Below are 262,825 nucleotides of genomic sequence, written 5' to 3'. Positions count from 1 at the left end.
CCAACGGATCCCACCATTCAATAACCCCAACATCCAGGTAGGACAGTTACCCAGGGGCAACATTTTATCATTTCATTAAAGTACTGGAGAAAACCCCCCTACATACAGACACAGCGACTGTTGTTATCTCGGTGGGCTTGAACAATAAGGATCATGACCCATTCCAAACATCACTAAAACAGCTGTCAGGTATGCACAAGGAGGCAAAGAAAACATTTCCAAACGCAACAATATACATTCCTGTCATCAGCCATTCACCTCTTCTTACTCCACAGCAGAAGAGGAACCTTAAGCTCATCAACGCTTACATTACCACTAACTTACCAACCCTATTAGAGATCCCACAAGACACATTTCACACAACAACAGATCTCATACACTGGACATCCACCACAGCAGACCTCATTTTTCAACACTGGTGTAGACAGTTAAATTTACATTAACCACAAGCCACAGTTTGGATAGAAATAACTTTTCTTGCAATCAATTTCCTTCCCTAATAACCAATGCAGATCCTCCACCAAGGGGAGCAGCGGACCAGTCAACAACTAATATCATGAATCTTTCCAAATCCTTCATACCCACAGCAGCACAGGTAAAGCTCCTGGAGAGAGGGTTGACATTCATCCCTCGCCCAAACAAATTTGATTGGGAGGAACTTCAAAGGGACACCCACAAATATCATAGAAGAGTTAAACTGTTGGACTATTTTGACTACAACACAGATGACAATCACCTACCATTTACTTTACCATCTACCTGGGAACCTAAAACCTCCCAGATAGATGGTAGAATCAGGAGACTAATCAGAATAGACAAAAACACACTTCACAACCATCAGACTCACACCGATAGGGAGGATAACCTCACACAGATAGAAAGACAGGCAATACAACAACTTAAAAATAACCCACACATAATCATCAAACCAGCAGATAAAGGTTCAAAAATAGTAATATTGGATAAACATCAATACATGTATGAAGCCAACAGACAGTTATCAAACACCAAACATTATAAACAAATAGAAAACAGTATACAACCACCCTAACCCTAACCCCCTAACCCTAACCCTAACCCCCTAACCCCCTAACCCTAAAGCCAACAGACAGTTATCAAACACCAAACATTATAAACAAATAGAAAACAGTATACAACCACAAACACAGACACAGCTAAGGACAATAATAAAAAGACTCTACAACCAACACTATATCACAGCAAAACAACGGGACTTTCTCTACGGTACAGACACCCCACGACCTAGACTATTCTACTTACTGCTAAAAGTACACAAGGAACCGGAGACATGGACAATTCCCTTTGAAGTTCCTCCTGGCAGACCGATTGTCTCAGACTGCAATAGTGAATCCTATAACATTTCACAATATATAGATCACCATATCAACCCTCTCTCCACAAGGCACCCCAGCTTTCTCAGGGACACCTATCACTTCATGGAGAGGATTGGACCCATAGTTGTTCCCTCCCACACACACATATTCACGATAGATATTGATAGCTTATACACCAACATAAATACAGCAACAGGAATACAAGCAATTAGGAATATCTTTAAGAGATACCCAGACAACACTAGACCGGACAAAGAAATATTACAACTATTAGAAATCAGCCTGACTAGCAATGACTTTTTATTCAATGATCATTATTATCTGCAGGTGGAGGGAACAGCTATGGGCAAAAAATGTGCACCTGCTTACGCCAATATATACATGGCTGAATGGGAGAGAGAGGCACTGGCCAAGTGTCCATATCAACCCACTTTTTATTACCGCTTTTTAGACGACATAATAGGAGCCTGGCCCCACGACATCCAGTTATTCACAGATTTCATAAACATTCTTAACAGTCATCATCCATCCATTAAGGTTAAATACACAATTCACCCGCAAGAAGTCAACTTCTTAGACACAACAGTTTTTTTCAGTAATAACAATCAATCACAGAAAACACTACACACTAGAGTTTACTTCAAACCAACAGACACACATGCTTTACTTCATAAACACAGTTACCATCCTAAACATACATTTAAGGGAATAATAAAATCACAAATCATACGGTTCTACAGGATATCATCTTGCAAGCAAGACCTGGATTATGCAATAAATAGATTATTCAATGTACTTAGAAGAAGAGGATATTCAAAACGATTTTTAAGAACCATTAAAAACAACACATTGGCCACCCTCCCTCCCATTCATCCAACACTCACAGACCACAGCAAATCATCCACCTCTCTTAACCTTAACCTCAATCCTACTCCTAACCTTAATCCCTCCCCAAACCTCACGCCTAACCTTAACCTTTCCCTTAACCCCACGCCTAACCCTAACCTTTCCCTTAACCCCACACCTAACCTTAACCTCTCCCCAAACCCCACGCCTAATCTTAACCTCTTCCCAAACCCCACGCCTAACCTTAACCTTTCCCTTAACCCCACGCCTAACCTTAACCTTTCCCTTAACCCCACGCCTAACCTTAACCTTTCCCTTAACCCCACGCCTAACCTTAACCTTTCCCTTAACTCCATGCCTAACCTTAACCTCAACCTCAACCTTTCCCCAAACCCCACGCCTAACCCTAATGTGTACCAATACCCTAACCAGGGTTCTCATCCTATCTCCCTCCCAATCACTAAACCGAAACACTTCCTCTGTCTCTTCTCCCTTGTCATCAATACTCAATCAGCAGACAATTATCATCCCTTTAGTAACCACATTTTCACATAGAATTAGACCCCTACATCAATCAATCAAACACAACTTCTCTACAACTCAGCACACTTACATACCACTCAAACCATACAGAATCATTTCAGCATTTAGAAAGAACAAAAACTTAAAGGACCTCCTCACCAAAGCAAGATTCAGTAGTAAGCCACCACAAGACCTCACACCTCATAATTTCCATTTTCGACACATAAAGTTCATTACAAATATACACAGCCACACATCAGCACCAGTACAAGAATCCTATTCATTGAACACACATAACACCATTTACATCATTACATGTACACTTTGCAATAAACAATACATTGGAGAAACCAAACACACCATAGAAACCAGACTCAAACAACACCTGTATAACATTAAAAGGGCACACCTACAAACAGAACTCATAACCCACTTCCAGGAGCACCCCATCACTCACCTTACCATATCAGGGTTACAGTCACATATAGGCTGGACCTGTGGGCAGCGAAAGAGGGTAGAACGGAAGTGGATCCAGCACCTACAGACAATAACGCCAAATGGCCTGAACGAGAGGTTTTAGAAAATGGGTTTTAACAGACCGGAAAATGGATGGAGAAGAACATGGTTTTATTCATATTTTAATTTTACTCTCTATATATTTATGGTTTGTTTGGTTTTAGTCTGGTACTTCCTCTTTTAGGTTTTTCCTTTCCTTTAACAAAACAATAAAACCATTTAAATGCACAATATGGGGTTTATGTTCATATTTTACAACACTATGGTTGAATGAATCTCTCACCACATTGACTTCTACACTGCCACCCAGAAAAAGAGGCAACTTGGAGCCTATCTCAGTTTAATTTATGATCCTAGGAGGACATCTACAGGCCTTTTTAAGTACTACACCTAACTATATTAGATCAGCAGAAAGGGGAGGGATAAACAGGAGATAGGCCTGTGCACCGTAAAACGAACTAGTTGAAACGAAACACATTTATATTCAAAACCTAACCCTAACCCTAACCCCTAACCCTAACCCTAACCCTAACCCTAACCCCTAACCCTAACCCCTAACCCTAACCCCCTAACCCTAACCCTAACCCCCTAACCCTAACCCTAACCCTAACCCTCTAACCCTAACCCTAACCCCCTAACCCTAACCCTAACCCTAACCCTAACCCTCTAACCCTAACCCCTAACCCTAACCCTAACCCTAACCCTAACCCTAACCCTCTAACCCTAACCCTAACCCTAACCCTAACCCCTAACCCTAACCCCTAACCCTAACCCTAACCCCTAACCCTAACCCCCCTAACCCTAACCCCCCTAACCCTAACCCTAACCCACTAACCCTAACCCTAACCCCCCCCCACCCCTAACCCCTAACCCCTAACCCCTAACCCTAACCCTAACCCTAACCCCTAACCCTAACCCTAACCCTAACCCCTAACCCCTAACCCTAACCCCTAACCCTAACCCCCCTAACCCTAACCCCCCTAACCCTAACCCTAACCCACTAACCCTAACCCTAACCCCCCCCCACCCCTAACCCTAACCCCTAACCCCTAACCCTAACCCTAACCCTAACCCTAACCCCTAACCCCTAACCCTAACCCTTCACCTACCTACCACCCTTCAAAAATATTTTTTGGAGACACCCACCAGCACCCCCAACGGACGAGAACCTTTTTTCTCCAACTACTCTGGGGGCCCGGCTATTCGACTCCCCCGCAGCGAGCGGACCCTAAGCAATCAGGCCCAACCATACACCAAGCAAGAAGAAGGGAGGAAATGGTAGACCGGACTCCTTCGGGACCCCTCTGGGGCCTGTTGGCAGACCTATCGGCTCAACCCTCCCAGCCCCCCTACACACGGGAGACTCACGTAACGCGCTGGACCACTATCTACCCCAGATTAGATCTGGACTGGCAGTAGGTTCAGTAGCGCGTGTTTCCTCCTAGCGGGTTGGGATACCCAAAAGAGGGGCTTTTGGGTTATGCGCTGCGGCTGGAGGATCGCGTCTGCCGAATAACCCCTGGGGTGCCCAGATAATGTCTGGCGAGGTATCGGACCCCGCAGAGGAATTTCCCGCTGGGGGACCCCTTACCCCGCCGCACTTAGCCTGGACAACCGAACCATTTTTTACTTGGACTACGAACCAATTCACTGTCTAGGGATGATATACCTCTGGAAACGTTACGATCCTGGAAGGGAGTAATTCCACTGGTCACTATTACCCAAAACCTCTGAATTACCCACGACTGAGATGGTGGGGATGGAAACACCCAATTAACTTCTACTACTGCCGGACGTTTCATACGTAAGCCAGAGAAGGTTTGCCGGTTTCTAAACCCTCCATACACTGACCGAAACACAGGACGTGACTCCAGGGGCGGATGCATGACAACCGTATAGAGGGCTCGCCTTCTGGGTTTTTGTCTGCTCAAACCACTGGCTGTTATAGACTGACCACTTGACAGGGACACATGGCAACCGACTGAGGCCCGGACCTGCACAAGGTACGCAACTCGATGGTTTTGCCTGATCCTACGCCAAGTATACCCTACAGACCAGCTGGATTCGACTAGACATGGGTTGATTTGGAAATAGGATCCTGGAAGGGAATAACTCCCAATCATACACATGATTGAAAACATCCAGGACCAAAGACTGACGAACACTGAAGTGAATACATAGACAACATGGAGCTAAAAAAGAAGGATCCGAAAGAGAGTAAACTCCCAGGTTGCACTATGCTTTCCACTTCCGTTGACATAGCGGACCTGGACATCATGACCATACCACTCGACATGGACACATGGCAACCAACCGAGGACCGGACCTGCATAAGGTACGCAACTCAAGGGCTTTGCCTGATCCTAAGTTGAGTTGACAGACCTACCTAAACTTAACCCTTTCTATACCTTACCCTAACCCTAACCCTATCCTTAACCATCCCGAAACCCATACCTAAACTTAACCCTAACCTTAACCCTTCTTAAAAAACCATATCTTACCCTAACCTTAACCATTCTAAAACCATACCTAACCCTAACCCTACAGACAGACAGTCCTTTAACCCAACCAACGGGTTAATCTACAAGTGGGCGACCATGGGGCCTACAACTTTGGCCGGCCGCGCCCGTACCCTCCGACCTGCGCGTATATGATGTGGAGTGCAACCCCTCCCTTCCCCCCTCCGGTTTCCACGTGTCAGAGATGGAAGTGGATCAACCGACTCAAAACTAGAAACCAAACCAATGGCGAGTCACCGCTGCGTTGCTAGGTGTTGGGTATGGACGCAGCAAGCTAAGGACTTTTTTATCCCTTACACTCACTGGGATCCTCCCAAATCTGGCCTTATACAAGGGTTTCTTCTCCACCCTTGCACCCTCAGGATTGGTTTGATGGTGAATAGGTAAAAAATTATCATTCGATTATATACCAACTAAAATAACCCTACTCTACTCCTGACCCCTGGATGTATACCACCTACTATTTTCTTCAACCCCAAAGCCTTTTTTCCCAAAGAACCTGGACTCTACTACAACATACTCAAAAACTATTTTTTGATGAACACTACCCCCACCCCCCCGTTTTTCAACAAAAGGAATCCCCCCCCTTTTTTCTCAACGAAAGAAGACCCCTTCTCCAAGATCTTACCTTTTTCCACTAAAGAAGATCTCTCTCAAAGATACCCCCCCCCCCCCCCTTTTTTACTCTAGACTAAGACCTTTTTAAGACACTACCCTTCTTCAGCTAAAGAGGATTTTTTCTCAAAGATACCACCTTTTTTTACTCAAGACTAAAGGCCCTTTTTTTTCTCCAGACACTACCTCTTTTAGCTAAAGACAAAGACCTTTTTCAACAAAGAACTGGACTCACTACACTGACACAGGTGTAAGAGACTTTTTACCCATCCTGACAAACGTATCTCCAACTTAGGAGCAAAATGATACAAATTACATTATAGCCCACCACACTCACACCCCTGCACCATACACCCACATACCAAAAACCTAGGTAAGACCCCCACCCATATAAAAAAAACTGGAAACAGCATAAAAAAGGACCCGTACATCCCATAATCCAAGTGGACTCGAACACCGCAAAACAGCCAAATCTACCGCATATCCCTGAACCCAAGTGGACGCGAACGCGATCAAAGCTAAAACTGCGCTAACAAGCGCCAACTAGAAAAGATAAAAACAACACCATTTTCGATCCGGGTAAAAGGAACACCCCCCTAGTTATCCTATCTGCCACTACCCCTTATTAAATAAACAAGGTTCATGCCCTCTAACACCACAAAAATACCTAAAAACCACGGCCACTACTTTTCCCTGCACATCGTACCTTACTGCATATAAGCAACGTGACCCAACAAAAATCGGAGGAAAAATAACTCAACCACATTCAAAGACCTATCACCAGACCTATGGTTTACCCAGAACCCCAACTAAAAATTATATAGGAACCCACAGATGTCCACTCTACCCTCTACCTTTCCTGGACCCACAGAACCTTACCTTCGGGTATTTCCAACCCCAAACCCCCTACCAGAGCAGACCGCTCCCAACGCTAACACACAAGTCAATGGTGACACGTAGGTCAAATACACACTTTCCACAGGAGGATCTATTATACTTCTACACATCACAGGAACTCCACGCATGGCTCCTCTTGACCCCCAGGACTTCTAGTCCTACTTAAAATTCACCTGGTACCTCTCAGACACCCACAACCCAAACAGCACCCCAAAAGCAAAGAGTCTACTTCTCCTATACAATTCCCCACAGGGATCCACGACAGAGGCCTTCCCAAAAATAAAACCTCTCTCACACGGGCAAAACACCAAAATATTCAACACTGAACCTAACCCTAGCCTTCTTACTTTGACCTTAACCCCAACCTGAATAACTCCAACCCTAACTGTAACTATTCCAACCCCAACCCTAACCTTAACCCTCACCTTAACCATCCTACTCTAAATCTAGCCCTGACCATTCTTATTTGGACCTCAACCTTAGCCTTAAACCACTCCAACTCTAACCTTGGCCAATCCAACCCCTACCATTCTTAATACCGTCTCTGACCTTAGCCCTGGCCCCTAACCCGAACTGCAACCTGTTAGTAATTGGATATGTAGACGGACGAGTCGGTCAAGGATCGATTCAGACAAGGTGGTAAATTGTATGACAAGCTACAGTTTATTCAGAGTGAAGATATCTAGAACAGCGTAATTACGGCTCTCCCGCTGGTTCGTACGGAAGCGCAGACGAAGAAGAGACCGATACAATCAGTACACCACTTATATATAGAACAGAAAGTAGGTTGATTCTGGAAGATCGGATCTTTGGATTGGTTCAGCTGGGGTGTAGTCTGTAGTCTTCCGCCATTGGCTCAGTTGTCTGTCCGTCATCGTAGAATCCTCTTCGGGTATTCAACGTTCAGCTACAACGGAGATCATGTGTGTGTGCGCTGGTTTTGGCCATTAGTGTAATGCGGGAGCTATCCTGTAGGGGACCCCACAGGCTCACCTCTGAGTGGTAGCCCTTTATCAACAATAGTTTGGTCACCTACATAAGAATTAGCATTTCTCTACAAAACCCTCTCTTCACGTCTCACCAGAGACGTGACACAACCTAACTGGATCCAGACACAAAGAGAAACTTCTCCCAATGGGACTATGAAATAAGGCACGGTTTTAAACAGAAATAGATATATATGTATTACATCATGTTCTCCATTCAATCCCACTATGTACTAAGTTGGCTACCAGCCACCTAGGAACTTACAACCCTCATTTAACAGAGCGGAGAACAACAGCTCAAAATAAAAGTAAATGCTTGTCTACATAAGCCAACTTTTTTCCCGCAGGAAAAAGTTGTAATTCCCTCTCTTCACATCTCCAAAGAGATGTGACTTAAACTAGGCAAGTCAGGCGGAATGATCCACTTGCATAACACATACATACCCATAAGGCAACAGCAGATATAATGTAAATCTAATAGGCACTCTCCTCCTCATCCTCGAATTCAAGTAGGTCTTTATCCAGCAGAGGAAACATCAAACGCACTCATCCAGGAGTCCCACATCGAGGTATCCATCCCAGAATGAGATTTCATTTTACCATTGAGCGTCCTCAAATCTTCTAGGGCCATGGTCAAGCTACCATCGGAGGCTGCGTTATTAGGGATGAAAGTGCAACACTGTTCACCACACATAGTACAAGCTCCACCTTTCTCCGCCAGTAGCATATCTACTGCAATGCGATTCTGGAATGTCATAAGAGAAGTTGCAGCCAGGCTCTCATGCTCCATACCGTTATCATGCACCTGGCTCCTGTTATCTAACAACAAAAAACGCTTGTTCTCGCAACCCCACGCTCTGAATGTGCCCTCCCTTCTGTATTTTTTCAGCATGAGAAAGTCCCCTGGCCCTGACACTTTTAACAATGTTTCAAGTCAGCTATGTTGCATAACACTTGCATACATCAACACAAGCCAACAGCAGATAATATTCAATCATATATATGGTAATGGCTATAATGTAAAACACAGGAACCAATAATCCCTCTTTTTCACACCCCCCAGGGTGTGAACAAAAATTCAGCAATGAATCATATAACAGTCACAGAGTTTAAAATACCTTCATGTCAAAAGAGAACAGCTCATTCAAAAACAGAACATAAAAAAAAATGTGAAATTTAAGTCCCCCTTTTGACACCCACAAGGGTGTCACTTAGCAAAAACAGGATAACACTTTATTGTTTATTGACATGTAAGATATAAAACTTTGGTCATGGAAAACAGAGTAAAGCAAAGCAAAGCATTATTATAAACCATCTGGTCCTCTCAGCTACTCCTATCCTGCACCAGTTGGGCTTCATGCCACCCAGGGACTCAAAACCTTCACAACAGGGAGAACAAACATACTGGAAAGAAAACCCATCATAAAGATGTATAACAAGGAACTGTGGTGGTGTAAGATTTATTCTACTACCTCGCCCACAGCATACCATGGGTCATCCTCAGTCAGTCTCATCCTCCCCTGAAAGCATGCTTCAGTATCAGCATCTCCAACTGGAGCATCAAGCAAAGGCATCATCATGCCTGAAGCCTTCACCACATCTGTAACAGACTTCTTGAAACACGGTATGATGCAAGCAGCACAACACGTCAAATAACAAAAATTAGGGTCAGAAATCCAGTAACCACCATTCTAGTTTACTTACCAAAACCAGGCTCCCACTCAAGAGAACAGGCCAGACTCCTCCACCCCCGCCATGGTCCTCATCTCAGCAGATAGTGCATCAAGCCCACTAAGGGCCTTAGATATACTACTATCTGGACTGGTGTTATTAGGAATATACGTGCAACATTGTTCACCGAACATCTTGCATACGCCCCCCTGACTGGCAAGAAGCATATCCCAAGCAAGTCTATTCTGTCTGGCAACCCTAGATGTGGCCTCAAACTGTTCAGACATACCAGTGAGTGCATCACGGGGGTAATTAACAAAACGCTGTTGATCATAGTAGATGTAATGAATCCATGCAGTCTGTCTTGCATCCACCATGGCTAGACCTATAATCCATCATTCCTGCCCAAGGCCTGAAGCTCATGAGGAACCCCCACCGGCACTCCCAACAGGTTAGTGTGTATGTCAACTACATCCTCTGTCCATGGAGCACTACTTCTATGTCTCCCATGGGATGGAATGTTTTCAGGTCCCCTGGATACAGAACCCAACAACTGTTCAGCAGTAACATCAACAATGGTCAGTGGAATTATCAAACTGGTCAGAGCACACGTACCTTGCCAGTCTCCTCTAAGAATGGGTCTCAGCACTCTTTTGGGTCCACAGATCCACCACACATCAGCCAGACCACTAGTTTGGTTTAGGCCTGTAACTGGCCAAGTGGAATTAATGGTTATGTTACTACTGCAATCAGCTTCAGGCAATCTCCCATAATCAATGCCATTACCTGTACCCGTGATGCAACTGTAATTGCCCCCATATGCCTCAACACCCCAAGGGGCCCGATGAGGAGGTACTGTAGGAAACACAAGGCTCAAAGAGGAACAGAGAGTTGAATTGGCCTCAACCAGGTATAAACCTCTCAGAATACACAACCACCCCTCTCCTTCTCCTATAGCAAATGGGTGTGTAGCCAGAACAGGTCCATCATGACCAATGTTTCATGTAACTCATGTAGTCCTTTCTTTTCAGGGTCTTAACTGTACCTCATAAGAAAGCCACAAATTGTCCCTACCAATAACACCAGTCTCAGTGCCTAATTGATCAATAGCTGAATAGTCTAACATTAATTACCTGAATGGGATTTTTTTAATACAGTGGTGGCAGGTTCGGTCCAGGGGTGGTAGAGGAGTGTGTCTGGCCCTGGTTCATCTGGGACCTCTGGTTTTGGCAGCACCTTAATAGAAAACACACCCATCGTGTCTGTCCCGGTCCTTTGTAGTCCGAGGGTGTAAGTGCCTGCATCAGAGAGCTTAATAGTTTTGATGGTTAGCAAGATTTCATCACCTTTACAAAGTTCAACAGTGCTCCCAGGTTTTCCCATATCATGAAAAGCCTATCCACCTTTGTGGGATCCCCTATGCTATAAGGATACCCTCTCTTCCAATCCCAGAACTGTCCCAAGTCGGTTATCCTGTAATCCCCATACGGACACCCTCCCAATTTAATATAATTTCATTTATAATTTTCGTCCACTTGTTCTGTAGACATACATTCAGCATTCCACGGGTCAGAACCTGGAATCCGCTGGTACATCACCATCTATTTCCATCGATTTCTCCAGAGTCCTGGAAATAAGGCCTCATAGACAGGGAGTTAGACAACAGCCCCATAAAACTAAAACAGTCACACAGGTGAATGTAGCCCATAATACAGTGATCATAATATTTTCCCCATTTTCTAAACATATTATCCAACCCAATTAATCAGAAGTATCCACCCCAGTGTTTTCTGTCAACCCGTGATCCAGGGTGGTCAAACCAGCTGAGGCTTCGGGTACTGATTCATCCGGAGCTGTGTTATCTGGGATGTCACCCACGATAAGACCGCTCAGACAAACAGCTTCCATGTGAAGCCCCACCCTTTCCCCGAGAACACATCACTTAGCAAGAGCCAGACACATCTTCACTTCTATGAACAAAAACAGGGGTGACAGGACAGGGAGGATTTTCTTCATTCGAGAGATGGCCCCCGGAATTCTGTTAATTCCAGTTCTCCTCTCGAACACTGTTTATTGTTCGATAGTGTCCGTGTGTCTTACCCTCCCACCGTGCGATATGAATCCGGGTAGCTCTTTCAGCTAGCTGCCACCAGGAGACCTTGGTATGGTCCCCCCAACAAGCCTCTGGGACTGGATTGAGTGACTTCACCTGCAGTTCACCTATAATGCATAAAATGCTGGACATACAGGCTTGGTTAACAAACAGTTTCTCATGTTTTATCTGATTCTATCTTTAACTTCTATGCCCATTTGTTAACCACATTTTTTTTATTTTTATATTAGTTTCTTATCCAATAGGCCCCATCCTATCCTAGACCACAATTTACCTACCCCCCTTTTGATACCTGGCTATGCCCAGGTAACAACCTTACCTACTCTAAATAATGACTTAGGTAAGATTAGTATATTATCCTTCTGTTCTGACATTATCATGTAGGAGCGCCCCTTTAAATTTCCCACATGTCCAATTCTCCCTTTTGTCTCCACTCAGTGACTGTTATCTACACACTCCGTTATCTTTGCTCGTCCTGGCTCCCTTCTAAAACTTCTCCTCTCCAACCGTCAAGGTCTCTGCAGTGCGGGGGAGGGCTCATCTGTCTGCCTTTTCCCATGTTTCCACATTTTAACTAAATGTCTCACTGTTTGGCTTTATCTAAACTCATGGATTTTTATTTTTTGAAAAACATGTCTATGGTGGCAATTACTAAAGTCTTTATATAGGTTAAGTAAACTCCACTATAATTAAATTACCTTAAAAAATTAAATTTCAAAAAAAAAAATTTTTTATTTTTTATTTTTTATAAAACAGTATTACCCATGACCACAAATGTATTATTCAAATGGCACCCCCTTGTGGCTGATCAGACCACCCGAGAGAGCCATGAAATCCGGTCACGGGTTACACCATCCCCCCACATTCGTGTTCCATACCATATTAGACATATTAAAGAACCCTTTATCCTTAAAATAAAATAAAAATCACTTGTGTAATTAAAACTCATAAAATAAAAAACTCATAAAGGTTCCATATGTGAGCGTGCCTCTTTAAAATATCATGTCTCTGGGAACATGGAAATCCCCTTAACCCAAACATTTACTACAAAAACAAAACCTAATAATTATGATAATCCCCTCAAACTCAAATAATTTGTCTCGATGTTTCATGTCTTATTCGTGTTTCTCCAAATTGTCTCCCCAAAATACTTCTTAAATACCCAGCCATTAGACAGACACACACAACTGTGATAAATGTGCACTGTCCCTTTAACATAAAAACCTCAGCCTGCAATCCACTCTGCGGGCCTTTCATTGTTCTCCATAATGAAAACAGATTCTAATGTTAGTATACCTTGACCTCCTGTTTAATTTCAATGATGTTATCTGAACAATCAAACCAAAATCAATACCCGGGAAGTACTTGTGTAAATGAATTAAAATAACTAAATAATTTGGTTAGAACACCACTCCCGTTTTACATCGACCACACCCTTCGCCCCGTACCTAGTGTACAGCTTATCTATTACTCAGTGGCTCAATTAATGTTTAACGTAAGTATGTTCAGATGTTGATTATGTAATTCTACAACATTAGTATAGTTCAAACCTCATAATATAAATCCGCAAAAAGAATTTTGCGTTAATAGAGTTTAACACTCTTTCCAACAGTCATGCACCCCCCTCAATATTCTATGATATAACTCTCATCAGCAAGCCTGCGACTTTTTCAACATTCTCACCGGTTCCAGCTCCAACTGAAACACCTCATGTACCACACTCGCTTTGTCCCCGACCTCATTCATATCGATATTAGTCCCCGACTGAATATCAAGCGTGTTTCATGCACAGGATTTGATTCTTGCAAATCTTCATTTACGCCAGTAAGCAGACCAGTGGGAGACGCAATGGCCCCGCCTTCTGTTCATTCTCTGTTTGGTCCCTTGGTTCTTAAATACATGGCTTTTATTTCTTTCAACTTCCTTGTCTCTGGCCTCCTGCTACGTCCCTCTCAACTCACGTTCCATTGTTTTCAGCTGGGCCCCTGTTGGCGGCCACCCCCCTAGATAACCTGCTTGTGTCCATCTTAACTTCAATCCCTCCCAAACTTTCTTTATAGGCGTCCATCGTTCCTTTCCCCCTGATCTATATTCAATTTTTTGTTCTAGGAACTCATTAAACCTCAGCTTTGGAGTATTGGGGTTCGCCATTGTGAATTGGCTTTAAACGTAATTTAATTTAATTCAATCGGAATTTAATCGTAGTTTTAATCGAAATTCTCTCCTTCTATCTGAATATAGTTAGCATATACTTCGCCCGACGTTGATTAATGCCCACGAGGTATTCGAAGAGACACTATTGCTCGTGCTCTGCCTTATCTCAGAGCTTCTCCTTCGTATATTCAGGTTGAGAAAAACCGCATGGGCTGGTATAGCATTTGTGGAGCGCACAACCAAGGGATCTATTCGACTATTTAGTCTCAATATTTAAATATTATATTCAGATATTATTTCAATTATACATCAGTCATTTCATTCCTGATTATACATTTATACATGTACCTATTAACATAGGTACATAGGTACAATATAGAAGTTTCGGATTTATCCAATATCCCTTATTATAATTCTCTCTCTCTCCCTCTATCTAACCACCAACAATCTTAATGGAAACAATTACAACCACATTGCATTTTAACATAACATAACATAAACAGTTACAAATAGACAAAACAAGACAAAACAGCACGTTATATCTCTGACCCCTGAAAGCCGATCCTTATCAGTGAATTTCTATCAGACTGAGCCGTACCGGACCACAGGATAAAATTACAACTTATCCCCATCGGCGCCAGATTTGAAGAATAGTAATTAGCTATCCCCTACTGATCTCTATTCCTGATCCCTATCGAGCTGACCCCTATCAGAATTATTACACATGTCCGACCCCTATCGGTGAATCTCTATCAGACTGAACCACACCGGGTCACGGGTCCCAAAATTACAATTTGTCCCCTCGGCTGCAGAATTAATGAATAGTAATTAGCTATCCCCTACTGATCTCTATTCCCGACCCCTATCGGAACTAACACACATGTCCGACCCCTATCGGTGAATCTCTATCAGACTGAGCCGTACCGGGCCACAGGATAAAATTACAATTTATCCCCCTCGGTGCCAGATTTGAAGAATAGTAATTAGCTATCCCCTACTGATCTCTATTCCCGACCCCTATCGGAACTAACACACATGTCCGACCCCTATCGGTGAATCTCTATCAGACTGAGCCGTACCGGGCCACAGGATAAAATTACAATTTATCCCCCTCGGTGCCAGATTTGAAGAATAGTAATTAGCTATCCCCTACTGATCTCTATTCCCGACCCCTATCGGAACTAACACACATGTCCGACCCCTATCGGTGAATCTCCATCAGACTGAGCCGTACCGGGCCACAGGATAAAATTACAATTTATCCCCCTCGGTGCCAGATTTGAAGAATAGTAATTAGCTATCCCCTACTGATCTCTATTCCCGACCCCTATCGGAACTAACAAAGACAAAACAGTGATCACTCATCATTGAAAGCTAGCAGACTGTGCTGACCGGACTGATATCTCATCAATGATTTAAATCACACCGGCCGTCGCCGGTTCGTTACTACATATGTTCACATACACTGTTATTTCGACTCGTCAGCAAATTATAAATTTACACAAGAATTCATACTTACTCGGAAAAACTGATAAAAATTTGGACAGACTATTCGACAATATGCAAAGTTTGATTTAACAGGCTTTTGCTTACCTTATTTTTATATGGTGCACCTTGAAATCAGTTTTCCGAGTTGAGCAGAATTGTTGCCCTCCCCCGAAAGTCTTCACCCGTCTTTCTTATTTATTTAATGAATCGTCCTTTCCCCAACTCGCCTTCTCCACACCCAAATCAACTCACTTCGACTGGATCGTTAGTAAACCATCCTCTGCTACCATTTCTGTTAGTAATTGGATATGTAGACGGACGAGTCGGTCAAGGATCGATTCAGACAAGGTGGTAAATTGTATGACAAGCTACAGTTTATTCAGAGTGAAGATATCTAGAACAACGTAATTACGGCTCTCCCGCTGGTTCGTACGGAAGCGCAGACGAAGAAGAGACCGTTACAATCAGTACACCACTATTATATAGGAAAGAATGTAGGTTGATTCTGGAAGATCGGATCTTTGGATTGGTTCAGCTGGGGTGTAGTCTGTAGTCTTCCGCCATTGGCTCAGTTGTCTGTCCGTCATCGTAGAATCCTCTTCGGGCATTCAACGTTCAGCTACAACGGAGATCATGTGTGTGTGCGCTGGTTTTGGCCATTAGTGTAATGCGGGAGCTATCCTGTAGGGGACCCCACAGGCTCAACTCTGAGTTGTAGCCCTTTATCAACAATAGTTTGGTCACCTACATAAGAATTTAGCATTTCTCTACACTACCCCTAGACCCGTGTGAGACTGTGAGGAAAGCAGATTCCACACGGACTTCGGGGGTAGCTCCTTTTGGCTACTCTTTTATTTGTACACTTTACTTTCCTTAATTGGATTTTTACACAGCTCTCATATATATGCACACACTAGGATGTAGTGGAGTGTGACGTTGTATGCTATCCCTCACACCACTGGTTGTGTTGTATGTTTATGCTTTTGTATATGTAAAAAATATGTGTATGCATGTGTGCCCCCACCTCATCCTTGGTCCCAACCCTGCTGACAGACAGACACTAATACTTAGCCATCGGCCCTTTTACCAGTAGGCTCCCCTAGGAATATTAAGGTGGCCATTAGAACCATAAAATAGTTATTTTATAGTATTTGAGAGCTACAATGATTACAGACTCTTAAAAATGTACTTTATAATTATCCTTATTGATCCCTTGGATCCTGTAACAATAATCACTAGGGAACCAATTTATATTTAACAAAATATCTAATTTTCTTCTCTTTGGGCTACCATGACCATGGAACCTGGACCAATAGGAAACAACTAAAAAAAAATTAAAAAACAAAAGAATACAAATTAAAAATGAATACATATGTACATAAATATATATATTATTTTATTTTCAAAGTCTCTTGAACTCAGGGTTACCATGACCATGGACCCTTGACCAAAATAAACAATAAAATAGAACACAAATAGACCAAATTTAAACCAAAAAAAACCTTCACCTACCTACCACCCTTCAAAAATATTTTTGGGAGACACCCACCAGCACCCCCAACGGACGAGAACCTTTTTTCTCCAACTACTCTGGGGGCCCGGCTATTCGACTCGAAACACAGGACGTGACTCCAGGGGCGGATGCATGACAACCGTATAGAGGGCTCGCCTTCTGGGTTTTTGTCTGCTCAAACCACTGGCTGTTATAGACTGACCACTTGACAGGGACACATGGCAACCGACTGAGGCCCGGACCTGCACAAGGTACGCAACTCGATGGTTTTGCCTGATCCTACGCCAAGTATACCCTACAGACCAGCTGGATTCGACTAGACATGGGTTGATTTGGAAATAGGATCCTGGAAGGGAATAACTCCCAATCATACACATGATTGAAAACATCCAGGACCAAAGACTGACGAACACTGAAGTGAATACATAGACAACATGGAGCTAAAAAAGAAGGATCCGAAAGAGAGTAAACTCCCAGGTTGCACTATGCTTTCCACTTCCGTTGACATAGCGGACCTGGACATCATGACCATACCACTCGACATGGACACATGGCAACCAACCGAGGACCGGACCTGCATAAGGTACGCAACTCAAGGGCTTTGCCTGATCCTAAGTTGAGTTGACAGACCTACCTAAACTTAACCCTTTCTATACCTTACCCTAACCCTAACCCTATCCTTAACCATCCCGAAACCCATACCTAAACTTAACCCTAACCTTAACCCTTCTTAAAAAACCATATCTTACCCTAACCTTAACCATTCTAAAACCATACCTAACCCTAACCCTACAGACAGACAGTCCTTTAACCCAACCAACGGGTTAATCTACAAGTGGGCGACCATGGGGCCTACAACTTTGGCCGGCCGCGCCCGTACCCTCCGACCTGCGCGTATATGATGTGGAGTGCAACCCCTCCCTTCCCCCCTCCGGTTTCCACGTGTCAGAGATGGAAGTGGATCAACCGACTCAAAACTAGAAACCAAACCAATGGCGAGTCACCGCTGCGTTGCTAGGTGTTGGGTATGGACGCAGCAAGCTAAGGACTTTTTTATCCCTTACACTCACTGGGATCCTCCCAAATCTGGCCTTATACAAGGGTTTCTTCTCCACCCTTGCACCCTCAGGATTGGTTTGATGGTGAATAGGTAAAAAATTATCATTCGATTATATACCAACTAAAATAACCCTACTCTACTCCTGACCCCTGGATGTATACCACCTACTATTTTCTTCAACCCCAAAGCCTTTTTTCCCAAAGAACCTGGACTCTACTACAACATACTCAAAAACTATTTTTTGATGAACACTACCCCCACCCCCCCGTTTTTCAACAAAAGGAATCCCCCCCCTTTTTTCTCAACGAAAGAAGACCCCTTCTCCAAGATCTTACCTTTTTCCACTAAAGAAGATCTCTCTCAAAGATACCCCCCCCCCCCCTTTTTTACTCTAGACTAAGACCTTTTTAAGACACTACCCTTCTTCAGCTAAAGAGGATTTTTTCTCAAAGATACCACCTTTTTTTACTCAAGACTAAAGGCCCTTTTTTTTCTCCAGACACTACCTCTTTTAGCTAAAGACAAAGACCTTTTTCAACAAAGAACTGGACTCACTACACTGACACAGGTGTAAGAGACTTTTTACCCATCCTGACAAACGTATCTCCAACTTAGGAGCAAAATGATACAAATTACATTATAGCCCACCACACTCACACCCCTGCACCATACACCCACATACCAAAAACCTAGGTAAGACCCCCACCCATATAAAAAAAACTGGAAACAGCATAAAAAAGGACCCGTACATCCCATAATCCAAGTGGACTCGAACACCGCAAAACAGCCAAATCTACCGCATATCCCTGAACCCAAGTGGACGCGAACGCGATCAAAGCTAAAACTGCGCTAACAAGCGCCAACTAGAAAAGATAAAAACAACACCATTTTCGATCCGGGTAAAAGGAACACCCCCCTAGTTATCCTATCTGCCACTACCCCTTATTAAATAAACAAGGTTCATGCCCTCTAACACCACAAAAATACCTAAAAACCACGGCCACTACTTTTCCCTGCACATCGTACCTTACTGCATATAAGCAACGTGACCCAACAAAAATCGGAGGAAAAATAACTCAACCACATTCAAAGACCTATCACCAGACCTATGGTTTACCCAGAACCCCAACTAAAAATTATATAGGAACCCACAGATGTCCACTCTACCCTCTACCTTTCCTGGACCCACAGAACCTTACCTTCGGGTATTTCCAACCCCAAACCCCCTACCAGAGCAGACCGCTCCCAACGCTAACACACAAGTCAATGGTGACACGTAGGTCAAATACACACTTTCCACAGGAGGATCTATTATACTTCTACACATCACAGGAACTCCACGCATGGCTCCTCTTGACCCCCAGGACTTCTAGTCCTACTTAAAATTCACCTGGTACCTCTCAGACACCCACAACCCAAACAGCACCCCAAAAGCAAAGAGTCTACTTCTCCTATACAATTCCCCACAGGGATCCACGACAGAGGCCTTCCCAAAAATAAAACCTCTCTCACACGGGCAAAACACCAAAATATTCAACACTGAACCTAACCCTAGCCTTCTTACTTTGACCTTAACCCCAACCTGAATAACTCCAACCCTAACTGTAACTATTCCAACCCCAACCCTAACCTTAACCCTCACCTTAACCATCCTACTCTAAATCTAGCCCTGACCATTCTTATTTGGACCTCAACCTTAGCCTTAAACCACTCCAACTCTAACCTTGGCCAATCCAACCCCTACCATTCTTAATACCGTCTCTGACCTTAGCCCTGGCCCCTAACCCGAACTGCAACCTGTTAGTAATTGGATATGTAGACGGACGAGTCGGTCAAGGATCGATTCAGACAAGGTGGTAAATTGTATGACAAGCTACAGTTTATTCAGAGTGAAGATATCTAGAACAGCGTAATTACGGCTCTCCCGCTGGTTCGTACGGAAGCGCAGACGAAGAAGAGACCGATACAATCAGTACACCACTTATATATAGAACAGAAAGTAGGTTGATTCTGGAAGATCGGATCTTTGGATTGGTTCAGCTGGGGTGTAGTCTGTAGTCTTCCGCCATTGGCTCAGTTGTCTGTCCGTCATCGTAGAATCCTCTTCGGGTATTCAACGTTCAGCTACAACGGAGATCATGTGTGTGTGCGCTGGTTTTGGCCATTAGTGTAATGCGGGAGCTATCCTGTAGGGGACCCCACAGGCTCACCTCTGAGTGGTAGCCCTTTATCAACAATAGTTTGGTCACCTACATAAGAATTAGCATTTCTCTACAAAACCCTCTCTTCACGTCTCACCAGAGACGTGACACAACCTAACTGGATCCAGACACAAAGAGAAACTTCTCCCAATGGGACTATGAAATAAGGCACGGTTTTAAACAGAAATAGATATATATGTATTACATCATGTTCTCCATTCAATCCCACTATGTACTAAGTTGGCTACCAGCCACCTAGGAACTTACAACCCTCATTTAACAGAGCGGAGAACAACAGCTCAAAATAAAAGTAAATGCTTGTCTACATAAGCCAACTTTTTTCCCGCAGGAAAAAGTTGTAATTCCCTCTCTTCACATCTCCAAAGAGATGTGACTTAAACTAGGCAAGTCAGGCGGAATGATCCACTTGCATAACACATACATACCCATAAGGCAACAGCAGATATAATGTAAATCTAATAGGCACTCTCCTCCTCATCCTCGAATTCAAGTAGGTCTTTATCCAGCAGAGGAAACATCAAACGCACTCATCCAGGAGTCCCACATCGAGGTATCCATCCCAGAATGAGATTTCATTTTACCATTGAGCGTCCTCAAATCTTCTAGGGCCATGGTCAAGCTACCATCGGAGGCTGCGTTATTAGGGATGAAAGTGCAACACTGTTCACCACACATAGTACAAGCTCCACCTTTCTCCGCCAGTAGCATATCTACTGCAATGCGATTCTGGAATGTCATAAGAGAAGTTGCAGCCAGGCTCTCATGCTCCATACCGTTATCATGCACCTGGCTCCTGTTATCTAACAACAAAAAACGCTTGTTCTCGCAACCCCACGCTCTGAATGTGCCCTCCCTTCTGTATTTTTTCAGCATGAGAAAGTCCCCTGGCCCTGACACTTTTAACAATGTTTCAAGTCAGCTATGTTGCATAACACTTGCATACATCAACACAAGCCAACAGCAGATAATATTCAATCATATATATGGTAATGGCTATAATGTAAAACACAGGAACCAATAATCCCTCTTTTTCACACCCCCCAGGGTGTGAACAAAAATTCAGCAATGAATCATATAACAGTCACAGAGTTTAAAATACCTTCATGTCAAAAGAGAACAGCTCATTCAAAAACAGAACATAAAAAAAAAATGTGAAATTTAAGTCCCCCTTTTGACACCCACAAGGGTGTCACTTAGCAAAAACAGGATAACACTTTATTGTTTATTGACATGTAAGATATAAAACTTTGGTCATGGAAAACAGAGTAAAGCAAAGCAAAGCATTATTATAAACCATCTGGTCCTCTCAGCTACTCCTATCCTGCACCAGTTGGGCTTCATGCCACCCAGGGACTCAAAACCTTCACAACAGGGAGAACAAACATACTGGAAAGAAAACCCATCATAAAGATGTATAACAAGGAACTGTGGTGGTGTAAGATTTATTCTACTACCTCGCCCACAGCATACCATGGGTCATCCTCAGTCAGTCTCATCCTCCCCTGAAAGCATGCTTCAGTATCAGCATCTCCAACTGGAGCATCAAGCAAAGGCATCATCATGCCTGAAGCCTTCACCACATCTGTAACAGACTTCTTGAAACACGGTATGATGCAAGCAGCACAACACGTCAAATAACAAAAATTAGGGTCAGAAATCCAGTAACCACCATTCTAGTTTACTTACCAAAACCAGGCTCCCACTCAAGAGAACAGGCCAGACTCCTCCACCCCCGCCATGGTCCTCATCTCAGCAGATAGTGCATCAAGCCCACTAAGGGCCTTAGATATACTACTATCTGGACTGGTGTTATTAGGAATATACGTGCAACATTGTTCACCGAACATCTTGCATACGCCCCCCTGACTGGCAAGAAGCATATCCCAAGCAAGTCTATTCTGTCTGGCAACCCTAGATGTGGCCTCAAACTGTTCAGACATACCAGTGAGTGCATCACGGGGGTAATTAACAAAACGCTGTTGATCATAGTAGATGTAATGAATCCATGCAGTCTGTCTTGCATCCACCATGGCTAGACCTATAATCCATCATTCCTGCCCAAGGCCTGAAGCTCATGAGGAACCCCCACCGGCACTCCCAACAGGTTAGTGTGTATGTCAACTACATCCTCTGTCCATGGAGCACTACTTCTATGTCTCCCATGGGATGGAATGTTTTCAGGTCCCCTGGATACAGAACCCAACAACTGTTCAGCAGTAACATCAACAATGGTCAGTGGAATTATCAAACTGGTCAGAGCACACGTACCTTGCCAGTCTCCTCTAAGAATGGGTCTCAGCACTCTTTTGGGTCCACAGATCCACCACACATCAGCCAGACCACTAGTTTGGTTTAGGCCTGTAACTGGCCAAGTGGAATTAATGGTTATGTTACTACTGCAATCAGCTTCAGGCAATCTCCCATAATCAATGCCATTACCTGTACCCGTGATGCAACTGTAATTGCCCCCATATGCCTCAACACCCCAAGGGGCCCGATGAGGAGGTACTGTAGGAAACACAAGGCTCAAAGAGGAACAGAGAGTTGAATTGGCCTCAACCAGGTATAAACCTCTCAGAATACACAACCACCCCTCTCCTTCTCCTATAGCAAATGGGTGTGTAGCCAGAACAGGTCCATCATGACCAATGTTTCATGTAACTCATGTAGTCCTTTCTTTTCAGGGTCTTAACTGTACCTCATAAGAAAGCCACAAATTGTCCCTACCAATAACACCAGTCTCAGTGCCTAATTGATCAATAGCTGAATAGTCTAACATTAATTACCTGAATGGGATTTTTTTAATACAGTGGTGGCAGGTTCGGTCCAGGGGTGGTAGAGGAGTGTGTCTGGCCCTGGTTCATCTGGGACCTCTGGTTTTGGCAGCACCTTAATAGAAAACACACCCATCGTGTCTGTCCCGGTCCTTTGTAGTCCGAGGGTGTAAGTGCCTGCATCAGAGAGCTTAATAGTTTTGATGGTTAGCAAGATTTCATCACCTTTACAAAGTTCAACAGTGCTCCCAGGTTTTCCCATATCATGAAAAGCCTATCCACCTTTGTGGGATCCCCTATGCTATAAGGATACCCTCTCTTCCAATCCCAGAACTGTCCCAAGTCGGTTATCCTGTAATCCCCATACGGACACCCTCCCAATTTAATATAATTTCATTTATAATTTTCGTCCACTTGTTCTGTAGACATACATTCAGCATTCCACGGGTCAGAACCTGGAATCCGCTGGTACATCACCATCTATTTCCATCGATTTCTCCAGAGTCCTGGAAATAAGGCCTCATAGACAGGGAGTTAGACAACAGCCCCATAAAACTAAAACAGTCACACAGGTGAATGTAGCCCATAATACAGTGATCATAATATTTTCCCCATTTTCTAAACATATTATCCAACCCAATTAATCAGAAGTATCCACCCCAGTGTTTTCTGTCAACCCGTGATCCAGGGTGGTCAAACCAGCTGAGGCTTCGGGTACTGATTCATCCGGAGCTGTGTTATCTGGGATGTCACCCACGATAAGACCGCTCAGACAAACAGCTTCCATGTGAAGCCCCACCCTTTCCCCGAGAACACATCACTTAGCAAGAGCCAGACACATCTTCACTTCTATGAACAAAAACAGGGGTGACAGGACAGGGAGGATTTTCTTCATTCGAGAGATGGCCCCCGGAATTCTGTTAATTCCAGTTCTCCTCTCGAACACTGTTTATTGTTCGATAGTGTCCGTGTGTCTTACCCTCCCACCGTGCGATATGAATCCGGGTAGCTCTTTCAGCTAGCTGCCACCAGGAGACCTTGGTATGGTCCCCCCAACAAGCCTCTGGGACTGGATTGAGTGACTTCACCTGCAGTTCACCTATAATGCATAAAATGCTGGACATACAGGCTTGGTTAACAAACAGTTTCTCATGTTTTATCTGATTCTATCTTTAACTTCTATGCCCATTTGTTAACCACATTTTTTTTATTTTTATATTAGTTTCTTATCCAATAGGCCCCATCCTATCCTAGACCACAATTTACCTACCCCCCTTTTGATACCTGGCTATGCCCAGGTAACAACCTTACCTACTCTAAATAATGACTTAGGTAAGATTAGTATATTATCCTTCTGTTCTGACATTATCATGTAGGAGCGCCCCTTTAAATTTCCCACATGTCCAATTCTCCCTTTTGTCTCCACTCAGTGACTGTTATCTACACACTCCGTTATCTTTGCTCGTCCTGGCTCCCTTCTAAAACTTCTCCTCTCCAACCGTCAAGGTCTCTGCAGTGCGGGGGAGGGCTCATCTGTCTGCCTTTTCCCATGTTTCCACATTTTAACTAAATGTCTCACTGTTTGGCTTTATCTAAACTCATGGATTTTTATTTTTTGAAAAACATGTCTATGGTGGCAATTACTAAAGTCTTTATATAGGTTAAGTAAACTCCACTATAATTAAATTACCTTAAAAAATTAAATTTCAAAAAAAAAAATTTTTTATTTTTTATTTTTTATAAAACAGTATTACCCATGACCACAAATGTATTATTCAAATGGCACCCCCTTGTGGCTGATCAGACCACCCGAGAGAGCCATGAAATCCGGTCACGGGTTACACCATCCCCCCACATTCGTGTTCCATACCATATTAGACATATTAAAGAACCCTTTATCCTTAAAATAAAATAAAAATCACTTGTGTAATTAAAACTCATAAAATAAAAAACTCATAAAGGTTCCATATGTGAGCGTGCCTCTTTAAAATATCATGTCTCTGGGAACATGGAAATCCCCTTAACCCAAACATTTACTACAAAAACAAAACCTAATAATTATGATAATCCCCTCAAACTCAAATAATTTGTCTCGATGTTTCATGTCTTATTCGTGTTTCTCCAAATTGTCTCCCCAAAATACTTCTTAAATACCCAGCCATTAGACAGACACACACAACTGTGATAAATGTGCACTGTCCCTTTAACATAAAAACCTCAGCCTGCAATCCACTCTGCGGGCCTTTCATTGTTCTCCATAATGAAAACAGATTCTAATGTTAGTATACCTTGACCTCCTGTTTAATTTCAATGATGTTATCTGAACAATCAAACCAAAATCAATACCCGGGAAGTACTTGTGTAAATGAATTAAAATAACTAAATAATTTGGTTAGAACACCACTCCCGTTTTACATCGACCACACCCTTCGCCCCGTACCTAGTGTACAGCTTATCTATTACTCAGTGGCTCAATTAATGTTTAACGTAAGTATGTTCAGATGTTGATTATGTAATTCTACAACATTAGTATAGTTCAAACCTCATAATATAAATCCGCAAAAAGAATTTTGCGTTAATAGAGTTTAACACTCTTTCCAACAGTCATGCACCCCCCTCAATATTCTATGATATAACTCTCATCAGCAAGCCTGCGACTTTTTCAACATTCTCACCGGTTCCAGCTCCAACTGAAACACCTCATGTACCACACTCGCTTTGTCCCCGACCTCATTCATATCGATATTAGTCCCCGACTGAATATCAAGCGTGTTTCATGCACAGGATTTGATTCTTGCAAATCTTCATTTACGCCAGTAAGCAGACCAGTGGGAGACGCAATGGCCCCGCCTTCTGTTCATTCTCTGTTTGGTCCCTTGGTTCTTAAATACATGGCTTTTATTTCTTTCAACTTCCTTGTCTCTGGCCTCCTGCTACGTCCCTCTCAACTCACGTTCCATTGTTTTCAGCTGGGCCCCTGTTGGCGGCCACCCCCCTAGATAACCTGCTTGTGTCCATCTTAACTTCAATCCCTCCCAAACTTTCTTTATAGGCGTCCATCGTTCCTTTCCCCCTGATCTATATTCAATTTTTTGTTCTAGGAACTCATTAAACCTCAGCTTTGGAGTATTGGGGTTCGCCATTGTGAATTGGCTTTAAACGTAATTTAATTTAATTCAATCGGAATTTAATCGTAGTTTTAATCGAAATTCTCTCCTTCTATCTGAATATAGTTAGCATATACTTCGCCCGACGTTGATTAATGCCCACGAGGTATTCGAAGAGACACTATTGCTCGTGCTCTGCCTTATCTCAGAGCTTCTCCTTCGTATATTCAGGTTGAGAAAAACCGCATGGGCTGGTATAGCATTTGTGGAGCGCACAACCAAGGGATCTATTCGACTATTTAGTCTCAATATTTAAATATTATATTCAGATATTATTTCAATTATACATCAGTCATTTCATTCCTGATTATACATTTATACATGTACCTATTAACATAGGTACATAGGTACAATATAGAAGTTTCGGATTTATCCAATATCCCTTATTATAATTCTCTCTCTCTCCCTCTATCTAACCACCAACAATCTTAATGGAAACAATTACAACCACATTGCATTTTAACATAACATAACATAAACAGTTACAAATAGACAAAACAAGACAAAACAGCACGTTATATCTCTGACCCCTGAAAGCCGATCCTTATCAGTGAATTTCTATCAGACTGAGCCGTACCGGACCACAGGATAAAATTACAACTTATCCCCATCGGCGCCAGATTTGAAGAATAGTAATTAGCTATCCCCTACTGATCTCTATTCCTGATCCCTATCGAGCTGACCCCTATCAGAATTATTACACATGTCCGACCCCTATCGGTGAATCTCTATCAGACTGAACCACACCGGGTCACGGGTCCCAAAATTACAATTTGTCCCCTCGGCTGCAGAATTAATGAATAGTAATTAGCTATCCCCTACTGATCTCTATTCCCGACCCCTATCGGAACTAACACACATGTCCGACCCCTATCGGTGAATCTCTATCAGACTGAGCCGTACCGGGCCACAGGATAAAATTACAATTTATCCCCCTCGGTGCCAGATTTGAAGAATAGTAATTAGCTATCCCCTACTGATCTCTATTCCCGACCCCTATCGGAACTAACACACATGTCCGACCCCTATCGGTGAATCTCTATCAGACTGAGCCGTACCGGGCCACAGGATAAAATTACAATTTATCCCCCTCGGTGCCAGATTTGAAGAATAGTAATTAGCTATCCCCTACTGATCTCTATTCCCGACCCCTATCGGAACTAACACACATGTCCGACCCCTATCGGTGAATCTCCATCAGACTGAGCCGTACCGGGCCACAGGATAAAATTACAATTTATCCCCCTCGGTGCCAGATTTGAAGAATAGTAATTAGCTATCCCCTACTGATCTCTATTCCCGACCCCTATCGGAACTAACAAAGACAAAACAGTGATCACTCATCATTGAAAGCTAGCAGACTGTGCTGACCGGACTGATATCTCATCAATGATTTAAATCACACCGGCCGTCGCCGGTTCGTTACTACATATGTTCACATACACTGTTATTTCGACTCGTCAGCAAATTATAAATTTACACAAGAATTCATACTTACTCGGAAAAACTGATAAAAATTTGGACAGACTATTCGACAATATGCAAAGTTTGATTTAACAGGCTTTTGCTTACCTTATTTTTATATGGTGCACCTTGAAATCAGTTTTCCGAGTTGAGCAGAATTGTTGCCCTCCCCCGAAAGTCTTCACCCGTCTTTCTTATTTATTTAATGAATCGTCCTTTCCCCAACTCGCCTTCTCCACACCCAAATCAACTCACTTCGACTGGATCGTTAGTAAACCATCCTCTGCTACCATTTCTGTTAGTAATTGGATATGTAGACGGACGAGTCGGTCAAGGATCGATTCAGACAAGGTGGTAAATTGTATGACAAGCTACAGTTTATTCAGAGTGAAGATATCTAGAACAACGTAATTACGGCTCTCCCGCTGGTTCGTACGGAAGCGCAGACGAAGAAGAGACCGTTACAATCAGTACACCACTATTATATAGGAAAGAATGTAGGTTGATTCTGGAAGATCGGATCTTTGGATTGGTTCAGCTGGGGTGTAGTCTGTAGTCTTCCGCCATTGGCTCAGTTGTCTGTCCGTCATCGTAGAATCCTCTTCGGGCATTCAACGTTCAGCTACAACGGAGATCATGTGTGTGTGCGCTGGTTTTGGCCATTAGTGTAATGCGGGAGCTATCCTGTAGGGGACCCCACAGGCTCAACTCTGAGTTGTAGCCCTTTATCAACAATAGTTTGGTCACCTACATAAGAATTTAGCATTTCTCTACACTACCCCTAGACCCGTGTGAGACTGTGAGGAAAGCAGATTCCACACGGACTTCGGGGGTAGCTCCTTTTGGCTACTCTTTTATTTGTACACTTTACTTTCCTTAATTGGATTTTTACACAGCTCTCATATATATGCACACACTAGGATGTAGTGGAGTGTGACGTTGTATGCTATCCCTCACACCACTGGTTGTGTTGTATGTTTATGCTTTTGTATATGTAAAAAATATGTGTATGCATGTGTGCCCCCACCTCATCCTTGGTCCCAACCCTGCTGACAGACAGACACTAATACTTAGCCATCGGCCCTTTTACCAGTAGGCTCCCCTAGGAATATTAAGGTGGCCATTAGAACCATAAAATAGTTATTTTATAGTATTTGAGAGCTACAATGATTACAGACTCTTAAAAATGTACTTTATAATTATCCTTATTGATCCCTTGGATCCTGTAACAATAATCACTAGGGAACCAATTTATATTTAACAAAATATCTAATTTTCTTCTCTTTGGGCTACCATGACCATGGAACCTGGACCAATAGGAAACAACTAAAAAAAAATTAAAAAACAAAAGAATACAAATTAAAAATGAATACATATGTACATAAATATATATATTATTTTATTTTCAAAGTCTCTTGAACTCAGGGTTACCATGACCATGGACCCTTGACCAAAATAAACAATAAAATAGAACACAAATAGACCAAATTTAAACCAAAAAAAACCTTCACCTACCTACCACCCTTCAAAAATATTTTTGGGAGACACCCACCAGCACCCCCAACGGACGAGAACCTTTTTTCTCCAACTACTCTGGGGGCCCGGCTATTCGACTCGAAACACAGGACGTGACTCCAGGGGCGGATGCATGACAACCGTATAGAGGGCTCGCCTTCTGGGTTTTTGTCTGCTCAAACCACTGGCTGTTATAGACTGACCACTTGACAGGGACACATGGCAACCGACTGAGGCCCGGACCTGCACAAGGTACGCAACTCGATGGTTTTGCCTGATCCTACGCCAAGTATACCCTACAGACCAGCTGGATTCGACTAGACATGGGTTGATTTGGAAATAGGATCCTGGAAGGGAATAACTCCCAATCATACACATGATTGAAAACATCCAGGACCAAAGACTGACGAACACTGAAGTGAATACATAGACAACATGGAGCTAAAAAAGAAGGATCCGAAAGAGAGTAAACTCCCAGGTTGCACTATGCTTTCCACTTCCGTTGACATAGCGGACCTGGACATCATGACCATACCACTCGACATGGACACATGGCAACCAACCGAGGACCGGACCTGCATAAGGTACGCAACTCAAGGGCTTTGCCTGATCCTAAGTTGAGTTGACAGACCTACCTAAACTTAACCCTTTCTATACCTTACCCTAACCCTAACCCTATCCTTAACCATCCCGAAACCCATACCTAAACTTAACCCTAACCTTAACCCTTCTTAAAAAACCATATCTTACCCTAACCCTAAACCCTAACCTTAACCATTCTACAACCATACCTAACCCTAACCCTACAGACAGACAGTCCTTTAACCCAACCAACGGGTTAATCTACAAGTGGGCGACCATGGGGCCTACAACTTTGGCCGGCCGCGCCCGTACCCTCCGACCTGCGCGTATATGATGTGGAGTGCAACCCCTCCCTTCCCCCCTCCGGTTTCCACGTGTCAGAGATGGAAGTGGATCAACCGACTCAAAACTAGAAACCAACCCTAACCCTAACCCTAACCCCACACCCCTCCCTTCCCCCCCTTCGGCTTCCACGTGTCAGAGATGGAAGTGGATCAACCGACTCAAAACTAGACAAACTAACCCTAACCCTAACCCCCTAACCCAACCCTAACCCTAACCCTCTAACCCTAACCTTAACCCCTAACCCCTAACCCTTAACCCCTAACCCCTAACCCTTAACCCTAACCCGAACTTTTTCTCCTAGACCACCGCTCTGAACTCGGCACTTGGCCTCTCTTCTTAGTTTAGAATTTCTGGCTTTTAACCTAAGCCTGATTTTTAATGCCGGACTTTGGTCTTCCTTTTATAGCTTTTCCTAGTCATTTAAAGTATATAATACAAAAGTCTCACCATTTATTTTAAAGAGGTTGCCTGTGCCAGAAACCAACCCTAACCCTAACCCTAACCCTAACCCCACACCCCTCCCTTCCCCCCCTTCGGCTTCCACGTGTCAGAGATGGAAGTGGATCAACCGACTCAAAACTAGACAAACTAACCCTAACCCTAACCCCCTAACCCTAACCTAACCCTAACCCTCTAACCCAACCCTAACCCTAACCCTCTAACCCTAACCCCTAACCTTAACCCCTAACCCTTAACCCCTAACCCCTAACCCTTAACCCTAACCCGAACTTTTTCTCCTAGACCACCGCTCTGAACTCGGCACTTGGCCTCTCTTCTTAGTTTAGAATTTCTGGCTTTTAACCTAAGCCTGATTTTTAATGCCGGACTTTGGTCTTCCTTTTATAGCTTTTCCTAGTCATTTAAAGTATATAATACAAAAGTCTCACCATTTATTTTAAAGAGGTTGCCTGTGCCAGTGCACACCAGATTCGTCTGTTACTCATTGAACCTAACCTAGCCCGCGCCTGGCATATTACACATTATTTGGGTTTTAAAAGACTTCTTTGACTAGATTGTTTTAGTATCTTGCAGGCTTGTTTTCGAGTTGCTGTGCGTTTTGTTGCCAACCTGTTTTGCTACCTGACAACTTTACGGTTTTCACTTTTTAATTACCGTTCATTTATTTATTTATTTATTCCTCAACTTTTTCACTCCGGGCGCTTTATCTGGACACGATTCGTCAGGACCTCCAACAGCCGAAGCTAAGTAGTAACATTAACATGATGCCTTCTAATTGCAGCCGCTGTACTCGCCTTACGGCGAGGATAGCTGTGCTGCAAGCCCAGCTTCAGACGCAATCGTTAGGCAAGGGTAATTTCAGTGTAGGAAAGGATGAAACAGCGTCTGTGGCACCAGTAAGTACAGATAGTAGTGTAAATCCTCTGGCACAGTCCCCGCAGCCAGACAACTTTCTCACGGTTTCTGGAAGGAAATGCTGTAGGAACGCTCAACCGGTGTCGCTCATTCAGCCGACAGAAACTTTCAACCGGTTTTCCCCATTAAGCAGCGGGTCGGAGTCAGAGGCCGATTCTTCTCTGGTCTCTACTCCTCCCGTTACGGGGTCTGAGACGCCGAAGCTTCCCACCATTAGCTCTGACAAATTGAAAACTCTAGTCATTGGCGACTCCATTACCCGCAGTATTAGACTTAAAGCGAATCATCCAGCGATCATACACTGTTTACCCGGGGGCAGGGCTACCGACGTTAAGGCTAATCTGAAGATGGTGCTGGCTAAAGCTAAAACTGGCGAGTGTAGAGAGTATAGAGATATTGTTATCCACGTCGGCACCAACGATGTTAGGATGAAACAGTCAGAAATCACCAAGCGCAACATAGCTTCTGCGTGCATATCAGCTAGAAAGATGCGTCGGCATCGAGTAATTGTCTCTGGCCCCCTCCCAGTTAGGGGGAGTGATGAGCTCTACAGCAGAGTCTCACAACTCAATCGCTGGTTGAAAACTGTTTTCTGCCCCTCCCAAAAGTTAGAATTTTGTAGATAATTGGCCCTCTTTCTGGGACTCACCCACAAACAGGACCAAGCCTGACCTGCTGAGGAGTGACGGACTCCATCCTAGCTGGAGGGGTGCTCTCATCTTATCTACCAACATAGACAGGGCTCTAACTCCTCTAGCTCCACAATGAAATAGGGTGCAGGCCAGGCAGCAGGCTGTTAGCCAGCCTGCCAGCATAGTGGAGTCTGCCATTAGCACAGTCAGTGTAGTCAGCTCAGCTATCACCATTGAGACCGTGTCTGTGCCTCGACCTAGGTTGGGCAAAACTAAACATGGCGGTGTTCGCCTTAGCAATCTCACTAGGATAAAGACCACCTCCATTCCTGTCATTACTGAAAGAGATCATGATACCTCACATCTCAAAATAGGGCTACTTAATGTTAGATCCCTTACTTCAAAGGCAATTATAGTCAATGAACTAATCACTGATCATAATCTTGATGTGATTGGCCTGACTGAAACATGGCTTAAGCCTGATGAATTTACTGTTTTAAATGAGGCCTCACCTCCTGGCTACACTAGTGACCATATCCCCTGTGCATCCCGCAAAGGCGGAGGTGTTGCTAACATTTACGATAGCAAATTTCAATTTACAAAAAAAAAATGACATTTTCGTCTTTTGAGCTTCTAGTCATGAAATCTATGCAGCCTACTCAATCACTTTTTATAGCTACTGTTTACAGGCCTCCTGGGCCATATACAGCGTTTCTCACTGAGTTCCCTGAATTCCTATCGGACCTTGTAGTCATAGCAGATAATATTCTAATCTTTGGTGACTTTAATATTCACATGGAAAAGTCCACAGACCCACTCCAAAAGGCTTTCGGAGCCATCATCGACTCAGTGGGTTTTGTCCAACATGTCTCTGGACCCACTCACTGTCACAGTCATACGCTGGACCTAGTTTTGTCCCATGGAATAAATGTTGTGGATCTTAATGTTTTTCCTCATAATCCTGGACTATCGGACCACCATTTTATTACGTTTGCAATTGCAACAAATAATCTTCTTAGACCCCAACCAAGGAACATCAAAAGTCGTGCTATAAATTCACAGACAACACAAAGATTCCTTGATGCCCTTCCAGACTCCCTCTGCCTACCCAAGGACGCCAGAGGACAAAAATCAGTTAACCACCTAACTGAGGATCTCAATTTAACCTTGCGCAATACCCTAGATGCAGTTGCACCCCTAAAAACTAAAAAATGTCTCATAAGAAACTAGCTCCCTGGTACACAGAAAATACCCGAGCTCTGAAGCAAGCTTCCAGAAAATTGGAACGGAAATGGCGCCACACCAAACTGGAAGTCTTCCGACTAGCTTGGAAGGACGGTACCGTGCAGTACCGTAGAGCCCTTACTGCTGCTCGATCATCCTATTTTTCTAACTTAATTGAGGAAAATAAGAACAATCCGAAATTCCTTTTTAATACTGTCGCAAAGCTAACTAAAAATCTGCATTCCCCAAGAGAGGATGACTTTCACTTTAGCAGTGATAAATTCATGAACTTCTTTGAGGAAAAGATTATGATTATTAGAAAGCAAATTACGGACTCCTCTTTAAACCTGCGTATTCCTCCAAACCTCAGTTGTCCTGAGTCTGCACAACTCTGCCAGGACCTAGGATCAAGAGAGACGCTCAAGTGTTTTAGTACTATATCTCTTGACACAATGATGAAAATAATCATGGCCTCTAAACCTTCAAGCTGCATACTGGACCCTATTCCAACTAAACTACTGAAAGAGCTGCTTCCTGTGCTTGGCCCTCCTATGTTGAACATAATAAACGGCTCTCTATCCACTGGATGTGTACCAAACTCACTAAAAGTGGCAGTAATAAAGCCTCTCTTGAAAAAGCCAAACCTTGACCCAGAAAATATAAAAAACTATCGGCCTATATCGAATCTTCCATTCCTCTCAAAAAGTTTAGAGAAGGCTGTTGCGCAGCAACTCACTGCCTTCCTGAAGACAAACAATGTATACGAAATGCTTCAGTCTGGTTTTAGACCCCATCATAGCACTGAGACGGCACTTGTGAAGGTGGTAAATGACATTTTAATGGCATCGGACCGAGGCTCTGCATCTGTCCTCGTGCTCCTAGACCTTAGTGCTGCTTTTGATACCATCGATCACCACATTCTTTTGGAGAGATTGGAAACCCAAATTGGTCTACACGGACATGTTCTGGCCTGGTTTAGATCTTATCTGTCGGAAAGATATCAGTTTGTCTCTGTGAATGGTTTGTCCTCTGACAAATCAACTGTAAATTTCAGTGTTCCTCAAGGTTCCGTTTTAGGACCACTATTGTTTTCACTATATATTTTACCTCTTGGGGATGTTATTCGAAAACATAATGTAAACTTTCACTGCTATGCGGATGACACACAGCTGTACATTTCAATGAAACATGGTGAAGCCCCAAAATTGCCCTCGCTAGAAGCATGTGTTTCAGACATAAGGAAGTGGATGGCTGCAAACTTTCTACTATTAAACTCGGACAAAACAGAGATGCTTGTTCTAGGTCCCAAGAAACAAAGAGATCTTCTGTTGAATCTGACAATCTTAATGGTTGTACAGTCGTCTCAAATAAAACTGTGAAGGACCTCGGCGTTACTCTGGACCCTGATCTCTCTTTTGAAGAACATATCAAGACCATTTCGAGGACAGCTTTTTTCCATCTACGTAACATTGCAAAAAATCAGAAACTTTCTGTCCAAAAATGATGCAGAAAAATGTATCCATGCTTTTGTCACTTCTAGGTTAGACTACTGCAATGCTCTATTTTCCGGCTACTCGGATAAAGCACTAAATAAACTTCAGTTAGTGCTAAATACGGCTGCTAGAATCCTGACTAGAACCAACAAATTTGATCATATTACTCCAGTGCTAGCCTCTCTACACTGGCTTCCTGTCAAAGCAAGGGCTGATTTCAAGGTTTTACTGCTAACCTACAAAGCATTACATGGGCTTGCTCCTACCTATCTCTCTGATTTGGTCCTGCCGTACATACCTACACGTATGCTACGGTCACAAGACGCAGGCCTCCTAATTGTCCCTAGAATTTCTAAGCAAACAGCTGGAGGCAGGGCTTTCTCCTATAGAGTTCCATTTGAAATGGAACGGTCTGCCTACCCATGTCAGAGACGCAAACTCGGACTCAACCTTTAAGTCTTTACTGAAGACTCATCTCTTCAGTGGGTCATATGATTGAGTGTAGTCTGGCCCAGGAGTGGGAAGGTGAACGGAAAGGCTCTGGAGCAACGAACCGCCCTTGCTGTCTCTGCCTGGCCGGTTCCCCTCTTTCCACTGGGATTCTCTGCCTCTAACCCTATTACAGGGGCTGAGTCACTGGCTTGCTGGGGCTCTCTCATGCCGTCCCTGGAGGGGGTGCGTCACCTGAGTGGGTTGATTCACTGTTGTGGTCATCCTGTCTGGGTTGGCGCCCCCCCCTTGGGTTGTGCCGTGGCGGAGATCTTTGTGGGCTATACTTAGCCTTGTCTCAGGATGGTAAGTTGGTGGTTGAAGATATCCCTCTAGTGGTGTGGGGGCTGTGCTTTGGCAAAGTGGGTGGGGTTATATCCTTCCTGTTTGGCCCTGTCCGGGGGTGTCCTCGGATGGGGCCACAGTGTCTCCTGACCCCTCCTGTCTCAGCCTCCAGTATTTATGCTGCAGTAGTTTATGTGTCGGGGGGCTGGGGTCAGTTTGTTATATCTGGAGTACTTCTCCTGTCCTATTCGGTGTCCTGTGTGAATCTAAGTGTGCGTTCTCTAATTCTCTCCTTCTCTCTTTCTTTCTCTCTCTCTCGGAGGACCTGAGCCCTAGGACCATGCCCCAGGACTACCTGACATGATGACTCCTTGCTGTCCCCAGTCCACCTGGCCATGCTGCTGCTCCAGTTTCAACTTCCACCTGACTGTGCTGCTGCTGCAGTTTCAACTGTTCTGCCTTATTATTATTCGACCATGCTGGTCATTTATGAACATTTGAACATCTTGGCCATGTTCTGTTATAATCTCCACCCGGCACAGCCAGAAGAGGACTGGCCACCCCACATAGCCTGGTTCCTCTCTAGGTTTCTTCCTAGGTATTGGCCTTTCTAGGGAGTTTTTCCTAGCCACCGTGCTTCTACACCTGCATTGCTTGCAGTTTGGGGTATTAGGCTGGGTTTCTGTACAGCACTTTGAGATATCAGCTGATGTACGAAGGGCTATATAAATCAATTTGATTTGATATGTTAATTGTTTTAATTTGTTGGTCAAGTAGGTCACAATGATTACACACCGACCCAAATTGGGAAGGTTGATGGGAGGAGAATGGGGGGGATGGACGGAGGACTAAGCCATACATATGTCTCAGCAAGAAGGGATCCGCCCCCTCAATTCCCCATATCAGCACAGGTGTTGGTGACTACTCATTACCTCTGAAGAAAGCTATGATGCTGAAACGTCAGGTCTCTGTTTTTTGTTTGTTTTAATTTCTGAAAGTTCCCTTGACAGATGTTTTTCTCTAACAAGCTATATAACGACAGTACTATGGAATCTAGCAGACGAAGGCCTCTTGGACTGCAACTTCACTTGAAAGGAAGCTCCAGTGAGAACAAATGCTCTGAAAAGGACTAAGTTGAAAGAGATTTTCTTTTCTAACCCTTTGAACATTGCCAAGAACATTGCTAAGTCTATGGACAATTTCTTCTGGTTAAGTGAATCATTACCAGTGAATGTTTGTGTGGGGTAAACTCAATGGAACTTCAGAATCTTAATTGTTTTTATGTTTTGTTGTTTCCTGGTTTTAAATCTTGTCTTTTTATGAAAATGTTTTTCTTCTTAACCTTTTTTCCCCCCCTCCCCCTATGTCCTGATTTTTTTATTTTTTCAAACAGCCTAGGGTGTAGTAGAGACTCAGCTGGGATAACATTTCTGGTTGGGGTGGCTGAAGATGACGCTTCCCAGAAGCAACAGGTTTGGGCCTCTGGCTCATTCTATAACTTTGGGGGAGAATACACCCACCTTAAGCTCAGACACTCTTAACCTCTTTCGACCCTAAATTGACTAAGCAGTACTTTAAATTATTACAAGCCATCCATCATGCGGAAATTTTAGCAGAACTACAAAGGACTGAGTCGTTCCCACCTGGCATGATGAAACAGGTTGTTAGACTTACAGCTTTTATCAAGCCTTCCTCACCTAACTCAAGCACTCTGGCATTGGTGAGGGAAAATACGGACCACTGGATGGACACCAATATGGGTATCTTGGTGGAGCATTATGATTCAGTCCTGGCAGCGAGGTTACTGGAGGTGGAGATTTGACATCAATTCCTTTGATCGAGCTGTGGCTTGGGCAAGGACTAGGTATAGACGCAAGTTTACTCAGTCATCAGTGGCAATGTTAAAGGCTATGCTTCCCAAGGCCAGCATTGGTGGCAGGGAGGTGGCAGGCCCAGGCCAGTTGACTATGGAGGACTTTCCGCCCTTGTAGGGTGCCCTGTCTCCAGCTCCCAGTAATGTGGAAAGGGTGGGAAATGGCAGTCCGGCAGGTGGGTTAGTCCACAGTGGCCTTAAACCTGGACCTGAGGGGAGCTCCCTTAGGAGGTCTCCCGGGCTAGCGGCTCTGGAGCTGGATCCAGTAAAACGGGGGGGGGGGGGGGGGGAATTGTTTCAGTTACGGCTGAGGTATATTCCCCTAGACCCCAAGTACCTGCTGGAGATCCATTGACTACAGAGTTGGAGCCAGGGGGGACTGATAGTGGGAAGCAAACACAGGTGAAGTCTGCTCTTGTTCATAGTCCTAAGAGGTCTTTATACAGTAATGTTATCCTACCATGTAGTAATACAATTACCTCTTTATCTGACTCTGGCCAGGAGGACCCCGGAGTTGGAGGGGGGCGGGGACCGTGGGGGGCTGCTTCTGGGACCGGAGGGGGGGATGAACATATGATGATAAGTGGCAACAAAATGGAATGTTCCCTGATTACGCCCTTGTCTGAGCCCCCTGGGGGGTCCCATATTGCTGCCGCTCCGGTCCCTCCGCTGCTACTCTCTTCGGGGACTCCGCATCTTGGTCAAGGTAAGAGTAAAATAGTGGGATTAGTCCCAGTGGAGGCGCATCCGGGGGTTCCTTTTTCCATCCCAGTGATTGACCTACCTGTCAGGAAGCCTATATCCACCTGTTTTGAACCAGTTAGGCACCCAAATTCTCTCAGAAAAATTCGGGATTGGGAACTTACAATTAGAAAACCAATTGTTATAATTGGAGATTCCAATATCTCACGGATACCTAGGTTTGCTGACCCCAGAGTGCAAGCAGACAGCTTCCCTGGGGCCACATTTCACCATCTAAAAGGGGTAATAGAAAAATTGGCACAACACCCAATGGTGGAGAAGGTGGTTCTATCGGGGGGTTTAAACAACTGCCTTTTGAAACAGCTGGCGTTGACCTCCTGGAAACAACTACAACAACTGTTGAAAGTGGCGGAAAGTAAATTTCCAAATGCAATACTCTATGTGCCGATTATCAACTACTCAGATTGGAAAAACAGCAACAGATACTCTTGGATCAACTTAATCAAAAAATCCTAGAGCAATGTAACTATTTACCGGAGATTAGCAAACTTAGGTTCCATACACTGCTACGTGACCCAGTACACTGGACACCTGAAACAGGAAACCTTATTTTGAACTTTTGGCTGGATAATTTAAACATGTAAGGGGAGAACAGTGCCCTGATACAGCTCCACATTCAAATATCACTAATCTTTCACACTCGTATAGGCTTTCTGAGACGGAAAGAAAGGTATTGGAACGGGGATTGTCTTTTATCCCCACCCCACGAATAATGGATAGGATGGAGCTTCGTAGGGACCTTCACCTATACCATAGGAGACTAAAATTGTTGGATCATTTTAACTATGTAACTGACATTCCCTTTGTGCCATTTACAGATCCCTCTTTTTGGGAACCTAGAGTACAATCCATGTCTCCATCCATTCAGACGTTGATCAGGAGGGATCTGGATGCATTTAGGAGGTTCCGACCTGGTCCAGTCACTGGGGGGAATATCACGGAATTGGAGTTAGATACTATTAAATCGTTGGGGTCCAACCAGAGTATAGTCATTAAACCAGCGGATAAAGGATCACAGATTGTAATTATGGACAGAGTACAGTATTTGTTGGAGGCTAATAGGCAATTAAATAACGTGAAAAATTGTCCCATTAGATCACTCTATTCAATCTGAAACTCAAAAAATGATTAAGCGGATATTGGTGGAATTGCTGGAAAATAAGTATATTTCTTTGGAAGAGTGGTCTGTGCCCTTTCAGATCCCTAGTGGCCGCCCAATTGTTAGTGACTGTGGATCGGAATCGTACCGAATTGCTGAATATATTGATTATTTTATTAATCCGTTATCCCAGAAGCACGCTTCTTATGTTAAGGATACATATGATTTTGTTGATCAACTTAAAGGCCTTGAACTACCATTAGGAGCGTTCTTATTTTCAATAGATATTAACTCATTATATACAAATATTGAAACCGCTTTGGGACTGCGGGCGATAAAACAGGCATTTGACAGGTTTCCTGATCCTCAGCGTCCGGATAAGGAAATCTTAGATCTGTTGGAGCTGAGTCTCTTGAGGAACGATTTCAATTTTAATGATGAGTTCTATCTTCAGATCCATGGGACTGCTATGGGTAAGAAATTTGCTCCGGCCTTTGCCAATTTATATATGGGCTTCTGGGAAGAGACAGCTTTTCTTAAATGCCAGATCCTTCCTTTTCTATATCTTAGGTACTTGGATGATATCTTTGGAATTTGGGTGAGTTCTATGCAGGACTTTGAGTGTTTCTTAGAAACTCTCAATACACATCACCCTGCCATTACAACCTCCCACAATATACAAAGGGAAAAACTAGAGTTTTTGGACACTCAGGTCCTATTTGTACCCTCAGATGGGGTAACTAAATCATTGGCCACTAAAGTCTTCTTTAAGGAGACTGATAGGCATGCCTTGTTACATAAGGCAAGTTACCATCCAAAACATACCTTCAGAGGGAATATTAAATCCCAGCTGATTCGGTTTAACAGAATCGGTACATCGGGTGAGCATGTGGAGGAGGCCATAACTATCCTTTTTAGAGCCTTGGGGCCACGGGGATATTCCAAACGTTTCTGTTACGAATCCCTTTTGGCCCGGCAGTCTAGGGGGGATGGTAATGAGACCCGTAACATAACTCATGCAAATTATTATTGTGACAAAGTAAAAGTGTGAACGAAATAACCACGACAACAGAAATCTACCGTCAAACTCCAGGTTTATTTATAAACACACGGTAATGGGGGGGGGGGGGGGGGGGGGGGGGGGGGGAGCAGGAAAAGGGGCTGAGCTGGACCCAAGGAAAGAAACAATAAATATACAAACACCCCTAAGCTAGACTAGCCTACTTTAACAACAGCTAACTAACCAAAAATACAGTGGGTGGTCCGCCCAGTTCTAACTAGGGTATTTAACAAAGTTCACCTACTAGTAGTGTATGCCCATGGGCGACTTGTCTTGGTTTCCCCTTTTCCCACCAGCAATCAAACAAACACCATAACCAAAAACAATACTCACAGGAGATGACAAAGTGATTTGGAGGTGCTCAAACAAAAGAGAGGTTAAGACACAAAGCGACAGTGAAACACAGAGACCTACAGACATGGCATTTACTGAGAGATTGAGCTAGCTCTAGAGCAAACAAATGATGGGGTTTTTAAACCATGGGGAAGGAACTGTGATAGGGTAGGAAACAGGAGGAGGTGTGTCTTCTGATTGATGATTGATTGTTGACTGATTGGGGAGTGATGATTTTCACCTGTGAGGGGAGAAGGAGAGAAAAGAAACACACACAGGATACACACACAGGATAACTGTATCCGTAACAGTTTCCTTAGGGGGATAAAGGTAGAGGTACGGGAATTATTTGGCAGGGAAGGGGGATACAATAAAACAGTGGAAACACATAATCTGATACCATTTGTTAGAACATACTCTGGGAGTTTGAGTGGATTTGGCAGGAACTTGAGGTCCAATTTCAGGGAGGCTCAACAAGCGGTGGAAGGATTGGTAGATTGTAGAGTAATCTCAGCGTATAGAAGAAATAAAAACCTCGGGGACAGTCTGGTCCACTCTGCCTTCCGGACGAAAAAGGTACCTAATAAATTTGATAAATATTTGGGGAGACCAAAGTATATTGTTAATGCCTTTTCGGGGTTGGGGTTCCTCGTAAGACAGGGGATCGAATTGTCCACTGTAAACTTGATCTATGGAATTAAATTGTGTAAATTGTGCCAAAAGATTTACATAGGAGAAACAAAGAATGCATTACAGGTCAGACTGAAACAACACCTATACCAGATAGCTAAGGGTAATAAGACTACGGTATTGTATTTGCATTTTGGCATACATGCAGTGGACGGTTTGAGTATCTTTGGCCTGGAGACAAATGGGAGTTGGTCCAGGACACAACGACAGGGGATGGAAAGAACTTGGAATGGGCGTCTCAATACGATAGACCCTAAGGGCCTGAATGAAAAATATTGATTTACTTTGGCTTACCTAACTGGTGGAAGGGGTCATCTTCGGTGTAGTGACAGGGGCTATTTGGGGTGGGGGAGGGAAGAGGGGAGGTGGTGGGGGCCGGTGGAGAGCCACTCATTTATAAATGTTTGTTTATTGTATTATGTATTTATTTTGGACTGGTCCATGGTGGATTTGGGGTGGGGGAGGGAAGAGGGGAGGTGGTGGGGGCCGGGGGAGAGCCACTCATTATAAATGTTTGTTTATTGTATTATGTATTTATTTTGGACTGGTCCACGGTGGATTTGCCATTGTCTGATAGCACTTATGATTGCTTATTTAATTATTTACGGACCATAAAAACGATGGCACTTATTTTTATCATATTCTTGATCTTTTAGTGTGGCGTGGTTTTATTTGATTGTTTGGATACTTTTATAGCACTTATTTTGAGTTTTGCCTTTGTTTGATGGCACTATGGACCTTTTCATTTTTTCATTCTTGTACTCATTGGGTGGTTCACCTTGTAGACCCTAACCTGAATTCTAACCTTAACCCCTAGTTACCCCAATCCCTCACCCTAACCCTGAGACCCTCATGCCTAACCTTACTTATTGAACCTAACCCTGACCCTGACCCTAACCCCAACCCAACCTGAATTCTAACCTTAACCCCAAGTTACCCTAATCCCTCACCCTAATCCTGGGACCCCCATGCCTGAACCTAACCCTAACCCTGAGACCTTCATGCCTAACCTTAAACCTTTAGACCCTCATATCTGATTTTAACTCAACCTTGACCTGTATTTTAACTCTGACCCTTATGGTAACCCCAATCTGAATTTTGACCTTAACCTATAGCTTTCAAATCTTCAGCTTAATTTCTAACCCTAACCTTATGTCCCTACACCCCCATATCTAATTTGAATCTCTACGCTCTCTATATTTATTTTAATCTCTAAATTTTCATACCAAACTTTTTCTCCTAGACCACCGCTCTGAATTTGGCACTTGGCCTTTCTTCTTAGTTTAGAATTTCTGGCTTTTAACCTAAGCCTTATCCTAATGTCTGACTCTGGTCTTCCTTTTATAGCTTTTCTTAGTCATTTAAAGTATATAATACATAAGTCTCACCATTTATCCTAAAGGGGTTGCCTGTGCCAGTGCACACCAGATTCGTCTGTTACTCATTGAACCTAACCTAACCCTAACCCTATTGAACCTAACCTAACCCTAACCCTATACATTATTTGGGTTTTAAAAGACTTCTTTGACTAGATTGTTTTAGTATGTTAATTGTTTTAATTTGTTGGTCAAGTAGGCCACAATGATTAAACACCTACCCAAATTGGGAAGGTTGATGGGAGGAGAATGGGGGGGATGGACGGAGGACTAAGCCATACATATGTCTCAGCAAGAAGGGATCCGCCCCCTCAATTCCCCATATCAGCACAGGTGTTGGTGACTACTCATTACCTCTGAAGAAAGCTATGATGCTGAAACGTCAGGTCTCTGTTTTTTGTTTGTTTTAATTTCTGAAAGTTCCCTTAAGGTTAGAGTTAGGAATGGTAGGGGTTAGAATGGTTAAGGTTATGGTTGGAGTGGTTAAGGCTAAGGTTGAGGTCAGAGTAAGAATGGTTAAGGTTAGGTTTAGGGTAGAATGGTTAAGGTTTGGGTTGGGGTTAGAATAGTTACAGTTAGGGTTGGAGTTATTCAGGCTAGAGTTAAGGTCAAAGTTAGAATGGTTAAGGTTAGAATGGTTAAGGCTAGAGTAACGGTTAGGGTTAGGGTGGTTAAGGTCAGAGTTAGAATGGTTAAGGTTGGCGTTAGGGTTAGAGTGGTTAAGGTTAGGGTTAGCGTAAGAATGGTTGTGGTTAGGGTTAGAATGGTTAACTTTAGGTTACCAGTAGGTGAGGAGTTGGTTAAGTCTTGTAAGGTCCAATTAACAAATAGGGATCACAGTACATTATAAGAGACAGACAAGGTTAACAACATAAGGTCGGACACAGATACATATACTAATACACACACTCACAGGGGGGTTGGGGCTAGGATTGCAGTTAAGGTGGGGGGCTAGGGTTAAGGTTAGGATTAGTGTTAGTGTTAGGAATGGTTAGTGTTAGGAATGGTTAGGAATGGTTAAGGTTAGGGTTGGGGTGGTTAAGGTTTAGGGTAAGAATGGTTAAGGCTAGGGTTGAGTTCAGAGTTAGAATGGTTAAGGTTAGGGTTAGGTTTAGGGTAGGAATGTTTCAGGTTAGGGTTGGAATGGTTCCGGTTAGGTTACGGGTTAAGTGAGGGGGTTGGGTAGGTCTTGTGGGTCCAATTTTAAACGGATGTAAAAAGGGTTAGGGTTAGGGTTAGGTTTCTAGTTTTGAGTCGGTTGATCCACTTCCATCTCTGACACGTGGAAACCGGAGGGGGGAAGGGAGGGGGTGCACTCCACTCATGTGCGCGTAGGCCGGAGGGGTCCGGGCGCGGCCGGCCAAAGTTGTAGGCCCCATGGTTTCCCACTTGTAGATTAACCCATTGGTTGGGTTAAAAAGTTGTCTGTCCGTAGGGTAGGGGTTAGGGTTAGGTATAGTTGGTAGAATGGTTAAGGTTAGGGTTGAGGTTAGGGTAAGGTATAGTATTTAGGTTAAGGTTAGTGTTAGTGTTAGGGTTAGGGTAAAGGTTAGGTATGGATTTTAGGATGGTTAAGGTTAGGGTTAGGGTAAGGTATAGTTTTTTAGAAAGGTTAAGGTTAGGTTTAGGTAGGTCTGCCAACTCAACGTAGGATCAGGGTTAGGGTTAGGTTCAATGAGTAACAGATGAATCTGGTGTGCACTGGCACAGGCAACCCCTTTAGGATAAATGGTGCGACTTATGTATTATATACTTTAAATGACTAAGAAAAGCTATAAAAGGAAGACCAGAGTCAGACATTAAAATAAGGCTTAGGTTAAAAGCCAGAAATTCTAAACTAAGAAGAAAGGCCAAGTGCCAAATTCAGAGCGGTGGTCTAGGAGAAAAAGTTTGGTATGAAAATTTAGAGATTAAAATAAATATAGAGAGTGTAGAGATTCAAATTAGATATGGGGGTGTAGGGACATAAGGTTAGGGTTAGAAATTAAGCTGAAGATTTGAAAGCTATAGGTTAAGGTCAAAATTCAGATTGGGGTTACCATAAGGGTCAGAGTTAAAATACAGGTCAAGGTTGAGTTAAAATCAGATATGAGGGTCTAAAGGTTTAAGGTTAGGCATGAAGGTCTCAGGGTTAGGGTTAGGTTCAGGCATGGGGGTCCCAGGATTAGGGTGAGGGATTAGGGTAACTTGGGGTTAAGGTTAGAATTCAGGTTGGGTTGGGGTTAGGGTTAGGGTCAGGGTTAGGTTCAATAAGTAAGGTTAGGCATGAGGGTCTCAGGGTTAGGGTGAGGGATTGGGGTAACTAGGGGTTAAGGTTAGAATTCAGGTTAGGGTTAGGGTCTACAAGGTGAACCACCCAATGAGTACAAGAAGAAAAAAATAAAAAGGTCCATAGTGCCATCAAACAAAGGCAAAACTCAAAATAAGTGCTATAAAAGTATCCAAACAATCAAATAAAACCACGCCACACTAAAAGAGCAAGGACATGATAAAAATAAGTGCCATCGTTTTTATGGTCCGAAAATAATTAAATAAGCAATCATAAGTGCTATCAGACAATGGCAAATCCACCGTGGACCAGTCCAAAATAAATACATAATACAATAAACAAACATTTATAAATGAGTGGCTCTCCACCGGCCCAAGAGTATCTGTTGCTGTTTTTCCAATCTGAGTAGTTGATAATTGGCACGTAGAGTATTGCATTGGAAATGTACTTTCCGCCATTTTCAAAAGTTGTTGTAGTTGTTTCCAAGAGGTCAACGCCAGCTGTTTCAAAAGGCAGTTGTTTAAACCCCCCGATAGAATCACCTTCTCCACTGTTGGGTGCTGTTCTAATTTTTCTATTACTCCTTTTAAATGGTGGAATGTGGCCCCAGGGAAGCTGTCTGCTTGCACTCTGGGGTCCACAATCCTAGGTATCTGTGAAATATTAGAATCTCCAATTATAACAATTGCTTTTCTAATTGTAAGTTCCCAATCCCGAATTTTCCTGATAGAATTTGGGTGCCTAATTGGTTCAAAACAGGTGGATATAAGCTTCCTGACAGGTAGAACAATCACTGGGGTGGGAGAAGGGACCCCCGGGTGCACCTCAGCTAGGGCTAATCCCACTGTTCTACTCTTACCTTGACCAAGAGGCGGAGTCCCCGAAGAGAGTAGCAGCGGGAGAACTGGAGCGGCAGCACCGCGGGACCCCCCCAGGGGGCTCAGACAAGGGCGTAATCAGGGAACATTCCGTTTTGTCACCACTTATCATATGTTCATCCCCCCCTCGGGTCCCAAGGGCAGCCCCCCACGGCCCCCGCTCCCCTCCAACTCCGGGGTCCTCCTGGCCAGAGTCAGATAAAGAGGTAATTGTATTACTACATTGTAGGGCAACATTACTGTATAAAAACCTCTTGGGACTATGAACAAGAGCAGACCTCACCTGTGTTTGCTTCCAAATATCCACCCCCCCTGGCACCAATTCTGTGGTCAATGGATCTCCGACAGGTACTTGGGGTCTAGGGGAATATATTTCAGCCGTAACTGAAATAGTTTTCCCCACCCATTTCACTGGATCCAGCTCTAGCGCTGGTAGGCCGGGAGACCTCCTAAGGGAGCTCCCCCCAGGTCCATGTTTAGGGCCACTGTGGACTAACCCACCTGCTGGACTGCTATTTCCCACCCCTTCCACATTACTGGGAGCTGGAGACAGGGCCCCCGACAAGGGCGGAAAGTCCTCCATAGTCAACTGGCCTGGGCCTGCCACCTCACTGGCACCAATGCTGGCCTTGGGAAGCATAGACTTTAACGTTGCCACTGATGACTGAGTAAACTTGCGTCTATACCTAGTCCTTGCCCAAGCCACAGCTTGCTCAAAGGAATTGATATCAAATCTCCCCATCTCCAGTAACCCCGCTGCCAGGACTGAATCATAATGCTCCACCAAGATACCCATATTGGTGTCCATCCAGTGGTCTGTATTTTCCTTCACCAATGCCAGAGTGCTTGAGTAGGGTGAAGAAGGCTTGATAAAAGCTGTAAGTCTAACAACCTGTTTCATCATGCCAGGTGGGAAAGACCCAGTCCTTTGTAGTTCTGCTAAAATTTCCGCATGATGGATGGCTTGTAATAATTTAAAGTACTGCTTAGTCAATTTAGGGTCGAAAGAGGTTAAGAGTGTCTGAGCTTAAGGTGGGTGTATTCTCCCCCAAAGTTATAGAATGAGCCAGAGGCCCAAACCTGTTGCTTCTGGGAAGCGCCATCTTCAGCCACTCCAAACAATGACCGCAATCAGAAATGTTATCCCAGCTGAGTCTCTACTACACCCTAGGCTGTTTAAAAAAAAAAAAAAAAATCAGGACATAGGGGAAGGGAAAAAAATGTTATAAGAAGAAAAACATTTTCATAAAAAGACAAGATTTAAAACCAAGAAACAACAAAACATAAAAACAAGATTCTGAAGTTCCCTTGAGTTTATCCTACACAAACATTCTCTGGTAATGATCCACTTAACCAGAAGAGATTGTCCATGGACTTAGCAATGTTCTTAGCAATGTTCAAAAGGTTAGAAAAGAAATCTCTTTCACCTTAGTCCTTTTCCAGGCATTTGTTCTCACTGGAGCTTCCTTTCGAGTGAATTTGCAGTCCAAGAGGCCTTCATGTACTAGATTCCATAGTACTGCCGTTTGTATAGCTTGTTAAAGGAAAACATCTGTTAACCCTAGCCCCTAACCTGAACTGCAACCTCAGTTCTAACCCCTCTGTGTGTGTGTGTGTGTGTGTGTGTGTGTGTGTGTGTGTGTGTGTACATGTATCTGTATCTGACCTCATGTTGTTAACCTTGTCTGTCCCTTACAATGTATTGTGACCCCTGTTTTGTCACACTCCATTCTTCATTCATACCAAATAACATTTTGAAAACCTTGTGTCACTACAAGGTTGAACTTTTATCACATTGGGTCTCCATTGTATTGTTGTTAGGTGTGCTTGACCTCTACTCTAACTGCCCATCCACTTTACTGCATCCCCATTCCACTCTCACCTTTATCTGAATCCTCCACACCACAACCTGTTACTGGCTATCCTACCTAGTAACGGTACAGACCAATCAAAATAACCTAAGCCACCTGGCCCACACATGCACACACCTGAGAGTCAGCACTCCTCACAACTTTACAGGGAGACCACCGGACAGGCAGCATTTCGCTCCACACACCCAACCAGGATTACATTCAAGGCAAGTAAATTACACAGTACACCCTACTGTACATGTAGATATATACATACATTTTTACTACTTTTTGCACCTTTTTATTTAAATTTTATTTATATATTCTCCTCCCTGCTACCTGATGAAGCCGAGTAAGGCAGACACGCGTCGTGGCTGGGACTCCTCTAGATCTGTAGTGTTGCTGTAAGGAAGGCAGGTTCCACACAGACGTCGGAGGAGTCTCCTTTTGGCTACTATTTTATTTGAAAACTTTTCTTTCCTTAATTGGATTTTTACACAGCTCTCATATATATGCACACACTAGGATGTAGTGGAGTGTGACGTATGTTATCCCTCACACCACTTGTGGGAATGTATATGTATGCTTTTGTATATGTAAAAAATATGTGTATAGGCACATCCCCTTTTATGTTCATGTGTGTATGCATGTGTATCCCCACCCCATCCTTGGTCCCAACCCTACTGACGGAGAGATACTAACACTCAGCCATCGCACCACAGGGCCTTTTTACCAGTAGGCTACCCTAAAAATAGATTGGTGGCCATTAGGACCGTAAACACATCTTTAATAGCATTTCAGAGTTACCGTGACCACGGACTCTTAAAAATGTACTTTATATTTATCCTAAATGATCCCTTGGATCCTGTACCAATAATCACTAGGGAACCAATTTATATTTAACAAAGCATTTAATTTTCTTCTCTTGGGGTTACCTTGACCATGGACCCTTGACCAATAGGAAACAATTAAACTAAAATAAATAAATAATATATGTATGTTTTTTACTTATTTATTATCTTTAAGTTTCTTGAACTCGGGGTTACCATGACCATGGGCCATGATGAAAATAAACAATAAAATAGAACCAAATAACAAAATTACAACTAATAAACCCTCACCAACCCACCAGCCTTCCAAAATACCTCTCATCTACACCCACCAGCACCCCCAACGGACGAGAACCAACTACTCATGGGAACCCGACCTTGGCGACTCACCCGCGGCAATTACACCCTAAGCAATTAGGCTCTTCCATACACCAAGCAAGAAGACTTAATGAAATGGATGGACTGGACTCCTCCGGGACCTCTCGGGGGCCTGTTGGCAGACCGAAATGCTCAACCCCCCCCCCCCAGCTCCATACCAACAGGGGACTCACGTACCGCACTGGATGACTATCTATCCCAGATTAGAACTGGATTGGCAGTATGTCCAGTAGCGCGTGGGTCTCCCTAGCGTGTTGGGGTACATAGAAAGTGGGGCTTTGGGGTCAGGTGCTGGGCCTGGAGTATCGCCTCGGCCGTGTAACCCCTGGGGTGCCCAGATTATGTCTGGCGGAGAATTGGATCCCACAAATTTTCACTGGGGGACCCCTTACCCCGCCGCACTAAGCCTGGACAACCGATCCACTTTTTTTACCTGGACTACGAACAAATTCACTGTCCAGGGAGGATATACCTCTGGAAACGTTACGATCCTGGAAGGGAGTAGCTCCACTGGTCACTATCACCCAAACCACTGAATTACCTACGACTGAGATGGTGGGGATGGACACCTGGCTATTAACTTCTACTACTGGCAGACGTACGATATGAAAACCAGAGAAGATTTGCCTGATCCTTAACCCTCCATACACCTACCGAAACACAGGACGGAACTCCAAGGGCGGATGCATGACAACCGTAGAGAGGGCTCGTCTTCTGGGTTTTTGTCTGCTCAAACCACTGGTAGTTTAAAGACTAACCACTTGACAGGGACACATGGCAACCGACTGAGGCCCGGACCTGCATAAGGTACACAACTCTACGGTTTTGCCTGATCCTACGCCGAGTATACCCATACAGACCAGCTGGATTCGACTAGACATGGGCTGATTCAGAGTTAAGATCCTGGAAGGGAATAACCCCTGAATTACACAACATGATTGAAAACATCCAGGACTTAAAGACTGACGAACACAGAAGTAAATACATAGACAACATGGAGCTAAGAGAAAAGGATCCGATGGGGAGTGAAAACTCCTAGGTTGCACTATGCTTTCCACATCCGTTGACAAGCGGACCTAGACACCATGACCACACCACTCGATATGGACACATGGCAACCAACCGAGGACCAAACCTGCATAAGGTGCGCAACTCAAGGGTTTTGCCTGATCCTACGTTGAGTTGACAGACCTACCTAAACCTAACCTTAACCTTTCTAAAAAACTATACCTTACCCTAACCTTAACCATCCTAAAATCCATACCTAACCTTAACCCTCACCCTAAACCCTAAACCCTTACCCTAAACCCTTAAATGCACAATATGGTGTTTATGTTGATATTTAACAACCCTATGGTTGAATGAATCTCTCACCACATCGACTTCTGCACTGCCACCCAGAAAAAGGGGCCATTTGGAACTTACCTCAGTTTAATTTATGATCCTATGAGGACATCTACGGGTCTTTTTAAAGTACTACACCTAATATATCAGATCACCAGAAATGGGAGGGATAAACAGGAGATAGTTTTACGGTGCACAGGCCTAACTTGTTGAAATGAAACACAATTATATTCAAAACTTAACCTTAACCCCCCTAACCTAACCCTAACCCCATTCTAAAAACTATACCTTACCCTAACCCTACTACGGACAGACAGTCTTCAACCCAACCAACGGGTTAATCTACAAGTGGGCAACCATGGGGTCTACAACTTTGGCCGGTTGTGCCCGGACCCCCCCGGCCCGCGCGTACATGATGTGGAGTGCACCCCCCCCCTTCGGTTTCCACGTGTCAGAGATGGAAGTGGATCAACCGACTCAAAACTAGAAACCAAACACTAGCCAGTCACCTGCCGAGGGATCTAGACTCTTCAAGCCAAGGAATTTTTTTATCCCTGAAATTACCTGGGATCATTTTTAATCTGGCCTTTTTCTAGGGGTGTATACTTCTCTAAGGAATGGTTTGATGGTGAACAGGTCAAAAATAATTATTAGATTAAATATGCCGAAGCTTCCCACCATTTAGCTCTGACAAATTGAAAACTCTAGTAATTGGCGACTCCATTACCCGCAGTATAAGACTTAAAACGAATCATCCAGCAATCATACACTGTTTACCAGGGGGCAGGGCTACCGACGTTAAGGCTAATCTGAAGATGGTGCTGGCTAAAGCTAAAACTGGTGAGTATAGAGATATTGTTATCCACGTCGGCACCAACGATGTTAGGATGAAGCAGTCAGAGATCACCAAGCGCAACATAGCTACAGCGTGTAAATCAGCTAGAAAGATATGTCGGCATCGAGTAATTGTCTCTGGCCCCCTCCCAGTTAGGGGGAGTAATGAGCTCTACAGTAGAGTCTCACAACTCAATCGCTGGTTGAAAACTGTTTTCTGCCCCTCCCAAAAGATAGAATTTGTAGATAATTGGCCCTCTTTCTGGGACTCACCCACAAACAGGACCAAGCCTGACCTGCTGAGGAGTGACGGACTCCATCCTAGCTGGAGGGGTGCTCTCGTCTTATCTACCAACATAGACAGGGCTCTAACTCTACTGTGTTAAATGAGACCTCACCTCCTGGCTACACTAGTGACCATATCCCCCGTGCATCCCGCAAAGGCGGAGGTGTTGCTAATATTTACGATCACAAATTTCAATTTACCCCAAAAAAATACATTTTCGTCTTTTGGGCTTCTAGTCATGAAATCTATGCAGCCTACTCAATCACTTTTTATAGCTACTGTTTACAGGCCTCCTGGGCCATATACAGCATTCCTCATTGAGTTTCCTGAATTCCTTTTGGACCTTGTAGTCATAGCAGATAATATTCTAATCTTTGGTGACTTTAATATTCGCATGGAAAAGTCCACAGACCCACTCCAAAAGGCTTTCGGAGCCAACATCGACTCAGTGGGTTTTGTCCAACATGTCTCTGGACCCTACTCACTGTCACAGTCATACTCTGGACCTAGTTTTGTCCAATGGAATAAATGTTGTGGATCTTAATGTTTTTCCTCATAATCCTGGACTATCGGACCACCATTTTATTACGTTTGCAATTGCAACAAATAATCTGCTCAGACCCCAACCAAGGAACATCAAAAGTCGTGCTATAAATTCACAGACAACACAAAGATTCCTTGATGTCCTTCCAGGCTCCCTCTGTCTACCCAAGGATGCCAGAGGACAAAAATCAGTTAACCACCTAACTGAGGAACTCAATTTAACCTTGCGCAATACCCTAGATGCAGTTGCACCCCTAAAAACATTTATCATAAGAAACTAGCTCCCTGGTATACAGAAAATACCCGAGCTCTGAAGCAAGCTTCCAGAAAATTGGAACGGAAATGGCGCCACACCAAACTGGAAGTCTTCCGACTAGCTTGGAAAGACAGTACCGTGCAGTACCGAAGAGCCCTTACTGCTGCTCGATCATCCTATTTTTCCAACTTAATTGAGGAAAATAAGAACAATCCGAAATTCCTTTTTGATACTGTCGCAAAGCTAACTAAAAAGCAGCATTCCCCAAGAGAGGCTGGCTTTCACTTCAGCAGTAATAAATTCATGAACTTCTTTGAGGAAAAGATCATGATTATTAGAAAGCAAATTACTGACTCTTTTAAATCTGCGTATTCCTTCAAAGCTCAGTTGTCCTGAGTCTGCACAACTCTGCCAGGACCTAGGATCAAGAGAGACGCTCAAGTGTTTTAGTACTATATCTCTTGACACAATGATGAAAATAATCATGGCCTCTAAACCTTCAAGCTGCATACTGGACCCTATTCCAACTAAACTACTGAAAGAGCTGCTTCCTGTGCTTGGCCCTCCTATGTTGAACATAATAAACGGCTCTCTATCCACCGGATGTGTACCAAACTCACTAAAAGTGGCAGTAATAAAGCCTCTCTTGAAAAAGCCAAACCTTGACCCAGAAAATATAAAAAACTATCGGCCTATATCGAATCTACCATTCCTCTCAAAAATGTTAGAAAAGGCTGTTGCGCAGCAACTCACTGCCTTCCTGAAGACAAACAATGTATACAAAATGCTTGTCTGGTTTTAGACCCCATCATAGCACTGAGACTGCACTTGTGAAGGTGGTAAATTACCTTTTTAATGGCATCAGACCAAGGCTCTGCATCTGTCCTCGTGCTCCTAGACCTTAGTCAAATCAAATCAAATGTATTTATATAGCCCTTCGTACATCAGCTGATATCTCAAAGTGCTGTACAGAAACTCAGCCTAAAACCCCAAACAGCAAGCAATGCAGGTGTAGAAGCACGGTGGCTAGGAAAAACTCCCTAGAAAGGCCAGAATCTAGGAAGAAACCTAGAGAGGAACCAAGATATGTGGGGTGGCCAGTCCTCTTCGGGCTGTGCCGGGTGGAGATTATAACAGAACATGGCCAAGATGTTCAAATGTTCATAAATGACCAGCATGGTCAAATAATAACTATCACAGGCAGAACAGTTAACTGGAGCAGCAGCACAGCCAGGTGGACTGGGGACAGCAAGGAGTCATCATGTCAGGTAGTCCTGAGACATGGTCCTAGGGCTCAGGTCCTCCGAGAGAGAGAAAGAAAGAGAATTAGAGAGAGCATACTTAAATTCACACAGGACACCGGATAGGACAGGAGAAGTACTCCAGATATAACAAACTGACCATAGCCCCCCAACACATAAACTACTGCAGCATAAATACTGGAGGATGAGACAGGAGGGTTCAGGAGACACTGTGGCCCCATCCGATGACACCCCCGGACAGGGCCAAACAGGAAGGATATAAACCCACCCACTTTGCCAAAGCACAGCCTAACACCAGAGCAGCATAGGCAAGATACAGTAGATGATATCGAGTACAGTATATACGTATGAGATGAGTATGTAAACAAAGTGGCATAGTTAAAGTGGCTAGTGATACATGTATTACATAAGGATGCAGTCGATGATATAGAGTACAGTATCTACGTATGCATATGAGATGAATAATGTAGGGTAAGTAACATTATATAAGGTAGCATTGTTTAAAGTGGCTAGTGATATATTTACATCATTTCCCATCAATTCCCATTATTAAAGTGGCTGGAGTAGAGTCAGTGGCATTGACAGTGTGTTGGCAGTAGCCACTCAATGTTAGTGGTGGCTGTTTAACAGTCTGATGGCCTTGAGATAGAAGCTGTTTTTCAGTCTCTCGGTCCCAGCTTTGATGCACCTGTACTGACCTCGCCTTCTGGATGACAGCGGGGTGAACAGGCAGTGGCTCGGGTGGTTGATGTCCTTGATGATCTTTATGGCCTTCCTGTAGCATCGGGTGGTGTAGGTGTCCTGGAGGGCAGGTAGTTTGCCCCCGGTGATGCGTTGTGCAGACCTCACTACCCTCTGGAGAGCCTTGCGGTTGAGGGCGGTGCAGTTGCCATACCAGGCGGTGATACAGCCCGCCAGGATGCTCTCGATTGTGCATCTGTAGAAGTTTGAGTGCTTTTGGTGACAAGCCAAATTTCTTCAGCCTCCTGAGGTTGAAGAGGCGCTGCTGCGCCTTCCTCACGATGCTGTCTGTGTGAGTGGACCAATTCAGTTTGTCTGTGATGTGTATGCCGAGGAACTTAAAACTTGCTACCCTCTCCACTACTGTTCCATCGATGTGGATGGGGGGGTGTTCCCTCTGCTGTTTCCTGAAGTCCACAATCATCTCCTTAGTTTTGTTGACGTTGAGTGTGAGGTTATTTTCCTGACACCACACTCCGAGGGCCCTCACCTCCTCCCTGTAGGCCGTCTCGTCGTTGTTGGTAATCAAGCCTACCACTGTTGTGTCGTCCGCAAACTTGATGATTGAGTTGGAGGCGTGCGTGGCCACGCAGTCGTGGGTGAACAGGGAGTACAGGAGAGGGCTCAGAACGCACCCTTGTGGGGCCCCAGTGTTGAGGATCAGCGGGGAGGAGATGTTGTTGCCTACCCTCACCACCTGGGGGCGGCCCTTCAGGAAGTCCAGTACCCAGGTGCACAGGGCGGGATCGAGACCCAGGGTCTCGAGCTTGATGACGAGCTTGGAGGGTACTATGGTGTTGAATGCCGAGCTGTAGTCGATGAACAGCATTCTCACATAGGTATTCCTCTTGTCCAGATGGGTTAGGGCAGTGTGCAGTGTGGTTGAGATTGCATCGTCTGTGGACCTATTTGGGCGGTAAGCAAATTGGAGTGGGTCTAGGGTGTCAGGTAGGGTGGAGGTGATATGGTCCTTGACTAGTCTCTCAAAGCACTTCATGATGACGGAAGTGAGTGCTACGGGGCGGTAGTCGTTTAGCTCAGTTACCTTAGCTTTCTTGGGAACAGGAACAATGGTGGCCCTCTTGAAGCATGTGGGAACAGCAGACTGGTATAGGGATTGATTGAATATGTCCGTAAACACACCGGCCAGCTGGTCTGCGCATGCTCTGAGGGCGCGGCTGGGGATGCCGTCTGGGCCTGCAGCCTTGCGAGGGTTAACACGTTTAAATGTCTTACTCACTTTGGCTGCAGTGAAGGAGAGACCGCATGTTTTCGTTGCAGGCCGTGTCAGTGGCACTGTATTGTCCTCAAAGCGGGCAAAAAAGTTATTTAGTCTGCCTGGGAGCAAGACATCCTGGTCCGTGACTGGGCTGGGTTTCTTCCTGTAGTCCGTGATTGACTGTAGACCCTGCCACATGCCTCTTGTGTCTGAGCCGTTGAATTGAGATTCTACTTTGTCTCTGTACTGGCGCTTAGCTTGTTTGATAGCCTTGCGGAGGGAATAGCTGCACTGTTTGTATTCAGTCATGTTACCAGACACCTTGCCCTGATTAAAAGCAGTGGTTCGCACCTTCAGTTTCACACGAATGCTGCCATCAATCCACGGTTTCTGGTTAGGGAATGTTTTAATCGTTGCTATGGGAACGACATCTTCAACGCACGTTCTAATGAACTCGCACACCGAATCAGCGTATTCGTCAATGTTGTTGTCTGACGCAATACGGAACATCTCCCAGTCCACGTGATGGAAGCAGTCTTGGAGTGTGGAGTCAGCTTGGTCAGACCAGCGTTGGACAGACCTCAGCGTGGGAGCTTCTTGTTTTAGTTTCTGTCTGTAGGCAGGGATCAACAAAATGGAGTCGTGGTCAGCTTTTCCGAAAGGGGGGCGGGGCAGGGCCTTATATGCGTCGCGGAAGTTAGAGTAACAATGATCCAGGGTCTTTCCACCCCTGGTTGCGCAATCGATATGCTGATAAAATTTAGGGAGTCTTGTTTTCAGATTAGCCTTGTTAAAATCCCCAGCTACAATGAATGCAGCCTCCGGATAAATCGTTTCCAGTTTGCAGAGAGTTAAATAAAGTTTGTTCAGAGCCATCGATGTTTCTGCTTGGGGGGGGATATATACGGCTGTGATTATAATCGAAGAGAATTCTTTTGGTAGATAATGCGGTCTACATTTGATTGTGAGGAATTCTAAATCAGGTGAACAGAAGGATTTGAGTTCCTGTATGTTTCTTTCATCACACCATGTCACGTTAGTCATAAGGCATACGCCCCCGCCCCTCTTCTTACCAGAAAGATGTTTGTTTCTGTCGGCGCGATGCGTGGAGAAACCCGCTGGCTGCACCGCTTCGGATAGCGTCTCTCCAGTTAGCCATGTTTCCGTGAAGCAGAGAACGTTACAGTCTCTGATGTCCCTCTGGAATGCTACCCTTGCTCGGATTTCATCAACCTTGTTGTCAAGAGACTGGACATCGGCAAGAAGAATGCTAGGGAGTGGTGCACGGTGTGCCCGTCTCCGGAGTCTGACCAGAAGACCGCTTCGTTTCCCTCTTTTTCTGAGTCGTTTTTTTGGGTCGCTGCATGTAATCCACTCCGTTGCACTGGTTGTAAGGCAGAACACAGGATCCGCATCGCGAAAAACATTCTTGGTCGTACTGATGGTGAGTTGACGCTGATCTTATATTCAGTAGTTCTTCTCGGCTGTATGTAATGAAACCTAAGATGACCTGGGGAACTAGTGTAAGAAATAACACGTAAAAAAACTAAAAACTGCATAGTTTCCTAGGAACGCGAAGCGAGGCGGCCATCTCTGTACGTATGCATATGAGATGAATAATGTAGGGTAAGTAACATTATATAAGGTAGCATTGTTTAAAGTGGCTAGTGATATATTTACATCATTTCCTATCAATTCCCATTATTAAAGTGGCTGGAGTTGAGTCAGTGTCGTTGTCAGTGTGTTGGCAGCAGCCACTCAATGTTAGTGGTGGCTGTTTAACAGTCTGATGGCCTTGAGATAGAAGCTGTTTTTCAGTCTCTCGGTCCCAGCTTTGATGCACCTGTACTGACCTCGCCTTCTGGATGATAGCGGGGTGAACAGGCAGTGGCTCGGGTGGTTGATGTCCTTGATGATCTTTATGGCCTTCCTGTAACATCGGGTGGTGTAGGTGTCCTGGAGGGCAGGTAGTTTCCCCCCGGTGATGCGTTGTGCAGACCTCCCTACCCTCTGGAGAGCCTTACGGTTGAGGGCGGAGCAGTTGCCGTACCAGGCGGTGATACAGCCCGCCAGGATGCTCTCGATTGTGCATCTGTAGAAGTTTGTGTGCTTTTGGTGACAAGCCGAATTTCTTCAGCCTCCTGAGGTTGAGGTTTTGTGAAAGTTTATCGTCGACTTTTTTAATTTAAAAAAATGACGTAGCGTTTTGAAACTGTTTTTTTTCTGAATCACGGTTTCCATAGATGGATATTTTGGGTATATATGGACCGATTTAATCGAAAAAAAAGAGACAGAAGATCTAGCTGGTCTGTCATAATATAATACATTCAGTAGATCTAGCTTGTCTGTCATAATGTAATAGAGTTGTTCTAGCTGGTGTGTCATAATATAATTGAGACTGGAGATCTAGCTGGTCTGTCATAATATATTTGAGACAGTAGATCTAGCTTGTCTGTCATAATGTAATGGAGACAGGATATCTAGCTGGTCTGTCATAATATAAAACAGACAGTAGATCTTGCTGGTCTGCCATAATATATTTGAGACAGATGTACCTGGTCTGTGATAATATAATAGAGAGTAGATCTAGCTGGTCTGTCATAATGTAAGGTCAAAATGTAATAGAGACAGCAGATCTAGCTGGTCTGCCGTAATATAATAAAGGATGTAGGTGTAGCTGGTTCATCATAATATAATAGAGACAGCAGATCTAGCTGGTCTGTCATAATATAGTACAGACAGTAGATGTGCTGGTCTGTTATATTATAATAGAGACAGTAGATCTAGCTGGTCTGTCATAATATAGTACAGACAGTAGATGTAGCTGGTCTGTCATATTATAATAGACCAGCTAGATCTACTGTCTCTAGCTCCCTGTTGGTCACATGTTTTTGTAAAAAAAATTCCCTGCGTTTTTCCCCTCTCTTCAGCATAAGGCGCTAGTCGATTCAGGCGCAGCTGGGAGTTTTATGGATCATGGACTCGCCCGTAAATTGGGTATTCCATTAGTGCAGATAGACCCACCTGTCCCCGTGCACTCCTTAGATAGCCGACCGTTAGGGTCAGGGCTGGTCAGGGAGGCCACGATTCCGCTGGACATGGTTACGCAGGGGAATCATAGGGAGAGGATCAGTTTCTACCTTATTGATTCACCTGGGTTCCCGGTGTTGTGGTGGGCTCCCTGGCTGGCTATTCACAATCCCCTTATTTCCTGGAAACGGGGCTCTTAAGGGGTGGTCAGACGAGTGTTCAGATAGGTGTACAGGAGTTTCCATCGGTGCCACGACGGTGGAGAGTCCAGACCAGGTTTCCACCGTGCGCATTCCCCCAGAATATGCCGATTTGGCTATCGCTTTTGGTAAGAAGAAAGCGACCAAATTACCACCCCATCGACGGTGGGATTGCGTGATAACCCTCCAGGAGAACGCTGCACTTCCCCGGAGTCATGTGTACCCACTGTCACAGGAGGAGACGCTGGCTATGGAGACATATGTCACGGAAGCTCTGAGACGGGTACATTCGGCCCTCCAAGTCACCCGTCTCAAGTTTCTTTTTTGTGAGGAAAAAGGAGGGAGGTCTGCGTCCGTGCATTGATTATCGAGGTCTCAATTCGATCACAGTGGGTTTTAGTTATCCGCTACCTCTCATCGCTACGGTGGTGGAATCATTCCACGGAGCGCGTTTCTTCACAAAACTGGACCTCAGGAGCGCGTATAATCTGGTGCGTATTCGGGGAGGAGACGAGTGGAAAACAGCATTTAGTACCACATCAGGCCACTATGAGTACCTCGTCATGCCGTATGGGTTGAAGAATGCTCCAGCCGTCTTCCAATCCTTTGTAGATGAGATTCTCAGGGACTTGCAAGGGCAGGGTGTGGTAGTCTATATTGATGACATCTTGATTTATTCTACCACACGCGCCGCGCATGTTTCCCTGGTGCGCAAGGTTCTTGGGCGACTGCTGGAGCATGACCTATACGTCAAGGCTGAGAAATGTGTGTTCTCCAAACCAGCCGTTTCCTTCCTGGGTTATCACATTTCCAGCTCGGGGATGATGATGGAGTGTGACTGCGTTAACGCCGTGCGTAATTGGCCGACTCCGACCACGGTAAAGGAGGTGCAGCGGTTTTTAGGGTTTGCCAATTACTACCGGAGGTTTATCCGGGGTTTTGGCCAAGTAGCATCGCCCATTACCTCACTGCTGAAGTGGGGGCCGGTGCGTCTGCGGTGGTCAGCAGAGGCTGATGGAGCCTTCAACCAGTTGAAGGCACTGTTCACTGGAGCTCCCGTGTTGGCGCATCCGGACCCTTCGTTAGCATTCATAGTGGAGGTGGATGCGTCCGAGGCTGGGGTTGTAGCCGTGCTGTCTCAGCGCTCGGGCACGCCACCGAAGCTCCGTCCCTGCGCTTTCTTTTCTATGAAGCTGGGTCTGGCGGAGCGGAACTATGATGTGGGGGACCGGGAGTTACTAGCTATGGTAAAGGCCCTGAAGGTGTGGAGACACTGGCTAGAGGGGGCTAAACACCCTTTTCTCATCTGGACTGACCACCGTAATCTGGAGTATATTCGAGAAGCGAGGAGACTGAATCCGCGTCAGGCTAGGTGGGCCATGTTCTTTACACGTTTTAGATTTACGATCTCTTACAGACCAGGTTCCCTCAACACTAAGGACGACGCGCTGTCCCGTCTCTATGACACCGAGGACCGGTCCATCGAACCCACTCCCATCCTTCCAGCCTCTCGGCTGGTGGCCCCAGTGGTATGGGAGGTGGACGCGGACATCGAGCGGGCGTTGAGGGTTGAACCTGCGCCTATACAGTGTCCGACTATTCGAAGTTACGTACCGCTTGGTGTTCGTGATAAATTGATTCGGTGGGCCCACACACTACCGTCTGCGGGTCATCCGGGGATTGATAGGACAGTGCGGGGTCTTAGGGTTAAATACTGGTGGCCCACCTTAGCTAGGGATGTGAGGCTCTATGTCTCTTCCTGTTCGGTATGCGCCCAGAGTAAGGCTCCTAGGCACCTTCCTAGAGGGAAGTTACAGCCCCTCCCGGTTCCACAACGGCCATGGTCCCATCTCTCGGTAGATTTCCTTACTGATCTTCCCCCATCTCAGGGGAACACTACCGTTCTGGTCGTTGTGGATCGGTTCTCTAAGTCCTGCCGTCTCCTCCCATTGCCTGGTCTTCCTACGGCCCTACAGACTGCAGAGGCTCTATTTACCCACGTCTTCCGGCACTATGGGGTTCCAGAGGATATAGTCTCCGATCGGGGTCCCCAGTTCACGTCCCGGGTTTGGAAGGCGTTTATGGAGCGTCTGGGGATCTCGGTCAGCCTTACCTCTGGTTATCACCCCGAAAGTAATGGGCAGGTGGAGAGAGTAAACCAGGAAGTGGGTAGGTTTCTGAGTTCGTATTGCCAGGACCGGCCAGGAGAATGGGCGAGGTACGTCCCGTGGGCAGAATTGGCCCAGAACTCTCTTCGGCATTCGTCCACGAATATGTCGCCATTCGAATGCGTACTGGGCTGCCAGCCGGTCCTGGCTCCGTGGCATCAGAGTCAGACCGAGGCTCCTGCGGTGGAGGAGTGGGTACAGCGCTCTAGAGAGACCTGGCGGGCAGTCCAGGATTCTCTCAGGCAGGCCAGTGAACGGCAGAAGAGAGACGCTGACCGCCACCGCAGTGAGGCCCCAGTGTTCGCACCAGGGGACAGGGTCTGGCTCCCGACCCGAAACCTGCCCCTCCGCCTGCCCTGCCAGAAGCTGGGGCTGCAGTGTGTGGGGCCATTTAAAGTCCTGAGGAGGATAAACGAGGTTTGTTAAAGATTGCAACTTCCCTCTTATTATCGCATTAACCCCTCGTTTCATGTGTCTCTCCTCAGGCCAGTGGTAGCTGGTCCCCTACAAGACAGTGAGGTACCGGAGGTCCCTCCACCCCCTCTGGACATCGAGGGGTCCCCGGCGTACACAGTAAGAGCTATTCTGGACTCGAGACGCCGGTTGAGGGGCCTGCAGTACCTCGTGGACTGGGAGGGGTACGGTCCGGAGGAGAGGTGCTGGGTACCGGGGAGGGACATTTTAGATCCTTCCCTCTTGAGGGATTTCCACCGCCTTCACCCAGATCGCCCCGCGCCTCGTCGTCCTCGAGGCCGGGGTCAGCGCGCTGCGGGAGCCGGCCTATTAGCTGCCATCGATTCCCTTTCCGTTTGTTTTGATTATTGGGTACACCTGTTTTGTATTAGGGTATTTAAGGGCACTAGGCCCGCTGGGTATTTTGTGCGGGCTTGTTAATTGTTACTCTGTGTTTGATGGTGTGATTTATTTTCGTGTCTTTATTCTCCGGTCTATTTTGTCCTGTTGTTTGGACTGGCAACTTATATACGCCCTGTGTGTTGGCGTGATCGTTTTGTTGCACTGGGGAAATAAATTTGACAAACGACAGAACCCTGCTCTCTGCGCCTGATTCCACCCACCACTCCTAGTTGATCGTAACGCAAGCTAGATCTACTGAATGTATTATATTATCACAAACCAGCTATATCTACTGTCTCTATTATATTATGACAGACCAGCTAGATCTCCTGTCTCTATTATATTATGACAGACCAGCTAGATCTCCTGTCTCTATTATATTATGACGGACCAGCTATATCTAATGTCTCTATTATATAATTACAGTCAAGCTACATTTTCTGTCTTTATTATGTTACTACAGCCTAGCTAGATCTACTGTCTTTATTATAATATAACAGACCAGCTAGATCTACTCTCTATTATATCATTACAGTCAAGCTACATCTACTGTCTTTCTTATTTTACTATCGACCAGCTATGTCTACTGTCTCTATTATATTACACCACACCAGCTAGATCTGCTGTCTCTAGTATATTATGAAGAACCAGCTACACCTACATCCTTTACTATATTATGGCAGACCAGCTAGATCTACTGTCTCAATTATTTTATTACAGACCTGCTAGATCTACTGTCTCTTATATTATGACAGAACTGCTAGATCTACTGTCTCTATTATATTATGACAGACCAGCTAGATCTCCTCTCTCCATTACATTATGATCTTACATTATGACAGACCAGCTAGATCTACTGTCTCAATTATATTATGACAGACCAGCTAGATCTACTGTCTCTATTATATTATGGCAGAGCAGCTAGATCTACTGTCTCTATTATATTATGACAGGGCAGCTAGATCTACTGTATGTTTTATATTATGACAGACCAGCTAGATCTACCTTCTTTACTATAATATGACAGACCAGCTAGATCTACTGTCTCTATTATATTATGACAGACCAGCTAGATCTACCTTCTTTACTATATTATGACAGACCAGCTAGATCTACCTTCTTTACTATATTATGACAGACCAGCTAGATCTACCTTTGCTATAATATGACAGACCAGCTATATCTACTGCGGTTCCGTCTGCAGACCAGCCATGATGGATTAGTAGGGTTCCGTGTTTTAAAGGTGTCCAGTTCAATTGGCAAAATAGGTATAGTGGCCCAAGAAATTGGCCGATGGACCTATTCAGCTAACAGTTCGATATGCTCTAGACAGCTAGCAGGCTAGCTAGAATCATTCAGGGGAGGGGCCTGTTCCAAAAAGAACCCTCGGGCAGATTACATTGGTAGTCCAGTCGTGATGGATTAGCAGGGCTTTGTGTAGTAAAATGGGTCCAAAATAGCTATTGTAGCCCAATGGGTGGCTGATGGACCTCTTCAGCTAGCCGGGAGATGGGCCTAGCATGGGCTAGCTCCAGGCTAATTGGTGCTTGCTTCGGGACAGAAACGTTAGCCAGGAGAAGCCAATCGGATAGCAGCTAGCTAGCTGCGATGATCCAGGTGAAAAGGTTCAGAGCTTGCGGTAAATTTCTCTAACTGATTTATTGTGGTGCATGCAACATCTACACAGTATAGACTAATAGTGTAGCCATAAACAGTTTGTGCATGTTCCCCAAATACTGTAACTATTTTGACTTTAATTCTCACTTTTTTAGTTAATTATCACAAACCATCAGTGATCACTTCATGATAATTCCTCACTCTAATCATGGTGTGCAATCAAGTCATTTTCTGCACTCAGAAGTGCGTGTTAAAAGCTGTAGGATAATTGTTCAGTAATAACCATCAAGAGGACTGAAGCCAGAATTACTCTTCCTTCCGCGTTGTTCCATGTGATCCCAGTAGGTGTTCCAGAGAGGGAGGGGAAACAAAGCGATATACGTCTACAACACGAGTTGGTAGAACATGACTACTGTCATTATCCCTGTTACTCCTGCAATACTACATGTTATCATCCTACCCACCAAGCAGTGTAGCCCGGTCCTGTCGTTGCTGATTGACTGCCTGCAGAGACAAATAAAGACGTCGAGAGACTCCAGAGCGGGTCCCGCTGCGCCGCGAGAGAACAAACAAGAGACAAACAGTCAGCGGCTACTGTAGAAGGACAAACAGGCAGCAGCTACTGTAGAAGGACAAACAGGCAGCAGCTACTGTAGAAGGACAAACAGGCAGCAGCTACTACAGAAGGAGACGGCATCGCACATTATTTGAGATCTTATTCAGGTCAGTCGTTATATTTCTTTCTGCGATGAGCAGCATGGTATTTAACCCAAGGAGAGGGGGATCAATTTCACTGCCTGTCAACACATTGGCAAGCGTAGGCCTACTTTCATTTAAAACGTTTAGTGTATTCCTATTATTGGGGAAATTAATACAAGTGTATAGGACATGCATATGATGTGTAGCAATTTTAACAAGCAACGTCCTCGCTGTGGTACAGGTACGTTTTTATTCAATTCAACAAATTCATTCCCAAACGTTTTCCAAATTTGAAGCAGTGCTGATAATTTCAAGGGCTCACACATTGGAAGATTTGCAATATTAAAATATGTTTTGACAATCATTTGTCGTCATAACCCTTTATCATCAGGAATAGCTAGGCAACTTGCTCAGTTTTAGTTTTAAATTATAGACTGATAGTATTGCACTGAATTAGCGGGTAAAGTTCAGCCCTGCGTGGCAGCAGCGCTGGGTAGCAAGCAACTTGTGGTGCGCTGGTCAGCTTTTCGTTCACCTACTGCCGCCCGCAATGACTAATTACCCATCAGCAACCACCCAACTACATAAAGTGACAATCTGAAGAATTATAAAGAAAATGCATCTAGGCTACATGGGGCGCAGGATTTTTTTTGTTGTTGCCAGATTTGCATATGTTTCTGCTTATAATTTCCGATTTTTGGTAGACTATTTGTTAGTCAAGATGTTTATAATTACATATATTCAGCTTCTCTTCTGTCATTATATGTTGCCCAAGTAGACTACATACACTCTTGCTCACCAGAAGGTCATAAATCGATAGAATTGTTTCTATATAGTTGAGGTCAGTAAAGTTCTCTTCTTTCGGGACCGGAGAGAAAATACAATAACTGAAAAAAGTGATGTGCAACATTTACAAATTACATCAGTTTGACCATTTGTAAGGAAATGGAAAGCTGTGAAAATGACCCAACATGTTTCTGATAAGATTTCCGTTTGGCTTGGATGCATATTTTATGTGGTTGACATACTATCAGCTTTTATGATGCTGATAAAGATGGCACCATAGAAGGTATCTGTAGAGGTGCATTCTCTCAAGATGCTGAAAGAAATACATCTTATTTCTCCCCTCATGTTCCCTGGTCAACATTTAGCCTACAGTTGAATTTTACTGCAAGAAATGCTTAATTCTGCATGAGTTAATATTAAGGCTTTGTGCGAGGTTATAGACCTACAGTCAGTGTCGAAATGTCAGTTTCCATTTAAACCCATCTGAGCAGTAGGCTACAGTTCCCTTGACATGTCATAAGCCTATTTGAAGTCCTGTCTTGTGACTGGAATTTGTACAGTGCCTCACAATCATCACACATAACATAGCCCCAGCACTGCTTTCATCCTCTTATATTACTTCATCAAATCTTTCCAAAACATTACTTTTATGGGCCTTTATTTTCAACTGTCCATTACACAGCTTTTCTCTTAATTAATTAAACTCCAACCTTGTCCTTTTTTCCTTCTATTGAATTAAACTCTGATATTGTCCTTTTTTCCTCTGTGAATCAACTTAAACTTTTTCTGCCTCTTCTGTTAAGTATTTGGCTATTGGTGTGTAGGCTATTTGGCCCGTATACAGTTAGGCCCTAAAGCTTAGGCTTATACACTAATGAGAGAGCCTAAAATAATGAAAGAAAAACCTTAATGTAGCCCATAGATATAAATTGCACAATAATGATACATTTATGGATTTTTTTTTAAGGTAAGCCTATTGGTTTGATCTTTATTCAACCCGCCCACCACAATGATCCTATTTTGTTGTAGGCAAACTTTCATCAGTCAAATCATTCAGGAAGGTATTGCTGCAGTGTTTTAATTTAGGCTGTAGGTACTTCCAGATATTTACTTTCTATTTATTTTGAATAAAAATATTTTTATATATAGCCATATTTAGAAAACCAAATTTTTAATTTCAAATTTGAATTGACTTATTACTGAAGCAAATCAATTTTGATTTGAGTTATTATTAACTATGCCTTATGGCTTACAATCAGCTGCCACCTGTTGACTACAATAGATAGGTTACTATAAAAATAGGCTGTATAATTCTGTATTTACTTTCTATGTTACAAGGTCATAGCATCATCTGAGGCCAGTGTTAGTTATGACACAGGTCAGCATGATATTTCCTCATGCAATTACTTAAAATAAACCATTTATTTAAAGATATGACTGAATAACTTATGATAAAACATTTGTAAAGCTATTTTTGAAAAATGGTTGTGACATGAACAGTATTTTGGAGAAGCGAGGACTAGTCTGTATCCGCTGAAAGTGATAGGATACTTCAGGTTGAGTTTCACAACATTTCCCTTCACAAAGATCGAGAACACATAGTTTTCCCCAGTGGTGTAAAGTATTTAAGAAAAAATACTTTAAAGTACTACGTAAGTAGATATCTGTACTTTTACTCTGCTACATTCCTGAAGAAAATAATGTACTTTTTACTCCATTCATTTTTCCTGCCACCCAAAAGTACTCCTTACATTTCAAATTCTTGACACTACAGGAAAATGGTACAATTCACACTTATCAAGAGAACATCCCTGGTCATCCCTACTGCCTCTGATCTGGCGGACTTACTATACACAAATGCTTTGTTTGTAAATGTCTGAGTGTTGGAGTGTGCCCCTGGCTCTTTGTAAATTAAAACAAGAAAAATTTGCCGTCTGGTTTGCTTAATATAAAGAATGAGAAATTATGTACTGTATACTTTTACTTTTGAAACTTAAGTCCATTTTCTTTTGATACTTTAGTATATTTAAAACCAAATAATTTTACTCAAGTAGTATTTTACTGGGTGACTTTCACCTCTACTTGAGTCATCTTCTATTAAGGTATCTTTACTTTTATTAAAGTATGACAATTGGGTACTTTTCCCACACTGGTTTTCACTACACTACAGTATAAGGATAGGGTAGTATGCCTACACCAATTATTCCTCATTATAGTCTCATGTTTAGCATTTCTCCCTCCATGGGCTACAGTATAATCTTCTATAATCTAGCAGGAACCATCCAGTCTGTATCTACAGTAGAACTCTTTATAACCTGATATAACAGTGATGTAATGTGTGGCTACTAGAGCAACAAGGACTGAATCAAAAAGAGGGAAAGTTTACTTCAGAGTTTCATAATGGGTTATATAATTCCTAAAGACCAATGTGTGCGTATGTTGGACTTTACTCTGTTATAAATGGAAGGAGCGTCTACAGAGACAAAGCTGTGTTTATATTGTGCCTTTATGTTGGGCCACCTGGCCTCCAATACATCAAATCAAATTGTATTAGTCACAGGCGCTGATTACAACAGGTAATAGACCTTACTGTGAAATACTTACTTAAAAGCCCTACACTCTATTTCTTTAACTGCATTGTTGGTTAAGTAAATATTTTCTAAATAAACTAAAGATAATTTTTCTTCTCCAAAAAATCCAAACGTAACACAAGAAAATGACATAATAAATAGATTATATACATGGGCTACCGGTACAGAGTCAATGTGTGGGGGTACAGGTTAGTCAAGGTCATTTGTAAAGTGACTATGCATAGATAATAAACAACAAGTAGCAGCAGTGTAAAAAAGGGGGGGGGGGGGTCAATGCAAATAGTACTACCTATTTTTTTATTTATTTCATATTTATTTAACTAGGCAAGTCAATTTAGAACAAATTCTTATTTACAATGACGGCCTACCCTGGCCAAACCCGGATGACACTGGTCCAATTGTGCACCGCCCTACGGGACTCCCAATCACAGCCGGTTTGATATATCCTGGAATCGAACCAGGGTCTGTAGTGATGCCTCTAGCACTGAGATGCAGTGCCTTAGGCCGCTGCGCCACTCAGGAGCCAAATACAAATGTCTATACAATACCTATACAATACCTCAAATACATTCACATAGTACTGCCTATACAATACCTCAAATACCTTTACATAGTACTACCTATACAATACATCAAATATATCTACAGAGTACTAAGCTTAGCAATAAAGCATAATTTTTTTTTTTAATTGATAAAGAAAAAAACATTTAATATATATATTCTTTATCAGAAACTGATGTGTTCTGATTGTACGGACATTTGTGATTTACACAAACTCATTACCCACACAGAGATTGAGTTTCTAATGCTGTGGTCAGGCTCTGACCAACACAGGGATTTTACTGTCATTTCCATTGATTTCCACTGATTCCTTATTATTATAATCGTTTATTAATTTCCAGTGATTTTCTAGTGATTATCCAGTGATTAGAAATAAATATTCTCTAGGGATTTCTTGTGCTTTTCCAGTGCTATTTTGATTTCCAATGTGTTAGAGCAGAAGTCATTGGTAGTGAATGAACAAGAAGATTCCTAACAAATATTACCTAAACCAGCTGAAAGGAATATAATAGGTTTCAGCCTCAATAAAAATACAGTCCTGTTGTACTGCAACAGCATTACTTCCCCTCTGACTTTATAACTAGGGTGTTGGGTGACAAAATTCAGCTTTGGTTCTAGTGTTATACTTTGTATTCCATGTTATAGAGAACCTTCTCATTAACACAAAACACTTTATTTCATGAGGGTAGGACTTAGCATTGCTGAGATCTTATTTTCAAGTGATCGGAAAAGGTCTTGGACTGGTCACTATTATTCCGTAGGCAATTGCACCAAATCACCTGTCTGGATTCTTAATATCAACACGTTTTGTCCAATATCAAGATACAGTGGTCATATTGTTATGACATTTTCAGGGTTGATGTAGAACACAGTTCATGAAATTAAATTGCAATATTATAAAAATGTGGCACTTAATATGCAAATAAGGCAGGGGTGAAGTGACAATGCATAGATAATAAACAGCGAGTAGCAGCAGTGTAAAAACAATTGGAGGGGTGTCAATGCAAATAGTCTGGGTAGCCATTTGATTAATTGTTCAGCAGTCTTATAGCTTGGGGGTAAAATCTGTTAAGGAGCCTTTTGGTCCTAGACTTGGCGCTCCGGTATCGCTCGCTGTGCGGTAGCAGAGAGAACAGTCTTGGGTGACTGGAGTCTTTGACACTTTTTTGGGCTTTCGTCTGACACCGCTTAGTATGTAGGTCCGGGATGGCAGGAAGCTTGGCCTCGGTGATATCTGGGCCATACGCACTACCCTCTGTAGCGCCTTCTGGTCAGATGCCGAGCAGTTGCCATACCAGGCAGTGATGCAACCGGTCTGGATGCTCTCGATTGCGCAGCTGTAGCACTTTTTGAGGATCTCAGGAACCATGCCAAATCTTTTTAGTTTTCCTGAGGGGGAATAGGCTTTGTCGTGTCCTCTTTACAACTGTCTTGGTGTGTTTGGGCCAAAGTAGTTTGTTGGTGATGTGGACGCCAAGGAACTTGAAGCTCTCAACCTGCTCCACTGCAGCTCCATCGATGAGAATGGGGGTGTGCTCGGTCAGGCCTACCACTTTTGCCATCAGCAAACTTAATGATGGTGTTGGAGTCGTGCCTGGCCATGCAGTCATGAGTGAACAGGGAGTACAGGAGGGGACTGAGCACGCACCCCTGAGGGGCTCCCATGTTGAGGATCAGCGCAGCAGATGTGTTGTTACCTACCATTACCACCTGGGGGAGGCCCATCAGGAAGTCCAAGATCCAGTTGCAGAGGGAGGTGTTTAGTCCCAGGGTCCTTAGCTTAGTGATGAGCTTTGTGGGCACTATGGTGTTGAACACTGAACTGTAGTCAATGAATAGCATGCCTTTTGTCTTGAGGTAGTCACCTCATACAAGTACCCCTAGGGTTAGCAGCCGCGAGCGGGGTTATGGTTAGCAGCCGCGAGTGGGGTTTAGGGTAAGCACCAGCGAGCGGGGTTAGGGTTAGCAGCAGCTAGCGGGTTAGAGTTAGCAGCAGCTAGTGGGGTTAGAGTTAGCAGCTAGCGGGTGTAACAGTATAACTTTAGACTGTCCCCTCGCCCATACCCGGGCGCGAACCAGGGACCCTCTGCAAACATCAACAACAGTCACCCACGAAGCATCGTTACCCATCGCTCCACAAAAGCCGTGGCCCTTGCAGAGCAAGGGGAACCACTACTTCAAGGTCTCAGAGCAAGTGACGTCACCGATTGAAACGCTATTTAGCGCGCACCACCGCTGACTAGCTAGCTGTTTCACATCCGTTACACGGGGTTATTAGCAGCAGCAGCTAGCAGGGTTATTATTTTTTATTTCAACTTTATTTCACCAGTTAAGCTAGTTGAGAACAAGTTCTCATTTACAATTGCGACCTGGCCAAGATAACGCAAAGCAGTGCGACACAAACAACAACACAGAGTGACACATGGAATAAACAAGCATAAAGTCTATATACAGTGTGTGCAAATGGCCTGAGGAGGTAAGGCAAAACAATATGGGGCTGAGGTAGGTAGATTGGGTGGGCTATTTACAGATGGGCTATGTACAGCTGCAGCGATTGGTTAGCTGCTCAGATAGCTGATGTTTAAAGTTAGTGAGGGAAATATGTCTCCAGCTTCAGCGATTTTTGCAATTTGTTCCAGTCATTGGCAGCAGAGAACTGGAAGGAAAGGCGGCCAAAGGGGGTGTTGGCTTTGAGGATGACCAGTGAGATATACCTGCTGGAGCGCGTGCTACGGACGGGTGTTATCGTGACCAGTGAGCTGAGGTGGAGCTTTACCTAGCATAGACTTATAGATGACCTGGAGCCAGTGGGTCTGGCGACAAATATGTAGCGAGGGCCAGCCGACTAGAGCATATATGCGCCGAATACAACAGTGAAATACTTATTTACAAGCCCTAACCAGCAATGCAGTTTAAAAAATAAAAGAAATAAAATAAGAATAAGAAATAAAAGTAACAAATAATTAAAAGAGCAACAGTAAAATAACAATAGCGAGGCTGTATACTGGGGGTACCGGTATTAGGGTTAGTCTTGCAGAGTACCCACACAGAGGAGGCTGTGGCCTTCACTCCAGTCCTGGATAGGAATATAGAACAAAAAATAAAACCTTTTTAGAGGGTTGGGGTTACAGATATGGTTAAGGGTTAGGGTTAGGGTAATGATTAGACCTGGGGAGGCTGTGGCCTTTACCCCAGGCCTGGAGAGGACTATAGGACTAAAATAAAGCCTTTAGGGGACAGAAACCCAAAAAGACTCGGGTCAAAACTTCACCTCTCTAGTGAGACCGGTGGAGGGATGTTACTGTTAACACGATGTACACATGTTTTATCCGTTTAGCACACTTCCGTCTTTTCCTGTGTGTGTGTTTTCCTTTCTACCTCGAGGAACATCCCCTTGCCTCCCCAGCGGGAGCGGAGGAGACCTTGACATAGTGTGTGTGTGTGTAGTAAGGCTGTAGCTCTTTCCTTCTCCTTGGAGGAGGCTCTGCTTAAAGCCCATGGGAGCAATCAACCATTAACTCACTCCTATTCAAATAAATTGGGGAAAAGTTCACGTCCTAAGAAATTGTGCAAACTCTCATTCCCAGGGAGCTGCACAATGGCAATCTAGGACTGGGGAGCGCTGGTGAGTGGGGGCAGAAGATTAGGGAGGGGCCCGCTGGGGGGGTCAGGAGTATGGGGAGGGGGCCGCTGGCCGGGAGCGTGTTGTTGTAATGGCTCTAGTATGTATCTTAATGTTCTTTAGTCTCCCTAGAGGGTCTTAATGGGAGAATGAGTCCCTTAGACAAAACCTCACGTCTCTACTGCAAAATCATCCTCCCATAGACAAGAACCAACACACTGGATAGCCTGAACACAGAAAACACAACAAGCACGACAAAATCTGAGAGCCAGATTATCTTGTTTATATAAATACTATATTGTACATGTCATACATTCTATATTGAACATGTTATACATTGAACATGTCATCCATTCTACATTGAACATGTCAAACATTCTCTGTTTACCATGTCAAACATTCTCTGTTTAACATGTCATATATTGAACATGTCAAACATTCTATATTGAACATGTCATACATTCTGTATTGAACATGTCGTCCGTTCTGTATTGTACATGTCATCCATTCTATATTAAACATGTCATCCATTCTATATTGAAAATGTCATATTGAACATGTCAAATATTGAACATGTCATATATTGAACATGTCATACATTCTATATTGAACATGTCATACGTTCTATATTAAACATGTCATACATTGAACATGTAGTACATTTTATATTGAACATTGGGTGCATTAAACACGGTTCTAAAGCTGTGTTGTGGTATATTGAACACTGTTCTAAAGCTGTGTTGGGGTGCATTAAACACGCTTTCCTTCTACACATGATAACGTTGCTTTGTGCATGTGTCTTTGTACACGTGTGCATGTCCAAAGGTACCCTCATGCCTGCATGTATTTTGAGAACGGCTTGAGAAAACGTGATATTGGTTTGGACCCTGACACTCACCTGTAGGAAGGAGAGACCCCATGTGAGTATAGGAAAATCACCCGTGTCATTATAATGTGACAGGTCCAGTGTGAATCTAGGACAATCATCAGTACCATTATAATATAATGTTACCACACCCACAACAGAAGCACAATCATGGTCTGGGTTTTGCAGGTGGAGGACTTCTCTGAGAAGTCTATGTTCTGCCTGAATTCTCCCCAAAACCAACAAGGAAGTCTGCTGCAGTGTTGTGTGGTTGAATGAAACCAATCGGTACATCAAGCAAAGCTCTTAACCGTGTCATTCTGCTCTTAATTTCTATTCGCCATAATTTCAGCGTATTGTTAATATTATTTTTGTCTCCCTTTTTGTTGAAATAATGAACACTGGTTCTGCATTTGAACTGTGTTAGTTAATAGACACAGTGAAAGACGCAGAGAGAGACCAAGACAGAGAGAGAGAGAGACAGAGGCCGTGGTCATGGAATTCCGAACGTGTCATGCATCTGCACCTACATTTCAATGTGTCTACCATGTCCACAGTGTGTCTGGATTCCCTATTTCAGCGCTATATTCAAATGCCAGTAGTATGCATTCTACAAATGGTGGAATAGGCAAAATATGATAAAACAACAACTGATGGCAGTAGCTAACTACTGTAGCTAACTAGCCACCTAACCTCTGTAGCTAGCAAGCAACGCTAAAGGGATTACAAACGGGTTAGATTAACTGTAGCCAAACTTTTTTTTTTCTTCTAAATATTAGTTGGCTGGCTAGATTTGAGACCAGCAAACACGTTCCTCACATGCTAAGAACATATTTCCTCCAATGTTATAATGAAAAGGTGCCTCTCGGTCCCAAAACACATGTGGGAGGAGTGCTGATGACGTCGCCAACTGTATGCACTTTCAGTAGCCTGATTGCGTCCAGACTGAGGAGAAATCCGCATACAATACATCCCTGACCACTTCCTGAAGTGGTCAGCCAGATCTGAACACGATCAGATCACAAAACAACTTTTGTGTGTCTAGACCTGTCTTTTCAATGTGATCTTCATATTTTGATAGCAGAAGACACTTACATGCGACAAGTGTAGACACCAAAGAGACAGACAGTGGGGATGTCAGTCTTCATGAATCAGACTGCTGAATAATGCTGGACTCTGTGAAAGTCTGCTGTAGCTTTGAAGAATAGTGATTTCCAAGTATTGATTTATACAACATATTGGGAATTCAAATATTATAAACTATATATTTTTAGATACATTTAAACAGTGTAATAATAAGCTGTCTACCTGATATTCCTTAGAATAAGAAGTGAGCTCAATGTCTCTCAGCGTGTCTCTCAGCATAGAGAAGTGGAACCAGAGACATAGCGTCAGAACAGGATGAAGCAACAGGAAGTCATAAGACTGCTCTAACACACAACACTACACCAGACCACCTTAACATCACATGACCTGGAGAGACAAACCCTAACCATAATCCTAACCCAGAGACATAGCTTCATAACAGAATGAAGCAACATGAAACACACACTACACCAGACCACCTTAACACCACATGACCCTGAGAGACAAACCCTAACACTAACCATAACCCAGAGACATAGCGTCAGAACAAGATGAAGCAACAGGAAGTCATAAGGCTGCTCTAGCACACAACACTACACCAGACCACCTTAATACCACATGACCCTGACCTCTGTCTGGCTGCTCTCTGAAGTGAAACTATCTGATGTTAGAGAGGAAAATGACTCCTCTAGGTTCTTTTAAACCAGTCACATCCCCAGGAAAAGACATGAGCCAACCACTTAACCACAAGGTCCTGCTGACTAGTTTCTCTCTCCTGACTAGTAGTTCATCACTCCTGACTAATAGTTGATATCTCCTGACTAGTAGTTCAGCCCTCCAGACTAGTTGGAGTGACTAGTAGTTCAGCCCTCATTAGTTCTTCCCCATTGACTAATTCAACCCTCCTGACTAGTAGTCCATCCCTCAATAGTTAATTTCTCCTGACGAGTAGTTCATCCCTCCTGACGTGTTCATTCCTCTTGACTTGTTCATCTGTCCTGACTAGTAGTTTATCCCTCCTGACTAGTAGTTAATCCGTCCTGACTAGTAGTTAATTGCTTTTGACTAGTAGTTCCTCACTCCATGCTAGTTCATCCCTCCTGACTCGTGGTTCAGCCCTCCGGACTAGTGGTTCAGCCCTCCGGACTAGTGGTTCAGCCCTCCGGACTAGTGGTTCAGCCCTCCGGACTAGTGGTTCAGCCCTCCGGACTAGTGGTTCAGCCCTCCGGACTCGTGGTTCAGCCCTCCGGACTAGTAGTTCAGCCCTCCGGACTAGTAGTTCAGCCCTCCGGACCAGTAGTTCAGCCCTCCGGACCAGTATTTCAGCCCTCCGGACCAGTAGTTCAGCCCTCCTGACTAGTAGTTCAGCCCTCCTGACTAGTAGTTCAGCCCTCCTGACTAGTAGTTCAGCCCTCCTGACTAGAAGTTCAGCCCTCCTGACTAGTAGTTCAGCCCTCCGGACTAGTAGTTCAGCCCTCCGGACTAGTAGTTCAGCCCTCCGGACTAGTAGTTCAGCCCTCCGGACTAGTAGTGCTTCATCTCTCCTGACTAGTTGTTCCAATCAAAGTTTATTTGTCACGTTTGCCGAATACAACAAATGTAGACCTTAGTGAAATGCTTACAAACCGGTGCCGGTGGAGATTATAACAGAACATGGCCAAGATGTTCAAATGTTCTAAATTACCATCATGGTCCAATAATAATAAGGCAGAACAGTTGAAACTGGAGCAGCAGCACGGCCAGGTGGACTGGGGACAGCAAGGAGTCATCATGTCAGGTAGTCCTGAGGCATGGTCCTAGGGCTCAGGTCCTCCGAGAGAGAGAATGAAAGAAAGAGAGAAAGAGAGAATTAAATTCACACAGGACACCGAATAGGACAGGAGAAGTACTCCAGATATAACAAACTGACCCTAGCCCCCCGACACAAACTACTGCAGCATAAATACTGGAGGCTGAGACAGGAGGGGTCAGGAGACACTGTGGCCCCATCCGAGGACACCCCCGGACAGGGCCAAACAGGAAGGATATAACCCCACCCACTTTGCCAAAGCACAGCCACCACACCACTAGAGGGATATCTTCAACCACCAACTTACCATCCTGAGACAAGGCCGAGTATAGCCCACAAAGATCTCCACCACGGCACAACCCAAGGGGGGGCACCAACCCAGACAGGAAGATAACATCAGTGACTCAACCCGCTCAAGTGACGCACCCCTCCCAGGGACGGTATGAAAGAGCCCCAGTAAGCCAGTGACTCAGCCCCTGTAATAGGGTTAGAGGCAGAGAATCCCAGTGGAAAGAGGGGAACCAGCCAGGCAGAGACAGCAAGGGCGGTTCGTTGCTCCAGAGCCTTTTCGTTCACCTTCTGAAAGCCCTGCCTCCAGCTGTTTGCTTAGAAATTCTAGGGACAATTAGGAGGCCTGCGTCTTGTGACCGTAGCGTACGTGTAGATATGTACGGCAGGACCAAATCAGAGAGATAGGTAGGAGCAAGCCCATGTAATGCTTTGTAGGTTAGCAGTAAAACCTTGAAATCAGCCCTTGCCTTGACAGTAAGCCAGTGTAGGGAGGCTAGCACTGGAGTAATATGATCAAATGTTTTGGTTCTAGTCAGGATTCTAGCAGCCGTATTTAGCACTAACTGAAGTTTATTTAGTGCTTTATCTGGGTAGCCGGAAAGTAGAGCATTGCAGTAGTCTAACCTAGAAGTGACAAAACCATGGATTAATTTTTCTGCATAATTTTTGGACAGAAAGTTTCTGATTTTTGCAATGTTACGTAGATGGAAAAAAGCTGTCCTTGAAATGGTCTTGATATGTTCTGCAAAAGAGAGATCAGGGTCCAGAGTAACGCCAAGGTCCTTCACAGTATAGAAGTAGTGAGGCTACATACAGACACCGGTTAGTCAGGCTGATTGAGGTAGTATGTACATGTAGATATGGTTAAAGTGACTATGCATATATGATGAACGAACAGAGTAACAGTAGCGTAAAAGAGGGGTTGGTGGGTGGCGGGACACAGTGAAGATAGCTTGGTTAGCCAATGTGCGGGAGCACTGGTTGGTTGCCCCATTTGTTCATCCCTCCTGGCTTGTAGTTTAGCCTTCCTGACCAGTATTTCAGGTCTCCTGACTAGTAGTTCATCCCTCCTGACTACTAGATCATTTCTCCCGAATAGTTCATCCCTCCGCACTAGTGGTTCAGCCCCCCTGACTAGTGTTTCATCCATCCTGAGTAGTTAAGCCTTCCTGTCCAGGGCTAGTCAAGCCATACTAAACCACACGCATCCTCCTGACCCAGGCCAGGTCAACCCTACTGCCACATAACCTTCTGCAGCACACAGTCAGCAGCAGCCAGGTCAGTAGGCGTCTGAACCACACAGAGAGCGGACAGGGTCCATCCTGGACTTTTGATATCTCAGTGCTTCTTTATTAGTTTCTATGTTCTAGAACATTCAGCATATGTAAATGAGCATTCTCCTTTACCGTATGTAAAGTAGGTAAGAAAAGAAGTCAGAGCAATCTGAAGTGGTTTTGATTCTTGTTTGAGTCAGAATGATGCCAGCCTGCTGAGTTTGTGGTCGCCAGCCCCGCCTGTATAATGCTTTGATCTGTTTCTGTCCTGTATCTACCCCGGCTGGCTGCGTTGTTTCTGCCCTGTCTGTCTGGAGTGATGACTGAGATATGTACCAGCTACTGGGTGAGTGGGTTTTCTCTCAGACTCTCAGGTCTATAGAGAGGCCACTGGAACGACCTTGGGCTAGTCTGATGTATTTTTGGGGGGGCAGATTCAATGCTGGGCAGCTAGCCTAACACCTACATTTCAGCATGAATTGTAGTGCTCAGTGAGTACAGTAAAAGTTAATTTAGAGTGGGGCTTCTGTTTTAGTTGTGAATCTGTGAAGATGAGCATGGTGTTGTTGATGAATGCAGTGAGACCGGTTCTTCTGTGTTGTCATGGCTCCTTTCTGGTGTTTCCATAGCTACTGCAGCAGTGATGAACTGTCTGGATTACCTGTAAAATTGTGCTACCGTCTCTGAGACTGACACCAAGTCTGGTCCACACACACACACACACACACACACACACACACACACACACACACACACACACACACACACACACACACACACACACACAGAGAGAGAGAGAGAACTGTAATGAAATGTTAGACCAAGCAGGAAACACCTTCAAAATGTTTTATTTTGTCTGTCCTGTGTAAATACATCCACAAGGACATTTGACTATATACAGCAACACTAAAATTTAGATAACCCTCAACATTCTATATTCTAGTTAATCTTGAATTATCTCTAGAATGTTCAGGCCTTGGTGTCCAGGGTTGAATCGAATCAAATCAAATATTATTGGTCACATACACATATTTAGCACGTTATTGCAGGTGTAGAGAAATGCTTGTGTTCAGAGCTCCAACAGTGCAGTAGTATTTTAACAATTTACAACAATACACACATCTAAAAGTAAAACAATGGAATTAAGAAATATATAAATATTAGGGCAAATAATGTCGGAGTGGCATTGACTAAAATACAGTAGAATAGAATACAGTATATATGAGTAAAGCAATATGTAAACATTATTAAAGTGTCCAGTGATTCCATGTCTATGTACAGTTGAAGTCGGATGTTTACATACACTTAGGTTGGTGTCATTGGAACTTTTTTCAACCACTCCACACATTTTTCAACCACTCCACACATTTCTTGTTAACTGTAGTTTTGCCAAGTCGGTTAGGACATCTACTTTGTGCATGGCACAAGTAATTTTTCCAACAATTGTTTACAGACAGATTATTTCCGTTATAATTCACTATCACAATTCCAGTGGGTTATAAATGTACATACACAAAGTGGACTCTGCCTTTAAACAGCTTGGAAAATGCCAGAAAATTATGTCATGGCTTTAGACATCATTTAGACATAATTTTGAGTCAATTGGAGGTGTACCTGTGGATGTATTTCAAGGCCTACCTTCAAACTCAGTGCCTCTTTCCTTGATATCATGTGAAAATCAAAAGAAATCAGCCAAGACCTCAGAAAAAAAGATCATAGACCGCCACAAGTCTTCATCCTTGGGAGCAATTTCCAAACCCCCGAAGGTACCACGTTCATCTGTACAAGCAATAGTACGCAAGTATAAACACCATGGGACCACGCAGGTAGGTTCTGTCCCCTAGAGATGAATGTACTTCGGTGCGAAAAGTGCAAATCAATCCCAGAACAACCTTGTGAAGATGGTGGAGGAAACAGGTACAAAAGTATCTATATCCACAGTAAAACAAGTCATATATCGACAGTAGTGCTACCCTGCCGTCTGGGGCGGCAAAAAATAAGCTGAAAGGCCGCTCAACAAGGAAGAAACCACTGCTCCCAAACCGCCATTAAAAAAAGCCCGACTACGGTTTGCAACTGCACATGGGGACAAAGATCGTACTTTTTGTAGAAATGTCCTCTGGTCTGATGAAACAAAAATAGAACTGTTTGGCTATAATGACCATCGTTATGTTTGGAGGAAAAAGGGCGCTTGCAAGCCGAAGAACACCATCCCAACTGTGAATCACAGGGGTCTTCCAAATGGACAATGACCCCAAGCATACTATCAAAGTTGTGGCAAAATGGCAACAAGGCATTCACAAGGCCCCGACCTCACTCCTATAGAACATTTATGGGCAGAACTGAAAAGCGTGTGCGAGTAAGGAGGCCTACAAACCTGACTCAGTTACACCAGCTCTGCCTGGAGAAATGGACCAAAATTCACCCAACTTATTGTGGGAAGCTTGTGGAAGGCTACCTGAAATATTTGACCCAAGTTAAACAATTTAAAGGCAATGCTACCAAATACTAATTGAGTGTATGTAAACTTCTGACCGACTAGGAATGTGATGAAAGACATTTCACATTCTTAAAATAAAATGGTGATCCTAACTGACCTAAAACAGGGAATTTTTACAAGGATTAAATGTCAGGAATTGTGAAACTGAGTTTAAATGTATTTGGCTAAGGTGTATGTAAACTTCCGACTTCAACTGTATATAGGGCAGCAACCCCTAAGGTGCAGGGTTGAGTATCCGTCTAGTGATGGCTATTTAACAGTCTGATGGCCTTGAGATAGAAGCTGTGTCTCGGTCGCAGCTTTGATGCACATGTACTGACCTCACCTTCTGGATGATAGCGGGGTGAACAGGCCGTGGCTCAGGTGGTTGATGTCATTGAACTTTTTGGCCTCTGGAGAGCCATGCGGTTGCGGGGGGGGGGGGGGGGGGGGGGGGGGGGGTGCAGTTGACGTACCAGGCGGTGATACAGCCCAACAGGACCCTCTCAATTGTGCTTCTGTAAAAGTTTGTGAGGGTTTTAGGGGCCAAGACTAATTTCTTCAGCTTCCTGAGGTCTTTACCACACTTTCTGTGTGGTTGGACCATTTCATTTTATCAGTGATGTTTACACCAAGGAACTTTCCACCTTGTCCATTAGGGGATAGGGGAATGCTCCCTCTTCTCTTTCCTGAAGTCCACAATCAGCTCCTTAGTTTTGTTAACGATGAGGGAGAGATTATTTTCTTGGCACCGCTCCACCAGGGCCCTCACCTCCTCCCTGTAGGCTGTCTCGTCATTGTTGGTAATCAGGCTGTTGTGTCGTCTGCAAACTTGATGATTGATTTGGAGACGTGAATGGCCACGCAGTCATGGGTGAACAGGGAGTACAGGACCACGCACCCTTGTGGGGCCGCTGTGTTGAGAAGCAACTGGAAGTTGTCTTGGAAGTCCAGGACCCAGTTACATAGGGCGGGGTTCAGACCCCGAGCTTAATAATGAGCTTGGGGGGTACTATGGTGTTGAAGGCTAAGCTATAGTCAATGAACAGCATTCTGACGTAGGTATTCCTCTTGTCCAGATGAGCTAGGGCAGTGTGCAGTGCGATGGCTATTGCGTCTTCTGTGGCTCTATTGGGGTGGTAAGCAAATTGAAGTGAGTCTAGGCTGTCAGGTAAGGTAGAGGTGATATGATCCTTAATTAGCCTCTCAAAGCACTTCATGATGACAGAAGTGAGTGCTACGGGGCGATAGTCATTTAGTTCAGTTACCTTTGCTTTCTTGGGTACAGGAACAATGGTGGACATCTTGAAGCATGTGGAGACAGCATACTGGGGTAGCGAGAGATTGAATATGTCCGTGAACACTCCAGCCAGCTGGCCTGCGCATGCTCTGAAGACGGGGCTAGGGATGACATCTGGGCCGACATCATCGGCCATGGAGAACGAGAGCCCACAGTCCTTAGGAGCGGGCCAAGTTGGTGGCACTGTGTTATCCTCAATGCGGGCTAAGATGGTGTCCGGGAGCAAGACATCGGTGTCTATGACGTGGCCAGTTTTCCCTTTGTAGTCCTTGATTGTCTGTAGACCTTGCCACATACATCCGGAGGAGATGGCCGCCGTTTTACGGTCTCCTAACCAATTGTGCTATGTGTTTTTTTGCGAGATTTGTAAATGATTTTGTACATAATGTTTCTGCAACCATATCTTACGTAAGAAAAGAGCTTCTGGATTTCAGGACAGGGATCACTCACCTCGGATTAGACAAAGATTTCTTCAAAACAACAACAAGCAGGACTCACACGATATTCTCCAAACACCCCACAAGGCAGACATCCCAATTATTCGCAAAAGGAAGCGACGTAGAGGACGAAGAGCCGGATGCCTCGTCCGGACCCGCAGAAGACAACTAGGAAAGCTGCCGTCACCGTCAATATTACTCGCCAACGTGCAATCATTGGACAATAAACTAGACGAGGTACGATCACGAATATCCTACCAACGAGACATAAAAAACAGTAATATCCTATGCTTCACGGAATCGTGGCTGAATGACGAAATGGATATTCAGCTAGCGGGATACACGCTGCACCGGCAGGATAAAACAGCACACTCCGGTAAGACGAAGGGGGGCGGTCTGTGCATATTTGTAAACAACAGCTGGTGCACGAAATCTAAGGAAGTCTCTAGATTTTGCTCGCCTGAAGTAGAGTATATTGTGATAAATTGCAGGCCACATTACTTGCCTAGGAAGTTCTCAGCTATATTTTTCGTGGCTGTTTATTTACCACCACAGACAGATGCACCGCACTCAGTCAGCTGTATAAGGAAATAAGCAAACAGGAAACCACTCACCCAGAGGCGGCGCTCCTAGTGGCCGGAGACTTTAATGCAGGGAAACTTAAATCAGTTCTACCAAATCTATGTCAACATGTTAAATGTGCAACCAGAGGGAAAAAAATTCAAGATCACCTGTACTCCACACACAGAGACTCATACAAAGCTCTCACTCGCCCACCATTTGGTAAATCCGACCACAACTCTATCCTCCTGATTCCTGCTTACAAGCTCAAATTAAAGCAGGAAGCACCAGTGACTCGGTCTATAAAAAAGTGGTCAGATGAAGCAAATGCTAAACTACAGGACTGTTTTGCTATCACAGACTGGAACATGTTCCGGGATTCATCCGATGACATTGAGGAATACATCACATTAGTCACTGGCTTTATCAATAAGTGCATTGAGGACGTCGTCCCCACAGTGACTGTATATACATACCCCAACCAGAAGCCTTGGATTACAGGCAACATTCGCACTGAGCTAAAGGATAGAGCTGCCACTTTCAAGGTGCGGGGACTCTAACCCGGAAGCTTACAAGAAATCCCGCTATGCCCTGCGACGAACCATCAAACAGGCAAAGCGTCAATACAGGGCTAAGTTTGAATCATACTACACTGGCTCCAACGCTTGACAGATGTGGCAGGGCTTGCAAACTATTACAGACTACAAAGGGAAGCACAGCCACAAGCTGCCCAGGGACATGAGCCTACCAGGCAAGCTAAATCACTACTATGCTCGCTTCGAGGCAAGCAATACTGAGGCATGCATGAGAGCATCAGCTGTTCCGGACGACTGTGTGATCACGCTCTCCGTAGCCGACGTGAGTAAGACCTTTAAACAGGTCAACATACACAAGGCTGCGGGGCCAGATGGATTACCAGGACGTGTGCTCCGGGCATGTGCTGACCAACTGGCAGGTGTCTTCACTGACATTTTCAACACATCCCTGATTGTCTGTAATACCAACATGCTTCAAGCAGACCACCATGGTCCCTGTGCCCAAGAATACAGAGGCAACCTGCCTAAATGACTACAGACCCGTGGCACTCGCGTCCATAGCCATGCAGTGCTTTGAAAGGCTGGTGATGGCTCACATCAACACCATTATCCCAGAAACCCTAGACCCCACTTCAATTTGCATACCGCCCAAACAGATCCACTGATAATGCAATCTCTATTGCACTCCACACAAAAGGAACACCTATGTGAGAATGTTGTTCATTGACTACAGCTCAGCGTTCAACACCATAGTACCCTCAAAGCTCATCACCAAGCTATTGATCCTGGGACTGAACACCTCCCTCTGCAACTGGTTCCTGGACTTCCTGACAGGCCACCCCCAGGTGGTGAGGGTAGGTAGCAACACATCTGCCACGCTGATCCTCAACACTTGAGCTCCCCAGGGGTGTGTGCTCAGTCCCCTCCTGTACTCCCTGTTCACCCACGACTCCATGGCCAGGCACGACTCCAACACCATCATTAAGTTTGCTGATGACACAACAGTGGTAGGCCTGATCAACGGCGAGACAGCATATAGGGAGGGGGTCAGAGACCTGGTCGGGTGGTGCCAGAATAACAACCTATCCCTTAACGTAACCAAGAGTAAGGTGGTGATTGTGGACTACAGGAAAAGGAGCACCGAGCATGTCCCCATTCGACGGGGCTATAGTGGAGCATGTTCAGAGCTTCAAATTCCTTGGTGTCCCCTTCAACAACAAACTAGATTGGTCCAAACACACCAAGAGAGTCGTGAAGAGGACACGAAAAAACCTATTCCCCCTCAGGAAACTAAAAAGATTTGGCATGGGTCCTGAGCTACTAAAAAGGTTCTACAGCTGCAACATCGAGAGCAATCACTGGTAAACAACAGCTGCCTGGTAGGGCTATTGTTCGGCCTCCGACCGCAAGGCACTTCAGAGGGTAGTGTGTACGGCCCAGTACATCACTGGGGCCAAGCTTCCTGTTATCCAGGACCTCTACACCAGGCGGTGTCAGAGGAAGGCCTGAAAAATTGTCAAATACCAAAGCTACCCCAGTCATAGACTCTTCTCTCTACTACCGCATGGCAAGCGGTACCGGAGTGGCAAGTCTAGGACAAAAAGGCTTCTCAACAGTTTTTTTCCCCCAGCCATAAGACTCCTGAACAGGTAACCAAATGGTTACCCGGACTATTTGTGTGTTCCCCCCCCCCAACCCCTATTTTACACTGCTGCTCCTCTCTGTTTGTCTTATATGCATAGTCACTTTAACTATACATTCATGTACATACTAAATCAAATCAAATCAAATTTTATTTGTCACATACACATGGTTAGCAGATGTTAATGCGAGTGTAGCGAAATGCTTGTGCTTCTAGTTCCGACAATGCAGTAATAAGAACAAGTAATCTAACTAACAATTCCCAAAAACTACTGTCTTATACACAGTGTAAGGGGATAAAGAATATGTACATAAGGATATATGAATGAGTGATGGTACAGAGCAGCATAGGCAAGATACAGTAGATGATATCGAGTACAGTATAACATATGAGATGAGTATGTAAACAAAGTGGCATAGTTAAAGTGGCTAGTGATACATGTATTACATAAGGATGCAGTCGATGATATAGAGTACAGTATATACGTATGCATATGAGATGAATAATGTAGGGTAAGTAACATTATATAAGGTAGCATTGTTTAAAGTGGCTAGTGATATATTTACATAATTTCCCATCAATTCCCATTATTAAAGTGGCTGGAGTTGAGTCAGTGTCATTGACAGTGTGTTGGCAGCAGCCACTCAATGTTAGTGGTGGCTGTTTAACAGTCTGATGGCCTTGAGATAGAAGCTGTTTTTCAGTCTCTCGGTCCCAGCTTTGATGCACCTGTACTGACCTCGCCTTCTGGATGACAGCGGGGTGAACAGGCAGTGGCTCGGGTGGTTGATGTCCTTGATGATCTTTATGGCCTTCCTGTAGCATCGGGTGGTGTAGGTGTCCTGGAGGGCAGGTAGTTTGCCCCCGGTGATGCGTTGTGCAGACCTCACTACCCTCTGGAGAGCCTTACGGTTGAGGGCGGTGCAGTTGCCATACCAGGCGGTGATACAGCCCGCCAGGATGCTCTCGATTGTGCATCTGTAGAAGTTTGTGAGTGCTTTTGGTGACAAGCCGAATTTCTTCAGCCTCCTGAGGTTGAAGAGGCGCTGCTGCGCCTTCTTCACGATGCTGTCTGTGTGAGTGGACCAATTCAGTTTGTCTGTGATGTGTATGCCGAGGAACTACCTAAATTGTCCCGACCAACCAGTGCTCCCGCACATTGGCTAACCGGGCTGTCTGCATTGTGTCCCACCACCCGCTAACCCCTCTTTTTAAGCTTCTGCTACTCTCTGTTCATCATACAGTATATGCATAGTCACTTTAACGATACCTACATGTACATACTACCTCAATAAGCCTGACTAACAGGTGTCTGTATATAGCCTTGCTACTCTTTTTTTCAAATGTCTTTTTACTGTTGTTTTATTTCTTTACTTACCTACACACACACACACACCTTTTTTTCCCGCACCATTGGTTAGAGCCTGTAAGTAAGCATTTCACTGTAAGGTCTACCTGTTGTATTCGGCGCACGTGACAAATAAACTTTGATTTGAGCCGTTGAATTGTGACTCCACTTTGCCTCTGTACTGACGTTTTGCCTGTTTGATTGCGTTACGGAGGAAATTACTACACAGTTTGTATTCAACCATATTCCCAGACACCTTGCCATCGTTCAATGCGGTGGTTCGCACTTTCAGTTTTGCACAAATTTTTCCATCTATCCATGGTTTCTGGTTTGGGTAGATTTTAATAGTCACAATGGGAACAACATCCCCTAAACACTTCCTGATGAACTCATTCAATGTTATTCTCAGAGGCTACCCGGTACATATCCCAGTCCGCGTGATAAAAACAATCTTGAAGCATGGATTTCGATTGGTCAGACCAGTGTTGAATAGACCTTAGCACGGGTACTTCCTGTTTGAGTTTCTGCCTATAGTAGATGAAGAATTGAGTTGTGATCTGATTTTCCCGAAGGGAGGGTGGGGGAGGGCCTTGTAGGCATCTCGAAAGGGCGAGTGTTTTTCCTAAGCGCGTACTACAGTCAATGTGTTGATAGAACTTCGGTAGAATTTTCCTCAAATTTGCTTTGTTAAAATCCCCAGCTTCAATAAATGCGGCCTCAGGATATTTGGTTTCCAGTTTGCATGAAGTCCAGTGTAGTTCCTTGAGGGCCGTCATGGTATCAGCTTGAGGCGGGATATACACGGCTGTGACTATTTATTTAACTAGGCAAGTCCGTTAAGAACAAAATCTTATTTACAATGACGGCCTACCCTGGTCAAACCCTAACCCAGATGACAGGGGGCCAATTGTGCGCCGCCATATGGGACTCCCAATCACGGCCAGTTGTGATACAGCCTGGAATCAAACCAGGGTCTGTAGTGACGCCTCTAGCACTGAGATGCAGTGCCTTAGACCGCTGCACCACTCGGGAGCTCCTATAATTTTCTTTGGTTATCTTGGGAGATAATATGGTCGGCGTTTGATTGAGGTATTCTAGGTCAGATGAACCAAAGGACTTGAGTTTCTGTGTTATCACAATCACACCATAAGTAGTTAATCATGGAACATACACCACCACCTCCTTTCTTCTTCTTCTTCTTCCCAGAGAGCTCTTTTTCCTGTCTGCGCGATGAACTGAGAACACTGCTATAGCAATGTAAATAGTCTGGTAAAACACACCCTGCTATAGAAACGTAACTGTAGTCTAGTAAAACACACCCTGCTAAAGCAACGTAACTAGTCTGGTAAAACACACCCTGCTATAGCAACGTAACTGTAGTCTAGTAAAACACACCCTGCTATAGCAACGTAACTAGTCTGGTAAAACACACCCTGCTATAGCAATGTAACTGTAGTCTGGTAAAACACACCCTGCTATAGCAACATAACTGTAGTCTGGTAAAACACACCCTGCTATAGCAACGTAACTGTAGTCTAGTACAACACACCCTGCTATGGCAACGTAACTAGTCTGGTAAAACGCACCCTCCTATAACTTCTTACGGCTAGGCCCATTTTTCTCCACTTCCTGTCTGAATGACGTGCCCAAAGTTAACTGCCTGTGTCACGCCTTGGTCTTAGTATTTTGTGTTTTCTTTAATTATTTGTTCAGGCCAGGGTGTGACATGGGTTTGTGTGTTGTGTTTCGTATTGGGGTTTGTAGTATTTGGGATCGCGGCTGATTAGGGGTGTTGTATAGGCTTGGCTGCCTGAGGCGGTTCTCAATCAGCAGTCAGGTGCTTCTCGTTGCCTCTGATTGGGAACCGTATTTAGGTAGCCTGAGTTTTGCTTTGTCTTTCGTGGGTGATTGTTCCTGTCTCTGTGTAGTTTCACCAGATAGGCTGTAATTAGGTTTCACGTTCCGTTTGTTGTTTTTGTATTTATTAGTTATTTCATGTATCGTCACCATTTCCTCATTAAAGATCATGATTAACCACCACGCTACATTTCGGTCCGACTTTCTTTCAACAAACGAAGAACGCCGTTACAGAATCACCCACCACATACGGACCGAGCGGCGTGGTTACAGGCAGCGACCGCAGGAAAAGCGAAAGGAGGACGTTATGGACAGCAATGGCATGGAGTATACGACGTGGGAAGAAATCGTCAGGTGGGCGGCCGACCCAGAGAGAGTGCAGGAGCCCGCATGGGATTCGCTAAAGCAGTGCGAAGAAGGCTATAGGCGAATGGAGTTGGAGAAACAGACACGGCGGCGCAGAGCGAAACCCGAGAGTCACCCCAAAAAATGTATTGGGGGGGGGGCTTAGAGGGAGAGTGGCTGAGTCAGGAGATGGACCTGAGCCAACTCTCCTTGTTTATCGTGAGGAGCCAAGGAGGAGACCAGAACCAGAGCCGGTGTTAGAGGTGAGCGAAGATGAGACTGTGAAGGAGTTAATGGGGAAAGTGGAGTGGAGAGTAATGAGGGAGTTGCTAGCTTGGTGCTATAGATATCATATTCGTCCGTGGGATCGTGTCGGGGATTTGATGGCACCTGAGTTAGCGCTCCATACTCGTCCTGAGGTGCGTGTTAGTCGGCTGGTGAAGTTGGTGCCAGCCTCACGCACCAGGCCTCCTGTGCACATCCCTAGCCTTGCACATCCTGTGCCACCTCCACACACCAGTCCTCCGGTAGCAGCTCCCCGCACCAGGCTTCCTGTGCGTGTCCTCGCTCCAGTATCACCAGTGCCCGCACCACGCATCAGGCCTACAGTGCGCCTCGCCTCTCCTGCGCTGTCGGAGTCTCCCGCCTGTTCAGCACAGCCAGAGCCTTCCTTCCCTCCTGCGCTGTCGGAGTCTCCCGCCTGTTTAGCGCAGCCAGAGCCTTCCTCCTCTCCTGCGCTGCCGGAGCCTCCTGCCTGTTTGAAGCAGCCTGAGCTGCCAGTCTGCAGGGTGCTGTCAGTCTGCAAGGAGTGCCAGTCTGCAAAGAGCTGTCAGTCTTTCAACAAACGAAGAACACCGTTACAGCCTGTAGCTCAAATCAAATCAAATTTTATTTGTCACATACACATGGTTAGCAGATGTTAATGCGAGTGTAGCGAAATGCTTGTGCTTCTAGTTCCAACAATGCAGTAATAACCAACGAGTAATCTAGCTAACAATTCCAAAACTACTACCTTATACACACAAGTGTAAAGGGATAAAGAATATGTACATAAAGATATATATGAATGAGTGATGGTAGAGAGCGGCATAGGCAAGATGCAGTAGATGGTATTGAGTACAGTATATACATATCAGATGAGTATGTAAACAAAGTGGCATAGTTTAAAGTGGCTAGTGATACATAAAGATGCATAAAGATGCAGTAGATGATATAGAGTACAGTATATACGTATATATATGAGATAAATAATGTAGGGTGTGTAAACATTATATTAAGTAGCATTGTTTAAAGTGGCTAGTGATATATTTTACATCAATTCCCATCGATTCTCATTATTAAAGTGGCTGGAGTTGAGTCAGTGTGTTGGCAGCAGCCACTCAATGTTAGTGGTGGCTGTTTAACAGTCTGATGGCCTTGAGATAGAAGCTGTTTTTCAGTCTCTCGGTCCCAGCTTTGATGCACCTGTACTGACCTCGCCTTCTGGATGATAGCGGGTTGAACAGGCAGTGGCTCGGGTGGTTGATGTCCTTGATGATCTTTATGGCCTTCCTGTAACATCGGGTGGTGTAGGTGTCCTGGAGGGCAGGTAGTTTGCCCCCGGTGATGCGTTGTGCAGACCTCACTACCCTCTGGAGAGCCTTACGGTTGAGGGCGGAGCAGTTGCCGTACCAGGCGGTGATACAGCCCGACAGGATGCTCTCGATTGTGCATCTGTAGAAGTTTGTGAGTGCTTTTGGTGACAAGCCAAATTTCTTCAGCCTCCTGAGGTTGAAGAGGCGCTGCTGCGCCTTCTTCACGATGCTGTCTGTGTGAGTGGACCAATTCAGTTTGTCTGTGATGTGTATGCCGAGGAACTTAAAACTTGCTACCCTCTCCACTACTGTTCCATCGATGTGGATAGGGGGGTGTTCCCTCTGCTGTTTCCTGAAGTCCACAATCATCTCCTTAGTTTTGTTGACGTTGAGTGTGAGGTTATTTTCCTGACACCACACTCCGAGGGCCCTCACCTCCTCCCTGTAGGCCGTCTCGTCGTTGTTGGTAATCAAGCCTACCACTGTTGTGTCGTCCGCAAACTTGATGATTGAGTTGGAGGCGTGCGTGGCCACGCAGTCGTGGGTGAACAGGGAGTACAGGAGAGGGCTCAGAACGCACCCTTGTGGGGCCCCAGTGTTGAGGATCAGCGGGGAGGAGATGTTGTTGCCTACCCTCACCACCTGGGGGCGGCCCGTCAGGAAGTCCAGTACCCAGTTGCACAGGGCGGGGTCGAGACCCAGGGTCTCGAGCTTGATGACGAGCTTGGAGGGTACAATGGTGTTGAATGCCGAGCTGTAGTCTATGAACAGCATTCTCACATAGGTATTCCTCTTGTCCAGATGGGTTAGGGCAGTGTGCAGTGTGGTTGAGATTGCATCGTCTGTGGACCTATTTGGGCGGTAAGCAAATTGGAGTGGGTCTAGGGTGTCAGGTAGGGTGGAGGTGATATGGTCCTTGACTAGTCTCTCAAAGCACTTCATGATGACGGAAGTGAGTGCTACGGGGCGGTAGTCGTTTAGCTCAGTTACCTTAGCTTTCTTGGGAACAGGAACAATGGTGGCCCTCTTGAAGCATGTGGGAACAGCAGACTGGGATAGGGATTGATTGAATATGTCCGTAAACACACCAGCCAGCTGGACTGCGCATGCTCTGAGAGCGCGGCTGGGGATGCCGTCTGGGCCTGCAGCCTTGCGAGGGTTAACACGTTTAAATGTTTTACTCACCTCGGCTGCAGTGAAGGAGAGTCCGCATGTTTTGGTTGCGGGCCGTGTCAGTAACTAAAAGCAAGACATCCTGGTCCGTGACTGGGCTGGTTTTCTTTTTGTAATCCGTGATTGACTGCAGACCCTGCCACATACCTCTTGTGTCTGAGCCGTTGAATTGCGATTCTACTTTACCTTTATTTTACTAGGCAAGTCAGTTAAGAACAAATTCTTATTTTCAATGACAGCCTAGGAACAGTGGGTTAACTGCCTGTTCAGGGGCAGAATGACAGATTTGTACCTTGTCAGCTCGGGGATTTGAACTTGCAACCTTCTGGTTACTAGCCCAACGCTCTTACCACTAGGCTACCCTGTCGCCCCTATACTGACGCTTAGCTTGTTTGATTGCCTTGCGTAGGGAATAGCTACACTGTTTGTATTCTGTCATGTTTCCGGTCACCTTGCCCTGATTAAAAGCAGTGGTTCGCACTTTCAGTTTCACGCGAATGCTGCCATTAATCCACGGTTTCTGGTTTGGGAATGTTTTAATCGTTGCTATGGGAACGACATTTTCAACGCACATTCTAATGAACTCGCTCACCGAATCAGTGTATTCGTCAATGTTGTTGTTTGACGCAATACGAAACATATCTCAGTCCACGTGATGGAAGCAGTCTTGGAGCGTGGAATCAGATTGGTCGGACCAGCGTTGAACAGACCTCAGCGTGGGAGCTTCTTGTTTTAGCTTCTGTCTGGAAGTTAGAATAACAATGATCCAAGGTTTTACCAGCCCTGGTTGCGCAATCGATATGCTGATACAATTTAGGGAGTCTTGTTTTCAGATTAGCCTTTTTAAAATCCCCAGCTACAATGAATGCAGCCTCAGGAAATGTGGATTCCAGTTTGCAAAGAGTCAAATAAAGTTTGTTCAGAGCCATCGATGTGTCTGCTTGGGGGGGAATATATACGGCTGTGATTATAATCGAAGAGAATTCCCTTGGTAGATAATGCGGTCCACATTTGATTGTGAGGAATTCTAAATCAGGTGAACAGAAGAACTTGAGTTCCTGTATGTTGTTGTGACCACACCACGTCTCGTTAACCATAAAGCATATGCCCCCGCCCCTCTTCTTACCAGAAAGATGTTTGTTTCTGTCGGCGCGATGTGTGGAGAAACCAGCTGGCTGCACCGACTCCGATAGCGTCTCTCAAGTGAGCCATGTTTCCGTGAAGCAAAGAACGTTACAGTCCCTGATGTCCCTCTGGAATGCTACCCTTGCTCGGATTTCATCAACCTTGTTGTCAAGAGACTGGACATTGGCGAGAAATATGCTAGGGAGTGGTGCGCGATGTGCCCGTCTCCGGAGTCTGACCAGAAGACCACTTCGTTTCCCTCTTTTACGAAGTCGTTTTTTTGGGTCGCCGGCTGGGATCCATTCCGTTGTCCTGGGTGAAAGGCAGAACACAGGATCCGCTTCGCGAAAGTCATATTCTTGGTCGTACTGATGGTGAGTTGACGCTGCTCTTATATTCAGTATATATTCAGCTCAGGCCCTGAAGCCAGGATATGCATATAATTGGTACCATTGAAAAGAAAACACTTTGAAGTTTGTAGAAATGTCAATATCATGTAGGAGAACACAATAGATATGGTAGGAGAAAATCTAAAGAATAACAATGTAACTAGTCTGGTAAAAAAACACACCCTGCTATTACAATGTAACTGTGGTCTGGGAAATGGCTAGATTAAGACACAGTGCTGTCAGCATCAATGAGATGTTGTGGTTCCACTGAAGGACTCCTTCCTGCAGGAATGAGGTGTACACCACAGACTCCACACACCACAATATAGACTACATACTGCAAAATAGACTACAGACTACATACGGCAGACGACACACTACAGACTACAAACTACAGATGACACTTTACACTGCAGACTGTACACAACACACTACAGATTGCCTACAGACGACACACTTCACACTACGGACTACTACCTACAGATTACACACTAGACACTACAGATTACACAATAGACTACATACTAGAGACTACACAATAGACTACATATTACAAATCACTCATTATACACACATATACACACATATACTACACACTACAGACATGACACTACATAATATAGACTACATACTACACATTACAGACTACACAGCACTGACTACGCATGATACTACACATTACGGTCTTCACACTACACATCAGAATTCTAACTACACACTACATACTACACACCATAGACTACAGACTACACACTGTAGACTACACATTACCACTACACAATGTAGACTACACATTACCACTACATACTGCACACCATAGACTACAGACTACACACTGTAGACTACACATTACCACTACATACTGCACACCATAGACTACAGACTACACACTGTAGAGTACGCATTACCACTACATACTGCACACCATAGACTACAGACTACACACTGTGGACTACACATTACCACTACATACTGCACACCATAGACTACAGACTACACACTGTAGACTACACATTACCACTACATACTGCACACCATAAACTACAGACTACACACTGTAGACTACACATTACCACTACATACTGCACACCATAGACTACAGACTACACACTACTCATTAGACTGTACACTACAGACTACTCATTAGACTATACACTACACACTACTCATTAGACTATACACTACAGACTACTCATTAGACTATACACTACACACTACTCATTAGACTATACACTACACACTACTCATTAGACGAAATACTACAGACTACACACTGCTGACTATACATTACAGAAAACCCACTACAGAATACACACTATAGACTACGGACTACACACTACAGACTAGACACTACATAATATAGACTAGACTAAAGACTACAGATTAGACTACGCAGTACCAACTACTCATTACGGTCTTCACACTACACATATCACACTTCTAACTACAGACGACACATTGTAGTCTATAGTGGGCAGTCTGTAGTGGCAAACTACACACTACAGACTACTCACTCCACTACACACAAGACACTATAGACTACATACTTCACACTGTAGACTACACAAATACATTACAGACTACAAAGACTACACACTACTAACTACACAGTTCACACTACAGACTTAACAGTACAGACTACACACTAAAGACTAGACTACAATTTGACTTGTCTACACACTAGACTACACACTGCAGATAACACACTAGACTACACACTACAGACTACACGCTATAGACTACAGACTACACACTATATAATGTGTACTGCACAGTACAAACTACACAGTGCAGACTACTGACCACAGACTACATTCTGCATATCACATAGTTCACACTACACACGACAGACTACAAACTAAGCAGTACAGACCACAAACTACAGACTGCATGCTATAGACTACACACAACAGACTACACACAACAGACTACACACAACAGACTGCACAGTACATTTGACATACTACACACTTCACAAAACGGACTACAAACGACATCACACACTATAGACTATACACAACACATTACTACACACTACAGACTTCACACTGGACTACGGACTACACGCTACACACTACAGACTACCTAGCAAACGGAAACATTCCCAGAAAATTTGCTAAGATTCCCCATGACCTTTTAGTTAGGAATTCATCTAACATTAGGATAATGGATCTTTTTTAGCAAATGTTTTAAATGAAATATCCATGTTCTCCTAAAATGCACCAAATTGTTGTGCACAACATCTGTAGTTTTCTTTAGGTTTCCATGTAAAGAACAGACTAACTGTGTTCTGGGAATCTTCTTGCAACATCAGGCGAATGTTTTAAATAAACATTGTATAATCATCAGCACAACTGGACAGTTTTTGAGTTCTGAGAACTTTTGCTGAAACGAATGGTTTTCAGGCTGTATTTAATGAACTGTTTTAGTTCTAATGGCCAAATGTAAAGTCCTCTTCCTAATTCTGTATAAAGGAATCCATGTAAAGTATATTGTACAGTATACGCTTGTATCCAGTGCCTTCAGAAAATATTTAGACCCCTTGACTTTTTCCACATTTAATGTTACAGCCTTGTCCTAAAATGTATTAAATTGTTTCCCCCCCCTCATCCACACACACACACACACACACACACACACACACACACACACACACACACACACACACACACACACACACACACACACACACAATTCCCCATAATGACAAGGCAAAAACAGTTTTTTTATAAATGTCTGCTAATTTATTTAAAATAAACTGAAATATCATATTTACATAAGTATTCAGACCGTTTACTCTGTACTTTGTTGAAGCACCTTTGGCAGCGATTACAGCCTTGAGTCGTCTTGGGTATGATGCTACAAGCTTGGCACACCTGCATTTGGGGAACTCCCCTGCAGATCCTCTCAAGCTCTGTAAGGTTGGATAGGGAGCGTTGCTGCACAGCTATTTTCAGGTCTCTCCAGAGATGTTTGATTGGGTTCAAGTCCGGGCTCTGACTGGGCCACTCAAGAACATTCAGAGACTTGTCCCGAAGCCACTCCTGCATTGTTCTTGCCTGTGTGCTTAGGGTCCTTGTCTTGTTGGAAGGTGAACCTTTGCCCCAGTCTGATGTACTGAGTGCTCTGGAGCTGGTTTTCATCAAGGATCACTCTGTACTTTGCTCTGTTCATCTTTGCCTCGATCCTGACTAGTCTCCCTGTCCCTGCCTCTGAAAAACATCCCCACAGCATGGTGCTGCCACCACCATGGTACACCGTAGGGATGGTGCCAGCTTTTCTCTAGACGTGACGCTTGGAATTCAGGCCAAAGAGTTCAATCTTGGTTTCATCAGACCAGAGAATCTTGTTCCTCATGGTCTGAGAATCCTTTAGGTGCCTTTTGGCAAACTCCAAGCGTGCTGTCATGTGCCTTTTACTGAAGAGTGGCTTCTGTCTGGCCACTTTACCATAAAGGCCTGTTTGGTGGAGTGCTGCAGAGATGGTTGTCCTTCTGGAAGGTTCTCCCATCTCCACAGAGGAACTCTAGAGCTCTCTAGAGTGACCATCGGGTTCTTGGTCACCTCCCTGTCCAAGGCCCTTCTCCCCAGATTGCTCGGTTTGGCTAGGCGGCCAGCTCTAGGAAGAGTCTTGGTGGTGCCAAACTTCTTCCTTTTGTAGAATGATGGAGGCCACTGTGGGGACCTTCAATGCTGCAGAAATGTTTTGGTGCCCTTCCCCAGATCTGTGCCTCGACACAATCCTGTCTCGGAGCTCTACGGACATTTCCTTCAACCTCATGGCTTGGTTTTTGCTCTGACATGCACTGTCAACTGTGGGACCTTATATAGACCGGTGTGTGCCTTGCCAAATCATGTCCAATCAATTGAATTTACCACGTGGACTCCAATCAATTTGTAGAAGCATCAAGGATGATCCATGGGAAACAGGATGCACCGGAGCTCAATTTCGTAGCAAAGGGAGTGAATACTTCATCGCAAATTTCCCATAGCAAAGGGTCTGTAAATAAGGTATCTGTTTTATATTTAATAAATACTTTGTCATTATGAGGTATTGTTTGTACATTGCTGAGGACATTTTAAAAATTTTTAAAATAAGGCTGTAAAGTAGCGTGGAAAAAGTCAAGGGGTCTGAACTTTCCGAAGGCACTGTATTTTCTCCGTACTAATGGATCTAGACTTTACGGGACACATGTCTCCTGGGTGTCCATGGGCATGAGGCCTCTGGTTGAGACCAGGCTGGGACAGAAAAACAGTGTCTCCATCTGATGATGACTGTTGCAAAACTTGGCCTCCAGGGAGTCATTTGGGGCCTTTAGATGGTCTGGGGAGTTTCTCTCTCTCTCTCTCAGCAGCTCCCCCCCTCTCTGTGTGTGTGTATCAAGGCTTTGCCAATCAGAGCAAAAGTCCATCCGCATTAAAACCCTGTTTACCAGATAGTGAATAGAATAGATGTCCATTGGACTGCTGGACGGAAACCTGTGTTAATCTATTAATAATAGTTACTTGCCTAGTGAATCCAGAACAAAACCTTTCTATAGTGCAGTTGGCTTCTCTCCTCCTTTCCCTGTTTGGAACAATGTGCCAGTTACCGTAAGCTGAAGTGGACTCCCGTTAACTTCTGTTGTCCACATTCCATCCATTCAGTATGAAGGAAACAATAAGTAATTTAAAGGAGGATGTTTTTACCATGGTTTTATTCTGGAAGTCATTGATAGTTATTTCGACCCATTTTAGTTTATCCTCTAACTACTGATTTTATAATGCTGTCCTATTAATATACATGGCATACTTGGCATAGACACTCTTATTGGTCTATTTAAAAATGCCCTGAACACCTTTTAAAGTGTTTTACTGTTAGGACAGTGTTGAGGTGAAATCTATGTACTGTTAGATTTCATCTCAACACTGGCCAATAATAATAATAATTTAAACTGAACAAAAATATAAACATGTAAAGTGTTGGTCCCATATGTCATGAGCTGAAATAAAAGATCACCGAAAAGTTCCATATGCAAAAAAAACTTTTCTCTCATTTTGTGCACAAATTTGTTTACATCCCTGTTGGTGAGCATTTCTTCTTTGCCAAGATAATCCATCACACAACACAATGCCGCAGATGTCTCAAGTTTTGAAGGAGCTTGCAATTGGCATGATGACTGCAGAAATGTCCACCAGAGCTGTTGGCAGAGAATTTAATGTTAATTTGTCTACCATAAACAGCCTCCAACGTCGTTTTAGAGAATTTGGCCCAACTGGCCTCACTATCGCAGACTGTGTAACAATGCCAGCCCAGGACCTCCACATCCAGCTTTTTTCACCTGAGAACAGCCACCCGGACAGTTGTTTCTATTAAAGCCCTTTTGTGGGGGGAAACTAATTATGGTTGGCTGGGCCTGGCTCCCCAGTTGATGGGCCTGGCTCCCAAGTGGGTGGGCCTATGCCCTCCCAGGGACACCCATGGCTGTGCCCCTGTCCAGTCCTGTGAAATCCATAGATTAGGGCCTAATATGAACTGTAACTCAGTAAAATAATTGAAATTGTTTCATGTTGCATTTTTAAAAAGTATATAGATGTCCACAGTGCTTTTCATAATTTCAAAGCGCTTCCAAAGAAAAAAACAAACCAACCAATACATCATCATGAGTAGCCGAGCTATAGTTGGCTACGTCAACCAAAACATCATCATGAGTAGCCTAGCTATAGTTGGCTACGTCAACCAATACATCATCATGAGTAGCCTAGCTATAGTTGGCTAGCTAGCTTAACCACAATATCTTCATGAGTAGCCTAGCTATAGTTGGCTACGTCAACCAATACATCATCTGATAGGCTAATTGACAACATTTGAGTCAATTGGAGGTGTACCTGTGGATGTATTTCAAGGCCTACCTTCAAAGTCAGTGCCTCTTAGCTTGACATCACAGGGAAAATCAAAAGAAATCAGCCAAGACCTCAGAAAAATAATTGTAGACCTCCACAAGTCTGGTACATCCTTGGGAGCAATTTCCAATCGTCTGAATGTACCACGTTCATCTGTACAAACAATAGTACGCAAGTATAAACACCATGGGACCACGCGTTCTTCCTGTCTCCTAGAGATGTACGTACTTTGGTGTGAAAAGTGCAAATCAATCGCAGATCAACAGCAAAGGACCTTGTGAAGATGCTGGAGGGTACAAAAGTTTCTCTATCCACAGTAAAACTAGTCCTATATCGACATAGCCTGAAAGGCCGCTCAGCAAAGAAGAAGCCACTGCTCCAAATCCGCCATAAAAAAAGCCAGACTACGGTTTGCAACTGCACATGGGGACAAAGATCGGACTTTTTGGAGAAATGTCCTCTGGTCTGATCAAACAAATATTAGAACTGTTTGGCCATAATGACCATTGTTATGTTTGTAGGAAAAAGGGGTAGGCTTGCAAGCCAAAGAACACCATACCAACCGTGAAGCATGGGTGTGGCAGCATCATGTTGTGGGGGTGCTTTACTGCAGGAGGGACTGGTGCACTTCACCAAATAGATGGCATCATGAGGTAGGGAATATATTGAAGCAACATCTCAAGACATTAGGTAGGAAGTTAAAGCTTGATCGCAAATGGACAGAAGCATACTTCCAAAGTTGTGGCAAAATGACTTAAGGACAACTAAGTCAAGGCTTTGGAGTTGCCATCACAAAGCCCTGACCTCAATCCCATAGAACATTTGTGGGCAGAACTGAAAAAGCATGTGCGAGCGAGGAGGCCTACAAACCTGACTCAGTTACACCAGCTCTGTCAGGAGGAATGGGCCAAAATTCAAGCTTGTGGAAAGGCAACCCAAAATGTTTGACCCATGTTAAACTATTTAAAGGCTATGCTACCAAATACTAATTGAGCGTATGCAAACTTCTGACCTACTGGGAATGAAGAAATAAAAGCTTAAATAAATCTCTACTATTATTCTGACATTTCACATTCTTAAATAAATCGGTGATCCAACCTGACATAAAACAGGGAATTTTTTACATAGGATTAAATGTCAGGAATTGTGAAAAACTGAGTTTAAATGTATTTGGCTAAGGTGTATGTAAACTTCTGACTTCAACTGTAGCTAGGTCAACCAATACACTGGCCTCCTGCACAATGTGTAGCACCCACTTGGGTGATGCCTCAGCAGCTCTGGGTGGCAGAAAGCTCACCACACACAGCTCAGAGACAGTCGTTCTCAGCACTGAATTCCTCAATTGCATCTCCTATTCCTCTCAAATGACTGTTCAATTGATGTTAACAAAAGATCAAGCAACCAGCTGCCAGGTGAAACAAATTGGTACAGTGTCCAGATTTGGTGTGTTTGTATTTTTAGGATCCTCAGTAGCTGTTGCTAATCTCCTCCTTATATCCAAACTCTCCCACACTCACATGCACACACATTTAGACAAAACATATATATTTATATACAGTGCCTTGCGAAAGTATTCGGCCCCCTTGAACTTTGCGACCTTTTGTCACATTACAGGCTTCAAACATAAAGATATAAAACTGTATTTTTTGTGAAGAATCAACAACAAGTGGGACACAATCATGAAGTGGAACGACATTTATTGGATATTTCAAACTTTTTTAACAAATCAAAAACTGAAAAATTGGGCGTGCAAAATTATTCAGCCCCCTCAAGTTAATACTTTGTAGCGCCACCTTTTGCTGCGATTACAGCTGTAAGTCGCTTGGGGTATGTCTCTATCAGTTTTGCACATCGAGAGACTGACATTTTTTCCCATTCCTCCTTGCAAAACAGCTCAGCTCAGTGAGGTTGGATGGAGAGCATTTGTGAACAGCAGTTTTCAGTTCTTTCGATTGGATTCAGGTCTGGACTTTGACTTGGCCATTCTAACACCTGGATATGTTTATTTTTGAACCATTCCATTGTAGATTTTGCTTTATGTTTTGGATCATTGTTTCATTGATCATTGAGTTCAAACAGGTGCAGTTTATACAAGTAATGAGTGGAGAACAGGAGGCCTTCTTAAAGAAAAACTAACAGGTCTGTGAGAGACGGAATTCTTACTGGTTGGTAGGTGATCATATACTTATGTCATGCAATAAAATGCAAATTAATTACTTAAAAATCATACAATGTGATTTTCAGGATTTTTGTTTTAGATTCCGTCTCTCACAGTTGAAGTGTACCTATGATAAAAAATTACAGACCTCTACATGCTTTGTAAGTAGGAAAACCTGCAAAATCGAAAAGTTCAAAAATCAAAAGTTCTCCCCACTGTGTGTGTGTGTAAATAAATACATTTGGGGGGGGTGATTAGTGATCTATTAATTTATACATTTACAATTTATCTGTATTAACAAACTTCATTCATGCTGCTCCTTCTGTGGTTAAGTGAATGCTCTTACCACTGTCTCTCCCAAGCATCTTCCACCGGGGTTTTGGCTTACTGCCCTGCTTACTGCTTGTATCCACAGCTATAACTTGTGAGTTGGTGATCTCCTGCTCGTTTAGGTCCCGTGTGGCTCAGTTGGTAGAGCGTGGCACTTGCAATGCCAGGGTTGTTGGTTTGATTCACACGGAGGACCAGTATGTGGTGGAAGTATGAAAATGTATGCACTGTAAGTTGCTCTGGATAAGAGTGTCTGCTAAATTACAATAAATGTAGTAAAGTGAAGTCAGAATCCATACAGTGAATAAGTCCTCTGCCTTCTCTCTGTTTATCAATCAAGCTGTGTGTGTTTGACATTTCACTGGTGGAGCTTGTTTTCAGGATGGGGGGTGTGGATAGTGTTTGGGAACTCATTTTAGCTCACAATAAGCTTGCAGCCTGGCTAATACTAGACAAAAAAAATTCTACCAAGCTCAATGTGGAAGAGGAATATGTATCAACACAACACTCCATGAACTACTGGGTCAACACCAACAGTTCTTTAGAGATGTGAATACGTATCAACACTACACTCTATTAACTACTCACTCCACAAAAAGAAGTCCAGGCCAAGATAAACTCAAACTGGACTCAAACTCATTGAGATGGAGCGGGCGCATAGGAATTGCACGTTCTTCCCGATGGACGGCCAAGATCTATAGATTCTCATTAGAGCCAAATGCCTGAAGGGAGCCAAAATCACCTCAAAAGGAACTGCTGCCACGAGTAATTGAAGAAGGAAAGACATCACAACATCACATACCTGAAGTATGATCAGCTGGTCCCCCCCCCCCATCTCCTAGGCCTATGGCAAGTGACTCCACTATAGTCCACTGATTTGACACACACCGTACTTACACACACACACATTTACTCTACTTTGTTCGTGTTTCACCTAACCTCATGACCAAAAACACACATTGCTCTAAGTGTCATAATCCTCTGAAGTCTTCAAATCAAATGTTTTTGGTCACATACACATGGTTAGCAGATGTTAATGCGAGTGTAACGAAATGCTTGTCCTTCTAATTCCGACCGTGCAGTAATATCTAACAATTTCACAACTATTATGATGTGTTGTACAGACCTCACTACTCGTTCACTGAATCAGCGTATGCATCAATGTTGTTGTCCGGATGTTATCCGGAACATATCCCAGTCCACATGATTGAAGCAATCTTGGAACATGGAGTCAGATTGGTCGGCGTTGAAAAGACCTGAGCACGGGCGTTTCCTGTTTTAGTTTCTGTCTATAGGCTGGGAGCAACAAAATGGAGTTGTGGTCGAAGGAGGGCGAGGGAGGGCTTTGTATGCATCGCGGAAGTTAGAGTAGCAATGATCCAGAATTTTGCTAGCCCGGGACACTAATTCTGATAACATTTAGGGTGCTTTGTCTTCAGATTACCCTTGTTAAAATACAATAAATAAAATAAATGCAGCCTCAGGATATGTGGTTTCCAGTTTACATAGAGTCCAATGAAGTTCTTTCAGGGCCGTTGAGGTGTCTGCTTGGGGGGGAGGTTTTACACGGCTGTGATCATAATCGAGGAGAATTCTCTTGGTAGATAATGCGGTTGGCATTTAAATGTAAGGAATTCTAGGTCAGGTGAACAAAAGGACTTGAGTTCCTGTATGTTGTTATGATCACAACACAACTCGTTAATCATAAGGCATACACCCTCGCCCTTCTTCTTACCAGACAGATGTTTGTTTGTTGGCGCGATGCGTGAAGAAACCGGGTGCTTATAAACAGAGAATGTTACAATCTTTGTCTCTCCGGAAGGCAACCCTTGCTCGAATTTTGTCTACCTTGTTGTCAAGAGACTGGACATTGGCGAGTAGTATACTCGGGAGTGGTGAGCGACTTACCCATCTACGGAGCCAGACCAGAAGACCGCTCCGTCTGCCCCTTCTGCGGCGCTGTTGTTTTGGGTCGCCTACTGGAATCTGATTCATTGTCTTGGGTGGTGGTCCAAACAGAGGATCTGCTTCCCGAAAGTCGTATTCCTGGTCAGTTGACGTCGCTCTTATAGCCAATAGGTCTTCCCAGCTGTATGTAATAAGACTTAAGATTTTCTGGGGTAACAGTGTAAGAAATAATACATAAAAAAACTAAATACTGCATAGTTTCCTAACCCATTAGACATTAATGAAGCCAAATAAATATCATTATTGTGTTGATCCAGATAAAAAAAATCCTGAGATTTACCAGAGATGAGGCTATCACTTGTGATTACTATGATAAGCAATTTAACAACCTTTATAGCAGTTTATCTAAGTCCAAGACAAGTTGATTTTCTACCTTTCATTTGAATGTTCAGTCTTCCTAAAAATAATGACCACCTTGTTCATTATCGGTCTTCTCTCAGTCATGAATGTTCCATTGTTGCCCTTCCAGAAACATCGTTGACTGAAGTGACAACCAAGCTTTATGACATGTCTCCTTATAATGCTGTTCACCACTGTAGAACATCAAGTGAGGGTCCATTTTAGTTCAGAAATGTTTTCAATTCTTTGTAATAGAGGACCTCATTGATGTTGAATCTCTTTTCAACCTCTTGGTTGAAGGTTCAACCTCTTCAATCTCTTATTTAATACTATACACTTTTTTGAATTTCTTCTGGATTTGGGGACTGGGAAAAGACCCCTGGTGGCACATCTGGTGGGGTATGTGTGTGTGTCAGTTGACTATGCAAACAATTGGAATTTAACACATTTATGTTTCTTATAAAAACAAGAAGTGACGCAGTCTGTCTTCTACTTTTCGCCAAGAGAGACTGGCATGCATAGCATTTATATAAGCCCTCTGATAAGAGTAAAGAGCAAGACGTGCCGCTATGTTCTGGGCCAGCTGCAGTTTTTCTAGGTCCTTCTTTGCAGCACCTGACCATACGACTTGGCAATAATCAAGATAAGATAAAACTAGAGCCTGCAGAACTTGCTTTTGTTGAGTGTCAAAAAAGCAGAACATCTCTTTCATGGACAGACCTTTCCCCATATTCACAACCATTGACGTTGGGGACAGGTCATGCATCATTTGAACAAAAATTATTAGCCAGCTAGCTCGCCTAGCCAAAAAGAGTTGACGTGCCAGTTTATCTGCTAGTCTGTGGGTCAAAACCACCATATATGCAATAAAACACAATTCAATTTTTAAATAACTAAATATGTACACACAGTATTTCCAAGAGCTCTTTGCTTAGACTACTACTATGGCCTGGTACTGTTAGATTTCATCTTAACACTTTCCCATGTTATAAATGATAAATTATTTATCTGCTTAGACTACTACTAGGGCTTGGTACTGTTAGACCCCATGTTATAAATTCTGTTTGTTTTGAGGAGTAGTATTTCCCCTGGTATCTGTTAATAGTGAAGGATAGCCTTGGTTATATAAAGTTGAGTGTAACATCACATGGGTTCAGAGCAGTGGGTTTCATCAGTCACTGATTGGAGGTCAACCAAGTTAGAGTTCAGTTCACTATCTCACAGGATATGTTCAGTTCGGAGATTGAACACAGTTCTGTAGACTTCACTAGGAGGGTCCCTACTATGAACACAGTTCTGTAGACTTCACTAGGAGGGTCCCTACTATGAACATAGTTCTGTAGACTTCACTAGGAGGGTCCCTACTATGAACACAGTTCTGTAGACTAGTAGGAATAGGAGGGTCTCAAATGGTCTTGATGGTAAGCATGCAGAATGTTTATTACAGAACAACAGAGCTCACATATCTTTTTAATCTCAGTCTGAAATGGCCTCACATTGACAAGCCTGAGGGAATCAGAAGGGAAGACTTGTATCAGCGGTATAGTTCAATATGTTTTCAATCTGTCTGAATTGACAAGCCTGAGGGAATCAGACGGGAGGACTCAATATGTTTTGTATCAGTTAGTCTTTTACCACATTGTCACACTCTCTCACACACACAGATCCTGACTCTCCCTCCTCCTCTCTTCCCCTCCCTCCCTCTCTTCCCCTCTCTCTAACAGACATGGTGGATACCCAGCTCCTCGCATGGCCAATGGGCATCAGTCTGACCCCTGTACACCTGGAGGAGCTTGATGACAGTTCTCACTCTCTGGATATGAAACCATTCACCACCCTGGACTACACTAGCCTGGACTACGAACACGGACCCACCATCTCCAGCTACAGACCCACCCAGGTCCACCACTACCAAGCAAGCCACAGTCCCAGACCCACCCAGGCCCACCACTACCAAGACAGCCACAGCCCCAGACCCATCCAGGCCCACCACTACCAAGCCAGCAACAGTCCCAGACCCACCCAGGCCCACCACTACCAAGCCAGCTACAGCCCCAGTCACCTCAGCCCTAGACCTGGCCAGGGTTACCAGCCCTGCCCCAGCCCTGGCTCCAGCCCTGCCCTGGGACACCACCTTGCATACATGGACCACATGTACAACCACAGCCAGGTTCAGGAGGGACACGGTGAGACCTGTGTGTGATCAAATATTTGCTAGCATTTGAAAATATAACTAACACAACAACATCTCTTCTATATGAATGTGCATGTTGTGTGACCCTGCTCTGTCTTTGTCATTGTATCAGTGTTTCTGTCTGTTCTGTCCCTCAGGTTGTATAAAACTGGAGCCAGAGTCTCCTCCCCAGCACTCAGACAGCAGTCCTCTCTACTCCAAGCTACAGGACGACACCACCGCTTCCCTACTCAACATAGAGTGTCGAGTCTGTGGAGACAAAGCTTCTGGCTTCCACTACGGAGTCCATGCCTGTGAAGGCTGCAAGGTACGACTACTCTGTGTGTTTGTGTCTCCTTATTTCTCCGTTGTTTACCTGTGTGCTATAACCTCACACCCTAAAGAGGCTTAAACTCACGCTGACAGACAGGGTCAAAAGTTGCCTGCCCTCAACCACGTTAAACATTTCTTGCACTTCATGTGGGTCTGTCTGTCACTTTAACCACAAGCCCATACATAGATTCCTTCCCCGAGCAGCACAGCCTGCAGTGGCAGAACATCTTAGACTGACACTACGTCTCTGAATAAAAATAATCATACGAAGGGCGACCAGAGGTGTGAGGCATATTTCCACCGTTCATTCTCTGAAACAGATCCTATCTTCCGATAAATATGTGCTTACTTTCAAGAAAACATAAAAGTGTGTATAGTCATTAATGTGTCAGTATACTTTGCCAGTCAGTGTGGTTAGCAGTGTGTGTATCTACCGGAAGGCACAGTGTTAGCAGTGTGTGTATCTACTTCAAGGCAGAGTGTTAGCAGTGAGTCAGTATTCATTGTTCTATTATCTTGTGGTACATTAGTATGAGGATCAGGATAGAAGCCAAGAGCTGCTGGGGTCAGCCAACCAGGGTCAGATGTTTAAAACATTCTTTACTGAGGTGGAGCTTCAGAAAGAGGAAGCTGGGGAGAGACTATGTTGGGCCCTTGGAAGTCACTATATAAATACTATGTATTATAATAATTTGTATTTGTATTGTTAATAGTATTATTGTTATTGTTATTATTGTTTGGGGCGGCAGGTAGCCTAGTGGTTAGAGCGTTGGGCCAGTTGGGCCAACCGAACGGTTGCTGGATTGAATCCCCGAGCTGACATAGTAAAAATCTGTTCCCCAGTAGGCCATCATTGTAAATAAGAATTTGTTCTTAATTGACTTGCGGGAGGTAAAGGCAAAAAAAGGCCATGGTGGCGAAGTAAATACAATATAGCAAGTAAAACACTGGAATGGTACATTTGCAGTGGAAGAATGTGCAAAGTAGAAATAGAAATAATAAATGATCATGTTATTGATTATTACTATACTTTTTTACTCCTTTTATTACTATTGTTATTACTGTTATTGTTATAATTATTACTTTTCTTATTACTGTTGTGGCTGTTATTATTGTGTAGTATTATTGTAACAGTATGGAGGTAAACTCCTAGCTCAAGGGCCTATGGGACTCAGAGCTGTGATGGTCATATGACCAATATATACCTACAAACCTTTTTTGGAATGTAAACGATAACAAACTCATTTAGAACATGTGGCCCCTACAACTGTCTAGCTGCCCCAGAGAACCTCTACAACTGTCTAGCTGCCCCAGAGAACCTCTACAACTGTCTAGCTAGCTGCCCCAGAGAACCTCTACAACTGTCTAGCTAGCTGCCCCAGAGAACCTCTACAACTGTCTAGCTAGCTGCCCCAGAGAACCTCTACAACTGTCTAGCTAGCTGCCCCAGAGAACCTCTACAACTGTCTAGCTAGCTGCCCCAGAGAACCTCTACAACTGTCTAGCTATACAACTGTCTAGCTAGCTGCCCCAGAGAACCTCTACAACTGTCTAGCTAGCTGCCCCAGAGAACCTCTACAACTGTCTAGCTAGCTGCCCCAGAGAACCTCTACAACTGTCTAGCTAGCTGCCCCAGAGAACCTCTACAACTGTCTAGCTAGCTGCCCCAGAGAACCTCTACAACTGTCTAGCTAGCTGCCCCAGAGAACCTCTACAACTGTCTAGCTAGCTGCCCCAGAGAACTCAACATGTCAACTGTCTAGCTAGCTGCCCCAGAGAACTCAACATGTCAACTGTCTAGCTAGCTGCCCCAGAGAACTCAACATGTCAACTGTCTAGCTGCCCCAGAGAACCTCTACAACTGTCTAGCTAGCTGCCCCAGAGAACCTCTACAACTGTCTAGCTAGCTGCCCCAGAGAACCTCTACAACTGTCTAGCTAGCTGCCCCAGAGAACCTCTACAACTGTCTAGCTAGCTGCCCCAGAGAACCTCTACAACTGTCTAGCTAGCTGCCCCAGAGAACCTCTACAACTGTCTAGCTAGCTGCCCCAGAGAACCTCTACAACTGTCTAGCTAGCTGCCCCAGAGAACCTCTACAACTGTCTAGCTGCCCCAGAGAACTCAACATGTCAACTGTCTAGCTAGCTGCCCCAGAGAACTCAACATGTCAACTGTCTAGCTAGCTGCCCCAGAGAACCTCTACAACTGTCTAGCTAGCTGCCCCAGAGAACCTCTACAACTGTCTAGCTAGCTGCCCCAGAGAACCTCTACAACTGTCTAGCTAGCTGCCCCAGAGAACCTCTACAACTGTCTAGCTAGCTGCCCCAGAGAACCTCTACAACTGTCTAGCTAGCTGCCCCAGAGAACCTCTACAACTGTCTAGCTAGCTGCCCCAGAGAACCTCTACAACTGTCTAGCTAGCTGCCCCAGAGAACCTCTACAACTGTCTAGCTAGCTGCCCCAGAGAACTCAACATGTCAACTGTCTAGCTAGCTGCCCCAGAGAACGCAACATGTCAACTGTCTAGCTAGCTGCCCCAGAGAACCTCTACAACTGTCTAGCTAGCTGCCCCAGAGAACCTCTACAACTGTCTAGCTAGCTGCCCCAGAGAACCTCTACAACTGTCTAGCTAGCTGCCCCAGAGAACCTCTACAACTGTCTAGCTAGCTGCCCCAGAGAACCTCTACAACTGTCTAGCTAGCTGCCCCAGAGAACCTCTACAACTGTCTAGCTAGCTGCCCCAGAGAACCTCTACAACTGTCTAGCTAGCTGCCCCAGAGAACTCAACATGTCAACTGTCTAGCTAGCTGCCCCAGAGAACTCAACATGTCAACTGTCTAGCTAGCTGCCCCAGAGAACTCAACATGTCAACTGTCTAGCTAGCTGCCCCAGAGAACTCAACATGTCAACTGTCTAGCTAGCTGCCCCAGAGAACTCAACATGTCAACTGTCTAGCTAGCTGCCCCAGAGAACTCAACATGTCAACTGTCTAGCTAGCTGCCCCAGAGAACTCAACATGTCAACTGTCTAGCTAGCTGCCCCAGAGAACTCAACATGTCAACTGTCTAGCTAGCTGCCCCAGAGAACTCAACATGTCAACTGTCTAGCTAGCTGCCCCAGAGAACTCAACATGTCAACTGTCTAGCTAGCTGCCCCAGAGAACTCAACATGTCAACTGTCTAGCTGCCCCAGAGAACCTCTACAACTGTCTAGCTAGCTGCCCCAGAGAACCTCTACAACTGTCTAGCTAGCTGCCCCAGAGAACCTCTACAACTGTCTAGCTAGCTGCCCCAGAGAACCTCTACAACTGTCTAGCTAGCTGCCCCAGAGAACCTCTACAACTGTCTAGCTAGCTGCCCCAGAGAACCTCTACAACTGTCTAGCTAGCTGCCCCAGAGAACCTCTACAACTGTCTAGCTAGCTGCCCCAGAGAACTCAACATGTCAACTGTCTAGCTGCCCCAGAGAACCTCTACAACTGTCTAGCTGCCCCAGAGAACCTCTACAACTGTCTAGCTAGCTGCCCCAGAGAACCTCTACAACTGTCTAGCTAGCTGCCCCAGAGAACTCAACATGTCAACTGTCTAGCTAGCTGCCCCAGAGAACCTCTACAACTGTCTAGCTGCCCCAGAGAACCTCTACAACTGTCTAGCTAGCTGCCCCAGAGAACCTCTACAACTGTCTAGCTGTCCCAGAGAACCTCTACAACTGTCTAGCTAGCTGCCCCAGAGAACCTCTACAACTGTCTAGCTAGCTGCCCCAGAGAACCTCTACAACTGTCTAGCTGCCCCAGAGAACCTCTACAACTGTCTAGCTGCCCCAGAGAACCTCTACAACTGTCTAGCTAGCTGCCCCAGAGAACCTCTACAACTGTCTAGCTGCCCCAGAGAACCTCTACAACTGTCTAGCTAGCTGCCCCAGAGAACTCAACATGTCAACTGTCTAGCTAGCTGCCCCAGAGAACTCAACATGTCAACTGTCTAGCTGCCCCAGAGAACCTCTACAACTGTCTAGCTAGCTGCCCCAGAGAACCTCTACAACTGTCTAGCTAGCTGCCCCAGAGAACCTCTACAACTGTCTAGCTAGCTGCCCCAGAGAACTCAACATGTCAACTGTCTAGCTAGCTGCCCCAGAGAACTCAACATGTCAACTGTCTAGCTAGCTGCCCCAGAGAACTCAACATGTCAACTGTCTAGCTAGCTGCCCCAGAGAACCTCTACAACTGTCTAGCTGCCCCAGAGAACTCAACATGTCAAGTGCATGTTACAAGTAGAAAAGGGTTGGGTTATATGTAGCCTAGTCAGTGTATGGAGGAGGCAGAGCTATCCAGCCAGACACTACAGAGGACGTGGGCTACTTGTCCTGGATAGTGGCAAGAAGCAACGGCCGTAGAGGGAGGTGTGCAGCAGACGCTATAGCCTCCTTGTATGGCAGGCAGAGACAGTGGGATTACTTTTTTCCCCAGAGGTGTAGGAATACACTTTTAAACAACATGTTTGTTTATAATTTCCTAAATTTGTTGGGCTATTTTAGTTAACTTGTCTAGTCAAATAGGCCTATGGTAGGCCAGCCGCTTCTCAGTCATAACCTAGAATTATATATTTTTTGAAATGTAACCTTTATTTAACTAGGCAAGTCAGTTAAGAACAAATTCTTATTTACAATGACGACTTACACCGGCCAAACCCAGACAACACTGGGCCAATTGTGTGCCACCCTATGGGACTCCCAATCACGGACAGTTGTGATCCAGGCTGGATTCGAACCAGGGTGTCTGTAGTGATGCCTCTAGCACTGACATGCAGTGCCTTAGATCGCTGCGCCATTCGTGAAAGGCAAATAATTGATAGACTAATAAATAAATTAGTACTCACAAGAATAAATGTCTTAAATGATAGAATGAATGCATCAATCATCTAAATTAGCTGACATCTGTACAGTTTTCTTGCTGCCTTGGCAGCAGCTAATGGGGATCCCTAATAAATACAAATACAGGATAGTTTACATAACACACTGAAATAGTAGCCATATACACAGTAATGGCAGTGTAGTACAACACATGGAATACTTGTGCAGTAGAGGCAACAGTGGTGTGGCTATAGAGATGAAGAGTATTCTTGAGACAGGACCATGGAGAGAATAGATACTATATTGTCCATTGGTTAGAACGGAAATGTGTCTTATGCTTCTCCAAATACCCTGCAGTGCAACATCCCTGGCTGGAGGGCATTGCTCAAGGGTACAATCGCACAGTTTCGTCCAGGGCTTGAATAATTGTAGTCTTGGCACCACACCCATTATTGGTCCTGTAGTAATCCTAGCTCTAGAGCAGTGTGTCCTGGTCCTGTAGTCATCCTAGCCCTAGAGCAGTGTTTCCTGATCCTGTAGTAGTCCTAGCCCTAGAGCAGTGTATCCTGGTCCTGTAGTAGTCCTAGCTCTAGAGCAGTGTTTCCTGATCCTGTAGTAGTCCTAGAGCAGTGTTTCCTGATCCTGGTCATGTAGTAGTCGTAGCTCTAGAGCAGTGTTGCCTGATCCTGGTCCTGTAGTAGTCCTAGCTCCAGAGCAGTGTTTCCTGTTCCTGTAGTAGTCCTATTCCTAGAGCAGTGTTTCCTGGTCCTGTACTAGTCCTAGCCCTAGGGCAGTGTTGCCTGATCCTGGTCCTATAGTAGTCCTAGCTCCAGAGCAGTGTTTCCTGGTCCTGTAGTAGTCCTAGCCCTAGGGCAGTGTTGCCTGATCCTGGTCCTATAGTAGTCCTAGCTCCAGAGCAGTGTTTCCTGGTCCTGTAGTAGTCCTAGCTCTAGAGCAGTGTTTCCTGGTCCTGTAGTAGTTCTAGCTCTAGAGCAGTGTTTCCTGGAAATGTAGTAGTCCTAGCCCTAGAACAGTGTTTCCTGGTCCTGTAGTAATCCTAGCCCTAGAACAGTGTTTCCTGGTCCTGTAGTAGTCCTAGCTCTAGAGCAGTGTTTCCTGTTCCTGTAGTCGTCCTAGCCCTAGAGCAGTGTTTGCTGGTCCTGTTGTAGTCCTAGCTCTAGAGCAGTGTCTCCTGGTCCTGTAGTAGTCCTAGCTCTAGAGAAGTGTTTCCTGGTCCTGTAGTAGTCCTAGCTCTAGAGCAGTGTGTCCTGATCCTGGTCCTGTAGTAGTCCTAGCCCTAGTGCAGTGTTTCCTGGTCCTGTAGTAGTCCTAGCACTAGAGCAGTGTTGCCTGATCCTGGTCCTGTAGTAGTCCTAGCTCCAGAGCAGTCTTTCCTGTTCCTGTAGTAATCCTAGCCCTAGAGCAGTGTTTCCTTGTCCGGTAGTAGTCCTAGCCCTAGAGCAGTGTTTCCTGGTCCTGTAGTAGTCCTAGCTCTAGAGTAGTGTTTCCTGGTCCTGTAGTAGTCCTAGCCCTAGAGCAGTGTTTCCTGGTCCTGTAGTAGTCCTATCCCTAGAGCTGTGTTTCCTGGTCATGTAGTAGTACTAGCTCTAGAGCAGTGTTGCCTGATCCTGGTCCTGTAGTAGTCCTAGCTCCAGAGCAGTCTTTCCTGTTCCTGTAGTAGTCCTTGATCTAGAGCAGTGTTTCTTGGTCCTGTAGTAGTCCTAGCTCTAGAGCAGTGTTTCCTGGTCCTGTAGTAATAGTAGCCTAGAACAGTGTTTCCTGGTCCTGTAGTAGTCCTAGCTCTAGAGCAGTTTTTCCTGGTCCTGTAGTAGTCCTATTCCTAGAGCAGTGTTTCCTGGTCCTGTAGTAGTCCTAGCCCTAGAGCAGTGTTTCCTGGTCCTATAGTAATAGTAGCCTAGAACAGTGTTTCCTGGTCCTGTAGTAGTCCTAGCTCTAGAGCAGTTTTTCCTGGTCCTGTAGTAGTCCTATTCCTAGAGCAGTGTTTCCTGGTCCTGTAGTAGTCCTAGCCCTAGAGCAGTGTTTCCAGGTCCTTTAGTAGTCCTAGCTCTAGAGCAGTTTTTCCTGGTCCTGTAGTAGTCCTATTCCTAGAGCAGTGTTTCCTGGTCCTGGTCATGTAGTAGTCGTAGCTCTAGAGCAGTGTTGCCTGATCCTGGTCCTGTAGTAGTCCTAGCTCCAGAGCAGTGTTTCCTGTTCCTGTAGTAGTCGTAGCCCTAGTGCAGTGTTTCCTGGTCCTGTAGTAGTCCTAGCTCTAGAGCAGTGTGTCATGATCCTGGTCCTGTAGTAGTCCTAGCTCTAGAGCAGTTTTTCCAGGTCCTGTAGTAGTCCTAGCTCTAGAGCAGTGTTTCCTGATCCTGGTCATGTAGTAGTCCTAGCACTAGAGCAGTGTTGCCTGATCCTGGTCCTGTAGTAGTGCTAGCTCCAGAGCAGTCTTTCCTGTTCCTGTAGTAATCCTAGCCCTAGAGCAGTGTTTCCTTGTCCTGTAGTAGTCCTAGCCCTAGAGCAGTGTTTCCTGGTCCTGTAGTAGTCCTAGCTCTAGAGTAGTGTTTCCTGGTCCTGTAGTAGTCCTAGCCCTAGAGCAGTGTTTCCTGGTCCTGTAGTAGTCCTATCCCTAGAGCTGTGTTTCCTGGTCATGTAGTAGTACTAGCTCTAGAGCAGTGTTGCCTGATCCTGGTCCTGTAGTAGTCCTAGCTCCAGAGCAGTCTTTCCTGTTCCTGTAGTAGTCCTTGATCTAGAGCAGTGTTTCTTGGTCCTGTAATAGTCCTAGCTCTAGAGCAGTGTTTCCTGGTCCTGTAGTAATAGTAGCCTAGAACAGTGTTTCCTGGTCCTGTAGTAGTCCTAGCTCTAGAGCAGTTTTTCCTGGTCCTGTAGTAGTCCTATTCCTAGAGCAGTGTTTCCTGGTCCTGTAGTAGTCCTAGCCCTAGAGCAGTGTTTCCTGGTCCTATAGTAATAGTAGCCTAGAACAGTGTTTCCTGGTCCTGTAGTAGTCCTAGCTCTAGAGCAGTTTTTCCTGGTCCTGTAGTAGTCCTATTCCTAGAGCAGTGTTTCCTGGTCCTGTAGTAGTCCTAGCCCTAGAGCAGTGTTTCCAGGTCCTTTAGTAGTCCTAGCTCTAGAGCAGTCTTTCCTGGTCCTGTAGTAGTCCTATTCCTAGAGCAGTGTTTCCTGGTCCTGGTCATGTAGTAGTCGTAGCTCTAGAGCAGTGTTGCCTGATCCTGGTCCTGTAGTAGTCCTAGCTCCAGAGCAGTGTTTCCTGTTCCTGTAGTAGTGCTATTCCTAGAGCAGTGTTTCCTGGTCCTGTACTAGTCCTAGCCCTAGGGCAGTGTTGCCTGATCCTGGTCCTATAGTAGTCCTAGCTCCAGAGCAGTGTTTCCTGGTCCTGTAGTAGTCCTATCTCTAGAGCAGTGTTTCCTGGTCCTGTAGTAGTTCTAGCTCTAGAGCAGTGTTTCCTGGAAATGTAGTAGTCCTAGCCCTAGAACAGTGTTTCCTGGTCCTGTAGTAATCCTAGCCCTAGAACAGTGTTTCCTGGTCCTGTAGTAGTCCTAGCTCTAGAGCAGTGTTTCCTGGTCCTGTAGTAGTCCTAGCTCTAGAGCAGTGTGTCATGATCCTGGTCCTGTAGTAGTCCTAGCTCTAGAGCAGTTTTTCCAGGTCCTGTAGTAGTCCTAGCTCTAGAGCAGTGTTTCCTGATCCTGGTCATGTAGTAGTCCTAGCACTAGAGCAGTGTTGCCTGATCCTGGTCCTGTAGTAGTCCTAGCTCCAGAGCAGTCTTTCCTGTTCCTGTAGTAATCCTAGCCCTAGAGCAGTGTTTCCTGATCCTGTAGTAGTCCTAGCTCTAGAGTAGTGTTTCCTGGTCCTGTAGTAGTCCTAGCCCTAGAGCAGTGTTTCCTGGTCCTGTAGTAGTCCTATCCCTAGAGCTGTGTTTCCTGGTCATGTAGTAGTACTAGCTCTAGAGCAGTGTTGCCTGATCTTGGTCCTGTAGTAGTCCTAGCTCCAGAGCAGTCTTTCCTGTTCCTGTAGTAGTCCTTGATCTAGAGCAGTGTTTCTTGGTCCTGTAGTAGTCCTAGCTCTAGAGCAGTGTTTCCTGGTCCTGTAGTAATAGTAGCCTAGAACAGTGTTTCCTGGTCCTGTAGTAGTCCTAGCTCTAGAGCAGTTTTTCCTGGTCCTGTAGTAGTCCTATTCCTAGAGCAGTGTTTCCTGGTCCTGTAGTAGTCCTAGCCCTAGAGCAGTGTTTCCTGGTCCTATAGTAATAGTAGCCTAGAACAGTGTTTCCTGGTCCTGTAGTAGTCCTAGCTCTAGAGCAGTTTTTCCTGGTCCTGTAGTAGTCCTATCCCTAGAGCTGTGTTTCCTGGTCATGTAGTAGTACTAGCTCTAGAGCAGTGTTGCCTGATCCTGGTCCTGTAGTAGTCCTAGCTCCAGAGCAGTCTTTCCTGTTCCTGTAGTAGTCCTTTATCTAGAGCAGTGTTTCTTGGTCCTGTAGTAGTCCTAGCCCTAGAGCTGTGTTTCCTGGTCATGTAGTAGTCCTAGCCCTAGAGCTGTGTTTCCTGGTCATGTAGTAGTCCTAGCTCTAGAGCAGTGTTTCCTGGTCCTGTAGTAGTCCTAGCCCTAGAGCAGTGTTTCCTGGTCCTGTAGTAGTCCTAGCCCTAGAGCATTGTTTCCTGGTCCTGTCGTATGACTAGCTCCAGAGCAGTGTTTCCTGGTCTTGTAGTAGTACTAGCTCTAGAGCAGTGTTTCCTGGTCATGTAGTCGTCCTAGCCCTAGGTCAGTTTTTCCTGGTCCTGTAGTAGTCCTATTCCTAGAGCAGTGTTTCCTGGTCCTGGTCATGTAGTAGTCGTAGCTCTAGAGCAGTGTTGCCTGATCCTGGTCCTGTAGTAGTCCTAGCTCCAGAGCAGTGTTTCCTGTTCCTGTAGTAGTCCTAGCTCTAGAGCAGTGTTTCCTGATCCTGGTCATGTAGTAGTCCTAGCACTAGAGCAGTGTTGCCTGATCCTGGTCCTGTAGTAGTCCTAGCTCCAGAGCAGTCTTTCCTGTTCCTGTAGTAATCCTAGCCCTAGAGCAGTGTTTCCTTGTCCTGTAGTAGTCCTAGCCCTAGAGCAGTGTTTCCTGGTCCTATATTAGTCCTAGCTCTAGAGCAGTGTTTCCTGGTCCTGTAGTAGTCCTATCCCTAGAGCTGTGTTTCCTGGTCATGTAGTAGTACTAGCTCTGGAGCAGTGTTGCCTGATCCTGGTCCTGTAGTAGTCCTAGCTCCAGAGCAGTCTTTCCTGTTCCTGTAGTAATCCTAGCCCTAGAGCAGTGTTTCCTTGTCCTGTAGTAGTCCTAGCCCTAAAGCAGTGTTTCCTGGTCCTGTAGTAGTCCTAGCTCTAGAGCAGTGTTTCCTGGTCCTGTAGTAGTCCTATCCCTAGAGCTGTGTTTCCTGGTCATGTAGTAGTACTAGCTCTAGAGCAGTGTTGCCTGATCCTGGTCCTGTAGTAGTCCTAGCTCCAGAGCAGTCTTTCCTGTTCCTGTAGTAGTCCTTGATCTAGAGCAGTGTTTCTTGGTCCTGTAGTAGTCCTAGCTCTAGAGCAGTGTTTCCTGGTCCTGTAGTAATAGTAGCCTAGAACAGTGTTTCCTGGTCCTGTAGTAGTCCTAGCTCTAGAGCAGTTTTTCCTGGTCCTGTAGTAGTCCTATTCCTAGAGCAGTGTTTCCTGGTCCTGTAGTAGTCCTAGCCCTAGAGCAGTGTTTCCTGGTCCTATAGTAATAGTAGCCTAGAACAGTGTTTCCTGGTCCTGTAGTAGTCCTAGCTCTAGAGCAGTTTTTCCTGGTCCTGTAGTAGTCCTATTCCTAGAGCAGTGTTTCCTGGTCCTGTAGTAGTCCTAGCCCTATAGCAGTGTTTCCAGGTCCTTTAGTAGTCCTAGCTCTAGAGCAGTTTTTCCTGGTCCTGTAGTATTCCTATTCCTAGAGCAGTGTTTCCTGGTCCTGGTCATGTAGTAGTCGTAGCTCTAGAGCAGTGTTGCCTGATCCTGGTCCTGTAGTAGTCCTAGCTCAAGAGTAGTGTTTCCTGTTCCTGTAGTAGTCCTATTCCTAGAGCAGTGTTTCCTGGTCCTGTACTAGTCCTAGCCCTAGGGCAGTGTTGCCTGATCCTGGTCCTATAGTAGTCCTAGCTCCAGAGCAGTGTTTCCTGGTCCTGTAGTAGTCCTAGCTCTAGAGCAGTGTTTCCTGGTCCTGTAGTAGTTCTAGCTCTAGAGCAGTGTTTCCTGGAAATGTAGTAGTCCTAGCCCTAGAACAGTGTTTCCTGGTCCTGTAGTAATCCTAGCCCTAGAACAGTGTTTCCTGGTCCTGTAGTAGTCCTAGCTCTAGAGCAGTGTTTCCTGTTCCTGTAGTCGTCCTAGCCCTAGAGCAGTGTTTGCTGGTCCTGTTGTAGTCCCAGCTCTAGATCAGTGTCTCCTGGTCCTGTAGTAGTCCTAGCCCTAGTGCAGTGTTTCCCGGTCCTGTAGTAGTCCTAGCTCTAGAGCAGTGTGTCATGATCCTGGTCCTGTAGTAGTCCTAGCTCTAGAGCAGTTTTTCCAGGTCCTGTAGTAGTCCTAGCTCTAGAGCAGTGTTTCCTGATCCTGGTCATGTAGTAGTCCTAGCACTAGAGCAGTGTTGCCTGATCCTGGTCCTGTAGTAGTCCTAGCTCCAGAGCAGTCTTTCCTGTTCCTGTAGTAATCCTAGCTCCAGAGCAGTCTTTCCTGTTCCTGTAGTAGTCCTTGATCTAGAGCAGTGTTTCTTGGTCCTGTAGTAGTCCTAGCTCTAGAGCAGTGTTTCCTGGTCCTGTAGTAATAGTAGCCTAGAACAGTGTTTCCTGGTCCTGTAGTAGTCCTAGCTCTAGAGCAGTTTTTCCTGGTCCTGTAGTAGTCCTATTCCTAGAGCAGTGTTTCCTGGTCCTGTAGTAGTCCTAGCCCTAGAGCAGTGTTTCCTGGTCCTATAGTAATAGTAGCCTAGAACAGTGTTTCCTGGTCCTGTAGTAGTCCTAGCTCTAGAGCAGTTTTTCCTGGTCCTGTAGTAGTCCTATTCCTAGAGCAGTGTTTCCTGGTCCTGTAGTAGTCCTAGCCCTATAGCAGTGTTTCCAGGTCCTTTAGTAGTCCTAGCTCTAGAGCAGTTTTTCCTGGTCCTGTAGTATTCCTATTCCTAGAGCAGTGTTTCCTGGTCCTGGTCATGTAGTAGTCGTAGCTCTAGAGCAGTGTTGCCTGATCCTGGTCCTGTAGTAGTCCTAGCTCCAGAGTAGTGTTTCCTGTTCCTGTAGTAGTCCTATTCCTAGAGCAGTGTTTCCTGGTCCTGTACTAGTCCTAGCCCTAGGGCAGTGTTGCCTGATCCTGGTCCTATAGTAGTCCTAGCTCCAGAGCAGTGTTTCCTGGTCCTGTAGTAGTCCTAGCTCTAGAGCAGTGTTTCCTGGTCCTGTAGTAGTTCTAGCTCTAGAGCAGTGTTTCCTGAAAATGTAGTAGTCCTAGCCCTAGAACAGTGTTTCCTGGTCCTGTAGTAATCCTAGCCCTAGAACAGTGTTTCCTGGTCCTGTAGTAGTCCTAGCTCTAGAGCAGTTTTTCCTGGTCCTGTAGTAGTCCTATTCCTAGAGCAGTGTTTCCTGGTCCTGTAGTAGTCCTAGCCCTATAGCAGTGTTTCCAGGTCCTTTAGTAGTCCTAGCTCTAGAGCAGTTTTTCCTGGTCCTGTAGTATTCCTATTCCTAGAGCAGTGTTTCCTGGTCCTGGTCATGTAGTAGTCGTAGCTCTAGAGCAGTGTTGCCTGATCCTGGTCCTGTAGTAGTCCTAGCTCCAGAGTAGTGTTTCCTGTTCCTGTAGTAGTCCTATTCCTAGAGCAGTGTTTCCTGGTCCTGTACTAGTCCTAGCCCTAGGGCAGTGTTGCCTGATCCTGGTCCTATAGTAGTCCTAGCTCCAGAGCAGTGTTTCCTGGTCCTGTAGTAGTCCTAGCTCTAGAGCAGTGTTTCCTGGTCCTGTAGTAGTTCTAGCTCTAGAGCAGTGTTTCCTGGAAATGTAGTAGTCCTAGCCCTAGAACAGTGTTTCCTGGTCCTGTAGTAATCCTAGCCCTAGAACAGTGTTTCCTGGTCCTGTAGTAGTCCTAGCTCTAGAGCAGTGTTTCCTGTTCCTGTAGTCGTCCTAGCCCTAGAGCAGTGTTTGCTGGTCCTGTTGTAGTCCCAGCTCTAGATCAGTGTCTCCTGGTCCTGTAGTAGTCCTAGCCCTAGTGCAGTGTTTCCCGGTCCTGTAGTAGTCCTAGCTCTAGAGCAGTGTGTCATGATCCTGGTCCTGTAGTAGTCCTAGCTCTAGAGCAGTTTTTCCAGGTCCTGTAGTAGTCCTAGCTCTAGAGCAGTGTTTCCTGATCCTGGTCATGTAGTAGTCCTAGCACTAGAGCAGTGTTGCCTGATCCTGGTCCTGTAGTAGTCCTAGCTCCAGAGCAGTCTTTCCTGTTCCTGTAGTAATCCTAGCTCCAGAGCAGTCTTTCCTGTTCCTGTAGTAGTCCTTGATCTAGAGCAGTGTTTCTTGGTCCTGTAGTAGTCCTAGCTCTAGAGCAGTGTTTCCTGGTCCTGTAGTAATAGTAGCCTAGAACAGTGTTTCCTGGTCCTGTAGTAGTCCTAGCTCTAGAGCAGTTTTTCCTGGTCCTGTAGTAGTCCTATTCCTAGAGCAGTGTTTCCTGGTCCTGTAGTAGTCCTAGCCCTAGAGCAGTGTTTCCTGGTCCTATAGTAATAGTAGCCTAGAACAGTGTTTCCTGGTCCTGTAGTAGTCCTAGCTCTAGAGCAGTTTTTCCTGGTCCTGTAGTAGTCCTATTCCTAGAGCAGTGTTTCCTGGTCCTGTAGTAGTCCTAGCCCTATATCAGTGTTTCCAGGTCCTTTAGTAGTCCTAGCTCTAGAGCAGTTTTTCCTGGTCCTGTAGTATTCCTATTCCTAGAGCAGTGTTTCCTGGTCCTGGTCATGTAGTAGTCGTAGCTCTAGAGCAGTGTTGCCTGATCCTGGTCCTGTAGTAGTCCTAGCTCCAGAGTAGTGTTTCCTGTTCCTGTAGTAGTCCTATTCCTAGAGCAGTGTTTCCTGGTCCTGTACTAGTCCTAGCCCTAGGGCAGTGTTGCCTGATCCTGGTCCTATAGTAGTCCTAGCTCCAGAGCAGTGTTTCCTGGTCCTGTAGTAGTCCTAGCTCTAGAGCAGTGTTTCCTGGTCCTGTAGTAGTTCTAGCTCTAGAGCAGTGTTTCCTGAAAATGTAGTAGTCCTAGCCCTAGAACAGTGTTTCCTGGTCCTGTAGTAATCCTAGCCCTAGAACAGTGTTTCCTGGTCCTGTAGTAGTCCTAGCTCTAGAGCAGTTTTTCCTGGTCCTGTAGTAGTCCTATTCCTAGAGCAGTGTTTCCTGGTCCTGTAGTAGTCCTAGCCCTATAGCAGTGTTTCCAGGTCCTTTAGTAGTCCTAGCTCTAGAGCAGTTTTTCCTGGTCCTGTAGTATTCCTATTCCTAGAGCAGTGTTTCCTGGTCCTGGTCATGTAGTAGTCGTAGCTCTAGAGCAGTGTTGCCTGATCCTGGTCCTGTAGTAGTCCTAGCTCCAGAGTAGTGTTTCCTGTTCCTGTAGTAGTCCTATTCCTAGAGCAGTGTTTCCTGGTCCTGTACTAGTCCTAGCCCTAGGGCAGTGTTGCCTGATCCTGGTCCTATAGTAGTCCTAGCTCCAGAGCAGTGTTTCCTGGTCCTGTAGTAGTCCTAGCTCTAGAGCAGTGTTTCCTGGTCCTGTAGTAGTTCTAGCTCTAGAGCAGTGTTTCCTGGAAATGTAGTAGTCCTAGCCCTAGAACAGTGTTTCCTGGTCCTGTAGTAATCCTAGCCCTAGAACAGTGTTTCCTGGTCCTGTAGTAGTCCTAGCTCTAGAGCAGTGTTTCCTGTTCCTGTAGTCGTCCTAGCCCTAGAGCAGTGTTTGCTGGTCCTGTTGTAGTCCCAGCTCTAGATCAGTGTCTCCTGGTCCTGTAGTAGTCCTAGCCCTAGTGCAGTGTTTCCCGGTCCTGTAGTAGTCCTAGCTCTAGAGCAGTGTGTCATGATCCTGGTCCTGTAGTAGTCCTAGCTCTAGAGCAGTTTTTCCAGGTCCTGTAGTAGTCCTAGCTCTAGAGCAGTGTTTCCTGATCCTGGTCATGTAGTAGTCCTAGCACTAGAGCAGTGTTGCCTGATCCTGGTCCTGTAGTAGTCCTAGCTCCAGAGCAGTCTTTCCTGTTCCTGTAGTAATCCTAGCTCCAGAGCAGTCTTTCCTGTTCCTGTAGTAGTCCTTGATCTAGAGCAGTGTTTCTTGGTCCTGTAGTAGTCCTAGCTCTAGAGCAGTGTTTCCTGGTCCTGTAGTAATAGTAGCCTAGAACAGTGTTTCCTGGTCCTGTAGTAGTCCTAGCTCTAGAGCAGTTTTTCCTGGTCCTGTAGTAGTCCTATTCCTAGAGCAGTGTTTCCTGGTCCTGTAGTAGTCCTAGCCCTAGAGCAGTGTTTCCTGGTCCTATAGTAATAGTAGCCTAGAACAGTGTTTCCTGGTCCTGTAGTAGTCCTAGCTCTAGAGCAGTTTTTCCTGGTCCTGTAGTAGTCCTATTCCTAGAGCAGTGTTTCCTGGTCCTGTAGTAGTCCTAGCCCTATAGCAGTGTTTCCAGGTCCTTTAGTAGTCCTAGCTCTAGAGCAGTTTTTCCTGGTCCTGTAGTATTCCTATTCCTAGAGCAGTGTTTCCTGGTCCTGGTCATGTAGTAGTCGTAGCTCTAGAGCAGTGTTGCCTGATCCTGGTCCTGTAGTAGTCCTAGCTCCAGAGTAGTGTTTCCTGTTCCTGTAGTAGTCCTATTCCTAGAGCAGTGTTTCCTGGTCCTGTAGTAGTCCTAGCCCTATAGCAGTGTTTCCAGGTCCTTTAGTAGTCCTAGCTCTAGAGCAGTTTTTCCTGGTCCTGTAGTATTCCTATTCCTAGAGCAGTGTTTCCTGGTCCTGGTCATGTAGTAGTCGTAGCTCTAGAGCAGTGTTGCCTGATCCTGGTCCTGTAGTAGTCCTAGCTCAAGAGTAGTGTTTCCTGTTCCTGTAGTAGTCCTATTCCTAGAGCAGTGTTTCCTGGTCCTGTACTAGTCCTAGCCCTAGGGCAGTGTTGCCTGATCCTGGTCCTATAGTAGTCCTAGCTCCAGAGCAGTGTTTCCTGGTCCTGTAGTAGTCCTAGCTCTAGAGCAGTGTTTCCTGGTCCAGTAGTAGTTCTAGCTCTAGAGCAGTGTTTCCTGGAAATGTAGTAGTCCTAGCCCTAGAACAGTGTTTCCTGGTCCTGTAGTAATCCTAGCCCTAGAACAGTGTTTCCTGGTCCTGTAGTAGTCCTAGCTCTAGAGCAGTGTTTCCTGTTCCTGTAGTCGTCCTAGCCCTAGAGCAGTGTTTGCTGGTCCTGTTGTAGTCCCAGCTCTAGATCAGTGTCTCCTGGTCCTGTAGTAGTCCTAGCCCTAGTGCAGTGTTTCCCGGTCCTGTAGTAGTCCTAGCTCTAGAGCAGTGTGTCATGATCCTGGTCCTGTAGTAGTCCTAGCTCTAGAGCAGTTTTTCCAGGTCCTGTAGTAGTCCTAGCTCTAGAGCAGTGTTTCCTGATCCTGGTCATGTAGTAGTCCTAGCACTAGAGCAGTGTTGCCTGATCCTGGTCCTGTAGTAGTCCTAGCTCCAGAGCAGTCTTTCCTGTTCCTGTAGTAATCCTAGCTCCAGAGCAGTCTTTCCTGTTCCTGTAGTGGTCCTTGATCTAGAGCAGTGTTTCTTGGTCCTGTAGTAGTCCTAGCCCTAGAGCTGTGTTTCCTGGTCATGTAGTAGTCCTAGCCCTAGAGCTGTGTTTCCTGGTCATGTAGTAGTCCTAGCTCTAGAGCAGTGTTTCCTGGTCCTGTAGTAGTCCTAGCCCTAGAGCAGTGTTTCCTGGTCCTGTAGTAGTCCTAGCCCTAGAACAGTGTTTCCTGGTCCTGTTGTAGTCCTAGCCCTAGAGCAGTGTTTCCTGGTCCTGTAGTAGTCCTAGCCCTAGAGCAGTGTTTCCTGGTCCTGTAGTAGTCCTAGCCCTAGAGCATTGTTTCCTGGTCCTGTCGTAGTACTAGCTCCAGAGCAGTGTTTCCTGGTCTTGTAGTAGTACTAGCTCTAGTGCAGTGTTTCCTGGTCATGTAGTCGTCCTAGCCCTAGGTCAGTGTTTCCTGGTCCTGTAGTAGTCCTATCTCTAGAGCAGTGTTTCCTGGTCCTGTTGTAGTCCTAGCCCTAGAGCAGTGTTTCCTGGTCCTGTAGTATTCCTAGCTCTATAGCAGTTTTTCCTGATCCTGTAGTAGTCCTAGCTCTAGAGCAGTGTTTCCTGATCCTGTAGTAGTCCTAGATCTAGAGCAGTGTTTCCTGGTCCTATAGTAGTCCTAGCTCTAGAGCAGTGTTTCCTGATCCTGGTCCTGTAGTAGTCGTAGCCCTAGAGTAGTGTTTCCTGATCCTGGTCATGTAGTAGTCCTAGCTCTAGAGCAGTGTTTCCTGGTCCTGTAGTAGTCCTAGCTCTAGAGCAGTGTTTCCTGATCCTGGTCATGTAGTAGTCAAATCAAATCAAATTTATTTATATAGCCCTTCGTACATCAGCTGATATCTCAAAGTGCTGTACAGAAACCCAGCCTAAAACCCCAAACAGCAAGCAATGCAGGTGGAGAAGCACGGTGGCTAGGAAAAACTCCCTAGAAAGGCCAATACCTAGGAAGAAACCTAGAGAGGAACCAGGCTATGTGGGGTGGCCAGTCCTCTTCTGGCTGTGCCGGGTGGAGATTATAACAGAACATGGTCAAGATGTTCAATGTTCATAAATGACCAGCATGGTCGAATAATAATAAGGCAGAACAGTTGAAACTAGAGCAGCAGCACAGTCAGGTGGAAGTTGAAACTGGAGCAGCAGCATGGCCAGGTAGACTGGGGACAGCAAGGAGTCATCATGTCAGGTAGTCCTGGGGCATGGTCCTAGGGCTCAGGTCAGTCCTAGCCCTAGATCAGTGTCTCCTGGTCCTGTAGTCCTAGCCCTAGTGCAGTGTTTCCTGGTCCTGTAGTAGTCCTAGCTCTAGAGCAGTGTGTCATGATCCTGGTCCTGTAGTAGTCCTAGCTCTAGAGCAGTTTTTCCAGGTCCTGTAGTAGCCCTAGCTCTAGAGCAGTGTTTCCTGATCCTGGTCATGTAGTAGTCCTAGCACTAGAGCAGTGTTGCCTGATCCTGGTCCTGTAGTAGTCCTAGCTCCAGAGCAGTCTTTCCTGTTCCTGTAGTAATCCTAGCCCTAGAGCAGTGTTTCCTGGTCCTGTAGTATTCCTAGCCCCAGAGCAGTGTTTCCTGGTCCTGTAGTAGTCCTAGCCTTAGAGCAGTGTTTCCTGGTCCTGTAGTAGTCCTAGATCTAGAGCAGTGTTTCCTGGTCCTATAGTAGTCCTAGCTCTAGAGCAGTGTTTCCTGATCCTGGTCCTGTAGTAGTCGTAGCCCTAGAGTAGTGTTTCCTGGTCCTGTAGTAGTCCTATCCCTAGAGCTGTGTTTCCTGGTCATGTAGTAGTACTAGCTCTAGAGCAGTGTTGCCTGATCCTGGTCCTGTAGTAGTCCTAGCTCCAGAGCAGTCTTTCCTGTTCCTGTAGTAGTCCTTGATCTAGAGCAGTGTTTCTTGGTCCTGTAGTAGTCCTAGCCCTAGAGCTGTGTTTCCTGGTCATGTAGTAGTCCTAGCCCTAGAGCTGTGTTTCCTGGTCATGTAGTAGTCCTAGCTCTAGAGCAGTGTTTCCTGGTCCTGTAGTAGTCCTAGCCCTAGAGCAGTGTTTCCTGGTCCTGTAGTAGTCCTAGCCCTAGAGCAGTGTTTCCTGTTCCTGTTGTAGTCCTAGCCCTAGAGCAGTGTTTCCTGGTCCTGTAGTAGTCCTAGCCCTAGAGCAGTGTTTCCTGGTCCTGTAGTAGTCCTAGCCCTAGAGCATTGTTTCCTGGTCCTGTCGTAGTACTAGCTCCAGAGCAGTGTTTCCTGGTCTTGTAGTAGTACTAGCTCTAGTGCAGTGTTTCCTGGTCATGTAGTCGTCCTAGCCCTAGGTCAGTGTTTCCTGGTCCTGTAGTAGTCCTATCACTAGAGCAGTGTTTCCTGGTCCTGTTGTAGTCCTAGCCCTAGAGCAGTGTTTCCTGGTCCTGTAGTATTCCTAGCTCTAGAGCAGTTTTTCCTGATCCTGTAGTAGTCCTAGCTCTAGAGCAGTGTTTCCTGGTCCTGTAGTAGTCCTAGATCTAGAGCAGTGTTTCCTGGTCCTATAGTAGTCCTAGCTCTAGAGCAGTGTTTCCTGATCCTGGTCCTGTAGTAGTCGTAGCCCTAGAGTAGTGTTTCCTGATCCTGGTCATGTAGTAGTCCTAGCTCTAGAGCAGTGTTTCCTGGTCCTGTAGTAGTCCTAGCTCTAGAGCAGTGTTTCCTGATCCTGGTCATGTAGTAGTCCTAGCTCTAGAGCAGTGTCTCCTGGTCCTGTAGTAATCTTAGCCCTAGAACAGTGTCTCCTGGTCCTGTAGTATTCCTAGCTCTAGAGCAGTGTTTCCTGGTCCTGTAGTAATCTTAGCCCTAGAACAGTGTCTCCTGGTCATGTAGTAGTCCTAACTCTAGAGCAGTGTTTCCTGATCCTGGTCCTGTAGTAGTCCTAGGTCTAGAACAGTGTTTCCTGGTCCTGTAGTAGTCCTAGCCCTAGAACAGTGTTTCGTGGTCCTGTAGTAGTTCTAGCCCTAGAGCAGTGTTTCCTGGTCCTGTAGTAGTCCTAGCTCTAGACCAATGTTTCCTGATCCTGGTTTTTCATTTTCACCGTAGCACTACACAGCTGAGTAAATTTAAAAGAAAATTGCTTGTTACATTGGCAGTTTGATTCAGCTGAATTGTGTCAATTCATACAATTACGTGGGAGTATAACTCGATGTTACGCTGTCCTTCTCTTAGCACATTTCAAAGCTGTAGGCTAAGGTTAAATCGAGACTTGGTTTCCTCTATCGTAATCTCTCCTCTTTCACCCCAGCTGCCAAACTAACCCTGATTCAGATAACCATTCTACCCATGTTAGATTATGAAACTTAATTTATTGATCGGCAGGTAAGGGTGCTCTCGAGCGGCTAGATGTTCTTTACCATTCGGCCATCAGATTTGCCACCAATGCTCCTTATAGGACACATCACTGCACTCTATACTCCTCTGTAAACTGGTCATTTCTGTATACCCGTCGCAAGACCCACTGGTTGACGCTTATTTATAAAACCCTTAGGCATCACTCCCCCCTATCTGAGATATCTACTGCAGCCCTTATCCTCCACGTACAACACCCGTTCTGCCAGTCACACTCTGTTAAAGGTCCCCAAAGCACACACATCCCTGGGTCGCTCATTTTTTCAGTTCGCTGCAGCAAACACTCAAAATAGACAGTTTTATCCACAACTCTTCATTCAAAGACACAATCATGGACACTCTTACTTACAGTTATGGCTCCTTCGCATGATGTATTGTCTCTACCTTCTTGCCCTTTGTACTGTTGTCTGTGCCCAATAATTTTTGTACCATGTTTTGTGCTAGCTAGGTAGCTAGTTAGCTAGCTAGGTCCATTACATGGTTAACTGGGCAAGCCACCCCATCACCTTTCACAGGTCGCAGTGTGAATTACACATTTGGGGCACAGACAAAGGGGAGAGGGGAGCTAGCTACAACTTGTTGATGGAGCTCACTACAATCAAAGCTCGCTCCACACAACAAGAAGTGGTCAGTGGCCAATGTTCAACAGTTCTATTTATAGGGAAGAGCTGATATGAGAGGGTTGGAGAGATGTCTTTACTACTGTCTTTACTTGTCTTGAAGGGGTTAAATTGCCCGAATGGCACCAGAACATTAAGATGAAATGTATTTTGAATCGTTTTATAGTAATAATATGGTGCATTAAAACTAAAAGCAGATTTACCTAGCTCAGTTGAGACCCTAGGTTCCTCAAGTAAACCAATCCTGTGAACAGGTTAGGCAACTCCAGTGTCTATACTTCAAAAGCAAAGTTAGATAAGATGGAAGTTTATGAAGTAGGGCCTTGTAAACAAAGAGTGATGTAGAAATCTATGGGCAAAGTCCAGACAACTTTTTGAAACAGGATGCAGTGATGCGTATCAAAACTGTCACCTATAACAAAACAAAGGGCACTATGGTAGATGGCATCCAAAGGTTTAAGAGTTTTAGTAGCTGCACTTTGATAAATAATATCTTCATAATCAACAACAGATAAAAAGGTTGACTGTCACGAACCGGCTCGAAGTTCTTAACAAAAAAAGGAGACAACGTGGAGATAAGGAATAACAAGATATATTTATTAACTGAAGTAAACTAAATACAATTAACAATGGTGTGTGTAGTCAGTAGTGTAAGTGTGTGTTTGCATGCATAAATGTGATAATGAGGGGTGTTGAAAGTTGCCAAAGCAAACGAACGAAAGGGCCACAAAAATGCCACAACCACACTATCAGTGTGTCTGCTTGGAGAGAGTCTCTTCAATGAATGGGGAAGAGGTGTATTTATCCTGGGACACACCCAGCCCAGGTGTATCCCATGTCGCTGACGACCCTCCCGGTTCCACCCACCGGCATCCTAATAAGGAAAACAAGAGCAAAGAGAGAGAATTCGGCAGACGGAGTGGGAGGGTCATCACAACTGAATAACCTGCTTCCTACTGCTTAGACCAAGGTGTAGAACCACCAAGAGAAAAAACAGAAAAATTGTCAAGTTGTGCCCATTTACAATGAATATTTTCTTATGTTTCTCCCTTCTCTAATAAAACCTGTGTGTCTCTATGTTCAGGGGTTCTTCCGTCGGACCATCCGGTTGAAGCTGGTTTATGACCACTGTGACCTGCACTGTCGCATCCACAAGAAGAGCCGCAACAAGTGTCAGTACTGTCGCTTTCAGAAGTGCCTGGTGGTGGGCATGTCTCACAATGGTAAGAACCAACATTACAATCCATCAGTCAAATGTATTTATAAAGGGGCCTTCCGAGTGACGCAGCGGTCTAAGGCACTGCATCGCAGTGCTTGAGGCGTCACTACAGACCCTGATCCCAGGTTGTATCACAGCCAGCCATGACCGGGAAACCCATGAGGCAGCATACAATTGGCCCAGCGTCGTCTGGGTTAGGGGAGGGTTTGGCCGGGATTTCCTTGTCCCATCGCTCTCTAGCGACTCCTTGTAGCGGGCTGGGTGCCTGCAAGCTGACTCCCGGATGCCAATTGTACGGCGTTTCCTCTGACACGTTGGTGTGTCTGGCTTCCAGGTTAAGCGAGCAGTGTGTCAAGAAGCAATGCGGCTTGGCAGGGTCGTATTCCGGAGAACTCGTGGCTCTCGTACGGCAGTTGCAGCGATGGGACAATCATGAAATTGGGGAGAAAAAGGGGTAAATGTACAAAAACATATGTATTTATAAAGCCCTTTTTTTTACATCAGCAGATGTCACAAAGTGCTTATACAGAAACCCAGCCTAAAACCCAAAACAGCAAGCAATGTAGATGTCGAAGCACAGTGGCTAGGAAAAACTCCCTAGAAAGACCGGAACCTAGGAAGAAAACTAGAGAGGAACCAGGCTCTGTGGGGTGGCTAGTCCTATTCTGGCTGTGCTGGGTAGAGATCATATTTTACAAAAATCCATGACATTTAGTATGATATGTTAGGTTACTTAACATCGTAAATGTACATCCGAGACACTAATTAGTATATGTTACATTTTTTTTAATACATTTTTTATTTATTTCACCTTTATTTAACCAGGTAGGCTAGTTGAGAACAAGTTCTCATTTACAACTGCGACCTGGCCAAGATCAAGCAAAGCAGTTCGACTCATACAACAGTTACATATGGAATAAACAAACATACAGTCAATAATACAGAAAAGAAAGTCTATATACAGTGAGTGCAAATGAGGTAAGGAAATAAATAGGCCAAGGTGGCCAAGTAATTACAATATGGACAATAGATTACGTAGACCACTTTCCTGAAGTAAAATGACCAAATTGCCCTCTAGTAACCTCAAGGGTGGAATGTTAATATTTCTCATAATTAATCGACATTGTTTAAAAAAACCTGCGTTTTGTCAAACGCTTTTATTTTTCAATCTTCTGTGATGCATGTAAAGTGTATTATTGGGACTTCAACTCTATATCTGACATGGTACAGGTGTTTTCTTTTTTATGACATAAACAAAAGTATACACCTTCACATATATGGTTCAAAGTAGATTTGTTTAACACTACCAAGAAACACTATGATCATGAGTTAGTAAAAAGTTAAAAACTAAAGGAGGGGGAGTTGGTCGGGGTAGATAGGTAGGCGTATAACACAAACGTGCGTGTTCAAATCTCATCACGGACAACTTTAGCATTTTGGATAATTAGGAACTTTGCAACTACTTGCTACTTGTTAGCTAACCCTGCCCCTAACTCCGAACCCTAACCTTAAAATATAATGGCGCCAGAGGGAATGGCTCCTAACAGACTTTGCTATTTTGTTTGTTTTTTCACATTGTTTGTAACTTATTTTGTACATAATGTTGCTGCTACTGTCTCTTTTATGAATAACTTTTGGATATCAGAACAGCGATTACTCACCAACTGGATGAAGATCTTTTATTTAATGAGTCGGACGCAAAGGATATACTGCTTCCGAGACCAGGCCCAAATCCCAGTTATTCGCATGAAGAAAAGACGGAAATACAGGGGGTGGAGATCGAGGTGTCTTGTGAGAATTAATTGGCGAGTGTGTTACCCATCTCTACCATCCGTTCTATTGGCCAACGTGCAATCACTGGAAAATAAACTGGATGATCTCGAACCCAACGGGACACTGTAATATCTTATGTTTCACTGAGTCGTGGCTGAACGACAACAAGGATAATATAGACCTGGCTGGGTTTTACGTGCATCGACAGGACAGAACAGCTACGACTTTGTCAATAACAGCTGGTGCGCAATGTCTAATATTAAATAAGTCTCAAGGTATTGCTCTCCTGAGGAAGAGTACCCCAAGGCTGTAGACCACACTATATACCAAGAGTTTTCTATATTTTTCATAGCTGTCTATTTACCACCACAAACCTATGCTGGTGCTAAGACAGCACGCAACACGCTGTATAAGGCCATAAGCAAATACTTATCCAGAAGCAGTGCTCCTAGTGGCCGGGACTTTAATGCAGGTAAACTTAAGTCCGTTTTTCCAAATTTCTTCTAGCATGTCACATGTGCAACCAGGAAAAAAAAACTTTAGACCACCTTTACTACACACACACAGACGCATACAAAGCTCTCCCCCGCCCTCCATTTGGCAAATCTGACCATAATTCTATCCTCCTGATTCCTGCTTAACAAGAAAAAAGTAAAGCAGGAAGTACCAGTGACTCGCTCAATATGGAAGTGATCAGATGAAGTGGATGCTAAGCTACAGGACTGTTTTGCTAGCACAGACTGGAATAGGTTCCAGGACTCATCCAATGGAATTGCGGAAGATACCACTTCTGTCACCGGCTTCATCAATAAGTACATCGACAACGTCATCCCCACAGTGACCGTGCGTACATATACCAACCAGAAGCCATTGATTACAGGCAACATCTGCATTGAGCTAAAAGCTATAATGGGAACAGAGCTGCTGCTTTCAAGGAGCGGGACACTAATCCGGTAGCTTATAAGAAATCCTGCTATGCCCTCTGATGAACCATCAAACAGGCAAAACATCAATACAGGACTAAGATTGTATCCTACTACACCGGCTTTAATGCTCGTCGGATGTGGCAGGGCTTGCAAACTATTACAGAGTAAAAAGGGAAACCCAGCCACTCAGAGCTACCAGACGAGCTAAATGCCTTTATGCTCGCGTCAAGGCAAGCAACATTGAATCATTCATGAGAGCACTAGCTGTTCTGGATGACTGTGTGATCCTGCTCTCCGTAGCTGATGTGAGCAAAACTTTTAATCTAACTGTATTGTCCAATTTACAGTAGCTATTACAGTGAAATAATACCATGCTATTGTTTGAGGAGAGTGCACAGTTATGAACTTGAAAATGTATGAATAAACAAATGAGAAACATTTGGGCAGTCTTGATACAACATTTTGAATAGATATGCAATAGTTCATTGGATCAGTCTAAAACTTTACACATACCCTGCTGCCATCTAGTGGCCAAAGTCTAAATTGCACCTAGGCTAGATTAATTAATTATGGAATTAATTATGGCCTTTCTCTTGAATTTCAAAGATGGTACAAAAAAACGTATCTTTTACCAGATCTAATGTGTTATATTTTTCTACATTAATTTCACAAATGTCAAAGTATTTCCTTTCAATTGGTATCAAGAATATGCATATCCTTGCGTCAGGTCCTGAGCTACAGAGCTATTTGGGTATATCATTTTAGGTGAAAATTGAAAAAAATGGGCGGATCCTTAAGCGATTTTAAATGTGTCAACATTCACAAGGCCGCAGGGTCAGACAGATTACCAGGACGTGTACTCAGAGCATGCACGGACCAACTGGCGAGTTACAACCATAGTCCCTGTGCCCAAGAAAGCGACGGTAACCTGCCTAAATGACTACCGCCCCGTAGCACTCGTCGGTAGCAATGAGGAACACACCTATGTGAGAATGCTGTTTGTATAAAAGGCTCATGAAGTTGGTGCAATCGCCCTATATTTGATGGCCACTTGCGCAGCAAACAGTGCAGCTATTCCCTCCGCAAGGCTATCAAACAAGCTAAGCGCCAGTACAGAGACAAAGTAGAATCTCAATTCAACGGCTCAGACACAAGAGGCATGTGGCAGGGTCTACAGTCAATCACGGACTACAGGAAGAAATCCAGCCCAGTCACGGACCAGGATGTCTTGCTCCCAGGCAGACTAAATAACTTTTTTGAGGACAATACAGTGTATTGTCCTGTATACACTGTATTGTCCTGTATTGAGGACAATACAGTGCCACTGACACGGCCTGCAACGAAAACATGCGGTCTCTCCTTCACTGCAGCCGAGGTGAGTAAGACATTTAAACGTGTTAACCCTCGCAAGGCTGCAGGCCCAGACGGCATCCCCAGCCGCGCCCTCAGAGCATGCGCAGACCAGCTGGCCGGTGTGTTTACGGACATATTCAATCAATCCCTATACCAGTCTGCTGTTCCCACATGCTTCAAGAGGGCCACCATTGTTCCTGTTCCCAAGAAAGCTAAGGTAACTGAGCTAAACGACTACCGCCCCATAGCACTCACATCCGTCATCATGAAGTGCTTTGAGAGACTAGTCAAGGACCATATCACCTCCACCCTACCTGACACCCTAGACCCACTCCAATTTGCTTACCGCCCAAATAGGTCCACAGACGATGCAATCTCAACCACACTGCACACTGCCCTAACCCATCTGGACAAGAGGAATACCTATGTGAGAATGCTGTTCATCGACTACAGCTCGGCATTCAACACCATAGTACCCTCCAAGCTCGTCATCAAGCTCGAGACCCTGGGTCTCGACCCCGCCCTGTGCAACTGGGTACTGGACTTCCTGACGGGCCGCCCCCAGGTGGTGAGGGTAGGCAACAACATCTCCACCCCTCTGATCCTCAACACTGGGGCCCCACAAGGGTGCGTTCTGAGCCCTCTCCTGTACTCCCTGTTTACCCACGACTGCGTGGCCACGCACGCCTCCAACTCAATCATCAAGTTTGCGGATGACACAACAGTGGTAGGCTTGATTACCAACAACGACGAGACGGCCTACAGGGAGGAGGTGAGGGCCCTCGGAGTGTGGTGTCAGGAAAATAACCTCACACTCAACGTCAACAAAACTAAGGAGATGATTGTGGACTTCAGGAAACAGCAGAGGGAACACCCCCCTATCCACATCGATGGAACAGTAGTGGAGAGGGTAGCAAGTTTTAAGTTCCTTGGCATACACATCACAGACAAACTGAATTGGTCCACTCACACAGACAGCATCATGAAGAAGGCGCAGCAGCGCCTCTTCAACCTCAGGAGGCTGAAGAAATTTGGCTTGTCACCAAAAGCACTCACAAACTTCTACAGATGCACAATCGAGAGCATCCTGGCGGGGTGTATCACCGCCTGGTATGGCAACTGCACCGCCCTCAACCGTAAGGCTATCCAGAGGGTAGTGAGGTCTGCACAACGCATCACCGGGGGCAAACTACCTGCCCTCCAGGACACCTACACCACCCGATGCTACAGGAAGGCCATAAAGATCATCAAGGACATCAACCACCCGAGCCACTGCCTGTTCACCCCGCTGTCATCCAGAAGGCGAGGTCAGTACAGGTGCATCAAAGCTGGGACCGAGAGACTGAAAAACAGCTTCTATCTCAAGGCCATCAGACTGTTAAACAGCCACCACTAACATTGAGTGGCTGCTGCCAACACACTGTCAATGACACTGACTCAACTCCAGCCACTTTAATAATGGGAATTGATGGGAAATTATGTAAATATATCACTAGCCACTTTAAACAATGCTACCTTATATAATGTTACTTACCCTACATTATTCATCTCATATGCATATGTATATACTGTACTCTATATCATCGACTGCATCCTTATGTAATACATGTATCACTAGCCACTTTAACTATGCCACTTTGTTTACATACTCATCTCATATGTTATACTGTACTCGATATCATCTACTGTATCTTGCCTATGCTGCTTTGTACCATCACTCATTCATATATCCTTATGTACATATTCCTTATCCCCTTACACTGTGTATAAGACAGTAGTTTTTTTGGAATTGTTAGTTAGATTACTTGTTCGTTATTACTGCATTGTCGGAACTAGAAGCACAAGCATTTCGCTACACTCGCATTAACATCTGCTAACCATGTGTATGTGACAAATAAAATTTGATTTGATTTGATGATTTGATTTGGCCCAGAGTGCTTTAATTAGGTCAGGTGGAAATGTCTGTCAGATCTCAACTCATTAAAAGGACGAAATGGCCACCGCCTGACCTGCTTTCTATTCCCCAACTCCGTCCACAAATCAACGTAACTCCACTGAATCTTTCATCTGAACTATCTGTTGAGATCGGGAGAGCGGGCCATCAGTTATTGTTTATATATTTTATTTAAATAGGTAGGCCAGTTGAGAACAAGTTCTCATTTACAACTGCGACCTGGCCAAGATAAAGCAAAGCAATGCGACAAAAGCACAGTTACACGTGGGATAAACAAATAACAATAACAATAACACAATAGAAAAATCTGTATAGTGTGTGTAAATGAAGGAGGTAAGGCAATAAATAGGCCAATAGTGGCTAAGTAATTACAATTTAGCAATTAACACGAGTGATAGATGTGCAGATTAGGATGTGCAAGTAGAAATACTGGTGTGCAAAAGAGCAGAAAAACAAATATGGGAAGAGGTAGGTAGTTGATTGGATGGGCTATTTACAGATGGGCTGTGTTCAGCTGCAGCGATCTTTAAGCTGATGCTTAAAGTTATTGAGCGATTTTTTTTTGCAATTCGTTCCAGTCATTGGCAGCAGAGAACTGGAAGGAAAGGCACCAAAGGTGGTGTTTGCTTTGGGGATGACCAGTGAAATATACCTGCTGGAGCGCGTGCTGTGGGTGGGTGTTGCTATGGAGACCAGTGAGCTGAGATAAGGCGGAGCTTTACCTAGCAAAGACTTAGATGACCTGGAGCCAGTGGATTTGGCGACGAATATGTAGCGAGGACCAGCCAACGAGAGCGTACAGGTCACAGTGGTGGGTTGTATATGGAGCTTTGGTGACAAAATGGATGCCACTTTGATAGACTGCATCCAATTTGCAGAGTAGAGTGTTGGGAGGCTATTTTGTAGTTATTACCACAGAACGCGGCTTAGAGAGTACACTTCAAATCTATTGTGTTATGTCAATGAACAATGATCAAGGCCCTACAGATCATCACAGGCCAATTATGCCATTGATATCTGGTTAAATTGTTATGAAATGACGTACATATTTAGACAAACCTGAAAGTATGAAATATGAAACGTAATTTTGATATCACACTGATATTATAGATTGAATAATTGATCGATTTATTTGCATTATCATGATTATGTTTATGATCCTAAGTTACTCAATCATGCTTCATATTGAATTATTTTTTAACTGAATTACCTCATGTTACCTCATGTTATTAATGAGAATGATTTGATTTTGTGATTATGAATTTGATTGGATACATGTTATTTTGTTTCCTTTGTGATGCAGCATAGACAAACTACCCAGTAAATATACCACTTTGTGGTTAAAGGAATTTCTACTTCAGTGTCCTCCATTCTTCTGTCATCTGACCCGTGACCACCTGTTCACTTTCACTATTGTATGGCAACTGATCTTCATCCGACCGTAAGGCGCTTCAGAGGGTAGCGTCCTGCCATCCTGGACCTAAATAATAGGCGTGTCAGAGGAAGGCCCAAAAAATTGTCTAAAACTCCAGTCACCCAAGTCATAGACAGTTCCCTCTGCTACCGCATGGCAAAAGGTACTAGAGCGCCAAGTCTAGGTCTAAAAGGCTGCTTAACAGCTTCTACCCCCAAGCCAATTAATCAAATGGCCATCCGGACTTTTTACATTGACCCCCCCCCCTCCCCCTTTGTTTCTACACTGCTGCTACTCGTTGTTTATTATCTAAGCATAGTCACTTTACCCTTATCTACATGTACAAATGACCTCGACTAACCTGTACCCCCGCACATTGACTCGGTACCCCCTGTATATAGCCTCGTTATTTTGTGTTACTTTTTATTTACAGAATTGTACTTTCGTTTATTTAGTAGATATTTTCTTAATTTCATTTCTTGAACTGTGTTGTTGGTTAAGAGCTTGTAAGTAAGCATTTCATGGCTAGGTCTACTGCACCTGTTGTATTCGGCGCATGTGACCAATAAAATTAGATTTGAAAGGGATAATTTGGGATTTTTAATCAGAGGCCCTTTAGCTACTTCTCCAGAGTCGGATGAACTCATGGATAAAATGTTTGTCTCTGGGTGCAGTTTGAAGGAAGTTGCTAACTAACGCTAGTGCAATTGCTAACTAGTGTTAGCACAATGACAGCAAGTCTAGCAGATACCCATAGACTTCCAGTCATTGTGCTAACTCATTGGCTCGCAAAACTATCTCTTAACATCCTTCATACTGGACACCGAGACATACAAATGTTATCCATGTGTTGAATGTAATTTATCATACTAAAGCTGACGAACAAAATAAATCATAATAAAGCAGTCGAACAGAATATTGCAAACTACCTCTAACTTCCTATGTACTGGACACAGAGACATAAAAATGGCATCCACACGTTGTCGAATGTAATATATCACACTAAAGCAGTCGAACAGAATATACCTTACTAAACGAGTCAAAGCAAACTGGTACGATCAAGACGTAGGATAATATATGAATTGTATGCCATTGTACAACTGCTATTACATTGGTAGGCCAATGAAATGTAACCTAACGTGAAGTATCATATCATGTTAAATGGAGTGGCAGGGATTTGAGTCAAAAGTCATGTGATTCTAGTCCAGGTGTAGTCCCTATAGCGGCAGGGTCATCTGAATTGCTCCTTATATACAGTCACTCTCACATCCCATCATAAGCTGCAGTGGCTAGTGAAATCTGCCAGGGGAGTTGTGTTTTCATCAATGATTCACAGAGGATTACACACGTAGGCACACACACTAGCACTAGGTAGCTGGCTGTAGATTCTGCTGTGTCATGGTGCTTGGCTGGGTGCCCAGGCGTAGGAGGAGCAACGTATACATTTACAAAAGGTGTGATGGCTGATAGACCAGATAATTTATTACTCTGCAAGTCACCATTATACAAAAACAGGTTTAGACATAGCCTTAACCATATATAACAGGCCGACAATACTGTTGACTTCTAAATGAAACGTCTTGTCCTGCCGCCTGACTGACGCAGAGGGGAACATAATCCTGTATTAGACATATAATGTAATATACTGTAAACCTGTATTAGAGATTTTGGTAAATCCACAGATTGGAGGTAAGTCAGACAGAAAACCATTCACAAAGCTCCAGTTCAACCTATCCGTTCTATCAATCAGAGGGGGAAAAAAGTCTGGTTAATCAACCTCTGTCTCCCTAAACTGTAGCGGTTTTCTTTAGGTGAAGGAGTAGCGGACCAAAATGCAGCGTGGTTTCTTTGATTCATGTTTAATAACAAAAAGATAAACACAAACGTAACGTGACGTGGCAAACCCCCCCCCCCCAAAAAAAATAAAAAAATAAAAAAATAAATACTAAATAAAAAAACAGCCCTATCTGGTGCAAAACACAGACAGGAACAATCACCCACAAACACACAGTGAAACCCAGGCTACCTAAATATGGTTCCCAATCAGAGACAATGACTAACACCTGCCTCTGATTGAGAACCATATCAGGCCAGACATAGAAATAGACAAACAAGACATCCAACATAGAATGCCCACTCAGATCACACCCTGACCAACCAAAACATAGAAACATACAAAGCAAACGATGGTCAGGGTGTGACATAAACTTGATATTTGTCATTCAATGACACTTGAAACTGTGGTCAATAACTGCTATTGGTATTTGACAGTAATGGCACACTGTAGAAAGGTGCATAAAGGTCAAACGTGATAGGAAGTCATACAATAATCAGTTGTCTAGTCACTCTGGTGACGTCAACCATTAATCTCTTTGAGTCAGTATTTATTTGTTACTGATTATTATGATCCGTTTTAATAATCACGTTTACAGAACTAGAAACAAAATATTAAATTGCCTGTTTTTCCACTTTATTTGTTAATGTTTCTCACAACTCTCTGTCCATGTCAGATGTGATGGCAGGGGTAGGGTGGCAGGGGTAGGGTGGCAGGGTAGCCGAGTGGTTAGAGTGTTGGACTAGTAACAGGAAGGTTGCAAGTTCAAACCCCCGAGCTGACAAGGTTCTAATCTGTCATTCTGCCCTGAACAGGCAGTTAACCCACTGTTCCTAGGCCATCATTGAAAATAAGAATTTGTTCTTAACTGACTTCCCTGGTTAAATAAAGGTTAAAAAAAATAAAAAATGAGATACACATTTACATACCACACACAAATGGAGACATGGACGATGGCGCTGAGAACAGTTTGGGGAGATACTCTGTAGATTGAGGGTTGCGCTGTATATGGAATTTAGTATTTTATTAGGATCCCCATTAGCGGTTGTGAAAGCAGCAGCTACTTTTCTTGGGGTCCACACAAAACATCAATAAACAAGAACAGCTCAAGGACATAATATATAATACATACACACACACACACACACACACACACAATCTAGGTTAAATAGTGGAAAAACTTTTGTGTTGCTTCATCAGTTTTTTTTTACCAGGTTTGCTGTTCATTTGAGCATAATGAGATGGGAGTTCCATGCAATAATGGCTCTATATAATATCATTTTTTCTGGATTTAGGGACTGAAAAGACCCCTGGTGGCATGTCTGGTCAGTTAAGTTTGTGTGTCAGAGCTGTGTGCAAGTTGACTTGCAAACAATTTGGAATTGTCAATACATTTGTGAGGACATGAGATGGGAATCAAGTACAGGGAGTGAACATTTAATAAATAACGAACATGCAACAAAACACGGACAGCGTCTGGACGGGAAACAAAACTACATTAATGCTGACACTGGGAACAAACTGAGGAATAGACAGATATGGATGGGGCAGTCAACAAAGTGAAGGAGTCCAGGTGAGTCCAATGGAGTGCTGATGCCTGTAATGATGGTAACAGGTGTGCGTAATGATGGGCAGCCTGTCTGCAGGAGAGGGAGTGGGCACAGGCGTGACGACATTAATGTTTCTTATAAAAAGTAGTGATGCAGTCAGACGCTCCTCAACGCTTAGACGAGAGAGACCTGTTCTGGGCCATCTGCAGCTTAAGAATGTCTTTCTTCGCAGCACTTGATCACATGACTTGACTATTATCGAGAAGACAAAACTAGAGCCTGCAGGACTTCCTTTTTGGAGTGTGGTATCAAAAAAGCAGAGCATCTCTTCACTATGGACAGACCTCTTCTGGTCTTTACAACCATTGAATCTATATGTTTTATTCTTAGAGACATTCAGGACCAGTTTATTTACTTGCCATCCAGTCCGAAACTGACTGCAACTTCTTGTTAAAGGTTTCAGTTACTTTATTAGCTGTGGTTGCTGACATGTACAGTACCAGTCAAAAGTTTGGACACACCTTCTCATTCCAGGGTTTTAATTTATTTGACTATTTTATACATTGTAGAATAATAGGGTAGACATAAACTATTAAATAACAAATTTAGACTAGTTACCAAAAAAAAGTGTTACATTTATATTTGAGATTCTTCAAAGTCGTCACCATTTGCCTTGATCACAGCTTTGCACGCTCTTGGCATTCTCTCAACCAGCTTCATGATGTAGTCACTTGGAATGCATTTCAATTAACAGGTGTGCCTTAAGTTCATTTGTGTAATTTCTTTCCTTAATGTGTTTGAGCCAATCAGTTATGCTGTGACAAGGTAGGTGTGGTACACAGAAGATATTATGGCAAGAACAGCTCAAATAAGCAAAGACAAATGACATCATCATTACTTTAAAACATGGTCAGTCAATACGGAACATTTCAAGGACTTTGACGGTTTCTTCAAGTGCAGTTGCAAAAACCATCAATCGCTATGATGAAACTGGCTCTCATTAGGACCACCACAGGAAAGGAAGAGCCAGAGTTAACTGCACATCAGATTGCAGTCCAAATAAATGCTTCACAGTTCAAGTAACAGACATCTCAACATCAACTGTTCAGAGGCAACTACGTGAATCAGGTCTTCATGGTCGAATTGCTGCAAAGAAACCACTACTAAAGGACACCAATAAGAAGAAGAGACTTGCTTGGGCCAAGAAAAATGAGCAATGGACATTAGACCTGTGGAAATCTGTCTGATGAGTCCAAATGTGAGATTCTTGGTTCCAACGTCTTTGTGAGAAGCAGAGTAGATAAATGGATGATTTCTGCATGTGTGGTTCCCACCGTGAAACATGGAGGAGGTGGTGTGAGTGTGCTTCGCTGGTGATCCTGTCAGTGATTTATTTAGAATTCAAGGCATGCTTAACCAGCATGGCAACCACAGCATTCTGCAGCGATACGCCATCCCATCTGGTTTGCACTATCATTTTTTTCCCAACAGGACAATGACCCAAAACACACCTCCAGGCTGTGTACGGGCTATTTGACCAATGAGAGTGATGAAGTGCTGCATCAGATGACCTGGCCTCCAATCACCCGACCACAATCCAATTGCAATGGTATGGGATGAGTTGGACCGCAGTGTGAAGGAAAAGCAGCCAACAAGTGCTCAGCATATGTGGAAACTCCTTCAAGACTGTTGGAAAAGCATTCCTCGTGAAGCTGGTTGAGAGAATGCCAAGTGTCCAAAGCTGTCATCAAGGGAAAGGGTGGCTACTCTGAAGAATTTGAAATATATTTTTAATTCTTGGGTTACTACACTGTTTTGGTTACTACATGATTCCATATGTGTTATTTCATAGTTGATGTCTTCTCTATTATTCTACAATCTAGAAAAGAGTACATAGGAAAAACCCTTGAATGAGTAGGTGTGTCCAAACTTTTGACTGGTACTGTATATGGTTGAATCGTCAGCATACAGGAGGACTTCAGGAAACAGCAGAGGGAACACCCCCCTATCCACATCGATGGAACAGTAGTGGAGAGGGTAGTAAGTTTTAAGTTCCTCGGCGTACACATCACAGACAAACTGAATTGGTCCACCCACACAGACAGCATCGTGAAGAAGGCGCAGCAGCGCCTCTTCAACCTCAGGAGGCTGAAGAAATTCGGCTTGTCACCAAAAGCACTCACAAACTTCTACAGATGCACAATCGAGAGCATCCTGTCGGGCTGTATCACCGCCTGGTACGGCAACTGCTCCGCCCACAACCGTAAGGCTCTCCAGAGGGTAGTGAGGTCTGCACAACGCATCACCGGGGGCAAACTACCTGCCCTCCAGGACACCTACACCACCCGGTGTCACAGGAAGGCCATAAAGATCATCAAGGACATCAACCACCCGAGCCACTGCCTGTTCACCCCGCTATCATCCAGAAGGCGAGGTCAGTACAGGTGCATCAAAGCTGGGACCGAGAGACTGAAAAACAGCTTCTATCTCAAGGCCATCAGACTGTTAAACAGCCACCACTAACATTGAGCGGCTGCTGCCAACACACTGACTCAACTCCAGCCACTTTAATAATGGGAATTGATGGGAATTGGTGTAAAATATATCACTAGCCACTTTAAACAATGCTACCTAATATAATGTTTACATACCCTACATTATTAATCTCATATATATACGTATATACTGTACTCTATATCACCTACTGCATCCTTATGTAATACATGTATCACTAGCCACTTTAACTATGCCACTTTGTTTACATACTCATCTCATATGTATATACTGCACTCAATACCATCTACTGTATCTTGCTTATGCCGCTCTGTACCATCACTCATTCATATATCTTTATGTACATATTCTTTATCCCCTTACACTTGTGTCTATAAGGTAGTAGTTTTGGAATTGTTAGCTAGATTACTTGTTGGTTATTACTGCATTGTCGGAACTAGAAGCACAAGCATTTCGCTACACTCGCATTAACATCTGCTAACCATGTTGTGACGGCCCTGAATTATTCTGAACCGTCTCAGTGCAGCTCCTTCCAATAGGGCGCTTTCCCTTTAATTCCCAAATTAAATAGCCAGCATCAGCTGCGCAAAAGTGGGGTTGTGATGGAGACGTGAATGAGGATGTGTTCAACTCTCAGTTCCGAAGCTTCTCTATTCCGTTGTTTTGTTGCCGTTAAACGTGTGTTTTGTAGCCTAAGAGAGTTGACCCAGGATCGGATCCACTCTTTGCGTCCGTGGACTACACCTCTCCGTTCTTCGTGGCCTTTCTCCGCTGGAGATCTATTGGCGGATTGGATTGTCTGACTGACCGACTGACTACAACCTTTTTGTATACGGTATTTCATTTGTTTTGATGTGATGTATACTGTGATTTATGTAGTTAGTTGTTGTTGAGGACTTAGTAAGAGTTGATACGCTTTAAAGTTCTGTGGTAAAATAATTGTTATATTGATTGTATGTTTAATACTGGGTTTACGCTACACGGAATGAACGGACAAACATTGCGTGACAAAAGTCACGAGTTCACTGAACTCCTCTACCGTGTTGTACAACTACCTCACAGAACACTCTACCAAATGTACATACCTGAAACTCTACGCCTTCAACTGCTTCAACATTTCCATGAAGACCCATTAGCTGGTCATTTGGGCAGGTTCAAAACCTACAAGCGGTTACAAGCATTACTGTACTGGCCACATCTGAGCATGGATGTGAAGTCACACATCCGAAATTGTCAGGTTTGTCAAATGTACAAACCAGAAGGTAGAAAGCCTGCTGGCAAGTTGCAGCAAACGGTGGTTACCCGACCTTGGGAAATGTTAGGAGTGGATTTGATGGGTCCATTTCCTAGAAGCTCCAATCAGAATGTGTACTTGGTTTTTGTTGATTATTATTCAAAGTGGGTGGAACTCTTTTCCCTGCGTCAGGCCACAGCAAGGACCGTCTCTAACATCCTTACGAAAGAGATCCTGACTCGCTGGGGAGTGCCTGAATACATCCTGTCTGATCGAGGTTCCCAATTTGTCTCTGATCTCTTTGAGGAGACCTGCCAAAGATGGAACCTGAGACAGAAGTTGACCACGGCCTATCACCCACAGACCAATCTCACTGAGAGAGTAAATCGAACCTTGAAGACAATGATTGCTTCCTATGTAGGGACCCAGCACAAACACTGGGACAAGCACCTTCACGAGTTTCGATTTGCCCTGAATTCTGCTGTGCAAGAGTCCACTGGAGTCACACCTGCAGAGCTGAACCTAAGTCGTCCTCCTCGAGGACCCTTGGATATGGTGCTACAGCCCCAGCAGCTTACTCCAGACGCTGCTTGCTATGACCAGGTAGACCATCTCCATGACTTGAGAGCTCTTGTCTCAAAGAACATGATCCAGGCTCGACTCTAGCAGAAGAGAAATTATGATAAGAACAGACGAGACATGCAGTTCCAGCTTCGTGATCGGGTGTGGCTTCGCTCTCATCCTTACTCGAAAGCTGAACAATTCTTCTCTGCCAAGCTCGCTCCTAAATGGCAAGGACCATATAGGATTGTGGAGCAGATGGGCCCTTTGAACTACCGAGTGGTGAAAGAGGACACAGGTGAAGATATGCGCGTTGTCCATGTCTCACGCCTTAAGGCCTGTTACCCCTCGGCTGAGGAATTGGAGGCGATTGAGCGCCGCAAGGTCCTGGATATCTTTGAAGAGGAAAGTGAGGAGACTTTTCTCGGATTCCCAGACCCAGAAGTCTCACACCTTAAGGCCTGTGACCCCTCAGCTGAGGAGCGTGAGCTCCAAAAAGTCATGAATATTTTTGTAGAGGAAAGCGATGAGGAGACCTTTCTCGGTTTCCCCGACCAAGATGTGCCTTCCAGGGCAATGGTCGGCTTTTTCCAGGGGAGGGGGTGTGTGACGGCCCTGAATTATTCTGAACCGTCTCAGTGCAGCTCCTTCCAATAGGGCGCTTTCCCTTTAATTCCCAATTAAATAGCCAGCATCAGCTGCGCAAAAGTGGGGTTGTGATGGAGACGTGAATGAGGATGTGTTCAACTCTCAGTTCCGAAGCTTCTCTATTCCGTTGTTTTGTTGCCGTTAAACGTGTGTTTTGTAGCCTAAGAGAGTTGACCCAGGATCGGATCCACTCTTTGCGTCCGTGGACTACACCTCTCCGTTCTTCGTGGCCTTTCTCCGCTGGAGATCTATTGGCGGATTGGATTGTCTGACTGACCGACTGACTACAACCTTTTTGTATACGGTATTTCATTTGTTTTGATGTGATGTATACTGTGATTTATGTAGTTAGTTGTTGTTGAGGACTTAGTAAGAGTTGATACGCTTTAAAGTTCTGTGGTAAAATAATTGTTATATTGATTGTATGTTTAATACTGGGTTTACGCTACACGGAATGAACGGACAAACATTGCGTGACAAAAGTCACGAGTTCACTGAACTCCTTTACCGGGCTGGACTCTTTTTAGGCCCGAGGTACAGGACATTTCTGGAGGAACCAGAACTCATTGTGATATTATTATATGTGTGTAATCATGGTTGTTGCTAATACAACCCACGCAAAATAATATAGTTGTTTTTGAAGTTCTTTCCAATGTTTTAAGGGTTTATGAAAAGTTTATTTCCATCCTGACTTTTACATAAGTCCTTTGTATTGGTGTAGACTTGACGGACCAGATGGGACTCATTCCCACCCAAACTAAAAGGAGAAACCAATGTTTTCTCTGGTAGGCACAACCTACCTGGCACCCCTATAAATAATAACCTCAAGTCAAAACCGTTACATAAAAAATGGCACCCCAGATGGGACAGCTCAACATTGAGAACTAACCAAAGCAAATCTTTTGTGTGGAATTAAAACAATGGATTCGCCCCAAGATAATGTGCTCATCCATGTCATACCTGTCAATGGGAATACACAGGGCCATTCTGACCATCAAGCTGACAATACAAATCATAATGTGTATGGAGATAATGGAGTTGATTTGGGCCAGAGCCCTAGGAATCTGAATGCTCGGTCTGGACCACAGGCCACAGGAGGTCTAACCAGTTACTCACTTATTGACATGGATCTGTGTGGAAGTACTGAGCTAGCCCTCCCTCTGACACCCAACCTTCCTCCATTGTCTGGTTTATCTCCAGAGGTTGTAGTCTTACAACTTCAAGGTGACATCCTTGATATTCGTCGGACTCAACAACATCTCCAAACTCTTATCCACCATAATTTCAAATGTCTGAGGGAAGAGCAACAACAGAGTGCCATGGAATTCAGAAACTCACTGAGCACTCTAACCCACACACTGACAGAGCTCAGTGAGAGTGGGAGACGGGAAATTACTGGTGCCATGGACAGGCAGTTTGACTACCAACGAAACCAACTCACTGCCACTCTCCAATGGCGCCTGCAACATCACCACACTGAGGTCCTCAAGGATGTTAATTCTGTTTTTTCTCCCATGGTTAACACTATAGACCACTTGCAGACAGAACTCTCTAATTGTGTTAATGTTGGATGACGTGTCTGTGGACATGGCCTCCATTAGGCACAAGCACAACTCCTTACGCAGAGTTTCTCTGGTGTCCACTTCTGTTCAGACCACTGAGGGCCAAGCTGGCACCTCTGAACAGCCAAGACAAGGCCATGCTGCAGCCACCCCTTGCAGGATGCAATCTACCATGCATCCTGGTGTTCATTTTCATTGTCCGATAACACCCTCCCCCTCTACTTCCTCAATCCCTCCTAGCTCGTTTGTTCATGGTGATTTGAGTAGACGTCATGTGGGGGCGATACCCATTAAATTGCAATTTCCCACCTTTGGGAAAAAAGATGACAGTCCTGATCCGCTAATGTATCTAGAAAGATGCCGTGACTTTCTTGCCCTCAATCCCCTGGCTGACGAAGAACTCCTTGCCACATTGAGGAATGTGTTGCATGGGACAGCTCGAGACTGGTGGGATGTGGCACGTCTCACCACTACCTCATGGGCTGACTTTGAGGCCAAGTTTTCCTCTGCATTTCTGTCTGAGGACTACACAGATGAATTGGCAGACAGAGTCAGAAATCGAGTACAAAGAGAGAAGGAGAGGATCTGTGACTTTGCATACGGTTACCACTCCCTGTGCAGAAGGTGGAAACCTGGCATTGAGGAGGAAGAGGTCATTAAATTGATCTTGAAGAACATCAACCCACTACTAGCCAGTCAACTCCGCTTGGGACAGCAGTTTGAGAAGGACAGAGAATGCCAACAGCAATATGACCAGAGAAAGAAACAGACACCCAAACAGTTACCCAAGACAGACCATCAACAACAGCCAGAGTCTCCAGCCAAGACCCCTCTCATGTTCTGTTGGAGATGTAGCCAAAAGGGACATTCTTCAGCTACCTGTCCAAGACCGTATCAAGTAAACCCTTCCAGAAACCACAAATCACAACAGGCCAACACACCTAACTCTCTTCGCAGGAATGACCATCCTTCTCTGGGTGCTTTAACCAGAGCTGAAACCCCAAGAGTCACTGCCTACGCCCCCCCATCGACATCCCCTTCCTTTCAGTTAATACCCCACCAATCAGAAGCTACAAAGTTACATGATTGGGGTTCAAATGTGGCACTCTTCTCTGCCGTTGCTCCGGTACCACTAACCCTTGATAATCCTTCTGACGATCTCCTTTTACAGGCTGTGAGAAGAGCTCAGCTGGAACAGCCAGAGGAGTTAAGGCTGTTGGAACAGCTGCAGAATAATGCTGATGTATGTACTTCAAAGCTAGGACGCACCGGGCTCCTGAAGCACAAAATATTCCTTACACAGGAAATGCCGATCAAGCAAAAGCCATATTGTTTGTCCCCAGCGAAGCTAATCATCCAAAAGGGACTCATTAATGATATGTTAACACAAGATATAATAGAACGTTCCTCCTCTCCCTGGGCTGCTCCTGTTGTCCTCATCCCAAAAAAGACTGGTGGTCTTAGATTTTGTGTGGACTATAGGAAGACCAACAATGTTTCCCAGACTGATGCCTATCCTCTTCCTACCATCCACGAGATCCTGGAGTCATTGTCTGGCGCTGTTGTGTTCACTACCCTTGACCTTAATAGTGGTTATTGGCAGGTTGAGATGGACCAGGAAAGCAAGGACAAGACTGCTTTTGTCTGTGCTGAGGGCTTGTTTTCCTTTAAGGTGATGCCCTTTGGATTAAAGAATGCCCCTGCCACTTTCCAAAGACTCATGGAGATTGCGTTAGGTGAGCTCAAAGGGAAGATCTGTTTCGTCTACCTGGACGATATAATTATCTACTCTCAGAACAGAGAAAGACACTTTCAAGACACCTTCAAGCAGTGTTGGACAAGCTAAGAGAAGCTGGTCTGACCTTGAATATGAAGAAGAGCAACTTCTGCCAAACCTCCCTGAAGTTCCTTGGCCATATTGTGTCTTTCGACGGCATTCATGTGGATCCTGAAAAGACTAAGGCTGTACAAGACTTCCCTGTGCCAACCACACTCAAGGCCCTTCAACGGTTCCTTGGGATGGCACCATCGGTTTGTGTCAAACTTCTCCCAGGTGGCAGAACCCCTCAAAGCATTGAAGCGTAAAGGAGTGAAATTCCTATGGACGGCAGAGTGCCAGACCTCCTTTGAAACCCTGAAACGACACCTCGTCACACCTCCCATTTTAGGTCATCCCAACTTTGATTGCCCTTTTGTTGTTTACACTGATGCAAGTGATGTTGGACTTGGTGCTGTCCTAGTCCAACAGACTGGACTTGGCACTGAAGAAGTGCTAGCGTTCGCCAGTCGGACATTAAATGGAGCAGAACGGAACTACTCCACAACCGAGCAAGAGTGCCTTGCAGTTGTCTGGGCTTTGGAGAAGTGGAGGTACTACCTGGAGGGAAGACACTTCACTGTGGTCACTGACCATTCCTCCCTTGTGTGGGTGTTCAAGACCAACAAACCAAGTACCAGACTCATAAGATGGGCTCTACGGTTGCAAGAGTTCACCTTTGCAGTAGAATACAGGAAAGGAAAATACAACACTGTTCCAGATGCCTTGTCCAGAGCTCCTGCTTGTGATAACGGTGGCCCTCATCTTACATGTGCTACTGTCCTGTCAAGCAGTCGAGACTCGCACAAAATGGACTTTCCCATCTCTGAGGCCATATGGGAAGCCCAACAGGATGATCCAGAAGTACAGGCTTTGTACCAGACTATCCTGGAAGATGGAGAAAAGATGGTCAATCCTACCACAAAGCTGACCATCATTGAAGACAAAGTCTACCGTGTTGTACAACTACCTCACAGAACACTCTACCAAATGTACATACCTGAAACTCTACGCCTTCAACTGCTTCAACATTTCCATGAAGACCCATTAGCTGGTCATTTGGGCAGGTTCAAAACCTACAAGCGGTTACAAGCATTACTGTACTGGCCACATCTGAGCATGGATGTGAAGTCACACATCCGAAATTGTCAGGTTTGTCAAATGTACAAACCAGAAGGTAGAAAGCCTGCTGGCAAGTTGCAGCAAACGGTGGTTACCCGACCTTGGGAAATGTTAGGAGTGGATTTGATGGGTCCATTTCCTAGAAGCTCCAATCAGAATGTGTACTTGGTTTTTGTTGATTATTATTCAAAGTGGGTGGAACTCTTTTCCCTGCGTCAGGCCACAGCAAGGACCGTCTCTAACATCCTTACGAAAGAGATCCTGACTCGCTGGGGAGTGCCTGAATACATCCTGTCTGATCGAGGTTCCCAATTTGTCTCTGATCTCTTTGAGGAGACCTGCCAAAGATGGAACCTGAGACAGAAGTTGACCACGGCCTATCACCCACAGACCAATCTCACTGAGAGAGTAAATCGAACCTTGAAGACAATGATTGCTTCCTATGTAGGGACCCAGCACAAACACTGGGACAAGCACCTTCACGAGTTTCGATTTGCCCTGAATTCTGCTGTGCAAGAGTCCACTGGAGTCACACCTGCAGAGCTGAACCTAAGTCGTCCTCCTCGAGGACCCTTGGATATGGTGCTACAGCCCCAGCAGCTTACTCCAGACGCTGCTTGCTATGACCAGGTAGACCATCTCCATGACTTGAGAGCTCTTGTCTCAAAGAACATGATCCAGGCTCGACTCTAGCAGAAGAGAAATTATGATAAGAACAGACGAGACATGCAGTTCCAGCTTCGTGATCGGGTGTGGCTTCGCTCTCATCCTTACTCGAAAGCTGAACAATTCTTCTCTGCCAAGCTCGCTCCTAAATGGCAAGGACCATATAGGATTGTGGAGCAGATGGGCCCTTTGAACTACCGAGTGGTGAAAGAGGACACAGGTGAAGATATGCGCGTTGTCCATGTCTCACGCCTTAAGGCCTGTTACCCCTCGGCTGAGGAATTGGAGGCGATTGAGCGCCGCAAGGTCCTGGATATCTTTGAAGAGGAAAGTGAGGAGACTTTTCTCGGATTCCCAGACCCAGAAGTCTCACACCTTAAGGCCTGTGACCCCTCAGCTGAGGAGCGTGAGCTCCAAAAAGTCATGAATATTTTTGTAGAGGAAAGCGATGAGGAGACCTTTCTCGGTTTCCCCGACCAAGATGTGCCTTCCAGGGCAATGGTCGGCTTTTTCCAGGGGAGGGGGTGTGTGACGGCCCTGAATTATTCTGAACCGTCTCAGTGCAGCTCCTTCCAATAGGGCGCTTTCCCTTTAATTCCCAATTAAATAGCCAGCATCAGCTGCGCAAAAGTGGGGTTGTGATGGAGACGTGAATGAGGATGTGTTCAACTCTCAGTTCCGAAGCTTCTCTATTCCGTTGTTTTGTTGCCGTTAAACGTGTGTTTTGTAGCCTAAGAGAGTTGACCCAGGATCGGATCCACTCTTTGCGTCCGTGGACTACACCTCTCCGCTCTTCGTGGCCTTTCTCCGCTGGAGATCTATTGGCGGATTGGATTGTCTGACTGACCGACTGACTACAACCTTTTTGTATACGGTATTTCATTTGTTTTGATGTGATGTATACTGTGATTTATGTAGTTAGTTGTAGTTGAGGACTTAGTAAGAGTTGATACGCTTTAAAGTTCTGTGGTAAAATAATTGTTATATTGATTGTATGTTTAATACTGGGTTTACGCTACACGGAATGAACGGACAAACATTGCGTGACAAAAGTCACGAGTTCACTGAACTCCTTTACCGGGCTGGACTCTTTTTAGGCCCGAGGTACAGGACATTTCTGGAGGAACCAGAACTCATTGTGATATTATTATGTGTGTAATCATGGTTGTTGCTAATACAACCCACGCAAAATAATATAGTTGTTTTTGAAGTTCTTTCCAATGTTTTAAGGGTTTATGAAAAGTTTATTTCCATCCTGACTTTTACATAAGTCCTTTGTATTGGTGTAGACTTGACGGACCAGATGGGACTCATTCCCACCCAAACTAAAAGGAGAAACCAATGTTTTCTCTGGTAGGCACAACCTACCTGGCACTCCTATAAATAATAACCTCAAGTCAAAACCGTTACAATGTGTATGTGACAAAAACATTTTGATTTGATTTACATGGACACACAGGCTTTGTTTAATGCTCGTGGCAGGTCATTGGTAAAAACAGAAAAGAGTAGAGGGCCTAGAGAGCTGTCCTGCGGTACACCACACCCTACATGTTTGACATTAGAGAGGCTTCCATTAAATACAACTCTGAGTTTTAGATTGATAGCTCTAAATCTACAATATGGCAGAGGTTGAAAAGCCATAAGACAGGTTATGGTCAATCATATCAAAGGCTGCACTGAAATCTAACAGGACAGCTCCCACAATCTTCTTATTTTCTTTCAACCAATCATCAGTCATTTGTATCAGTGTAGTACATGTTGTGTGCCCTTCTCTATAAGCATGCTGAAAGTCTGTTGTCAATTTGTTTATAGAGAAATAGCATTGTATTTGGTCCCCAAAAAATTATAACAGTTTGCTAAGAGCTGGAAGCAAGCTGATAGGTCTGCTGTTAGAACCAGTAAAGGCCGCTTTACCACTCTTGGGTAGCGGGACTGATTTTGGCTTCCCTCCAGGCCTGAGGACAAAGACTTTCCTCTGGGCTCAGATTAAAGATATGACAGATAGGAGTGGCCACAGTCAGCTACCATCCTCAGTAGCTTTCCATCTAAGTTGTCAATGTAAGGAGGTTTGTCATTATTAATCTGATAATGTTGTCTGTGTTGTTTCCCATACAGCCATTCGTTTTGGACGGATGCCCCAGGCTGAGAAGGAGAAGCTCCTAGCTGAGTTCTCTACTGACATGGACATCATGCACCCTGAGGCTGCCGACCTGAGGAGCCTGGCCAAGCTGCTGCTGGAGTCCTATCTCAAATACTTCCCCCTCACTAAGGCCAAGGCCAGGGCCATCCTGTCTGGAAAGACTGGGGATAACGCGGTATGGACCAGACCTATCATGGCACAGTAGCTACTAGCTATTCCCTATCACAGTCACAACCATACTAACAAGGCACAGTAGCTATTCGCTATCACACCATGTGATGATAGGTGGTGGGCCGACATCCAAGCTGAGATATCTGCCATGCAGAGATGCATGTTGTCACACAGACATACCTGTCCTTCAGCAGGTGTGGACCCTAGTCGACACACTAAGAGACTAGTCAGTGGAAATTCAGGTTTCAGTCACATGGGTGGTACTTGCAGAAATACTTGTCTTACTAGGCAAAAGAGTTTCAGGTTGATGTCCTGTCCACACTAATAAAACATGGAGTAGAAAGTTATGCCAGTACAGTAGAAAGTTATGCCAGAGTACAGTCGAATGTTATGTCAGTAAAGTAGAATGTTATGGCAGAGAACAGTAGAACATTATGACAGAATACTGTAGAGTGTTATGACCGAGCACATTATAGGTTTTTAGAAATTGTCATTTTGTTCCATTTCAAACATTCCATTCACAGCTGGGGGGCAAGCATAGCCTGCTCCAATGCATTACAGTGCAGAAACAGCTGGATTACACCTTTCTCTCTCAACATTGGCCACAACTAATTGGAGATTTAAGTGACATAAAAATGTACTATACCTGACAAGTATGTGTGGTTTAGGTTAATTGTCCAACCTTTGAGTTCTGCTTGTCAAGCAGCAGAAGGTGGCATTTCAAATCAAATCGTGTTTGTCACAAACACAGAATACAACAGGTGTGTAGACCCTACAGTGAAATGCTTAATTATAAAGCCCTTAACCAACAATGCTTTAACACTTATTTTTCTTAACTTCAAGTTTTAAAAAGAGTAACATAAATAAACAGAAGCAGTAAAATAACAATAAAGAGGCTATATACAGGAGGTACCGGTACATAGTCAATGACTATGCATAGATTATAAAACAGTCAGTAGCAGCAGTGTAAAAGAGGGGTCTGGGTAGCCCTTTGATTAGCTGTTCAAGAGTCTTATGGCTTGAGGATAGAAGCTGTTAAGAAGCCTTTGGACCTAGACTTGGCGCTCTGGTACCGCTTGCCTTGCAGTAGCAGAGAAAAGTCTATGACAAGGGTGGCTGGTGTCTTTGACCATTTTTAGGGCCTTCCTCTGATGCCGCCTGGTATAGAGGTCCTGGATGGACGGAAGCTTGGCCCCGGTGATGTACTGGGCCGTACACACTACCCGTATGCACTACCCCCCGCCTTGCGGTCGGAGACCGAGCAGTTGCCATACCAGGCAGTGATGCAATCCATCAGGATGCTCTCGATGGTGCAGCTGTAGAACCTTTTGAGGATCTGAGACGTGAGTGCTACGGTCGACAGTCATTTAGGCAGGTTACCTTAGTGATCTTGGGGACAGGGACTATGGTGTTCTGCTTGAAACATGTCGGTATTAGAATCATTCAGGGAAAGGTTGAAAATGTCAGTGAAGACAACTGTTAGTTGGTCAGCGCATGCTCGGAGTATGCATCCTGGTAATCTGTCTGGCCCTGCGGTCTTGTGAATGTTGACCTGTTTAAAGAGATTTTTTTTCCTCTGGTTACACATTTATCATTTTCCTTTTTGCTTATGGCCGTATACAGCTCATTGAGTGCGGCCTTAGAGCTAACATCAGTTTTTAGTGGTAAATAGACAGCTATGAAGAATATAGATGAAAACTCTCTTGGTAAATAGTGTGGTCTACAGCTTATCATGAGATGCTCTACCTCAGGCGAAAACCTCAAAACTTCCTTAGAGTTCATGCACCAGATGTTATTTACAAATATACATAGACTGCCACCCCTTGTCTTACCAGAGGCCGCTGTTCTATCCTGCCCAAAAAGCTTAAAACCTGCCAGCTGTATGTTATTCATGTTGTCGTTCAGCCAGTCATGTAATGTGTATTGCTAGCTAATAATGTTGACAAGCGACTACCAGAAGTCATGTAGTGTGTACAGCATGCTAACAATGTTGACTAGTACCAGTAGCTAGAAACTTTGTCAGTTGGCTAAACATAGTGATAAGTTATGTTGGCTAACTAATACTATCCCCTCTTCAACATTGTTTTTAATTGTGTTTAATCACTAATGCTGCTGACAGACATAAGATAGGCTACATTGATTGATGGTCCACGTCAAATTGGCTGGCTAGCTAATGACAGATCACGTCAATATGGCTAGTTAACTAGCTAACTTTCAGGAGATAAACTAGATAGCTAGCATCTATTAGTGGTGATGACAGTACTCCGACTGACAACTTTATCAGGACGATTCGAAAACAAAAGTCTAATCTCTGACGAAGCAAAATAAATGTCAAATGGGTAGGCTACCCTTCTGAAACTAGATGATCAATTTATGTTTACTGATCATGAAAATCAAATAAAATAAATATGTATTTGTTACATGCGCTGAATACAACAGGTAGACCTTACAATGAAATGCTTACTTACAAGCCCTTAACCAACAATGCAGTTTGAAGAAAATACCTTAAATTAAGAAACAAAAGTAACAAATAATTAAAGAGCAGCAGCAAAATAACAATAGTGAGGCTATATACAGGGGGTACCGGTACAGAGTCAATGTGGAGGCTATATACAGGGGGTACCAGTACAGAGTCAATGTGGAGGCTATATACAGGGGGTACCGGTACAGAGTCAATGTGGAGGCTATATACAGGGGGTACCAGTACAGAGTCAATGTGGAGGCTATATACAGGGGGTACCGGTACAGAGTCAATGTGGAGGCTATATACAGGGGGCACCAGTACAGAGTCAATGTGGAGGCTATATACAGGGGGTACCGGTACAGAGTCAATGTGGAGGCTATGTACAGGGGGGTACCGGTACAGAGTCAATGTGCGGGGGCACTGGTTAGTCGAGGTAATTGAGGTAATATGTACATGTAGGTAGAGTTATTAAAGTGACTATGCATAGATAACAACAGAGAGTAGCACCAGTGTAGAAGAGGGGGTTCAATGCAAATAGTCTGGGTAGCACTTTGATGAGATGTTCAGGAGTCTTATGGCTTGGGGGTAGAAGCTGATTAGAAACCTCTTGGACCTAGACTTGGCACTCCAGTACTTGCTGTGGGTAGCAGAGAGAACAGTCTATGTCTAGGGTGGCTGGCATCTTTGACAGTTTTTATGGCCTTCCTCTGACACCGCCTGGTATAGAGGTCCTGGATGGCAGGAAGCTTGAAGTACTGGGTCGTACACACTACCCTCTGTAGTGCCTTGCAGTCGGAAGCTGAGCAGTTGCCATACCTTGATTTGAAAAGGTTTTGTCGTGCCCTCTTCACGACTGTCTTGGTCTGCTTGGACCATGTTAGTTTGTTGGTTATGTGGACGCCAAGGGACTTGAAGCTCTCAACCTGCTCCACTACAGCCCCGTCAATGAGAATGGGGGCTGCAGTTACTTGCTGTATAACTCTGATAGAGCTGAAGTGCACAATTGTTTGTATGGAATAATCTGAAATTAGTAGTTCTGATTGCTATTCAAGAGGTGATCATATCCCTTCAATCCCTTGAAAACGCCCCACATATGTCAATGGTTTTAACAGAGATGGAGATCTCATTGACTGACAGAAGGCACATCTAACGCTCTGTACCTTATTGTGACATTTATTGATAACCTTTGACAGAGTACAGTAGAATATACAGTACAATGGAATAGATCTGAATAGAACGATAGAACAACAGTCCACATTCTGATACATGTGAAATGTTTTGAGTTGAAAGAGTTGACCAGAGGAAGCATGGCAGGAAGCAGCAGCATGTTATTTAACAAACTAAACTATCAGTGTAAACCCTCAATCTGACCTCTGATCTGTGTTTTAGTTCCAGCATCATGGCCTTGCAGATCTCATTCCTCTCCTCGCTCTACATTTTAGTCATTTAGCAGAGACTCACACACAGCAACTTAGTGCATTCATCTTAAGATACTTTTGTGTATATATAGTGTATGTGGACACCCTTCGAATTAGTGGACTCTGCTATTTCAGCCACACCTGTTGCTCACAGGTGTATAAAATCAAGCACACAGCCATGCAATCTCCATAGACAAACATTGGCAGTGGAATTGCCTTACTGAAGAGCTCAGTGACTTTCAACGTGGCACCGTCAGAGGATGCCACCTTTCCAACAAGTCAGTTCATCAAATTTCTGCCCTGCTAGAGCTGCCCCGATCAACTGTAAGTGATGTTATTGTGAAGTGGAAACATCTAGGAGCAACTACGGCTCAGCCACGAAGTGGTAGGCCACACAAGCTCACAGAACGGGACCAGCGAGTGCTGAAGCGCATAAAAATCATCTGTCCCCAGTTGCAGCACTCACTACCGAGTTCCAAACTGCTTCTGGAAGCAAAGTCAGCTCGATAACTTTGTCGGGAGCTTCATGAAATGGGTTAATCGGCGGACTAATCTGGGTTTGACAGATGCCAGGACAACACTACATGCCCAAGGCATAGTGCCAACTGTAAAGTTTGGTGGAGGAGGAATAATGGACTGGGGATGTTATTCATGGTTCGTGCTAGGCCCCTTTATTCCAGTGAAGGGGAATCTTAACACAACAGCATACAATGACATTTAGACAATTCTGTGCTTCCAACTTTCTGGCAACAGTTTGGGGAAGGCCCTTTCCTGTTTCAGCATGACAATGCCCCCATGTACAAAGCGAGGTCCATACAGAAATGGTTTGTTGAGATAAGTGTGGAAGAACTTGACTGGCCTGCACAGAGCCCTGACCTCAACCCCATCAAACACCTTTGGGATGAATTGGAATGCCAACTGCGAGCCAGGCCTAATCGCCTCAACATTAGTGCCCAACCCCACTAATGCTCTTGTGGCTGAGTAGAATCAGGTCCCCTCAGCAATGTTCCAACATCTAGTGGAAAGCCTTCCCAGAGGAGTGGAGGCTGTTATAGCAGTAAAGGGGGGAACAACTCTATATTAATACCCATGATTTTGGAATGAGATGTTTGACAAGCAGATGTCCACATACTGTTGGTCATGTAATGTAGCTAGGTGGGACAACCACATATCATAGAAAGTACATTTTTCCTCAATGAAGTAGCTATCAGAAAAGTCAGTACTAGTACAGGGAAAGTCAGTACTAAACTCAGCAAAATGAGGGTTATATTAGGGTTATACTAGGGTTATGTTAGGGTTATATTAGGGTTAGGGTTATATTGGGGTTAGGGTTATATTAGGGTTATATTGGGGTTAGGGTTATATTGGGGTTAGGGTTATATTGGGGTTAGGGTTATATTAGGGTTAGGGTTATATTAGGGTTAGGGTTATATTAGGGTTATATTAGGGTTAGGGTTATATTAGGGTTATATTGGGGTTAGGGTTATATTAGGGTTAGGGTTATATTAGGGTTAGGGTTATATTAGGGTTAGAATTATATTAGTGTTATGTTAGGGTTATTTTAGGGTTAGGGTTGTATTAGGTTTAGGGTTATATTAGGGCTATGTTAGGGTTATATTAGGGTTAGGGTTATGTTAGGGTTATATTAGGGTTATATTAGGGTTAGGGTTATATTAGGGTTATATTGGGGTAGGGTTATATTAGGGTTAGGGTTATAATAGGGTTAGAATTATATTAGTGTTATGTTAGGGTTATTTTAGGGTTAGGGTTGTATTAGGTTTAGGGTTATATTAGGGTTATGTTAGGTTTATATTAGGCTTGTATTATGGTTAGGGATGTATTAGGGTTAGGGTTATATTAGGGTTAGGGTTATATTGGGGTTAGGGTTATATTAGGGTTAGGGTTATATTAGGGTTAGGGTTATATTAGGGTTAGGGTTATATTGGGGTTAGGGTTATATTAGGGTTAGGGTTATATTAGGGCTATGTTAGGGTTATATTAGGGTTATATTAGGGTTAGGGTTATATTAGGGTTAGAATTATATTAGTGTTATGTTAGGGTTATTTTAGGGTTAGGGTTGTATTAGGTTTAGGGTTATATTAGGGCTATGTTAGGGTTATATTAGGGCTATGTTAGGTTTATATTAGGCTTGTATTATGGTTAGGGATGTATTAGGGTTAGGGTTATTTTAGGGTTAGGGTTATATTAGGGTTATATTAGGGTTAGGGTTATTTTAGGGTTAGGGTTATATTAGGGTTAGGGTTATATTAGGGTTATATTGGGGTTAGGGTTATATTAGGGTTAGGGTTATAATAGGGTTAGAATTATATTAGTGTTATGTTAGGGTTATTTTAGGGTTAGGGTTATTTTAGGGTTAGGGTTATAATAGGGTTAGAATTATATTAGTGTTATGTTAGGGTTATTTTAGGGTTAGGGTTATTTTAGGGTTAGGGTTATATTAGGGCTATGTTAGGTTTATATTAGGCTTGTATTATGGTTAGGGTTATTTTAGGGTTAGGGTTATAATAGGGTTAGAATTATATTAGTGTTATGTTAGGGTTATTTTAGGGTTAGGGTTGTATTAGGTTTAGGGTTATATTAGGGCTATGTTAGGGTTATATTAGGGTTATGTTAGGTTTATATTAGGGTTATATTGGGGTTAGGGTTATATTAGGGTTAGGGTTATATTAGGGTTAGGGTTATATTAGGGTTAGAATTATATTAGTGTTATGTTAGGGTTATTTTAGGGTTAGGGTTGTATTAGGTTTAGGGTTATATTAGGGCTATGTTAGGTTTATATTAGGCTTGTATTATGGTTAGGGATGTATTAGGGTTAGGGTTATATTAGGGTTAGGGTTATATTGGGGTTAGGGTTATATTAGGGCTATGTTAGGGTTATATTAGGGTTATATTAGGGTTAGAATTATATTAGTGTTATGTTAGGGTTATTTTAGGGTTAGGGTTGTATTAGGTTTAGGGTTATATTAGGGCTATGTTAGGGTTATATTAGGGTTATGTTAGGTTTATATTAGGCTTGTATTATGGTTAGGGATGTATTAGGGTTAGGATTATAAACTCATCAAAAAAAGAAATGTCCTCTCATTGTCAACTGCGTTTATTTTCAGCAAACTTAACATATGTCAATATTTGTATGAACATAACAAGATTCAACAACTGAGACATAAACTGAACAAGTTCCACAGACATGTGCCTAACAGAAATGTAATAATGAACTGCACCAGATTTGCCAGTTCTTGCTGTGAGATGTTACCCCACTCTTCCACCAAGGCACCTGCAAGTTCCAGGACATTTCTGGGGGGAATGGCCCTAGCCCTCACCCTCTGATCTAACAGGGTCCCAGACATGCTCAATGGGATTGAGATCCGGGCTCTTCGCTGGCCATGGCAGAATACTGACATTCCTGTCTTGCAGGAAATAATGCACAGAATGAGCAGTATGGCTGGTGGCATTGTCATGCTGGAGGGTCATGTCAGGATGAGCCTGCAGGAAGGGTACCACATGAGGGAGGAGGATGTCCACGACTTGTCAGTGAAGAGCACTTTTTGCCAGTCCTCTCTGGTCCAGCGACGGTGGGTTTGTGCCCATAGGCGACGTTGTTGCCGGTGATGTCTGGTGAGGACCTGCCTTACAACAGGCCTACAGGCCCTCAGTCCAGCCTCTCTCAGCCTATTGCGGACAGTCTGAGCATTGGAGGGATTGTGTGTTCCTGGTGTAACTCGGGCAGTTGTTGCTGCCGTCCTGTACCTGTCCTGCAGGTGTGATGTTCGGATGTACCGATCCTGTGCAGGTTGTCTGCCACTGCGAGGACGATCAGCTCTCCGTCCCATCTCCCTGTAGCGCTGTCTTTTGCGTCTCATAGTACGGGCATTGCAATTTATTTCCCTGGCCACATCTGCAGTCCTCATGCCTCCTTGCAGCATGCCTAAGGCATGTTCACGCAGATGAGCAGGGACCCTGGGCATCTTTCTTTTGGTGGTTTTGAGTCAGTAGAATGGCCTCTCTAGTGTCCTAAGTTTTCATAATTGTGACCTTAATTGCCTACCGTCTGCAAGCTGTTTTAATGACCGTTCCACAGGTGCATGTTCATTAGTTGTTTATGGTTCATTGAACAAGCATGTGAAACAGTGTTTAAACCCTTTACAATGAAAATCTGTGAAGTTATTTGGATTTGAACTAATTCTCTTTGAAAGACCGGGTCCTGAAAAAGGGGGGAAAGTCAGTACTAGTGGGTGGGGGAGGGGAGGGGTGCTGTGGGATTATTTAAGATACTCTTTGAAGAGGTAGGGTTTCAGATGTTTACCAAAAATAGGCAGGTACTCTGCTGTCTTAGCTTCAGGGGGAAGCTGGTTCCAGCATTGGGGTGCTAGGTCATAAAAGAGCATTGACTGGGCTGAGCCGGAGCTACCCTCCCATAGAGGTGGGAGGGCCAAGAGACCAGAGGTGGCAGAACAGACTACCCAGGTTGGGGTGTAGGGTTTTATCATAGCCTGAAGGTAGGGAGGGGCAGTTCCTCTTGCTGCTCCGTAGGCAAGTATCATAGTCTTATAGTGGAAGTGAGCTTTGACTGGAAGCCAGTGAAGCGTGCAGAGGAGCAGGGTGACATGGGAGAACTTGGGAAGGTTGAAGACCAGATCTGGTGGCAGTGTTCTGAATAGGTTGCAGGGGTTTGATGGCACATGTTATAACAGGGTGTTGTCTCCACATTGTCATCATGTTATAACAGGGTGTTGTCTCCAGATAGTCATGTTACGACAGGGTGTTGTCTCAAGATAGTCATCATGTTATGACAGGGTGTTGTCTCCAGATAGTCATTGTGTTATAACAGGGTGTTGTCTCCAGAAAGTCATCGTGTTATAACAGGGTGTTGTCTCCAGAAAGTCATCGTGTTATGACAGGGTGTTGTCTCCAGATAGTCATTGTGTTATAACAGGGTGTTGTCTCCAGAAAGTCATCATGTTATAACAGGGTGTTGTCTCCACATAGTCATCATGTTATAACAGGGTGTTGTCTCCACATAGTCATCATGTTATGACAGGGTGTTGTCTCCAGATAGTCATCATGTTATGACAGGGTGTTGTCTCCAGATAGTCATCATGTTATGACAGGGTGTTTCCTTGTCTCCAGATAGTCGCCATGTTTCACAGTAATGTGCTTGATTTTGTTTGTTTGTTGTCTCTCTGCAGCCGTTTGTAATCCATGACATGAAGTCTCTTCAGGAAGGAGAGAGGTTTATCAACTGCAGGCAGATGCCCCTCCATGTTGTCCAGGAGACCAGGACTGAGGCGGGGACTGAGGCTGGGACTGGAGCTGGCTGTGGTCTAGGTATTATCATGTTGTATTTTTTTATATATTTTATTTTACCTTTATTTAACCAGGCAAGTCAGTTAAGAACAAATTCTTATTTTCAATGATGGCCTAGGAACAGTGGGTTAACTGCCTGTTCAGGGGCAGAACGACAGATTAGTACCTTGTCAGCTCGGGGGTTTGAACTTCCGGCTACTAGTCCAGCGCTCTAACCACTAGGCTACCCTGCCGCCCCACTAGGCTGTCCTCTGTGGGGTTGGCTGTGGTCTAGGTATTATCATGTTGTATCTGTCCTCTGTGGGGTTGGCTGTGGTCTAGGTATTATCATGTTGTATCTGTCCTCTATGGGGTTGGCTGTGGTCTAGGTATTATCATGTTGTATCTGTCCTCTGTGACTGTTTTCCCTGTACCTTTTTTTTCTTCTATTTCTTTTGCTTTTTTGTAGTGATTAGTTACCTTTCTACACTGAACAAAAATCTACACTCAACATGCAACAATTTAAAAGATTTTACTGAGTTACAGTTCATGTAAGTGAATTAGTCAATTGAAATAAATGCATTAGTCCCTTATCTATGGATTTCCCATGACTGGGAATACAGATATGCATCAGTTGGTCACTGATACCTTAAAAAATAGATAGGGGAGTTGATTGTGACCTGTGGAATGTTGTCCCACTCGTCTTCAATGGGTGTTCGAAGTATCTGGATATTGGCGGGAACTGGAATACACATCAATCCAGAGCATCCCAAACTGGCTCAATGGGTGACATGTCTGGTGAGTATGCAGGACATGGTTGAACTGGGACATTTTCAGCCTCCAGGAATTGTGTACAGATCCTTGCGACATGGGGCCGTGCATTATCATGCTTAAACATGAGCTGATGGCGGTGGATGAATGGCACGACAATGGGGCTCACGGTATCTCTGTACATTCAAATTGCCTTTGATAAAATCCAATTGTGTTCGTTGTCCATAGCTTATGCCTGCCCATACCATAACCTCACCGCCACCATGGGGCACTCTGTTCACAACGTTGACATCAGCAATCCGCTTGCCCACACGAGCCATCTGCCCGGTTGAAACCGGGATTCATCCATAAGAACACACTTCTCCAGCTTTCCAGTGGCCATCGAAGGTGAGCATTTGCCCACTGAAGTCAGTTACGATGCCGAACTGCAGTCAGTTCAAGACCCTTGTGAGGACAATGAGTGCGCAGATGAGATTCCCTGAGACTGTCTCTAACAGTTTGTGTAGAACTTATTTGGTTGTGCAAACTCAGTTTCATCAGCTGTCCGGTGGCTGTTCTGAGACTATCCCGCAGGTGACAAAGCCAGATGTGAAGGTCCTGGGCTGGTATGGTTACACGTGGTCTGAAATTGTGATGCTGGTTGGACGTACTGCCAAATTCTCGAAATCAACATTGGAGGTGGCTTATGGTAGAGAAATGAAGATGCAATTAGTTGGCAACAGCTCTGATTTCTGACATTCCTGCAGTCAGCATGCCAATTGCATGCCGTCTCAACTTAAGACGTCTGTGGCATTGTGTTGTGTGACAAAACTGCACATTTTAGTGGCTTTTTGTTGTCCCAGCACAAGGTGCACCTGTGTAATGATCATGCTGTTTAATTAGCTTCTTGATATGCCACACGTTTTTGTGCATATGGAACATTTTGAGCGTCTTTTATTTAAGCTCATGAATCATGGGACCAACACTGTACATGTTGTTTATATTTTTGTTCAGTGTGTATGAAATAACACTGAACAAATATGATTTGCTGCAGGTGGATGTCTGGCAGTGAGTGAAGGTCTGGCTGTAGGTGGAGGTGTTGGTCTGGTCCAAGAGCCCACTGACGAGGTGCAGCTCAGGTTCTTCTACAGCTGTCAGTCGCGCTCCGCCGAGGCCGTCCGAGAGGTCACAGAGTTCGCTAAGAGCATCCCTGGCTTCGTGGGATTGGACCTGAACGATCAGGTGACTCTGCTGAAGTACGGCGTCATCGAGGTGCTCATCATCATGTGGGCTCCACTCATGAACAAAGATGGTACACTGATCTCCTATGGACAGATCTTCATGACGAGAGAGTTCCTAAAGAGCCTGAGGAAACCCTTCTGTGATATGATGGAACCCAAGTTTGAGTTCTCTGTTAAGTTCAACACCCTGGAGCTGTATGACAGTGATATGGCACTCTTCCTCGCCGTCATCATCCTCAGTGGAGGTTAGTATTGTAATATTATTATTATTAGCATCCTTATATAATGACAACCACCTCAATTGAGCGGTGGGGCTTAGCTATCATCCTCAATTGAGGTGGGTGCGGTTTGCCATCATCCTCAATTGAGGTGGGTGGTGCTTTGCTATCATCCTCAGTGGAGGTGGGTGGAGTTTGCCATCCTCCTCAATGGAGGTGGGTGGGGCTTAGCCATCCTCCTCAATGGAGGTGGGTGGGGTTTGCCATCCTCCTCAATGGAGGTGGGTGGGGTTTGCCATCCTCCTCAATGGAGGTGGGTGGGGTTTGCCATCCTCCTCAGTGGAGGTGGGCGGGGTTTGCCATCCTCCTCAGTGGAGGTGGGCGGGGTTTGCCATCCTCGTCAGTGGAGGTGGGCGGGGTTTGCCATCCTCCTCAGTGGAGGTGGGCGGGGTTTGCCATCCTCCTCAGTGGAGGTGGGCGGGGTTTGCCATCCTCCTCAGTGGAGGTGGGCGGGGTTTGCCATCCTCCTCAGTGGAGGTGGGTGGGGTTTGCCATCCTCCTCAGTGGAGGTGGGTGGGGTTTGCCATCCTCCTCAGTGGAGGTGGGTGGGGTTTGCCATCCTCCTCAGTGGAGGTGGGTGGGGTTTGCCATCCTCCTCAGTGGAGGTGGGTGGGGTTTGCCATCCTCCTCAGTGGAGGTGGGTGGGGTTTGCCATCCTCCTCAGTGGAGGTGGGTGGGGCTTTTCAGTCTAGAAAAGTGGTATTCCAATTTTTTTAAGCATGGACCCTATTTTTTTCATTCAAATTTCTGGGAAACCCATTTTTTTTGCTAGGATTTCTCGCAACCTCATCCCACCACACCCCAAATCTAATGACACAAACATAAAAGCTGTGCATTTTAGATTTTTACATTGACAAATAACCTTAAATTCATAAAATGTTAATCTCTGAAAAATAAAATATATAAATATATATATATATATACTCAATGTACTCAATACAATTGTATTTTCAATTGATCTTTCTCAAAAACGTTCGATTTTTGGCCGCCCGAGTGGCGCAGTGGTCTAAGGCACTGCATCGCAGTGCTAGCTGTGCCACTGGAAATTCTAGGTTAATTCTAGGCACAATTGGCCCAGCGTCGCCCGGGTTAGGGGAGGGGTTGGCCGGCATGGATGTCCTTGTGCCATTGCGCACTAGCGACTCCTGCGGCGGGCCGGGTGCAGTGCAGCTGACACGGTTGCCAGGTGTACGGTGTTTCCTCCGGCTTGCTTCTGGGTGAAGTGGGCATTGTGTCAAGAAGCAGTGCAGCTTGGTTGTGTTTCGGAGGTCACACTTCTCTCGACCTTCGCCTCTCCTGAGTCCATGCGGGAGTTGCAGCGATGAGACAAGGCTGTAACTACCAATTGGATACCACGGACCACAAGAAAGGTTTCAAGTGTTTGTAGTAGCAGCATAGATTTAGGGTTAATCAGTACAGCGACAGCTAGTGTATGTCAGAAAGACAGGTTTGACCTGTTTGTAGTAGCAGCATAGAGTTAGGGTTAGGGTTAATCAGTACAGCGACAGCTAGTGTATGTCAGAAAGACAGGTTTTACCTGTTTATAGTAGATAATTAATGTGACAAAAGGAGTGAAGATGGTTCCTAACCCTCTGCCTGTTACACATGTGGAGTTGCATACATACAGTAAGTGGATTTGGCAGCATACAACATAAGTGGAGTTGGCAGCATACAACATAAGTGGAGTTGGCAGCATACAACATAAGTGGAGTTGGCAGCATACAACATAAGTGGAGTTGGCAGCATACAACATAAGTGGAGTTGGCAGCATACAACATAAGTGGAGTTGGCAGCATACAACATAAGTGGAGTTGGCAGCATACAACATAAGTGGAGTTGGCAGCATACAACATAAGTGGAGTTGGCAGCATACAACATAAGTGGAGTTGGCAGCATACAACATAAGTGGAGTTGGCAGCATACAACATAAGTGGAGTTGGCAGCATACAACATAAGTGGAGTTGGCAGCATACAACATAAGTGGAGTTGGCGGCATACAACATAAGTGGAGTTGGCGGCATACAACATAAGTGGAGTTGGCGGCATACAACATAAGTGGAGTTGGCGGCATACAACATAAGTGGAGTTGGCGGCATACAACATAAGTGGAGTTGGCGGCATACAACATAAGTGGAGTTGGCGGCATACAACATAAGTGGAGTTGGCGGCATACAACATAAGTGGAGTTGGCGGCATACAACATAAGTGGAGTTGGCGGCATACAACATAAGTGGAGTTGGCGGCATACAACATAAGTGGAGTTGGCGGCATACAACATAAGTGGAGTTGGCGGCATACAACATAAGTGGAGTTGGCGGCATACAACATAAGTGGAGTTGGCGGCATACAACATAAGTGGAGTTGGCGGCATACAACATAAGTGGAGTTGGCGGCATACAACATAAGTGGAGTTGGCGGCATACAACATAAGTGGAGTTGGCGGCATACAACATAAGTGGAGTTGGCGGCATACAACATAAGTGGAGTTGGCGGCATACAACATAAGTGGAGTTGGCGGCATACAACATAAGTGGAGTTGGCGGCATACAACATAAGTGGAGTTGGCGGCATACAACATAAGTGGAGTTGGCGGCATACAACATAAGTGGAGTTGGCGGCATACAACATAAGTGGAGTTGGCGGCATACAACATAAGTGGAGTTGGCGGCATACAACATAAGTGGAGTTGGCGGCATACAACATAAGTGGAGTTGGCGGCATACAACATAAGTGGAGTTGGCGGCATACAACATAAGTGGAGTTGGCGGCATACAACATAAGTGGAGTTGGCGGCATACAACATAAGTGGAGTTGGCGGCATACAACATAAGTGGAGTTGGCGGCATACAACATAAGTGGAGTTGGCGGCATACAACATAAGTGGAGTTGGCGGCATACAACATAAGTGGAGTTGGCGGCATACAACATAAGTGGAGTTGGCGGCATACAACATAAGTGGAGTTGGCGGCATACAACATAAGTGGAGTTGGCGGCATACAACATAAGTGGAGTTGGCGGCATACAACATAAGTGGAGTTGGCGGCATACAACATAAGTGGAGTTGGCGGCATACAACATAAGTGGAGTTGGCGGCATACAACATAAGTGGAGTTGGCGGCATACAACATAAGTGGAGTTGGCGGCATACAACATAAGTGGAGTTGGCGGCATACAACATAAGTGGAGTTGGCGGCATACAACATAAGTGGAGTTGGCGGCATACAACATAAGTGGAGTTGGCGGCATACAACATAAGTGGAGTTGGCGGCAATACAACATAAGTGGAGTTGGCGGCATACAACATAAGTGGAGTTGGCGGCATACAACATAAGTGGAGTTGGCGGCATACAACATAAGTGGAGTTGGCGGCATACAACATAAGTGGAGTTGGCGGCATACAACATAAGTGGAGTTGGCGGCATACAACATAAGTGGAGTTGGCGGCATACAACATAAGTGGAGTTGGCGGCATACAACATAAGTGGAGTTGGCGGCATACAACATAATACAACATAAGTGGAGTTGGCGGCATACAACATAAGTGGAGTTGGCGGCATACAACATAAGTGGAGTTGGCGGCATACAACATAAGTGGAGTTGGCGGCATACAACATAAGTGGAGTTGGCGGCATACAACATAAGTGGAGTTGGCGGCATACAACATAAGTGGAGTTGGCGGCATACAACATAAGTGGAGTTGGCGGCATACAACATAAGTGGAGTTGGCGGCATACTACATAAGTGGAGTTGGCGGCATACTACATATGTGGAGTTGGCGGCATATTACATATGTGGAGTTGGCGGCATACTACAGTAAGTGGAGTTGGCGGCATACTACAGTAAGTGGAGATGGCGGCATATTACATAAGTGGAGATGGCGGCATATTACATAAGTGGAGATGGCGGCATATTACATAAGTGGAGATGGCGGCATATTACATAAGTGGAGATGGCGGCATATTACATAAGTGGAGTTGGCGGCATATTACATAAGTGGAGTTGGCGGCATACTACATAAGTGAAGTTGGCGGCATACTGCATAAGTGAAGTTGGCAGCATATTGCATAAGTGTAGTTGGCAGCATATTGCATAAGTGTAGTTGGCAGCATATTGCATAAGTGAAGATGGCAGCATATTGCATAAGTGGAGATGGCAGCATATTACATAAGTGGAGATGGCAGCATATTACATAAGTGGAGATGGCAGCATATTACATAAGTGGAGATGGCAGCATATTACATAAGTGGAGATGGCAGCATAGTCCAGGTAACCATTTGGTTACCTGTTCAGGAGTCTTATGGCTTGGGGGTAAAAACTGTTGAAGCCTTTTTGTCCTAGATTTGGCACTCCGGTACCGCTTCCCATGCAGCATATTATATATTGTCATATTTTTATTGTAATTACTTCGCCACCATGGCCTATTCTGGCACCACCCGGCCAGGTCTCTGACCTCCCTATAGGCTGTCTTGTCGTTGTCGGTGATCAGGCCTACCACTATTGTGTCGTCAGCAAACTTAATGATGGTGCTGGAGTCGTGCCTGGCCATGCAGTCATGGGTGAACAGGGAGTACAGGAGGGGTCTGAGCACGCACCCCTGGGGAGCTTCAGTGTTGAGGATCAGCGTGGCAGATGTGTTGCTACCTACCCTCACCTTCTGGGGGCGGCCTGTCAGGAAGTCCAGGATCCAGTTGCAGAGGGAGGTGTTCAGTCCCAGGATCAATAGCTTGGTGATGAGCTTTGAGAGTACTATGGTGTTGAACGCTGAGCTGTAGCCAATGAACAGCATTCTCACATAGGTGTTCCTTTTGTCCAGCTGGGAAAGGGCAGTGTGGATTGCAATAGAGATTGCATCATCTGTGGATCTGTTTGGGCGGTATGCAAATTGAAGTTGGTCTACTGTTTCTGGGAAAATGGTGTTGATGTGAGCCATTACCAGCCTTTGAAAGCACTTCATGGCTACGGATGTGAGTGCTACGTGCCTGTAGTCATTTAGGCAGGTTGCCTTTGTGTTCTTGGGCACAGGGACTATGGTGGTCTGCTTGAAACATGTTGCTATTACAGACTCATTCAGGGACATGTTGAAAATGTCAGTGAAGACACCTGCCAGTTGGTCAGCACATGCCTGGAGCACACGTCCTGGTAATCAGTCTGGCCCCGCAGTCGTCCGGAACAGCTGATGCTCTCATGCATGCCTCAGTGGGCAGTTCGCGGCTGTGCTTCCCTTTGTAGTTTATAATAGTTTTTTGCACGCTTTGAGGATAACGGTGCCACCGACGTGGCCCGGCTACCAAGGACTGTAGCCTCTCCTTATACGTGAGTGAGTAAAACCTTTAAACTTGTTAACTTCTTATGGTATAGGGGACAGTTGCGTCCCACTTTGGCAAAAGCCCAGGGAAAATGCAGCGCGGCACATTTTAAAAAATGATGTAAAAATGTAACTTTCAAAAGCATAAGAAGCTATTATCTGATGATAGCACAACAGTAAACAAAGAGGGTAGCATATTTCAACCCTGTAGGCGCAACACAAAACGCAGAAATAAAACATGCCTTACCTTTGACGAGCTTCTTTTGTTGGCACTCCAATATGTCCCATAAACATCACAATTGGTCCTTTTGTTCGATTAATTCTGTACATATATATCCATTTATTTGGCCCATTTGATCCAGAAAAAAACAGCTTCCAAAATGCGCAACGTCACTATAAAATATTTAAAAAGTTGCCTATAAACTTTGCCAAAATATTTCAATCTACTTTTGTAACGCAACTTTAGGTTATTTTTAACGTTAATAATCAATCAAATTGAAAACGGGTCTATCTGTTTTCAATAGAGGACGAGAGGAAACAAACGCTACTTTTCAAGTCTAACACAAATCTCAACAGTGTTACCCATTTCCTAGATGGCCGGACATCTTCATTGCACAAAGGAATAACCTCAACCAAATTCCAAAGACTGGCGACATCCAGTGGAAGCGGTAGGAACTGAAAACAAGTTCCTAAGAAATATAATTTGCCAATGAGAAATCAATGAACAGACAGAGACCTAAAAAAAAAATTCTGAACGGTTAGTCCTCTGGGTTTTGCCTGCTACATAAGTTATGTTATACTCACAGACATGATTCAAACAGATTTAGAAACTTCAGAGTGTTTTCCATCAATAATATGCATATCTTATATTCTTGGCATGAGTAGCAGGAAGTTGAAATTGGGCACGCTATTTATCCAAAAGTGAAAATGCTGCCCCCTATACCTTAAGTTAACCCTCGCAATGCTGCTGGCCCAGACAGCATCCCTAGCCGCATCCTCAGAGCATGCGCAGACCAGCTGGGTGGTGTGTTTACGGGCATATTCAATCTTTCCCAATCCCAGTCTGCTGTCCCCACTTGCTTCAAGATGGCCACCATTGTTCCTGTACCCAAGAAGGCAAATGTAACTGAACTTAATGACTATCGCACCTTAGTACTCAGCTCTGTCATCATGAAGTGCTTTTAGAGACTCGTCACGGACCATAACACCGCTACCTTACCTGCCACCCTAGACCCACTTTTTTTTGCTTACCGCCCCAATAGATCCACAGGCGATACAATCACCGTTACTCTGCACACTGCCCTATCCCATCTGGACAAGAGGAATACCTATGTAAGAATGCTGTTCATTGATGATAGCTCAGCATTCAACACCATGGTACCCTATAGTAGGTAGTAGTAGTAGTAGTAGTAGTAGTAGTAGTAGTAGGCTTGATTACCAACGATGAGGAGACAGCCTACAGGGAGGAGGTGAGGGCTCTGGGAGTGTGGCGTCAGGAAAATAACCTCACACTCAATGTCAACAAAACAAACGAGATGATTGTGGATTTCAGGAAACAGCAGAGGGTGCACCCCCCTATCTACATTGACGAGACTGCAGTTTAGAAGGTGGAAAGCTTCAAATTCCTTGGCATACACATCACTGACAAATTGAAATGGACCACCCACACATACAGTGTGGTGAAGAAGGCGCAACAGAGCCTCTTCAATCTCAGGAGGCTAAAGAAATTTGACTTTTCACTTAAAACTTTCACAAATTTTTATAGATGCACAATTGAAAGCATCCTGTCGGGCTGTATTACCGCCTGGTACGGCAACAGCACCACCCGCAACCGCAAGGCTCTCCAGAGGGTCGTGCTGTCTGCCCAACGCATTACCGGGGGCAAACTACCCGCCCTACAGGACACCTACAGCACACGATGTCAAAGGAAGGCCAAAAAGATCATCAAGGACATCAACCACCCGAGCCACTCCCTGTTCACACCGCTACCATCCAGAAGGCGAGGTCAGTACAGCTGCATCGTAGCTGTGACCGAGAGACTGAGAAACAGTTTCTATCTCAAGGCCATCAGACTAGCCGGCTACCACCCGGCTACTGAACCCTGCACCTTAAAGGCTGCTGCCCTATATACATAGACATGGAATCACTGGTCACTTTAATAATGTTTACATACTGCTTTACTCATCTCATATGTATATACTGTATTCTATTCTACTGTATTTTAGTCAATGCCAGTCCGACGTTGCTCATCCTAATATGTATATTTCTTAATTCCATTACTTTACTTTTAGATGTGTGTATTGTATGTGAATTGTTATATCAAATCAAATGTATTTATATAGGCCTTCGTACATCAGCTGATATCTCAAAGTGCTGTACAGAAACCCAGCCTAATACCCCAAACCGCAAGCAATGCAGGTGTTGAAGCACGTTGGCTAGGCAAAACTCCCTAGAAAGGCCAAAACCTAGGAAGAAACCTAGAGAGGAACCAGGCTATGAGGGGTGGCCAGTCCTCTTCCAGCTGTGCCGGGTGAAGATTATAACAGAACATAGCCACGATGTTCAAATGTTCATAAATGACCAGCATGGTCAAAAAATAGGTCTGGGACAGGTAGCACATCCGGTGAACAGGTCAGGATTCCATAGTCGCAGGCAGAACAGTTGAAACTGGAGCAGCAGCATGGCCAGGTGAACTGGGGACAGCAAAGAGTCATCATGCCAGGTAGTCCAGAGGCATGGTCCTAGGGCTCAGGTCCTCCAAGAGAGAGAAAGAAAGAGAGAAAGAGAGAATTAAATTCACACAGGACACCGGATAAGACAGGAGAAGTACTCCAGATATAACAAACTGACCCTAGCCCCCCGACACACAAACTACTGCAGCATAAATTCTGGAGGCTGAGACAGGAGAGGTCAGGAGACACTGTGGCCCCATCCGAAGATACCCCCGGGCAGGGCCAAACAGGAAGGATATAACCCCACCCACTTTGCCAAAGCACAGCCCCCACACCACTAGAGGGATATCTTCAACCACCAACTTACCATCCTGAGACAAGGCCGAGTATAGCCCACAAAGATCTCCGCCACGGCACAACCCAAGGGGGGGGCGCCAACCCAAACAGGAAGATCACATCAGTGACTCAACCCACTCAAGTGACGCACCCCTCCTAGGGACGGCATGAAAGAGCACCAGTAAGCCAGTGACTCAGCCCCTGTAATAGGGTTAGAGGCAGAGAATCCAAGTGGAAAGAGGGGAACCGGCCAGGCAGAGACAGCAAGGGCGGTTCGTTGCTCCAGAGCCTTTCCGTTCACCTTCAGACTCCTGGGCCAGACTACACTCAATCATATGACCCATTGAAGAGATGAGTCTTCAGTAAAGACTTAAAGGTTGAGACCGAGTTTGCGTCTCTCACATGGGTAGGCAGGCCATTCCATAAAAATGGAGCTCTAAAGGAGAAAACCCTGCCTCCAGCTGTTTGCATAGAAATTCTAGGGACAATTAGGAGGCCTGCGTCTTGTGACCGTAGCGTACGTGTAGGTATGTACGGCAGGACCAAATCAGAGAGATAGGTAGGAGCAAGCCCATGTAATGCTTTGTAGGTTAGCAGTAAAACCTTGAAATCAGCCCTTGCCTTGACAGGAAGCCAGTGTAGGGAGGCTAGCACTTGAGTAATATGATCAAATCTTTTGGTTCTAGTCAGGATTCTAGCAGCCGTATTTAACAGTAACTGAAGTTTATTTAGTGCTTTATCCGGGTAGCTAGAAAGTAGAGCATTGCAGTAGTCTAACCTAGAAGTAACAAAAGCATGGATTAATTTGTCTGATTAAGGACATTATTCATTTGTACATGTTGTCGTGGCGTTGTATTAGTTAATGTGACGACTGTTGCTCATCGAACGATTAAAGGTTTCTAATTGCCTGATTAACTGAAGCAATCAATTATTAACATTAACCTGGGGAACCATGGGAAAATTAGTTTTATTGAGTTTCTATTTCCCAAATTAACTCTAAGAATATCAGAATATCGATTTTACAACAGCTGCTAATTAACCAGTTACCTCTACAGTCTCGTTCTCAACGTCGCATAATCCGGGAATCTGCACGGACCCGTGTCTCACCAATGAGTTTGTACCACACCAATCTTAGTTGAGTATTTATTTACTAGAAAGCTAAAATGATGATAAAAGATATACATACACAAAAACACATTCTAGGCTATTGATTAGAACTTAGTATAACGGGCCAACACACTATGGCGCGTGTTACCCAAAATGGGGATTTAAAAGAGAGAGAAAAATAGAAAATACACGAGAGAAATATAAATTTGGGTGAATTTGTCAGCTATGCTTATTATAACCCTAGCCTTGCCCCAAACTGCCGCTCTTATGGGTCAGAATATAATGATGTAATTACGTGGGGAAGGTCTCCGTGGGTTCTCCGCGTGGACCATTCAGGCTGCTCAATGACGCACTTCTCCGGGTTATGTAAGGGTTATATTAGGGTTAGGGTTATATTAGGGTTATGGTTATGGTTATGTTGGGGTTGGGGTTAAATTAGGGTTATGGTTAGGGTTATGTTGGGGTTAGGGTTAAATTAGGGTTAGGGTTATATTAGGGTTATATTAGGGTTAGGGTTATATTAGGGTTATATTAGGGTTAGGGTTATATTAGGGTTATGGTTAGGGTTAAATTAGGGTTAGGGTTATGTTGGGGTTAGGGTTATATTAGGGTTAGGGTTATGTTGGGGTTAGGGTTATGTTGGGGTTATGTTAGGGTTATGTTAGGGTTAGGGTTATGGTTAGGGTTAAATTAGGGTTATGGTTAGGGTTAAATTAGGGTTATGGTTAGGGTTATATTAGGGTTAGGGTTATAATAGGGTTAGGGTTAAATTAGGGTTATGGTTATGGTTATATCAGGGTTATATTAGGGTTAGGATTATGGTTAGGGTTATATTAGGGTTAGGGATATGGTTAGGGTTATATTAGGGTTATATTAGTGTTAGGGTTATATTAGGGTTGGGGTTATGGTTAGGGTTAAATTAGGGTTATGGTTATATTGGGGTTAGGGTTAAATTAGGGATAGAGTTATATTAGGGATAGAGTTATATTAGGGTTAGGGTTATATTAGGGTTATATTAGGGTTAGGGTTATGGTTAAGGTTAAGTTAGGGTTAGGGTTATATTAGGGTTGGGGTTAAATTAGGGTTATATTAGGGTTATGGTTATGGTTATGTTTGGGTTAGGGTTAAATTAGGGTTAGGGTTATGGTTATGTTGGGGTTAGGGTTAAATTAGGGTTATGGTTATGTTGGGGTTAGGGTTAAATTAGGGTTAGGGTTATGGTAATGTTAGGGTTAGGGTTATATTAGGGTTAGTGCTTCATTATACACCATAGCCTACTGCTGAGTCACAATCACTACCCCCCCCTCGCCCCACCACCCCCTTCTCTCTCTCTCTCACTCACTCACTCACAGATTATACAATTTACCTTTAGATTGATCGGTGAGCAGTGGCTTTACTGTTTGATAACACTCCAACCTTGAACTCTCTCTATCGCTCGCTATTTCTCTCACTCTCTCTCTCTATTCATCTATCTATATTGCTCTCTCTGTTCATCTATTCAATTCAAGGGGCTTTATTGGCATGGGAAACGTGTTAACATTGCCAAAGCAAGTGAGGTAGATATTATACAAAAGTGAAATAAACAATACAAATTAATAGTAAACATTACACATACAAAAGTTTCAAAACAATAAAGACATTACAAATGTCATTATATATACAGTGTTGTAACAATGTACAAATGGTTAAAGTACACAAGGGAAAATAAATAAGCATTAAGATGTGTTGTATTTACAATGGTGTTTGTTCTTCACTGGTTGCCCTTTTCTTGTGGCAACAGGTCATAAATATTGCTGCTGTGATATCAAATCAAATGTATTTATATAGCCCTTCGTACATCAGCTGATATCTCAAAGTGCTGTATAGAAACCCAGCCTAAAACCCCAAACAGCAAGCAATGCAGGTGTAGAAGCACACTGTGGAATTTCACCCAGTAGATATGGGAGTTTATCAAAATTGGATTTGTTTTCGAATTCTTTGTGAATCTGTGTAATCTGAGGGAAATATGTGTCTCTAATATGGTCATACATTGGGCAGGAGGTTAGGAAGTGCAGCTCAGTTTCCACCTCATTTTGTGGGCAGTGAGCACATAGCCTGTCTTCTCTTGAGAGCCATGTCTGTCTACGGCGGCCTTTCTCAATAGCAAGGCTATGCTCTGTACATAGTCTGTACATAGTCAAAGCTTTCCTTAAGTTTGGGTCAGTCACAGTGTTCAGGTTTTCTGCCACTGTGCACTCTCTGTTTAAGGCCAAATAGCATTCTAGTTTGCTCTGTTTTCTGTTAATTCTTTCCAATGTGTCAGTGTCATCTATCTATATCGCTCTCTCTATCCCTGAGGGGGAATGTGCATTTTTGTGCCCTCTTCACTACTGTCTTGGTGTGCTTGGACCATGATAGTTCCTTAGTGAAGGAACTTGACGCTCTCGACCCGATCCACTAGAGCCCTGTCAATGTAAACGGGGCGTGTTCGGCCCTCCTTTTCCTGTAGTTCACGATCAACTCCTTTGTCTTACTCACGTTGAGGAAGACGTTGTTGTCCTGGCACCACACTGCCAGGTCTCTGACCTCCTCCCTATAGGTTGTCTCATCGTTGTCAGTGATCAGGCCTACCACTATCGTGCCATCTGCAAACTTATTGATGGGGTTGGAGTCGTGCTTGGCCATGCAGTCGTGGGTGAACAGGAAGTACAGGAGGGATGGTCAGCATGGCGGATGTGTTGTTGCCTACCCTCACCACCTGGGGTCGGCCCGTCAGGAAGTCCAGGAACCAGTTGCAGTCCCAGGGTCATTAGCTTCGTGATGAGCTGTAGTCAATGAACAGCATTTCACATAGGTGTTAATTTTGTCTAGGTGGGAAAGGGCAGGGTGGAGTGCAATAGAGATTGTGTGATCTGTTGGGGCGGAATGCGAATTGGAGTGAGTCTAGGGTTTCCAGGATGATGGTGTTACTGTGAGCCATGACCAACCATTCAAAATAATTTATGGCTTCAGATATGAGTCCTACTGGGTGGAAGTCATTTAGGTAGTTTACCTTGGCGTTCTTGGGTACAGGGACTATGGTGGTCTGCTTGAAACATGTAGGTATTACAGACTGGATCAGGGAGAGGTTGAAAATGTCAGTGAAGACACAGTGAAGAGCGTGATCACACAGTCGTCTAGACAGCTGGTGCTCTCATGCATGGTTCAGTGTTGCTTACCTCGAAGCGAGCATAGAATGCATTTAGCTAATCTGGTAGGCTCATATCACTGGGCAGCTCACGGCTGATTGAACTTCCGGCGCCGACAGAGATGGCCACCTCGCTTTGCGTTCCTAGGAAACTATGCAGTATTTCGTTTTTTTACGTGTTACCAAGATAATTCTCTTCGATTATAATCACAGCCACATATATTCCCCTCCAAGCAGACACATTGATGGCCTTGAACAAACTTTATTTGACTCAAATGTAAACTGGAAACCACATATCCTGAGGATGCATTCATTGTATCTGGGGATTTTAACAAGGCTAATCTGAAAACAAGACCCCCTAAATTCTATCAGCATATCGATTGTGCAACCAGGGCTGGTAAAACACTAGATCATTGTTATTGTAACTTCCGCGACGCATATAAGGCCCTCCCCCGCCCTCCTTTCGGAAAAGCTGACCACGACTCCATTTTGTTGCTTCCAGCCTACAGACAGAAACTAAAACAAGAAGCTCACGCGCTCAGGTCTGTTCAACGCTGGTCCGACCAATCTGATTCCACGCTTCAAGACTGCTTCGATCATGTGGATTGGGATATGTTCCGCATTGCGTCCAACAACAGCATTGACGAATACGCTGATTCGGTGAGCGAGTTCATTAGAAAGTGCATCGGCTCGGTTTCCATTTGTAATTTGTAAGCCCTACCACATCTGACGAGCGCCAGAGGATTCGATCCTGTAGTAGGATTCGATCTTCATCCTGTATTGACGCTTTGTCTGTTTGATGGTACGTAAGGAGGGCATAGCTGGATTTCTTATAAGCGTCCGGATTAGTGTCATGCTCCTTGAACGTGGCAGCTCTAGCCTTTAGCTCCATCACTTATATGCATATTGACTAGAGGGGTTACGGTTAGGGGAGCCAGGTTGGTCTTGTCCACGACAAGACATGTAAGACATCCCGTTCTTTCTCTCTCTCGGAGGACCTGAGCCCTAGGACCATGCCCCAGGACTACCTGACATGATGACTCCTTGCTGTCCCCAGTCCACCTGGCCGTGCTGCTGCTCCAGTTTTAACTGTTCTGCCTTATTATTATTCGAACATGCTGGTCATTTATGAACATTTGAACATCTTGGCCATGTTCTGTTATAATCTCCACCCGCACAGCCAGAAGAGGACTGGCCACCCCACATAGCCTGGTTCCTCTCTAGGTTTCTTCCTAGGTTTTGGCCTTTCTAGGGAGTTTTGCCACTGTGCTTCTACACCTGCATTGCTTGCTGTTTGGGGTTTTAGGCTGGGTTTCTGTACAGCACTTTGAGATATCAGCTGACGTACGAAGGGCTATATAAATAAATTTGATTTGATGTACACTACATTACCAAAAGTATGTGGACACGTGCTGTTTGAATATCTAATTACAAAATCATGGGCATCAAATGGAGTTGGTCCCCCCTTTGCTGCTATAACAGCCTCCACTCTTCTGGGAAGGCTTTCCACTACATGTTGGAATATTGCTGCGGGGACTTGCTTCCATTCAGCCACAAGAGCATTAGTGAAGTCGGGCACTGATGTTCAGGCGATTAGGCCTGGCTCACAGTCGGTGTTCCAATAAATCCCAAAGGTGTTTAATGGGATTGAGGTCAGGGCTCTGTGCAAGGAGAGTCAAGGTCTTCCACACCGATCTAGACAAACTATTTCTATATGGACCTCTCTCTCTCTGCATGGGGGCATTGTCATGCTGAAACAGGAAAGGGCCTATGTATTTGGGCAGTTAGCGTTCTCCTGGAATCCGCCAAGCCCAGATGAATCCGTCGGACTGCCAGATGGTGAAGAGTGAAACTCGTGTTTCCATTGTTCCTGAGTCCAGTGGCAGCGAGCTTTACACCACTCCAGCCGACGCTTGTCATTGCGCATGGTGATCTTAGGCTGCTCGGCCATGGAAACCCATTTCTTGAAGCTCCCGAAGAACAGTTATTGTGCTGACGTTGCTTCCAGAGGCAGTTTAGAACTCTGTAGTGAGTGTTGCAACAGAGGGCAGATTATTTTTACTCGCAACGCGGTCCTGTTCTGTGAGCTTGTGTGGCCTACCACTTCGCGGCTGAGCCATTGTTGCTCCTCGAAGTTTCCACTTCACAATAAAAGCACTTACAGTTGACCGAGGAAGCTCTAGCAGGGCAGAAACTTCACAATCTGACTTGTTGGAAAGGAGGTATCCTATGATGGTGCCACATTGAATGTCACTGGGGCGGCAGGTAGCCTAGTGGTTAGAGCGTTGGACTAGTAACCGAAATGTTGCAAGAGCTGACAAGGTAGGAATCGGTCGTTTTGCCCCTGAACAAGGCAGTTAACCCACTGTTCCTAGGCCGTCATTTAAAATAAGAATTTGTTCTTAACTGACTTGCCTCGTTAATTAAAGGTAAAATACTTTTTTTTCATTTAAAAAAACTGAGCTCTTCAGTATGGCCATTCTACTTCCAATGTAGTCTATGGAGATTGCATGGCTGTGTGCTCAATCTTATACTACTGCACTTTATATACCAGGGTTGGCTGGCCTTCTGTAGTCAATCGTAGGCTCAGTAACTGGTATACTTATATTTACAAAGCCATTTTGTGTTTACTACCATTTTTATTTGGGGATTTTTATTGTTCAGAAATGTGGTGGGTACTCTCTTCGTTCTCAGGACTTTTATCTTGTTAACTGTTCCAAATGTCCGAACTGAATTTGGTCAAAAGGGATTTTATGTACTCTGCGCCATTGGCTTGGAAAGCCTTACAAAATACTTTAAAACTGGAAGAACTTGTCCTGATTGGTGTTTTTAAATCATTGATGAATGATTTTTAGACTGATTCTCTGACCTGTCAATGTTTTTAATTAGCTGTTTTATGATTTTGTTATACTCCTATGAATTCTATGTTTTTTACGTCTGTAATTGTGTAGCGACTTGGTGCTGCCAATCTTGGATAGGACGTTAAAAAGAGATTTCAAATCTCAATGAGCCCTTCCTGGTTAAATAAAATAAATGAAAATACACCTCTCAGTAACAGGTGTGGCTGAAATAGCTGAATACACTCACTTGAAGGGGTTTCCACATACATAGTGTATGAATGGGAGACTGCTTGGGGGGGGGGGAATATATACAGCTGTGATTATAATCGAAGAGAATTCCATTGGTAGATAAAGCGGACGACATTTGATTGTGAGGAATTCTAAGTCAGGTGAACAGAAGGATGTGAGTTCCTGTATGTTGTTGTGACCACACCATGTCTCGTTAACCATAAGGCATACGCCCCCGCCCCTATTCTTACCAGAAAGATGTTTGTTTCTGTCGGCGCGATGTGTGAAGAAACCAGCTGGCTGCACCGATTCCGTTAGCGTCTCTCGAGTGAGCCATGTTTCCGTGAAGCAAAGAACGTTACAGTCTCTTATGTCTCTCTGGAATGCTACCCTTGCTCGGATTTCATCAACCTTGTTGTCAAGAGACTACCAGGAGTGTTGTATAGAGTACCAGGAGTGTTGTATAGAGTACCAGGAGTGTTGTATAGAGTAGAGTACCAGGAGTGTTGTATAGAGTAGAGTACCAGGAGTGTTGTGTAGGGTAGAGTACCAGGAGTGTTGTATAGGGTAGAGTACCAGGAGTGTTGGGTACAAGGAGTGTTGGGTAGGATAGAGTACCAGGAGTGTTGGGTAGGGTAGAGTACCAGGAGTGTTGTGTAGGGTAGAGTACCAGGAGTGTTGTGTATGGTAGAGTACCAGGCAAACGCCCTGAAGGAACTTTATTTGACTCTTTGCAAACTGGTAACCACATATCCTGAGGCTGCATTCATTGTAGCTGGAGATTTTAACAAGGCTTCCCCAGCCGCGTCCTCAGAGCATGCGCAGACCAGCTGGCTGGTGTGTTTACGGACATATTCAATCAATCCTTATCCCAGTCTGCTGTTCCCACATGCTTCAAGAGGGCCACCATTGTCCTTGTTCCCAAGAAAGCTAAGGTAACTGAACGAAATGAAGCACTCACTTCCGTCATCATGAAGTGCTTTGAGAGACTAGTCAAGGACCATATCACCTCCACCCTACCTGACACCCTAGACCCACTCCAATTTGCTTACCGTCCAAATAGGTCCACAGACGATGCAATCTCAACCACACTGCACACTGCCCTAACCCATCTGGACAAGAGGAATACCTATGTGAGAATGCTGTTCATAGACTACAGCTCAGCATTTAACACCATAGTACCCTCCAAACTCGTCATCAAGCTCGAGACCCAGGGTCTCGACCCCGCCCTGTGCAACTGGGTACTGGACTTCCTGACGGGCCGCCCCCAGGTGGTGAGGGTAGGCAACAACATCTCCTCCCCGCTGATCCTCAACACTGGGGCCCCACAAGGGTGTGTTCTGAGCCCTCTCCTGTATTCCCTGTTCACCCATGACTGCGTGGCCATGCACGCCTCCAACTCAATCATCAAGTTTGCGGACGACACTACAGTGGTAGGCTTGATTACCAACAACAACGAGACGGCCTACAGGGAGGAGGTGAGGGCCCTCGGAGTGTGGTGTCAGGAAAATAACCTCACACTCAACGTCAACAAAACAAAGGAGATGATTGTGGACTTCAGGAAACAGCAGAGGGAGCAACCCCCTATCCACATCGATGGGACAGTAGTGGAGAGGGTAGTAAGTTTTAAGTTCCTCGGCGTACATATCGCGGACAAACTGAATTGGTCCACCCACACAGACAGCGTTGTGAAGAAGGCTCAGCAGCGCCTCTTCAACCTCAGGAGGCGGAAGAAATTCGGCTTGTCACCAAAAACACTCACAAACTTCTACAGATGCACAATCGAGAGCATCCTGTCGGGCTGTATCACCGCCTGGTACGGCAACTGCTCCGCCCACAACCGTTAGACTCTCCAGAGGGTAGTGAGGTCTGCACAACGCATCACCGGGGGCAAACTACCTGCCCTCCAGGACACCTACACCACCTGATGTCACAGGAAGGCCATAAAAATCATCAAGGACCCTAACCCTAACCCTAACAACCACCCGAGCCACTGCCTGTTCACCCCGCTATCATCCAGAAGGCGAGGTCAGTACAGGTGCATCAAAACAGCAACCGAGAGACTGAAAAACAGCTTCTATCTCAAGGCCATCAGACTGTCAAACAGCCACCACTAACATTGAGTGGCTGCTGCCAACACACGGACTCAACTCCAGCCACTTTAATAATGGGAATTAATGGGAATTGATGTAAAATATATCACTAGCCACTTTAAACAATGCTACTTAATATAATGTTTACATACCCTTCATTCCTCATCTCATATGTATATGTATATACTGTACCCTATATCATCTACTGCATCTTTATGTAATACATGTATCACTAGCCACTTTAAACTATGCCACTTTGTTTACATACCCTACATTACTCATCTCATATGTATATACTGTACTGGATACCATCTACTGTATTTTGCCTATGCCGTTCTGTACCATCACTCATTCATATATCATTATGTACATATTCTTTATCCCTTTACACTTGTGTGTATAAGGTAGTAGTTTTGGAATTGTTAGGTTAGATTACTCGTTGGTTATTACTGCATTGTCGGAACTAGAAGCACAAGCATTTCGCTACACTCGCATTAACATCTGCTAACCATGTGTATTTGACAAATAGATTTGATTTTTATTTGATTTACTCTACCCTATACAACACTCCTGGTACTCTATACAACACTCCTGGTACTCTATACAACACTCCTGGTACTCTATACAACACTCCTGGTACTCTATACAACACTCCTTGTATTGTACCCTATACAACACGCATACATCATGCATTTTAACCAGGCTTATTTATTTAAATCAAGACTTTATCAGACACATTCCCCTTTCACACACATATCAACCTCAGCTCGCAGTCCTGCATTAAACAAGTTGTGCTGAAAGCCTCAAGCTGACACATCCTGTGTGTGTGTGTGTGTGTGTATAGATCGTCCAGGCCTGCTGAATGTGAAGCCCATTGAGGAGCTACAGGAAACAGTCCTCCACTCTCTGGAGCTCCAACTGAAACTCAACCACCCAGACTCCCTGCAGCTCTTCGCCAAGGTATTACCATGGAGATATACAGCATACTGTAGAAAATACTCTGATGGGTTCTGAAGATATACTGTAGAATACTCCAACGGGTTCTAATTCCAGTTCTAATACTCTGTGTTCTGATTCTAGTTCTAATAGTATAATGGGTTCTAATTCTAGTTCTAATACTAAAATGGATTCTAATTCGAATCTAATGTTCTGTGTTGTGATTCTGGTTCTAATAGTCTAATGGGTTACAAACGGACTATACAACAACACTCCGTTTATAACTCCACTCATTACTTGTAGCTACAAGGTGTGAGTGGAATTACAAATAGCACAAATTCAAAAAAGTTCATGGCGAATAAGAGCACCTCCTCACCTAGGCTAGGAAACACTGTCACCACCGATAAATTCACGATATTTGAGAATTTTAATAAGCATTTTCCTCCGGCTGGCCATGCCTTCCACCTGGCTACCCATACCCCGGTCAACTGCCCTGCACCCCCCACAGCAACTTGCCAAAGCCTCCCCCATTTCTCCTTCACCCAAATCCAGATAGCTGATGTTCTGAAAGAGCTGCAAATTCTGGACCCCTACAAATCAGCCGGGCTATACAATCTGGACCCTCTCTTTCTAAAATTATCTGCAGAAATTGTTGCAACCCCCTATTACTAGCCTGTTCAACCTCTCTTTCGTATCGCCTGAGATCCCCAAAGATTAGTAAGCTGCCGCGGTCATCCCCCTCTTCAAAGGGGGAGACACTCTAGACCCAAACTGCTACAGACCTGTATCTATCCTACCCTGCCTTTCTAAGGTTTTCGAAAGCCAAGTTAACAAACAGATCACCGACCATTTTGAATCCCACCTGACGTTCTCCGCTATGCAATCTGGCATCCGAGCTGGTCTTGGGTACACCTCAGCCACGCTCAAGGTCCTAAACGATATCATAACTGCCATTGATAAGAGACAACACTGTGCAGCCGTCTTCATCGACCTGGCCAAGGCTTTCGACTCTGTCAATCACCACATTCTTATCGGCAGACACAACAGCCTTGGCTTCTCAAATGACTGCCTCGCCTGGTTCACCAACTACTTCTCTGATAGAGTTCAGTGTGTCAAATCGGAGGGCCTGTTGTCAGGACCTATGGCATGTCTCAATGGGGGTACCACAAGGTTCAATTCTCGGGCCGACTCTCTTCTCTGTATACATCAATGATGTCTCTCTTGCTGCTGGTGATTCTCTAATCCACCTCTACGCAGACGACACCATTCTGTATACTTCTGGCCCTTCTTTGGACTGTACTAACTAACCTCCAGACGAGCTTCAATGCCATACAACTCTCCTTCCGTGGCCTTCAACTGCTCTTAAATGCAAGTAAAACTAATTGCATGCTCTTCAACCGATTGCTGCCTGCACCTGCCCGCCCATCCAGCATTACTACTCTGGACAGTTCTGACCTAGAAACTACAAATACCTGGGTGTCTGTTTAGACTGTAAACTCTACTTCCAGACCGGCATTAAGTATCTCCAATCCAAAATTAAATCTAGAATCGATTTCCTATTTCGCAACAAAGCATCCTTCACTCATGCTGCCAAACATGCCCTCGTAAAACATGCCCTCGTAAATCCTTCCGATCCTCGACTTCAGCGATGTCATTTACAAAATAGCCTCTACTCAACCAATTGGATGAAGTCTATCACAGTGCCATCCGTTTTGTCACCAAAGCCCCATATACTACCCACCACTGTGACCTGTACTCTCTCGTTGGCAGGCCCTCGCTTCATACTCGTCGCCAAACCCACTGGCTCCAGGTCATCTACAAGTCTTTGCTAGGTAAAGCCCCGCATTATCTCAGTTCACTGGTCACCATAGCAGCACCCACCCGTAGCATGTACTCCAGCAGGTATATTTCACTGGAACGAACTGCAAAAATCGCTGAAGCTGGAGACTCATATCTCCCTCACTAACTTCAAGCACCAGCTGTCAGAGCATCTCACAGATCATTGCACCTGTACATAGCCCATCTGTAAATAGCCCATCCAACTACCTCATCCCCATCCTGTATTTATTTATTTTGCTCCTTTGCACCCCAGTATCTCTACTTGCACATTCATCTTCTGCACGTATTTACTTGCTATATTGTAATTACCTCGGCACTATAGCCTATTTATTGCCTTATCTCCCTTATCTTACCTCATTTGCACACACTGTATTTATATATATTTTTCTACTGTATTATTGACTGTATGTATGTTTTTACTCCATGTGTAACTCTGTGTTGTTGTATGTGTCGAACTGCTTTGCTTTATCTTGGCCAGGTCGCAGTTGGAAATGAGAACTTGTTCTCAACTAGCTGACCTGGTTAAATAAAGTTTAAAAAAAGGAATATACAGCTACAAGTAGTGAGTGGAGTTATAAACAGACTATACAGCTACAAGTAGTGAGTGGAATTATAAACAGACTATACAGCTACAAGTAGTGAGTGGAATTATAAACAGACTATACAACTACAAGTAGTGAGTGGAGTTATAAACGGACTATACAGCTACAAGTAGTGAGTGGAATTATAAACAGACTATACAACTACAAGTAGTGAGTGGAGTTATAAACGGACTATACAGCTACAAGTAGTGAGTGGAGTTATAAACGGACTATACAGCTACAAGTAGTGAGTGGAGTTATAAACAGACTATATAACTACAAGTAGTGAGTGGAGTTATAAACGGACTATACAGCTACAAGTAGTGAATGGAGTTACAAACGGACTATACAAGTAGTGAGTGGAGTTATAAACGGACTATACAAGTAGTGAGTGGAGTTACAAACGGACTACAACTACAAGTAGTGAGTGGAGTTATAAATGGACTATACAGCTACTAGTAGTGAGTGGAGTTACAAACGGACTATACAAGTAGTGAGTGGAGTTATAAACGGACTATACAAGTAGTGAGTGGAGTTACAAACGGACTATACAAGTAGTGAGTGGAGTTATAAAATGACTATACAGCTACAAGTAGTGAGTGGAGTTACAAACGGAATATACAGCTACAAGTAGTGAGTGGAGTTATAAAATGACTATACAGCTACAAGTAGTGAGTGGAGTTATAAATGGACTATACAACTACAAGTAGTGAGTGGAGTTATAAATGGACTATACAACTACAAGTAGTGAGTGGAGTTATAAACGGACTATAAAACTACAAGTAGTGAGTGGAGTTACAAACGGACTACAACTACAAGTAGTGAGTGGAGTTATAAATGGACTATACAGCTACTAGTAGTGAGTGGAGTTAAACAGACTATACAGCTACAAGTAGTGAGTGGAGTTACAAACGGACTATACAAGTAGTGAGTGGAGTTATAAACGGACTATACAAGTAGTGAGTGGAGTTACAAATGGACTATACAAGTAGTGAGTGGAGTTACAAACGGAATATACAGCTACAAGTAGTGAGTGGAGTTATAAAATGACTATACAGCTACAAGTAGTGAGTGGAGTTATAAACGGACTATACAACTACAAGTAGTGAGTGGAGTTACAAACGGACTATACAGCTACAAGTAGTGAGTGGAGTTATAAACGGACTATACAGCTACAAGTAGTGAGTGGAGTTACAAACGGATTATAGTTCATTGTGATTACTATTATTTGACCATGCTGGTCATCTATGAACATTTGAACATCTTGGCCATGTTCTGTTATAATCTCCACCCGACACAGCCAGAAGAGGACTGGCCACCCCTCATAGCCTGGTTCCTCTCTAGGTTTCTTCCTAGGTTTTGGCCTTTCTAGGGAGTTTTTCCCAGTCACCGTGCTTCTACACCTGCATTGTTTGGGGTTTAGGCTGGGTTTCTGTACAGCCCTTTGTTATATCAACTGATGTAAGAAGGGCTATATAAAGCGATTTGATTTAGTAAACAAGTTAAATGTCTTGTACAGATTAAATATTTTTCTCACACATAGCTTACTTGGACACTGCGTCCCCGCATTTCCCACTCTCCCACGTAGAATACCCTGAAGCCACAGGGCTCTTCTCGCAGGCTCTATTTCCCTGCGTGGGAGCATTGCGATCCGTAGGTCATGATTTTTGACCTGGTTACATGTACATTGAACAACACAGCAGCTTTTTACTAAAAATCAACAACGAAGTTGTCTCTTTTATAACTGGGGGTGAATGGGGAAGAATGTTTGTTTTCCCCAATTTGTGGGCATGGTCCTTATTATTACGTGAATATATATCGACTTGGATTATGGGTGCTGGAGATAAACTACCGGTCAAAAGTTTTAGAACACCTACTCATTCCAGGGTTTTTCTTTATTTTGACTATTTTCTACATTATAGAATAATAGTGAAGACATCAAACTATGAAATAACAGATATGGAATGATGTAGTAACCAAAAAAGTGTTAAACAAATCAAAATGTATTTTATATTTGAGATTCTTCAAAAAGCCACTCTTTGCCTTGATGACAGCTTTGTACACTCTTGGCATTCTCTCAGCCAGTTTCATGAGGTAGTCACCTGGAATGCGTTTCAATTAACAAGTGTGCCTTCTTAAAAGATAATTTGTGTGATTTCTTTCCTTCTTAATGCCAATCAGTTGTGTTGTGACAAGGTAGAATATTTGCATACAGAAGATAGCCCTATTTGGTAAAAAAACAAGTCCATATTATGGCAAGAACAGCTGAAATAAGCAAAGAGAAATGACAGTCCATCAGTCAAATCAGAAAATGTCAAGAACTTTGAAAGTTTATTCAAGTGCAGTCGCAAAAACCATCAAGTGCTATGATGAAACTGACTCTCATCTGGACCGCCACAGGAATGGAAGACCCAGGAATGGAAGACTCAGTTACCTCTGCTGCAGAGGATATTGCAGCCTAAATAAATGCTTCACAGAGGTCAAGTAATAGACACATCTCAACATCAACTGTTCAGAGGAGATTGTGTGAATCAGGCCTTCATGGTTGAATTGTTGCAAAGAAACCACTACTAAAGGACACCAATAAGAAGAAGAGACTTGTTTGGGCCAAGAAACACAAGCAATGGACATTAGACCAGTGGACATTTTTCCTTTGGTCTGGAGTCCAAATTGGAGATCTTTGAGACGTGGTGTGGGGAATTTATGATCTCCGCATATGTATTTCCCACTGAAGCATGGAGGAGGAGGTGTTATGGTGTGGGGGTACTTTCCTGGTAATACTGTCTGTGATGTACAGTGCCTTGCGAAAGTATTCGGCCCCCTTGAACTTTGCGACCTTTTGCCACATTTCAGGCTTCAAACATAAAGATATAAAACTGTATTTTTTTGTGAAGAATCAACAACAAGTGGGACACAATCATGAAGTGGAACGACATTTATTGGATATTTCTAACTTTTTTTACAAATCAAAAACTGATAAATTGGGCGTGCAAAATTATTCAGCCCCTTTACTTTCAGTGCAGCAAACTCTCTCCAGAAGTTCAGTGAGGATCTCTGAATGATCCAATGTTGACCTAAATGACTAATGATGATAAATACAATCCACCTGTGTGTAATCAAGTCTCCGTATAAATGCACCTGCACTGTGATAGTCTCAGAGGTCCGTTAAAAGCGCCGAGAAGAACAAGGAACACACCAGGCAGGTCCGAGATACTGTTGTGAAGAAGTTTAAAGCCGGATTTGGATACAAAAAGATTTCCCAAGCTTTAAACATCCCAAGGAGCACTGTGCAAGCGATAATATTGAAATGGAAGGAGTATCAGACCACTGCAAATCTACCAAGACCTGGCCGTCCCTCTAAACTTTCAGCTCATACAAGGAGAAGACTGATCAGAGATGCAGCCAAGAGGCCCATGATCACTCTGGATGAACTGCAGAGATCTACAGCTGAGGTGGGAGACTCTGTCCATAGGACAACAATCAGTCGCATATTGCACAAATCTGGCCTTTATGGAAGAGTGGCAAGAAGAAAGCCATTCCTTAAAGATATCCATAAAAAGTGTTGTTTAAAGTTTGCCACAAGCCACCTGGGAGACACACCAAACATGTGGAAGAAGGTGCTCTGGTCAGATGAAACCAAAATGGAACTTTTTGGCAACAGTGCAAAACGTTATGTTTGGCGTAAAAGCAACACAGCTCATCACCCTGAACACGCCATCCCCACTGTCAAACATGGTGGTGGTAGCATCATGGTTTGGGACTGCTTTTCTTCAGCAGGGACAGGGAAGATGGTTAAAATTGATGGGAAGATGGATGGAGCCAAATACAGGACCATTCTGGAAGAAAACCTGATGGAGTCTACAAAAGACCTGAGACTGGGACGGAGATTTGTCTTCCAACAAGACAATGATCCAAAACATAAAGCAAAATCTACAATGGAATGGTTCAAAAATAAACATATCCAGGTGTTAGAATGGCCAAGTCAAAGTCCAGACCTGAATCCAATCGAGAATCTGTGGAAAGAACTGAAAACTGCTGTTTACAAATGCTCTCCATCCAACCTCACTGAGCTCGAGCTGTTTTGCAAGGAGGAATGGGAAAAAATTTCAGTCTCTCGATGTGCAAAACTGATAGAGACATACCCCAAGCGACTTACAGCTGTAATCGCAGCAAAAGGTGGCGCTACAAAGTATTAACTTAAGGGGGCTGAATAATTTTGCACGCCCAATTTTTCAGTTTTTGATTTGTTAAAAAGGTTTGAAATATCCAATAAATGTCATTCCACTTCATGATTGTGTCCCACTTGTTGTTGATTCTTCACAAAAAAATACAGTTTTATATCTTTATGTTTGAAGTCTGAAATGTGGCAAAAGGTCGCAAAGTTCAAGGGGGCCGAATACTTTCGGCAAAGGCACTGTATTTATAATTCAAGATACACTTAACCAGCATGGCTATCACAGCATTCTGCAGCGATATGCCATCCCATCAGGTTTGGCCTTAGTGGAACTATCATTTGTTTTCAACAGGACAAAGGCCCAACACACCTCCAGGCTGTGTAAGGGCTATTTTACCAAGAAGGAGAGTGATGGAGTGCTGCATCAAATGGCCTGGCCTCCCCAATCACCAGACCTCAACTAAATTAAGAGTGAAGGAAAATCAGCCAACAAGTGCTCAGCATATGTGGCAACTCCTTCAAGGCTGTTGGAAAAGCATTCCAGGTGAAGCTGGTTGAGAGAATGCCATGTGTGCAAAACTGTCAAGGCAAAGAGTGACTATTTGACGAATTTCAAATATAAAATATATTTTGATTTGTTTAACACTTTTTTGGTTAATACATAATTCCGTATGTGTTATTTCATAGTTTGATGTCTTCGCTATTATTCTACAATGTAGAAAATAGTCAAAATAAAGAAAACCCCTTAAATTATTAGGTGTTCAAAAACTTTTGACCAGTAGTGTATACTGTAGAATACTCTAATGGGTTCATGATTGAAGATGGCGTAGCAGTGAAGAAGTGTTTGTTTTGTCCTCTCGTGTACTTTTGTATTTTTTATATATATATATTTCAATTTATTTTCAATCTCTTTTAAATTTTTTTATTCGATTATACCTTCCGGTAACCTGCCTCACCCAATGTGATACGGAATCGCTATTATTTTATATTTTAGAACACATTCAAGAATCTCCAGAAGCTAACCAGCTAATTAGCTACAAGCTATTTAGTCATTGTTAGCCACTGTTAGCGGCTTTTACCTTCTGCACAGATACCAGCCCTGTTTTTAGCCTGGATAATACTCACTCACAGCTTGCAGCTAGCTAGCTAGCTAGCTCACAGCTAGCTTTCACTCACCGTGGCACCCAGTACCGAAGCTATTCCCTGAGGCCCACCTCCCGGCCTACTCAGCTGTTCACCCGAACCCCACTCATACACGGCTAGAGCCCAAAACTCCACCGGATCCTTGCTGTAAACTCTGGACCTTGGCACCGGCTCACCGCTGCTACCGATTGGGATATAGTGGCTAACGCCACTGCCACGAAGCAGGCACTAGTTAGCCGTGAGCCAGGCACATCTCCCGGCTAGCAAACTAAATTCCACAATACCTCTTTCGCCATCTGGCTTGGATTCTCTGTCGACACGGTGCCCCCGCCGCACCACCACAACTGGTCTGCCGACGAATACTCCATCTGCTGTGCCTTCACCTGGCGTCCGTCGGAGCAGACGCTCCTACTAGCCCAAGGCTACTAACTTTAAACACTGTGTCGCTAGCGTAGTGGGGCTCCCCTGTTCCATCTACTGCTGCCCCCTGGACACTATGATCACTTGGCTACATAGCTGATGCCTGCTGGACTGTCCATTAATCACGGTACTCCATTCTGTTTATATATTTTTTTTTTATCTGTCGGCCCCAGCCGCGAACTCAGGCTCTGTGTGTAGTTAATCCGACCCTCGCTGCCTAGTCATCGCCATTTTACCTGCTGTTGTTGTGTTAGCTGATGAGCTGTCTCACCTGTTGTTTTAGCTCGCTCTCCCAATCAACACCTGTGATTACTTTATGCCTCGCTGTATGTCTCTCTCAAATGTTAATATGCCTTGTATACTGTTGTTCAGGTTAGTTATCATTGTTTTAGTTTACAATGTACCCCCTAGTTCCACTCTTCATACCTCTGATACCTCCTTTATCCCACCTCCCACACATGCGGTGACCTCACCCATTACAACCAGCATGTCCAGAGATACAACCTCTCTTATCATCACCCAGTGCCTGGGCTTACCTCCGCTGTACCCGCACCCCATCATACCCCTGTCTACGCATTATGCCCTGAATATATTCTACCATGCCCAGAAATCTGCTCCTTTTATTCTTTGTCCCCAACGCTCTAGGCGACCTGTTTTGATAGCCTTTAGCCGCACCCTCATCCTACTCCTCCTCTGTTCCGCGGGTGATGTGGAGGTAAACGCAGGCCCTGCATGTCCCCAGGCACCATCATCATTTGTTGACTTCTGTGATCGAAAAAGCCTTGGTTTCATGCATGTCAACATCAGAAGCCTCCTCCCTAAGTTTGTTTTACTCACTGCTTTAGTACACTCTGCCAACCCTGATGTCCTTGCTGTGTCTGAATCCTGGCTTAGGAAGGCCACCAAAAATTCTGAGATTTCCATACCCAACTATAACATTTTCCGTCAAGATAGAACTGCCAAAGGGGGAGGAGTTGCAGTCTACTGCAGAGAGAGCCTGCAAAGTAATGTCATACTTTCCAGGTCCATACCCAAACAATTTGAACTTCTAATTTTAAAAATGAATCTCTCCAGAAATAAGTCTCTCACTGTTGCCGCCTGCTACCGACCCCCCTCAGCTCCCAGCTGTGCCCTGGACACCATTTGTGAATTGATCGCCCCCCATCTAGCTTCAGAGTTTGTTCTGTTAGGTGACCTAAACTGGGATATGCTTAACACCCCGGCAGTCCTACAATCTAAGCTAGATGCCCTCAATCTCACACAAATCATCAAGGAACCCATCAGTTACAAGCCTAAATCTGTAAACAAGGGCACCCTCATAGACGTTATCCTGACCAACTGGCCCTCCAAATACACCTCCGCTGTCTTCAATCAGGATCTCAGCGATCACTGCCTCATTGCCTGTATCAGCTACGGGTCTGCAGTCAAACGACCACCCTAATCACTGTCAAACGCTCCCTAAAACACTTCTGTGAGCAGGCCTTTCTTATCGACCTGGCCCGGGTATCCTGGAAGGATATTGACCTCATCCCGTCAGTTGAGGATGCCTGATAATTCTTTAAAAGTAACTTCCTCACCATCTTAGATAAGCATGCTCCGTTCAAAAAAATGCAGAATTAAGAACAGATATAGCCCCTGGTTCACTCCAGACCTGACTGCCCTCGACCAGAACAAAAACCTCGGCCAACAGCTCCATCCCCCGCAGCTACTCGCCCAAGCCTCCCCAGCTTCTCCTTTACCCAAATCCAGATAGCAGATGTTCTGAAAGAGCTGCAAAACCTGGACACGTACAAATCAGCTGGGCTTGACAATCTGGACCCTCTATTTCTGAAACTATCCGCCGCCATTGTCGCAACCCCTATTCCCAGCCTGTTCAACCTCTCTTTCATATCGTCTGAGATCCCCAAGGACTGGAAAGCTGCCGCGGTCATCCCCCTCTTCAAAGGGGAAGACACCCTGGACCCAAACGGTTACAGACCTATATCCATCCTGCCCTGCCTATCTAAGGTCTTTGAAAGCCAAGTCAACAAACAGATCACTGACCATCTCGAATCCCACCGTACCTTCTCCGCTGTGCAATTTTTTAAATATTTTTTTTATTTAACCTTTATTTAACCAGGTAGGCAAGTTGAGAACAAGTTCTCATTTACAATTGCGACCTGGCCAAGATAAAGCAAAGCAGTTCGACAGATACAACGACACAGAGTTACACATGGAGTAAAACAAACATACAGTCAATAATACAGTATAAACAAGTCTATATACAATGTGAGCAAATGAGGTGAGAAGGGAGGTAAAGGCAAAAAAGGCCATGGTGGCAAAGTAAATACAATATAGCAAGTAAAACACTGGAATGGTAATTTTGCAATGGAAGAATGTGCAAAGTAATGGGGTGCAAAGGAGCAAAATAAATAAATAAATAAAATACAGTTGGGAAAGAGGTAGTTGTTTGGGCTAAATTATAGTTGGGCTATGTACAGGTGCAGTAATCTGTAATCTGGTTTCCGAGCCGGTCACGGGTGCACCTCAGCCACGCTAAAGGTACTAAACGATATCATAACCACCATCGATAAAAGACAGTACTGTGCAGCCGTCTTCTTCGACCTGGCCAAGGCTTTCGACTCTGTCAATCACCATATTCTTATCAACAGACTCAGTAGCCTCGGTTTTTCTAATGACTGCCTTGCCTGGTTCTCCAACTACTTTGCAGACAGAGTTCAGTGTGTCAAATCGGAGGGCATGTTGTCCGGTCCTCTGGCAGTCTCTATGGGGGTACCACAGGGTTCAATTCTCAGGCTGACTCTTTTCTCTGTATATATGAATGATGTTGCTCTTGCTGCGGGCGATTCCCTGATCCACCTCTACGCAGACGACACCATTCTGTATACTTCTGGCCCTTCCTTGGAAACTGTGCTATCTAACCTCCAAACGAGCTTCAATGCCATACAACACTCCTTCCGTGGCCTCCAACTGCTCTTAAACGCTAGTAAAACCAAATGCATGCTTTTCAACCGTTTGCTGCCTGCACCCGCACGCCCGACTAGCATCACCACCCTGGATGGTTACGACCTAGAATATGTGGACATCTATAAGTACCTAGGTGTCTGGCTAGACTGTAAACCCTCCTTCCAGACTCATATCAAATATCTCCAATCCAAAATCAAATCTAGAATCGGCTTTCTATTTCGCAACAAAGCCTCCTTCACTCACGCTGTCAAACTTACCCTAGTAAAACTGACTATCCTACCGATCCTCGACTTCGGCGATGTCATCTACAAAATGGCTTCCAATACTCTACTCAGCAACCTGGATGCAGTTTATCACAGTGCCATCCGCTTTGTTACTAAAGCACCTTATACCACCCACCACTGCGACCTGTATGCTCTAGTCGGCTGGCCCTCGCTACATATTCGTCACCAGACCCACTGACTCCAGGTCATCTACAAGTCCATGCTAGGTAAAGCTCCGCCTTATCTCAGTTCACTGGTCACGATGGCAACACCCACCCGTAGCACGCGCTCCAGCAGGTGTATCTCACTGATCATCCCTAAAGCCAACACCTCATTTGGCCGCCTTTCCTTCCAGTTCTCTGCTGCCTGTGACTGGAACGAATTTCAGAAATCGTTGAAGTTGGAGACTTTTATCTCCCTCACCAACTTCAAACATCTGCTATCTGAGCAGCTAACCGATCGCTGCAGCTGTACATAGTCTATCGGTAAATAGCCCACCCAATTTACCTACCTCATCCCCATACTGTTTTTATTTATTTACTTTTCTGCTCTTTTGCACACCAGTATCTCTACCTGCACATGACCATCTGATCATTTATCACTCCAGTGTTAATCTGCTAAATTGTAATTATTCACCTACCTCCTCATGCCTTTTGCACACAATGTATATAGACTATTTTTTTCTTTTTTTCTACTGTGTTATTGACTTGTTTATTGTTTACTATGCTTTATCTTGGCCAGGTTGCAGTTGTAAATGAGAACTTGTTCTCAACTAGCCTACCTGGTTAAATAAAGGTGAAATAAAAAAACTAAAAATAAATATACTGTAGAATACTTTAATGGGTTCTAATTCTAGTTCTAATACTATAAAAAGTTCTACATCTATTCCTGTGGGTGTTCCCTTGCTCTCAAATCAACTTCCTGTGTTTGTACATTTGGGATCTGTCTTCTGCCTTTTTAAAAAACTTATTTGATCATTTTAATTCATGGCTGTGTATAAAAGGTTCCTAACAAATTAAACATTATGTATCGTTTAGGTTCTGCAGAAGATGACAGACCTGAGGCAGATAGTAACAGACCATGTGCACCTAATCCAGCTACTGAAGAAGACTGAAGTGGACATGTGTCTCCACCCACTGCTGCAGGAGATAATGAGAGACCTCTACTAGTAGGGTCAATATGAAATGGCACCCTATTCCCTATATAGTGCACTACTTTTGCGCACTATATGAAATAGTTTTTCATCCAAGGTAACGGAAAGACACCGGTTGAAAACCGCATATGGATGTGTTAGTCCTATTGATGCCACTGATGAGGCATATTGGGGCAGCAGGTAGCCTAGTGGTTAGATCATTGGGCCAGTAACCGAAAGGTTGGTGGATCGAATCCCTAAGCTGCCAAGGTAAAAATATGTTGTTCTGCCCCCGAACAAGGCAGTTAACCTTTGTAAATAAAAATGTGTTCTTAAACTGACTTGCTTAGTTAAATAAAGGCAAAATAATAAATATTGGAATACTATATTAGGGACCTGGCAGAATGAGATGTTGACCTGTCTGATGTTATAGATTCTAAATGGTCCTATTGGCGCTGTTGAAAAGGAAAAAAAACACTGATTATTATGAGCCATATACTGCATATCACCACCACCAAATAATATATGTTGACAGGTGATAGATTCTGTTCTTCACAAATTAATATACGTTATGTATTTAGGTTCATTAGAGTTTATAAACAAACACAAACAATCTATAATATCAAGATGCAACTGTCTTAAAGATTTATCCCCATAGGACCAGATAGGCTGCACTAGGTAACAGGTCCACCTGTCAGATCTGATCTCAGTTGACTCACCTGCAACATAGAGAGTGGTTTCTATAGTGCTTCTATGGGGTTTCTATAAGGCTTCTATGGCGTTTCTATAGTGTTTCTATGGGGTTTATATAGGGTTTCTTGTGCTTCTGTAGGGTTTCTATAGGTTTTCTAGTGCGTCTATAGGGTTTCTATGGTGCTTCTATAGGGTTTCTATAGGGTTTCTATGGTGCTACTATAGTGCTTCTATAGGGTTTCTAGTGCTACTATAGTGCTTCTATAGGGTTGCTATGGTGCTTCTATAGGGTTGCTATGGTGCTTCTATAGGGTTTCTATGGTGCTTCTATAGGGTTTCTAGTGCTACTATAGTGCTTCTATAGGGTTTCTAGTGCTACTATAGTGCTTCTATAGGGTTTCTAGTGCTACTATAGTGCTTCTATAGCGTTTATATAGGGTTTCTAGTGCTACTATAGTGCTTCTATGGGGTTTCTAGTGCTACTATAGTGCTTCTATAGGGTTTCTATGGTGCTTTTATAGGGATTCTAGTGCTTCTATGGGGTTTCTATAACGTTTCTAGTGCTTCTAGAGGGTTTCTATAGTGCTTCTATAGGGTTTCTATTGTGTGTGAGCTCATTATGTAAGAAATATACTACATTGTGCTTCATATTATATTTTGAATAATTTGCCAGCTGTAATTTGTATGTTGGATACAATGAATGTGTGAAATAAAAGCCATATAAATAAATACATATTTTTGTACATGTGTAGATGGATAAATAAAATGTAAAATCTCAGAGTATAACACCTTAGTTTAACATGCTGTACTTGTTGTATTTCAAATACAGTATTTTTCAGATTTTTATGTTGCTGTTATTTGTATTATTTTTTTGTTGTTGAAACAGACATTTTTATTTTCCAAGTGCAAATGGCTGGTTTTTGCATTTAAAAAAACAGTTTGTAGACTCTTAACTTGTCAAAATATGTAAATAAATATTTTCTATTTGTCTCTATTTCAGAATTTATTAATCACCATTATGTCTGGAGAAAAATATTTGAAAAGATGTAACCAGATTTTTCGCAGACAAAGATGACATCAGGAGAATTTTGTTATCATGCATGCTAACATCAGGTGAGCCATAATGGCTTCCCACTCTGTGTTATCATGCTAACATCAGGTGAGCCATAATGGCTTCCCACTCTGTGTTATCATGCTAACATCAGGTGAGCCATAATGGCTTCCCACTCTGTGTTATCATGCTAACATCAGGTGAGCCATAATGGCTTCCCACTATGAGTTATCATGCTAACATCAGGTGAGCCATAATGGCTTCCCACTCTGTGTTATCATGCTAACATCAGGTGAGCCATAATGGCTTCCCACTCTGTGTTATCATGCTAACATCAGGTGAGCCATAATGGCTTCCCACTATGAGTTATCATGCTAACATCAGGTGAGCCATAATGGCTTCCCACTATGAGTTATCATGCTAACATCAGGTGAGCCATAATGGCGTCCCACTCTGTGTTATCATGCTAACATCAGGTGAGCCATAATGGCGTCCCACTCTGTGTTATCATGCTAACATCAGGTGAGCCATAATGGCTTCCCACTCTGTGTTATCGTGCTAACATCAGGTGAGCCATAATGGCTTCCCACTCTGTGTTATCATGCTAACATCAGGTGAGCCATAATGGCGTCCCACTCTGTGTTATCATGCTAACATCAGGTGAGCCATAATGGCTTCCCACTCTGTGTTATCGTGCTAACATCAGGTGAGCCATAATGGCTTCCCACTCTGTGTTATCATGCTAACATCAGGTGAGCCATAATGGCTTCCCACTATGAGTTATCATGCTAACATCAGGTGAGCCATAATGGCTTCCCACTCTGTGTTATCATGCTAACATCAGGTGAGCCATAATGGCTTCCCACTCTGTGTTATCATGCTAACATCAGGCGAGCCATAATGGCTTCCCACTCTGTGTTATCATGCTACATCTAAACCCTAACTGCTTCCTGCCATGTTGTAGAGCTGGAAGTGTTCGTGCAGTCTAAACACGCAAAGCTATTTTACAGCCATGACATCAGCTCTATAACGTGTCTCCCCATGACACACCCTGTTGTGTTACAACGTTACTGAACTCTGCTGAACTAGACACAAGATAAACATCTCATGGCTTCAATATGATTTCCAGCTGCAGACAGAGCAGTCAGGCATTTCTCAATCTAGCACACAGATTTCACACATTTTATTCGGTACGTTTCTGAAGGCACTTTATATAATTAAATATTATATTATCTATCCTACTGGATATATATTATATTATCTAGCCGACTCCATATGGGTTGGCAGGGTATCCTAGTGGTTAGAGCGTTGGACTAGTAATTGGAAGGTTGTATGTTCAAACCCCTGAGCTGACAAGGTACAAATCTGTCGTTCTGCCCCTGAACAGGCAGTTAACCCACTGTTCCTAGGCTGTCATTGAAAATAAGAATTTGTTCTTAACTGACTTGCCTAGTTAAATAAAGATAAAAATATATATTATTATGTATTATGATATATTATTTATCCTACTGGATATATATTTTATTATCTAGCTACTGCATATATGTTATGACATATATTATCCAGCATACTGGATATATATTATCTAGCCTACTACATATATGTTATGATATATTTTATTATCTAGCCTACTGGATATATGTTATGGTATATATTATCTAGCCTACTGTATGTATATATATATATTATCTAGCCTACTAGATTATGTTATGATATATTATATTATCCAGCCTACTGGATATATATTATGTTTTCCAGCCTACTGGATATATAATATGGTATGTTATCCAGCCTACTGGATGATGTTATGATATATTATATTATATATTATCTAGCCTACTGGATATATATTATATTATATTATGATAATATATAATCTAGCCTCCTGCAAGAGGAGACCCACCTGCCAAGTATACTTGGCAGGTGGGTATTCTGGAAGGCAGCCTGATGCTGTTCCTTTGATGCCGATGATTAAATGTGTTATTTATGTCTTGTCAGCATATCCTCACTTTGTTAGTGTCCAGTCTCAGCTGACTTGGCCCTGCCAAGATTCTGCAGTCTTTCTGGAAAATCATTTTCAAAAGTATATTTTCCCTCTCCTGAAACCCCCTTTTAAAGGAACATGTCCAAATATAGCACTCTGGATAAGGAAGTCAATGTTAATGTTTGTATCCGCAAGCACCATGCTCTACCAGCTGAGCTACAGAGGACCATGCTCTACTATCTGAGCTACAGAGCACCATGCTCTTCTAACTGAGCTACAGAGGACCACAGAGCACACAGAGAAAGTGGGAGGTTTGCAATAATCAGACTTCACACTACATTAAAATGAGTCATGTGGGGGTGTGACAGGTTCAACCATGCCTGCTGACGACTTCCCCTTCAGTCATTCACTTCAGTCATTCACTGGTAACAAAGACTTCAACCTGATTAGTGTTTAGTGTCTGACACCCTGCGAGAAGAGATGGATTATTAGTCAGTCAGACATGACACGTTTCATAACATTCACAGTAAACCGCTTTCTTTCATTAGGTGCTTAAGTATATAATATCTTTCTGTGAATTTCTGGTAATTTTCCATTTGACTTTACACACAGATCCTAGCCATTCTAGAGACAAATTAAGAGCTTTAAAATCTTCAAGTGTTCAGTCTCCACATGTAGAACACAGTACAAACTGTTGTCCAGAGAACTTAGTGAACAAAAATCCCCAAAGTCAAATTAGGCAGTCAAAGTAAAGATTCAATAAAATGTTCAATGTCAAATTAGACAATCAAAGTAATATTCAGTAACATGCTCAAGCATGTCTCTGTTTTATTACACTATGAAACATATTTTCTGAGACAAGCATTCTGTGAAGATCTAAAGAAAATGGAAAGGGTTCTCAGTGTATGAGACTGTGAGTTGAGAAAGAGTTTCTTCTTGGCCACACATTGTGAAACCCGTCCCAGAGAGCTGTCCGCCCACCTAAAACTCTCAGCAGTGGAACTCTCACTTGAACTCTCAGCAGTGGAACTCTCACTACATTCTAAAACTCTCAGCAGTGGAACTCTCACTACATTCTAAAACTCTCAGCAGTGGAACTCTCACTACAGTCTAAAACTCTCAGCAGTGGAACTCTCACTACATTCTAAAACTCTCAGCAGTGGAACTCTCACTACATTCTAAAACTCTCAGCAGTAGAACTCTCACTTGAACTCTCAGCAGTGGAACTCTCACTGCATTCTAAAACTCTCAGCAGTGGAACTCTCACTACATTCTAAAACTCTCAGCAGTGGAACTCTCACTACATTCTACAACTCTCAGCAGTGGAACTCACTACATTCTAAAACTCTCAGCAGTGGAACTCTCACTACATTCTAAAACTCTCAGCAGTGGAACTCACTACATTCTAAAACTCTCAGCAGTGGAACTCTCACTACATTCTAAAACTCTCAGCAGTGGAACTCTCACTTGAACTCTCAGCAGTGGAACTCTCACTACATTCTAAAACTCTCAGCAGTGGAACTCTCACTACATTCTAAAACTCTCAGCAGTAGACCTCTCACTACATTCTAAAACTCTCAGCAGTGGAACTCTCACTACATTCTAAAACTCTCAGCAGTGGAACTCTCACTACATTCTAAAACTCTCAGCAGTAGAACTCTCACTACATTCTAAAACTCTCAGCAGTGGAACTCTCACTACATTCTAAAACTCTCAGCAGTGGAACTCTCACTACATTCTAAAACTCTCAGCAGTGGAACTCTCACTACATTCTAAAACTCTCAGCAGTGGAACTCACTACATTCTAAAACTCTCAGCAGTGGAACTCTCACTACATTCTAAAACTCTCAGCAGTGGAACTCTCACTACATTCTACAACTCTCAGCAGTGGAACTCTCACTACATTCTAAAACTCTCAGCAGTGGAACTCACTACATTCTAAAACTCTCAGCAGTGGAACTCTCACTACATTCTAAAACTCTCAGCAGTAGAACTCTCACTACATTCTAAAACTCTCAGCAGTGGAACTCTCACTACATTCTAAAACTCTCAGCAGTAGAACTCTCACTACATTCTAAAACTCTCAGCAGTGGAACTCTCACTACATTCTAAAACTCTCAGCAGTGGAACTCTCACTACAGTCTAAAACTCTCAGCAGTGGAACTCTCACTACATTCTAAAACTCTCAGCAGTGGAACTCTCACTACATTCTAAAACTCTCAGCAGTAGAACTCTCACTTGAACTCTCAGCAGTGGAACTCTCACTACATTCTAAAACTCTCAGCAGTGGAACTCTCACTACAGTCTAAAACTCTCAGCAGTGGAACTCTCACTACATTCTAAAACTCTCAGCAGTGGAACTCTCACTACATTCTAAAACTCTCAGCAGTAGAACTCTCACTTGAACTCTCAGCAGTGGAACTCTCACTGCATTCTAAAACTCTCAGCAGTGGAACTCTCACTACATTCTAAAACTCTCAGCAGTGGAACTCTCACTACATTCTAAAACTCTCAGCAGTGGAACTCTCACTACATTCTAAAACTCAGCAGTGGAACTCTCACTACATTCTAAAACTCTCAGCAGTGGAACTCTCACTTCATTCTAAAACTCAGCAGTGGAACTCTCACTACATTCTAAAACTCTCAGCAGTGGAACTCACTACATTCTAAAACTCTCAGCAGTGGAACTCTCACTACATTCTAAAACTCTCAGCAGTGGAACTCTCACTACATTCTACAACTCTCAGCAGTGGAACTCACTACATTCTAAAACTCTTAGCAGTGGAACTCTCACTACATTCTAAAACTCTCAGCAGGGGAACTCACTACATTCTAAAACTCTCAGCAGTGGAACTCTCACTACATTCTACAACTCTCAGCAGTGGAACTCTCACTACATTCTAAAACTCTCAGCAGTGGAACTCACTACATTCTAAAACTCTCAGCAGTGGAACTCTCACTACATTCTAAAACTCTCAGCAGTGGAACTCTCACTTGAACTCTCAGCAGTGGAACTCTCACTACATTCTAAAACTCTCAGCAGTGGAACTCTCACTACATTCTAAAACTCTCAGCAGTAGAACTCTCACTACATTCTAAAACTCTCAGCAGTGGAACTCTCACTACATTCTAAAACTCTCAGCAGTGGAACTCTCACTACATTCTAAAACTCTCAGCAGTGGAACTCTCACTACATTCTAAAACTCTCAGCAGTGGAACTCTCACTACATTCTAAAACTCTCAGCAGTGGAACTCTCACTTGAACTCTCAGCAGTGGAACTCTCACTACATTCTAAAACTCTCAGCAGTAGAACTCTCACTACATTCTAAAACTCTCAGCAGTGGATCTAAATAGGGGTATATTCAATCCATAGCAAGGAAGATCCGCACCGTAGTGTGATTGAAATTTAAAGGCAATGTTACCATGTTTGCAGAGACTGCATTCAGGGTGAACACTGAATATGTTGTATTGAATAAATGTTCAATTGTTTTAGGAATTTAGACTGTTGTTGTCATTAATTTCCACTGACTGGAGAAATGAACAAATCAAGAGCTTTTTCCCACTTGAAATTAATGTTGAATATCAGTCACACGAATTGTACAGTGCTTAACTGTGTCTGAGCTGTGGCCTTGATGTCAGAACATCAACGTTCCAAAACACCTTGTTCTTCATTCTAACTCCAGTGTGAATCCACATAACTGTTCCAAAACACCAGAGAATCTTGTCCTTCATTCTGACTCCAGTGTGAATCCACATAATTGTTCCAAAACACCAGAGAATCTTGTCCTTCATTCTGACTCCAGTGTGGATCCTCCCCTCAGCCCATTGGCTCAGAATAACACTTTGTATGTAGGACGTATAAAACTTGGGCTGATTTCCCAGACACAGATTAAGCCTAGTCCTGGACTAAAACATGTGTTCAATGAGAATATCAATGGAGAATGTGTTTTAATCCAGGACTAGTCTTAATCTGTGTCTGGGAAAATGGCCCGGGTGTTTGGGCTTGGTTTCAACAATAGACATATTCACATAAATACATACAAACTAATGTACAATATATATTCACATATTCCAACCCAGTCAGATTAGTAGTTACAACCAACCCTAATACAACTATTGCCAGTAAATAAACTGTATTGTGACTAAACATTAAACATGACACACAATATGAGGAGACAGGGGAGAGGAGAATCTTGACTTTTGTCCCAGTAATCTTTGCTCTGTAGCCTGAGCAATGAGGGCATGCCTTCCTTTCTGTTGACTCCACTGGCACGTGACCATGATGCAGTCTTCAGTAATATTATGATGCATCAAATGCTGATGGGTAGGTTAGGGTCAGGTTAGGGTTAGGTCACTGGTGCTGGTTAGGGTCAAGTTAGGGTTAGGATCAGGTCACTGGTGCTGATGCTGGTTTTGAAAGAAGGGATTCAGGGTCAGTGCCAACCTTTGCTCCGTCCATGGCTGAAATGTTTCCATGTGTGGAAGTTTCCTTCAGGATGATGACTGGACCACCTGAGTATTTACTAATCATCATACTAACCTACGCTACTCTAAACATCAACATTAATCAGTGTTGGGGAAGCTACTCTAAACATCAACATTAATCAGTGTTGGGGAAGCTACTCTAAACATCAACATTAATCAGTGTTGGGGAAGCTACTCTAAACATCAACATTAATCAGTGTTGGGGAAGCTACTCTAAACATCAACATTAATCAGTGTTGGGGAAGCTACTCTAAACATCAACATGAATCAGTGTTGGGGAAGCTACTCTAAACATCAACATTAATCCGTGTTGGGGAAGCTACTCTAAAAAGATAGATTACCAAGATACCAAATACTTCACACTAGAAGAAGTTAATCTACACTAAAGCTACCCTTAAGTATAGTTTAGTTAACTAAAGTTACTTTTAAAAAAGTAGTTCACTACATACAAACTACTTTGTGAAAAATTATCATATGTCAATCTGAAATGTCATGGACTACAAATTGCAAGAACAGTTTACTCTGGAGTCAGATGTTAACATAATGTTTGTTTTAGCCTATTCGACAAAAAATATGTTTCAAAGTGAGAATAAGGCAGATCTGATGCTGATAAACTCAGTACACACATCATAGTCTGAAGATGTTGACCTTAAGCAATTGTAAGCCTACTAATTGAGTGATCAAGGGAGTAGAATAGATAGTACACCAGCTTCCTGACCCTAACAGGCATAAACATGACAAACATCCCCCCTTACTGGTTGGAAATCTTTATTACACTCAGTGTGGCGAGGAACTAAGTTTAATGTACCAGCGCGTTCCGACGGAAGGGATTCATGAAACACTCATTGAACAGCGTGTGTTCACATTGCCGCTTGTTCTAGTAATGTAACGCATCCATACAAGAGGAGAAGCAAATAACATATGTGTTGTCAGATACGTCCATACTTAAAACGCCATGACGGATGCGGTGTTCCAGGCACCCAAACGGCGGCCCAGAGTGTTTGAGGCGTACGACGCCCCGTTTCCTGTCCCTCTTGCTGCGGTGGGTGCGAGGCTGCAGCAGACCCTAATCTACAGAGCAGATATGGTCAACCAGCATGTCGTTGTCAGGGACCCTGAACACATACAAGCTCTCTACGGCAAGGTGTGTAGCAGCCAGCAGGCTCTGTTGATGAACACAGTTGTTTAGCTAAATATTCAATAAACATTCACTGTTGAGAGGAGCCTACTAACTTTAGTATGATGAAACTAGCTAACGTTACTAGTCCCTCACTACTTCTGTAACTAGCCATAGTAAAAGAGTTCTGTTCTGTTCCAAGATTATGGAGCTGCTCATTTAGACTTTGTCATGTTTTTATTAAGGGTTACTTTGGTAAAGGCATCCTATCAAGAAGCAGACCAGACCACAGTATCTCACACCAATGGGAAAGTGAGTATTCAACTGTTCATTCTCTCCAGGCATGTCTATTATTGGATTGGTCAACAGTGTTGTAGAACTGGCCCATCTTAACGTGTCCTCTCTCTGTCTCTGTAGAGTTTGGTGAGAGAGTTCTACCTGTCATTTCCCTGTTCAAGTAAGTAGCTGTTGATAGAACAGGACTGGATGTTTACAGCAGTCGACACAAACCGTAGTAGCTCTCATCTGAATGTTCTGAAGGTACACTATATATACAGCAGTATGTGTATACCCCTTCAAATGAGTGGATTCTTCTATTTCAGCCACACCCGTTGCTGACAGGTGTATGTTATGACAAGAGTACAGTGGAATGAATATACAGTACAATGGAATAGATCAGAATAGAACGAGAGTCACATTCTGATACATGTGAAATGTTTTGAGTTGAAAGAGTTGACCAGAGGAAGCATGGTAGGAAACAGCAGCATGTTATTTAACAAACTAAACTATCAGTGTAAACCCTCAATCTGACCTCTGATCTGTGTTTTAGTTCCAGCATCATGGCCTTGCAGATCTCACTCCTCTCCTCGCTCTACATTTTAGTCATTTAGCAGACACTCACACACAACAACTTAGTGCATTCATCTTATGATACACTATACAGTTGAAGTCGGAAGTTTACATACACCTTAGCCAAATACATTTCAACTCAGTTTTTCACAATTCCTGACATTTAATCCTCGTAAAAATTCCCGGTCTTAGGTCAGTTAGGATCACCACTTTATTTTAAGAACGTGAAATGTCAGAATAATAGTAGAGTGATTTATTTCAGCTTTTATTACTTTCATCACATTCCTAGTGGGTCAGAAGTTTACATACACTCAATTAGTATTTGGTAGCATTGCCTTTAAATTAACTTGGGTCAAACATTTCAGGTAGCCTTCCGCAAGCTTCCTACAATAAGTTGGGTGAATTTTGGCCCATTCCTCCTGACCGCTGGTGTAGTTGAGTCAGGTTTGCTCGCACACACTTTCAGTTCTGCCTAAAAATGATCAAATCAAATTTTATTTGTCACATACACATGGTTAGCAGATGTTAGTGCGAGTGTAGCGAAATGCTTGTGCTTCTAGTTCTGACAATGCAGTAATAACCAACAAGTAATCTAGCTAACAATTCCAAAACTACTACCTTTATAGACACAAGTGTAAGGGGATAAAGAATATGTACATAAAGATATATGAATGAGTGATGGTACAGAGCAGCATAGGCAAGATACAGTAGATGGTATTGAGTGCAGTATATACATATGAGATGAGTATGTAAACAAAGTGGCATAGTTAAAGTGGCTAGTGATACATGTATTACATAAGGATGCAGTAGATGATATAGAGTACAGTATATACGTATACATATGAGATGAATAATGTAGGGTATGTAAACATAATATTAGGTAGCATTGTTTAAAGTGGCTATTGATATATTTTACATTTCCCATCAATTCCCATTATTAAAGTGGCTGGAGTAGAGTCAGTGTGTTGGCAGCAGCCACTCAATGTTAGTGGTGGCTGTTTAACAGTCTGATGGCCTTGAGATAGAAGCTGTTTTTCAGTCTCTCGGTCCCAGCTTTGATGCACCTGTACTGACCTCGCCTTCTGGATGATAGCGGGGTGAACAGGCAGTGGCTCGGGTGGTTGTTGTCCTTGATGATCTTTATGGCCTTCCTGTGACATCGGGTGGTGTAGGTGTCCTGGAGGGCAGGTAGTTTGCCCCCGGTGATGCGTTGTGCAGACCTCACTACCCTCTGGAGAGCCTTACGGTTGTGGGCGGAGCAGTTGCCGTACTAGGCGGTGATACAGCCCGACAGGATGCTCTCGATTGTGCATCTGTAGAAGTTTGTGAGTGCTTTTGGTGACAAGCCGAATTTCTTCAGCCTCCTGAGGTTGAAGAGGCGCTGCTGCGCCTTCTTCACGATGCTGTCTGTGTGGGTGGACCAATTCAGTTTGTCTGTGATGTGTACGCCGAGGAACTTAAAACTTACTACCCTCTCCACTACTGTTCCATCGATGTGGATAGGGGGGTGTTCCCTCTGCTGTTTCCTGAAGTCCACAATCATCCCCTTAGTTTTGTTGACGTTGAGTGTGAGGTTATTTTCCTGACACCACACTCCGTGGTCCCTCACCTCCTCCCTGTAGGCCGTCTCGTCGTTGTTGGTAATCAAGCCTACCACTGTTGTGTCGTCCGCAAACTTGATGATTGAGTTGGAGGTGTGCGTGGCCACGCAGTCGTGGGTGAACAGGGAGTACAGGAGAGGGCTCAGAACGCACCCTTGTGGGGCCCCAGTGTTGAGGATCAGCGGGGTGGAGATGTTGTTGGAGATGTTTTTCCAGCCCTGGTTGCGCAATCGATATGCTGATCAAATTTAGGGAGTCTTGTTTTCAGATTAGCCTTGTTAAAATCCCCAGCTACGATGAATGCAGCCTCCGGATATATGGATTCCAGTTTGCAAAGAGTCAAATAAAGTTTGTTCAGAGCCATCGATGTGTCTGCTTGGGGGGGTATATATACGGCTGTGATTATAATCAAAGAGAATTCCCTTGGTAGATAATGCGGTCTACATTTGATTGTGAGAAATTCTAAATCAGGTGAACAGAAGGACTTGAGTTCATGTATGTTGTTGTGGCCACACCACGTCACGTTAACCATAAAGCATACGCCCCCGCCCCTCTTCTTACCAGAAAGATGTTTGTTTCTGTCGGCGCGATGCGTGGAGAAACCAGCTGGCTGCACCGTCTCCGATAGCGTCTCTCCAGTGAGCCATGTTTCCGTGAAGCAAAGAACGTTACAGTCTCTGATGTCCCTCTGGAATGCTACCCTTGCTCGGATTTCATCAACCTTGTTGTCAAGAGACTGGACATTGGCGAGGAGAATGCTTTGGAGTGGTGCACGATGTGCCCGTCTCCGGAGTCTGACCAGAAGACCGCTTCGTTTTCCCCTTTTTCGAAGTCGTTTTTTGGGGTCGCCGGCTGGGATTCATTCCATTGTACTGGGTGAAAGGCAGAACGCAGGATCCGCTTCGCGAAAGTCATATTCTTGGTCGTACTGATTGTGAGTTGACGCTGCTCTTATGTTCAGTAGTTCTTCTCGACTGTATGTAATGAAACCTAAGATGACCTGGGGTACCAATGTAAGAAATAACACGTAAAAAAAACAAAAAACTGCTGTTCCTAGGAACGCGAAGCGAGGCGGCCATCTCTGTCGGCGCCGGAAGTCAACATGGCTGCTATAGAATGTTGTAGTGTCTATGGGATTTAGGTCATGGCTTTGTGATGGCCACTCCAATACCTTGACTTTGTTGTCCTTAAGCCATTTTGCCACAAGTTTGGAAGTATGCTTGAGGTCATTGTCCATTTGGAAGACCCATTTGCGACCAAGCTTTAACTTCCTGACTGATGTCTTGAGATGTTGCTTCAAAATATCCACTTTTCAATTTTTTTAATCTATTTTGTGAAGTGCACCAGTCCCTCCTGCAGCAAAGCACCCCCACAACATGATGCTGCCACCCCGTTCTTCACAGTTAGGATGGTGTTCTATGGCTTGCAAGCCTCCCCCTTTTTCCTCCAAACATAACGATGGTCATTATGGCCAAACAGTTCTATTTTTGTTTCATCAGACCAGAGGACATTTCTCCAAAAAGTACGATCTTTGTGCCCATGTGCAGTTGCAAAACGTAGTCTGGCTTTTTCATGGCGATTTTGGAGCAGTGGCTTCTTCCTTGCTGAGTGGCCTTTCAGGTTATGTCGATATAGGACTTGTTTTACTGTGGATATAGATACTTTTGTACCTGTTTCCTCCAGCATCTTCACAAGGTCCTTTGCTGTTGTTCTGGGATTGATTTGCACTTTTTGCAACAAAGTACGTTCATCTCTAGGAGACAGAACGCGACTCCTTCCTGAGCGGTATGATGGCTGCATGGTCCCATGGTGTTTATACTTGCGTACTATTGTTTGTACAGATGAACGTGGTACCTTCAGGCATTTGGAAATTGCTCCCAAGGATGAACCAGACTTGTGGAGGTCTGATTTATAAAAATCAGTTCTTGGCTGATTTCTTTAGATTTTCCCATGATATCAAGCAAAGAGGCACTGAGTTTGAAGGTAGGCCTTGAAATACATCCACAGGTACACCTCCAATTGACTCAAATGATGTCAATGAATCTATTGGAAGCTTCTAAAGCCATGACATAATTTTCTAGAATTTTCCAAGCTGTTTAAAGGCACAGTAAACTTATTGTATGTAAACTTCTGACCCACTGGAATTGTGATACAGTTAATTGTAGGTGAAATAATCTGTCTGTAAACAATTGTTGGACCGATTACTTGTCATGCACAAAGTAGATGTCCTATCCGAATGGCCAAAACTATAGATTGTTAACAAGAAATTTGTAGAGCGGTTGAAAAATGAGTTTTAATGACTCCAACCTATGTGTATGTAAACTTACTACTTCAACTGTATATACAAAAGTATGTGGACACCCCTTCGAATTTGTGGACTCTGCTATTTCAGCCACATCCGTTGATGACAGTGGTCCGTACTGAAGAGCTCAGTGACTTTCAACATGGCACAGTCATAGGATGCCACCTTTCCAACAAGTCAGTTTGTCAAATTTCTGCCCTGCTAGAACTGCCCCTTTCAACTGTAAGTGCTGTTATTGTGAAGTGGAAACGTCTAGGAGTAACAACGGCTCAGCCGAGAAGTAGTAGGCCACACAAGCGCACAGAACGTGACCTCGGAGTGCTAAAGTGCGTAAAAATCGCCTGTCCTCGCTTGCAACACTCACTACTGAGTTCTAAACTGCTTCTGGAAGCAAGAACTGTGTGTTGGGAGCTTCATGAAATGGGTTTCCATGGCCGAGCAGCATCACACAACCTAAGATCACCATGCGCAATGCCAAGCGTCGGCTGGAGTGGCGTAAAGCTCACCACCATTGAACTCTGGAGCAGTGGAAACACGTTCTCTGGAGTGATGAATCACGCTTCACCATCTGGCAGTCCAATGGATGAATCTGGGTTTGGCGGATGCCAGGAGAACACTACCTGCCCGATTGCATAGTGCCAACTGTAAAGTTTGGTGGAGGAGGAATAATGGTCTGGGGCTGTTTTTCATGGTTAGGGATAGGCCCTTTAGTTCCAGTGAAGGGAAATCTTAACTCTACAGCATACAATGACATGCTAGACGATCCTGTGCTTCCATTTTTAGGGAAGCCCTTTCCTGTTTCAGCATGACAATGTCGATATAGGACTTGTTTTACTGTGGAGATGATTCCCCTTTACTGCTGTAACAGCCTCCAGTCTTATGGGAAGGCTTTCCACTAGATGTTGGAACATTGTTGCAGGGACTGCAGCTTCCATTCAGCCCAAAGAGCATTAGTGAGGTCGGGCACTGATGTTGAGGCGATTAGGCCTGGCTCGCAGTCGGCGTTCCTATTCATCCCAAAGCTGTTCGATGGGGGTGCACAAAGCGAGGTCCATACAGAAATGGTTTGTCAAGATCTGTCTGGAAGAACTTGACTGGCCTGCACAGAGGACTGGCCTGCACAGAGCCCTGACCTAAACCCCATCGAACAGCTTTGGGATGAATAGGAACGCCGACTGCGAGCCAGGCCTAATCGCCTCAACATCAGTGCCCGACCTCACTAATGCTCTTTGGGCTGAATGGAAGCTGCAGTCCCTGCAACAATGTTCCAACATCTAGTGGAAAGCCTTCCCATAAGACTGGAGGCTGTTACAGCAGTAAAGGGGAATCATCTCCATATTAATGCCCATGATTTTGTAATGAGATGTTTGACGAGCAGGTGTCCTCTTACTTTTGATCATGTAGTGTATTTCTGTTTACGAGTTACACCGCATGAGTCTACCTGTCTCCCCTCTCCCAGGTACCAGAAGCATTTGAGCTGGGCACGGGACGTACTCCTAGCTCAAGGATTGGAAGAGGAGGTTGTCAATCAGATACTGCAGAGACTTTGTCAGCCAATGGAGCCAGGGCTCAGAGAGGAAAATGGAAATGATGACTGCCCAGCCAGCCCTCACAAGAGTGAGGAAACAGGGGCAGGTAACCCCCAAGACATGGCCTCAGAGCAGGCAGGGACAGTGGGACAGCAGGGCCAGGCATCAGCCTCCTGGAGCCCAGAGGATCAGGGGGAGCGGGACAGTCAGTGTCCCCAGGCTAAGAGGCCTAGGAGTCAAGTAGATGGAGGGTTCGACCCACTGTCTGAGCTGTACCCCCAGGAGCCACAGCAGATAGACTCAGCGGCCCTGTCTACGGTCCGGTGCCCCAGGCATGATGACTTGCTGGTTGACTGTGGCTGTCGCCTGGAGGACAGCGTGCTGGAGACCCTCACCCTGCAGAGAGACAGACAGACAGAGGCAGGCCGACAGGGGGCAGACCGTGGGTATGAGTATGTACTGGTGATGGAAGAGAAGAATAGTGTTGTCAAGGTACAGTGTAATTATCAGGTCAAATCATTTAACACATTTTCTCACAAGTTGTTCCTGACCAGGTGGCCCAACCAGGAAAACCTCTGAGCCCTAGTCGTAATCAGGAGTTTGTCCTGGTCAGGTCTTGTGGTCAGGAATAACCCTGGTCTGACTCGTTATTCAGTGTGATGGTCTGTATAAACTAGAACCTTGTGTTCTGTGTAGCGTAGGCCTACTGTGTCAGACCTTGCTAACAGTGTTCTTATTGACATGTAATATAATAATAATGTTACTGATGTGTTTTGGGATCTTAGATATATTTAATTATTGTTCGTTGTTTCGTGTTTTTTTTTACCCCCTATTTCTCCCCAATTTCTTTATCTAATTGGTAGTTACAATTCTGTCTCATCGCTGCAACTCTCCAACGGGCTCCGGAGAGGCGAAGGTCAAGTCATGCGTCCTCCGAAACGTTACCCGCCAGGCCGCACTGCTTCTTAACACCCGCTCACTTAACCCAGAAGCCAGCCGCACCAACGTGTCAGAGGAAACACTGTTCAACTGATGACTGAGGTCAGCTAGTAAGCACCTGGCCCGCAACAAGGAGTCGCTGGAGTGCGATGGGCCAAGGAAAGCCCCCCCCCCCCGGCCAAACCCTCCCCTAACCTGGTGCGATGCTGGGCCAATTGTGGGCCGTCCAATGGGACTCCCGGTCCTGGCGGGCTGTGACACAGCCTGGAATCAAACGCCAGGCAGCAGTGAAGCCTCAACACTGCGATGTGTCGGAGGCCCTGGGATCTTACATAGACCACCCTGGGTTCATTTTTCTAACTGATGTTTTGTGGTTCTGTGTGTTCCAGCAGGGCAGAGCAGGGCCAGGGATGACAGCGAGGAGAGTGTGTAGAGTCAACCCCTTCAGACTGCTAGAGTACCTTCAACTGACTCTGGAGGAGGTAAGACACCATCCACTCTGCTTTTCTCTGTATTCTACTCTGTTCTGAACCATAGTTTGGCTTTGATAGAGGCAATCAATAACATGTTAATGAGGATTGTATTGTCACAGCTGGATCTGATGATGATGATGATGAGGAGTTGTGTTAATGAAACGTGTTTGTGCCAGTGCTTGGACACTCAGTCCTCACGACTCTGGAATAATCAAAAGCTCAACTCCAGCACAATACATGTTTTTCTTTTTTCTGATGAGCTGCTGGTGTGAGGTCTGATCAGGTCTGCTGATGTAAGGTCTGATCACGTCTGCTGGGGTGAGGTCTGCTGGGGTGAGGTCTGCTGGGGTGAGGTCTGCTGGGGTGAGGTCTGCTGGGGTGAGGTCTGCTGGGGTGAGGTCTGCTGGGGTGAGGTCTGCTGGGGTGAGGTCTGCTGGGGTGAGGTCTGCTGGGGTGAGGTCTGCTGGGGTGAGGTCTGCTGGGGTGAGGTCTGCTGGGGTGAGGTCTGCTGGGGTGAGGTCTGGTCAGGTCTGCCGGGGTGAGGTCTGGTCAGGTCTGCCGGGGTGAGGTCTGGTCAGGTCTGCCGGGGTGAGGTCTGGTCAGGTCTGCCGGGGTGAGGTCTGGTCAGGTCTGCCGGGGTGAGGTCTGGTCAGGTCTGCCGGGGTGAGGTCTGGTCAGGTCTGCCGGGGTGAGGTCTGGTCAGGTCTGCCGGGGTGAGGTCTGGTCAGGTCTGCCGGTGTCAGGTCTGCCGGTGTCAGGTCTGCCGGGGTGAGGTCTGCCGGTGTCAGGTCTGCCGGTGTCAGGTCTGCCGGTGTCAGGTCTGCCGGTGTCAGGTCTGCCGGTGTCAGGTCTGCCGGTGTCAGGTCTGCCGGGGTCAGGTCTGCCGGGGTGAGGTCTGCCGGTGTGAGGTCTGATCAGGTCTGCCGGTTTCAGGTCTGCCGGGGTGAGGTCTGCCGGTGTCAGGTCTGCCGGGGTGAGGTCTGCCGGTGTCAGGTCTGCCGGGGTGAGGTCTGCCGGTGTCAGGTCTGCCGGGGTGAGGTCTGCTGGGGTGAGGTCTGGTCAGGTCTGCCGGGGTGAGGTCTGGTCAGGTCTGCCGGGGTGAGGTCTGGTCAGGTCTGCCGGGGTGAGGTCTGGTCAGGTCTGCCGGGGTGAGGTCTGGTCAGGTCTGCCGGGGTGAGGTCTGGTCAGGTCTGCCGGGGTGAGGTCTGGTCAGGTCTGCCGGGGTGAGGTCTGGTCAGGTCTGCCGGGGTGAGGTCTGGTCAGGTCTGCCGGGGTGAGGTCTGGTCAGGTCTGCCGGGTGAGGTCTGGTCAGGTCTGCCGGGGTGAGGTCTGGTCAGGTCTGCCGGTGTCAGGTCTGCCGGTGTCAGGTCTGCCGGGGTGAGGTCTGCCGGGTCAGGTCTGCCGGTGTCAGGTCTGCCGGTGTCAGGTCTGCCGGTGTCAGGTCTGCCGGTGTCAGGTCTGCCGGTGTCAGGGTCTGCCGGGTCAGGTCTGCCGGGGTGAGGTCTGCCGGTGTGAGGTCTGATCAGGTCTGCCGGTGTCAGGTCTGCCGGGGTGAGGTCTGCCGGTGTCAGGTCTGCCGGGGTGAGGTCTGCCGGTGTCAGGTCTGCCGGGGTGAGGTCTGCCGGTGTCAGGTCTGCCGGGGTGAGGTCTGCCGGTGTCAGGTCTGCCGGGGTGAGGTCTGCCGGGGTGAGGTCTGCCGGGGTGAGGTCTGCCGGGGTGAGGTCTGCCGGTGTCAGGTCTGCCGGTGTCAGGTCTGCCGGTGTCAGGTCTGCCGGTGTCAGGTCTGCCGGTGTCAGGTCTGCCGGGGTGAGGTCTGCCGGTGTCAGGTCTGCCGGGGTGAGGTCTGCCGGTGTGAGGTCTGCCGGTGTGAGGTCTGCCGGGGTGAGGTCTGCCGGGGTGAGGTCTGCCGGGGTGAGGTCTGCCGGGGTGAGGTCTGCCGGTGTCAGGTCTGCCGGGGTGAGGTCTGCCGGTGTCAGGTCTGCCGGTGTGAGGTCTGATCAGGTCTGCCGGTGTGAGGTCTGGTCAGGTCTGCCGGTGTGCGGTCTGGTCAGGTCTGCCGGTGTGCAGTCTGGTCAGGTCTGCCGGTGTGCGGTCTGATCAGGTCTGCCGGTGTGCGGTCTGATCAGGTCTGCCGGTGTGAGGTCTTGTCAGGTCTGCCGGTGTGAGGTCTTGTCAGGTCTGCCGGTGTGAGGTCTTGTCAGGTCTGCCGGTGTGAGGTCTTGTCAGGTCTGCCGGTTTGAGATCTGCCGGTGTGAGGTCTTGTCAGGTCTGCCGGTGTGAGGTCTGATCAGGTCTGCCGGTTTGAGGTCTGCCGGTGTGAGGTCTTGTCATGTCTGCCGGTTTGAGGTCTGCCGGTGTGCGGTCTGGTCAGGTCTGCCGGTGTGCGGTCTGGTCAGGTCTGCCGGTGTGCGGTCTGGTCAGGTCTGCCGGTGTGCGGTCTGGTCAGGTCTGCCGGTGTGCGGTCTGTTCAGGTCTGCCGGTGTGCGGTCTGATCAGGTCTGCCGGTTTGAGGTCTGATCAGGTCTGCCGGTGTGAGGTCTTGTCAGGTCTGCCGGTTTGAGGTCTGGTCAGGTCTGCTGGTGTGAGGTCTGATCAGGTCTGCCGGTGTGAGGTCTGCTGGTGAGGTCTGATCAGGTCTGCTGGTGTGAGGTCTGCTGGGGTGAGGTCTGATCAGGTCTGCTGGTGTGAGGTCTTGTCAGGTCTGCTGGTGTGAGGTCTGGTCAGGTCTGCCGGTGTGAGGTCTGATCAGGTCTGCTGGTGTGAGGTCTGCTGTTGTGAGGTCTGATCAGGTCTGCTGGTGTGAGGTCTGCTGTTGTGAGGTCTGATCAGGTCTGCCGGTGTGAGGTCTGATCAGGTCTGCCGGTGTGAGGTCTGGTCAGGTCTGCCGGTGTGCGGTCTTGTCAGGTCTGCCGGTGTGCGGTCTTGTCAGGTCTGCCGGTGTGCGGTCTGGTCAGGTCTGCCGGTGTGCGGTCTGGTCAGGTCTGCTGGTGTGAGGTCTGCTGGTGTGATGTCTGATCAGGTCTGCCGGTGTGAGGTCTGGTCAGGTCTGCCGGTGTGAGGTCTGATCAGGTCTGTTGGTTTAAGGTCTGCTGGGGTGAGGTCTGATCAGGTCTACTGGGGTGAGGTCTGGTCAGGTCTGCCGGTGTGCGGTCTGATCAGGTCTGCCGGTGTGCGGTCTGATCAGGTCTGCCGGTGTGCGGTCTGATCAGGTCTGCCGGTGTGAGGTCTTGTCAGGTCTGCCGGTGTGAGGTCTTGTCAGGTCTGCCGGTGTGAGGTCTTGTCAGGTCTGCCGGTTTGAGATCTGCCGGTGTGAGGTCTTGTCAGGTCTGCCGGTGTGAGGTCTGATCAGGTCTGCCGGTTTGAGGTCTGCCGGTGTGAGGTCTTGTCATGTCTGCCGGTTTGAGGTCTGCCGGTGTGCGGTCTGGTCAGGTCTGCCGGTGTGCGGTCTGGTCAGGTCTGCCGGTGTGCGGTCTGGTCAGGTCTGCCGGTGTGCGGTCTGGTCAGGTCTGCCGGTGTGCGGTCTGTTCAGGTCTGCCGGTGTGCGGTCTGATCAGGTCTGCCGGTTTGAGGTCTGATCGGGTCTGCCGGTGTGAGGTCTTGTCAGGTCTGCCGGTTTGAGGTCTGCCGGGGTGAGGTCTGATCAGGTCTGCCGGTGTGCGGTCTGGTCAGGTCTGCCGGTGTGCGGTCTGGTCAGGTCTGCCGGGGTGCGGTCTGATCAGGTCTGCCGGTGTGCGGTCTGATCAGGTCTGCCGGTGTGAGGTCTGATCAGGTCTGCCGGTGTGAGGTCTGGTCAGGTCTGCTGGTGTGAGGTCTGATCAGGTCTGCCGGTGTGAGGTCTGCTGGTGAGGTCTGATCAGGTCTGCTGGTGTGAGGTCTGCTGGGGTGAGGTCTGATCAGGTCTGCTGGTGTGAGGTCTTGTCAGGTCTGCTGGTGTGAGGTCTGGTCAGGTCTGCCGGTGTGAGGTCTGATCAGGTCTGCTGGTGTGAGGTCTGCTGTTGTGAGGTCTGATCAGGTCTGCTGGTGTGAGGTCTGCTGTTGTGAGGTCTGATCAGGTCTGCCGGTGTGAGGTCTGATCAGGTCTGCCGGTGTGAGGTCTGGTCAGGTCTGCCGGTGTGCGGTCTTGTCAGGTCTGCCGGTGTGCGGTCTTGTCAGGTCTGCCGGTGTGCGGTCTGGTCAGGTCTGCCGGTGTGCGGTCTGGTCAGGTCTGCTGGTGTGAGGTCTGCTGGTGTGATGTCTGATCAGGTCTGCCGGTGTGAGGTCTGGTCAGGTCTGCCGGTGTGAGGTCTGATCAGGTCTGTTGGTTTAAGGTCTGCTGGGGTGAGGTCTGATCAGGTCTACTGGGGTGAGGTCTGGTCAGGTCTGCTGGTGTGAAGTCTGGTCGGTTCTGCCGGTGCAAGGTCTGGTCGGTTCTGCCGGTGTGAGGTCTGCTGGTGTGAGGTCTGATCAGGTCTGCTGGTGTGAGGTCTGCTGTTGTGAGGTCTGATCAGGTCTGCTGGTTTGAGGTCTGCTGGGGTGAGGTCTGCTGGGGTGAGGTCTGCTGGGGTGAGGTCTGCTGGGGTGAGGTCTGCTGGGGTGAGGTCTGGTCAGGTCTGCCGGGGTGAGGTCTGGTCAGGTCTGCCGGGGTGAGGTCTGGTCAGGTCTGCCGGGGTGAGGTCTGGTCAGGTCTGCCGGGGTGAGGTCTGGTCAGGTCTGCCGGGGTGAGGTCTGGTCAGGTCTGCCGGGGTGAGGTCTGGTCAGGTCTGCCGGGGTGAGGTCTGGTCAGGTCTGCCGGTGTCAGGTCTGCCGGGGTGAGGTCTGCCGGTGTCAGGTCTGCCGGTGTCAGGTCTGCCGGTGTCAGGTCTGCCGGTGTCAGGTCTGCCGGTGTCAGGTCTGCCGGTGTCAGGTCTGCCGGGGTCAGGTCTGCCGGGGTGAGGTCTGCCGGTGTGAGGTCTGATCAGGTCTGCCGGTTTCAGGTCTGCCGGGGTGAGGTCTGCCGGTGTCAGGTCTGCCGGGGTGAGGTCTGCCGGGGTGAGGTCTGCCGGTGTCAGGTCTGCCGGGGTGAGGTCTGCCGGTGTCAGGTCTGCCGGTGTGAGGTCTGATCAGGTCTGCCGGTGTGAGGTCTGGTCAGGTCTGCCGGTGTGCGGTCTGGTCAGGTCTGCCGGTGTGCGGTCTGATCAGGTCTGCCGGTGTGCGGTCTGATCAGGTCTGCCGGTGTGCGGTCTGATCAGGTCTGCCGGTGTGAGGTCTTGTCAGGTCTGCCGGTGTGAGGTCTTGTCAGGTCTGCCGGTGTGAGGTCTTGTCAGGTCTGCCGGTTTGAGATCTGCCGGTGTGAGGTCTTGTCAGGTCTGCCGGTGTGAGGTCTGATCAGGTCTGCCGGTTTGAGGTCTGCCGGTGTGAGGTCTTGTCATGTCTGCCGGTTTGAGGTCTGCCGGTGTGCGGTCTGGTCAGGTCTGCCGGTGTGCGGTCTGGTCAGGTCTGCCGGTGTGCGGTCTGGTCAGGTCTGCCGGTGTGCGGTCTGGTCAGGTCTGCCGGTGTGCGGTCTGGTCAGGTCTGCCGGTGTGCGGTCTGTTCAGGTCTGCCGGTGTGCGGTCTGATCAGGTCTGCCGGTTTGAGGTCTGATCGGGTCTGCCGGTGTGAGGTCTTGTCAGGTCTGCCGGTTTGAGGTCTGCCGGGGTGAGGTCTGATCAGGTCTGCCGGTGTGCGGTCTGGTCAGGTCTGCCGGTGTGCGGTCTGGTCAGGTCTGCCGGGGTGCGGTCTGATCAGGTCTGCCGGTGTGCGGTCTGATCAGGTCTGCCGGTGTGAGGTCTGATCAGGTCTGCCGGTGTGAGGTCTGGTCAGGTCTGCTGGTGTGAGGTCTGATCAGGTCTGCCGGTGTGAGGTCTGCTGGTGAGGTCTGATCAGGTCTGCTGGTGTGAGGTCTGCTGGGGTGAGGTCTGATCAGGTCTGCTGGTGTGAGGTCTTGTCAGGTCTGCTGGTGTGAGGTCTGGTCAGGTCTGCCGGTGTGAGGTCTGATCAGGTCTGCTGGTGTGAGGTCTGCTGTTGTGAGGTCTGATCAGGTCTGCTGGTGTGAGGTCTGCTGTTGTGAGGTCTGATCAGGTCTGCCGGTGTGAGGTCTGATCAGGTCTGCCAGTGTGAGGTCTGGTCAGGTCTGCCGGTGTGCGGTCTTGTCAGGTCTGCCGGTGTGCGGTCTTGTCAGGTCTGCCGGTGTGCGGTCTGGTCAGGTCTGCCGGTGTGCGGTCTGGTCAGGTCTGCTGGTGTGAGGTCTGCTGGTGTGATGTCTGATCAGGTCTGCCGGTGTGAGGTCTGGTCAGGTCTGCCGGTGTGAGGTCTGATCAGGTCTGTTGGTTTAAGGTCTGCTGGGGTGAGGTCTGATCAGGTCTACTGGGGTGAGGTCTGGTCAGGTCTGCTGGTGTGAAGTCTGGTCGGTTCTGCCGGTGCAAGGTCTGGTCGGTTCTGCCGGTGTGAGGTCTGCTGGTGTGAGGTCTGATCAGGTCTGCTGGTGTGAGGTCTGCTGTTGTGAGGTCTGATCAGGTCTGCTGGTTTGAGGTCTGCTGGGGTGAGGTCTGATCAGGTCTGCTTGGGTGAGGTCTGGTCAGGTCTGCTGGTGTGAGGTCTGATCAGGTCTGCTGGTGTGAGGTCTGTTCGGGTCTGCCGGTGTGAGGTCTGTTCGGGTCTGCCGGTGTGAGGTCTTGTCATGTCTGCCGGTTTGAGGTCTGCCGGTGTGCGGTCTGGTCAGGTCTGCCGGTGTGCGGTCTGGTCAGGTCTGCCGGTGTGCGGTCTGGTCAGGTCTGCCGGTGTGCGGTCTGGTCAGGTCTGCCGGTGTGCGGTCTGGTCAGGTCTGCCGGTGTGCGGTCTGGTCAGGTCTGCCGGTGTGCGGTCTGATCAGGTCTGCCGGTTTGAGGTCTGATCGGGTCTGCCGGTGTGAGGTCTTGTCAGGTCTGCCGGTTTGAGGTCTGCCGGGGTGAGGTCTGATCAGGTCTGCCGGTGTGCGGTCTGGTCAGGTCTGCCGGTGTGCGGTCTGGTCAGGTCTGCCGGGGTGCGGTCTGATCAGGTCTGCCGGTGTGCGGTCTGATCAGGTCTGCCGGTGTGAGGTCTGATCAGGTCTGCCGGTGTGAGGTCTGGTCAGGTCTGCCGGTGTGAGGTCTGATCAGGTCTGCCGGTGTGAGGTCTGCTGGTGAGGTCTGATCAGGTCTGCTGGTTTGAGGTCTGCTGGTGTGAGGTCTTGTCAGGTCTGCTGGTGTGAGGTCTGGTCAGGTCTGCCGGTGTGAGGTCTGATCAGGTCTGCTGGTGTGAGGTCTGCTGTTGTGAGGTCTGATCAGGTCTGCTGGTGTGAGGTCTGCTGTTGTGAGGTCTGATCAGGTCTGCCGGTGTGAGGTCTGATCAGGTCTGCCGGTGTGAGGTCTGGTCAGGTCTGCCGGTGTGCGGTCTTGTCAGGTCTGCCGGTGTGCGGTCTTGTCAGGTCTGCCGGTGTGCGGTCTGGTCAGGTCTGCCGGTGTGCGGTCTGGTCAGGTCTGCCGGTGTGCGGTCTGGTCAGGTCTGCTGGTGTGAGGTCTGCTGGTGTGATGTCTGATCAGGTCTGCCGGTGTGAGGTCTGGTCAGGTCTGCCGGTGTGAGGTCTGATCAAGTCTGTTGGTTTAAGGTCTGCTGGGGTGAGGTCTGATCAGGCCTGCTTGTGTGAGGTCTGATCAGGTCTACTGGGGTGAGGTCTGGTCAGGTCTGCTGGTGTGAAGTCTGGTCGGTTCTGCCGGTGCAAGGTCTGGTCGGTTCTGCCGGTGTGAGGTCTGCTGGTGTGAGGTCTGATCAGGTCTGCTGGTGTGAGGTCTGCTGTTGTGAAGTCTGATCAGGTCTGCTGGTTTGAGGTCTGCCGGTGTGAGGTCTGGTCAGGTCTGCTGGTGTGAGGTCTGATCAGGTCTGCTGGTGTGAGGTCTGCTGGTGTGAGGTCTGATCAGGTCTGCTGGTGTGAGGTCTGGTCAGTTCTGCCGGTGTGAGGTCTGCTGGTGTGAGGTCTGGTCAGGTCTGCTGGTGTGAGGTCTGGTCAGGTCTGCCGGTGTGAGGTCTGTTCGGGTCTGCCGGTGTGAGGTCTGTTCGGGTCTGCCGGTGTGAGGTCTGGTCAGGTCTGCCGGGGTGTGGTCTGGTCAGGTCTGCCGGGGTGCGGTCTGATCAGGTCTGCCGGGGTGCGGTCTGATCAGGTCTGCCGGTGTGAGGTCTGATCAGGTCTGCCGGTGTGAGGTCTGGTCAGGTCTGCTGGTGTGAGGTCTGATCAGGTCTGCCGGTGTGAGGTCTGCTGGTGAGGTCTGATCAGGTCTGCTGGTTTGAGGTCTGCTGGGGTGAGGTCTGATCAGGTCTGCTGGTGTGAGGTCTTGTCAGGTCTGCTGGTGTGAGGTCTTGTCAGGTCTGCTGGTGTGAGGTCTGGTCAGGTCTGCCGGTGTGAGGTCTGATCAGGTCTGCTGGTGTGAGGTCTGCTGTTGTGAGGTCTGATCAGGTCTGCTGGTGTGAGGTCTGCTGTTGTGAGGTCTGATCAGGTCTGCCGGTGTGAGGTCTGATCAGGTCTGCCGGTGTGAGGTCTGGTCAGGTCTGCCGGTGTGCGGTCTTGTCAGGTCTGCCGGTGTGCGGTCTTGTCAGGTCTGCCGGTGTGCGGTCTGGTCAGGTCTGCCGGTGTGCGGTCTGGTCAGGTCTGCTGGTGTGAGGTCTGCTGGTGTGAGGTCTGATCAGGTCTGCTGGTGTGAGGTCTGCTGTTGTGAGGTCTGATCAGGTCTGCCGGTGTGAGGTCTGATCAGGTCTGCCGGTGTGAGGTCTGGTCAGGTCTGCCGGTGTGCGGTCTTGTCAGGTCTGCCGGTGTGCGGTCTTGTCAGGTCTGCCGGTGTGCGGTCTGGTCAGGTCTGCCGGTGTGCGGTCTGGTCAGGTCTGCCGGTGTGAGGTCTGGTCAGGTCTGCCGGTGTGAGGTCTGATCAGGTCTGTTGGTTTAAGGTCTGCTGGGGTGAGGTCTGATCAGGCCTGCTTGTGTGAGGTCTGATCAGGTCTACTGGGGTGAGGTCTGGTCAGGTCTGCTGGTGTGAAGTCTGGTCGGTTCTGCCGGTGCAAGGTCTGGTCGGTTCTGCCGGTGTGAGGTCTGCTGGTGTGAGGTCTGATCAGGTCTGCTGGTGTGAGGTCTGCTGTTGTGAGGTCTGATCAGGTCTGCTGGTTTGAGGTCTGCTGGTGTGAGGTCTGATCAGGTCTGCTTGGGTGAGGTCTTGTCAGGTCTGCCGGTGTGAGGTCTGGTCAGGTCTGCTGGTGTGAGGTCTGATCAGGTCTGCTGGTGTGAGGTCTGCTGGTGTGAGGTCTGATCAGGTCTGCTGGTGTGAGGTCTGGTCGGTTCTGCCGGTGTGAGGTCTGCTGGTGTGAGGTCTGGTCAGGTCTGCTGGTGTGAGGTCTGGTCAGGTCTGCCGGTGTGAGGTCTGTTCGGGTCTGCCGGTGTGAGGTCTGGTCGGGTCTGCCGGTGTGAGGTCTGGTCGGGTCTGCCGGTGTGAGGTCTGGTCGGTTCTGCCGGTGTGAGGTCTGGTCGGTTCTGCCGGTGTGAGGTCTCATCAGGTCTGCTGGTGTGAGGTCTCATCAGGTCTGCTGGTGTGAGGTCTAATCAGGTCTGCTGGGGTGAGGTCATATCAGGTCTGCTGGTGTGAGGTCATATCAGGTCTGCTGGTGTGAGGTCTGGTCAGGTCTGCTGGTGTGAGGTCTGGTCAGGTCTGCTGGTGTGAGGTCTGATCAGGTCTGCTGGTGTGAGGTCTAATCAGGTCTGCTGGTGTGAGGTCTGATCAGGTCTGCTGGTGTGAGTTCTGATCAGGTCTGCTGGTGTGAGGTCTGATCAGGTCTGCTGGTGTGAGGTCTGATCAGGTCTGCTGGTGTGAGGTCTGATCAGGTCTGCTGGTGTGAGGTCTGATCAGGTCTGCTGGTGTGAGGTCTGATCAGGTCTGCTGGTGTGAGGTCTGATCAGGTCTGCTGGTGTGAGGTCTGCTGGTGTGAGGGATGATCAGGTCTGCTGGTGTGAGGGATGATCAGATCTGCTGGTGTGAGGGATGATCAGATCTGCTGGTGTGAGGGATGATCAGATCTGCTGGTGTGAGGGATGATCAGATCTGCTAGTGTGAGGTATTGGAGTTGATTGTTTGACCTCACAGAGCTGTTAGTATTCTGAAGTGAGGCTGAGGTACTCAACTCACCGCCGTCCCCACAACCCTCCCTGTCCCCTGTCCCCACAACCCACCCTTGTCCCCACCACCCTCCCTTGTCCCCACCACCCTCCCTGTCCTCTGTCCCCACCACCCCCCCTGTCCTGATGACACCTCCACTACCACCACCAATACTGTGCCCCTAGTGCACTAGATTGCCATTATCTAGGGTGTTGTAAAGAAACCTTTTCTGGGCCAAGATCACTTTCTGAGTCAAAATGCAGGCCGAGATCTACTGCTCAAACTTTTTTAAATGTCTTTAAAAGATCGTAAGCCTATGCAAAAGTAACCTATTAAAAAGTACTGTAGCAATGAGGTTTGTGCCATAGGCTATAGGCCCAATACATTATCAATGCATTTTGGCTGTGCTTGAATTGCCCTGCCAATGTTGTTCTTCACCAACCATTTTAAAGTTATATTTCAACAAGTCAGGTATACAGTGCATTCGGAAAGTATTCAGGCCCCTTGACTTTTTCCACATTTTGTTACGTTACAGCCTACAGTTCTAAAATGTATTCAATTGTTTATTCCCCTCATCAATCTACGCATAATACACCATAATGACAAATCAAAAAAAGATTATTAGAAATGTTAGCAAATTTATAAAAAATAAACAGAAGTATCGCATTTACGCAAGAATAATTTAGACCCTTTACAAGAGGTCGACCGATTATTCTGAATGGCCGATTAATTGGGGCCGATTTCAAGTTGTCATAACAATCGGAAATCGGTATTTTTGGACACCAATTTGGGCTTTTTTTCCCTTTTTTTACACCTTTATTTAACCTTTTATTTAACCAGGCAAGTCAGTTAAGAACACATTCTTATTTTCAATGACGGCTTAGGAACAGTGGGTTAACTGCCTTGTTCAGGTGCAGAACGACAGATTTTTACCTTGTCAGCTCGGGGATTCAATCTTGCAACCTTACGGTTAACTAGTCCAATGCTCTAACCACCTGCTTTACATTGCACTCCACAAGGAGACTGCCTGTTACACGAATGCAGTAAGCTAAGGTAAGTTGCTAGCTAGCATTAACCTTATCTTATAAAAAACAATCAATTAATCAATCATAATCACTAGTTAACTACACATGGTTGATGATATTACTAGTTTATCTAGCGTGTCCTGTGTTGCATATAATCGATGCGGTGCGTATTCGCGAAAAAGGACTGTCGTTGCTCCAATGTGTACCTAACCATAAACATCAATACCTTTCTTAAAATCAATACACAAGTATATATTTTTAAACCTGCATATTTAGTTAATATTGCCTGCTACCATGACTCGTTGCCAACTGTGTGAAGACTATTTCTTCCTAACTAAGACAGCCAACTTTGCCAAACGGGGGATGATTTAACAAAAGCGCATTTGCGAAAAAAGCACAATCGTTGCACGATTGTACCTAACCATAAACGTCAATGCCTTTCTTAAAATCAATACACAGAAGTATATATTTTTAAACCAGCATATTTAGCTAAGGAAATCCAGGTTAGCAGGCAATATTAACCAGGTGAAATTGTCACTTCTCTTGCGCTAATTGCACGCAGAGTCAGTGTATATGCAACAGTTTGGGCCACCTAATTTGCCAGAATTTTACGTAATTATGACATAACATTGAAGGTTGTGCAATGTAACAGGAATATTTAGACTTATGGATGCCACCCGATTCCGTATTTCACTGAAAGAATGAACTTCTTGTTTTTGAAATGATAGTTTCCGGATTTGATCATATTAATGGCCTAAGGCTCGTATTTCAGGGGGTTATTATGTTATGACTAAGTCTATTATTTGATAGAGCAGTCTGACTGAGCGGTGGTAGGCACCAGCATGCTCGTAAGGATTCATTCAAACAGCACTTTTGTGCGTTTGACAGCAGCTCTTCGCTGTGCTTCAAGCATTGTCATTTATGACTTCAAGCCTATCAACTCCCAAGATTAGGCTGGTGTAACCGATGTGAAATGGCTAGCTAGTTTGCGAGGTGCGCGTTTCAAACGTCACTCGCTCTGAGACTTGGAGTAGTTGTTCCCCTTCCACGCGGATTTTGTGGAGCGATGGTTAACGCTGCTTCGAGGGTGGCTGTTGTCGATGTGTTCCTGGTTCGAGCCAGGTAGGGGCGAGGAGAGGGAAGGAAGCTTTACTGTTACACTAGCAATACTAAAGTGCCTATAAGAACATCCAATAGTGAAAGGTATATGAAATACAAATCATATAGAGAGAAATAGTCCTATAATTTCTATAATAACTACAACTACTCATGTTAAAAGGAACCACCAGCTTTCATATGTTCTTTCTAGTGTGTTGTTCTGAGCAAGAAACTTAAACGTTAGCTTTCTTACATGGCACATATTGCACTTTTACTTTCTTCTCCAACACTTTGTTTTTGCATTATTTAAACCAAATTGAACATGTTTCATTATTTATTTGAGGCCAAATTGATTTTATTTATGTATTATATTAAGTTAAAATACGTGTTCATTCAGTATTGTTGTAATTGTCATTATTACAAATAAATACATTTTAAAGAATCGTCCGATTTAATCGGTATCGGCTTTTTTCTGGTCCTCCAATGATCGGTACCGGCGTTTGAAAATCATAATCGGTCGACCTCTACCCTTTACTCAGTACTTTGTTGATGCACCTTTGGCAGCGATTACAGAATCGAGTCTTCTTGGGTATGATGCTACAAGCTGGACACCTGTATTTGGGGAGTTTCTCCAATTCTTCTCTGTAGATCCTCTCAAGCTCTATAAGATTGTATGGGGAGCGTTACTGCACAGCTATTTTCAGGTCTTTCCAGAGATCTTCAATCGGGTTCAAGTCCGGGCTCTGGCTGGGCCACTCAAGAACATTCAGAGACTTGTCCCGAAGCCACTCCTGCGTTGTTTTGCTTGGGTGCTTAGAGTCGTTGTCCTGTTGGAAGGTGAACCTTCTTCCCAGTCTGAGGTCCTGAGCACTCTGGGGCAGGTTTTCATCAAGGATCTCTCTGTACTTTGCTCTGTTCATCTTTCCCTCGATCCTGTCTAGTCTCTGTCCCTGCCACTGAAAAACATCCCCACAGCATGATGCTGCCACCACCATGCTTCGCCATAAGGAAGGTGCCAGGTTTCTTTCATATGTGACGCTTGGCATTCAGGCCAAAAAGTTGAATCTTGGTTTCATCAGACCAGAGAATCTTGTTTCTCATGGTCTGAGAGTCCTTTAGGTGCCTTTTGGGAAACTCCAAGCGGGCTGTCATGTGCCTTTTTACTAAGGAGTGGCTTCCGTTTAGCCACTTTACCATAAAGGCCTGATTGGTGGAGTGCTGCAGAGATGATTGTCCTTCTGGAAGATTCTCCCATCTCCACAAAGGAACTCTGGAGCTCTGTCAGAGTGACCATCAGGTTCTTGGTCACCCCCCTGACCAAGGCCCTTCTCTCCCAGTTGCTCAGTTTGGCTGGGCAGCCAGCTCTAGGAAGAGTCTTGGTGGTTCAAAACTTCTTCCATTTAAGAATGATGGAGGCCACTGTGTTCTTGGGGACCTTCAATGCTGCAGACATTTTTTGGTACCCTTACCCAGATCTGTGCCTCAAGCAAAACCATCTTGGAGCTCTACGGACAATTCCTTTGACCTTATGGCTTGGTTTTTGCTCTGATATGCTCTGTCAACTGTGGGAACTTATATAGACAGGTGTGCCTTTCCAAATCATGTCCAATCAATTGGGTTTTACACTAGAAGCTTATTACCTAAATTGGAACAATTGAAAGTGTGGGTTCACAGATATGAGACAGATATCCGACATTACTGAGACTTAGTTAAGGAAGAGTGTTGTGAATACTGATATTAACCTTTCTGGTTATAACCTTTTTCGGCAAGGCAGATCTTACTCCCGACGCGGCCGGCTGCGACAGAGCCTGGACTCGAACTCAGAATCTGTAGTGGCACAGCTAGCACTGCCATGCAGTGCCTTAGACCACTGCACCACTCGGGAGGCCATCGCAGATGAACTTTTAAATGCATTCCAGGTGACTACCTCATGAAGCTGGTGGAGAGAATGCCAAGAGTGGGCAAAGCTGTTATCAAGGCCATGGGTGGCTACTTTGAAGAATCTCAAATTCATTTTAGACTTTTTTGGTTTCTACATGATTCCATATGCGTTATTTCATGTATTCACTATTATTCAACAATGTAGAAAATAGTCAAAATAAAGAAAAACCCTTGAATGAGTATGTGTCCAATCTTTTGACTGGTACTGTAGGTGAAAATACATAATTGGCGTACATTGTCGTAAATAGACAAGATATTGGGTTTCTTAAACAAGACACAGGTGGAGCCAGGGAATTCGAGGAGGTGACTAGTCTTGCAAATGTATTTTGTATGAGTCTCGACACAATTCTATCTCGGAGCTGTACGGACAATTCCTTTGACCTCGTGGCTTGGATTTTCTCTGACATGCACGGTCAACTGTGGGACCTTATATAGACAGGTGTGTGTGTGTGTGTGTGTGTGTGCCTTTCCAAATCATGTCCAATAAGTTGAATTTACCACAGGTGGACTCCAATCAAGTTGTAGAAACATCTCAAGGATGGTCCATGGAAACAGGATGCACCTGAGCGGAATTTCGAGGCTCATAGTAAAGGGTCCATATACTTATATAAATAAGATATTGATGTTTTTTTGTTAATACATTTGCAAACATTTCTAAAAACCTGTTTTTGTTTTGTCATTATGGGGTATTGTGTGTAGATTGATGACGGGAAAATATATATTTAATCCATTTTAGGATTAAAGGCTGCAACGTAACAAAATGTGGAGAAAAGGAAGGGGTCTGAATACTTTCCAATGCATTGTAGGTTACGTCAGGAGCTGTAGTTGACTATCAACTTCGCTGTGGGATCGTGGAAGCTGCTATAGGAATGCAAGGCTTTATCATTGGGCTTTTTACAGAAATGTTTGGCGATCTACTAGGAAAGGCTTGGAGATAGACCAGTCGATCACGATTGACTGGTTAGTGACCACTGATCTATGGGATAGATGCCATTTTAGACATTAGGAGTAGGCTCCTCCCTCTAAGACTGCCCTGTATTTTTCTGATCTTTTGAACATTATTTTCTTCTTTCAGGCTTTCTTCTTGGTCTATGCATTAGGATGCCTTTCAGTTTACTACAATGAGGTAAGAAGCTACAGTCTTATAAACATATATGTCTTATTAACTAAAGCCTTTGCTGTTATGGTGCATGTTTGTTAGTGCGAGTCTTGCTTATTCTGACTTACTCTTCAGGAGCCATTGTCGGTGCTCCAGCTGTGGGAGATGTTCCGGTCGGTTCAGCCCCACTTTGAGACGTCATACATGGCCTACCATTACTTCCGCAGCAGGGGGTGGGTGCCCAAGCCTGGGGTGAAGTACGGGGCTGACCTCAGTGAGTTAATAATTCATTAATTGTAGACTGTTCTAGTGCCCTTGTCAATTAATTGATGTATGTATGGATATTCACAATACCTTTCAAAAGTTTGGGGTCACTTAGAAATGTCCTTGTTTTGGAAAGAAAAGCAAATGTTTTGTCCATCAAATTGATGAGAAATACAGTGTAGACATTGTTAATCTTGTAAATGACTGTTGTAGCTGGAAACGGCAGATTTAGCTTTTAACTGTGGCCAGCTACCAAGAACTGTGGGCTCTCCTTCTCCGTGGCCGACGTAAGACATTTAAACGTGTTAACCCTCACAAGGCTGCCGGCCCAGACGGAATCTCTAGCCGCGTCCTCAGAACATGCCCAGACCAGCTGGCTGGTGTGTTTACAGACATTTTCAATCTCTCCTTATCCCAGTCTGCTGTCCCCACATGCTTCAAGATGGCCACTATTGTCCCTGTTCCCAAGAATGCAAAAGTAACTGAACTAAATGACTATCACCCCGTAGCACTCACTTCTGTCATCATGAAGTGCTTTGAGAGACTAGTCAAGAATCATATGACCGCCACCTTACCTATCACCCTAGACCCACTTTGCTTACTGCCCCAATAGGTCCAGAGACGATGCAATCGCCTGCACATTGCCCTATCACTTCTGGACAAGAGCAATACCTATGTAAGAATGCTTTTCATTGACTATAACACAGCATTCAACACCATAGTACTCTCCAAGCTCATTAAGCTGGAGGCCCTGGGTCTCAACCCCGCCCTGTACAATTGGGTCCTGGATTTCCTGACGGGCCGCCCCCAAGTGGTGAAGGTAGGAAACAACAGCTCCACTTCGCTGATCCTCAACACTGGGGCCCCACAAGGGTGCATGCTCAGCCCCCTCCTGTACTCCCTTTTCACCCATGACTGCGTGGCCATGCACTCCTCCAACTCAATCAAGTTTGCAGACGACACTACAGTGGTAGGCTTGATTACCAACAAAGACGAGACGGCTTACAGGGAGGAGGTGAGGGCCCTTGGAGAGTGGTGTCAGGAAAATAACCTCACACTCAACATCAACAAAACTAAGGAGATGATTGTGGACTTCAGGAAACAGCAGAGGGAGCACCCCCCCCCATCCACATCGACGGGACAGTAGCGGAACAGTAACACATCACGGACAAACTGAATTGGTTCACCCGCACAGACAGCGTTGTGAAGAAGGCGCAACAGCGCCTCTTCTACCTCAGGAGGCTGAAGAAATTTGGCTTGTCCCCAAAAACACTCACAAACCTTTACAGATACACAATCGAGCATCCTGTCGGGCTGTATCACCGCCTGGTACGACAACTGCTCCGCCCACAACCGTAAGGCTCTCCAGAGGGTAGTGAGGTCTGCACAACGCATCACTTATGGCAAACTACCTGCCCTCCAGGACACCTACACCACCCGATGTCACAAAGGCCAAAAAGATCATCAAGGACAACAACCGCCCTAGCCACTGCCTGTTCACCCCGCTAACATCCAAAAGGCGAGGTCAGCACTGGTGCAGTAGGGACCGAGAGACTGAAAAACAGCTTCTATCTCAAGGCCATCAGACTGTTAAACAGCCACCACTAACATTGAGTGGCTACTGCCAACACACTGACTCAAATCTCTATCTAAAGGCCATCAGACTGTTAAACAGCCACCACTAACATTGAGTGGCTGCTGCCAACACACTGACTCAAATCTCTATCTCAAGGCCATCAGACTGTTAAACAGCCACCACTAACATTGAGTGGCTGCTGCCAACATACTGACTCAAATCTCTATCTCAAGGCCATCAGACTGTTAAACAGCCATCACTAACATTGAGTGGCTGCTGCCAACACACTGACTCAAATCTCTATCTCAAGGCCATCAGACTGTTAAACAGCCACCACTAACATTGAGTGGCTGCTGCCAACACACTGACTCAAATCTCTATCTCAAGGCCATCAGACTGTTAAACAGCCATCACTAACATTGAGTGGCTGCTGCCAACACACTGACTCAAATCTCTATCTCAAGGCCATCAGACTGTTAAACAGCCATCACTAACATTGAGTGGCTGCTGCCAACACACTGACTCAAATCTCTATCTCAAGGCCATCAGACTGTTAAACAGCCATCACTAACATTGAGTGGCTGCTGCCAACACACTGACTCAAATCTCTATCTCAAGGCCATCAGACTGTTAAACAGCCATCACTAACATTGAGTGGCTGCTGCCAACATACTGACTCATCTCTAACCACTTTAATAATGAAAAATTGGATGTAATAAATGCATCACTAGACACTTTAAACGATGCCACTTTATATAATGTTTACATACCTTACATTACTCATCTCATATGTATATACTGTACTCTATACCATCTACTGCATCTTGCCTATGCCGTTCGGCCATCGCTCATCCATATATTTATATGTACACATTCTTATTCACCCCTCAAGATTTCCTTTACACTTGTGTGTGTGTGTATAAGGTAGTTGTTGTGAAATTGTTAGGTTAGATATTACTGCACGGTCGGAACTAGAAGCACAAGCATTTTGCTACACTCACATTAACATCTGCTAACCATGTGTATGTTACCAATAAAATTTTAAAGTTCACCTTAAATCAAATTTTCTTTGTCACATACACGTGTTTAGCACGATTTGCGTGTTGCAAAATACTTATGCTTCTAGTTCCTGACAGTGCAGCAGTATCAAACAAGTAATATCTAACAATTTCACAACAAATACCTAATACACACAAGTAAAGGAATTAAGAATATATGGATGAGCGATGTCAGAGCGGCATAGACAGATACAATAGAGATGAGTAATGCATGATATGTCAACATTATTAAAGTGACTGTGTTCCATTTTAATAGTGGCCAATGATTTCAAGTCTATGTACAGTCGTGGCCAAAAGTTTTGAGAATGACAGAAATTCAAATTTTCACAAAGTCCGCTGCCTCAGTATCTTTAGATATTTTTGTCGGATGTCACTATGGAATACTGAAGTATAATTACAAGCATTTCATAAGTGTCAAAGGCTTTTATTGACAATTACATGAAGTTGATGCAAAGAGTCAATATTTGCAGTGTTGACCCTTCTATTTCAAGACCTCTGCAATCTGCCCTGGCATGCTGTCAATTAACTTCTGGGCCACATCCTAACTGATGGCAGCCAATTCCTGCATAATCAATGCTTGGAGTTTGTCAGAATTTGAGGGGTTTTGTTTGTTTACCCGCCTCTTGAGGATTGACCACAAGTTCTCAATGGGATTAAGGTCTGGGGAGTTTCCTGGCCTTGGACCCAAAATATTGATATTTTGTTCCCCGAGCCCCTTAGTTATCACTTTTGCCTTATGGCAAGGCATTGGCAAGGCATTGATCATCACCAAACTGTTCCTGGATGGTTGGGAGTAGTTGCTCTCGGAGGATTGTGAGTGAGCCCACTCCCTCAGGATGCTTTACTGTTGGCATGACACAGGACTGATGGTAGTGCTCACCTTGTCTTCTCCGGACAATCCTGCCCCAAACAATCGGAAAGGGGATTCATTAGAGAAAATGACTTTACCCCAGTACTCAGCAGTCCAATCCTGGTACCTATTGCAGAATGCAAAGCTGAGCTGTAGTCGATGAACAGCATTCTTACATAGGTATTCCTCATGTCCAGATGGGTTAGGGCAGTGTGATTGCGACTGCGTCTTCTGTGGATCTATTGGGGCGGTAAGCAAATTGGAGTGGGTCTAGGGTGTCAGGTAGGGTGGAGGTGATATGGTCCTTGACTAGTCTCTCAAAGCACTTCATGATGACGGAAGTGAGTGCTACGGGGCGATAGTCTTTTAGCTCAGTTACCTTAGCTTTCTTGGGAACTGGAACAATGGTGCCCTCTTGAAGCATGTGGGAACAGCAGACTGGGGTAGGGATTGATTGAATATGTCCGTATGTCCAGCCAGCTGGTCTGCGCATGCTCTGAGGACACGGCTAGGGATGCCGTCTGGGCCGGCAGCCTTGCGAGGGTTAACACGTTTAAATGTTTTACTCACGTTGGCTGCGGTGAAGGAGAGTCTGCAGGTGTTGGTAGCGGGCCCTGTCTGGGGCACTGTATTGTCCTTAAAGTTTGAGTTTATTTTATTTTTACAGGGACAGTGCACATTAATCAACGTTTCAGTAAAAGTGCCGGTTTTAGCCAGCCGGCTAATTTTCAACCTCAGTCCCTGGGCAGGTTATTAAAAACAATTTACAATATAGACAATCATTGAGCAGTGAGCACACACAGAGCAACATAGGACAAGCAAAACTTAGCATACAGACAGAGCAACATAGGACAAGCAAAACGTAGCATACACAGAGCAACATAGGACAAGCATGACATAGCATACAGACAGAGCAACATAGAACAAAAAGCAGCAAGACAAAATTCATAAAAGCAACTAAGTGTTTCCACACCTCACAAGCTACAGACAACATGGAAAGCGGCAACACACAGCTAGGGATTATGTTCACAAATCTGATTGACCTTTAGCCATGTCTTCATGCATTTTGTGAAAGTGTGATATGTGGTGCAGTTGTGTGTCTGATGGCAGTGTATTCCAGACATGGGAAGTTCTCACAGAGAAAGAGGATTTACTAAAGGTGCTTTTCCTTAAGGGAACTATACAGTCACCTCTCATGGCAGACCTTGTGGATCTGCTGCCATATGTTTGGGTTTTCTGTTTAACAAAAATACTGAGTGGAGGGGGAGCCAGGCCGTTTAGGATCTTGAATACAAGACATGCGTCGGTGTATTGCACAAGAGTTTCCCAACTCAGGAGCTCATGCTTTCTGAGGATGTAACAGTGATGATGGCTATTGGGCTTCCTATCAAGCACTTTGAGAGCCTGTTTGTAGACAGACTGAATAGGTTTTAATGTTGTACAGCAAGCTTGGGCCCAACTGGTCAAGCAGTATGTTAAGTGGGGGAGTATCATAGATTTGAAGTACAGTTTGCTACCTCTGTAGTGAAACAATTTTGTATAAATTGGAAATTAGCTAGGTTGAATTTGGTTATTTGAATTTTTCACATGCTTTTTAAGAGAGAGGTTGGAATCAAGTATGATGCCAAGGTACTTAAAATCAGAAACCACTTGGAGCTTCTCCCCTGACACATAGACATCTGGCTCAGTAGCATCTGTTGCCCTCTTTGTGAAGAACATGCAAACAGTTTTTTTCACATTGAGATGCAAACATGAGTCACTGAGCCACTTTGTAACCTGGACCATTACAGTAGTGAGTTCTTGTGCAGCTTGTTGTTTGCTCTTTGCATGCACATATATCACTATATCATCTGCATACATTTGAACTTCAGACCCAGTACAGACAGAAGGCAGATCATTAATGTACAGGCTGAACAGGAGGGGCCCCAGTATTGACACTTGGGGCACGCCCACATCATAGCTAAGAGTGGGCGACAGCTCATTGCTCACTCTGACACATGCCTTCAAGGTATGATTTCATCCATCTCAGGGCATTGGGGGAAAAGTTGATCTTGGACAATTTTGTGATGAGAATCTCATAGTTAACATTATCAAAAGCCTTCCTTAGGTCCAGAAACACAGCCCCAACAACGCCCCCTTTGTCCATCTTGGACTTCACATTTTCCAGAAGAAAGCAGTTGGCCATTTCTGTGGAGTGTTTCGCTCTGAAGCCAAACTGCATGGAGTATAATGTGAAGGGGCTGTTGTTGAGGTGGGCAATCAGTTGTTCTGCTGCACACTTTTCAACAACCTTTGACACCACAGGTAGTATACTAATGGGCCTGTAGTTACTCACGTCAGCAGGGTCGCCAGATTTAAAGATGGCCGTTATTATGGCCGACTTCCATACCCTTGGAAACACCCCGAGACCAATAGATGTGTTGGTGACCTTAGTAATGGGGCCAATGAGTGACTCTTTGTAGTTTTTAAGAAAGGTGGAATCCAGCACAAACACATCTTTGTCTTTAGAGTTCTTTAGTGAGCTAATCACCTTGTTCACCTTATGATGAAGACAGGTTGAGCATCATTTACTAGCACTGAGCCCAAGAAACCAGTGGAGGGGTTCTGTGTCAGTACACTGACAGAGTCAATAAAGTAGGAATTGAAGGCTATTTCTATTTCGACTGCATCCAGTGTTAGATTGTTATTCACCATGATTTCTAGTCTTTTTGCAGTGTTACTATGGTCTTTCCCTGTTAACGTTTTTAGATTCTCCCAGATCAGTTTAGAATTTCCCTTTGCTTCACCAATTATGTTAATAAAAACATTTGCCTTGGTCTGTCTGATTTCTTTCATCACCTTATTTCTCAACATGGTAAACCTACGTCTGTCATGCTCTAATTTGGATCTTAGGGCTATTTTTAGAGCATCATCTCGTTCTTTCATCAATTTCCAGATTTCTCCATTTAGCCAAGGAAGAATGCTCTTTTGGCCAGGTTTGGATTTGATTTTGTTTAGGAAACCATTTATTGTAGTCTGGATTGTGGATAGAAAAACCTGACTATCAGCTTCCACGTCTGTATAGGACAAGAGATCATTCCAGTTAATTCCCTTAATTGCGTTTTCAAAATAGCTTAATTCACTCTTAGGTATTCTTAGTTGATCCGGCTTTCTAACAGTAGAGAGGTTAAACCTGCTCTTTAGACAGCTTTCTGGCTATAAGTGTCAGATTATGATCAGATAGCCCAGTAACCATATTGAATGATTTAGTCACTCTCTCTGATTTATTACTGAACACCAAATCAATCTGTGTTTTAGAGCAACAAGTCACCCTGGTTGGCCCTTTAACTAGCTGTGTAAGGTCAAAGGTATTAGTGATCCGTTTGAGGGTTTTCCTACAAGACTTGTCTTCATAATGTTACAATCTCCCATTAAGATGATCTCTTTCCCAAAATCACATTCCCTAAGCATGTTATTAAACTGATCAAAAAACACACTTTTGGTGGAAGGTGGCCTATACAGTCCAATAAGGGTAAAAGACACTTGGGGAGACAGTGTAACGTTCAGGCCAATACATTCTAGTTCATTATCACATGACCACTCAATTTGTTTACATCGGATATGTTCTTTAATGTAAGTCATCACACCCCCTCCTCTTCCTTCAATCCTGTCTCTCCTGAGAACATTGTAGCCAGGCACAATCACAGCAGCATATGGAGAGTTTTTATGGAGCCATGTCTCTGAGAGGCAGAGGAAGTCAAGGTTGGAGTCTGTGAGTAGATGTTGAATTTTCTGACGGCTGGGTTTAGGCTGTTTTTGTTTCGTTTTGATTAGGGGCAGTTCGGTAGCGCAATTAACAATCCCTCCCACCTACACTGGATGCGGGGAACTAATCACAACAGCTTGCGTACCAGAAGCAGAGTCAGGGATCGCATTTAGCGACTTGGGTATGTTTGAAGAGTCAAAATCTATCCTGGAGCCGCGTGAGTCGAGAGAAACCATGGGACCATAGCACTCACCCACTTCCACAGCGGCGACGATCAGTGGACGAGGCCATCCACTGCTTTCCACTCCGGTGAGTATCGCTGGCTCAGTGATGTTAGGCCCAGGGTTGAGGCTGGCTCGGTGATGATAGGCCCAGGGTTGAGGCTGGCTCGGTGATGTTAGGCCCAGGGTTGAGGCTGGCTCGGTGATGTTAGGCCCAGGGTTGAGGCTGGCTCGGTGATGTTAGGCCCAGGGTTGAGGCTGGCTCGATGATGTTAGGCCCAGGGTTGAGGCTGGCTCGGTGATGTTAGGCTCAGGGTTGAGTTGCACATCCCTGGAGAGCAGGAGGGTAGTGAACGGGTAGTTTAACAGTTTCCGATAAATGTTGGACTTGCGTTTGTTACGCCTAAGCGGTTCAGTGGAATAGGGAACGAGGTAGACTCGGCCATTATTCAGAACATTATGGTATGCTGTGTACTGTCCGGTCCCGTGGAACGGTGAACCAATGTGTTTGGTGTTGATATTCTCCTGCAGTAGATTTGTGTCATCCCAGCAAGGACACACTGAGAACTGACAATCATGGCAAAGTACTGGAGATAAAACATAATTGCGCTTTAACTCTTTGCACTAGTTACTTAGCTGGGGTCGGCGTACACCTGATGTTTTAGATAAAATAACAGCATTCGAATGAGAAGCGGCACCTGCCGCACTACCCTGTCTTCCACCCGCCATTATCTCATACAGTCATGCTAGTTGGGGAAGGTTTTAATTGTCGCCTTGGGTACAACATCACCGATGCATTTGCTAATAAACTCTCACCGAGTCAGCGTATACATCAATGTTGTTGTCCGATGCTATCCGGAACATGATTGTACGGAATTCTAGGTCAGGTGAACAAAAGGACTTGAGTTCCTGTAGATTGTTATAATCACACCACGACTCGTTAATCATAAGGCATACACCCTCGCCATTCTTATTTCCAGAGAGATGTTTGTTTCTGTCGGTGCGATGCGTAAAAAAAAAACAGGTGGCTGTACCGACTCTGATAACGTATCCCAAGTGAGCCATGTTTCCATGAAACAAAGTATGTTACAATCTTTGCCCCAGTCTGAGGTCCTGAGCACTCTGGAGCAGGTTTTCATCAAGGATCTCTCTGTACTTTGCTCCATTCATCTTTCCCTCGATCCTGATTATTCTCCCATTCCCTGCCACTGAATACATCGCCACAGCATGATGCTGCCACCACCATGCTTCACCGTAGGGATGGTGCCAGCTTTCCTCTAGACGTGACACTTGACATGCAGGCCAAAGAGTTCAATCTTGATTTCTTCAGACCAGAGAATCTTGTTTCTTAAGGTCTGAGAGTTCTTTAGGTGCCTTTTGACAAACTCCAAGCAGGCTGTCGTGCCTTTTACTGAGGAGTGGCTTCTGACTGTCCACTCTACCATAAAGTCCTGATTGGTGGAGTGCTGCAGAGATGGTTGTCCTTATGAAAGGTTCTCCCATCTCCACAGAGAAACTCTGCAGCTCTGTCAGTGACCATCGGGTTATTGGCCACCTCCCTGACCAAGGCCCTTCTCCCCTGATTGTTCAGTTTGGCTAGGTGGCCAGCTCAAAAAAAAGAAAAAGAAATTAAAAAGTGTGTCTGTCTAATTTTTTTCATCCAAGGGGTACTATAGTGTGATGACCTCGAAGTTGTATCTGGATCTGTTCTGTCCTAGTAAGCTTGGTAGCCTTAACTTGGTATCCAGTCCTTAAAATAGATCATTGTGATGTCTTTTTCTTCTTGGCTTTAAAAGTAGCTTCAGACTAAACATTACTCACTCAGTTCCAGGTTGGACTTCAGACTAAACATTACTCACTCAGTTCCAGGTTGGGCTTCAGACTAAACATTACTCACTCAGTTCCAGGTTGGACTTCAGACTAAACATTACTCACTCAGTTCCAGGTTGGACTTCAGACTAAACATTACTCACTCAGTTCCAGGTTGGACTTCAGACTAAACATTACTCACTCAGTTCCAGGTTGGATGGTATTTTCAGGTTTCTGTTTCTTTTGCTGGTTGTTGGTTTGCCAGAGCATTTGCTGTATAGTCCTTGGCAATAAGAATCCTGTATATGTCCTACATGCATTTCGCTACACCCAAAATAACATTATTTTATTTATTTATTTTACCTTTATTTAACCAGGTAGGCAAGTTGAGAACAAGTTCTCATTTACAATTGCGACCTGGCCAAGATAAAGCAAAGCAGTTCGACACAGTAAAACAAACATACAGTCAATAATACAGTATAAACAAGTCTATCTACAATGTGAGCAAATGAGGTGGGAAGGGAGGTAAAGGCAAAAAAGGCCATGGTGGCAAAGTAAATACAATATAGCAAGTAAAACACTGGAATGGTAATTTTGCAATGGAAGAATGTGCAAAGTAGAAATATAAATAATGGGGTGCAAAGGAGCAAAATAAATAAATAAATAAAAATTAAATACAGTTGGGAAAGAGGTAGTTGTTTGGGCTAAATTATAGGTGGGCTATGTACAGGTGCAGTAATCTGTGAGCTGCTCTGACAGTTGGTGCTTAAAGCTAGGGAGGAAGATAAGTGTTTCCAGTTTCAGAGATTTTTGTAGTTCGTTCCAGTCATTGTCAGCAGAGAACTGGAAGGAGAGGCGGCCAAAGAAAGAATTGGTTCTGGGGGTGACTAGAGAGATATACCTGCTGGAGCGTGTGCCACAGGTGGGAGATGCTATGGTGACCAGCGAGCTGAGATAAGGGGGGACTTTGCCTAGCAGGGTCTTGTAGATGACATGGAGCCAGTGGGTTTGGCGACGAGTATGAAGCGAGGGCCAGCCAACGAGAGCGTACAGGTCGCAATGGTGGGTAGTATATGGGGCTTTGGTGACAAAACGGATTGCACTGTGATAGACTGCATCCAATTTGTTGAGTAGGGTATTGGAGGCTATTTTGTAAATGACATCGCCAAAGTCGAGGATTGGTAGGATGGTCAGTTTTACAAGGGTATGTTTGGCAGCATGAGTGAAGGATGCTTTGTTGCGAAATAGGAAGCCAATTCTAGATTTAACTTTGGATTGGAGATGTTTTATATGGGTCTGGAAGGAGAGTTTACAGTCTAACCAGACACCTAAGTATTTGTAGTTGTCCACGTATTCTAAGTCAGAGCCGTCCAGAGTAGTGATGTTGGACAGGCGGGTAGGTGCAGGTAGCGATCGGTGGAAGAGCATGCATTTAGTTTTACTTGTATTTAAGAGCAATTGGAGGCCACGGAAGGAGAGTTGTATGGCATTGAAGCTTGCCTGGAGGGTTGTTAACACAGTGTCCAAAGAAGGGCCGGAAGTATACAGAATGGTGTCGTCTGCGTAGAGGTGGATCAGAGACTCACCAGCAGCAAGAGCGACCTCATTGATGTATACAGAGAAGAGAGTCGGTCCAAGAATTGAACCCTGTGGCACCCCCATAGAGACTGCCAGAGGTCCGGACAGCAGACCCTCCGATTTGACACACTGAACTCTATCAGAGAAGTAGTTGGTGAACCAGGCGAGGCAATCATTTGAGAAACCAAGGCTGTCGAGTCTGCCGATGAGGATGTGGTGATTGACAGAGTCGAAAGCCTTGGCCAGATCAATGAATACGGCTGCACAGTAATGTAAACATCTGCTCAACATGTGTATGTGACAAATAAAATGAGATTTTATCCAAGTTTATCCAACTCTAAATCTATCTTTTTGTAAAAACATGCTGAAAAATTAAATGTCTCATCTGCTCATCATGATCTCTTTTTTTTTATGTGATGACTGAATTCGGTACAGTTTCCCTGTTAGTTTTATGGGTTGACTGTGAATGTTTGCAGTGAAGACCTTGTTTCACTGTTAGTTTAATGGGTTGACTGTGAATGTTTCCCTGTTAGTTTAATGTGTTGACTGTGAATGTTTGCAGTAAAGACCTTGTTTCACTGTTAGATTAATGTGTTGACTGAGAATGTTTGCAGTATAGACCTTGTTTCCCTGTTAGTTTAATGGGTTGACTGTGAATGTTTGCAGTAAAGACCTTGTTTCACTGTTAGTTTAATGTGTTGACTGTGAATGTTTCCCTGTTAGTTTAATGTGTTGACTGTGAATGTTTGCAGTAAAGACCTTGTTTCACTGTTAGATTAATGTGTTGACTGAGAATGTTTGCAGTATAGACCTTGTTTCCCTGTTAGTTTAATGGGTTGACTGTGAATGTTTCCCTGTTAGTTTAATGGGTTGACTGTGAATGTTTGCAGTAAAGACCTTGTTTCACTGTTAGTTTAATGTGTTGACTGAGAATGTTTGCAGTATAGACCTTGTTTCCCTGTTAGTTTAATGGGTTGACTGTGATCCTCCAACCATAAAACACTAGACACTCAGATGTGTTGATTGTTGATGCTATGATAATTCTTAGTCTTATTGCCTTGTACTGTATTTTCTCTTCCATGCAGTGCTTTACCGAAAAGGACCACCTTTCTACCATGCAAGGTTTGTATGAATTACAGTACGTTAACATTTCCATTGAGATCCACTAATTGTTTAAATAGTGTTTGTGAAATATGTATCTCCATCCCACTCCCTCAGTTACTCTGTGGTGGTGGAGAAGGTAGACCAGCCGGGTAGGGGAGGGGCTCTCCGTCCGTTCAGCTGGAGGTCTCTGGCTGCTCTCAGCAGGATTACCGGCAACGTTTCCAAGGTAACACACCTTCACCTTACTACCTGGGTCCAGTCCACCATAGAATTACAATGTTATTTCTAATTGGATTATTTGTATACACCCCTACCTAGCCTTGGGGCATATTCATGGCAGTATCTTCCCTTAATACAAAAATATGTTCTCCACAATAACATATACATTCTCATAAATAAGAAACTATAAATCAACCGTATTTTTATTCCAGTAGTTGATACTGTGCTACCTCATCTACCCATTTCACCTGACAGATACCGATGACATTGTTGTGCATATAAATAAGATGTATAAATACACTGAGTGGACAAAACATTAACCTTTCTAATATTGAGTTGTTTATAGTTAGTATATGCAGTGTGTAGTATATGTATATTATGGTAAGTATATGGAGTATGTAGTCTATGTAGTAGTTAGTATATGTAGTGTATATGGTATGTACAGTGTCTTGCGAAAGTATTCGGCCCCCTTGAACTTTGCGACCTTTTGCCACATTTCAGACTTCAAACATAAAGATATAAAACTGTATTTTTTTGTGAAGAATCAACAACAAGTGGGACACAATCATGAAGTGGAATGACATTTATTGGATATTTCAAACTTTTTTAACAAATCAAAAACTGAAAAATTGGGCGTGCAAAATTATTCAGCCCCCTTAAGTTAATACTTTGTAGTGCCACCTTTTGCTGTGATTACAGCTGTAAGTCGCTTGGGGTATGTCTCTATCAGTTTTGCACATCGAGAGACTGAAATGTTTTCCCATTCCTCCTTGCAAAACAGCTCGAGCTCAGTGAGGTTGGATGGAGAGCATTTGTGAACAGCAGTTTTCAGTTCTTTCCACAGATTCTCGATTGGATTCAGGTCTGGACTTTGACTTGGCCATTCTAACACCTGGATATGTTTATTTTTGAACCATTCCATTGTAGATTTTGCTTTATGTTTTGGATCATTGTCTTGTTGGAAGACAAATCTCTGTCCCAGTCTCAGGTCTTTTTTCTTCCAGAATGGTCCTGTATTTGGCTCCATCCATCTTCCCATCAATTTTAACCATCTTCCCTGTCCCTGCTGAAGAAAAGCAGGCCCAAACCATGATGCTGCCACCACCATGTTTGACAGTGGGGATGGTGTTCAGGGTGATGAGCTGTGTTGCTTTTACGCCAAACATAATGTTTTGCATTGTTGCCAAAAAGTTACATTTTGGTTTCATCTGACCAGGGCACCTTCTTCCACATGTGTGTCTCCCAGGTGGCTTGTGGCAAACTTTAAACAACACTTTTTATGGATATCTTTAAGAAATGTCTTTCTTCTTGCCACTCTTCCATAAAGGCCAGATTTGTGCAATATACGACTGATTGTTGTCCTATGGACAGAGTCTCCCACCTCAGCTGTAGATCTCTGCAGTTCATCCAGAGTGATCATGGGCCTCTTGGCTGCATCTCTGATCAGTCTTCTCCTTGTATGAGCTGAAAGTTTAGAGGGACTGCCAGGTCTTGGTAGATTTGCAGTGGTCTGATACTCCTTCCATTTCAATATTATCGCTTGCACAGTGCTCCTTGGGATGTTTAAAGCTTGGGAAATCTCTTTGTATCCAAATCCGGCTTTAAACTTCTTCACAACAGTATCTCGGACCTGCCTGGTGTGTTCCTTGTTCTTCATGATGCTCTCTGCGCTTTTAACGGACCTCTGAGACTATCACAGTGCAGGTGCATTTATACGGAGACTTGATTACACACAGGTGGATTGTATTTATCATCATTAGTCATTTAGGTCAACATTGGATCATTCAGAGATCCTCACTGAACTTCTGGAGAGAGTTTGCTGCACTGAAAGTAAAGGGGCTGAATAATTTTGCACGCCCAATTTTTCAGTTTTTGATTTGTTAAAAAAGTTTGAAATATCCAATAAATGTCGTTCCACTTCATGATTGTGTCCCACTTGTTGTTGATTCTTCACAAAAAAATACAGTTTTATATCTTTATGTTTGAAGCCTGAAATGTGGCAAAAGGTCGCAAAGTTCAAGGGGGCCGAATACTTTCGCAAGGCACTGTATATGTAATGTGTAGTATATAGTCTATGCAGTAGTTAGTATATGCTGTGTGTATATATTATGGTATATGGAGTGTGTAGGATGTTAGCTCCTGAGGTGCTGATCTGTTGCACCCTCGAAAACCACTGTGATTATTATTATTATTTGACCCTGCTGGTCATCTATGAACATTTGAACATCTGGCCACCCCTCATAGCCTGGTTCTTCTCTAGGTTTCTTCCTAGGTTTTGGCCGTTCTAGGGAGTTTTTCCTAGCCACCGTGCTTCTACACCTGCATTGCTTGCTGTTTGGGGTTTTAGGCTGGGTTTCTGTACAGCACTTTGTGACTTTGAATTTATTTCCCTGGCCACATCTGCAGTACGGACACAAATCCACCGTCGCTGCCTCCTTGCAGCATGCCTAAGGCATGTTCACGCAGATGAGCAGGGATCCTTTGGTGTTTTTCAGTCCGTAGAATGGCCTCTTTAGTGTCCTAAGTTTTCCTAACTGTGACCTTATTTGCCTACCGTCTGTAAGCTGTTAGTGTCTTAACAACCGTTCAACAGGTGCATGTTCATTAATTGTTTATGGTTCATTGAACAAGCATGGGAAAACAGTGTTTAAACCCTTTACAATGAAGATCTGTGAAGATATTTGGATTTTTACAAATAATGAAAGACAGGGTCCTGAAAAGGGGACATTTCTTTTTTTGCTGAGTTTAGTATCGTTAGTGTATGTGGTATAGTAAGATGCTGAGTGTACTAAACATTAAGAACACTTTTATAATTTGAATGTTGCACCCCCCCTTTTGCCCTCAGAACAGCCTCAATTCGTCGGTGCATGGACTCTACAAGGTGTCAAGCGTTCCACAGGGTTGTTGGCCCATGTTGACTCCAATGATTCCACAGTTGTCAAGTTGGCTAGATGTCCTTTGGGAGGTGGGCAATTCTTGATTACCACAGGAAACTTGGGCCATTCTTGATTACCACAGTGTGAAAAACTCAGCAGGGTTGCAGTTCTTGACACAAACCGGTGCACCTGGCACCTACTACCATACCCCATTATAAGGCACTTAAATATTTTGTTTTGCCCGTTCACCCTCTGAATGGCACACATACACAATCCATGTCTCAAGGCTTAAAAATCCTTCTTTAACCTGTCTCCTCTCCTTCATCTACACTGATTGCAGTGGATTCAGTGACATCAATAAGGGATCATAGCTTTCATCTGGATTCACCTGGTCAGTCAATGTCATGGAACCCTAACCCTAAGCATTAAGGTGTTCTTAATGTTTTGTACACTATCTATTTGTTTTTATTAAGGATCCCAATTAGTTCCTGCCAAGGCAGCAGCTACTCTTCCTGGGGTTTATTATGGATCCCCATTAGTTCCTGCCAAGGCAGCAGCTACTCTTCCTGGGGTTTATTATGGATCCCCATTAGTTCCTGCCAAGGCAGCAGCTACTCTTCCTGAGGTCCAGCAACATTTAAGGCAGTTGTATACAATTTAAATATTACATTACATAACACTTTTCACCACACATTGTGTTCCTTCAAGCCACTACTACAAGCCACTATCATATCTACAATACAACATCCATGAGTACGTGTGTAGAGTGCGTCTCTTATCCTTATTTATGTTTTTTAAATCTTGCATCAGTTACTTGATGTGGAATAGAGTTCCATGTAGTCATGGCTCTATGTAGTACTGTGCGCGTCCCATAGTCTGTTCTGGAGCTCTCTGTTAGTAGTTTAAACAGACCTCTGGTGGCATGTCTTGTGGGGTATGCATGGGTGTTTGAGCTGTGTGCTAGTCGTTTAAACAGACAGCTCAATGCATGCAGCATGTCAATCATTCTCACAGAAACAAGTAGTTATGAAGTCAATCTCTCCTCTACTTTGAGCCATGAGAGATTGACATGTATAGTTGGAAGTCGGAAGTTTACATACACTAAATTGACTGTGCTGTCATGGCTTTAGAAGCTTCTGATAGGCTAATTGACAACATTTGAGTCAATTGGAGGTGTACCTGTGGATGTATTTCAAGGCCTACCTTCAAAGTCAGTGCCTCAAATTAAATCAGCCAAGACCTCAGAAAAAACATTGTAGACCTCCACAAGTCTGGTTCATCCTTGGAGTAATTTCCAAACGCCTGAAGGTACCACGTTCATCTGTACAAACAATAGTACACAAGTATAAACCGGCAAGATAGAACAGCACACTCCGGTAAGATGAGGGGGGGGGGTCTGTGCATATTTGTAAACAACAGCTGGTGCAGGAAATCTAAGGAAGTCTCTAGATTTTGCTCGCCTGGAGTAGAGTATATTGTGATAAATTGAAGGCCACATTACTTGCCTAGAGAGTTTTCAGCTATACTTTCCATGGCTGTTTATTTACCACCACAGACAGATGCTGGCACTAAGACCTCACTCAGTCAGCTGTATAAGGAAATAAGCAAACAGGAAACCACTCACCCAGAGGCGGCGCTCCTAGTGGCCGGAGACTTTAATGCAGGGAAACTTAAATCAGTTCTACCAAATTTCTATCAACATGTTAAATGTGCAACCAGAGGGAAAAACATTCTAGATCAGCTGTACTCCACATACAGAGACGCATACAAAGCTCTCCCTCGCCCACCATTTGGTAAATCCGACCACAACTCTATCCTCCTGATTCCTGCTTACAAGCAAAAATTAAAGCAGGAAGCACCAGTGACTCAATCTATTAAAAAAAAGTGGTCAGATGAAGCAGATGCTAAACTACAGGACTGTTTTGCTATCACAGACTGGAACATGTTCCGGGATTCTTCCGATGACATTGAGGAATACACCACATCAGTCACTGGCTTTATCAATAAGTGCATCGAGGACGTCGTCCCCACAGTGAATGTACGTACATACCCCAACCAGAAGCCATGGATTACAGGCAACATTCGCACTGAGCTAAAGGGTAGAGCTGTCGCTTTCAAGGTGCGGGACTCTAACCCGAGGGCAATTTTGGGGCTTCACCATGTTTCATTGAAATGTACAGCTGTGTGTCATCCGCATAGCAGTGAAAGTTAACATTATTTTCGAATGACATCCCCAAGAGGTAAAATATATAGTGAAAACAATAGTGGTCCTAAAACGGAACCTTGAGGAACACCGAAATGTACAGTTGATTTGTCAGAGGACAAACCATTCACAGAGACAAACTGATATCTTTCCGACAGATAAGATCTAAACCAGGCCAGAACTTGTCCGTGTAGACCAATTTGGGTTTCCAATCTCTCCAAAAGAATGTGGTGATCGATGGTATCAAAAGCAGCACTAAGGTCTAGGAACACGAGGACAGATGCAGAGCCTCCGTCTGATGCCATTAAAAGGTCATTTACCACCTTCACAAGTGCAGTCTCAGTGCTATGATGGGGTCTAAAACCAGACTGAAGCATTTCGTATACATTGTTTGTCTTCAGGAAGGCAGTGAGTTGCTGCGCAACAGCCTTTTCTAAAATTTTTGTGAGGAATGGAAGATTCGATATAGGCCAATAGGTTTGGCTTTTTCAAGAGAGGCTTTATTACTGCCACTTTTAGTGAGTTTGGTACACATCCGGTGGATAGAGAGCCATGTATTATGTTCAACATAGGAGGGCCAAGCACAGGAAGCAGCTCTTTCAGTAGTTTAGTTGGAATAGGGTCCAGTATGCAGCTTGAAGGTTTAGAGGCCATGATTATTTTCATCATTGTGTCAAGAGATATAGTGCTAAAACACTTGAGTGTCTCTCTTGATCCTAGGTCCTGGGAGAGTTGTGCAGACTCAGTACAACTGAGCTTTGAAGGAATACGCAGATTAAAGAGGAGTCCGTAATTTGCTTTCTAATAATCATAATCTTTTCCTCAAAGAAGTTCATGAATTTATCACTGCTAAAGTGAAAGCCATCCTCTCTTGGGGAATGCTGCTTTTTAGTTAGCTTTGCGACAGTATCAAAAAGGAATTTTGGATTGTTCTTATTTTCCTCAATTAAGTTAGAAAAATAGGATGATCGAGCAGCAGTAAGGGCTCTTCGGTACTGTCTTTCCAAGCTAGTTGGAAGACTTCCAGTTTGGTGTGGCGCCATTTCCAATTTTCTGGAAGCTTGCTTCAGAGCTCAGGTATTTTCTGTGTACCAGGGAGCTAGTTTCTTATGAGAAATGTTTTTAGTTTTTAGGGGTGCAACTGCATCTAGGGTATTGCGCAAGGTTAAATTGAGTTCCTCAGTTATGTGGTTAACTGATTTTTGGCCTCTGGCATCCTTGGGTAGACAGAGGGAATCTGGAAGGACATCAAGGAATCTTTGTGTTGTCTGTGAATTTATAGCACAACTTTTGATGTTCCTTGGTTGGGGTCTGAGCAGATTATTTGTTGCAATTGCAAACGTAATAAAATGGTGGTCCGATAGTCCAGGATTATGAGGAAAAACATTAAGATCCACAACATTTATTCCATGGGACAAAACTAGGTCCAGAGTATGACTGTGACAGTGAGTGGGTCCAGAGACATGTTGGACAAAACCCACTGAGTCGATGATGGCTCCGAAAGCCTTTTGGAGTGGGTCTGTGGACTTTTCCATGTGAATATTAAAGTCACCAAAGATTAGAATATTATCTGCTATGACTACAAGGTCTGATAGGAATTCAGGGAACTCAATGAGGAACGCTGTATATGGCCCAGGAGGCCTGTAAACAGTAGCTATAAAAAGTGATTGAGTAGGCTGCATAGATTTAATGACTAGAAGCTCAAAAGACAAAAACTTCTTTCTTTTTTTTGTAAATTGAAATTTTCTATCGTAAATGTTAGCAACACCTCCGCCTTTGCGGGATGCACGGGGGATATGGTCACTAATGTAGCCAGGAGGTGAGGCCTCATTTAACACAGTAAATTCATCAGGCTTAAGCCATGTTTCAGTCAGGCCAATCACATCAAGATTATGATCAGTGATTAGTTCATTGACTATAATTGCCTTTGAAGTAAGGGATCTAACATTAAGTAGCCCTATTTTGAGATGTGAGGTATCATGATCTCTTTCGATAATGACAGGAATGGAGGTCTTTATCCTAGTGAGATTGCTAAGGCGAACACCGCCATGTTTAGTTTTGCCCAACCTAGGTCAAGGCACAGACACGGTCTCAATGGTGATAACTGAGCTGACTACACTGACTGTGCTAGTGGCAGACTCCACTATGCTGGCCTGCACCCTATTTCATTGTGGAGCTAGAGGAGTTAGAGCCCTGTCTATGTTGGTAGACTCCTCAGCAGGTCAGGCTTGGTCCTGTTTGTGGGTGAGTCCCAGAAAGAGGGCCAATTATCTACAAATTCTATCTTTTGGGAGGGGCAGAAAACAGTTTTCAACCAGCGATTGAGTTGTGAGACTCTGCTGTAGAGCTCATCACTCCCCCTAACTGGGAGGGGGCCAGAGACAATTACTCAATGCCGACACATCTTTCTAGCTGATTTACACGCAGAAGCTATGTTGCGCTTGGTGATCTCTGACTGTTTCATCCTAACATTGTTGGTGCCGACGTGGATAACAATATCTCTATACTCTCTACACTCGCCAGTTTTAGCTTTAGCCAGCACCATCTTCAGATTAGCCTTAACGTCGGTAGCCCTGCCCCCTGGTAAACAGTGTATGATCGCTGGATGATTCGTTTTAAGTCTAATACTGCAGGTAATGGAGTCGCCAATGACTAGAGTTTTCAATTTGTCAGAGCTAATGGTGGGAAGCTTCGGCGTCTCAGACCCCGTAACGGGAGGAGTAGAGACAAGAGAAGGCTCGGCCTCTGACTCCGACTCGCTGCTTGTTACTGTAATTTAATTATGCCAATGTGCTTTCATCATTTGAAAGCCCTTAATCTATTTTATGAGAATTTCAAAGATTTCTTGTTTGCATAAAATGGACTCAGACCAGTCTTTCAATAATAGGTAATAGAATTTATTCTCGGAGCGCGCTCCCACTTAATCACGTGCAGCAGTTTATATACAGATCATGACGTCATTTCATTGCTTTAACAGAATCCCCTCCTCTCGACCTGGACAAAGTAAGGTGAAAGTTCATTCTAACTTACTAACACACTCCCAGATAACTTTTGACCCCTCAACATTATCGATCACCACTGAACTGACAGTTTCAATTAACAGAGAACCTAGGAATGCACTCACTGCCTTATCTAAAAACCCCAGAGCTACGTTTCTGTAGGGTCAACCATAGGCTAACGACCTTATCTGTTTTCACAGTCCACAACTCATATATGGGGCGGCAGGGTAGCCTAGTGGTTAGAGCGTTGGACTAGTAACCGGAAGGTTGTGAGTTCAAACCCCCGAGCTGACAAGGTACAAATCTGTCGTTCTGCCCCTGAACAGGCAGTTAACCCACTGTTCCCAGGCCATCATTGAAAATAGAATGTGTTCTTAACTGACTTGCCTGGTTAAATAAAGGTAAAAAAAAATAAAAAATGTTAATCAGATATAATAAAACAGAGTATAAGTTTACTTAGTTACAGTTCCATTTAAAATGATTTGTTCAGTCATATTAATCATAATTTCCTAACACTGCTTAATTGGGAAAACCGGTTGAAAGTTTCTGTTGGCTGAATGAGCGACACCGGTTGAGCATTCCTACAGCATTTCCTTCCAGAAACCGTGAGAAAGTTGTCCGGCTGCGGGGACTGTGCCAGGGGATTTATACTACTATCTGTACTTAGTGGTGGCACAGACGCTGTTTCATCCTTTCCTACACTAAAATTACCCTTGCCTAACGATTTGCGTCTGAAGCTGGGCTTGTAGCACAGCTATCCTCGCCGTAAGGCGATCGTTCTCCTGTATATTATGAGTACAGCGACTGCAATTAGAAGGCATCATGTTAATGTTACTACTTAGCTTCGGCTGTTGGAGGTCCTGACGAACCATGTCCAAATAAAGCATCATGTTAATGTTACTACTGGTTGGCTGGTGGAGGTCCTGACGAACCATGTCCAGATAACTTTTTAACTCCGGATGCTTTGATGGAAAAAAAACAAAAATATATTAAAAAGTAAAAACCGTAAAGTTGTCAGGTAGCAAAATAGGTTGGCAACAAAACGCACAGCAACTCGAAAACAAGTCTGAAAGTTGTGACCGGAAATGACATGGTCAAACGGGTGTCTTCACTGACATTTTCAACATGTCCCTGAATGAGTCTGTAATACCCACATGTTTCATGCAGACCACCATAGTCCCTGTGCCCAAGAACACAAAGGAAACCTGCCTAAATGACTACAGACCCGTAGCACTCACGTCCGTAGCCATGAAGGGCTTTGAAAGGTTGGTAATGGCTCACATCACCATTATCCCAGAAACCCTAGACCCACCCCACTACCGCCCAAACAGATCCACAGATGATGCAATCTCTATTGCACTCCACACTGCCCTTTCCCACCTGGACAAAAGGAACACTTATGTGAGAATGCTATTCATTGACTACAGCTCAGCGTTCAACACCATAGTACCCTCAATACTCATCACTAAGCTAAGGCTCCTGGGACTAAACACCTCCCTCTGCAACTGGGTCCTAGACTTCCTGACGGGCAGCCCCCAGGTGGTGAGGGTAGGTAGCAACACATCTGCTCGTGTCACTGGGCAGCTCGCGGCTGGGCTTACCTTTTGTAGTCCATAATAGTTTGCAAGCCCTGCCACATCCGACGAGCGTCAGAGACGGTGTAGTAGGATTCAGTATCAAGGAATATTTCACTTTCTCTGTTCATAGGAGTAACAACATTTGTTTTGGAATTTGTGCATGTGGCAGAAGTAATGCGGTGCTACTTGTTTCGCCATTCCTTTTTTGTCTGTGGAGGAAATGTTGAGTGGCGGACCCTCATTTGCTGCTCTCTCCTTCCGCTGAGGGAGATGCAGGCACCCTCAGCCCAGTAAAATAAAAAGCAAATTATTTACATGTATGCTCACTCAGCTGTGCCTCACAATTAATACAACTGATCTATTACCGGTATGTTCACCTCCAATTTTGAAATATACACTGCTCAAAAAAATAAAGGGAACACTTAAACAACACAATGTAACTCCAAGTCAATCACACTTCTGTGAAATCAAACTGTCCACTTAGGAAGCAACACTGATTGACAATAAATTTCACATGCTGTTGTGCAAATGGAATAGACAACAGGTGGAAATTATAGGCATTTAGCAAGACACCCCCAATAAAGGAGTGGTTCTGCAGTTGGGGACCACAGACCACTTCTCAGTTCCTATGCTTCCTGGCTGATGTTTTGGTTACTTTTGAATGCTGGCGGTGCTTTCACTCTAGTGGTAGCATGAGACGGAGTCTACAACCCACACAAGTGGCTCAGGTAGTGCAGCTCATCCAGGATGGCACATCAATGCGAGCTGTGGCAAGAAGGTTTGCTGTGTCAGCGTAGTGTCCAGAGCATGGAGGCGCTACCAGGAGACAGGCCAGTACATCAGGAGACGTGGAGGAGGCCGTAGGAGGGCAACAACCCAGCAGCAGGACCGCTACCTCCGCCTTTGTGCAAGGGGGAGCAGGAGGAGCACTGCCAGAGCCCTGCAAAATGACCTCTAGCAGGCCACAAATGTGCATGTGTCTGCTCAAACGGTCAGAAACGGTCAGACTCCATGAGGGTGGTATGAGGGCCCGACATCCACAGGTGGGGGTTGGGCTTACAGCCCAACACCGTGCAGGACGTTTGGCATTTGCCAGAGAACACCAAGATTGGGAAATTCGCCACTGGCGCTCTGTGCTCTTCACAGATGAAAGCAGGTTCACACTGAGCACGTGACCGACGTGACAGTCTGGAGATGCCGTGGAGAACGTTCGGCTGCCTGCAACATCCTCCAGCATGACCGGTTTGGCGGTGGGTCAGTCATGGTGTGTGGGGTGGCATTTCTTTGCGGGGCCGCACAGCCCTCCATGTGCTCGCCAGCGGTAGCCTGACTGCCACTAGATACTGAGATGAGATCCTCAGATCCCTTGTGAGACCATATGCTGGTGTGGTTGGCCCTGGGTTCCTCCTAATGCAAGACAATGCTAGACCTCATGTGGCTGGAGTGTGTCAGCAGTTCCTGCAAGAGGAAAGCATTGATGCTATGGACTGGCCCGCCCGTTCCCCAGACCTGAATCCAATTGAGCACATCTGGGACATCATGTCTCGCTCCTTCCACCAACGCCACGTTGCACCACAGACTGTCCAGGAGTTGGTGGATGCTTTAGTCCAGGTCTGGGAGGAGATCAATCAGGAGACCATCCTCCACCTCATCAGGAGCATGCCCAGGCGTTGTAGGGAGGTCATACAGGCAGGTGGAGGCCACACACACTACTGAGCCTCATTTAGACTTGTTTTAAGGACATTACATCAAAGTTGGATCAGCCTGTAGTGTGGTTTTCCACTTTAATTTTGAGTGTGACTCCAAATCCAGACCTCCATGGGTTGATAAATTTGATTTCCATTGATCATTTTTGTGTGATTTTGTTGTCAGCACATTCAACTATGTAAAGAAAAAAGTATTTAATAAGAATATTTCATTCATTCAGATCTAGGATGTGTTATTTTAGTGTTCCCTTTATTTTTTTGAGCAGTGTATATATTTTTTAAATGGCCCGAACAACCATGCATTGGCAGGGCAATTCAAGCAATGCTAATATATTGGGCCTACTGCACAAACCTCATTGATAGGTTAATGTTGCATAGGCTTATTTGAGTTATGATCTTGACTCAGAAAAGGTTGGTGACCACTTTTCGAGAATTTTCCATGTTAACACTATCAATGTTTTCTTTTACTTTGTCAATTGTAATAGAATCAACACAATATTAACCACCGAAACAAAACAAACTATGCAAGAGATCTTGTTGTAGGCAGAACGTATAGGTGTAGGATTCTATTGCATTGACATGCACTACTCAGCCCCTACACAGACCAGTGCGGCATAACCATAACTCATGAGAGAATGCCCTTGTTTAAGATCAAAGGGAGATGTTATGGGATGCATTTTCTCCATTGTTTTTTATGGTAGACCACTCTGGTTGGCCTACATGATGATCAATAGCCACAGTAGCCTATTTGGCCTCTGTTAAAACTGTAACTTAAAGTGGGTACAGCCTTAGTGTTTACAGTAAACGCACGCTGGAAGTTGCACAGAATTTTCACAACGTTCAAGTTTGTGCTCAGCAGATTTGAAATTTGCTCAGTCCCAGGAAATAATTTGAAGGAACATTGAGCACTACATCCAATGGATTTGGATACTGCTTTAGTGCTGATTTCTGCAGTATTAGTAAATATGTGATCAATACATTGTGGATGATTCCTGTCTGTGTGTTGTATTCTAGGACTTGATGCTGTGCTACGTCATCTACCCATCTCACCTGACAGAGGAACATCTCTCCTCTCCAGACTGTCTCTGCAGGGTCACAGTTCAGGTATGACTTCTGCCTAACCCTTTCTCTGTTAACCCTTTCTCTGTTAACCCTTTCTCTGTTAACCCTTTCTCTGTTAACCCTTTCTCTGCCTAACCCTTTCTCTGTTCTTTCTCCTACCTGTAATTTCTCTAACCTCTCTCTCTAATCTGCTGTTCTTTAGGAGATTATTTTAAGCAGATGGATATCATCACGAGAGCGGACAGAGACGGACGACATATGACTTCTTTTTTCGTCTGCTGTGTAAATATACAGCTCCTTCAGAAGGTATTCACACCCTTTGACTTTTTCCACATTTTGTTGTTACAGCCTGAACTTAAAATGGATAACATTTCGATGTTGTGTCCCTGGCCTTAACACAATGCCCCATAATGTCAAAGTTATATTATGTATTTAGAAATGTATACATATTTTTATAAAAATGTGAACTGAAATGTCTTGAGTCAGTAAGTATTTAACCCCTTTGTTATGGCAATCCTAAATCGTTTCAGAAGTACACATTTTGCTTAACAAGTCACATAAGTTGCATGGACTCACTCTGTGTGCAATCATAGTGTTTAACATGATTTATGAATGACTACGTCATCTATGTACCACACACAAAATTATCTGTAAGGTCCCTCAGTCGAGCAGTGAATTTCAAACACAGGTTCAACCACAAAGACCAGGGAGGTTTTTCAATGCCTCGCAAAGAAGGGCACTTATTGGTAGACGTGTAATAAAAAATCAAATAAAAACCAGACACTGAATATCCCTTTGAGCATGGTGAAGTTATTAATTACACTTTGAATGGTGTATCAATACACCCAGTCACTACAAAGATACAGGCATCCTTCCTAACTCCGTTGCCGGAGAGGAAAGAAACCGCTCAGGGATTTGACCATGAGGCCAATGGGGACTTTAAAACGGTTTAATGGCTGTTTGGGGCAAGTCTAACACAACACATCACTGAGTACTACTCTTCATATGTTCATGCATGGTAATGGCTGCATCATGTTATGGTTATGCTTGCCATCGGCAAGGACCAGGGAGTTTTCTAAGGAAAAAATAAACAATAGAGCTAAGTACAGGCAACATCCTAGAGGAAAACCTGGTTCAGTCTGCTTTCTAACAGATACTGAGAGACAAATTCACCTTATAACCTAAAAAGGACAAATATACACTGGAGTTGCTTACCAAGACGACATTGAATGTTCTTGAGTGGCCTAGTTACAGTTTTGACTTAAATCGGCTTGACAATCTATGGCAATGATCAACAACAAACTTGACACAGCTTGAAGAATTCTAAGAAGAATATTGTGCAAATATCGTAACTTTCCAGGTGTGCAAAGCTCTTAGACTTACCCAGAAAGACTCACAGCTGTAATTGCTGCCAATTGTGATTCTAACGTATTCACTCAGGGAGCTGAATACTTATGTAAATTAGATTTCATTTTCAATAAATTGGCAAAAATTTCTAAACATGTTTTCACTTTGTCACTATGGGATATTGTGTGTAGATGGGTGAGAAAATGATTATTGAATTCAGGCGAACACAATAAAATTTGGAATAAATTGAGGGGTATGAATACTTTCTGAAGGCATTCCATCCATTTCAATGATTGGTTTTAGCCATTAACGTCCCTTAACGCTCAAAGACAGATTCAATGGCTGTAGCATAGCGTATTCGACTGAATGATTAGCTAATAAATATTTGAGAAATTATGAATAATAAGCATATGCATTAACCTGATAATAGACTACAATTGATAACATAACTTCAAATACCGATCTAGTAACGTTAAGTATCCTAGGTTAACTTAGCTGACCTTAATTGAGTGAATTCAGCAGAGTTCATGTTACCAAACATGATGATAATAGGCCTGCATTACTGTAGGCAGCTGTTAAATTACACTTTCCATCCTTACCTTGGAAGGTCACGGTCTCTGCGCTGATCGCCTGAGAGTGAGACAACGCTAGCTAGCCAATGGGAGCGTAGTAGAACGCCCCTCTGAATAACGGGGCATGGTTTTGGCTTAACTGTGTTGGGACGCTGGCTATATACATGGGGTACCAGTATCGATGTGCAGGGGTATGAGGTAATTGAGGTAGATGTGTACATCTAACTAGGAATAAAGTGACAGATAGGAAACCGTACCAGCAGCTTATGCCGTAGTCCGTAACCGAAAGCTCACTTCTTTGAATCTCCGAGCCGACTAGGTGAAAAACCTGTCTGTGCCCTTGAGCAAGGTACTTAACCCTAATTGCTCATGTAAGACACTCTGGATAAGAGTGACAAAAAATGTAAAATTAGTCAAAGTTAATTGAAAAAGGATCAATGCAGATAGTCTGGGTAGCTATTGGTTAACTATTTAACTAACTATTTAGCAGTCTTATGGCTTTGGGGTAGAAGCTGTTCAGGGTCCTGTTGGTTCCAGACTTGGTGTGTTTGTACTGCTTGCCGTGCAGTAGCAGAGAGACCAGTCTATGACTTGGGTGGCTGGAGTCTTTGACAATTTTTAGGGCCTTCCTTTGACACCACCTGGTATAGAAGTCCTGAATGTAGAGTCCTTCATGGGTCCATTCCAAAATGGATCTGGGGCTTTCCTGTCTGGAACCAGTGTGCATAAATTAGTTTATATGTTTATTGAGACGGACCTGAGAACAACTAGACCCGTTCCATATAGACCTGGTCGGATCCAGACCAGGGCTGATCCGAATGAGGGAGCAGCAGAAAAGTACAATTTTAAGCTATTTAGTAACCTCAAAGTATTTTTTAAGATGGTCATACCATGGATCATTTGGCTATTGTACAGTGTCTTGCGAAAGTATTCGGCCCCCTTGAACTTTGCGACCTTTTGCCACATTTCAGGCTTCAAACATAAAGATATAAAACTGTATTTTTTTGTGAAGAATCAACAAGTGGGACACAATCATGAAGTGGAACGACATTTATTGGATATTTCAAACTTTTTTAACAAATCAAAAACTGAAAAATTGGGCGTGCTGAATTATTCAGCCCCTTTACTTTCAGTGCAGCAAACTCTCTCCAGAAGTTCAGTGAGGATCTCTGAATGATCCAATGTTGACCTAAATGACTAATGATGATAAATACAAACCACCTGTGTGTAATCAAGTCTCCATATAAATGCACCTGCACTGTGATAGTCTCAGAGGTCCGTTAAAAGCGCAGAGAGCATCATGAAGAACAAGGAACACACCAGGCAGGTTCGAGATACTGTTGTGAAGAAGTTTAAAGCCGGATTTGGATACAACAAGATTTCCCAAGCTTTAAACATCCCAAGGAGCACTGTGCAAGCGATAATATTGAAATGGAAGGAGTATCAGACCACTGCAAATCTACCAAGACCTGGCCGCCCCTCTAAACTTTCAGCTCATACAAGGAGAAGACTGATCAGAGATGCAGCCAAGAGGCCCATGATCACTCTGGATGAACTGCAGAGATCTACAGCTGAGGTGGGAGACTCTGTCCATAGGACAACAATCAGTCGTATATTGCACTTATCTGGCCTTTATGGAAGAGTGGCAAGAAGAAAGCCATTTCTTAAAGATATCCATAAAAAGTGTTGTTTAAAGTTTGCCACAAGCCACCTGGGAGACACACCAAACATGTGGAAGAAGGTGCTCTGGTCAGATGAAACCAAAATTGAACTTTATGGCAACAATGCAAATGTTATGTTTTGGCGTAAAAGCAACACAGCTCATCACCCTGAACACACCATCCCCACTGTCAAACATGGTGGTGGCAGCATCATGGTTTGGGCCTGCTTTTCTTCAACAGGGACAGGGAAGATGGTTAAAATTGATGGGAAGATGGATGGAGCCAAATACAGGACCATTCTGGAAGAAAACCTGATGGAGTCTGCAAAAGACCTGAGACTGGGACTGAGATTTGTCTTCCAACAAGACAATGATCCAAAACATAAAGCAAAATCTACAATGGAATGGTTCAAAAATAAACATATCCAGGTGTTAGAATGGCCAAGTCAAAGTCCAGACCTGAATCCAATCGAGAATCTGTGGAAAGAACTGAAAACTGCTGTTCACAAATGCTCTCCATCCAACCTCACTGAGCTCGAGCTGTTTTGCAAGGAGGAATGGGAAAAAATTTCAGTCTCTCGATGTGCAAAACTGATAGAGACATACCCCAAGCGACTTACAGCTGTAATCGCAGCAAAAGGTGGCGCTACAAAGTATTAACTTAAGGGGGCTGAATAATTTTGCACGCCCAATTTTTCAGTTTTTGATCTGTTAAAAAAGTTTGAAATATCCAATAAATGTCGTTCCACTTCATGATTGTGTCCCACTTGTTGTTGATTCTTCACAAAAAATACAGTTTTATATCTTTATGTTTGAAGCCTGAAATGTGGCAAAAGGTCGCAAAGTTCAAGGGGGCCGAATACTTTCGCAAGGCACTGTATTTGGAATTTTAGGACCCCTGTATAATAAATAAATAAAAATTGATAGAACATTGAATTTAGCCTTTACTACTATAACCAATAGAAACGCATTGAATAACACATTCAGAAATCGCAAAACAGACCTTGTGATTTTTGGGGGGACTAAGGTTTTGAAGTGTGTCCTATATCTAGGAGGTATAAGAAAGCTCAGGAAATATTTTTGTTTTTTGGACATATTTAACCCTCTTTTTTTTTAATGCAAAACTACCTCCATACTTCTATTCATTTTTTAAAACTGGTACCAAGTTACCTTCAGAAGAGTGACTCTTGTGGGGGTCGTAGAGCAACATGGAGGAAGTAAGAACCTCCCCTTTCCATAGTGGGGTTATACACTGCTCAAAAAAATAAAGGGAACACTTAAACAACACAATGTAACTCCAAGTCAATCACACTTCTGTGAAATCAAACTGTCCACTTAGGAAGCAACACTGATTGACAATAAATTTCACATGCTGTTGTGCAAATGGAATAGACAACAGGTGGAAATTATAGGCATTTAGCAAGACACCCCCAATAAAGGAGTGGTTCTGCAGTTGGGGACCACAGACCACTTCTCAGTTCCTATGCTTCCTGGCTGATGTTTTGGTTACTTTTGAATGCTGGCGGTGCTTTCACTCTAGTGGTAGCATGAGACGGAGTCTACAACCCACACAAGTGGCTCAGGTAGTGCAGCTCATCCAGGATGGCACATCAATGCGAGCTGTGGCAAGAAGGTTTGCTGTGTCAGCGTAGTGTCCAGAGCATGGAGGCGCTACCAGGAGACAGGCCAGTACATCAGGAGACGTGGAGGAGGCCGTAGGAGGGCAACAACCCAGCAGCAGGACCGCTACCTCCGCCTTTGTGCAAGGGGGAGCAGGAGGAGCACTGCCAGAGCCCTGCAAAATGACCTCTAGCAGGCCACAAATGTGCATGTGTCTGCTCAAACGGTCAGAAACGGTCAGACTCCATGAGGGTGGTATGAGGGCCCGACGTCCACAGGTGGGGGTTGGGCTTACAGCCCAACACCGTGCAGGACGTTTGGCATTTGCCAGAGAACACCAAGATTGGGAAATTCGCCACTGGCGCTCTGTGCTCTTCACAGATGAAAGCAGGTTCACACTGAGCACGTGACCGACGTGACAGTCTGGAGATGCCGTGGAGAACGTTCGGCTGCCTGCAACATCCTCCAGCATGACCGGTTTGGCGGTGGGTCAGTCATGGTGTGGGGTGGCATTTCTTTGGGGGGGCCGCACAGCCCTCCATGTGCTCGCCAGCGGTAGCCTGACTACCATTAGATACTGAGATGAGACCATATGCTGGTGCGGTTGGCCCTGGGTTCCTCCTAATGCAAGACAATGCTAGACCTCATGTGGCTGGAGTGTGTCAGCAGTTCCTGCAAGAGGAAGGCATTGATGCTATGGACTGGCCCGTACATTCCCCAGACCCGAATCCAATTGAGCACCTCTGGGACATCATGTCTCGCGTCATCCACTAACGCCACGTTGCACCACAGACTGTTGCACCACCTCATCAGGAGCATGCCCAGGCGTTGTAGGGAGGTCATACAGGCACGTGGAGGCCACACACACTACTGAGCCTCATTTTGACTTGTTTTAAGGACATTACATCAAAGTTGGATCAGCTGGATCAGCCTGTAGTGTGGTTTTCCACTTTAATTTTGAGTGTGACTCCAAATCCAGACCTCCATGTGTTGATAAATTTGATTTCCATTGATAATTTTTGTGTGATTTTGTTGTCAGCACATTCAACTATGTAAAGAAAAAAGTATTTAATAAGAATATTTCATTCATTCAGATCTAGGATGTGTTATTTTAGTGTTCCCTTCATTTTTTTGAGCAGTGTATTATACTGAACAAAAATATAAATGTAAGGTGCTGGTACCATGTTTCATGAGCTGATATAAAAGATCCCAAAAATGTTCCATAAGCACAAAAAGCTGTGCAGTTTTGTCAAACGACACAATGCCACAGATGTCTCAAGCGTGCAATTGTCATGCTGACTGCAGGAATGTCAACCAGAGCTGTTGCCATAGAATTGAATGTTAATTTCTCTACCATAAGCTACCTCTGACATTATTTTAGAGAACTTGTCAGTACGTTCAACAGGCATCACAACCGCAGACCGCGTGTAATCACGCCGGCCCAGGACCTCCACATCTGGCTTCTTCACCTGCAGGATCGTCTGGGACAAGCCACCCGAACAGCTGATGAAACTGCGTGAGCGTCTGGGACAAGCCACCCGAACAGCTGATGAAACTGCGTGAGCGTCTGGGACAAGCCACCCGGACAGCTGATGAAACTGTGGGTTTGCACAACCATAGAATTTCTGCACAAACTGTCAGAAACAGTCTCAGGGAAGCTCATTTTTAGTTATTTTTATTTAACCAGGTAGGTTAGTTGAGAACAAGGTCTCATTTACAACTGCGACCTGGCCAAGATAAAGCAAAGCAGTGAAAACAAAAACAACACAGAGTTACACATAAACAAACATACAGTCAATAACACAATAGAAACATCTGTATACAGTGTGTGCAAATGAAGTAAGGAGGTAAGGCAGTATATAGGCCATAGTGGCGAAGTAATTACAATTTAGCAATTAACACTGGAGTGATAAATGTGCAGATGAGGATGTGCAAGTAGAGATACTGGTGTGCAAAAGAGCAGAAAAACAAATATGGGGATGAAGTTTGTAGTTGGATGGGCTATTTACAGATGAGCTGTGTACAGATGGACTTATGTATCTGCGTGCTCGCCATCCTCACCAGGGTCTTGATCTGACTACAGTGGGTAAATGCTCATGTTCGATTGCCACTGGCACGCTGGAGTAGTGTGCTCTTGAAATCCCAGTTTCAACTGTACCAGGCAGATGGAGTGTATGGCTTCATGTGGGCGAGCGGTTGCTGATGTCAACGTTGTGAACAGAGCGCCCCATGGTTTCGGGGGGGTTAGGGTATGGGCAGGCATAAGCTATGGACAAAGAACACAATTGCATTTTATCAATTGAAATGTTAATGCACAGAGATACCGTGATGAGATCCCCAGGCCCATTGTTGTACCATTCATCTGCCGCCATCACCTCATGTTTCAGCATGATAATGCATGACCCATGTCTCAAGGATCTGTACACAATTCCTGGAAGCTGAAAATGTCCCAGTTCTTCCATGGCCTGCATATTCACCAGACCACATTGAGGGATACTCTGGCTTGACGTGTACTACAGCTTGTTCCAGTTCCCACCAACATCCAGCAACTTCGCACAGCCATTGAAGAGGAGTGGGACAACATTACACAGGCCACAATCAACAGCCTGATTAACTCTATACGAAGGAGATGTCGCACTGCATGAGGCAAATGGTGGTCACACCAGATACTAACTGGTTTTCTGATCAACACCCCTACTTTTTTTTAAGGTATCTGTGACCAACAGATACAGTGTAAGTCGGAAGTCTACATACACCTTAGCCAAATATATTTCAACTCCGTTTTTCACATTTCCTGACATTTAATCCTAGTAAAAATTCCCTGTCTTAGGTCAGTTAGGATCACCACTTAATTTTAAGAATGTGAAATGTCAGAATAATAGTAACGAGAGTGATTTATTTCAGCTTTTATTTTTTTCATCACATTCCCAGTGGGTCAGACGTTTACATACACCAAATTATTATTTGGTAGCATTGTCTTTAAATTGTTTAACTTGGGTCAAATGTTTCAGGTAGCCTTCCGCAAGCTTCCCACAATAATTTGGGTGAATTTTGGCCCATTCCTCCTGTCAGAGCTGGTGTAACTGAATCAGGTTTGTAGGCCTCTTTGCTCGCACACACTTTCAGTTCTGCCTAAAAATTATCTATGGGATTGAGGTCAGGGCTTTGTGATGGCCACTCCAATACCTTGACATTGTTGTCCTTAAGCCATTTTGCCACAAGTTTGGAAGTATGCTTGAGGTCATTGTCCATTTGGAAGACCCATTTGCGACCAAGCTTTAACTTCCTGACTGATGTCTTGAGATGTTGCTTCAAAATATCCACATCATTTTCCTACCTCATGATGCCATCTATTTTGTGAAGTGCACCAGTCCCTCCTGCAGCAAAGCACCCCAACAACATGATGCTGCCACCCCCGTGCATCACATTTGGGATGGTGTTCTACGGCTTGCAAGCATCCCACTTTTTCCTCCAAACATAACGATTGTCATTATGGCCAAACAGTTCTATTTTTTTTTCATCAGACCAGAGGACAGTTCTCCAAAAAGTACGATCTTTGTCCCTATGTGCAGTTGCAAACCGTAGTCTGGCTTTTTCATGGCGGTTTTGGAGCGGCCTTTCAGGTTAATCTCTAGGAGACCGAACGCGTCTCCCTCCTGAGCGGTATGATGGCTGCGTGGTCCCATGGTGTTTATACTTGCATACTATTGTTTGTTCAGATGAACGTGGTACCTTCAGGTGTTTAGAAATTGCTCCAAAGGATGAACCAGACTTGTGGAGCTCTACCATTTTGTTTTCTGAGGTCTTGGCTGATTTCCTTTGATTTTCCCATGTCAAGCAAAGAGGCACTGAATTTGAAGCCTTTGAAATATATCCACAGGTACACCTCCAATTGACTCAGATGATGTCAATTAGCCTATCAGAAGCTTCTAAAGCCATGACATAATTTTCTGGAATTTTTCAAACTGTTTAAAGGCACAGTCAACTTAGTGTATGTAAACTTCTAGCCCACTGGAATTGTGATACAGTGAATTATAAGTGAAATACTCTGTCTGTAAACAATTGTTGAAAAAATTACTCGTGTCATGCACAAAGTAGATGTCTTAACTGACTTACCAAAACTATAGTTTGTTAACAAGAAATTCGTGGAGTGGTTGAAAAACAAACAAGTTTTGATCACTCCAACCTAAGTGAATGTAATGTAAACCTACTGTACATATCTGTATGCACAGATATGTTGTGATAACCAGTTGTGATAACCATGTGGGAAAGGGCAGTGTGGAGTGCAATAGAGATTGCATCATCTATGGATCCAGGGTTTCTGGGATGATGGTCATTTTAACTCATGTTCTGTGTAGCACTGTGGCTGCCTCAGTCTCTGTCCTCTTGTATTAACCAGTCAAGCCTTCTCTCCTCCTCTTTCTTCCTCCATCACTCTAACAGGACTGTCCGCTATATAGAAGTAGTTCTGTGATATCTCCCTGCACATTGTGGTGTATTTACAGGCTCTCTTGATCTTGGGCAGGACAAAGCTCTGAGTGAACTGGTCTTTGGTCAGAGAGCCTTTCCCCTGTGTTGCTAGCACACGGTTTAGAAACATCAGAGTGTAGTTGTAGCAGTTGTGCGTCTCCTTATTAAACCTACAAGACCAGAAGATAAACATGTTTATTACAGTACCTTTACCTCAATGCTAAAACAACTGTTCCTCTGTCAGTAATACATTAATAGAGACTTTAACAACTGTTCCTCTGTCAGTAATACAGTAATAGAGACTTTAACAACTGTTCCTCTGTCAGTAATAAAGTAATATACTTTAACAACTGTTCCTCTGTCAGTAATACAGTAATAGAGACTTTAACAACTGTTCCTCTGTCAGTAATACAGTAATAGACTTTAACAACTGTTCCTCTGTCAGTAATACAGTAATAGACTAACAACTTCCTCTGTCAGTAATACAGTAATAGAGACTTTAACAACTGTTCCTCTGTCAGTAATACAGTAATAGACTTTAACAACTGTTCCTCTGTCAGTAATACAGTAATAGACTTTAACAACTGTTCCTCTGTCAGCAATACAGTAATAGGATCTTAAAGTTCAATACTAAGGTGCACCTTTTGTATGCTGGGTCCCACATCTCGGCATCTGAGAACTTGTTGAGGTATTGGTCCCACTGGTTGAGAAGGTTAAACATGTCTGGTTGGATCAGGGGAATACTGATACACATCTCCCAGCCTCGCTGGTCCTGCCGGACCCCTGGCTTAGTGTAGTTGAACACCACTCCTATAGAACAAACACATTGACTGTCAGTATTAGGCTTATCCAGTTTTAGTCCTAATGACATTTTGATGTCAGTAATGTTAACTTTCCATTGAGTAAATTGTGAAGGGAAATTGTAGCATGGGTGAAAAAACGGAACCTACCATTAGTGTCTGTGATCCCAGTGTGTAGGTCTGAGCCGCCATCAAACTCCCTAAACACAGCAATCTACATTCAATCAATCTATGATGTGTGTAACAGCTGTCCGTGCATTGAGTTTGTGTTCATTCAATGTGTGGCGAAACAGAACATCTGCTAAGAACCACTTGTTGCCTTTTACACCAACACAGTAGTCATTGGTTACCTGAGGTTGTTTTCCTCAGCAGGTGCGACCAGGAAGCAGCATGGGGTCTTGTGTCCGTTAGAAAAAGGGTTGGGGATACGGATAGGAGCCTCCTCCAGCCTGCCACTGCTGAAGCTCACTCCACACTCTGGACATTTCTCTGGAATGAAGAAACAGAAGATGTCCTTCTGACAGTGGCTGAACTTAATCACACTCTTTTCCTCCATGGAAACAGATGGAATAGAACTTCCCTACTAGGTTGCTAACTAAGTTCCCTACCCAGTCATAGGGCTTCACACTAACACCCTAGCAGGACAGCAGGGTAATTTAACCTATCTGGTCTGTGACGCTCCACTCACACAACCTTCTCATTTGTCACTAACTGTCTGGGGCCTATCAGGTTGCAACTATACTGTCCCCATGCTCTTCTGTTCAGCAGTCCTGTTTTTTGCTCATTCCTTAGTTCACTGTAAAGGGTTATAGTCAGTCCTATTCTGTCTAGGTGGTACACTGTAAAGGGTTAGGATCAGTCCTATACTGTCTAGGTAGTTTACTGTAAAGGGTCAGTCCTATACTGTCTAGGTAGTTCACTGTAAAGGGTCAGTCCTATACGGTCTAGGTAGTTCACTGTAAAGGGTTAGGGTCAGTCCTATACTGTCGAGGTAGTTCACTGTAAAGCGTTAGGGTCAGTCCTATACTGTCGAGGTAGTTCACTGTAAAGGGTCAGTCCTATACTGTCTAGGTGGTTCACTGTAAAGGGTCAATCCTATACTGTCGAGGTAGTTCACTGTAAAGGGTCAATCCTATACTGTCGAGGTAGTTCACTGTAAAGGGTCAGTCCTATACTGTCTAGGTAGTTCACTGTAAAGGGTCAGTCCTATACTGTCTAGGTAGTTCACTGTAAAGGGTCAGTCCTATACTGTCTAGGTAGTTCACTGTAAAGGGTCAGTCCTATACTGTCTAGGTAGTTCACTGTAAAGGCAGTCCTATACTGTCTAGGTAGTTCACTGTAAAGGCAGTCCTATACTGTCTAGGTAGTTCACTGTAAAGGGTCAGTCCTATACTGTCGAGGTAGTTCACTGTAAAGGCAGTCCTATACTGTCTAGGTAGTTCACTGTAAAGGCAGTCCTATACTGTCTAGGTAGTTCACTGTAAAGGGTCAGTCCTATACTGTCTAGGTATGATCGTCTATGAAAAGCAAACTGACGTTTCCTCTCTAGGTGCTAACTTGTTGCACCCTTGACAACTACTGTGATTATTATTATTTGGCGGTCATTTATGAACATTTGAACATCTTGGCCATGTTCTGTTATAATCTCCACCTGGCACAGCCAGAAGAGGACTGGCCACCCCTCATAGCCTGATTCCTCTCTAGGTTTATAATCTCCACCTGGCACAGCCAGAAGAGGACTGGCCACCCCTCATAGCCTGGTTCCTCTCTAGGTTTCTTCCTAGATTCTGGCCTTTCTAGGGAGTTTTTCCTAGCCACCGTGCTTCTACACCTGCATTGCTTGCTGTTTGGGGTTTTAGGCTGGGTTTCTGTACAGCACTTTGAGATATCAGCTGATGTAAGAAGGGCTATATAAAAACATTTGATTTGATTTATAGATGGACAGCTATTCCGAGACAGCTCCATAACACTGTGGCTGTACTAAATTCTACAGGGACTTCAGGTTATGAAAGAAAAGGTATGGGAACTGTAAAAATATCTGAACATTATGAAGTGAATATGAACACACGCATACTCAATTACATGCCTGCTTACACATACGGACTTCACACACCTGATCTCTCTATTGTCGAGAACTGTTTTATAATTTAATGTGTTTATGTATTTGTTTACAGCAAGCAGGGGGATGATATCAGAATAGGGGCATTGGGGAAAATTAACATATTGAACGGAATAAATTTGTACTGTAGTGAAGCCGTCTCTAGAGTAATGCAAGTTCTCTTTCATGATCATGTGAAACGTCAATTGCTATGGAAATGCTGGGATTTGTTTTTCAATTATGTTAAAGGTAATAATTTATTTCGCCTTTTATTTAACCAGGTAGGCAAGTTGAGAACAAGTTCTCATTTACAATTGCGACCTGGCCAAGATAAAGCAAAGCAGTTC

The 262,825-nt window shown here is 44.8% G+C and overlaps 3 protein-coding genes across 8 annotated transcripts; 2 read left to right on the top strand and 1 right to left on the bottom strand.

The window, feature by feature from the left end:
- The first annotated feature begins 63,884 nt into the window (after window positions 1–63,884).
- pparg (peroxisome proliferator-activated receptor gamma) lies at window positions 63,885–194,422 on the top strand. 4 transcript variants are annotated; one of them, XM_020484045.2, is made up of 9 exons: window positions 63,885–64,297; window positions 104,306–104,776; window positions 104,913–105,082; window positions 126,709–126,847; window positions 149,886–150,085; window positions 159,168–159,306; window positions 161,069–161,500; window positions 180,125–180,240; window positions 192,641–193,210. In XM_020484045.2, the coding sequence occupies exons 2-9, from the start codon at window positions 104,308–104,310 to the stop codon at window positions 192,770–192,772; spliced, it is 1,797 nt and encodes a 598-aa protein (XP_020339634.1). In that variant the 5' UTR covers window positions 63,885–64,297; window positions 104,306–104,307; the 3' UTR covers window positions 192,773–193,210. The 4 variants fall into 4 exon arrangements, with proteins under 4 accessions (XP_020339634.1, XP_031681746.1, XP_020339632.1 ...); XM_031825886.1 differs by having other exon boundaries at window positions 63,956–64,297; window positions 104,306–104,767; window positions 192,641–194,161; XM_020484043.2 differs by lacking the exon at window positions 63,885–64,297 and adding an exon at window positions 64,354–64,514 and having other exon boundaries at window positions 192,641–194,422.
- A 7,355-nt stretch (window positions 194,423–201,777) lies between these two features.
- Window positions 201,778–262,035, top strand: tsen2 (TSEN2 tRNA splicing endonuclease subunit). 3 transcript variants are annotated; one of them, XM_031825885.1, is made up of 12 exons: window positions 201,778–202,093; window positions 202,312–202,378; window positions 202,484–202,523; window positions 208,278–208,839; window positions 209,676–209,768; window positions 225,041–225,091; window positions 225,200–225,338; window positions 237,251–237,287; window positions 237,384–237,495; window positions 249,864–249,953; window positions 250,114–250,217; window positions 260,753–262,035. In XM_031825885.1, the coding sequence occupies exons 1-11, from the start codon at window positions 201,905–201,907 to the stop codon at window positions 250,171–250,173; spliced, it is 1,440 nt and encodes a 479-aa protein (XP_031681745.1). In that variant the 5' UTR covers window positions 201,778–201,904; the 3' UTR covers window positions 250,174–250,217; window positions 260,753–262,035. The 3 variants fall into 3 exon arrangements, with proteins under 3 accessions (XP_031681745.1, XP_020337883.1, XP_020337885.1); XM_020482294.2 differs by lacking the exon at window positions 260,753–262,035 and having other exon boundaries at window positions 250,114–251,974; XM_020482296.2 differs by lacking the exon at window positions 260,753–262,035 and having other exon boundaries at window positions 209,679–209,768; window positions 250,114–251,973.
- mkrn2os.2 (MKRN2 opposite strand, tandem duplicate 2) lies at window positions 259,259–260,936 on the bottom strand. Its single transcript, XM_031823934.1, has 4 exons — window positions 260,731–260,936; window positions 260,531–260,580; window positions 260,222–260,390; window positions 259,259–259,750 (listed from the first exon to the last, which is right to left on the bottom strand). The coding sequence occupies exons 1-4, from the start codon at window positions 260,934–260,936 to the stop codon at window positions 259,510–259,512; spliced, it is 666 nt and encodes a 221-aa protein (XP_031679794.1). The 3' UTR covers window positions 259,259–259,509.
- Window positions 262,036–262,825: the final 790 nt, after the last annotated feature.

Source organism: Oncorhynchus kisutch, linkage group LG5, assembly GCF_002021735.2.
Source record: "Oncorhynchus kisutch isolate 150728-3 linkage group LG5, Okis_V2, whole genome shotgun sequence".
NCBI classification, from domain to species: domain Eukaryota; kingdom Metazoa; phylum Chordata; class Actinopteri; order Salmoniformes; family Salmonidae; genus Oncorhynchus; species Oncorhynchus kisutch.
This window is presented reverse-complemented; position numbering and strand designations above follow the sequence as displayed.

What these genes read in the sequence shown, in the direction of transcription:
- tsen2 (XM_031825885.1), top strand. Translation starts at nt 201,905, where the DNA reads ATGACGGATGCGGTGTTCCAGGCACCCAAACGGCGGCCCAGAGTGTTT. An exon ending in CCTGTCATTTCCCTGTTCAA is followed by an intron (nt 202,524 to 208,277) that starts GTAAGTAGCTGT and finishes CCCCTCTCCCAG; the next exon opens with GTACCAGAAGCATTTGAGCT. An exon ending in AGAAGAATAGTGTTGTCAAG is followed by an intron (nt 208,840 to 209,675) that starts GTACAGTGTAAT and finishes TGTGTGTTCCAG; the next exon opens with CAGGGCAGAGCAGGGCCAGG.
- pparg (XM_020484043.2), top strand. Translation starts at nt 64,463, where the DNA reads ATGCATATGATGTGTAGCAATTTTAACAAGCAACGTCCTCGCTGTGGT. An exon ending in GGAGGGACACGGTGAGACCT is followed by an intron (nt 104,777 to 104,912) that starts GTGTGTGATCAA and finishes TCTGTCCCTCAG; the next exon opens with GTTGTATAAAACTGGAGCCA. An exon ending in ATGCCTGTGAAGGCTGCAAG is followed by an intron (nt 105,083 to 126,708) that starts GTACGACTACTC and finishes CTCTATGTTCAG; the next exon opens with GGGTTCTTCCGTCGGACCAT.
- mkrn2os.2 (XM_031823934.1), bottom strand. Translation starts at nt 260,936, where the DNA reads ATGGAGGAAAAGAGTGTGATTAAGTTCAGCCACTGTCAGAAGGACATC. An exon ending in GCTGAGGAAAACAACCTCAG is followed by an intron (nt 260,581 to 260,730) that starts GTAACCAATGAC and finishes TGCTGTGTTTAG; the next exon opens with GGAGTTTGATGGCGGCTCAG. An exon ending in TGGGATCACAGACACTAATG is followed by an intron (nt 260,391 to 260,530) that starts GTAGGTTCCGTT and finishes TTTGTTCTATAG; the next exon opens with GAGTGGTGTTCAACTACACT.